General features: G+C 45.2%; 1 protein-coding gene, 2 long non-coding RNA genes and 1 other non-coding gene across 5 annotated transcripts; 2 read left to right on the top strand and 2 right to left on the bottom strand.

Annotated features, from left to right (window-relative positions):
• Window positions 1-7,345: 7,345 nt before the first annotated feature.
• LOC132659851 (uncharacterized) lies at window positions 7,346-38,155 on the bottom strand. The gene is made up of 2 exons (XR_009600756.1): window positions 37,945-38,155; window positions 7,346-27,211 (listed from the first exon to the last, which is right to left on the bottom strand). It is a non-coding gene; the product is annotated as an uncharacterized LOC132659851 (long non-coding RNA).
• Window positions 38,156-38,780: 625 nt separating this feature from the next.
• MAN2A1 (mannosidase alpha class 2A member 1) lies at window positions 38,781-235,786 on the top strand. Of its 2 annotated transcripts, XM_060416082.1 has the most exons (23): window positions 39,181-39,379; window positions 44,323-44,552; window positions 75,515-75,772; window positions 83,071-83,215; window positions 102,004-102,175; window positions 118,765-118,892; window positions 129,357-129,530; window positions 132,101-132,287; window positions 136,532-136,709; window positions 144,088-144,290; window positions 147,033-147,215; window positions 151,548-151,662; window positions 152,776-152,843; window positions 180,780-180,945; window positions 182,348-182,566; window positions 183,254-183,376; window positions 186,212-186,326; window positions 205,011-205,144; window positions 207,948-208,089; window positions 210,577-210,707; window positions 219,820-220,014; window positions 231,177-231,287; window positions 233,048-235,786. In XM_060416082.1, exons 3-23 carry the CDS (start codon window positions 75,527-75,529, stop codon window positions 233,198-233,200), a joined length of 3,288 nt encoding a protein of 1,095 aa, XP_060272065.1. In that variant the 5' UTR covers window positions 39,181-39,379; window positions 44,323-44,552; window positions 75,515-75,526; the 3' UTR covers window positions 233,201-235,786. The 2 variants fall into 2 exon arrangements, with proteins under 2 accessions (XP_004009160.3, XP_060272065.1); XM_004009111.6 differs by lacking the exon at window positions 44,323-44,552 and having other exon boundaries at window positions 38,781-39,379.
• TRNAC-ACA (transfer RNA cysteine (anticodon ACA)) lies at window positions 122,446-122,517 on the top strand. The gene has a single exon. It is a non-coding gene; the product is annotated as a tRNA-Cys (tRNA).
• LOC132659850 (uncharacterized) lies at window positions 185,140-191,484 on the bottom strand. Its single transcript, XR_009600755.1, has 2 exons — window positions 191,116-191,484; window positions 185,140-189,545 (listed from the first exon to the last, which is right to left on the bottom strand). It is a non-coding gene; the product is annotated as an uncharacterized LOC132659850 (long non-coding RNA).
• Window positions 235,787-288,358: the final 52,572 nt, after the last annotated feature.

Consider the following 288,358-nt stretch of genomic DNA (forward strand, 5'->3'; position numbering starts at 1 on the left):
CTTTGTGACTCAGTGCACCGTAGCCCTCCAGGCTCCTCTGTCCATGGGACTTTGCATGCAAGAACACTGGAGCGGGCTGCCATTTCCTTCTCCAGGGATCTTCCTGACCCAGGATGGCACCCGCGTCCCCTGCGCTGGCAGGCAGAGTCTTCACCACCGAGCCACCAGGGATGCCCAGCTGGCGCTTCACATCAACCCGGAGAGAGTCTCACAGCTTACAGCAGATGACAAGAATGCCAGCAAAACTCAGAGGGAGTCTCACAGCTCCAACACGGGGCTGGAACCCCAGCTCCTGCTGGGTAGGCACATGCTGCACCCCAGTTCATAGCCCTTCATCAGCCTGCCAACCCGACGGCCTTCCGACAGAGCCCTCAGAAAACCCAGCTTTCACCAGCCCTTGCAGGTTCTTCTCTGCTCAGATGCCTCACCCACTGCATTTCTCGTGTCCCGGAGGGGACGCACTCCCTCAGCAACCCTGCTGTTCTCCGGCACTCCGTGTGGTCAGCAGTCGCTGGAAACCGACGTGAATCACCTTCAGCGACTGCCTGCGATGAGCCTTTGCCAAAAGCTTGCTGCTGCTCTGTTTCAGTGCAGCACCACCCCAGAGCGCCCCTGAAAGGAGCAAAGCGTGGGTGACGGGTTTTGAGTTTTTGACCTCACCACGTTGTGATGGATATTATAAACAGTGCATTTCTACTAATCGGAAAAACAGTGGTATTTGTTCTTAATCAGATGGTTCAGCTGTGATGGTTATTCTGCAAGCCATGTGATATTAGTGCTTTTGATAGGGAAGTGCTCAATCTGGAGTGGTGTGCAGGTCCTTTGATTTTAGGTCAAGCTGTATACCAAGAACATTTCCCCCACTAAAGCACCACCATTTATCTGAATGGATTTATAAATCCACTCTGGGTTAGAGTCCACCCTGGTGGTCTCATTTTAACTCAATTACCTCCTTAAAGGTCTTATCTCCAAATACAGTTACATTCTTAGATACTGGGGGTTAGTACTGCAGTATATGAATTTTAAGGGGACACAATTCAATCAATAATACATACCTATGCATGAGTTTGAGTGAACTCCAGGAGTTGGTGATGGACAGGGAGGCCTGGCACGCTGTGATTCATGGGGTTGCAAAGAGTCGGACATGACTGAGCGACTGAACTGAACTGATGCTTATTTTTGTGGAGATAAGTAGATACATAAATGCTGTCTTATTTCCCTTGTTTTCTACACAAATGGTAGCATAGCATTTATATTTCTTTGCACTTTTCTGGCTTTTTTTTTTTCAGAGGCATTTTGCTAAATATAGTTTTGAATTTTAGTATCCCTGGAGAAGGGAATGGCTACCCACTCCAGTATTCTTGCCTGGAGAACTCCATGGACAGAGAAGCCTGGTAGGCTACAGTTCATGGGCTCACAAAGAGGTGGACATGACTGAGTGACTCACACACACACACACACACACACACACACACACACACACACACACATATCCATTATGTACCATCTGCTGCATATATGCCCAATAGACTTTCAAGATTCAATAATTTTCATCATGAGTAATGACTGCATGAGTCTTAGCCTCATAGAAATTATGTTTGGACTAGACACTGAGGAGTCATTTTGGATTTCTGGCTTACCAAGGCGTCCTGAAAAACTGTAATTTCTAGGTATAGTAACTTAATCCATTGAGGTGGATATGAAATAATTAAATAGCAAAAATTCATGACTAGCTAGGAGGCATTTGATGTGTGAGATAAGAAAAATAACTCCTGACCAGAATAAGAATTTTTTTTAAAGCATGAATTAATATTTTCTCCAGAAAGGCAGGGTGGTCTGAATAATCCTTCCCACTATCACAGCAAGCAAAGAGAAAAAGCATAGAAATATAATAGATATCTCTCAAATGCCTCTCCTTCAATCCCAATACTTAAAAGCAACTGCACTGTAGATTACGTTGTTGTTCTTTAGTTGATAAATCTTATCTGACTCTTTGCAACCCCATGGACTGCAGCATGCCAGGCCCCGCAGATCTCCACTATCTCCCAGAGTTTGCTCAAATTCATGTCCACTGAATCGGTGCTGTTATCTAAGCATCTCATCCTCTGTCATCCCCTTCTCATCTTGACTGCAGTCTTTCCCAGCATCAGGGTCTTTTCCAATGAGTCAGCTCTTCGCATCAGGTGGCCAAAGTATCAGAGATTCAGCTTCAGCATCAGTCCCTCCAGTGAATATTCAGGGTTAATTTCCTTTAGGGCTGCAGTCCATGGAGTTGTAGGAGTCAGAGACGACTTAGTGGCTAAACCAACATTTGCCACAAAGTGATGGAACCGGGTGCCATGATCTTGGTTTTTTGAATCTTGAGTTTTAAGCCAGCTTTTCCCCTCTCCTCTTTCACTTTCATCAAGAGGCTTACTAGTTCCTCTTTGCTTTCTGCCATTCGAATGGTATCATCGGCATATCTGGGGTTGTTGAAATTTCTCCTCAGCAACCTAGATTCCATCTTGTGCTTCATCCAGCCCAGTATTTAGTATGGCACACTGCATAGAAGTTAAATAAACGAAAATATACAGCCTGACGTCCTCATTTACCAATTTGGAACCAGCCTGTTCTTGTTGTTCTATGTCCAGTTCTAGCTGTTGCTTCCTGACCTGCATACAGATTTCTCAGGAGACAGGTAAGGTGGCCTGGTATTCCCATCTCTTTAAGAATTGTCCACAGTTTATGGTGATCCACGTGGTGAGAGGCTTTAGCGTAGTCAGTGAGGCAGACGTAGATCTTTTCCTGGAATTCTCTTGCTTTTCCTATGATCCAACAGATGTTGGCAATTTGATCTCTGGTTCTTATGCTTTTTGTAAGTCCAGCTTGAACCTCTGAGAATTCTTGGTTCCCATACGGTTGAAGCCTAGCTTTAAGGATTTTTGAGCAGTACCTTGCTAGCATGTGTAATGACCACAATTGTGCAGTAGCTTGAGCATTCTTTGGCATTGCCTTTCTTTGGGATTCAAATGAAAACTGACCTTTCCCAGTCCTGTGGCCACTGCTGAGTTTTCCAAATTTGCTGGTACATTGAGAGCAGCACTTTCACAGCATCATCTTTCAGGATTTGAAATAGCTCACCTGGAATTCCATCACCTCCACTAGCTTTGTTTGTAGTGATGCTTTCTAAGGCCCACTTGACTTCACATTTCAGAATGTCTGGCTCTAGGTGAGTGATCACACCATCGTGATTGTCTGGGTCATGAAGATCTTTTTTGTACAGTTCTGTATATTCTTGGCACCTCTTCATAATATCTTCTGCTTCTGTTAGGTCCATACCATTTCTGTCCTTTATGGAGCCCATCTTTACATGAAATATTCCCTGGGTATCTCTAATTTTTTTGAAGAGCTCTCTAGTCTTTCCCATTCTATTGTTTTCCTCTATTTGTTTGCACTGATCACTGAAAAGGCTTTCTTATCTCTCCTTGCTTTTCTCTGGAAATCTGCATTCAGTTGGATATATCTTTCCCTTTCTCCTTTGCCTTTAGTTTCTCTTCTTCTCTCAGCTATTTGTAAGGCCTCCTCAGACAACCATTTTGCCTTTTTGCATTTCTTTTTCTTGGGGATGATTTTGATCACCACCTCCTGTACAATGTTACAAACCTCCATCCATAGTTCCTCAGACATTCTGTTCACCATATCTAATCCCTTGAATCTATTTGCCACCTTCACTGTATAATCATAAGAGTCTGATTTGGGTCATATCTGAATGGTCTAGTGGTTTTCCCCACTTTCTTCAATTTAAGTCTGAATTTGGCAATAAGGAGTTCATGATCAGAGCCAGAGTCAGCTCCTGGTCTTGTTTTTACTAACTGTATAGAGCTTCTCCATCTTTGGCTGCAAAGTATATAATCAATCTGATTTTGGTGCTGACCATCTGGTGATGTCCATGTGTAGAGTCTTCTCTTGTGTTGCTGGAAGATTGGCAAAACATTGTTAGCCTTTGCCTTGCTTCATTCTGTATTCCAAGGCCATACTTGCCTATTACTCAAGGTATCTCCTGACTTCCTACTTTTGCATTCCAATCCCCTATGATGATAAGTACACCTTTTTCGGTGTTACTTCTCAAAGGTGCTAATTCTAGAAGCAGATTAGGTTTGGTCTATACAATAGCAAATTGGAACTTTGGTGGCTAATTCAACAGACATAAACTTGCTCAAGACTCCATAGCTAAAGCCTGAATATACCTTATTGAAACAGAGACCAAATTTCCTGGCAGAAATTGTCTAACTGTGAAAACTTTGCACAGGTTTTGGAGATCTGCATTTTCGTCAAGTGGCACACTAAGAAAAGGCCATGTAAGGATGCTCTGAGTTTCAGGCCATCTGCAAGCCAAAGAGAGGGCGCTCACAGAAGCTGACGTGGCCAAGTCTTGATCGTCGACTCACAGTCTCTGAACTAACAGAAGCAGACTTCTGTTTTCTGTTGTTTAAGCCACCAGCCTGTGGTAGTTTGTTACACAGCTGCACTGACTGATACACTTGCCCAGACCCAAGCGGATGCTTTCCTTCCTTAGATGTTCTCCTTCTGGAGCCAGGAATCCAGAAAAGGCTCAGATGCGGAGAGCTCATGTTGAGGGTGGCAGCAGCAGTTGCAGAGCCCTAACCAGACCCTCCCTTTAGCATTTAAAAACCCTTTAGCATTTAAAAACCCTTTATCACATGTGTTACAGAAACACGGCTTCATATACATGCAGAAATGTAACTATATACGGGTGGTGTATCTTTTCAGGTTTTTTTCATTGCCTTTTCTGCTTGATTCCATTAATTCTCATCCAGCACACCCTCCCAGCCTTTTCCCGCCTCAGCCAGTCACTTCTGGTACAAGTACTTCTCTGCAACTTGCTTTTCTCATTCAGCAATTGCTCATGAAAATCTATCCATGGTACCAGGGAGAGCATTATTCATCTTAATTAGTGGCTGCATTATATTCAATTAATTCCATCATAATTTATTCAGCCATTCTCCTTGATGGCCATTCGCCATCGTCGCATCTTTTTCTATTACGAACAAGTGGCATGACTTGGGCTGAGCTTGAGAATCTCCTAGCCTCCCCTTTAACCCTCTTCTTAGTTCTGAGCCTATTTCTCTGCATAATATTATACTTTTATGCGAGGGGAAACACACACACACACACACACACATATATAATTTCTGGAAAGATGTTGTGAGGTCTTTGATAGTCTTTCAATGAACTACCCTTTTACTTTATGTTAACCAGAATTAGAATGACTGTGTTTGCAACTGAGAACCCTAAGTGGCACACCAGGGTTCCCATCTTAGCTTCTCCAGTCTTTAATTGAGTGTCCTCTCTGAGCCCTCACTTCCTGGTGGAATTATAAGAGATTGGAAAGTATATACAATGTGGTTGGCTCCGTGCTTGATATACGCTAGGCTCCCAGTATATGGTGACAAGAATCATCGTTAGTAATAGTAGTTACTGATAACAGTTACAGGGCATGGATGAGGATCAGTGGAAGACATGAAAGAAAGTGAGCATCCAAATGGGACCAGGCTCTAGACATCATCTGTCCTTGGAAGAGAAAGATTTGGGGTTACTGATGGGACCAAATAGTATTTGTATGCCTAATTAATTATTTATGACCCCATATTTCCATTCCCCAATGTGGATTCAGGCATTCTTATCTTGCCCCTTCCACTGTCATCACAAAATTCCACATTACAAGAATCCCTTGTGATATTAGCATGAATACTGGAAGGAGAGTAGTAGACACTTCTGATAACAAGTACTGGCCCAGAATAGGTGAAGCAAGGAGACAGCGCCTCCCACCCCAAAGCCTACCCCTTCCAAGTGCCACATTTAAAGTACCATTTGATGCACTCCAAAAGTGTATACATCCCTTTGAATTTGCCTTTACCACGTAAGAGTATGGTCACAGCAGTTATTCCAATGAAAGGAATGTCTACATTTAGATGCCGATATTCTAAGTGGGTCATGAAATTGCATTTCCCTTCAGTAGTGAGCATCTGTTGACAGGGATGGCAGGACTTCGGGTGAGTGTAGTTAGGAAAGAGGGAAGAAGCCTTCTGTCTTTCAGATGCATATTCATGGGAAGACTCATGAAGCTCTTTGAGAAAAGTTTCACTTACATATTTGATTCTTGATAATTAAAGCAACTGACTGAAAGGGAACCATTAGCTTCACAGTTTTGTTGTTAACTTAGTACTGTTAACACATGGCAACTAATGTGTTTACTGTATCGTTCAGCATTTATTTTCTGTTTGTTTTTAGAATTATGAGATAAATTTATTTCCATTGAAAATTATCTCCCTCACTTTTTTGACTAGATGATTTCCCTTTATTAAGTTTTCTGTTTTTTCTTTGATATAGTTGATATTTGCCATTAACTGTCTTTACCATTTTTTAGAAAATTTCTCTCACGTTTTTAACTAGTTTACCTATGGTAATTAATTCATGCTCATAGCCAAAACTTTAAAGAATATGAATGTATATACTCTGAAAAGCACAAATATACCTCTCACCACAGTTTATCTCCTAGAGGTAGTCACTGTTCACAATCTCTTATGTATCCTTCCAGAAATAATTATATTTAGATATGTATTTTCCCTTTAAAAAGGTATATATATGATCCAGTATATAACTAAAATTATTTTTTACTTGATAGTTATCTTGAATACTTCTCTATATCTTGAGTATCTACATCTTATCTATCCATGCTAATTATGAGATTTCTGTAAAATATTTAAATATATGTATATTTGTATACATGTATATCTGTATATATGTTATTTTAATAGCTGATCAATACTGCATTGCACTGGATGTACTATAATTTTCAGTCTTCAATTTATCAACATTGAAGATATTTACAAGTTCTTTGGTAGATTACTGTTTTATTGAAGTATATTGATTTAGTGTTAATTTCTGGTGTACCATAGAGAAATTCATATATATATATCTATATAAAATCTTCAGTATTATATATATATATTCAGTTATATATAATTCAGCTATATATAATCTTTTCAGATTCTTTTCCATTATAGTTTATTACAAGTATTGAATGTAGTTCCCTGTGCCATACAGTAGGACTTTGTGTTTTTATATAGAGAGCAACTTCCCTTTCACTTTTCACTTTCATGCATTGGAGAGGGAAACGGCAACCCACTCCAATATTCTTGCCTGGAGAATCCCAGGGACAGAGGAGCTTAGTGGGCTGCCATCTATGGGGTCACACAGAGTCGGACATGACTGAAGCGACTTAGCAGCAGCAACAGCAGCTTATATCTACTAATCCAAAACACTTAATTTATCCTCCCTGACCTTTCTTTTTCTGTAACAATGAGTTTGTTTTCTATGTCTATGAGTCTATATTTTGTAAACAAGTTCATTTGTATAATATTTTAGATTTCACAAATAAGAGACGTCATATTTGTCTTTCTCTGTCTGACTTACTTTACTTAGTATGATAATCTCCAGGTCTGTCCATGTCACTACAAATGGCATTATTTCATTCTTTATTCTGAGTAGCAGATGTCTTCTTTGTCCATTCATCTGTTGGTAGACATCTAGGTTGCTTCCATACCTTGGCTATTGTAAACAGTGCTGCTGTGGACACTGGAGTACATGTACCTTTTCAAATTAATTTTCTCCAGATATATGCCCAGGAGTGGGATTGTTAGATCATATGGTAACTCTATTTTTTAAGTTTTAAAAATATTTTTATTTTTTTGAGGAACCCCCATACTATTTCCCATAGTGGCTACACCAATTTATATTCCCACCCACAGTGTAGGAGGGGTTGCCTTTTCTCCACACTCTCTCCAGCATTTATTATTTGGAGACTTTTTGATAACAGCCATTCTGACTGCTGTGAGGTGGTACCTCACTGTAGTTTTGATCTGCATTTCTCTAATGCTGAGCATCTTTTCACATATCTGTTGGCCATCTGCATACTTTCTTTGAAGGAATGTCAATTTAGGTCTCCTGACCACTTTTTGACTGGGTTTGTTTTTGTTACTGAGTTGTATGAGCTGTTTGTGTATGTTGGAAATTAAGCCCCCGTTGGTTGCATCATTTGCAAATATATTCTCCTAGTCTGTAGGTTTCCCTTTCATTTTGTTTATTGTTTCCTTTGCTATGCAAAAGGTTATAAGTTTGATTAGATTCCATTTTCTTATTTTTTCAACTGCCTTGGGAGATGGACCTAAGAAAATACTCCTGCAACGTACGTCAGAGAATGTTCTGCTAGTGTTCTCCTCTATGGCATCATAGTTAAGTCTCGAAGCCACTTGAGTTTGTTTTTGTGTATGATATGAGGGAGTGTTCTAACTTCATCCATTTATATGTGGCTGTCCAGCTTTCCCAAGACCACTTGCTAACAATATTTGTCTTTTCTCTATTGTAGGTTCTTGCCTCCTTTGTCAAAGATTAATTGGTGTTAGGTGTGTGGATTTATTTCTGGGCCATCTATTCTGTGCCATTGATCCATAAGTCTGATTTTGTGCCAATATCATGCTGCTTTGATTACTGTAGCTTTGTAATCTTGTCTGAAGTCTGGGAGGGTTATGCCCCCAGGGTTGTTCTTTTTCCTCAGGATTGGCTTGATGGTTCTGAGTCTTTCGTGGTTCCATATAAATTTTGCAATCATTTGTTCTAACTCTGTGAAAAATGTCATGGATAATTTGATAGGGATCGTATTAAATTCGTAGATTGCTTTGAGAGTCTGGCTATTTTAACAATATTAATTCTTCCAATCCAAAGCATGGGATATGCTAGATTACTTCTAATAAAATGATGGATATCAATTAAACTATCCATCCTGGATGGCGTAATGGAGTAATTGAGTAATGGTTACCAATTGACCAGAGGAGAGACTTGAAATTCACCAATATCCAACCCATGCCAGCCTCTGTCCCAATAACAATCCATACTCTGCTTCTCTGGCAGTGTTTGGTAAGCCAATTAACTAAAACAACAGCCTTCTGAGCACCACTACTCTTGTCAGTGAAACGTACTTATGCTTTTGTTTCTAGGTGAGAGTTTGGTATGATTTAGGAAAACTGGTTATTTTGATGGCCATTAGATAATTTTCTTTTTGATGACAATGCATGCTTACCAGAAAGGCCGTGGCTCAGTAAGATCTCAGCTTAGCCTGTGTACATTGCATAACTGTCTGTGTGATTCCCATACGAAATGCAATAATAGCAGCTAGATAATTCAAAGTGAAAAAGAGGATTCAAAAAATCTCCAACAAAATGCTCCAAATGCCTCCCACTTATCTCATTTATTTTTGTAGAGTTTTTGGGTTTTGTTGCTTTTGAGTGTTATACAATTTTTTTAAATGGTAATTGACTTCTTACCTTTCTATTAATGGACAGAAGATTTCTCAGTTTTGGTTGGCATTCCCTTATTTTGTGGTATTTACTAGCATAAAACTAATAGTGAATAGGAACAATTTTATCTTTAAGTTTTCATCTTTCATTTTGTTAGTGGTGTCGATCTCATAAACAGTCTCTGTTCATTCTTTTATTGACTGCTTCATTTCTTGAGTCATCCCTATTGCAGACACCCCAAGACACATGCGTTACATGAACTTATTTTCACCTTTTCTGTTACGTAAATAACTCCCAGTGCAGGACATCCCTGTGCCTCTGAGAATGGACTCAGCTGTCACACAGCGGTGGAGCAGGCATTCTGCAGCCACTTCTCTGTTTCACTACCAGCTCTGAGATCAGCATTATCTTCAGCTTCTTGACTTTTCCTCCATTCCTCTGTGGCAATACGTGAGAACTCTTATGCTTCAGAAAAAATACAAACCAGAATAAAAACCAATATTTTAATTAGACTGGCTATCAATTTTCAAGGTGTATCCTTCTTCATGTTCTCAGCACCTTAGAACAGTGGCACTTCGTAGGCGGTTGGTAACTGCCTGTCAGGGGATTTATTTGCTTTTTTGAATGGATCCCAACTGCTATATGTGCAACTGCAAAATTGTGCTTGATGACGGACAAATTTTAAAAAGAACATAGAAAAATAATGACTGATTTGTTAGGGTAAGGAGGAGCAGCAGGTACTTTGCTACCCTTTTTCACTAGGCATGACTATACTACTGACCGAATGGTAAAAGTTCTGTCAGAGTTCAACTGGCACAGGCCTGTGCCCAAACTCAGAACTGCCTCTTCTTATACCAACAGCCTACTCCTTGGAAGACGCTTACTCCCTGGAAGAAAAGTTATGACCAACCTAGACAGCAGATTTAAAAGCAGAGACATTACTTTGCCAACAAAGGTCCATCTAGTCAAGGCTATGGTTTTTCTGGTAGTCATGTATGGATATGAGAGTTGGACTATAAAGAAAGCTGAGAGCCGAAGAATTGATGCTTTTGAACTATGGAGAAGACCCTTGAGAGTCCCTTGGACTGCAAGGAGATCCAACCAGTCCATCCTAAAGGAAATCAGTCCTGAATATTCATTGGAAGGACTGATGTTGAAGCTGAAGCTCCAATACTTTGGACACCTGATGTGAAGAACGGACTCATTGGAAAAGACCCCGATGCTGGGAAAGATTGAAGGCGGGAGGAGAAGGGGACGACAGAGGATGAGATGGTTGGATGGCATCACCGACTCAATGGACATGAGTTTGAGTGAGCTCCGGGAGTTGGCGACAGACAGGGAGGCCTGGTACTGCAGCCCACGGGGTCGCAGAGTCGGACACGACTGAGCGACTGCACCGCACTGCGCTGCACTGACAGCAGGGTGTACTGTGGTCTTCCTCCGACTCACCTCAAACACTTTTTGACACAGTAACATTCAACTGAAAAGAGCATTAAGATCAGCATGAAGGAAAATGATTAAAAATTAAAGCCCAGGTTGCTCATCCACAGAATTTAGCACCTTGCTGTAGCACCACAATTAACCCTCCTGACATCATCAGGAGGTAGGATTACTATTGTTTCCATTTAGAGATGAGGAATCAAACACTCTGAGAAGTTAAGTAACTTATTTGGGAAGGCCCACTAGCTGGAGTGTGTCTCCCAAGCCCTTACAGTAACCATACCGGAGCCTGGATACGCAGTTCAGAATGGGGAGCTGGCAGGTACATCTATTTTGTTCCAACAGGATTAATGAGCGGATTGACTATCATTCTTTGTTCAAGGGTTGTCACTGTTGCCTCAGCTTTGTTTACCCAAGACTTAGATAAATCAGAATATAACTGAAGAACAAATAGGGTGGATCCATCAGGGGAATTATTCGTATGAAAGATAAAGACATAGGCTGTGGAAGGGAAAAAAAATAGGGACAGCAACAATAAAAACCATGTTCTCATTCCTCATAATGAAACAGTCAAGACTGCAGGTCTGATCTAAGGCCAATCACTCAGGACCAGAGAAGGCATCTGTTCAGACCCATAACAATCCCTGGGTCTGGGGCCAAAGGTGTTTCAAGCAAGATAACCAAGGGGCTATTTCTTACTGTCTCTCTGAGGCTTTGGGACCACCGCTTTCTAAGCCGCACACGGACCAAGGGGTAGCGTGTGGGATGAGAGACACTTTACAGTGCAGCCTCAAGAGCCTTGGGTGCAGAAACCTGCAGCAAACAAATAAACAAACAAAAACCCCAGAAGCGACTCTCCTCATGAGCTCACGTGAAACAGCCCTCACGTCTGTCTTTGGCTCATCGGAACCTTCTTTTCCTCCCTGGCCTTTGGACTGCTCCCACAAGTCAAGCCCCACTGGCTAAGGGTCATCAGTACCAGAATTTACTAGGAGAGATTACCAGGGAGAACAATCTTGTGTTGTTTTTGTTATCAAATACTGTTGTTCCAAGAAGGTGGTGAGCTCTTCAAGGGCAAAGATGATACTGTTTCTGCCACTCTAGTAGGACTCAGGACAATGCTGGGCATAGCACAGGCCAAGTGGATAATTCCTCATCAACCTGACACAACTTTATTTAACGAGTTTGATCTTACTGTTAGCAACTCAGAAGACGGTACAAAGGTTGCTGAAAGGTATCAGTGAGAAGCACCCCTCCTTCCTGGCTATCACCCAGGACAGCACTGCGTGGAGAGGATTGAAATGCTTTCTGTCTCTACCTACCAACTCCCTGGGAAGCCAAGCCGAGCCTGGAACGCTGCTTAACAATGTTAATGTGCGACTGTAGGCGGACAGGCAACTCAGCGGCTTGCTTTCCACCTTCCCCCACTTCCTTAGATAGAACTCTTCTGATCTTCAGACAGTGAGGGAGACTCAGGGCTGGGGGCTGGAGAACAGAGAGACGTATTTACAGTGATGCAGACTCCACTTGGTGTACACATATCCTACAGGACTGTAGAAAGCACTGAACTTCGTAACAAGACAAAGTTCTTTGCTTAACCCTGTCCACCACATCAGAGTAAACTTGGAGCCAAGAACAGAGAAGAGATGGGATGCTGTAGGCAATTTAAAGGCCTTCTCACCGAAGCCAGTAAGGTTTCATTATCAAAAATAGCCACAGTCTCTAGATCTCAGTGACTATGGGAAAAATAAAATACCACAACATGCCTGACAGATTAGTCTTTCAGCTCTGCTGTTTATTTATACTTCACCACATACTTTCTTGACTAATAGACCCTGTTTCTCTAAAAAAAAATTTATTTCCAGACTTTACCCGCTGCCAGATTTTTCTGGTGATGACTAGGTGTTTATGAATTTGCTTGCCCTCTGACAGAAATTAAGTGGTGGGATGCCTTGTGGTTACAACTAAGTCTGATAAAGCATACTTATCCAATGCAGTCAAGAACCAACACTGGTGCAGGAATCAATAACTTTTAGCTTAATTCCTTACTGAATCTCCGTGAGAATCTCATCTCTTTGAGCCCCATTTTATTCTTATAAATGAGCAGCTTGGACTAGCTGCTTTAAAGGATCCTCCGCCACTGTCATGTTCTATGCTCTCATCTAGAAGAGAGCGCTGTACGACAGAGAGGTCCAACTGCAAACTGGAGACATGGCTTAAGGTCCCCACCTCACCATTTAACTACTCATCAAACTTTTCTGAGCCTTGACTTCTTTCATCTATAAGATCCATTCAAGTTCTAAATTCTATGATATTTTATGACATTGCTTACTGAGTCTGAAAATATCACAAACATAAGGTCTCAGAAATTATCTTTACGATTGTCATACTACACAGATTGCATCCCATAAACAATCCAATTTGATAATCAACCACCAGCATTTATTGTGCAAGCAAATCACTTATCTGCACAACTGTGCAGGGACAAGAGGACGCATATTTTGCAAACATCACTCAGCAGTGATGATTTTATTTGCCTGATCTTAACTGAATTTTAGGTCACTTAATATTCAGCACTAACTACCGCCCATGATTGGAGGCTCCTCCAGTATTCGTGCCTGGAGGAGCCTGTGGACAGTGGAGCCTGGTAGGCTATACGGTTCATAGTGTTGCAAGGAGTCAGACACAACTGAAGCGACTTAGCACGCACGCGTGCACCACCCATGATGCGTGGTTTTCGTGAGGTTAAGCACAGTGTCAAATCTGAATTCTCTATTTTCAACAGCCTAGGTTATCTGCTTTCTACAGAATGGTGCCCCTGGAACATGGCTGAACAAGCCCTGACTGGAACCCTCACCCAACTGGCCATCGGGAAACTGCATTCTGAGGTGCTCATGTGGCCTGCTTCCTACAGTAGCTTCCACTTCATGGTTTGGCCAGTCAGCTCCTTCCTTGCTTAGGGAATAAAGTGCCGCTTATGCACCAGCTTGATTGGGAGTAGGCTGTTGTCTAAGCTCTGGGAGGGCACGGAGCAGAGTGGTTGTTTCTGAAGACAGAACCTGTCAAGCGTGGAGGCAGTGTGCGCTACTCTGGGGGGCTGACTGTGCGCTCATCATTGTCCGGTCTGGCTGGCTGGCTTTCCTCTAAACGAAAGAACAGAAGGGCTGGCTGCCGTGGATGGTCTCAATCCTTGTCTGGCAGCCGCCAAAGAGGGAAGAAAGAGGCGGGAAATAGCATTCACTGAGCACCTCTTGGGTTGGCAGACACGGCTTACCTCATGCAATGCTCACGAGCTGGCATCAGACGTGAAGCAGCCCTCGGGCCCCACAGTGAGGGCAGGCCTCGGTCTCCGTGCCCCAGCTCTGCTTTTCTCCCCTGACTGTCCCCATAGAGGCTCTTCTCACTCGACAGCAAGATGATACCAGCACCACCCTCACGTCCTCCTGGCTTAGCGAGCCCACGGAGGGAAGACTTCTCCTTCCCATGTGTACACAGCAATCCCAAGGAAGGTTCGGTTTGGGACACGCTCCACATGTCACATGTTCATGACTGAACCAGCTTCCCACTCCCCTTACCCAGGCTTGGCGAGCATGTGCAAGAGCCAGGGTGGCACAGCCCCAGTATGGAGGGGGCGGGAAAGCTTCTTTAAAAAACCAAAGAAGGCGGCCACCCCTGCTAGAGAGACAGAACCTCTGTCTGTCCAAATGGCCACCTCAGCTCAATGCAATGAGCTCCTTAAAAATAACGCTGATTTGAGATGTCAGTTTGGATGTTTCCTCAAGCAGAATGGAATTGAGAATGTGAAAGGGAAAGTTAAGGGCAGTTTACCAAATATTAATGGACATATATATTAACATGCATTTATCAGACAAGCAACAACATAAATCTGTCTTCTTTCTTCTTTTGATGAGTCTTGTGCAGAAATGGCAGCTAGCTTTCTCTTGGATACATATGCACTCATCTCGATTTAAAGGCATATGGTCTATCTTGGATCGCTTACAGATTGCAAGATGGCTCTGAAGCCAAACTTGCTGCTTATTTCATGCCCTGCACATTTAATTACTGCTTGATGTGAATGAAGCATTTTATCCGAAGACATGCGCTGCTGAAATTTTAGCTGGGTTGAGTCATAAAACAGTTTTCAACAGATTGAGGCAATCTTAGAGGGAAGTTTGTGAAGAAAGTTGGCTTGAACTATCTCACTGTAAGTCATAAATGTTTTGAGTCAGTCTGAAGATTTCTGGATAAGACGACAAATACAAGTGTTCCTAGTTTAAGGCTTTTCTGGAATATTTTAAAAACCACAACTCTTCTACTGGGGTTAATCAGTATTGGTAACTGGCTAATCATTATTAGGAGTTAGTTCTGAAAGAGAGAGGGAGTTTCCCCTAGTCACGTGTTTCTTTCCGGGTTTGGTGGGGAGGGGTTGTTCTTTACTTTTAGTTTGGTGCAAACTAATTTCTCTGCAGCAGAGGTTATCTTGGTTTCACCTTGGCTCAGCCTCCGTGCCTTCACGTCAGTTCAATCCTTCCTCTAGCTGGTCATCTCAGGGGTGTACCAGCCTGAGGCAGGGAAGAGGCAGGAACTGGGGAGCCTGTGCAGCCTGGTATCTCAGCAAATAAATAAACAGCTTATGAGTCCTGCTGTTCTGTCTCATGGGTTGCTCTATCAATTTCAAATTATGTAAATGAAGTAAACAGTTCGGCTTAGGATGAGTGAGGAAACAATGCTAGCGAACTGCCCGGCGTGGTGCCTGGCACACGGCCCTCAGCGAGAGCGCCGGTTGTGGTTCTCATCGCCAGGCTCCGCCCACACTTGCTTCTCACACAGGGAGCGCCTCGGCCCTGGTGGAGGTGGGAGAGCTCCTCCTCACCCCTGGCCCTGCAAGGCTGCTCTAAGCTGCCCCTTGCCTTTTCTTTCTTTGCTGCCCTCCTTTGTGCCAAACAACTCTGACTCTGCGAAAATACATTTTTTTTTCTTCTTTTTTTAATTCAAGCTCTGATCCTGAGAGACAGAATAGAGAAAGCCATTTTACCGACTTGTTTAAACTCCTCCGGAGCATGGCACCCTTTCTCCCCATCAAGAGTCTTCACACAGGCTGTTCCTTTGGTCTTTTCCTCTTGTATTTGTGCCTTCAGCTTGCTCACAATCAAGGCCTTAGTTTCGACTGTCTCTTCCAAAAGACTCTTCCCTGACCCTTGACCCCACATCTCCTGGGTTTTCTATGTCTCCTGGCACATCAGACCTTCCCTCTCACTGCAGGGCTCATCCCAGTGCCTGGCTCAGACAGACTGTGAGTTCCAGATGGGGCAGAGACCGTGTTTGCCTTATCGGTCTGTATGGATCATTGCCCCCTCAGCATCTAGCACGCAGCAGGCGCTTGATAAATGTGCTTCCTTGGAAACACACATCAGTTCCTTTTCTAGAAGGGCCCCAAGGATCATTTACTCTTTTGTGTCTCCTCAACTATCCGTCTCCTGGGGCAGTACTGCTCTGATGTTGGAAACGTCCCAGAGCTGCGCTGGCTCGCAGAGCAGACGCTAGACACGTGCCGCTATTGAGCCTTTGAAATGCGGCTGGTGCAACTAGGGGCCTTACGTTAATTTAATCTGAATTCAATGTTAATAGCCACTTGCTATCACATTGGCTGGCACAGTCCAAGAGTGTGAGGTTTAGAAGTTTGTTTTGAGGAGCTGTGCTTCTCAGAAATTTCACTTTTCCAGGGGATAGAATTATCACAAAATTCGTAAGTCTGGCAGTAACACCCAAGTTTAGTTAACGTTTGGAAGTGAGTTCCCAAAGAACACACATGGTGCATCATTTGGGGGACTGTGTGGAGCGTCTCAGTTTTAGGCAGCGGAGCGCTGTGCTTGGGTAGAGTGCCTGCGCTGGTGCCTTCTGCTGTGTGACCCTGAGCAAGTCACTCAGCTTCTCTGTGTCTCAGCCTCCTTACCGAGAAAATGGAGCCAACAGTATCTACCTCAAATTGTGTTAAATGAGAATGTGCTGCTGCTGCTGCTGCTAAGTCGCTTCAGTCGTGTCCGACTCTGTGCAACCCCTTAGACGGCAGCTCACCAGGCTCCCCTGGGATTCTCCAGGCAAGAACACTGGAGTGGGTTGCCATTTCCTTCTCCAATGCCTGAAAGTGAAATGTGAAAGTGAAGTCACTCAGTCCTGTCTGACTCTCAGTGACCCCATGAACTGCAGCCTGCCAGGCTCTTCCATCCATAGGATTTTCCAGGCAAGAGTACTGGAGCGGGGTGCCACTGCCTTCTTCGAATGAGAATGTGAGTGTGTGTTTATGTGTGTGTGTGTGAATGAGAGAGAACAGTCCCTGGCTCATATCATATTCTCAGAAATGCTAATCACTATAGTTATTTCATTCTTCCATGTTTCTAAATCAACATGGCATTTGGATATATGTGTGTGTGTGTGTGTGTGTGTGTGTGTGTGTGTATGCACACACATCCCAACAGATCCGCTAAACCTGCTTCACAATTTTTGGTCAGGCAGAACAAGAATGTGAGTGGAAAGTGCTATGTGAGGGTTAGAGGACAGGTATATCAGAATGTTACACTGGATCATTATTAGGAAAGGCAACTCATTTTAGAAGGGTAAAATATCTTCAAATGTTATTTTAAAAGAGCAACAGTATTCCAAGTAGGGAGGAGAATTTTGGCTCACAGGAAGATTTCTGCAAACACTTCTATTTTCTTCTCCACTGCTGTCACCTGACAGGTTGCCCTTTTGCCATCCTCTCAACAGGCAAATTGTTCAGCAGGTGGCTGCCATGTACCATGTGCCAAGAGGACGGAAATGAGCTGATGCAGTGAGTCGAACATCCACCCATTCAAGTTTTACTGTTCGAATCAGTGTGCTCTACAAAGTCTGTATCCTCTGTGGCCCTGAAGCCCCATTAGAAACTGTGTGAGCAAGGGCAGGAGACAGGGAGATGGTTCCTGGGGTCAGCAGCTGATGTGCAAGCCTTAGGAGTCTGCATGAGAGGCAGCAGTAAAAGTCAGTCATCTGCCCTGATATTTACAGTGAGAGGGGAGAAAGGAAGACGAGAAAGCCACGACGTGTCATTAGTAAGTCAGGCAAGTAGAGAGAGCCACTCAATATAACTCGTACCTTATTACCAGTTCTTCGTTTTTTATGTAAAGGTTTTCTATGTGTGATGCATGTGTGGGGTCCTTTTTAAGAAGCAGAAACAAGAATCTCCCTCCCTCTGGTCAATGGTGTATGATAAGCTACTATGTTCTTTCACACAAGAAATGGAAATGAACTAACTACAAATGCAGGAAGATAAGGTCTAAAAAGCAATATAAAGTTTTCTTTATTTCCTCTGCTTTTTTTAATGTTAGATACTGGGGAATCATTCTGAATTTCAAATAATCTGCCTGGTCCCAATACCAAACTATTGCATATTTTTGCAAACTTAGATGCATTTAAAAAACGTTTTGTAAAATAAATCTTATATAGGGAAAAAATATATATAAGAAGTAATTCTCACATGGTATTAGAATATCTAGTGAATTGTAAATAAGGAAGCATTAATTTTATTGTCAATACAAATAAATACAGAGCAATAATAGGGAGTCTCAGATGCTTTGAACACAGCTGGAACTACTGAAATGACACAAATTAGAGTTTTAACATGCCCTTATGAACTGTCACTATTTTAAGTGCAGAAATATCTGGACTCATTGCTTGTTTTTGTATCTTTGATTTATTATTATCCTGGGGAGATTAGACTATGGTGCTTGGAATTCTAATTGACCCTCCATCCTTGAAATTATTCCCTTCTACTACCTAGCAACTAGAAAACAGGCAAGCATTTAAGGGGAAAATGTGCTCAAATACACAGTAAACTGAAAAACACACGTGTAGGAGTGAGACGCGACTTAGCGAGTGAACAGCAGCAACCCTTTCTTTAAATGTCTTCCTGGGCCTTTGAAAAGCATTCATTTTAGCACAAAATTGCTTCTTGGATTAGAATTAGGACCCTTTGGGAAGGCTCATAAAAACACTCACTTTTGGAAGGCTACTGGGTTTCCAGGGTGATGAGTGAACCAGATCAGCAGTAACCATAAAATGTTAGGTTCTGAGGTCAGAGAAGCTCTGTCCGCCCCTTATTTTGTATGTGAGAAGGCTGAAATCACAGAGGCTGATGGCCTTGCCCAGGCCACACATGTCAGGCTAAGGCTGTTTCTAGAATGGCACCTCTTGACCTCATCTGGTTGCTCCTTTGACCACAGCACGCACCCTGGAATTCAATAGCACCCAGGATCCCCTCCAATGCCTGGCAGTTAGTGGACTCACAGTAAATGTGTACTGACTGGGAGGCCTAAGAGCCTCAATAATTTAAAATGCCATTTAAAATTAGTTACAAACACTGAAATTTTCAGACAGGCTAGCCAACTGCAACAAGATCATTTTGAACAAGAAGAGGGACTGCTGAATCACATAAACGGGAGGACAGAATCCAACCATAGCTCGTTGTAACCAGCTAAAATGTCCTGTAATGAGGGGCTGGAAGAGCTGGTCACCTGCGACTGTATGAGGAGCATGAAAGCACCCTTGGCGATAATGCACTAAACACAGACTGAGACTCCTTTGCTCCCTGCAGCTGTCCAAACAGCAGGCCAACGTTCAGAATGGTTCCTTTGGAGAAAACAGGGTGAAATTTTGACATCCAAAGGTCTTGAGATAAGCACAGTAATGAGAATGACCACTGAGGGAAGACCACCCTTCTCTTACACTGAGTTAGAATATAGCTATTTTGAGCATTTTTATTCAAAAAAATGGGAATTTTGCTTAATTTCCATTTATCCTATTCTAAGTCTACCAAGCTTGCAAAGCAGAGGCATGATTGATCTTAAAATGTCAATCTTGCACCTAAGGAGAGGAAGAAAAGATTTATTTAAAGAATAAAATGTCATAAGGGTTCTTGAGAGAAAAGCTCCTGGGTTTGGGTTTTCTTTGACAGCCAAGCTTCCAAATGAGTAATTTCCCCCCTCTATAAACTTTGTAGCAGATCCCCAGATGGCTATGAGTGAAGACCTATGGACTGGCAAATGCTTCCATGTTTTAAAGTCCTGTTTGGCTATTAATCTACTTGGGTGCTTGCTGACTTTCAGTAAAGAGTTCTTGGGACTGAAAGAAAATCTCTTCAGGACTTTGGGGTGATGATAAAATTCTATGCCTGGACACACTCATCCCAATGAAAATGCATCCACCAGGCTGGGGTTGGCAGTGAAACAGCTGGTATTTAATGCTTTTGGTTTAGTCCTAGGGGTTCAGGGAGGCAAGTGAAACCCACAATTTGGATAGCTCACCTGACTCCATTTTAAAGTATGAGTGGGTACAGAAAAATGTGAATGGATTCATCAGAGAGCCTGCAGAATTCCCAGCACCTATACCCAGTCCTCACACTGAAGATTCAATATGCACATTATTCTATATTTCCAGCACCTATAACAGTGTCTGCCTAGCACGGAGTAGGCATTTGATGATTATTTGTGAAAATGTTTCAGTGTTAAAATTAGAGGAAATCTCCCACTGTTTAGATGCAGACAGAAATTTATATTATTTATGAAAATAATTTATGAAAATTATTTTATGACCTTTTCAGTTAAAAAAAAATGAATTTAAAGACACCTCAGATTTTACCTAAATTGGCCTCATGTTTCAGAAAGAATCCTCCTCAAATCATGCTGGATGAATGAATTCTATCCCTAAAGGCATTTAGGTGGAGGATGGCTGCGTATAAAGCCCAGCGACTGCCATGTTGGCTCTCTTTGTGCGAGCATGGATACTTCCTCTTCTCCAAGTATTCTTTACTTTCCAGAGGGTGGGCAAGATTAACGGTGCTGCTGCCACTGCTCTGAGCTCACTGGAAAGACCCCTAGCCATCCTGACAGTCTGGAAAACCAGGCCCCTCTTTTTACCCTTGCATTCGTTACAGAGGGGCAGAAGGACAAGAGGAGAACCACTGTCGCTGCCGAGTGCTGGACCAGGAAGAACCACCCCAGAGGCAGGGGTGTGCGACCCGCTCTCACTCCTGGGGAGCCGGAGCAGGGAGCCCGTCTCTCCAGGGACCAGCAGGCCGCCAGTGCTGAAGAACCTGCCCTGTCTTCCTAGTGGAGGGACAGGGCAGGGGTGTGAGCATAGCTGCGGCTGGCCTCAGCGACTGCTTCAGAGCACGGCCCCAGAGAGAGAAGGGAGGGGCTGTAATGGCCTGAGCATGTCACTGCAACACAATTTATATTTTTATATCCTAATCCTTATGGCAGAAAGTGAAGAACTGAAGAGCCTCTTGATGAAAGTGAAAGAGGAAAGTGAAAAAGTTAGCTTAAAGCTCAACATTCAGAAAACTAAGATCATGGCATCCAGTCCCATCACTTCATGGCAAATAGATGGGAAAACAATGGAAAAAGTGGCTGACTTTATTTTATTTGGCTCCAAAATCACTGCAGATGGTGAGTGCAGCCATGAAATTAAAAGTCGCTTACTCCTTGGAAGGAAAGTTATGACCAAGCTGGACAGCATATTCAAAAGCAGAGACATTACTTTGCCAACAAAAGTCCATCTAGTCAAGGTTATGGTTTTTCCAGTGGTCATGTATGGATGTGAGAGTTGGACTATAAAGAAAGCTGAGCGCCAAAGAATTGATGCTTTTGAACTGTAGTATTGGAGAAGACTCTTGAGAGTCCCTTGGACTGCAAGGAGAGCCAACCAGTCCATCCTAAAGGAGATCAGCCCTGGGTGTTCATTGGAAGGACTGATGTTGAGGCTGAAACTCCAGTACTTTGGCCACCTGATGTGGAGAGCTGACTCATTTGAAAAGACCCTGATGCTCGGAAAGATTGAAGGTAGGAGGAAAAGGGGACAACAGAGGAAGAGATGGTTGGATGGCATCACGGACTCTTGATGTTGGATGGACATCATGGACACGGGTGGACGCTGGGAGTTAGTGATGGACAGGGAGGCCTGGTGTGCTGTGGTTCATGGGGTCACAGAGAGTTGGACAAAACTGAGTGACTGAACTGAACTGAACCTCCCAAAGGTGACGGACTAGGAACTGGGCCTTTGGAAGGTGCTTGAGTTACGAGGCTTGAGCCTTCAAGAACAGGATTAGGGCTCCAAGGAGAGAGATCCCACAGAGTTCCCTAGCCTCTTCTGACACTCAGGGGCTCAGAGAGAAGCTTGCCTCCTGGACAAGGGCCCTCACCCGACCATGCTGAGCCCAGATCTCCAGCCTCCCAATCTGTGAGCGGCAGATTCTGCTGTTCACAAGCTGCCTAGTCTCTACTGTTATAGACACTTGGACTGACTAGGGCCAGACCAAACCGAGAATGTCGCTACTGTTGCTTAGTCGCTCAGTCGTGTCTGACTCTTTGTGACCCCATGGACTGTACCCCGCCAGGCCCCTCTGTCCATGGGATTCTGCAGGCCAGAATACTGCAGTTTTTGGGTAGCCGTTCCCTTCTCCAGGGGATCTTCCCAACCCAGGGATTGAACCTGGGTCTCTCGCACTGCAGGCAGATTCTTTACCATCTGAGCCACTAGGGAAGCCAAACTAAGAATGTTCCCAGTAAATTTTCTAAAAAAATGAATCCACCAGGAAGCTACCTAGTCCTGGTTTCCAGATAATACAAAGTTTGTTCATTTATTTATTCATTCAACAAATAGAGCATCTCAGACCAATATTATGGATTGGCTTAGTAAATATCTCTGCTTTTTGGCAGAGAATCAAGCAAGAAACTTACATGTGACTTTGGAGTATCCTTCTAAATAATTTCTATAGGTTACATAGTTACATGCATATGGTCAAACATACCAAGGATAAAGGGAATATTATCAAAATAAGATCACCTTTCAAAAATTGCTTAAAAGGTCTGAAAAATTTTAAATTGAAGAGATAGCCACATGAAGTTAGGGTCTGAACGTTCAGACCCTGTTGAACCAGCAGCACCAGAACTGCTATATCTTAGCAAATTTCACCCTGAGGGGTAGCATAATATATGAAACCAAAAATGCACAGGTATTTGGTTTCCCAGTGGCTGTAGGGTAATATTCTCATTTATTTGGAATCTGTCAAGGAAACAGTTTACCCTCTCATTTATGTCTTTGAATTTTTAATAAGTTTTATTGATTTTTCTTGACCATTTTTCTATGACACACTGAGGAAAGTAAATGAAGTGTTTTAGAATATTCTCTCTAAATGCCTTCCATAAAACATAATGATATTGCTTTTTGTTTGAAGAGATCTTGGATTTTCTCCCCCGCCTTGTGTCAATGATAACATCATGGGAAGAAAAGCGTTCCTACCCGTTCCTGACTTGGTATCTACATGGCTATGAGTGAAGACATGGGCTTTACCCACAAACTGCTAGGGTCAGATTGCTGCCGACATGAATTAATAACTGCAGAATCAATATACGGCTGTTACCAGGAACCAGAGAGTTAAATCCAGGATCCAAGACAACACCTCGAACCAAAAGTGGCAGGGATTTGTATTTGAGTCGTGGTGGGGTTCTGAGGTGTAAGAGGGCGGGTGAGATGGAGAGATGCAGAAAGCCTCATCACAGCACGCAGTGGTTTCTCCTTAGGAGAGCCTGGTGGCTCATTGTGCCTGTCAAGTAGGCTAATGTGCCTGTAAATTTCCTCTGACAAAAAACACATCACAGCAGCAGCAGTACCAGAAAACAACACAACCAAACTGTGGAAGACTGAAAGCCCAGTGCTTTCCAGGCTGATCAGAATGTAGCAGAGTTAAAAAAAAACACAAGGCCCTGAAAATAAACAAAGAAAGGCTGGGAAGAAATGAGGTCACTTTCTAAGAAAAAAGCATTTATCATTGATAGGCCAAAGGAAATGCTTCTTCCACAGCCATTTTTTTTTAGATATACTTGGCAGTCTCAGTTCAAGGTCAAAAAATATCAGAGGGCAAAAGGAATATAACTCAAGATTTAAGATTTGTCATGACTGGCTTTGTAATTGCATAAATATTAAATATGTAGAAATAATTGTATGCACATTATCTCCACATCTCCACACGTTGCTTTAATTTTTAATGTAATCTTTTATCCGCCTTTTCCTGAGCTGGCTGTGGGTCTGTGATTTGCATAGCTAGAATGATCTGGTGCCATCAATTTAGTAATGAAGTTAGTCATTGAACAGAAGAGGCTTCTAAAGGATTACATAAAGCTGCAGGAAAGAAGACTGTGGAAATGGAATTTTATATTTCAGGTAAATGGGAAGTTTATTTTACAGCACATTTTCCCATTATAAATTTAATATGGCTACTTTAGAGTAAAACTGGGAAACAGAGAAGAGAGGCAAACACCTGCATTTTCGTCATCCTAACAGTGTCGTACGCTCTGGTCTTTCTGCGTATTTTTAACACGGATGCAATTGTGTTCTGAGTGTGTGTGCATGCGTGTACAATTCTGCACCTATATTTTTTCTCTTATCAATATGATTTTCATAACTGTAACTTTTATGCCTGTAAAATAATAACAATAAAGGGGTCCATAATTAGACTCGCCCATCAGATTTCTGTGGCTAGCAGTAGCAGAGTAGTGGAGTGTCTGAGACTGGGGCCCAGTGAGTCAAGCACCAGCTCTGCCCCCAACTTTGTGGGTTTGGACAGATTAGGAAGGACTGGACTCAGTTTCCTCAGATATAAAATGGGCATAATGATAGTGCCTCTACTAGAGTGTTCTTGTGAGAGGTAAATGAAATAATCTGTGGAAAGCACTTAGACTGCCTCTTTCATACAGTAAGTAGTAAAACTAAGTGTTATTAAAGGCAAAAAAGTCAAAAAACATTACACCGGGGTTTAAAAAAACTTAAGTTCTACAAAACTGAGTTTCCTGAGACATTGTCAACACCCTAGAAATCTCCACGTGCGTTTTTCCAGTAACAACTCCCCACCTAATCAGACACGATGGTTGACGCTTGCTTTGCCTCATATTTAAACATCTAAGTATACTCCCCTAAGAGTACAGCTTCATTTTGCCTGTATCAAACTTGATATAAATGGAATCCCTCTCTCTTTCTACCTGCACCCTCCCCTTAAATACCATTGTATTTAAGAAGCACACAGAGACTGCCCTGGTGCTCAAGTGGCTAAGAGTCTGGGCTCCCAATGCAGAGGGCCGGGTTCCATCCCATGTCAGGGAGCCCCATCCCACAAGCCACAGCTACGAGCTTGCATGCCGCAACTAAAGATCCCGCATGCTGCAAATGAGGTCTGGCAGAATCAAATAAATAAACAGTAAAAAAAAAAAAAAAAGGCACATCATCTAAGGCTTGGTTAGATTGTGATTTAAAAAAAAAGCTTTGGACAGGGAGCCAGAGAACTTGGCTTCTGGTCTAGTTTCCATAAGATCCTGGGCACATTTTTTTGCTTCTCTGGGGCCTCCATGTAAAAATGTTTGGATGTGCTAAGAGTCTTTGAAGATTTAGAGTACTAAACTGCTAAGCCCTTCCTCTTTGAGTATTGTGTTGGCATATGAGAAGTCAGACCCAGGAAGAATCCAGAGAAAGGCCTGGGGCTTGCTGGAAATAAGCCTCCTCTTCTCAAAATTCAAACCAATAACAGTGCCAGCAAACAAAGGGCTATAGAAAAATGAAAGTGATGATCCCACATCGCAAATAATTTTCTTATCTCTGATACATGTACATTTGGATATGTAATTGGCCTTAACGGGCACAGGGACTATTTTCCCAGGATAAATCATAGTCACTAAGAGCGCGTTAGGAGTTTGGAGTTCAAATAAATAATCCCGTCATATAAGCTTTCCAGGCCAGAGACAGTTTTGAAGATTTTTAACCCATTCTCCCTTTGGAAGTATTCTCACTTCTCCAGATGCTGCCTGGGGTAAGGACTGCAGGCTGGCTCAGTCAGAATCTGGTCGACCGTCCCCTTACGGCAGCTTTCGTAATGCAGAGACTGGAAGCTTAAAACACGTCCTAGACTTTTGTACCAAGAGCTATGGATATGAATTAGGTCTGTCAGTTAAATATACTTATGCAAGATTTAGAAAACACATGGGAAGTTGAGGTAAGACTCCTGACCACTTATGACTGTATTCCTCTGATAATTAGGTTAATGGAAACATTCTTCTAGAGCAATGTTCCATAGTTCATCACTCAACCTCCCAGCCTCCTGGAAGATAAGAAGCAGTTTACGGCAGCTATGAGGGCAGTAGCTTTTTGACTCCACCTTCTATCACAGGGTGATGCTCTTGAATCCCATAATTCCAGTCATTCTCAGCAGTAATAGCTCCACTGACAGGTCAGCTCTGTATGTGCTGGAATTGTTTATTCTTACAGGCCTCGTCTGTTAACTCACTTCTCCAACCCTGACATGGATTTTTGTGAGCACCGTTTATTAAATACCTCCCTGCTTAAAACATTTAGAATGTATCTGCTTGCACCAAACCCTGACTGATACACATCCTAGATATTATTCTGGAAAATTTACTCACTGCAATACAAGATGCAAAGTATTATAACTTTATATAATACTATAGCAAATAGGGGAGGGGTTTTGAAACCAGAAAAAAGAAAAGCTATACCATTTAGTAGCTATCTATCCTAAAGCAAGTTATATAACTTTTTTTGTATCTAAGTTCCTATATATTCATATATACACACACATATACATATATATATATCAGAATACTAACCTTGTAGAGTTATGAGAATTAAATGAAGCAACAGAAGCAAATTATCTATGACCTTAGTACCTAGCACCAAATTGTCACTCACCTTGTAGAGTTCATTTCTTTTTTTCCCCATGTTGGATGTCCTTTAGTGATTGAGGTGATTATAAAATAATTTGAGGGGCAATTCCTTTTAAAGGACTTTTTAGAAAACCTTGTAGGAACAGAGATTTGGCACTGATTCACAGAGGCAAGACGAATAGGTTTAAACTTAGCTCAAGAGCAGACTTCTATTATGAGTACTACTGATTCACCCTTACTGGTGACTCAGGGCTCAGATAACTGGCTAATTATTTCAACAAATACTAGTCAAGCCTCAACATTCCAAGACATCACCCATTAGGGTACAGTGGTAAATCAAAAGATTCCTGAATCTCAAGAGCTTGCATTCTACTGGGAGAGATGGACACAAAATAACTCAACATATAATTTCAAGCAATGAGAAGGACTATGAAAAACAGGCATTCTTTCTTTAACTCTCTTTCCCTTACCTTCTCAGAAGTTTATCGTTACTTGACTCACCCCTACTTTCAGCTCCCTTCCGTGAGAGGGAAGGCACAGGGAGGCGGAGTTATGCCAATAACGCTGAGATTCTTGGATAGGTGAGTAGGGTCAGGACATGTGAAGGGACTGGAGCCTGTCCCTCTTTCACGGACGCCAACAGAGAACAGAATATGCCTGTGTGAGAGACAAAGGAGAGCGTCAAAGCGGCCTCAGCATGCTGACCCAAACGCCCTGCGGTCTAAGGGGAGGGGCCAGCTGGGTGCTGCAGATACCGCGGTTTTCTGTCACAACCAAGAAGACTGAACTGCTTTCATAGTGTCTGGTAAGCAATCCGGCTCCTTGTTTGGGAGAAGATGTTCCTCGGTTGCTCAGTGCTGCTCGCTGCAAATCCAGCTCTGAAATTGACCCAAGTGAAGGCTGGTTTGGCCCCACACCCTTGGTGTGCCCAGGAACAGTGTGTAGAGACGCTCAGGACTCTCTGCAGATTGCTTTTCTCAATAGGCAGAGGGAGTACAATAGTGGGATCCTGCATGCTTTACACTTTTGTGCAATCATTAATATTTTCTCAGGTTCTAGAACTTTGTTCATGGGAGGGCAGAAGGAGAAGAGGGCGTCATTGGGTAAGATGACTGGATGGCATCACCGATGCAATGGACATGAACTTAGGCAAGCTTTGGGAGATGATGGGGGACAGGAAGGCCTGGCGTCCTGTGGTCCAGGGGTTGTGAACAGTCGGACACGACGGGGCAACTGAACAAAGGCAAAGAAGTTGGTTTCTACTCGCTTCCAAACTTTCTCCCCAGATGTGATGTATTTAGGCAACAGAAGACCTCAGACAGATTACAGAAGCAGTTGACAGAGTGAGATAGATACTTTCCAGTTACTACCAAATGTAACCTGAGGCTTCTGTTTGGATATACAGCCTCTCACTTCCAGAAGCATGGTGCTAGACCTTCTTGAAACTTCACCCGGTATCTTTTCCTATTCAAGATGTCATTGAGTGTTCATTTTAACAAACCTCCACTGCAAACATATATAAGGGCAGAACATATGTTCACAGCCCCAGGCAACAGCCTTCATGACCATTGTGCTTGAATCCCGGGAGAAAGGGTCATTTGCATATCCTTCTCAGGGTCCACTTTCTTTCAGCATCAAGCCAGGGGGAGAAAATTGTAGACTTGCTCCACAACAAACCAATGTTGTCCAATGATCTACGTGGACTCCACTCTCCACCTCCCACGGTGGTGAATTCAGACAGTCTCCACCCTATTCAGCCCTTATGGAATCCATTTTCCCCTTTCCCAGAGCAGGCAAAGCCATCTGGGGAATGTTCTCCTAACACGTCATGTGCTCTCTCTTGAGTCCTGCAGCAAACGCTGAAAAATAGCTATTATTATCTCAATGTGATACATTAGAAAATGGTGTTTTGGAGAATTTATGTAACTTTCTCCAAGTGACAAAAGCTGTGTGTCCTGGAGAAGGAATCAGAAGAAGCCGTTGTGACATGCGACCTTCCTCATGTAGGCTTCTGGAAACAGGAGAAGCTCAGTTGGTAAAGAATCTGCCTGCAGTGCAGGAGACCCGGGTTTGATCCCTGGGTCATGAAGATCCCCTGGAGAAGGAAACGGCAACCCACTCCAGTATCCTTGCCTGGAAAATCCCATGGATGGAGGAGCCTGGTGGGCTGCAGTCCATGGGATAGCAAAGATTTGGGCACAACTGAACGACTAACACACACACATTTTTAATTTTTTTGTTTTCCTAGGAGGTTCCAGCCTCCTAAGCCATAGAAATGCATGCAGTATAGAGACTATTTTCTTTCACTTTTCCTGGATACATTCTCTCATACTATGAGGGTTAGATCTGTAGCTGCCTCTTTTCCTAATGATAGACTAACTGCTATAATCCAAGGGTTAATAAAACCTCTCATCTTCCCCAAAGCAAAAAATTATATCCTGGGAAAGGACCCTAGCCTGGTTCTGAAGGTGCTGCGGAGCCTGGAGGGTCCTCTCTCTAGTTATTTAAATGTCAGTTAGAATGAGGCCCTGGGGCTGAAGACATCTGGACTAAGAAGGAGACCCTCTCAGGAAAAGGAGGGGGACTGCTAAGCCCCTTACCTTCATAAGCAGATAAAAACGACTTTTCCCTGTCTCTTGTCTACAGAGTATCTGGCCACTTATGAAAGAAAATCTCCATTGGCTTTCTTCCCTTTGTCCCGGGGCAAGGCCCAGGGCAAGCTGGGAAAGGGCAGCATGCAGCTCTTCCTCACTGTGTGGTAATAAGGAATCTGCCTCTGGTCCAGAACACCTCATGTGCTCACTAGGGGTCAAATGAATAAAGATGGATATGAAAAACCCACCACTAGAGAACTCAGAGGGGGGATAAGAATGCACATATTTCCAGACCATGAGATGAGTAGCTACTAAAAAATACCTGGCCATAGTTGAAGAGATAGAGAGATAGTGTTTGAGTTTCCTTACATAGCATGAGTAGGAATTTGCCGGTGGACAAGACGGCTGAAAGACGTTCTAAACAAAAAGAATTAAGACAAGGATTTGAGGCACACCTTTGTTCAAGTTTTTATAAAACTGACCCTTTCTTCAAGGTGGTGCTTAACTTCTGTTTGTCACAAAATTGTCATATTAACTTTAATAGAATAAGACAGCTTACTGCCATCTTCCAGAAAACAGTTCTAATAACTATACATGTTGACAATATTAGTAGTATGGATGGCACTTCTTGGAAATGTTAAATGTGTGGTATGTACAGCCATACATAGTAGACCATTCGCTTGGCCCATTAGAGACAAGTTGTTCAACATAACTCGAGTGAAGACTGTATGTGAAAGTATGATAGGAGATAAGCTGGATGGAAAGGCAGAGGTCAGACTCCTGGGCTTATATCCAAAAAAACCCCAAAACACTAATTCTAAAAGAAAGATGTACCTCAATGCACATAGCAGCATTATTTACAATAGCCAAGGTATGGAAGTAACCTAAATGTCTACCAACAGATGAATGGATAAAGAAGATGTCTTACACACAAACACACACACAGACAACACAGACACACACAGTGAAACAGTACTCAGCCATAAAAAAGAATGAAAATTTGCCATTTGCAGTAACATGCATGGATTTGGAGGGCATTGTGCTAAGTGAAATAAATCAGACAGAGAAAGACAATTACCATATGACATCATTCATATGTGGAATCTAAAACATACAACATACTAGTGAGAAAAACAGAAAAGAGGATACAGAGAACAAACTAATGGTTATCCACGGGTGACAGGGAGTGAGAGGTGTAAGACGAGCTCCAGGAGGCAGTGCACAACACCGAGAATACATGCAGTGTTCTGAAGTGACTGTAAATGGAAAGCAACCTTTTAAAAGAGCATTCATTAAAAAAAAATAAACAAAGGCACAGGTCAGAACTTGAAGGAACCGAGGGTCCATACTACTGTGATCAGCGTCAGATGTGATGGTTCTGGGAAACTACTGATGGATTTTAGGAAATGGTATGAGATTGGAATTTTAAAAGTTTCACAAACAGGGGATATTGGAAAAGTCATGCTAGTAAGAGAAGGCAGGAGACCTGGTAAGAGATGGGCGGGAAGACAGCAGGGGTGCATGATAGAAAAGGACGGGGAGGAGGCTTCCTGGGTGGCTTCCTGTTGGGAGTGAGCCTCTCAACCAGCCCTACCAGTGATCCCCATCCCTGTATCTTCTTCTCTATTATCTCAATATTTTACTTGACTCTTCTTCTTCCTGTGTCTTCAGTCTCTATCCACTTCACCCCTACAGCTTTCAGTTGCCCCAATGTATCAAAGACTTGCTTCTGCTCACCCCTTTTTCACATGAGTATTTTCCCGAGTTATAGTGGCTTAATTCCCTCTTCAGACTGGGGAAATCCTACCCTTCTAAGTAACAGTGGCTGAGCCACTCCTAAGTAACACTGCAATAGCTAACAGAGCCACGAGGGTCACAACCGAAGCTTCCAGGTTGGCTTACCACACTTTGAGAGATGCAGCCGTTAATGTGACCACAGACTAAACTGGATTCAGACAATTTATTACTTGCACAGCAAACACAATGTCAACGTGGCGCTATCTCCGCACATCTCTAGTCCCACTGAAGGACACTGGACTGGAGGGACCCAGTGATGGAGACAGGAGCGGTGGTTGATCTGCTACTGAGAAGCCATCTCAACCATAGCTGGGCAGTTTCTAGACCTACACAGCTTAGAGCTGTATTTGCAGGAAGGTGCAATTAAATGGAATCAAAGTGATCAACTGAAATGAGGGAGATGGACGAGAAACGGTTTGATGGCAGCTCCTCACAAGAAGCTTAACCGCCCTGGCCGAGAAGGAACTGCAGGGCATTCCACCAAGACTCTGGTCAGACTCGGCTATCTGGTCTACGTAAAGCTATGTAACGTCAAGTGGTAGCAGAGCTGTCTCTTAGTAACTACAACCCTGACTTTTCATGCATCCAAGAAAGAATTATTTATTATTTTCAGGAATTTAGGCCACCCATTAGATTACCTAACTGATTAACTGTAGGGGCTTGAACCAAACATTTTCTATTTGTCTTAGACTACTTCAGATGAGAGTGACCAAGACTTTGACTCCTGGCAGGATAAGCAGACCAACTTGAAAGCTAAATGGCAAACAGACTCCCAACCAGAGCTAAGCCAGCTAAGCCCATCTCAGTACTACTGAGACAGACCTTGCGTGCATGCTCAGTCACTTCGGTCGTGTCTGACACTCTGCGACCTTATGGACCGGCTCCTCTGTCCACGAATACTGGAGTGGGTTGCTATTCTCTCTCCTCCGGGGAATCTTCCTGATCCAGGGATCAAACTTGTGCCTGTGTCTCCTGAATTAGCAGACAGAATCTTTACTCAGTCACCTGGGAAGCCCCAGACAGACCTTAGAGAGCCACTATAATGCAGAAGATACATCGCTCCACCTGCCCTGACTTATTCATCTCAGCGCAGCAACGGTGCTGGCATTTGAATGTACTTCACTCTGATTGGTCAGGAGTGATGTGATTGTCTATAAGCAGTTGCATTACATAGTTCACACTGGTTCTTGTCAGGCAAGTATAAGTCTGATGTCCACACTGAGAAGTAGTGCCCTGCATGCATGCGTGCTAAGTCACTTCAGTCATGCCCAACTCTCTGTGACTCTACGGACTGCAGCCTGCCACGCTCCTCGTCCTTGGGATACTCCAGTCAAGAATACTGGAGTGGGCTGCCATGCCTCCCCTACTAGGGGCATAAACTGTATTAGGAGTGTTTTCTAGTCATTTATCAGGGCAAGCCAATTTTGTGTCCCTTGTGATGGACAAACCCCTTGGTTAAACCTAAATTATTCCTGCAGAGCAGGGTGCAGTGCTTCTGAGGAGAACAATCTGCCTATCACAGCCAACCAGCCTAGCCTTTACAGTAAGAACTGCTCCAGGTAAACTAGATTCTGTTAATAGGCTTGTAGTCCAGCAACAATGTTTTGTTGACATGGAGGTCAAGGTTTGATTTTTCAGTGTCCAAAGGAACATCTGTTAAGTATTTGGCAGTAGGGTCAGGAGACAGTGATAGATACAACAGTCAAATTCAGAGCAGTAGCTACAGTCTGGGGAAAGTATAGAGAGAATTTTCTCTTAACTAGTAACAGAGAGCACATGGGACTGAATAATCTCAGGCTGGGGCAACCATATTAATGTCCAGAAAATTAATCTTGTTCTGTCATCGTTGGTGGAAGTCATCCATCCAAAAGGTCAACAGTCTTGAGTGTAAGATCTAAGAACCAAGGAGCTGTGTCCTAAGGTCTAAGGGTCTAGGATCTAAGTTAAGAATGGGTATCCAACTGCCAAAGCATCCAGGCAGAGACACCAGGCCAGGTATTCTGCAGGTAAGAGTTGGGAGGTCAACGAGGCTTCCACCAGTCCTCAACTTCCTGGCGCTCCAGGCGCCCCTCCCCTCCCAGCTGTGCTGTTCCCTTCCTTCCAGGGCCACATCGGCGGCACAGTCCAAGTGTGCAGCACCCACTTCCCTGGTTTTTCCAATCCTATAATTTCTAACCAACATCATCTGCTTGAATTTATTTCTCAATGTCTTTTTCCTAGTATAGCTTATACCATCCTAGAAGCTATCCCACCCCTGAAGTGTGGGTCTTGGCAGGAACATTTTGGAGTTGCTATCTCTTGTTCTTAACTATCCGATGCCCTCTAGTTCAAATAGATCTTATGAAGGTGTGTTAAATACTTGCTGCTTCCTGCTTATTATCTCCAATCAGCCTACTGTTGTCATTATGAACAACCAAAACGAACCTGTGTGATATTCCGTGGAATGTCAAGATGGTCAACGTTTCTGTAGGCTATAGTAAGGAGAATGGAGAGGTATACTTGTAACAGGGAAGAAGCAATCTGGCTCATAGCTCATCTGTTTCTTTTTCTTTCACCTTTGTATTCTATTGCTTTTGCTATGAGAATGATGCCCATAGCCTGAAATAAACAAGACAGTCCATTCTCAAGACTCTCATCTTTAACAGTATAACACTTTTCCATTCACATAGAAATAAAAAGTTGCAGAACAAAGAATAACATTTTCTTCTTGGGTGTTTATAAGAATATTGTGATAGGATCTACATGGATAGCTGTAAGAACAAAGGATTCTAACACCAAGAAGTCTGCTATAACCAACCACACCTCCCCTTTTAGTATGAAAGAAGCCTGAATTCTAGAGAAAGATAGTTCTTTGGAACGCTAATCCACCATCTTCTAAATCTGCTGGCTTTTTCTAATAATTTATCTCTTGATTTATTGGCCTATTGCAGTGAGCAGTTCAAGCCTGGACTCAGTAAAACGCTGTTGGCCTTGATTGGTAAAAGCCAGCTTTTGGTGGTTTTTACAAATAAGTATAGGGAAGACAGCATTAGTCACATCAGTAGCTATACCAAGTGCCAGGTCCTGTGTTGATTTGCTCCAGTAAAAATACTGCACCTGAGGATAGCAGCCACAGTTAGAATTACCTCCTGGCTAAGTTTATAATAGTCCACAGTTGATTTTTAAGATCTGCTCCTGCACTGGCCAAACTGGTGAGGTAAATGAGAATAAGATAGGTATCAGCACTTGTGCTTTTTTTCAAGTCTTTTATGGTGACACTGAACAGGGAAGAACAAAGCTGACTCTATACTGGGTCCATTTCTTTTACTTTAACCCTTGTATTCTATTACTTTCGCTGTAGGTTAATTACTTAAGGGATGCTGCCTATAGCTTGAAGTATACATAATGGCCCATCTCAGGGAGCCCAGCCTCCCTTGACTGATCTTAAGCTAAAACACCTTTTTTAGCTCATAAGAAACATCCTGACCAGGCTCACCTGTAAAGATCTGCAGGAAAGAAGAAATTAAAATATCTCCTCCAGAGTCTGGCCAGAACTCAGAAATATTTGCAAAAACGTATCCTCCATTTTCACTCTATCTCCTCATCTCCTCCTCTTGCTCTGTCAAAGAGACTAGCATCCAAATCCAGGCAAGACAGTTCACTGGGACACTAATCCACCATTCTCTAGGTCTGCTGGCTTTCTGATAAAGTCACTATTCCTTGTCCCAACACACTGTCTCTTGATTTATTGGCTTGTCGTGAAGCAAGCAGCATGAACTTGGGCCTGGTTAACAATATTAATTGCTTTAGTGTCTTGGAAGAGAGTGAAATTTCCAGGGGCATCCACTTAGCTCTTCCTACTCTAATGGCCCTCATCCCAGGGATAAGAAAGCCAAAATGGGGATATGATCTGTTCTAGACCTCAGAAAATAATTACACAGTTGGTTGGTGTGTGGATCAAGTGACCTAATGACCAACTGTGAGCTGGACATGAGCTAAGGCTTCATCCGTCAACGGACCAAGATAAATTCCAGCTTTAGTTGAAGTGTCACAGTGGTGTTGTGTGTCCCCAGGAATTAGCATCAATTCAGATCCAAGATCCAGAAAACCTCAGAAGATCTATTTCCTTTTTTCCATTGTACAACCACTCTAGCATATGGCCACACATTTTGGGGGGACAAGGTTGAGGGATCATTTACAGCATGCATTGCGGCAATGAAAGTGAAGTCCTGTTCAACTCTTTGCGACCCCTTGGACTATAGCCCACCAGGCTCCACCATCCATGTGATTTTCCAGGCAAGGATACTGGAGTGTGTTGCTATTTCCTTCTCCAAGAGATTTTCCCAACCCAGGGACTGAACCCTGGTCTCCCGCATTGTAGGCAGACTCTTTACCGTCGGAGCCACAGTGGCAATGGTGCAAGGTAATTCCTAAAGAGTACACAGACTCTCCTTCAATCAAGGGGTTCTGGGTCTGTGAATTGATACAGGTCTAAAAACTGAGAGAATCCACTGTGGTGAATCAGATTGGATTTTGGCCACCTGCTTTAGAGCTTTTCTTGTTAATAAATATCAAGTAGTATTCTCTTAGGGGGTTTCCCTGAGGACTCAGGTGGTAAAGAATCCAAATGTGCAATGCAGAAGGTTCAATCCCTGGATTGGGAAGGTCCCCTGGAGGAGGGTATGGAAACCCACACCAGTATTCTTGCCTGGGAAATCCCACGGACAGAGGAGCCTGGTGGGCTACAATCGATGGGGTTGCAGAGTCGGACACCACTGAAGCAACTGAGCACACATAGCGTTCTATTAGGTTGCCTTTCTTTTTCCAAGGGCCTCTCTGTGGGCAAAGGCATTCCGATTGCCTGCACATACCTGCTGCCCTTTCATAAGGCAGATGTAGTCACATCATCGGTATAGTCTGCAATTTGGGGTTTTGTTAACCCCATCATTATCAATTAATCCATTATCATCAATGAGCCATTATCAATAGTGGCATCATTGATAGTCATACATGGCCTACACAGGGAAACATCCACAGAAAATTTCAGAGATGCATGTCTTCCTCTCACGAATGTATTTCTCAAGTCTTCAGTGAGGGGAGTGTCTTCTGGGCCTTTGGAGGATGGGTATGCAGATTACATGTGGTAAGTCTAGGGTAGCATTTCCCTCAGCTTTGGATTCCCCACTGCACATTATGCCAGGGAAGCCCGGCATTTCAACCTCACAAACTTCAGGCAACCAATGAGTCTAAGTTTCCATCAATCAACCAAGTAAAGTACTAGAACATCTTTAGCTACATGAGTTAACACATATAATAAAAAGCATATTAATAAACTTGGCTCAGCACACTATTACATTCCATCATCCATGGTCTAACACCTCAGAATCAATACAGACACATGTTCTCCAGGTTTCTGCCTATGTATTAGAAAAGTCTTATCATTCCTTTGCATGTAAGTTACTTCTTCCTCCATCACAGTGTGCACCTATATCCCCAGGAACTTGCTGTAAATTGATTTTAGTTGTGACAACACTGGTAGGAGAAGGAGATTACCATGGTTTTTGAGGAGAATGAGAATTTCCTCTCAAGGCATCTGCCCCAGGCGAATTTTCAAGCCTACCTCTGAAGAGGAAGCGTACCTCCTCAGAAACTGCAGGGCAACCTACTGCCACTAGTGAGAGGGGCTCAGAGTGACACGTGGGTGCAAGATTGTCCGTTTTCTCTGGGTCTAACACACTCCAAGTTTGGGGATCCTCTTATTTAATAGCACTCTAACTTTTACATGAGAAACTTAGCATATCTGTGAATTTGACAGAAGTTGTAATGCAGTAACATGAAAACAAAAGTGTGTCTGATTTTCAGCAAAATATCGTTTTGCCACTACAATCAATGAGCTTCCTTTAGAATCGCACAAAATCTCTCTGGTTCTCTTACCGTAATTTGGAGCTGTGCTTACTATTTCTCTTTTTCAGCATTCAAAGGAACTCAAAAGAATACATCTTACACCACAGTCCTTACAGTTACCTCACAGCCATAACAGTCCAGTGTAACTGCCACTTGGGGCCCCAAGGAACTTGGTAGTCCGTCACATTCAGCCACAGGTGGCTGGTTAATTAAGGTGCCCCCGGCACCACAAAGTCCTAGCCTCTTAATTCTGTCAAGGAACTCAGCACCCAACTCAAGCCCACGTGTCCAGTCAAACTGAACTATCTCTTGGGACTATAAAAAAAGCTTAATAAAAAGAATTATTAACTACCACAGGGTTTTGGACTAATGAGAGATTCACTACTAAGATGAGTGAAGATACAGAAATAGCTGTTATACGGAGTCAGTCTTATCAATAATCCTGGGGTTAGGAGACGGAGTTGTTAAAGACGAGCTCCCCCTGTCCTTCCCAGGGCTAAGACCCAGACCTGACTGCAGAGGGCACGGCCTGGCCCACTGAGTGGCAGAGACAGCACTGTGGCGGCATTCCTCGTGAAAAATCCGCCCTCTGGAGCTGGCTATGAATCTTGCCTGCAGGGTGCTCAGAAAGTTATTCAGGAGGTCGAGTCTGTTTTTAGCCCCTCTACTACGAAAATGGGTGGAAGGCGTCACTGACTAGATAGACATGAGTTTGAGTAAACTCTCGGAGTTGGTGATGGAGAGGGAGGCTTGGCGAGCTGCAGTCCATGGGGTCGCAGAGTCGGACACGAGTGAGCGACTGAACTGCCTTAACTACAAAAACAGAGCCGCTGAAGTGCGCGCAGACTGTTGGCCCCTGATTAACAGCGGAGCGCGCCACGGGGGGAGCCGGGAATGCCGCCGGAGCCTGCCTGCCCATATACCAAACCCGGCAGAAAGCGCAACTCAGCCTTCTCCATGCACAAGGCTTCCGCCTCTGCCGTCAGAGGAACGCTCACTTCACAAGGCCCAGATCCATTTCCCAGTGCAGCCAAAAAGGGTGAGCTGGGCTGAGGCGCAGTGGAGACACCGCCGGCAGGCCGGTTTCCCTCAGGTTTTGTGGCCTGGTGCCTATACCTGTCGGGGGGCTCCTGCCCTCAGGTCTGACCAGAAGTCAGGTAGGCAACGGAGGCGAGGGTGAGTCTGAGCACAACGCGCAGCCCCTTTCTCCTCACGAGTTTCTGCCCACGGCCCCTCAGGCCTGGGCCTCGAGGTCAGGAGACCCGGGCGACGAAAGGGAGGCGGGGAGCGAGCGCGGCGGAGCCGGGGCCTCGGCGTCAGCCCTCCCGCGCGGCCGCCCTCCCGCCGCGGCGCTCCCGAGGCCGGCGCGGGGCGGGCCCGGCGGGCGGCGCGCGCTGATTGGCCGCCGGGGCGCCCGCCCCCCGCCCGCGCGTCGGGGGGCGGGGCCTGACGCCGCCTCTGTGCCGGGGCCGCGGGCGCCCACTGACCGCGCGGCGCTGCTCCGCCGCTGTCTCCGCGGGCTCGCGGCGGCCGGCGCGCGGGCGCCGAGGGGCGCTGCAGAGCCGGCGTTGCCTTTCGCGGCCGCCGCCGCCATCGCCGTGCGTGCGGGGCGGGCGGGCGGGGACTCGCGGCTGCGGCTGGAGCGGGCTTCTCCAGGGGAGGCTCCCCTCCTGGCCCCGTCGTCCTCCCCCGCGCGCCGCCGCCGCCCGCCCCCTGCGCCCCCGGCGCTGCCCTGTCCCCGAGAGCCCGGAGGCCGGGGCGGCGGGGGCGGGAGGCCGGCCGGCGGGCGCGCACTCTGAGGAAAGTCCTGTCAGAGCCGGGCGCGCCCCGGCCCGGCGGCGGCGGCGGCGGCGGCGGCGGCAGGAAGGGGCTCCGCCGGCGGGCGGGGGCGGCGCCTCGGGGCGGGCCCGGCCGTCCCGGCGCTAAGTTGTGGGGCCCGGCCCCTCCCGCCTGATTTCCTTCCCCGCGGCTCCGCGGACCTGGTCCCTCGGCGCGGAGCTTCCGCGCCCGCACTCCTGGGCGGAGAGAACGCGCCGGCCCGGCTCGAGAAAACTTTTCCTACCGACCCGGTGCTCGTGACGGCGGCAGCAAGTCCGTGCGGCGACCCTGCCTGCGCCTGCCCCGCGCGCCCCGCCGGCGGCCGACGCGGAGATCCGCGGCCAGGGCGGGCGGGCCCCTTCCGGGCGTGAGGCGTCCCGCCCCGGGGAGGGCGGCGGGCCGGGCCGAGGGCCGAGGGCGCGTGGGGGCGCCGGAGACGAGGTGAGGAGCGCCGCCCGGACCCGCGCCCGCGGCGGAGAGGAGCGCGCACAGGGCGAAAGCCCAGGAGCCGGGAGCCTCCGGCCGCCGCTTCCCGGAGTCCGCGCTCCGCCGGCTCCGAGCGGGGAGCGTGCTCGGGAGCCGGGTCTATCGAGGAAACATGAAGTTGAGCCGGCAGTTCACCGTTTTCGGCAGCGCTATCTTCTGCGTGGTGATCTTCTCGCTCTACCTGATGCTGGACCGGGGTCACTTGGACTACCCCAAGAGCCCGCGCCGCGAGGGCTCCTTCCCGCAGGTGAGCCCCGGGGGGTGGGTCGCGGGGCTCCGGGAGGGTGCGGGCGGAGCCGGTAGTTACCCGCTGCTCCGCCGAGGCTCCGCGCTCGGGCAGGGCGAGGCCCAACTGGACGGGGGAGGCTCGGATCCTCCTCCCACCCTGGCGCCGCGGCGTTCGGACGGCGCTGGCCGCGGCCGGGGGAGCCGCCGCCTCCCGGGCCCCGCGGAGTTAGCAAAGTGCCGGGCGGCCTGCGGTGGCGGGATCACGCCCCGGGGCCCGGGCCTGCGGGGGCGCTCACCTGCCGGCCGGGGCGCCGGCGCGTTGTGCGGCTCGCTCGCGCGCCAGCGCCCCCTGACAGCTGTTTGGGGAGTCCCCGGCCCGCACAGGGTTAAGCCGCCGCAGACCCCCTGCGCGACCTCGGTCGCGGAAACCGATCGAGCACACCCCATCTGGGTGTTTTATTTGTTTTCTAACTCCATTGTCTCCGGAGACATAAAAGTTTATTTGGTGTTGCAGACCTCCAGGACGAAGATCTGTAGGGTTGATTTTGGTGTCGTCATTCTTCCGCTGTTACCTCGGGTTTGTTGGGCGCAGTCGGGAGAACCCGGGGAAGCGCGTGCCATTCTCCAGCCGGAAGCTGTGGGGCGCTCCGTCCCGGGCCACGGCCACACTGTCAGAGGAGCTGGGAAAACGACCCAGCTTCAGTCTTTTATTTAAAGTTACTAAAAATAAGCGAACGGAACAATCGGTTCCTATTTGGGAAGATACCGCGCCGCCTATGCGATTTGTTTCGTTATTTGCCAATGATCTGAAAGATCGAGAAATTTTAGTAAAACTGGGTAACGTGTAGTATCCCCTGCAATGAATGAACCTGAAGAACCCCAAACCCCGACAAGCTGATACATCAGCTACTTAACAGCAGAGAAACGTAGGACGTGAACAAGTTGGCGTGTTTTGTTTTGTTTTTTTATCTTTTGGGTGCCAGTGTAAATAACCAAAGAATATTTTTGCCTTTTGTTCCGGTGATACACTGGGACAAAAAGCTTAAATTTAATGAAATTAGACTGATTTTATCTGATTTATGAAAGTGAAGACCACGTGACACCATTGTGAATGGTGCCATCAGTACAGTGCACTCAAAATGCTTTGCAGATGAAAGATATTAATAATTGATGGTAAACAGATGTATCAAAAAATTTAAAAGCTTTTGCTTTTGTTATTGAAAATGCAAGTTGTGTGTCTGATGCACAGTGAGGCCAAACAACACTAAAACATTGGGGTTTGGAACAGAGGCAGGTTTATTGAGGGTCATACAAGGAAATGAGTGGCTCATGTCTTAAGAGCCGCAAATTTACTCAAAGCTTTCACGAAAGCCCTTTTAAAAGCAAAAGGTGAGGGAGGGGCATGGTTAGTTGTTGCAGACTTCTTGGTGTCAAACCCTTTATTCTTGACGTCAAGCCATGGTAAGGTAAGGATGTTCCTGTAAATCTCTATGTAATGAATCTTATTCTCTGTCCTGACAAAAAAGGGCGAGATCCCAAGGCACAACTTTCCCCACCCAGGTGCAGGTCCCGGCTAAGAAGTGGCGGTCTCAGCTGCGGCTCCCTCAGGGCCAGGGCCCCAGACCCTGCCCCAGAACCCAGCTGGCCGGCAGGCTCCTCAGGCTCTGGCCGGCGGGCCCAGGGGCCCAGGCTGTGTCGGCGCAGATGGCTACTGCCATCAGGTCGCAGAGGCAGGGAGGGAAGTGAGGGTCACCGGCGCCTCCAGGCCTGGGCCAAGGCTTGCTGTGCTGGGCTTAGTTGCTCAGTCATGTCCAACACTCTGTCACCGACTGGGCTGTAGCCCGCCAGGCTCCTGTGTCCGTGGGGATTCCCCAGGCAGGAACACTGGTTGCCAGGCCCTCCTCCAGGGGATCTTCCCGACCCAGGGATCAAACCCAGGGCTCCTGCACTGCAGGCGGGTTCTTGACCAGCTGAGCTGCCCGGGAAGCCCTGGCCAAGGCTAGAGGTGACTTTGGGGAGGGCTCTGGAGCCCAGCAGGACACGGCCCTGCCGTGTTCCCTGCGACCCGCAGCTCTTCCACTTGCCCAAGGCCAGAGAACAGGCTGGAGGGGTAGGGGGAGGTCAGGATCCGCCTCTTGCTTCGCTCTCCACCTGGTGACCTCCACCCTACAACTCTAGGCCGAAACCCCCATTGCCCGTTGGTTGCCAGTGGGCGGGGCCCACTGCGGTGCCATCCAATGGCTGAGCAGGACCACTAACGGTCTCTCATTGACCGTTGGTTGCCAGTGGGCGGTGCTGACCAATGGCTGAGCAGGACCTGTTACCTGCTAATGGCGTAGTGGTACGCAGCAATGGCTCTGTTCTGAGGGCTGCAGTCGTCTTGCTCTCTACACTTTAAGGTCGTATTATAGAGAAAATACGGTGGGATGAGCACTATGGGGTATCGTTAAATATGGAGTTTAGAGTGTGTCCAGTGCTTGTTGATGAGATTGGATAAAACAGTTTAAAAAAAGTGGGGGGAGGGGTGACACCCTGGGGTTTTAAAAAGCCTTTCTAAATATGATGTGTAATTTGGGGGCTTTAACTTGCTGTGATTTTCGTCCCAGTAGTCCCACTTTCAGAATTTTCTCCATTACAGGAAAAACCATAAAAACTGATCTTACTCAGAATGTTATCTTGAGTAATATCCTTTGGGTTTGACTTGACGATCACTTGGAAATGATTTATGCAAACATCTGAGGTTGGGTTCTCTGGCAACCTTGACATTTGACTATTTCTAAAGAATAGTGAGTGACTCATTTGGTCTCTGGAAAGTCTTAGGTGAAGTTAATTCCAATGTTTTAGCATCCAGCCCTAGTTCTCATCAAGGGACTGAAGTTCTGCTTAGAACATAAAGCATTTAATGGAAAGTGACAGTAGCTGCTGGAAGAGAAGGCCTTCTGTGTATTTTGTTTTAGGACACGACTAAGCAACTTCACTTTCACTTTCATGCATTGGAGGAGGAAATGGCAACCCATTCCAGTATTCTTGCCTGGAGAATCCGAGAGACGGTGGAGCCTGGTGGACTGCCGTCTATGGGGTCGCACAGAGTCGGACACGATTGAAGCTACTTAGCAGCAGCAAGGGGAGAGGGTTTGGAAAGTGGAACTTTTTTAGTTTGTCTTTCTGAGATTTTCATACTGGATTTTTAGTGCAAAAGACACCTTTGCTGATTTAGTTTTGAAGAGCCACTGAATCCCCAGGCAGATGGACTGGATAAATATTCTTACACCCTTGTATGTCTGATACTAGCTGATGTGTTTTAGTCTTGATAAACTGCGTTCACCCAGTCACCACCTAGTAGGTGAGGAAGCTCAGGCATGAAGAGAGTAACTTGCCCAAAGTCACACAACTAAAAGCTGAGATTTCAACAGGCAGCCTTTGGAGTCTTAAGCTCTCAGCCACTATGCTGTACTGCCCCTAGTGATCCTTTGCCTACTGTTTAGGCCCCAGCTTCCTTGTAGAAAAAAAGAGGACGTTGCTCTGTGGCTTCTTAGCTTATGACTTTTTTAAAAAGAATTTTTAATATGAAGCCCTAATAAACATGCTTCTTTTTTTTTTCTCCTTTGATGCTTTTAAAAAACGTCAGTTTGGAAATAATTGTGGGGTCACATGCAAGTATAAGTAATAATACAGAGATAACATGTATCCTTTAACAGTTTCCCCCAGTGGTAACATCTTCCCAAACTGTAGGGTAACATCTTGAGATAATGAAGATACAGAATATTCCCATTGTCAGGAGTACCCCTTACATTGCCCTTTTATAGCCACGGCCACTTCCTTCCTATCCCTTCCCCTTCTAGCCCCTGGCAACTACTCATCTGTTCCTCAATTTCAATAATTTTGTCATTTCAAGAATGACAAGTGAAATCACATAGTGTGCAACCTTTGGGGATTGGCTTTTTACACTCAGTATAAATCTCTGGAGAGACATCCAGGTTGTTACAAGTTTGTTCCTTATTATTTTTCATTGATGTTTTCTTTTTTTTTTTTTAATTTTAAAATCTTTAATTCTTACATGCGTTCCCAAACATGAAAAAAAAAAATGCTCCACTTTCTCCACCCTGCATATAGTCCTTAGAGGGCTTTCCTCTCTGTTTCTTGGAGGAATTCCTTTGAAGCCTTGAGGCAACAGTGGCTTTTGTGTTTCTATTTCAGGGTTAATAAATCTCCGCTGGAAAAATTAATAAAAATTCCACTCTGAATGAGAGGTTGACCAGGGCCTAATGCCCTGAAGATGCTTTGAGGTAATGTAAGAATTCAAGTAAATGGAAAGGAGAGACATTGTTAAGGTGTTCCCGAAATTCTTCATCACTTTCCACAAGCAGATTTCACACGTTGCTTACTGTCTACATTGTGTTTAAGCAGATGGCGTATTAATGTCTTATATTTGGATCTGGAGAATTAATGACTCAGGTTGTGTATAACAAATTATCGATCTTTACTATAGCATATGATATAGGGATTAATTTTACCTCTTGAAAGTTCAGAGATTGAGATTGATGGCAAATGTAAAATTGAAGTTCAGATTTTATTTTTGTACCCAGATAACATTTATCAAGTGGCAGAGTGTGAATGTCTGTAAGTATCTGATGGAAAGACGCTGGTAGAGGGAGACGTTTCTGCCCTTTTGTTTTTTTGTCTTTGACTATGAAAATATAATACACCTATAAAAATATGCTAGAACACTTTGCATCTCTACTATTTCCTTAAGAGTTCACATAGTATATGTTTAATAAAAGTTGACCTTAGCTCCCCACTTGTTTTTTCTTGGTTTTAAAATCTGTGACTCTTAAGAGTAATAAATAGAAAACGTGGTCTTTTCTGCTTCCCCACACTTCAGTGCACTCCATTTATAAACTGGAGCACTTGTTGCTGGGGTTTGTGCAGGTGTGTATCAGAGAGTTTGTTTCATTTCTTGAGGTCTGCTGTTGGAGACCTGCGGCTTCTGAGAAGTGATGGAACTTTGACCGTGGTGGCGTCCAGGGGTTTCAGAGAAATGAGCGACACGACAGGAAAGCCCTGGAGAGAGCTGGTTTCCTCTTCCTCCTCCCGAGTCCAGCAGTCTTTCGGCACTCCTTGTACCTGCGTGTTCCACTAAGACTCAAGGGGCTTCCTAGAGACAGACACTCAGGATTGCACCTGGTTTGAAGGTTTAAATTGATTAATTTTTTAAGTTGAATTCAATGTTTTATTTCCAGATCAGCACTGCTATTAGGACTCAACCAAATACTTTTGCTTGGGAGATGTTCCAATCCTGTTTATCTAAAGGAGATTTTCTCTGTGACTCATTAATTAGCATTAAGGGATATCTGGGCTGTGGATAGAACATTAAAATTACCACTTTTACTTGTTTTTTTAAGTCAGCTATTGCTGTTGGTGATAGCTGTTAAAAGTTTGGCTTTTTTTTTTTTTTTTTTTTTTAAGCAGACTGGACTAAGTGTTGAGCTTTCCTAAAAGGAGTAGTCCAGCAGCTGCAGCTGATCCCTGCTCTGCTCCTAGTTTTCCCGTGTCCCCTCGTTTCCGTGGCGGTCTTTAAGAAAACAGGAAGATATTCAGCAACTAGTCCCCTCGTTTCCGTGGCGGTCTTTAAGAAAACAGGAGGATATTCAGCAACTAGGATACAATCTCCAGCTGCTGGATTGGACCTTCTGTCCCGGTAGCATCATCTCTTACAGTGAATGGAAAGCTCAGGAGAGGAGGAGGAACTCTAAAGAGCAAATTTTGCTTCTGTTCATAGCTGTGATTAGTAAGTTGATCAGGAGAGGAGGTAGACCATTTTAGCTAAAACGGGTTTCTGTTTCAGTAATAGGTGTTAATAGCAAAACTGCTATTTTTAAGGTCAAAACCATGTTTAGGTTCAAACAGGTTTGAGGGTCGATTGTACTGAAATGGAATTCAGGCCTACTGTTGGTATTGCTAAGTTTGCTTTATGATAGGGAAGAATTAAATAATTTGAACTGAGTAAATTCAGTCTCTTGAGGTTACAATGTAGTTTTTCTGTGAGACAGTGTATTTAAGTTTAAGGTAGTATTATTTATACTTTTATGCCAACCAGTGCATAGTTGGTAGCCGGTAAATATTTTATGTTAAATTAACTGTTTCTGAAGAAGGATCCCCCCGGTGCACCCTGGTTTAGACGTGTGTGCGCTCCTCCTCTGGCGCCTCGCTGCCTTTGCTGATGGCGTCTGTGGCTGCGGTCTGCAGGGTGGGGAGCTGTCCCAGGATCCGTGCGCACCCTAGGATGTGTGGCAGCATCCCTGGTCTTTACCACGGGATGCCAGAAATGCCTTTGTCTGACTGGGAGCTACCAAAAATGTCTCCAGACATCGCTTAATGGCCTCCTGAGGAAAAATCAACCCTTTGAAAACCTCTTTGACTTCACTCTTGCCAAAGATGTGTTGTTTATGCTGATCACACTATGTTGGAATTTTGCATTTTAGGAAAAAGTGGTTAAAAGGCCCAGTTCTTATCTATTTTTTAGTTCGAGTTGATCTGCAACATTACGCTAGTTTCTGGGGAAGAGCAGAGTCTGTCTGGTTACACACGCGTGTGTGTGCTTTCACTCACTCTCTTCCACTGCAGCTTATTACAGGATATCGAGTGTAGTCCCTGGGCTGTGCACTAGGACTCGGTTGTTTATCCATTCTCTCTGCATAGCTTGCGTCTGCTGGTCCCAGTCCACCCCTGCCCGCGGCCCCTTGGAAGCCACAGGCCTCCTCTGTGTCTGAGTCCGTTTCTGTCTCACGGTGAGCTTATGTGTGTCGTGCTTTAGACCGCACGTACGCGTGATATCATACAGTGTTTGCTTCCTGTTTCTGGCTCACTCTGTCTAGTACGACAGTCTCTAGGTCTGTCCATGTAGCTTCGGATGGCATTATCCTGTTCTGTTCTTTTATTTCTGAGTAATACTCCGTTACGTGTGTGTGTGCGAGTACGGCACGTCTTCTTTATCTGTTCGTCTGTGGAGGGACGTTTAGATTTTCCCTCTGTCTTAGCTATTGTAAATAGTGCTGCTGTGAACATAGGGGGCTACCCTGGTGGCTCAGTGGTAAAGAATCTGCCTGCAGTGCAGGAGACCCAGGTTGGATCCCTGGGTCAGGAAGATCCCCTGGAGAAGGGAATGGCAACCCAGTCCAGTATTCTTGCATGGAGAATTCCATGCGCAGAGGAGCCTGGCGGGCTACCATCCATGGCGTTGCAAAGAGTTGGACGTGACTGAGCAACTCACTTAGTGTGAAGATAGGGGTACATGTATCTTTTCGAATTATAGTTTTGTCTGACTATATACCCAGGAATGGGATTTCAGGATCACATGGCAACTCTATTTTTAGTTGTTTGAGAACCTACCTCCTGTTCTCCATCGGGGATGCACCAATTTTCATTTCCAACAGCAGTGTAGAAGGGCTCCCTTCTTTTCACACTCTGTCCGGCGTTTCTTGTTTGCAGACTTTTTAACAATGGCCGTTTTGGCCGGTGTGAGGTGGTGCCTCTTGTGGTCCTGATTGGCATTTCTCTGGCCTTAGAGGAGCTGAGCGGCCCTCCTCAGGTGCCTGTTGGCCGGCTGTGTGTCTTCTTGGAAGAAGTGTCTGTTTAGGTCTTCTTTTCATTTTCCGACTGTGTTTTTTGTGGTATGAACTGTCTGTATATTTTGAAAGTCCAGCCCTGTTGGTCTCATTGTTTGCGAATCATCTCTCCCAGTCTGTAGGTTGTCTTTTTGTGCATGGTTTTCTTTGTTGTGCAAAAGCTTGTAAGTTTGAGTAGGTCCATTTGTGCGTTTTTGTTTGTATTTCTGCTGCCTTGGGAAACTAAGAAAACACTGGTGCAGTTTCTGTCACAGTATGCTTTGCCTGTGTTCTCTTCTGGGAGTTTTATGGTGTCCTGTCGTGTATTTAAATCAAAGGGCTTAATTCTAATACTCAGGGATAACTAGCTTTTTTTTGTTTTTCATGACTGAAATGTGTCCTTTAACTAGATGCCCAAAATTCACTTACGTTTTTAGGATTCCTTATTACAATCTGTTACAGAAAATACAAGAGTAGATTATGTTCATATGGAAGTTAAAAATGGAATATTATTATAATGAAACAAAAAAAAATTGGGCGAGCGTTTTATTCTGAGAAAAGCATTTGATCAAATGATAGTAAATAAGCCATCTTTTCGTTTATGCACACTTAGTTAAAAGTTTAGATTTATTCCCCTTGCCTTTTAGCACAGGAAGATACGTTGGTTAGTAATAAGGTAGTACGAAAGGCATATGCAAACATAATTTGAGAGATCTGAAACTTTCTCAGGCAAGCTATTTACTTTCTTCAGAGTATTATTTGTTTTATTTCTTCTAATTCTGATGACTTTGGTTACTGCATTTTTTTTCCTTCTTGAGGTCAGAAAAATCTGGGAAGGAAACTAGAAAGTCGCTGATGGAGACTTCCTTCCTGTTCATTTCATTCTGTCCTAACTAGGCCTTTTAAAGAAGGGGGTGGAGACGGGTGGGACAAGAGTGCCAAAAGCTCCAGGCAAGTGCTCTACTTCCTTGCATTCTTTCAGGCCTCTGGGCTTGAACTCTGAAGTCAGGAAACTCAGCCGGTCTGGCCTGCCGCCTGTTGTTGCAGGACCACAATGGGAGACTGGAGCTTACATTTTTAAATGGTTAAATAGTTCACGACGTGGTCACGCTTGTTCCTTTGTGAATCGAATGTCTCTGGCTGTTTTTGTGTTATAAGAGCAGAGATGAGTGGTTGGGACAAAAACAGCATGGCCCTCATAGCCTAAGTTACTGTCTGGCCCTTTGCAGAAGTTCGCCAATCCTTGCTTTAAACTGTATTTCTCTGTTATTAACATTGGAAGCAAACAGTGGGGTTAGATCTGTTGAAGCAGACGTGGGCTAATTAAAAACAAACAAAATTCTTCTAAGCTGGTTATTAGGTTAGCATTACTCAGACTCAGTTTGTGTTTTGAGCGTATCGTTTAAAACTCCCGTTGTCTGCATGTTTCATAGATTTTTTTCAGATGTCCTTGGGGAACTTCTGTGTTATAGCACTGATGTGCTTGACATGTTTAATTTGTTTCTCTTCTCCCACCTAAAGATTTCTTACTCTGGGACTGCTCTGGGATGGAGGGTTCTGGGGCATGAACCATGCAAAGTTGATCCATAGTCTTGAGATGCACACTGTGGCTTTGCCGCATTTTAGATTTGTTGTAACTGAGTCTGATCTGACTGCTTGGATTGCCCAGGCCCAGGTATCTTCTTCATAAGCCAGAGATCCAGGCCAGAACTCGGCAGTCATCTCTGGGACCCCGAGGACTGGTCAGCTTGGAGGCGAAGAACTGACTTCCAGGGCGTCGGCAGGGCCCTGTGCTAGTCTGTCCATCTAGGAGTAATTAATTCCCGCTGGTTCCCAGCCTTCCTCATGCTTCTTAAAGATGATGTGTGATTTTCAGCGTTCCTTGTGGCACAGGCCGCTCTCCCGTTTGCATCCTCAGAGACTTTGCTGTCGCCATTAAAACGCAGTACATTTCACATGAGCAAAACGGGTGTAATGCATCTCATTGAGTGATGCAGCTTTAAAGTTTTTTCCCTCATTTTAAAATACATTCATATTTCATATGTAAACAGATTTCCACACTTGCTTCCTTTGTGTGTCGTCGCCTTCAGAAGGCTGCTGCTGCTAAGTCACTTCAGTCGTGTCCGACTCTGTGCGACCCCATAGACGGCAGCCCACCAGGCTCCCCCGTCCCTGGGATTCTCCAGGCAAGAACACTGGAGTGGGTTGCCATTTCCTTCTCCAATGCATGAAAGTGAAACGTGAAAGTGAAGTCGCTCAGTTGTGTCCAACCCTCAGCGACCCCATGGACTGCAGCCCACCAGGCTCCCCCGTCCATGGGATTTTCGAGGCAAGAGGACTGGAGTGGGGTGCCATTGCCTTCTCCGCTTCAGAAGTCTAGAGAAATGAAATGCCTTTTGGAGAGTCAGAGCAGGTCTCAAGTGAGGCCTGATCCTACCAGTGAACCTCACTGTCCTGAATCAGGGGTCTGGAGAGCCAGGGGACCTGCCGATGGTCGTTTTCTTCTAAATACATGTTTTGTCCAGATTTGCCAGTGCTTAGTCTTGCGGTGGGAGGCGGGGAGCTCTTTCTCCCCAGAGTGAAGCTGTGCTTCGGGCTGATGGTGTGCTTTGCGGCGTTTGCGCTCTCTTCCCTGCTGCAGGTGAGGAGGAACGCGGACTCTTTGGTCTTGGCCTTTGTGGCAACATTTTTACCCTTGGAGCATTAGAGGATAGAAACCTGACAGTATGAATCATTCTCAGAATTCTCTTCTGCATAAAATAATCCTGAATGTGCATTTTAAAAAATCCATTGAGGTAGTGATTCTCTTAGCAGTCATCAGAATCCCAGAAAAGTCATATGACAACTTCACGCAAGTTTTGGAGCTGGGCAGGCCCTTCCAGGGTTGGTGATTTAATGTTTGATTTTTCAGGTAAGGACGCAGACGTGAACTGGGCCTCAGCGGTCATTTTTTTGGTCTGCGTCCCGTTCCTTGTCGCGGCCTTCTTGGGGCATGCTCGCTGTCCCATAACTCAGGGAGCTTCCTGTTGCACCATCGCCAGCGTCATTCGCTGATGCACTGTGTGCTGGGTCCTGTGCAAATTGTGACCGACATACCAGAAATGTGCCTTGCTTTGGTAGAGCTTCTTGGTTGTGGAGACACAACTGCCATTTGTGAGATAGCTAGAGACAGTTGAGCGTTTAGTTGTTCTTTAAAAGAGTTAATTTTCAGAAGTTAGAAGACTTCCTGGCACATAGCAAATGCTCAGTAAATGCTGGCTGTGACTGATGAACAGCTTTAAATAGTGCATGTCAGGTGCCAGGCACCGTCGTAGGTTCTGGGAGCATGGGAACTAAGAGTGAAACAAGAGTCCAGGGTCTTAATGTGTATTTTTCGTATAAGGGCAAGGGCCTTAGGATTTAGAACTAAGTTCATGTAGTGGCCCAGCGCAAGCAGCATTAGACACAGGACAGGGCCAGGCTTCCTGGGTGGGTGGGACTTTGAAGGGAGAAAGAACATTCCTGTGTGAAGCAGGACACCCCGAAGGCTTGGAGTCCCTGGCCACGTGATGAGGGGTGAGGGATTGGTTTCATTTATGACCTTTGAACTTGTAGAGTGGCTGGGGAAAACACAGTTGGTCGTTTGGGACCTGTTTGTGAATTGCCCTGCAAGACAGTGCGGGGAATTATGGGGGCGAACCATTCAGAATTGTTGAGTGTGTCAGGAAGCTGCTTGAGAGAACCAGTGTTGGAGAATTAATTTCATAGAAAATTTTAGACCTGGAAGGGAGCTAAGAGAATATTCAGTCTGAATTATTCTGGTAACAGTGTGTAGGAAGACTCAGAAGCAGGAAGGCAGCTGAGAATCTGTTTGAGGTAATACAGACATAAGGGAGTAAATCCCTGTACCAGTATTGAATTGGCTGGAATCAAGAGGCAGAGGGGCAGTGTGGAGATGTTTTGTGAAAAGAAGTATCCAGGCTCCCTCACAGATTTGATAAAGGGTGAGGATAGGCGGCTTGAGTTAGAACAAGCCCTCCCGCCTCTGTCCTTCGGGGTGTTTGGAGGCTGCTTGCTGTGCTGTTTGCAGAGGGGGGAGTTGGAAGGATAAGCTGGTTTGGGAAGCCAAGTTCAGTTTGGTTTGTGATGAGGTGGTTGTGCGTGGAAATAGCCAAGTGTGCTGGCTTGCCGGAGGGAGAGAAGGGGAGGGAGACGCGGGTGAGGAGCCTCGCAGGGGCGGATGGGGCGTGCACTTGGGACTTGGCTTTGTGAACGGAGAGCCATGCGCCAAACAATGTTCCTTATAGCCAGAACCCACGCGTCTTAGGTTGAGAGTACTGTGTAGCAGATGTTAATAAAAGGCAGCAGCTTGTATTCAAATTTTCAGAAACCAGCTTATTGATGAGTGTATCTCAGAACAGATAATGCTATCATAAAGAAGGATTTCAAAGAAGCATTTTGGTAGGAAATGAAAAAAGACCCATCTCATCTTTGGCCCAAATTCTGGTCCGGAATTATTTCTTCTAGGTTATAAGAACGAAAATAGATTATGTGTGCAGGTTTGTGTTGGAGGCTGGAGGAGGGAGAGGGAGAGAGAGAGGAGTTTCAAGGGCCTCACAGCTCAAGGTTGGTCTGAAGATCTCAGACTTCTGCGAACTACCTTTTGTTCATAACAAAGGAGAGCCTCTCCTATCTGACTGGTGACTGGCCCCCACGCCACTCTCACCCCAAACTGAAGAACTGTTTTGGTCCTCAGGGCAATTCTTGAAAATTTTTAGGGCCAAATGATAGCACTCAAGATGCAAGATACTTGTGACTTTCAGGGGAGATTAAACTAGTAATTGTTAAAAAAAAAAAAAAGAAGAACCCAAGCAATGTACATCTCTAGCTCTTTGGTAGCCGACAGTATCGTGTTTAGCAGGCTGCTGGGTTGTGTTTCTGCGTGTGAAATGCCGCACACCTCACTGTCACACTTGTTGTGCCCACGCGGGCATCATGCTCCTCTGCACCCTGTAGAGCAGCTGGTTCAGACCCTTTTTTAAAAACAATTATTTTATTGGGGTATAGTTGATATACAGTGTTGTGTTAATTTCTGCTGTACAGCTGAGTGATTCAGTTATACATATATATAATATTTGCACATCATTTTTCACGTTTTTTCCATGATGGCTTGTCTCAGGATGTTGAGTATAGTTCTCTACACTATGCAGTAGGACCTTCTTGTTTATGTGTAATAATTTGCATCTGCTAATCCCAAACTCCTCATCCATCCCCCACCCCTTGGCAACCACAAGTCTGTTCACTATCATACTGATTTTTATAGTCACGAGGAAAGGATCAGTGGCACCCACTCCAGTACTCTTGCCTGAAAAATCCCACAGACGGAGGAGCCTGGTGGGCTGCAGTCCATGGGGTCGCAAAGAGCCAGACACGACTGGGCGACTTCACTTTCCCTTTTCACTTCCATGCATTGGAGAAGGAAGTGGCCACCCACTCCAGTGTTGTTGCCTGGAGAATCCCAGGGACGGGGAGCCTGTGGGCTGCCGTCTATGGGGTCGCACAGAGTCGGACACGACTGAAGCGACTCAGCAGCAGCAGCAGCAGGAGAGGACTGGTAAACTCTAGAATATTTGACACTTGTAAATAAAAGTAAGGGAATTCGGAATTTACAATAATCAAGATGGGGCTTGTCTAAACACCTGACTCTTGTGAGTAGGGGATAGAGGGGCTTATTCAGGAAGTGGTTAGCATAAATAAGACTGAAGGTAGGCTGATTACCTGCCCATTACAGTCCTGCCTTCAGGAGGTTCCCCTGAACAATTTCTCTGTGAAAAACTGTCTTAGATATGGCAGTTGCCTTTATTTTAATAGGCTAATGCTGTTTAGGTTGATTTGCTTTTTCCATTATTGGCAGTTACTCTCTTTTTACATTAAAATCGTGTTTCTCAAGACCACTTGTGTAAAATTATGTCGATAGAACTTTTATTAGGAGAACCTAAAATATAATATATGCCTTTCCTTCGTGGAAAATGAGTTTAGGTAGTATAAATAGATCATGCATAGTAACCCTGTGCACAAAGACAGGCATATGTCAAAAAATAGGAGACATAGACCAGAAGTCTTTGATGAGATAAATATGTGACGTATAGCCCTGGTTCTCTGGGAATTTTTGCATTCTGAAAGTGTGTCTCATGAACTTTTATGCAGGTTCTTGGGTGGGATACAATGTTGACGTATTATTTCAGAGTGCTGTATTTAAGAATAGAAATTCCATTAAAATATGAAATGTTTTAGAAAAATCAGTGTGGTTTTTTTTTAAACGTTGCAAAATATAAAGAAAAGTAATGTTCCTTAGAACAGTTTGCAAAGCATGGAATTAAAGAATTCTGTTAGTCAACACCTAATTTGCTAGTGTCGATTGTAGTTATTAAATGTATTTGAAAGTAATAAAATTGCACTGTATGAAAATATTTTACAGCTGAAACATTTTATGCTGTCTACAAGTCCCCGTTCTCATCATCATTGTTAAACAGAGGCCCGTTTTGCAGGGCTTCACTCTGCGCAGCGCCTGTGTGCCAGTAGGTTGCCCCACCAGGGCCCGGCTTCCGAGGAGCTGCGCTGGGTCAGTGCGGTGGGCACTGCTGGGCTCTGGCCTCAGTGAGCGCTGGGCACCCACAGCAGGGCAGGCGAGCCTGCAGGGGCTGCTGGCGTTCTCATCATCATTGTTAAACAGAGGCCCGTTTTGCAGGACTTCACTCTGTGCGGCGCCTGTGTGCCAGGAGGTTGCCCCACCAGGAGGTGGCTTCCGAGGAGCTGCGCTGGGTTAGTGCGGTGGGCACAGCTGGGCTCTGACCTCAGTGAGTGCTGGGCGCCCACAGCTGTAGGTTGCCCCACCAGGAGGCTGAGTGCTGGGCACAGCTGGGCTCTGACCTCAGTGAGTGCTGGGCGCCCACAGCTGTAGGTTGCCCCACCAGGAGGTGGCTTCCGAGGAGCTGCGCTGGGTTAGTGCGGTGGGCACAGCTGGGCTCTGACCTCAGTGAGTGCTGGGCGCCCACAGCTGTAGGTTGCCCCACCAGGAGGTGGCTTCCGAGGAGCTGCGCTGGGTTAGTGCGGGTGGGCGCGGCTGGGCTCTGACCTCAGTGAGCGCTGGGCGCCCACAGCAGGGCAGGCGAGCCAGCAGGGGCTGCTGGCAGCGGCAGTGCTGGCCGCGCTTTGGGACGTGGGCAGGATGTGATCACGAGGATGGGGCCTGCTGGTTTTCTGGGTCTGGGTTGGACCCTTTGCGGGGATTCCAGCAGCTGCAGGGTGGTTGTCCACGTGTGGCTGTGGCTCTTTTGGGCCCCCTGCAGGAAGTAAGGGTGGATGTGGAGTCCCAGCTCGCCCCTCCAGAGCGACTTGGCGCTCCGCCACACTGCCTGTGTGACTGTCGTGCCTCGCGGGTGCGTGACCTACGAGGGACGATTTCTGGGGCCGAGAGTGCCTTGGCCCCTGTGTTCTGACAAGGTAGTATGTGATTAAGAATTCTTGGCGCTCACATCATGAGGGCCTTTATTTCCTTGGATGGACAGTACCCTGGAAGAGCTTCAGGCACGATCAGCACAGGCTTGGGAGGTCATGCAGCGTTCCTTAGTAATGGGTTTGTGGCTTGTTGGTAGAGTTGCGTGCGTAACTGTGGCCACAGCCTTAGTTCACAGGCTTTCTGTGCGCGTCTTAAGGGGTGCGTGGTCACTTGGGTGACTTGTCATTCAATCAGACCAAAATGCTTCCTGTTAAGAGCCTGAGAGCTGACTAAATAGGAGGGTTTCTCTGAATGGTTGAACAGCAGCTGACTGCCGGGGCTGCGGTGGTACCGGTGATGCCCCTGCTGGAAGCGCGGACTCGCTTTACCAAATCACTGCTCCCATACTGAGCTTTAACGCAGTGGCTCTTAGCTGGGGATGTGTGAGAACCGCCTGGGGAGCCCTTTAAAAAATGATACAGGGCAGATGTATGCACTCTCTCTGGGTGATCCCGTTTGTCCCCACTGCCTCAAATCCACAGTCGTACTGACCACTCGAGTTTACACGTTCTCCTGCCGTTCAGACGTGCCCGTCTGTGTGACCCCACCGCTGAGCTGTCTGATGGCCCCAGGACGGAACCTTTGCCCTTCTCGGTTCCTCCCCACGTGTCCTGTTATCTCAGGATGCCACCCCACCCTCTCAGTTCCCCAGCTGCCTGAGCAAAACTAAGGGGCCCCTTTTCTCTCTTTCCTGGTGCCCCCCCACTGCCCCGGCTCATTTGTCCTGGCAGAGCCTCTCACATTTCTCCCCCTTGGCCTCCTTGGCCCTGGTTACCCTGGTATTTACCTGGCAAGCTGCAGCCACCTCTTAGTCCACTGCTGCGCTCCAGTTCCAGAGGAGCTTTAAAATGCTTCTTGTTCTTTGATCCCAAAGCGTCCACGGTGATATGGGTGTTTCTTTCCTGGTAAAATATGTGTAACCATGTCTTTTCCCGCCTCCTTTATGTAAAGATAATAGACAATCTTGTTAGGTCACAGCACCCCTGGGAAAGTAGTGGGTAAAGTCACATGGTCTAACCTTCCTTGCTCCACGGTATGAGCTCCCAGCTCCTCAGGCTCGCAGCCCCCCACCCCTTCTGCGCACATTTGGACAAACTTCCTTCCGCTGCAAGGGTCAGGGTGCTGGCTGAGCTCCATGTAGGTCGGCTCTCTGCCCGCTGTCTTGTTGTTGTTCAGTCGCTCAGTCGTGTCTGACTCTTTGCGACCCCGTGGACTGCAGCACGCCAGGCCTCCCTGTCCATCACCCACTCCCTGAGTTTACTCAAACTCATGTCCATTGAGTCGGTGATGCCATCCAACCATCTCAAACTCTGTTGTCCCCTTCTCCTCGTGCCCCCAATCCCTCCCAGCATCAGGGTCTTTTCAAATGAGTCAGCTGTTCGCATCAGGTGTCCAAAGTATTGGAGTTTCAGCTTCAACATCAGTCTCTCCAATGAATACCCAGGACTAACCTCCATTAGGATGGATTGGTTGTATCTCCTTGCAGTCCAAGGGACTCTCGAGAGTCTTCTTGAGCACCACATTTCAAAAGCATCAATTCTTTGGTCCTCAGCCTTTATAGTCCACCTCTCATATCTGTACATGACTACTGGAAAAGCCATAGCTTTGACTATACGAAAGCTTTGACTATACAGACTTTTGTAGGCAAAGTAATGTCTCTGCTTTTTAATTTGCTGTCTAGGTTTGTCATTGCTTTTCTTCTAAGGAGAAAATGTCTTTTAATTTCATGGCTGCAGTCACCATCTGAGGTGATTTTGGAGTCTACAATAATAAAGTCTGTCCTGTTTCCATTGTTTCCCCATCTATTTGCCATGAAGTGATGGGACCAGATGCCATGATCTTAGTTTTCTGAATGTTGAGCTTTAAGCCAACTTTTTCGCTCTCCTCTTTCACTTTCATCAAGAGGCTTTTAGCTCCTCTTCACTTTCTGCCATAAGGGTGGTGTCATCTGCATATCTGAGGTGATTGATATTTCTCCTCGCAATCTTGATTCCAGCTTCTGCTTCCTCCAGCCCAGCATTTCTCATGATGTACTCTGCATATAAGTTAAATAAGCAGGGTGACAATATACAGCCTTGACGTACTCCTTTTCCCATTTGGAACCAGTCTGTTGTTCCATGTCCAGTTCTAACTGTTGCTTCCTGACCTGCACACAGGTTTCTTGGGAGGCAGCTATGGGTCTGGTATTCCCATCTCTTTCAGAATTTTCCACATTTTTTTTGTGATCCTCAGTCAAAGGCTTTAGTGTAGTCAATGAAGGTGTATTCGTTTCCTAATAAATCACAATAAACAGTGGCTTATACAAGAAAAAAATGTATTATCCTATAGTTCTTCAGGTCAGAAGTTTGAAATAGGTCTTACTTGACTAAAATCAAGATGATGGCAGGGCTGCCTCTTTGTGGAGGCTTCACGAGGGGGTGTTTCCCCCCCTCCCGGCCTCTGGAGCCTGCGCGTGCTCCCTGGCTCTGAGGCCCCTGCAGCTCCGCGTCGCTCCGTTCTGTCTCTGTGTCTCCTCTGATTCTGATGCATCTGCCACCTGCTTTTCCATTGTGTGTGATTATGCTTGGACTTCCTGAATATTCTAGGAAGTCTCCCCATCTCAGAAATCTTCGTTAATCACATCAGCAAAGTCCTTTTTGCCATGTAAAGTAATAGACTCACAGATGTCAGGGGTTAGGGCGTGGACATCTTTGAGGGCCATTCTGCTGCCACACCTGGTGCTGTCTAACCTGGTTTGCGAGTGAAAGCTGACTTAACACTCGTAAGTGTCCTGTGAATTAGTTCTGACCTGTGATCCCTGCTTTACAGATGAGGAGACTCAAGCAGAGGAGTTATGTAATTTACCCGAGGTTATAGAGCCATTTATAGTGGAACCATAATTCAAATTTGGCTTGGCTTTATTTTTATCCTGTTCTATTTTCCAGCTTTATTGAGAAATAATTGACATATAGCACATAAGCTTAAGGTGTACAAGTGATCATTTGATACAGGTACAGTGAAATAATGTTAGTTGACAAATCCGTCACCTCACACACTCACTGTTTCTTTTTTATGGTGAGAAAACATACATATACAGTGTCTTTACCTGTGATCACCGCGCTGTACATTAGAGCCCCAGAGTGTGCTCATCTCACAGCTGGTAGTTTATGCCCTCGAGTCAGCATCTCCCCGTGTTCTCCTCTGCCAGGCCCCGAGCGCCTGCCACTCTGCTCTGTGTTTCTGTGACTTTTAGATTCCACATACACATGATACTACACATCGCGTGTTTCTCTGACCTACTCCCCTTAGCACAACGCCCTCAGAGCGCATCTGTACTGTGGATAGGGCCGTTCCTTCCGGCTTCTGTGACTGAGGGGTGTGTGCACCACGTTCTCTGCATCTGCTGATGGACACTTGGACGGCGGTGTTGTCCCGGCGGCTCTCAGGAGCGCTGCGGTGAGCATGGGGGTGCGGACGTCTCTTTGGGACCGTGTTTTCATTTCCTTCTTGTGCGTGCCCAGAAGTGGCGCTGTTGGATCCTGTAGTGGTTCTGTGTTTGATCTTTCGAGGAAACGCCATGCTGTTTTCCGTAATGACCGTACAGTTTACATTCCCATGGAGAGTGCACAAAGGCGCTCTTTTCTCTACACCCTCACCAACACTTGTTACCGCGTGTCTTTTTGTCAACAACATTTCACCCACGATGAGGTGACATTGTTGTTTTGATGTGTGTCCCCCTGATGATTAGTGGGGCTGAGCACCTTTTTATGTGCTTCTCGGCCATCTCTCTGTCATCCTTGGAAAAATCTGTTCCTCTGCCCAGTTTTCAATCAGATTTTTTAAGCTGCTAGACTGTATGAGCTCTTCATGTCTCGGGCATCCACCCCACACTGGGTGCGTGTGTGCGCGCTTCACCTTCATTCCCTGGGGGCCTTTTTGTTGGGCCCTTTGCTGCTTTTGCTGTGCAGAGACTCCTAGTTCGATGTGTCCAGTTTACTGACTTTGCTTTCGCGGCTTGTGCTTTGGGGTCATATCCAAAAACTTGTTGCCCGGATCCCTGTCAGACGTTTTCCTTGTGTTTTCTTCTAAGGGTTTTATAGTTGCAATTCTTATGTTGAGTCCATTTCAGTGGTATAGTTTGGGTTCTAATTCAGTCATTCTGCTTGTGGTTTTTCATTATTCTCAACATCATTTATGGGAGAGAATGTCTTTCCCCACTGAATATTTTTGCCTCTCTTATTAAATGTTAGTTGACTGTATATGGGAGGATTTATTTCTGAGCTTCTGATTCTGTTCCATTGCCTGCGGGTCACTTTTTATGCCACTGCCATACTGTTTTGATTTCTGTAGCTTTTTAGTACAGCTTGAAATCAGGAAATGCCAGCTTTATTCTTTCTCAAGATTGCTTTGGCTTTTTGAGGTCTTTTATCATTCTATACAGATTGGAAGATTGTTCTTTCTATTTCTGTCAAAAATGCCTTTGGAATTTTGATATAGATTGCATTCAATTTTGATAGGGGTGGCATTGGGTAATACGGACATTTTAATAATAATTGTTCTTTTAACTTATGAACAAGAAAGATCTTTCCATTTGTTTCTGCTCTGCTGCTGCTACTGCAAAGTTGCTTCAGTCGTGTCTGACTCCGTGTGACACCATGGACGGCAGCCCATCAGGCCCCCTGTCCCTGGGACTCTCCAGGCAAGAACACTGGAGGGTTTCCATTTCCTTCTCCAATGCATGAAAGTGAAAAGTGAAAGTGAAGTCGCTCAGTCGTGCCCAACTCTTAGCGACCCCATGGACTGCAGTCCACCAGGCTCCTCCGTCCATGGGATTTTCCAGGCAAGAGCACTGGGGTGGGGTGCCATCGCCTTCTCTGTTTCTGCTCTGCTGCTGCTAAGTCACTTTAGTCGTGTCCGACTCTGTGTGACCCCATGGACGGCAGCCCGCTAGGCTCCTCTGTCCGTGGGATTTCCCAGGCGAGAGCACTGGAGTGGGCTGCCATCGCCTTCTCCGTTTCTGCTCTGATATATGTTGATTCCTTCTGCTAGTTTTGGGCTTAGTTTATTTCTGTTTCTCTGCTCCTTGAGTTGTAAAGTTAAGTTGTGTGAGACCTTTCTCTTTCTTGCTGTGGGCATTTACCACTATAAGTTTCCCTTTCAGCCTGGCTTTTTGCCGCATTTCCTGGGTTTCTGTATGCCGTGTTTCCATTTTCATTTGTGTGAAGGTAGTTTTAGATTCCCCTTTGGTTTCTTCTTTGACCCATCAGGTATTCAGAAGTGTGTTATATAATTTCCACATATTTTTGAATATTCCACCATCCTTCCAGTCAGTTTCTAGTTAGAGTCCACTCTGGAGGGGAAGGGTCCTCGGTGTGCTCTCAGTGTTCTCACATGGCGGCCCTGCTTTGTGGCCCGTCATGTCATCTTGTCTGACCATCTGTGCTGGAGAGTGCTCCTTGTGTGCGCAGAGAGAACGTGTGTGCTGCTGCTCTTGATGAAGTGTCTTCTGTGTGTCTGTTAGATCTGTCTGTTGTAAAGTGTGGCTCAGGACCAGTGTCTCCCTGTTGGTCTTCTGTCTGGATGATCTCAGTTGCTGGAAGTGGGCCGTGAAGTCCTGTCAGTGTAGTGCAGTTCAGTCGCTCAGTCGTGTCCGACTTTTTGCTGCCCCAAGGACTGTAGTACACCAGGCTTCCCTGCGCGTCACCAACTCCCAGAGCTCACTCAAACTTGCGTCCATCATGTTGGTGATCCCATCCAACCATCTCATCCTCTGTCGTCCCCTTCTCCTCCCACCCTCAATCTTTCCCAGCATCGGGGTCTTTTCCAATGAGTCTGCTCTTCGCATCAGGTGGCCAAAGTATTGGAGTTTCAGCTTCATCATCAGTCCTTCCAATGAATATTCAGGACTGATTTCCTTTAGGATGGGCTGGTTGGATCTCCTTTCTGTCCAAGGGACTCTCAAGAGTCTTCTCCAACACCACACTTCAAAAGCATCAATTCTTTGGCACTCAGCTTTCTTTATGGTCCAACACTCACATCCATACGTTACTACCGGAAAAACCATAACTTTGACTAGACGGATCTTTGTTGGCAAAGTAATTAATGTCTCTACTTTTTACTATGCTGTCTAGATTGATCATAGCTTTCCTTCCAAGGACCAAGCGTCTTTTAATTTCATGGCTGCAGTGACCATCTTCAGTGATTTTGGAGCCCCCCAAAAGATAAACTCTGTCCCTGCTTCCATTGTTACCCCATCTATCTGCCATGAAGTGATGGGACCAGATGTCATGATATTCGTTTTCTGAATGTTGAGCTTTAAGCCAGCTTTTTCACTCTCCTCTTCCACTTTCATCAAGAGGCTTTTTAGTTCCTCTTCACTTTCTGCCATAAGGGTGGTATCATCTGCAAATCTGAGGTTATTGATATTTCTCCCAGAAATCTTGATTCCAGCTTGTGCTTCTTCCAGTCTAGCATTTCTCATGATGTACTCTGCATAGAAATTAAATAAGCAGGGTGACAATATACAGCCTTGACGCACTCCTTTTCCTATTTGGAACCAGTCTGTTGTTCCATGTCCAGTTCAAACTGTTGCTTCTTGATCTGCATACAGATTTCTCAGGAGGCAGGTCAGGTGGTCTGGTGTTCCCATCTCTTTAAGATTTTTCCACAGTTTCTTGTGATCCACACAGTCAAAGGCTTTGGTGTAGTCAATAAAGCAGAAGTAGATGGTTTTCTGGAACTCTGTTGCTTTTTTGATGATCCAGCGGATGTTGGGATCAAGCTTGAGCATTAAAGTCTCCTGTTGTTACTGTAGTGTCTGTTTTCCCTCGAGTCTGTTAATGATTGCCTGATATACTTTGGCGCTTCAGTGTTGGGCACATACATGTTTAAGATGGTTTTATCTTATTGATCAATTGATTATTCTGTCGATATGTAGTGACTTTTTTGTTTCTTTTTGCCATTTTTGGCTTAAAGTCTGTTTTGTCTGATAGAATTATACTTTAGTTTTGGTTTTTATTTGCACAGAGTATCTTTTTTTCAAAAATATTGCTAGTTTATTTATTTATTTGACCCAGTTGCACAGCTTGTCAGAGAAGGCAGTTGGCACGCCACACCAATACTCTCGCCTAGAAAATCCATGGATGGAGGAGCCTGGTGGGCTGCCGTCTGTGGGGTTGCTCAGAGTCGGACATGACTGAGCAACTTCACTTTCACTTTTCACTTTCACGCATTGGAGAAGGAAATGGCAACCCACTCCAGTGTTCTTGCCTGGAGAATCCCAGGGACGGGGGAGCCTGGTGGGCTGCCGTCTGTGGGGTCGCACAGAGTCGGACACAACTGAAGCGACTTAGCAACAGCAGCAGCACGGCTTGTGGGATCATACTTCCCCAGCCACGGATCCAACCTGGGTCCTGGCAGTGAAATCACTGAGTCCCAACCACAGGACCACCAGAGAATTCTCCGGAATGTCTTTTTTCTACTCCTTCGCTTTAAATTTTTGTGTCTCCTTAAAGCAGAAGTGAGTGTTGTGTAGGCAGTATATAGTTAGGCTTGCTTTTTGTCCATCCAGCCACTCCTTTTATTGGCAGATTAAATCCATATCCATTTGGAGTAATTACTAATTGGTAAGAGCTTGCTAATGTCATTTTGTTGTCTGGCTGTTTTGCAGTTCCCTTGTCCTTTATTCCTCTCCTGCTGCCTTCCTTTGTAACTTGATTTTCTGTAGCATTGTGCTTTGATTCTCTTTATCTTTTGTGAATCTGCTGTAACATTTGGCTTTGTGGTTAACATGAAGATGAAGCTCACATGAAACATTCTGTAGTTCAGTCAGTCAGTTCAGTCGCTCAGTCGTGTCTGACTCTTTGCGACCCCATGAACCACAGCACGCCAGGCCTCCCTGTCCATCACCAACTCCTGGAGTTCACCCACACTCACGTCCATCGAGTCAGTGATGCCATCCAGCCATCTCATCCTCTGTCGTCCTCTTCTCCTCCTGCCCTCAATTTTCCCAGCATCAAGGTCTTTTCTAATGAGTCAGCTCTTCATATCAGGTGGTCACAGTATTGAAATTTCAGCTTCAACATCAGTCCTTCCAATGAACACCCAGGACTGATCTCCTTCAGAATGGACTGGCTGGATCTCCTTGCTGTCCAGGGGACTCTCAAGAGTCTTCTCCAACAAACAGCTCAAAAGCATCAATTCTTCAGCACTCAGCTCTCTTTATAGTCCAACTCTCACATCCGTACATGACCACTGGAAAAACCATAGCCTTGACTAGACGGACCTTTGTTGACAAAGTAATGTCTCTGCTTTTTAATATGCTGTCATAGGTTGGTCATAACTTTCCTTCCAAGAAGTAAGTGTCTTAATTTTGTGGCTGTAATCACCATCTGCAGTGATTTTGGAACCCAGAAAAATAAAGTCAGCCACTGTTTCCACTGTTTCCCCATCTTTTGCCATGAAGTGATGGGACCAGATGCCATGATCTTAATTTTCTGAATGTTGAGCTTTAAGCCAACTTTTTCACTCTCCTCTTTCACTTTCATCAAGAGGCTTTTTAGTTCCTCTTTACTTTCTGCCATAAGGGTGGTATCATCTGCATATCCAAGGTTATTGATATTTCTCCTGGCAATCTTGATTCCAGCTTCTGCTTCTTCCAGCCCAGCGTTTCTCATGATGTACTCTGCATAAAAGTTAAATAAGCAGGGTGACAATATACCGCCTTGATGTACTCCTTTTCCTATTTGGAACCAGTCTGTTGTTCCATGTCCAGTTCTAACTGTTGCTTCCTGACCTGCATATAGGTTTCTCAAGAGGCAGGTCAGGTGGTCTGGTATGCCCATCTCTTTCAGGATTTTCCACAGTTTATTGTGATCCACACAGTCAAGGGCTTTGGCATAGTCAGTAAAGCAGAAGCAGATGTTTTTCTGGAACTCTCTTGCTTTTTCGATGATCCAGCGGATGTTGGCAATTTGATCTCTGGTTCCTCTGCCTTTTCTAAAACCAGCTTGAACATCAGGAAGTTCACAGTTCATGTGTTGCTGAAGCCTGGCTTGGAGAATTTTGAGCATTACTTTACTAGCATGTGAGATGAGTGCGATTGTGCAGTAGTTTGAGCATTCTTTGGCATTGCCTTTCTTTGGGATTGGAATGAAAACTGACCTTTTCCAGTCCTGTGGCCACTGCTGAGTTTTCCCAATTTGCTGGCATACTGAGTGCAGCACTTTCACAGCAGCATCCTTCAGGATTTGAAACAGCTCCACTGGAATTCCATCACCTCCACTAGCTTTGTTCGTAGTGATGCTTCCTAAGGCCCACTTGACTTCACATTCCAGGATGTCTTGCTCTAGGTGAGTGATCAAACCATTGTGATTATCTGGGTCGTGAAGCTCTTTTTTGTACAGTTCTCCTGTGTATTCTTGCCACCTCTTCTTAATATCTTCCGCTTCTGTTAGGTCCATACCATTTCTGTCCTTTATCGAGCCCATCTTTGCATGAAATGTTCCCTTATCTCTAATCTTCTTGAAGAGATCGCTAGTCTTTCCCATTCTGTTGTTTTCCTCTATTTCTTTGCACTGATCTCTGAGGAAGGCTTTCTTATCTCTCCTTGCTATTCTGTAGTTATATAACAGTCTATTTTACCATGATAACAAGTTACCCTCGATCATAGACAAAAAACTTTTACCTTTTACTCTCCCTTTTGATGTTTTGATATCATGATTTACTTCTTTTTATATTGTATATCCACTGACAAGTTACTGTAGCTAATAGTTATTTTAATGCTCTTGTTCTTTTACTTTTTTTTTAGTTAGAAATAACACTACAGGATACCATATTACAGTATTAAAGTATTGTGAATTTGACTACATACTTACCTTTAGCAGTGTGGTTTGCATTGTCTATGTTTTTGTGCTACTAATAAGTATGTTTTCAGCTTTCAGATTTTTTTACAGAATTTCTCATAAGAGAGGTGTTGTGGTAGTAAGTTCTCTTGACTTTTTTTTGTCTGGAGAGTCTTTATCTGCTCTTCGTTTCTGAGAGACAGTTCTGCCAGGTGAGGTATCCTTGGTTGGCATTATTCTTCTTTCAGCACTTTTAATCTATCATCCCACTCTCTCCTGCCCTGCAAGGTATGTAAGATTCCTGCTTAGAAGTCCACCAGCAGCGTAATGGGGGGTTCCCCTAAAATTTACGGGCTTTTTTCCTCTTCTTGCTGTTTAGCTTTTCCTTTGTCTTTGATTTTTGTCAGTTTTATTATGCTGTGTCTTGGTGTGGATCTCTGTAAGTTTATTTGGTGACCTGTTAGCTTCATGAACCTGATATCCAAATCTCTCCTTAGTTTGGGAACGTTCTCTGCCGTTACTTCATTCGATAAGCTTTCTGCATCCCACTCGTTCTCAAAGTCCAGTCGTTTGCAGACTGGGTCTTTTACTGGTATGCCGCAGAACATGCAGGCATGTAAATTCTTCCTCACTCCTTTTCCTTGTTTCTCCTCTGGTGGGATGGCTTCGATTGGTCTGTCTTTGAGCTCACACGTCCTTTCTTCTGCTTGGTCACGTCCGATGTTAGCGCTTCTGTTGGTCTCTGTGTTCTTCGGCTCACAATTTCCTGTTTGGGTCTTGCATGTAGTTTCCTTCTCTTCATTGGGTGTCTCATTTTGTTGTTAAATTGTGTTTCTGATATTCTTGTATTCCTTATCTGTGTTCTCTTGTATCTCTGAGCACCTTTTCGACAAGTATTTTGAATGATTTGTTGGGCAATCCTGTATCTTCTTTGTTTGGGACTAGTTACTGGGGGTTTACTGTATTCCTTTGGTGGAGTCATGCTTCCCTGATTCCTGTGTCGCCTGTAGCCTAGTAAAGGTACCTGCATTTGAAGAAGCAGTGTCCCCTCCCAGGCTCCGTGGCTGCAGCCTCTCCCCGTGTGTGCGGCATGCCGAGCGCGCTGCGACCCCGTGTCTGGTGGGTCAGGCTGCAGTGAGCCGCACGTGGCTGCATCAGCTTTGGGGGCAGTGTGATGTCTTTTCGCTCAGGCCCCTGCATCCTGTCGCGTTGGTGTGTGTGGTTGCTGGCGAGAGCTGCAGCTGTTCGCAGAGGGCTCCAGGGCTGTTTGAGTCCTCAGGGGCCCTCCTGGGTTCAGCAGCTCCACATCAGACCGTATGGCACGATGGCCAGCGTGGGGGTGCGCATGCATCTGGCTGTGGGGCCCGGCTGCAGGGCCCAGGGCGGTGGCCCGGCTGGTTGCAGACACGCATGTAGCTGTGGGGCTCCAAGTCGGGCAGCAAAGCTGGGGCCACTGTGGCTGCTCAGGCGGTGGCAGGCGTCCTGCTGGTTGTGTCTTCCGGTGGCGGCTCAGTCCCATGGTGGGCATGCAGTGGAGCGCTGGGGGCAGGCGGTCAGGTGTCATGCAGATGACAGCTGGCGGGCCTGTGCCTGCGGGCACAGTGGCGCCTGCAGTGACCGCAGACGTGGCCTCACCCTGGCCGACACACCGCTGCGGGGCCTGGCTGCTGGCCTGCCTTCCCAGGCTGCACAGTGTTGTGTGTGGAGGCAGCGGAGGCTGCTGACGGGCATCAGGTTGGCAGCGTCTTGCAATGCCTGGCTGACCGCCCCAGAGGCCTGAAGCGGCTGCTGGTGCGGCTGCCGGGCTCCAGAGAGGCTGGGTGGGGAGAGCAGGACGGGGCTTGGGGGCTGGTGTCGGGGAGCGTGCCTGCCTGTGGGCGGGAGCTGGTGGGGCCTGCGGGGCTCCTCCAGGGGCGGCAGCTGAGTCTTTCTCCGGGAGACAGGCCTCGGAGCCTCTCCCTCCCCAGCTCTGAGACTGCTCCCCGGAGCCCGCTCTCCCTGTGCCTCCCGGTCTCTGTGTGTCTCTGCGCGCAGTGCTCCAGAGCGCTGAAGGCCTTGGCCCCTTACTCTGCTTCCCTTTCCCAGAAAGAGGGACTCTCTCCAGCTGTGGAGTTCCCTCTCGGCATTGAGCAACGCCAGCTTGGGGGATGGGGTGAGGCAGGCACAGTGAAGCTGCCGTCCTTCTTTCTGTGTGTGGTATTCTCGAGGGTTTTTTGTTCCACTGTGTTGCTGAAATTCTGTAAGTAGCCTCCAGAGCTCTCCCAGAACAATTTTGTTTGTGGATAACTGTCTAATTGTTGATCTTTGTAGGAAGATGGAGGTGAGGGTCTTCCATGCCGCTGTTTTGGTGACGCCACTCGTTTGACTTGGTTTAGAGTCTGCTCTTAATCACAGTTGCTGTTCCCTTCAACGTAATTTTAGAAAGCCAAACCTTGGCTATAGCAGTAGCAGCAGTGATGTCTTCTTGAGTGTTTACTTGGTGGCAGAGGTGAAAGTGTTAGTCGCTGTCGTGTCTGACTCTTTGCGGCCCCATGGACTGTAGCCCGCCAGACCCCTCTGTCCATGGCACTCTCCAGGCCAGAACACTGGAGTGGGTGGCCGTTCCCTTCTCCAGGGGGTCTTCCTGACCCAGGGATCGAACCCGGTCTCTTGTGTCTCCTGCATTGCAGGCAGATTCTTGACTGTCTGAGCCTCCAGGGAAGCCCGTCCCGTGGGTGGCAGACTCAGTACTAATTCATTTATAACCATTGCAAGCAGTGGGTATGAGCACCACATTTTGCCGAGAATGAAACTGAGGCTTCCAAAAGTTAAGCTACGTTCTCAAGGTCACAGTGCTGGTGAGTGCTGAAACTAGGATTAGAACCCACACAGTGTGGTCCAGAACCCATGTCCTTTTGGTAAAAGGAATCATTAAAAATAAAAGTAACCATTATTTGCTGCTATTAAAAATAAAAACGTGACCTCCTGCCGCAAGGACCTGAGATGGGTGAAAGCCGCTGCCTGGCTTAAGCGGAGTATCCGGTGGTGCGGCTGTGAGTTCACGCCCCGCTGTGGGAGCCGGGGGTGCTTTGCTGAATGGCTGGCTGACTGCTGCATCCTCTTAGGCGGCAGCCTCCAATCTTTTTGGCTCCAGGGGTCGGTTTTGTGGAAGAGTTTTCCACTGACCGAGGTTGGGGGTGAGGTTCGGGAAGATTGGGGCGCCTCACGTATCTTGTGCCCTTTTTATTGCTGCGTCAGCTCCACCTCAGCCCATCAGGCATTAGGTTCTGGAGGCTGGGGCCCCCGCTGCCTCACTGAGATGCGTGCCTTCAGAGCCACAGGTCCCAAACCTGAATGATCGCCAGAGTGACCTGTGGAGCATGAGCATTCCAGTTCCTGGGGCCCTACGTGGCATTCCAGGGTGGATCCCAGGGATTTGTACTTTTGAGCAGCCTTTACAGTGAGTCTTGATGGTCACTGTTGGAGCCTGTTCACCCAGCTACACTCACTACATGAAGGGCACTTTAGTGACAGAATCCAAATGCAGAAAATTCCTGATGTGATAGAGTGATAGCTGACTCTAACAAAATTAGATTTAAAGGGGAAGAAGCATCAGGGGTCAAGCTTTCTTCTTTAGAATGCTGCCTCTTCAGAATGCTGGTTATATACATGTGATATTGTTTCCTCTAGAGTTCCCTTGATTATAAGTTTGACTTGGTTGCATGAAGATTTCATATCACTAACGTGGTAGGAAGGATTCTAGAATTGTCTCAGGGTTCAAACACCCTCAGTCACCCTCATCAGCTGAAAATCATAGCTCATTGGGCTGCAGTTACTGACGGTTGTGAGACCTGCAAACATTTGATTGGACTGTACAGAATCCATAATCTTTGCTTTAGAAAGGAAACCACATTTTTTGCTCTACTCATGAGGTCATGATGGTCACCCTGTGGCTGAACAGGATCACTTTCTCTCTCATTTCCCAGACGGTCCATAAAGAGCACCCTGTTTATGTAGGGCTCCTCACTCTTTTCTTACCTACGTTTTGGGTTACAGTGAAGATTTTACCTTTCTTCAAAACTTGTTAGTTTCATTTTATTTGTATTTTACTATAGGTATATGTGCCACAAAATGACAGTTCCTACTTCTTTGTCTTAGAAAAAAATGTTACACACTTGTTTTTTTAAAGTAAATATTTTCAGTTCTGCTTTGTGCCAGGCATTGTGCTCGGCATCAGCATACCGTGGGTACAGTGGTGAGTAAGCAGCTGTAGTGCCTGTTCTAACTATAGTGATTCATTTAGTGATGAAGATGGGGAAAAAACACATGAATAAAATAGGCAAAAATACAGTGGAAGAAGCGAAACAATAAGCTGACCTGAAGTGTGACACGGGGAGGCCTACTGTGGAGCAGACGCCTGGAGAAGACCATGCAGAGCGGGTGTCTGGGAAGCGGCGAAGCGCGGCTTACAGAGGGGCCCGCGCAGGCCTGGGCGAGGCAGGGGGGCTGGCTGGGGGCGGAGGCGAGATGGAGGGCAGGCTGCCCTGGCGGCGCAGACAGGAGGAACCGTCTGCAGCGTGGGAGACCTGGGTTCAGTCCCTGCAGCAGGAAGATCCCCTGCAGGAGGGCATGGCGACTCCACTGTCCTTGCTGGAGAATCCGGTGGACGGAGGAGCCTGGAGGCTACAGCCCTTGGAGTCGGAAAGAGTCGGACACGCCTGAGCGTCTAAGAGCAGCACAGGAGAAGGGTGTGGCTGCGTAGAAAGCGAAGAACTGAAGAGCCTCTTGATGGAAGCGGAAGAGGAGAGTGAAAAAGTTGGCTTAAAGCTCAACATTCAGAAAACTAAGATCGTGGCACCTGGTCCCATCACTTCATGGCAAATAGATGGGGAAACAGTGGAAACAGTGGCTGTAATGGAGGGCAGCCAGGGCGACCCATAGTGTAGCCACTGCCCTGCGCCCTTGGCCTCTGCTCCCGAGCAGGCAGGAGTCGCTGACCCCTCGGAGGTCCTGCTCCGCCATTGGTCCGGGTGGGCCTCTCCCCCTCCCACATGCCAGCAGTCCCTGAGTGAGCTCAGTGCTCCCGCTACCCAGAGGGTGGTCCTTGGGCAGAGAGCGAGGTCAGAGGTGACAGGCACCCGGCTCTTTGGCCTCCGAGCAGCCGCCGGGCCTGGGAGCAGGCGGGGCGGCCCCCGAGGGCTCCTATCTCCCCACAGCCCAGGCCTGGGGCGGTGGGGACCCTCCCCCGCGTGCCTCTGCCCCCCAGCGTCAGCGGCCATGTGCAGGGACGCAGCCTGGGCCCCTGGGCCCGCCCTCGCAGCGCCTGTGGAGCCCGCGGGCCAGCTGGGTCCGGACCGGCTCCTCAGATGACCAGGGCAGGGTCTGGGCCCTGGCCCTGAGGGGGCCGTCGCTGAGACCGCCTCCTCTTAGCCGGCACCTGGACTTGCCCTTTCTTGTGAGGACAGAGAAAAACATCCCTTTGAGAGAGATTGCAGGACCATGGTTACCTGACCGTGGTGACCTCTAGGACAAACGGTCTGACACTACGAAGCCTGCATCAGCTCACCGCGTCCCTCCTGCCCCTTTCTAGAAGAGCGCGTGCTGAAGCTTTCAGTAACCAGGGGCTCTTGGGGCCTGAGCCCCCCACCTCCCCCCATAGCCCTGTAATGAGCCTGTCTCTGTTCCAAACGCCAGTGTTCACTATTGTGTGGCCTCGCTCTGCAGGGGCACACGGACTGGTGTTTTTGGTAATGGGTAGGGCCCTTGAAGGGAATGGCGGGGCTGAGGGAAGCACCAGAGGTTTTTTTTGGATGGGTTGTAGTATTAAGTTGAACCCTGAGAAACTGGTGACATTTGACTATTTCTAGCTTAAGAGAATGGTAATTTCATATTCTTTGACCTAATGTAATCACGATGGTGTGATCACTCACCTAGAGCCAGACATCCTGGAATGTGAAGTCAAGTGGGCCTTAGAAAGCATCACTACGAACAAAGCTAGTGGAGGTGACGGAATTCCAGTGGAGCTATTTCAAATCCTGAAAGATGATGCTGTGAAAGTGCTGCACTCAGTATGCCAGCAAATTTGGAAAACTCAGCAGTGGCCACAGGACTGGAAAGGTCAGTTTTCATTCTAATCTCAAAGAAAGGCAATGCCAAAGAATGCTCAAACTACTGCACAATTGCACTCATCTCACATGCTAGTAAAGTAATGCTCAAAATTCTCCAAGCCAGGCTTCAGCAATACATGAACTGTGAACTTCCTGATGTTCAATCTGGTTTAGAAAAGGCAGAGGAACCAAAGATCAAATTGCCAACATCCGCTGGATCATCGAGAAAGCAAGAGAGTTCCAGAAAAACATCTGCTTCTGCTTTACTGACTATGCCAAAGCCTTTGACTGTGTGGATCACAATAAACTGTGGAAAATCCTGAAAGAGATGGGCATACCAGACCACCTGACCTGCCTCTTGAGAAATCTGTGTGCAGGTCAGGAAGCAACAGTTAAAACTGGACATGGAACAACAGACTGGTTCCAAATAGGAAAAGGAGTATGTCAAGGCTGTATATTGTCACCCTACTTATTTAACTTTTATGCAGAGTACATCATGAGAAACGCTGGGCTGGAAGAAGCAGAAGCTGGAATCAAGATTGCCAGGAGAAATATAAGTAACCTTGGATATGCAGACGACACCACCCTTATGGCAGAAAGTGAAGAGGAACTAAAAAGCCTCTTGATGAAAGTGAAAGAGGAGAGTGAAAAAGTTGGCTTAAAGCTCAACATTCAGAAAATTAAGATCATGGCATCTGGTCCCATCACTTCATGGTAAAAGATGGGGAAACAGTGGAAACAGTGGCTGACTTTATTTTTCTGGGTTCCAAAATCACTGCAGATCGTGACTGTAGCCATGAAATTAAAAGACCCTTACTCCTTGAAAGGAAAGCAGAGACATTACTTTGGCTACAAAGGTCCGTCTAGTCAAGGCTATGGTTTTTCCAGTGGTCATGTATGGATGTGAGAGTTGAACTGTGAAAAAAGCTGAGTGCCGAAGAATTGATGCTTTTGAGCTGTGGTGTTGGAGAAGACTCTTGAGAGTCCCTTGGACTGCAAGGAGATCCAACCAGTCCATCCTAAAGGAGATCAGTCCTGGGTGTTCATTGGAAGGACTGATGCTGAAGCTGAAACTCCAGTACTTTGGCTGCCTGATGTGAAGAGTTGACTCATTTTAAAAGACCCTGATGCTGGGAGGGATTGAGGGCAGGAGGAGAAGGGTACGGCAGAGGATGAGATGGCTGGATGGCGTCACCGACTCAAATCAGGACCAGTACTCACAATGCCCTGTGAGCAGAATCAATCTATGCACATCTACTGCTAAATTAAAAAGTCATCATGCAATTATCTGCCCATATAAGGCACTCGCTCCTGGGGTTGGCCTCACTGTGGTCACATGAGTTTGGGTGAACTCCGGGATTTGGTGATGGACAGGGAGGCCTGGCGTGCTGCGGTTCATGGGGTCTCAAAGAGTTGGACAGGGCTGAGCGACTGAACTGAAGTGAACTGAATGTTATACTATTGAGGTGGCGTTACCTTTCGAAGGGGAATTTGATGAAGCAGTGTTGAGGGAATTGAGCCATTGATGGGTGTAGAGATCACCAGTGGAGTGTTGGCCTTTGAAGCAGAGAGAGAGGAGGGCACATACTCTTTTCAGCTGTGACAGGAAGGAAGAGTGATGTGCAGATGGAGCCGTGCTCGGGTGATCACAGTGAGGCCAACCCCAGGAGTGAGTGCCTTATATGGGCAGATAATTGCATGATGACTTTTTAATTAGCAGTAGATGTGCATAGATTGATTCTGCTCACAGGGCATTGTGAGTACTGGTCCTGATTTGCTGGTAGTGGGCTCTGAATTTTCTCTTAAAAGTCTTTGTTATCAGTGATGATTTTTTTTTCCTTTACTCAGTTATTCTCTTTCACCAAAAGCAGAATAAATCAAGTATTGTGACCTTCTTTCCCACTCCGTGGCAGTCAACACTGTGGCCTTCCTTTAGAGCTGATTAGCAAATCAAAGAGTAAAGTGGTTTTCTCACAAGTGATTTTCTTGCCCTGCAGAAAATTGTCTTTTTCAATATTACTATCAGTGTTCTTTGACTTGTCAGCATAATTGAAACATTATCTATGATTTCTGTTACTTTAATGCAGACTGCAAGTGTATCTTTTTAAAGTCATATCACTCTTCTGTGACATGTATACAGATTTTACTTATGGAAGTATGTGTATTTCAGGAATTTTAGCTGTTTGGAGCAAGACTTTATTCTATCGCATAATATAGTTTAAAAAATGATTCTCACTAGACCATTATGCTAACATATCCCCAGGCCATGATTTTCTCTATGGACTTATTATTCAGCACAGAATTCTAGGTACTGATCATTAATTGTATCTTTAAAGCTACAATGAACTTAAAAGTCATCTTAAGTGCCAGCCGGATCCTTTTTCGTGGAACACCGATCACCTATAATGTTTATTTTGCATAGTACTATCATCCATGGATTATGGGACTGGGGTCTCAGTGAGAACATTCCCAAAAGGAACTTAATTGACTCTTTTTTCAGTGTGTTCTTTTAAGCTGCAAGTAACTTTGCACTGTGCAAGGCTCCAAAATTATCTTTTCCTCAAAGTACAGAAAGGTCTGGAGAAACTTAGCACCCATGAATTAATTTATACATTGTAAGTGTCTGGTAAAATATATGGCATCTTTAAAAGCTCTGGAATGGTGGTATTTTAGACTAAGGTTTTATTTTATGGGTGTGTAGCTTTTACTGCAGGCCAGACAAGTCAACACGCTCAAATTCTGCTTGGAATCAGAGGAACTTGATTTACTGTTACCTGCCGTGGTAGAAATTGTAAGTATCACTGAAGTAGGCTTGTGTCTGGTGCTGGAAATATTCAACAGAACTCATCAGAAGTGATTTCACAAAGCCTCAGTCTGGGGTATTGTGATGATGAGTGAAGAAAAATTTTCCCTTATTTCAGACAGCCTTTGATAGTGCATTTCAGTTCAGTTCAGTCGCTCAGTTGTGTACGACTCTTTTCGACCTCATGGACCACAGAAGTCCAGGCCTCCCTGTCCAGAGTTTACTCAAACTCATGTCTGTGGAGTCAGTGATGCCATCCAGCCATCTCATCCTCTGTCGTCCCCTTCTCCTCCCGCCTTCAATCTCTCCCAGCGTCAGGGTCTTTTCACATGAGTCAGCTCTTCGCATCAGGTGTCCAAAGTATTGGAGTTTCAGCTTCAGCATCAGTCTTTCCAGTGAACACTCAGGTCTGATTTCCTTTAGGATGGACTGGTTGGCTCGACTCTCAGTCCAAGGGACTCTCAAGGGTCTTCTCCAACACCACAGTTCAAAAGCATCAACACTTTGGTGCTCAGCTTTCTTTATAGTCCAACTCTCACATCCATACATGATTATTGGAAAAACTATAAGCTTTGACTAGACAGACCTTTTTGGCCAAGTAATGTCTCTGCTTTTTAATGTGCTGTCTAGGTTGGTCATAACTTTCCTTCCAAGGAGTAAGCGTCTTTTTATTTCATCGCTGCAGTCACCATCTGCAGACCAGACCACCTGATCTGCCTCTTGAGAAACCTGTATGCAGGTCAGTTAGAACTGGACATGGAACAACAGACTGGTTCCAAATAGGAAAAGGAGTGCGTCAAGCTGTGTATTGTCACCCTGCTTATTTATTTCTGTATGTATCTTTTATTAAAAAGGTGAGTAATCATGTCATACATACAGTTTTAAAACTGTGTTTTCATCACTTTATCTTCTGAAAATGGCTTCTCAATTTTTAAAAGAAGACGTATTTCTAAGTTTTTAGTGAGTAAAAACTACTCGTGATGTTAGTTATTGTTTGACCAGCCCTTTACTTTGGGACAAGTAGATGTTTTTCCTTTTCTCCTTTCTGTCTTTGCGTTATTTACTGGTGAGAGAAATTTTGTTTCTGGGTGTCCAGATTCGTTCTGCTTTCTATGCGTTTATTTTGTTAAACCTTAACGTGGCCTTTTTTGCAGCCGTGGGGCAGGCTGCTGCTGTGCGTTTGTTCTGTTAACCCTTCATGTGGCCTTCTTTGCAGCCGTGGGGCAGGCTGCTGCTGTGGCATGGACACGGGGTTGCCTTGTTTGCTCGATGTAGGGAACCATATCTCATGCCCATCTGCCTTTCTAGCATGCAGCACTGTGCCTGCACGGAGGGTGTTCACTAAAGCAGTCTTGTTGTGTGGAGGAAGTGTAGAGAGCTCTGTGACATGCATTTAAGTACTGTGTCTTGGGACCCAGGATATCGGAGTGAACAAGATGCAGATGGCGACAGAAGCGGATCGCCGCTTCCTCCTCCCAGGCATCCTCCCGACCCTGGGGTTGAACCCTGGCCTATGTGTCGCATGGCAGGCAGTCTCCCGCACTGCATGGATTCTTGACTGACTGACCCACCAGAGAAGCCCCTTTACTCGGACATGCGTGACAGAAATAGCAGCCTCCTATAGATCAGAGGTTGCAGGCCTATTCTATGAAGGAGAGTGTTTGTTTAGAGGCGGCAGGCCCCTGCGTGTGAGGATCAGTTAACAGGAACAGAGGCACACAGTAGGGCAGCAGCAGTCTAAATGGCTTCCAGGGCAGCTGCCGGGGAGGCCTGTGCCAGGCTTCTCTTAGCACAGCTCATTGAGAGAGCTGACGAGATGTTTCTGTTGATGGTAGCTCTTGTTTAGGATTGTTTACTGGTGTTCCTGGTTGAAATGGAATGGCCATTTTCCACTTCATACTTTTTTGTTCTTTTAAGTAACTGGACTCATTTGTACCTCAATTTAAAATTTCGTACCTGAATATAATATGGCATTGCACTTAGTGATTTTAGAGGCCTGAAGGTCTTTTAGGACTGGGTTTGGGGCAGTAGGAACTATAGGCCCAAATATTCTTGGTCTGTGCTTTGCACAGTTTAAAATGGGACTAAACAAGGGCCGCAGCCATGGAGCAGGCTTTCTGCCGTTCACTGGTGTTTAACCCTGCCAGCTGCTCATGCTGTCAGTGACGCCACCGAGGAAAGAGAAGAGTGAAGGGTGAGTGGCTACCCTCTTGGTCAGGCACACAGTTTAAAGAAAAACATTGTCTGTGTCAGTAGAGCTATCTTAGAGTTTCATATAGCTGTCTTTTTCTTTTTTATTATAGGGCCAGCTTTCAATGTTGCAAGAAAAAATAGACCATTTGGAACGTTTGCTAGCTGAGAATAATGAAATCATCTCAAATATTAGAGACTCGGTCATCAATTTGAGTGAATCTGTGGAGGATGGTACGAAAAACTCGAAAGGCAACTTCAGCCATGGTGCTGGCTCGCCTCTTCTGCCGGCGAAACATCCGTCCCTCGCAGTTGACCCTGGAGACTGCCTGTTTGCTTCACAGAGTGGAAGCCACAGTCCAGATGTGCAGGTAACGTACGCATTCATTAATAAGCACTGGGATTTGATTTGTTTTTGTCTTTTTAGATTTGATTTGGTACCTGTTTATAGTTGCTGAATTCTTTGGATTACAGTTTCTATTTTTGTAAAATCATTTAATTGGTCACATGATCATTGATGTTCTTTTTAGTGATAAAATTCTATAATTCTGTGTTTCTCCTAGTTTTTCTTTCTTTTATACTATGTGGCTATGGCTTTTTCTGTGTGCTTCTTAGGTTTTATTTTCTATATTACTTGAAGACCTTTAGAGGTTTAAATCTTGGCAAAGAGAATTTTTCCCCCTTCCTTTAGAGAATACAAGAGAAGCCCTGCTCTTTCTGTGTATCTGTTATACATAACAAGTCTCACACGTGTACTGCTGCCTTCTTTTTACTGCATATGCCTGTGTGCGAGGGGAAGGGAAGAGCTCTGGAGCTGTCCAGGATGGAGGTTGCTGGCCACCTGTGGTTGTGCAGCACGCCAAGTGTGGCAAGTCTGAGTTGAGATATGCACTGAGATCCACACACAGTGTTGAAGATTTAGTGTGGACAGAAGAATGTAAAATATCTTGCTTATTTTATTTTGATTATGTATTGGGATGGTAATATTTTGAATATATTGGGTTAAAATATATCATCAAAATTAATTTCAACAATTTTCCTTTTTTCGGTTTAGTCAGAGCTGTATTTTAAAAATCAGTTATGCAGTTATTTAAAAGAAAGTTGATATATATTTCCCTAAACATAATCAATTTAGGGAAATATATATTTATATACATAAATATATAAAAACATACACACACATCACATATATGTATACATATGATACATGCACACACGTACAGATACATGTATATACATGTGTGTGCACACATACATGTATGTGTGTATGTATACGTGTGTGTATGTGTAATGTTTAGGGATATATATTTCCCTAAACATGATAAGTTTTACCATTTTCATGAGATATTCTCATTCTCTTTATGATCTATAAGGCTATTCATTTCTTTGATTGATTTCCTTTCTTAGAAAGGGTTTATTTATGAATTTTAGTTTGATCCTATTTTTATTTCTACTATTTTTAGTTTGCTGCCCAGTAATATTTAAGGCTACTTTCAGATAATAATTACTGGATTTTAATTTTGAGATATTGCGTTTTGGATTTCAAATAACTTCTATCTTTCATTTATTTATTTGTTTATTTTTTCCTATCTAGGTAGTATGATTTTATTTTCTTTACACTTTTGCATTTATTTACAGAGACTTTCCTCTACCCTGGATTCTTTTTTTTTAAATGAAACAAAGATGAATATTTTTAATGACAGAAGGTACAATTCACAAAGAAGAGAGATGACCTAAATCATTAGACACCTTAACAATAAAGAAGCAAAGATATGTAAAGGAGAAATCAGAAGAAATATGAGGGAAAAGAAAAATATAAAATCATAATGAGATGCATTAACATTTCTCTGAGAATATCAAGTGCAGAAAAAATAAGAATAGGAGCATCTTGAATGATGTCATTAATAATTTAAATATAATTGATTTATGTTTAATTCAGTTCAGTTCTGTCACTTAGTCGTGTCCAACTCTTTGCGACCCCATGGATTGCAGCACGCCAGGCCTCCCTGTCCATCACCAACTCCTGGAGTTCACTCAAATTCATGTCCATCGAGTCAGTGACAGGATCCAACCATCTCATGCTCTGTCGTCCCCTTCTCCTGCCTTCAGTCTTTTCCAGCGTCAGAGTCTTTTCAAATGAGTCAGTTCAGCGCATGAGGTGGCCAAAGTATTGGAGTTTCAGCTTCAGCATCAGTCCTTCCAGTGAACACCCAGGACTGATCTCCTTTAGGATGGACTGGTTGGATCTCCTTGCAGTCCAAGGGGCTCTCAAGAGTCTTCTCCAACACCACAGTTCAAAAGCATCAGTTCTTCAGTGCTCAGCTTTCTTCATAGTCCAACTCTCATATCCATACATGACCACTGGAAGAACCATAGCCTTGATTAGATGGACCTTTGCTGGCAAAGTAATGTCTCTGCTCTTCAATATGCTGTCTAGGTTGGTCATAACTTTCCTTCCAAGGAGTAAGTGTCTTTTAATTTCATGGCTACAATCACCATCTGCAGTGATTTAATTAATTTATATTAATCATATCCTGCACAAAGATATTTAATGTGTTGTATTTCACACATTGTTTTTAGATGTGCATGGGACATTTAGAAAAGCTGGCAAAAAGGTAGACATAACTGAATTTCAGAAAGTAGAATTCTTTTTTTGTGTGTGTGTGATTCAGTTATATGTTATTTGTGAAATTATTTTCCATTATAGGTTATTAGAAGATACTATCGTTCCCTGTGTTATACAGAAAACCTTTGTTGCTTGTTGCATATCTATTTTTTAAAATTAGAAATCTAGCATTCTATTCATACTAAGTCAAACAAGTGGAATCAAAATGTCATAAACTTTTTAGTTAGACAAAGATTCATAAGTTTTCTAAAATATATACATGTTATTTATATATATATATGTATACAAAAGCTTTTCCAAGATGCTTGAAAAAGGCTTGAGAAAGAACATTAAAAAAAAAACAAAATTGATGGAGAAACTGGAAAACATGAACTAAATGAAGTGGGAACACCAGATATGAAATAGAAGAAGTGACACAGGCTAGATTACACAGGCTAGATAAAAGTGACAGATTCTCGCGCAGTCTGGTTGCTTTTAAACGTGACTGCTCATTAGAGACATACCTGGGCCTCTGGCAAAAAAGCAATACCTGGACATTTGTATTTGAAAAAAATACCGAAATAATTCTGCTGTGCATCTAGATTTCAAGAAGTGATTACAGGCTTTTCTGTTAAATGGTAGTTTTGCTGATACAGAATCCTATCTATGATTTTTCTGTTGACCAATCATGATACAGTGATATTAAGTAATAGTTACATCATCACAATAGTAAAAGATGTTTATTAGTTTTCACCATCAATTGCCAGACAAAAAAATAAAATCTGTACAAAAAATTGGGCAGATTACAGTTGCGAGGTACAATGGGAACTTGATCTTGGTGACTCTGGCAGTATAGATGGTCGCATGCAGTGTAGGGTCAGGCAGAGCGATGTGCTCAGTGGAAATGCACACACACGCGTGTTTTCGTCTGCTAAGCCAGGCTGTGTCTTTCGGTTGGTGCATTTATTCTGTTTGCGTTTAAGGTAATTCTTGATATGTAGACCAGAGTTCGATCCCTGGGTTGGGAAGATCCCCTGGAGGAGGGCATGGCAACCCACTCCAGTATTCTTGCCTGGAGAATCCTGTGGACAGAGGAGCCTGGTGAGACACAGTTCATAGGGTCACAGAGGTGAAGAAACAGTCATAGGGACACAGCGGAAGCCACTTAGCATGCCTGCACACATGACCCTATTACCTTTTTCTTAACTGTTCTGCGTTCATTTTCTATAGGTAGGGCTTTTCCTTGTTTTCTGCCTAGAGAAGCTCCTTTAGCATTTGTTGTAAAGTTGGATTTGAGGATGCTGAATTCTCTTAACGTTGCTTGTCTAGAATGCTTTTGATTTCTCCGTTAAATCTGAGGGAGAGTCTTGCTGGGTAGAGTATTCTTGACTGTAGGGTCTTCCCTTTCATCACTTTAAATACGTCATGCCATTCCCTTCTGGCTTATAGAGCTTCTGTTGAGAAATCAGCTGGTATCCTGATGGGAGTTCCCTTGTGTGTTATTTGTCATTTTTCCCTTGTTGCTTTTAATATTTTATCTCTGTCTTTAATTTTTGTCAGTTTGATTACTATGTATCTTGTTGTGTTCTTCCTTGGGTTTATCCTGCCTGAGACTCTGTGCTTCCTGGACTTGGTTGATTCCTGTATTAGGGAAATTTTCAACTATTATCTCTTCAAATATTTTCTCAGGCCCTTTCTTTCTCTCTCCTCCTTCTGGGATCCCTATACTGTGAATTTTGGTGCATTAAATGTTGTCCAGAGGTCTCTTAGACTGTCCTCGTTTCCTTTCATCCTTTTTTCTATATTCTGTTCTGCAGTAGTGATCTCCACCATTCTGCCCTCCAGGTCATTTATCTGTGCTTCTGCCTCAGTTACTCTTCTCTGTTTGTTCTTTAGTTCTTGTAGTCGCTCAGTTGTGCCTGACTCTTTGCGGCCCCATGAGCCGCAGCGCGCCAGGCCTCCCTCCCCAATTCCCGGCGTCCACCCAAAACATGTCCACTATAGGTCTTTGGTATACACTGTTCGCATCTTCTCAGTCTTTGCCTCCATTCTTTTCCCGAGATCCTGAATTATATTCACTATCATTATTCTGAATTCTTTTTCTGGAAGGTTGCCTATTTCCACTTCATTTAGTTATTTTTCTGGGGTTTTTGTCTTGTCCCTTCATCTGGGACATAACTTTCTGCCTTTTCATGGTGATTTTGGTTTAGTCGCTGTGGGATTGTGGTTCTTCTTGCTTCTTCTGTCTGCCTTCTGATGGAGGAGGCTAAGAGCCTTGTGTAAGCTTCCTGATGGGAGGGACTGGTGGTGGAAAACTCTGGATCTTGCTCTGGTGGGCAGTGCCTTGCTCAGTAAAGCCTTAATCCAGTTATCTGCTGGATTTGCACTCCTTCCCTGGTAGTCTTTTGGCTTAAGGCCAGCCAGCCCTTGGGTCTGCTGGCTCTGTGATTGGGTTATTGGGGACCTCCAAGCGAGTTTATGCCAAAGGGGACCTTCCCAGACAGCTGCTGCCAGTCCCCTGGTGCCTGTAGCGAGCCCTTGCTGACCCACGCCTCTGCAGGAGACCCTCCAACACTAGCAGGTAGCTCTGGCTCAGTTTCCTGTGGAGTCACTGCTCCTTTCCTCTGAGTCTCGGTGTGCACAAGGTTTTGTTTGTGTCCTCCAAGACTGAAATCTTTGCTTCCCCCAATCCTGTGGAAGTCTCGTAATCAAATCCTGCTGGCCTTCAAGGTCAGATACCCTGGGGGTTCCCGTCCCTTTGTAGGGTCCCCAGACTAGGAAGCGTGAAGCGTGACATGGGGTTCTGAACCTTCCCAAGAGTGGGAAAGCTTCTTTAGTGTTACTGCTTTCCAGTGTGTGGGTCACCCACCCCGATAACTTCCCTGGTGGCTCAGATGGTAAAGCGTCTGCCTGCAATGCGGTAGACTCAGGTTCGATCCCTGGGTTAGGAAGATGCCCTGGAGAAGGAAATGGCAACCCACTCCAGTATTCTTGCCTGGAGAATCCCATGGATGGAGGAACCTGGTGAGACACAGTCCATAGGGTCACAAAGAGTTGGATACAACTGAGCGACTCCACGTTTCACCCCGATAGGTATGGGATCTGACTTTATCGTGATCGTGCCCTGCTGTATCTTGCTGTGTCGTCTTCTCTGTCTTTGGACACAGAGTGTCTCTTTTTGTTAGGTTCTGGTGTCCTGTCGATGGCTGTTCAGCAGCTAGTCGTGATTTCGGTGCTTTGGCAGGAGATGAGTGCGTCTTCTGCTCCACCGTCTTGAACTCAGGTTACCGATTTCATTTCATTAGAGAAATTTAAATCATGTATTTAGCTTGCATTATATTGGTTTGCCAGAATGTTTATTTGGGTGTTTTGTAATAGCTTAGAAAACACTCGAACAAGCTTTTTGGCCAATGCAGTTTTTTCCCCTAGTAGCACTGTTCTCAGAGAGTGGTGGTGTTGAGAACCAAGGTGAGAAAGGACTCTGCCTTCCCTAAGCTTTGGATGTGTTGCTCATATTTACTCTGTTCTACAAATTGACAAAGAGCTATTTCAACGTTGTACCTTGGACCAGAAACTGGATCTTGGTGCAGGACCCCAAGGAGTGAATATTTTAAAGTTGGGCTAAAGGAGCTGGCTCCGGCCTTGCTTCAGTGTGGAAGCGTTCACTGACTCTTGGGGACAGAGAGCATGATATGCTCTCGAGGCCGTGGCCCACGTGTTAAGCCAGAGGCTGGTGGGGTTGGCTCTGCGCTCCAGCCTCATCAGCTAGTGTGTGGCCAGTTTCAGATGGGATGCAGATTCTGGGCTTGGCTGTGTTTAGGTTTTAATTAAGTACCTTTAAAGGAGAACAGTGAAATCTTTTCTGGAGGTAGTCCTGAATCTGGGCCAGCCAGAAAGGAGCTGCAGAGCAGTCGCGGAGCTCCGGCAGAGCGAGGCAGCAGGGCACGGGGGCTACAGGGCCTGAGAGGGACCCGCAGGGCTGCGGGACTGTCTCTCCTTCCTGCTGCTTCACAGACAGCCCTTCTCATCTTTGGGGGCATTGTATTTACATCGTAAGTTTCCAAGTGAAAGGTATGTTATTTTCTTAAAATATTTTGTGTTCACTTTCGTATAATTTGCTTGCTATCTTAAAACATTGTTTTGTAACCCATTTGTGTATTAATTAGGGTGTAATTTCCCCAGAGGGCTGTGTTCTTTGTCACACTTAGAATCACAGAGAGTATGAAAAATAAGCCTTTAGGTTTGTTTGGCTTTGTTTTCTTGTAATATTTTTTCCCCAAATGGATTATTATTTAGAAGAAATACTACGTTAGAACTTAGCAAACATTTGAACACTTAAAAGCTGAATCTCAATTAAAAAAAATTATTTTAAACCTAGCTGACCCTGTTATAGTTTTATTTTTAGTATAAAAAAGGTAAACATACATAAGCTAAATTAAAGAATATCTATAGATCCATTTCCATTCAGATATAGAAGTTAAAATATAGGAGATTGGTTGTAAAATAAAGACAAATTGTAAAATAATTTTCAGTACTTTGTTTGAAAATGCTAAAATATTTGGTCATAATGAAATTTTTTGTTAGCTCTTCAGTTCCCATCCTTTTCTGTTAAATTGTATTGGAAGTAAAGTAGGGGAAGAGGAATTGAATGAAGCTATTTTATATTAGGAACAGAAGAGGAATGGGGTTATTTATCTGGTTTATTATGTAGCAGAATTTTAACCTTTATTTTAACCCTTCGAGTGATGGTAAAATGTGTTCTGCCTTAGCCTCTTTAGTTAAGGTCTACAGAAGTAGCTTCATTTTTTAAATATATATATACAGAGTACAGCAACAAGTAGTTTTGAGCAAATATTCCCAACATTAAGTTTAAATTAATAATGGTTTTACATGATTACCTGGAGAAGGGAACAGCAACCCACTCGAGTATTCTTGCCTGGAGAATTCCATGGACAGAGGAGCCTGCCAGACTACAGTCCGTGGGGTCACAAACAGCTGGACATGGCTTACCAACACACGTGCACGCATGACCAGACTTAACTTTTTTTGTCTTTCTATTTTTAGATGTTGGATGTTTACAGTCTAATTCCTTTTGACAATCCAGATGGTGGAGTTTGGAAGCAAGGATTTGACATCACTTATAAGCCTGATGAATGGGACACTAAGCCCCTTCAAGTGTTTGTGGTGCCTCACTCCCATAATGACCCAGGTAAAAGTTGCACTTCAGAAATCTGGAAGTTATTAAGCCCTTGTAGGCCCAAAGTATTTTAATGAGAATGAGGTAAACCTACTTTTCAAATTTTGGGGATGTTATTCTCTGACTTTTAACATATTTTGCATGTCACAGTGTTGTCATTTTATCAGTTTATGGGCCATTCAAGGATAATACTTGTGCACTGTGAAATAGGAGTAAACACAAGAAGGTCTTAGCTTTGGGAGATGAAAAGTTCCATGCATTTAAGGTAGTGATAGTTCATTTTGGTTCTTCTTAAATATTGTGTGAGAGAATTATTTCCTGTCCATAAACTCTGCATTAGAAAATGCAGAATGCTCATGGTAAGGTTTGTATCTTTAAAATATAGAAACAGCATAAAAGTGGTTAAGAGCCTTGATTTCAGGCATGCATGAGTGAGTCCCAACCGCAACAGTGTTAGACAGCTTTAGGCCAGAGTCAGGTTTTTCCCAGGTGGAGACAGGATGAAGCATTCACTTCATAGAGTGAAAGAGTAAAGGCATATGGCGCCGTCCAGGGGTAACTGCTGTCATTACCATTCATGTTGATACTCGTTCATGGGACACCTTTTGGTGTTTATTGGGGCCAGAGATTTCTCCACCCAGGGTAGAGGAAAGTTGCTGAAATGATAATGGGAAGTGTACTTCGGTGCTCGTTAGTGTGAGGACTGGTAATGAGTGAGTGGCCCATGCATTAGGTTGCAGGGTTTTTGAGCTGTGCTCCCGAGGCCTCTCCCGCAGGGCCGGCCGACTCGTGCTCCTGCTGTTCTCTCGCCTCACCGCCACTGTCAGCGGCGCAGTGCTCAGTCAGGACTTCGCACGCGCTGGCTCTCAGCAGTCAGTTTCGTCACGTTCTTTTCCATAGTTTATTTCTATGTATTTCTACGACAGTAGAGCTTCTTACTTTATGTCTGGACGTGTGCTCTGGTGAAGACTTGCACGTGTGTGTTTGCCCACACACACTGCTTTCAGATGTGAAAGATGGTCTGCAACATAGAGCTTGGGTGCTGAAATGTGTGACCCTCTAGGGTACTGCAATAGTTAGTGTGAGAAGAAGTATGATATAGATCTACGTGAAATCAGCATTCTGAAGCTTTGTGATGAGCAGTCACTGTACACCAGCCTCTGATTTGGTTCCCTTGTCTTTGGTCTTGATGTCTTCATCTAGCTCTGTTTGTCTCAGTCACATTTCCTCTTAGGTGTTTTAAGTCATCACCTCAGCAGGTAAAGAATCTGCCTGCAATGCAGGAGACACAGGTTCTCCCCTTCAGTTGGGAAGATCCCCTAGAGAAGGAAATGGCAACCCACTCCAGTGTTCTTGCCTGAAAAATCCCATGGACAGAGGAGCCTGGCTGACTACAGTACAAAGGGCCACAGAGAGTCAGACACGACTGAGCGACTAAGCATGCAAAAAGGCCCCACCGTGTAGAGGCTGGAGGTTTGGGGCCAGCCTGAATGAGGCAGCCCTCCGGGTGTCCTCGGGCTTGTTTATTTGTGTATCTATGAAATGGAGGTCGTGTAGGTGGAGCAGCATCTTAAGCGAGATTGAGTTATAAAGTAGATGCAGAAGGTGATGAAAATCACACCTAATGAAAATTTCTTTTACTGTTTATTTACCCTCTTGAGCACCAGATTAAATAGTACATTTGCATTTAGGGGACATTTATGAAAGACATACTATCTTCATTTATATTTGGATTCACTCATTGAGGTGAGGCGCTCACACTTCACGTATGGGACCTGAGACCGCAGGACTGCGGATTTTTTTTTTTCCTAGAAATCTCACTCTGAAATATCCCTTCATTGAGTGAGACAGTGGCCAAGCGGGTTTTATTATTTAAATTGTTCTCTCCTCTTTTCTCTGCCAATCATGTATAGTTTAATTCTTATCACTTAATTGGGTTTGTGATGTGATTCCATTATGTTTCCTAATTCCAAATCCATAATAGGAGTTCCAAGGAATTCCTTACAGGTTTATAAATACACTTACCAGTGTGTTTCACAAGACCTCCTCATGTGAACACAACTCTCCTTTCTTTTTTATTTTTTAGAGACCTTTATTATCCTTTCTGGAGAAGGGAATGGCACCCCACTCCAGTACTGTTGCCTGGAAAATCAATGGGTGGAGGAGCCTGGTGGGCTGCAGTCCATGGGGTTGCAAAGAGTCGGACACGACTGAGCGACTTCACTTTGACTTTTCACTTTCATGCATTGGAGAAGGAAATGGCAACCCACTCCAGTGTTCTTGCCTAGAGAATCCCAGGGACGGGGGGGCCTGGTGGGCTGCCGTCTATGGGGTAGCTAGAGTCGGACATGACTGAAGCGACTTAGCAGCAGCAGCGTTATCCTTTCCTCTTTTCTGCCATCCTCAATTTCCACTGATTTCATTTCTTATTTTTCTATAATGTGGGCTCTTAACTGGAATGATAGAATCTGTAGTTACCAGGCAGTGTGCCAGATGTTTTATGAACAGCTAATGCTGACAATGACTTTTGAAGGTTAGGGCCACTGTTCATGATGAAGGTGTTACCAAATTGCCGAGGCTACACAGGCAGTAAGTGGCACCAGGGTACTTCCCTGTTGGTTTACCTGGATTGGCAGAGCGGCAGAGAACGTGGGTCTCTTGGTAGGCGCTGTCCTCATTGCCTAGCCCGATAGTTGGCGTATAGTCTTCGCTAAATATGTGTAAAGCCTTCACTAACTTGCCTCCGTGCCCCGCCACAACTTTTTCACACTGTGTGCACACACACACACTTCATGCTTGCATATCAGCACAGATACAAACTTTTGATTGGTCTTCTTACTGGAGTGTAAGCTCAATGAGGGCTTGAACTTTGTCTTATCAACCACTGGGTTGTTAATACCTCCAACAGTAACCAGCACATAGTACAGACCCATTCAGTTAAATAAGCTAATGAACAAAGGAATCTGATTCTGCGGACTCAGATGGAACAGTTGGCTTATTCTTTGACCTATACTTTTAACTGCCCTCCTTCTTGTTGTCTACTTATTTCCGTTCCTTTAAACAATGGCTTCTTTAAAGTGCACTGTATAATTTTGAATACCAATAACAAATGATATTAAGCTCTTAAAGGGCAGGGACTGTCTCTGCCTTTTAAACTTTGTTTGCATTAAGCTTCCTGTTGCAGTTAGCGTGTTGTTCTGTGAGAAGGCATTCTGAATAATTGTTTCTGACTAATAAATGAATCTGTCTGTTGGTATCCTAGCAACCACAGTGGAATCTTTTTGTCTTAGTGAAAGATGTTAATGACCTTTACCCTTAGGCCCTTCTCCACTTGAGTCAAAAGTAATGGTCAGAAACAGGCCTTTTAAAACTAAAGCAATTTTTGCTATCAAGCAAAATGCTGGAGAAAAGAACCTGCTGACTTAATTTTCATTGCTCCTTAACAAAAATAGAATTTAGAGAGCTAAATTATTCTGTAAAAAACTGAGTCATTGAGATCACGAAAAACCACTCTTCAGTAGAGGAAAAGAGATGAGTATGTACACATACATTCCAAGTTCATGTGTGGCTCTGTGATGGGAAGTATTGGTATAATACTCCTAAATGAATGCGCAGTTTACTTGTAAATGAAATCTATATAGAGAGCTTTTCCTTTTCTGCAGCAACAATTTTAAACAAACTTTAGCCCAGTAGTTGATTTCATCAGTGGAGTTTTGTCTGTTGGGGCTAGAAGTATTTGAAATAAATTTTTAGGAAATTCCTATATTAAGTCACCATACTGAAAAAATTATGTTCCTGCATTGTTGTGTATGGAGATATTTTTCTTTGTGGATTGAACTGAAAAGGTACATTTCAAATTATATTTATATATTAATAAAATTTCTAACTATGTCTTCTTCTAGTACATAAGGACATGTAACAATTATCATGTAATATTTTATATGGTTTACATGAGTTAAAACAGACTTGGAAAGGAATTAAGTAAATGCTGATAATTGTGTACCGTTACGCTTTTGAAGTTTTGAATCATAGACCATGAAATTAAATGTTAGTTGATTGATACATGTTCATGTTGTATTTAATAGGCTGATTAAAACACCATTACAGCACCTTTATATCTACAGTCTTAATTCTTTGCTTCCTGCTAGTTAACTGTGGAAATAGTTAATTTTCCTTCCAAGGAAAAAAGTGTGTAGAGAGAAGATAAGGTGTACTAAATGAAAAATTGGACAGCATATTGCTAGTTAAGCAATTTGTAAAATGAACATTAGAAAATAATCCCCCCATGTGGTGTGACTCCAAAACAGAAGGAAGAGTCACACTGGGAAATAATTTACTTTCATAAGTTTTCAGTTCTTTTGCAGAATTTTTGACTGAAATGAGTGTTTAGGATTTTCAGCCTTTTTTTGAAAATTAAGAGAACAATTTTTTTATTTTGTGTTATAATTTGAAATGAATTTGCTTATGGATCCTTATTCTTAAAAAGTCTGTGGAAAAGAGAAACGTGAGGACGTCACAGGGTATTGTTATTTCCCAGCTCTTCCGTTCAAATACTGTTAAGCACAGTCTGGAGAGAACATTTCTGGTTCTCCGTGGGTGAGTGAACGTCCATGCAGGCGAAAGGCCGTGGGGACCGAGCTCAGGCTGCCGGAGGAGACCGGCGGGGGAAGGAGGCGGTCGGGAGAAGGCGAGCTGTGTCTGTGGCAGCAGTGGGGACCGCGTATGTTTCCCTGTTTAGTTATTGTGGGGTGGAGTGAGTTCTTTGGTTTTCGCTGCTGTATGGGAACTCTGCGTTTCTGGGGCTGGGACACTGTGGCCCTCACTGCCGTCTTGCCTCAGGGAGTGCTGGTGTGCGTCGTCCAGTGTAGCCTGTCCTGCAGCCCTGATGAGCGGTGCCTGCAAACCCCGTCTCCCAGGCGGGGATAGTGGGGCTGGGGCCAGTGTAGCTGCTTTCAACGTTGGCAAGTGGGCTCAGATTTGCCTGATTCTAAGCCCCATGTCCTTTCCATTTACTATACTGCCTCTTAAGATGCTTTTAGTTCAGAGGACGCTGCTATTCCTCTTCTTCTTGCTTTATGGGCATTGCCTAATTCAGCACGTTTATCTGAACTTTGGTTTGTTAATAGAGTTGCCAGATTTAGCTGGGCTGAAAAGAAAACAACAGCAGGCTGCTCATTTACATTTTAACTTCTGTGAACAATGCATAATTTTTTACGTGTGCTGCAATATCATATGGTACACACTTGATCTAAACATTTACTATTTATCTGAAGCTCAAATTTAACCTGTCATCCTGTATTTTATCTGGCACTCTTAAATGTTAAGAAATTCTGGCATTTGTTTTTAAGAGATCTCTACAATTGGTACACTGATATTCCTTTTTAGAGGAAAAAAGTCTGATTGTTTGGGCTCTCACTAGACTGTATTCTTCAGGAACACAAATGTCAGGTGGCGCCTGAAATGTAGGTGACCATTAAACATCTTCCAGTTCCCCTGTTTGATTACTTTTGTCTGTCTTCATTCCTGGGTGCTTCAGAGCTCACCACTATGCTGGCTATACAACTCACTGCCGGTACAAGGGAAATTTATCATGTTCCAGGCACTGTGCTAGGTATTGTGTGTGTGTGAGGCGCTCAGTCGTGTCTGACTCTTGTGACCCCATGGACTGTAGACCTCTAGGCTTCTCTGTCCATGGGGTTCTCCAGGCAAGTCTGCTGGAGGGGGTTGCCATTTCCTGCTCCGGGAGTCTTCCCGACCGAGGGATGAACCCGGGTCTCTCCCTGCATTGCAGGCAGATGCTTTACTGCCTGAGCCATGTTTTGAATCCATCAATCCTGGCAGTGACTTTATGATAAAAATCGTGTTTTCACCCTCATTTCACAGATGAAAGAGCAAAGCAAACTGAGACAGAACAGAGGGTAAGCAATGTGTCTGTGGCAGGGCTGGGTCTGAACCCAAGTCACCTGGGTCTGGAATCAGAATTCATAACTATTTTAATGTGGCCTCTTGCAGGTAATACTTGTGAAACCACAAAAAGAGCTTCTAGAAGAATGTCTTTAAGTTTTTCTAAGCCACATGTCAGCTACGTTAGTGTTAGTCCTAGAAAACACCTTAGTGACCTTTGCTGAAGCAGACACCTCACTACGCTGTATGCGATCCTTTCTTTCCTTCCTTCTGTCCTGACCGAAACAGATGGCTTAGTCCTTAAATACGACATTAGTACATGAAATGGTGAGTGGTTTTTCTCATTGCTACATACTGTACCATTGGAAAGTGTTTGAGAAGCAGTATTTTCCAGCTTTTAAATGATTTCTTCTAGAAACTTTGATAATTTGCCCAGTATTGGCTTGCTCATAACACATCCTAAGAGTAATGCCCCCGAAGGAATATACATGTCTCTCATAGATACTTTTCATTATTTCAAATGACCAGACTTTGATTGGACACCACTTAATAGTCCAGAAGTGTCCTCATTTGGTTCAGATAAACACTCATGGATGAAATTCTTCACACAGGAGGGAAGTAACGCAGGGAAGCACAGACGTAGAAAACACTTTGGAGGTGATCTCCCAAGTGCAGGTGTCAGATATTACGGTATGCAGGCCTTCTAAAGGGCCTTTAGAAGAGCAGTACAGACAGAGGCCGCGTCTGGTCAGTGCCCGGCTGGTGTGAACCAGACCCGGCTCTCCTGATAGCCGTGCAGATGGGTCCTTGGGGCGCTGGCAGGGCTCCCGGCGACAGCGCCTTACACAGGTTACAAACATGGTACAGCTCAGACAGGTTGATGGCGAGGCGATACGGCTTCAAGACTGTCAGGGGATGCTGAATCGGCTGGCAGAAAGGTTGGCTTGTCTTGGATATCTGAGTGCGAAAGCATTTGGAGAATCAGCAGATTTGGAAGTTTTCGAAGACTCATCTTCACTTTTGACTCTGCTTCTACTCTCTCCTGAAGATTTAATTACTCAGTTCCCTTCACTGTGCTTTCTTGGCCTGTATTTCCCAGTATTGGTTTCCACTGAGATCCATCACCATATGTAGAAGAATGGTTGCAGTGGCCTCATGTCTTGTTTTCCTCCTATTTTACCTTGTTCAGTTCAGTTCAGTTGCTCAGTCGTGTCTGACTCTTGGCGACCCCATGAATCACAGCACACCAGGCCTCCCTGTCCATCACCAACTTCCGGAGTTCACTCAGACTCATGCCCATCGAGTCAGTGATGCCATTCAGCCTTCTCATCCTCGGTCGTCCCCTTCTCCTCCTGCCCCCAATCCCTCCCAACATCAGAGTCTTTTCCAGTGAGTCAACTCGTCACGTGAGGTGGCCAAAGTACTGGAGTTTCAGCTTTAGCATCAGTCCTTCCAAAGAAATCCCAGGGCTGATCTCCTTTAGAATGGACTGGTTGGATCTCCTTGCAGTCCAAGGGACTCAAAAGAGTCTTCTCCAACACCACAGTTCAAAGGCATCAATTCTTCCGTGCTCAGCTTTCTTCACAGTCCAACTCTCACATCCATACATGACCACTGGAAAAACCATAGCCTTGACTAAATGGACCTTAGTCGGCAAAGTAATGTCTCTGCTTTTGAATATGCTGTCTAGGTTGGTCATAACTTTCCTTCCAAGGAGTAAGCATCTTTTAATTTCATGGCTGCAGTCACCATCTGCAGTGATTTGGGAGACCCCAAAAATAAAGTCTGACAGTGTTTCCACTGTTTCCCCATCTATTTCCCATAAGTGATGGGACTGGATGCCATGATCTTTGTTTTCTGAATGTTGAGCTTTAAGGCAACTTTTTCACTCTTCTCTTTCACCTTCATCAAGAGGCTCTCTAGTTCCTCTTAACTTTCTGCCATAAGGATGGTGTCATCTGCATATCTAAGGTTATTGATATTTCTCCTGACAATCTTGATTCCAGCTGTGCTTCTTCCAGCCCAGCATTTCTCATAATGTACTCTGCATAGATATTAAATAAGCAGGGTGACAATATACAGCCTTGACATACTCCTTTTCCTGTTTGGAACTAGTGTGTTGTTCCATGTCCAGTTCTAACTGTTGCTTCCTGACCTGCATATAGGTTTCTCAAGAGGCAGGTCAGGTGGTCTGGTATGCCCTTCTCTTTCAGGATTTTCCAGTTTATTGTGATCCACACGGTCAAAGGCTTTGGCATAGTCCATAAAGCAGAAATACTTGTTTTTCTGGAACTCTCTTGCTTTCTCGATGATCCAGCAGATGTGATCTCTGGTTCCTTTGTCTTTTCTAAAACCAGCTTGAACATCTGGAAGTTCACGTTTCACGTATTGCTGAAGCCTGGCTTGGAGAATTTTGAGCATTACTAGCGTGTGAGATGAGTGCAGTTGTGCGGTAGTTTAACCATTCTTTGGCATTGCCTTTCTTTGAGATTGGAATGAAAACTGACCTTTTCCAGTCCAGTGGCCACTGCTGAGTTTTCCAAATCTGCTGTCATATTGAGTGGAGCACTTTCACAGCATCATCTTTCAGGATTTGAAATAGCTCAACTGGAATTCCATCACCTCCACTAGCTTTGTTCGTAGCGATGCTTCCTAAGGCCCACTTGACTTCACATTCCAGGATGTCTGGCTCTAGGTGAGTGATCACACCATCGTGATCATCTGGGTTGTGAAGATCTTTTTGTACAGTTCTTCTGTGTATTCTTGCCACCTCTTCTTAATATCTTCTGCTTCTGTTAGGTCCATACCATTTCTGTCCTTTGTTGAGCCCATGTTTGCATGAAATGTTCCCTTGGTATCTCTAATCTTCTTGAAGAGATCTCTAGTCTTTCCCATTCTGTTGTTTTCCTCTTTCTTTGCATTGATTGCTGAGGAAGGCTTTCTTATCTCTCCTTTCTATTCTTTGAAACTATTTCTATTCAAATGGGAATATCTTTCCTTTTCTCCTTTGCTTTTCACTTCTCTTCTTTTCACAGCTATTTGTAAGCCTACCCTGACAGCCATTTTGCTGTTTTTGCATTTCTTTTCCATGGGGATGGTCTTGATCCCTGTCTCCTGTACAATGTCACGAACCTCAGTCCATAGTTCATCAGGCTCTCTATCTATCAGATCTAGTCCCTTAAATCTATTTCTCACTTCCACTGTATAGTCATAAGGGATTTGATTTAGGTCATACCTGAATGGTCTAATGATTTCCCCTACGTTCTTCAATTTAAGTGTGAATTTGGCAATAAGGAGTCCATGATCTGAGCCACAGTCAGCTCCCAGTCTTGTTTTTGCTGACTGTATAAAGCTTCTCCATCTTTGGCTGCAAAGAATATAATCAGTCTGATTTCGGTATTGACCATCTGGTGATGTCCATGTGTAGAGTCTTCTCTTGTGCTGTTGGAAGAGGGTGTTTGCTATGACCAGTGCGTTCTCTTGGCAAAAGTCTATTAGCCTTTGCCCTGCTTCATTCCGCATTCCAAGGCCAAATTTGCCTGTTACTCCAGGTGTTTCTTGACTCCCTACTTTTGCATTTCAGTCCCCTATAATGAAAAGGACATCTTTTTGGGGTGTTAGTTCTAAAAGGTCTTGTAGGTCTTCATAGAACCGTTCAACCTCAGCTTCTTCAGCGTTACTGGTTGGGGCATAGACTTGTATTAGTGTGATATTGAATGGTTTGCCTTGGAAATGAACAGAGATCATTCTGTCATTTTTGAGATTGCATCCAAGTACTGCATTTCAGACTCTTTTGTTGACCATGATGGCTACTCCATTTCTTCTAAGGGATTCCTGCCCGCAGTAGTAGATATAATGGTCATCTGAGTTAAATTCACCCATTCCAGTCCATTTTAGTTTGCTGATTCCTAGAATGTCGACATTCACTCTTGCCATCTCCTGTTTGACCACTTCCGATTTGCCTTGATTCATGGACCTGACATTCCAGGTTCCTATGCAATATTGCTCTTTACAGCATCAGATCTTGCTTCTATCACCAGTCACATCCACAGCTGGGTATTGTTTTTGCTTTGGCTCCATCCCTTCATTCTTTCTGGAGTTATTTCTCCACTGATATCCAGTAGCATATTGGGCACCTGCTGACCTGGGGAGTTCCTCTTTCAGTATCCTATCATTTTGCCTTTTCATAGTGTTCATGGGGTTCTCAAGGCAAGAATACTGAAGTGGTTTGCCATTCCCTTCTCCAGTGGACCACATTCTGTCATACCTGTCCACCATGACCCTCCCATCTTGGGTGGCCCCACAGGGCATGGCTTTGTTTCATTGAGTTAGACAAGGCTGTGGTCCATGTGATCAGATTGGCTAGTTTTCTGTGATTATGGTTTCAGTGTGTCTGCCCTCTGATGCCGTCTCGCAACACCTACCATCTCCTTTGGGTTTCTCTTACCCTGATCATGGGGTATCTCTTCATGGCTGCAGCAGCAAAATGCAGCCAGTCCTTCTTACCTTGGATGGGGTCGTCCCTCCTGACGTTGAACGTGGAGTAAGTCCTCTCGGCCCTCCTGCACCCACGCAGCTGCAGCTCCTTGGACGTGAGGCTGTTCCTCTTGGCAGCCACCCCTGGCCTCGGATGTGGTGTAGCTCCTCTCGGCCGCACTTCCGCGCAGTCCATCGCATCCGGCGCACTTCTGCACGGTCTGTTTTACCTTGTTAGTTTATCTGTTATCTGTGGCTCAGACGGTAAAGCATTTGTCTGCAATGCAGGAGACCCGGGTTCGATCCTTGGGTTGGGAAGATCCCCTGGAGGAGGAAATGGCAGCCCACTCCAGCACTCTTGCCTGGAGAACCCCGTGGACGGCAGAGCCTGGTGGGCCACTGTCCCTGGGGTCGCCAAGAGCTGGGCACGACCGGGCGACTGCGTTTTCCTTCACCTTGCACTCACAGTGCAGATGGTCTTGAAAACCGAGGTCAGGAACCTTAACTCACTTCCTTCTAAGCTTTTGGTGAGAAACAAGGATGGTTTAGACGGTTTTCAGTGTCTGATCTCACTTCTGTTTGTTCAGTATCTTACTGTATTCCCACTGTGTAAGGTGCAGTGAGGCCATGCCCAGCTGCCTTCTGCTCCCTGAAATTGATACATCATTTCACGGCTTAATGTCTTTTCTGTCTCCTCTTGCTCCTTTTCTCTCTAACCAAATGATGTCTAATCTAAGAATCTCTCTTCTATTCTTATAATAGGAACTTAGCATTTCTTTATTCCCACAGTGTTTTTTTATATTTTCACTGTAAAATGTTTTCATCCAACTTAGCTTTATTGCTTTATCATTATTAGATGCTTGGATTGTGTTTGAATGAATAAACCAGAACAGAAAGTTAATTAAAACTCTTTCACAGTTTATCAGTGGGAAAAGTAAGGTTATTTTATACTAGAAATATTGGAATTAAAATTAATCAGCCTGTGAGTTATGGTAACATCAGTTAAAGTTGTTTGTAACCCCTTAAGTGTAGAATTGGATGTTGCAGTTGAACATTGAAAGGTTTGACAAATGATGGAAGAAACTTGTTGATCATTTGTTAATATAGAATAACTTAATTACTAAAATAAAGGAGCTTTTTTAATGAACTCTACTACTATTTTTCAATTTGAAAATATTATGTTAAAATGGAAATAACTTGAAGCATGTTGGATTTTTTTTCAGTGTCTATTTGGGTATATCTCAGAATCTGTTTATGTTTTCTTAACAGTTGGTACCTATTTGAGTGGAATGAATGTGCTCATTAAAAAGTCATTATTGTAGCAATTAAAACGATAACAGTGGAACAATGATTTGAGGGGCATGCCTTCTTCCGGATGTGTGTGTTTTAAATCATCTTAGGGCTGACAGAGCCTTTATAAGTATAAAACAGAAACTTGGAGATGTTGTTAAAGATTATCAGGTTAGTATCAGGACTGTGAACATGATAGAGCTAATAGTACGTGCTGTCTTTGACCTTTGGTTTCATTTTCAGCTGAAGTAGTAAATTTGCATTTTTTTCCCCAGTCCTTTTGGCCGTACAGTTCGTTCATCTATCAAGCACTTCCTGACCTTTTGCTGTGTGGACTGTACCAGGTGCTAGAGTCGTGAGAACTGACTTGTTTGAAGTTCAGCTTGTAGTGTTTATCTAGGCTTGCTTCTAAAACTTGCATGACCTGGGGCAAAAGTACATGGAGGCCCTCAAACACTATGTCTAAACATTTAAATGTTATAAATCAAACGAATACATTGCTAAATAAAATAGATCTTTTCCTGTTGCCTTAGGGTATAACAGCTCAGTGATCTGGAAGGCCAAGTGAGAGTTGAGAGCGCTTGGGCTTCAATTTTGCATTGGCTGTGCTGCTGCTGCGGGGGGCGCTGGCCTCTGGGCAGCCCGGCCCGGTCTGGACCCAGGAGGGTGCTTCTTGCGGACACCGCAGCCCGCTTCCCACACCCCTGCAGACTGTACCTCCTGGCAACTGCCGGGCTCGCGGCCACCTGCACGTCCACCAGCCCTGGCAGGGTTGGCCTAGCAGAAGGCCCTGGGGGGCTCACGAAGCTGGCTGCGGGTGACCAGGCACGGACCAAGCCCCGGGGACGCAGAAGGGCAGGGCTGTGTGCTGCAGAGCTGGCTGCGGGGCGACCAGGCATGGGCCAAGCCCCGGGGACGCAGAAGGGCAGGGCTGTGTGGTAAGGACAGTGGCTGGGCATGGCCTTTGCCTGGTGGGTTTGTCATGTGGAAAGGGTGGGTTCAGAGGAGGAGCAGGGAGACCCCTGGGGTCCAGTGCGCAGGGAAGGCGCTCCTGCCCAGGCCCCTGGCTGGTCCTGTATGTGCTCTCTACCAGACAGACAAAGCGCTCCTCAGACGCTCAGATCCCACAAAGCGTGCAGACTGTAAGCTAGATCAGAAGTCGACAATTTAAAAAATAAATTGTGTTTTGTTAGTGAACAGTTATTAGATGTGTATTTGCTTATGATTAAGAATAAGCAATAGTTTTCAACTGTGTTATTTTTATATTTTAGAAATTAAAATTTTTTCTGATAAAAATGATAGTGACTTTGAAATTATGATGCCTGAATAAAACTTCTAATTGTGTACTCTTTGTTTTTAACATTTCCCCACTTATTTAAAATAGTGATTAGCTGTTTTATGGGTGTTGGTGGTGTTAGAATGAAAAAGGATAAATTGAAAGGTATTCTTAATGCTGTTCTAGCCCCGTTTCAGTTTCTAAGTATATTCAAGGGAAAGAAAAAGGCTGTGAATTGACCATTTAAGTAAATCAGTTTGCATCTGAATGTCCCAAGATTATTAAATCTCGACATAGGAATGTAATTTAATATCACAAAAATTCATCCCATACAATATTTTATAAAATGCTATCTTTGTGACTGGTCTCATGTTAATACACAGTTGGAGTTTTACAGTAATTTAGAGAAGAAAGAGTCAATTCACTGTAAAAGGGAATACTTGATTACCCTATTGTATAAGAGCAATAAAAGCTAATTTGCTGTTATATTACTCAGTATTGAAAACTGCAAGAGGCTGTCTTTCTGTTCATTCGGCATTAATGGTGCTGTATCGTAGTGATACTCATGTCTATTATAGATGAGTTTTATGGAAGCCTTTTAAGTTGACATCTCTGAGCTTGTCTTTTGGCTCACGTAAATATCTTTGACATATTGTCTGCATGATTGTTGAAGGGCGAATGAAGTGTTGAAGGCAAAATGGATTAATCAGCCACTGTGATTTCTCTGTGAACACTCCCCTGATAAACTATTCTTTGAAATGGGCTGAGTTCATCACAAAGTATAACTGATGAAAATAAGTAGTTGTATTTTAAAAAAGTCTTTAACTTATTAAACTTCATAAAGACTGTTTCTTCTAAATTTGCCTCTTATGCTGGTATTTTATTATTAAATTAATTTCAGAGTCATTTCACTGTTCATAGTTCTTTTCTTTAATTGCATTTATAAGCCAAATAATGGGGATTAATTTTGACTTCTGTTAAAACTTAGGTAGAAAGTGGTAGATGTGACGTCTTTTTTGTTCAGTCGCTCAGTCGTGTCTGACGCCTTGCGACCCCAGGGACTGCAGCAGGCCAGGCTTCCCTGTCCTTCACCATCTCCCAGGGTTTGCTCAAATTCATGTCCATTTAGTTGGTGAGAAAATCCAACCGTCTTGTCCTCTGTCGTCCCCTTCTCCTCCTGCCTTCAGTCTTTCCCAGCATCAGGGTCTTTTCCAGTGAGTTGGCTGTTTGCATCAGGCGGCCACAGTATGGGAGCTGCAGCTTCAGCACCAGTCCTTCCAGGGACTGCTCGGGGCTGTCTCCTTTAGGATGGACGGGTTGGGTCTCCTTGCAGCCCAGGGCTCTCCAGGGTCTTCTGGAGCCCTCGCCCCTGGCCTGCCGGGGAAGCTCCCTTCGGGCTCCACTGCTAGTTCTACGCGTTTACAGCGACTGCCTCTGCTAAAGTCTTGAACCCCTGAAATTATCCGTGAAGACTGGAGTCAGTCCGCCCCCAAATCCTGTTGCATCGATGTTTCGGCCTCCTCCCGTGAATTGCAGATGTTCTGCTGCTGCTGAGTCGCTTCAGTTGTGTCCGACTCTGCGCGACCCCATAGACGGCAGCCCGCCAGGCTCCCCCGTCCCTGGGATTCTCCAGGCAAGAGCACTGGAGTGGGTTGCCGTTTCCTTCTCGCAGATGTTAATAATGGCATCTAAAATGGTCAGTTTTTTCCAGAAGTTTTTCAATTGACTTGGCTCTGACCCATCAGAGAAACCACCATCTACGACAGCTGTATAGTCTTACGGAAGGTGTTTCTCAAAGCATAAGACTTGAAAGTCAAAGTTAGTGCTTGGTCCACGAGCTGCCGAATGGATGTTGTATGAGTGGGCATGAAACCACTGTGAATGAGGTTGTGTATCTTCATCAGAGATCTGCGTGACCAGCTGACCATTGTGAATAAGCAGGGCTGTTTTGAAAGGAATCTTATTTTCCGAGTAGAAGATTTCAGTAATGGGCTTAAAATATTCAGTACATCCTATGGTAAACATACGTGCTGTTATCTAAGCTTGCTCTTCGGTTTATAGAGCACAGACAGAATAGATTTGCATAACTCTTAAGGCCCTCGGACTTTGGGAATGGTAAATGAGCGCTGGCTTTGCCTTCAAGTCACCAGCTACATTATCCCCTAACAGGTCGGTCAGCCTGTCCTGTGGGGCTTTGCAGCCAGGCGTTGATTTCCCTTTTCTAGCTCAGAAAGCCTGAGACGGCATCTCCCTGCAAGAGAATGCTCTTTCATCTGCACTGCAAGTGTCTTGTTTAACGTAGCCGCCTTCATGCGTGACCTTAGCTGGCTTTTTCCGGATAACTTGGTGCAGCGTCTGCATTCGCACGGGCCGTTTCCCTTGCTGTTCCACTTGTATGTTACGGAGATGGCGTCTTTCTTTGAACCTCATGAACCAGCCTCTACCAGCTTCAGACTTTTCTTCATCTTCCTCAACTCTCTCAGCATAGAACTGGGGAGAGTTAGGCCTTGGTCTAGGTTTGGCTTTGACTTAAGAGAATGTGTTACCGGTTTGATCTTCTATCCAGACCACCAAAACCTTCTCCATGTCAGCAATAAGGCTGTTTAGCTTTTTATCGTTCATGTGTTCTTCGGAGTAGCAGTTTCCCTCTCCGTTAAGAACTTTTCCTTTGCATTCACCGCTTGGCTGTTGCAGGGCAATTCATCTAGCTTTTGGCCATCTTGGCTTTCAACAAACCTTTCTTACTAAGGTCAATCATTTCTAGCTTCTGATTAAAAGTGAGGGACTTGGGAATATTCCTTTCACTTGAATACTTAAGAGGACATTGTAGGGCTATTAATTGGTCTACTTTCAATTTTATTTTGTCTCAGGGAATAGGGAGGCTGGAGGAGAGGGGGAGATGAAGAACGGTCTTTAAAGCAGTCGGAACATTCAGTTCGCTGTCTTATACAGGTGTGGTTCGTGGAACCCGAGAACAATTGCAGGTGTAACTTCAAGACCATTGCTTACAGTTCATGGTAACAAATATGACTGCAATTAACAATTTTAAAATAGAATTACTGAAGTATGACAGACACATAGAGTGAGCAAATGCTGTTGGAATGATGGCACTGATCTATTTGTCTGACAGAGGGCTGCCACAAACCTTCTATTTGTAAAAAATGCAACATCTGTGAAGCAAAACAAAGCAAAGTGCCATGAAGCGAGTCGTGCCGGGACTGGTTAGCTCCATCCTCACCGCGCCACTCTGCCTCCATCATCTCTTTACGATGAAGCGAGTCGTGCCGGGACTGATTAGCTCCATCCTCACCGCGCCACTCTGCCTCCATCATCTCTTTACGATGAAGCGAGTTGTGCCGGGACTGGATTAGCTCCATCCTCACCGCGCCACTCTGCCTCCATCATCTCTTTAGAGACAAGGGAGGCCGCTCAGTCGTGTGAGACTCTGCTGTCCCATGGACGGTAGCCTACCGGGCTCCTCCGTCCATGGAATTTTCCTGGCAAGAGTACTAGACTGGGTTGCCATTTTCTTCTCCAGGAAATCTTCCTGACCCGGGGATCAAACCAAGGTCTCCTGCACTGCAGGCAGACGCTTTACCTTCTGAGCCACCAGGGAAGCCCCTCTTTGGCGAAATTATGTCCATAATACAGTCATATTCTGAAGTTACTGGCTGTTAGGACTTCAACGTATGCATTTCAGAAGGATAAATCCAGCTCATTAAAGGGACATAGAATGAGTTCTGTGTTAACGTATTGGGTAACCAGTATGGTTAAGATGTGGAGCAGTTTATTTAATTTGTAAATAAATTGTATACTTTTCAAAATTGGATGTTAGGAATATCTTTTATTTCTCCTTTGACCTGGTTTGATCATACAGATGGTGAAAAGGGTAATTAAAGGGTAATTAAAGGCTGATGATGATTATAATAATAACAGCAGCAGCAGCCACGCCAGCAAGTGCTGTAGGGTGTCCTGGGCTTGGGTAGGTAGAGTGTCCTGGGCTTGGGTGGTTAGAGGCTGATGATGGTTATAGCAGCAGCAGCGGAAGCCGCCCCGTCAGGTGCTGTAGTGTGTCCTGGGCTCGGATCTGAGCACTGGAGAGTTTTGTGTCTCGGGGTGCTGCATTGTGAGCAGGGAATTAGGGCATCTCCATTTCAGGACAGGGTGAAGTTTCTTTGCTTGTCCTTGGGAATCTGGGTGTAGATCCTGGCCTCAGTGCTCTGGGGCAGGTCCGGGTTCATTCCTTTGTTAAGCAAGACGGAATTCTATGTAAACCGCTAATTCCTGAGGTATTTTTGAGTTTTCTGTAGGTGCAGGCTTTTTACTCAATATGGAAAAGTTGAATTATTCAGGTAGTATTCTTTGGTGACAAACTAGCTTAAAAATGTCCCAGATCAAGAAAGTTCTTTGAAGAATATTCTAAACTATATCCTATGTGGCTCATAGCTCCAGTACCCATCACTTTGTGCGTGCTCAGTAAATAATTGTAGAATGAACAGGTTTCAGTTAGAGCAACGTGCTTGCCTTGTCCGAAGCACATTGCCTGCTCCCTGGCAAGTTTCTGTTATTTGTTTTGTCAGCAAATACAGGATGCATTGAATGTTCACTTGATTGTAGACAGACAAAAGAAGTAACTAGTTGGACCCTTTGTATTTTAGACCTCCCACATGTTTGAGACTTGGAAACGATAGAAGAGCAGTTTCGCCTGTCTGTGTAGAGACGCCCCTTCCTGTAAGATGTCCCGGATAAGAGGTGATTCTCACACAGTACATTTTATCTCCCGCCCGTAGGTGGGATTGACGGCTGTGTGTGTTTTGCCTCAGCTTCTTGTCGTGTTGCTTTATGACTTCGCTGGATGGGGCTGCATTTGGAACTATAGATCTTGTTAAAAATGTTTCTTAATAGTCAAATTGTAAATGTCTTTAGATAAAATTTCCAGGATATTTGAGAAGTAGTAGGAAAAGGCAAAGAACTGAGTTGTCACAATTCTTGTTTGAAGACAACTTTGTATGGATGTATATACATTTGTTGTTTGATTATTGTCAATTTGTTCTTCAAAAAAATGGAATAATGAGCAGTCTTTTGGGAACGCATGGCTATTTTTGGCAGAATTCTTCTTGTTAGTATTCATAATATTTCTGTAATTACCTCACTGCTCTGTAGGCTTTTGATATAGTTTGCACTTGTGATTTTCTTTTTCTTAGTTTTGGGTACTTAATGAAGAAGAAGCTTTAGATGAGATGTGAGAGAGTAAACGGACTTCCCTGCTGGCTCAGTGGCCAAGAATCCGCCTGCAGTGCAGGAGACCAGAGTTCAAGCCCTGGGTCGGGAAGATCCCCTGGAGGAGGGCTGGCAGCCCACGCCAGTGTTCTTGCCTGGAGGATCCCACGGACAGAGGAGCCTGGTGGGCTGCAGTCCCTGGGTCACAGAGCTGGACGGGCCTGAGCAGCGGCAGCAGAGAGAATAAAATTTTGATTCCGTATTAAAAGAAGATTATGTCCAACTTGCTAATGCTGTTTGGGTTTTTTAAATTAAAAAAAAATTCCTTAAATTCAAGATAAATTATAAGTAGTTGAATTAGATACTGTAATTGTTAAGGATGAATAAATGTTTTTTGGCTTTCTCGTTTTTTCATTGATATCTGAATTTGTACAGTTTTCAGAGTCTTTTTATCATTTCAATATTAGTGACTTTTTGAGTCTCATGTCCATTCAGTGGAATTTCACTAACTGAAAATATTTGGTAAATTTTTAGTTGTCTTTGTATGAATGAAACCCCTAAGGTTATACAAAATGCAATTGAGTATGACTGAGTTTAAATCAGACCTTTGTGATATATTTGTGTCTTAATTTAGGTTGGTTGAAGACCTTTGATGACTACTTTAGAGAGAAGACCCAGTATATTTTTAATAATATGGTTGTCAAGTTGAAAGAAGACCCCCGGAGAAAATTTATATGGTCTGAGATCTCTTACCTTTCGAAGTGGTGGGAAACTATAGATGTTCAGAAGAAGGATGCTGTTAAAAGGTTTGTTGTTTAAAATTATTGCTTTTTGAAATTAGGTAATATTAAATACATTAATTTTGCAATGAAACGTGTTGACTTTTCAGAAGGTGAAAATTCTTAGCTTTATAAATGAAACTTAAAATATTTCTCCATATCCTTTTATTACCTTGATTCTGGTTCATTTCTGAAAAAGTGACCTGAAACTTCTCCATTGAAATTCTTATGTTCCAGCTTTGTCCTTGCAATGGAATTACTACATCAGAGGGGCTTACTGTTTTAAAGATTTTTTTTTGAAGCATATGAATCAGAGTGATCCCCGTAAGGGTGGTTTCAGTGTATTCTTCATTTAGAAATGTACCAGTTTCTCTGCATATTAGCAGATGAAATTCTCTGCGTATTTGCAATGTAGTTTTTTCTAAAACATGTCAATTCAAGTATGGGAAAATTTGCACTTTTGATTAGTGATAGTGTTACGTGTTTTCTCGTATATGCAGGCAGAACTTTTGTGAACTGCTTGATCACGTACTTCCCTTACTGATTTCTGAGAGTATTTATGCACACATGTGAACCCTTGTTTTTTCTGAAGCTTTAAATTTCTTCTTAATTGTTAGTGTTTGACAAATAGACTTCAAAAGTTTTTACGTAGTCTAATGTGTTAGTCTGTTTTCTTGATGCTGGCTTTTCTGTCATACCCAAGTCTTACCCAGCCTAGGAGCAGATCTTTCCCCACCTCAAGTGTTTTTACTGCTCCCTTTTATAACCCTCCGGTTTATTCTTGACTGTGGTGTGACGGGGCTTTTGCTCTGCTGTCTCCCTCCTCTCGCCGCCCGCCCGGCTTCCGGGAGTTTGAGGTCTGTCCTTAGCATAAGCTACTTTTTTCACTTGCTTAGTGTCCAGTGTGCACCACTTGCGGCATCACTTCCTGTGTTAAGCACCTTACAGGTGATAACTGATCATCTTTGCAGTAATCCTGTGTAGTGAGTCCAGTGAGTGTCCTGATTGTACAATTGGGGTCACCCAGCTGGACATGCCACACTGCTTACCGTCCAGCCTCAGCCCCAGCCCCATAAGCTGTTCCCTTACACACTCATTCTTTCCACTGACTTGAAGTGCCATCTTTATTGTATTTAAGTAAGCATTGATTTCTGGGCTTTCTGACCTCGTTCATAGACTGTTCCGTGTAACTGTAATTGTTGCAAGCTTAAGAGGTGTTTCATTAACAGAAAGTTTAAATCTTCCCTTATTTTTCTTTACTGAAAAGTTATTTTAATGAGTGACTGCTTAATTTTCCCAGAGAGCTTTGGAATTAATTTTTCCTACTCTGTCCCCCAAAAAAGAGGGGGAAGATTTTGAGAGGTATTGACCTAAATGTTTAAAGGTATTTACAGGAGAATTGGCTTTCCATTATTATCTATCAATCAGACATTTTTTCTTCCCTGATAGCATCCTTAAGATGCTTACACGAGTGGTCAGAAGATGTCAGGAGTGAGGGCTGTAGGCTCTGAGAGGCCTGCACTCACCAGGAGTCACTGCGGCACCCAGAGGTTGAGCTCTTCCTCGCTTGCAGTGTGTGGCCACAGGAGACGGTTGTCAGCACAGCCTTCCAGTCAGTCACGGCAAGCTGGGATTCCAAGACACTACATAAGATGTATTGACTTTCTAAGGTGAAATGTTAGCAGCCAATTTAGATTACCGTGCACACATACACATCCTTAGCTAAAATCAAGCTACCCACTGGTTTGCAACTTTTCAAAAATTAAGAACTGCCCTGTAACACTCTATGGAATTGGTGCTTGTCAGATATGTAATTTTTTTTTTTAACTAAGTTTAAAGACACATTTTCTGTCTGTCTAGGTCTTATGTTGCTCCTTGAATATAAATGATGCTTTATAGTTTCTTAAATTATTATTTTATAGCGTTTTACTTAGATTGTGCAGATTTTAAGATTTTATTCCATCTGTAGGTTCTTTTTCCTCATTATTTGGTGGGACCTGATTATTTTCCTATCTTGATTAGATTGGCTGAAGCTCTTACTAGTTTCATTTGTTTTGTACCCCCACTTGTTTCCTAAAGCCTTTTTTGCGCTTTACTGACACTTCCTCTTGACTTTTCTGTCTTCATTTGACTCCTTCTGCCTGTTTCCTAACTGATGCTAAGTGGCCCAGTTGATTTACTTGAGCAAGAAATATTTCTCTCTGTGTTTGCCTTTTAGCACTGCTCTTAACTAGCATTCACATTTTTATGTGTTATTTTGTTAATATGATATTTTTTCCTAAATCATCTGTAACTGTATTATTGTTTGCGTTTGCTGTATATCTGGGTGTGTATAACTTATTGTCAAACTTTTCATCTATCAATTCAAATACTTTTCATCTTATCTGTTCTGCTCTTACTAATTAGTTTTTATTTCATTTCCTTCTAATTCAGTTATCTAGTTGCCTCTGGTCTCTCTTTGGCATATGCTTTTAGTTTTTTTGTTACATTTGCTGCAGTTTATGCGATTTTTTTCAAGGTTTTTTCTTCCCACTTCACATTTGGTTATCGGTCATGTGGAGCCTATTATTTTCTGGCTTCAAGTGCATGGTTTTAACTATGCTTTTTAATTACCCTTTAGCTCTGGATTCTTTATATTGTTGTTTATGTGTCCAAACGTCTTCTCTTCTTTTTTAAACCCATCCCGTGAGGAATAGCGTGTCCACACCTGGACTCTGTTTCGGAGCAGAGAGTGTGCCTTGGATCCCATCCCTTCCTTTTCTGACTGGGCTGCTGCCATCGCATTTCCCTGGTTTCCGTTTAGGAAACGGTCTCCAAACACAGAAGTCACACCTTTCATTTTCCTGCCCCAGGTCAGACAGGTCAGCTGTTATCTGAGCGCAGCTGGTCAGTCTACTATTTCCCAAGGTTTTCAGTCCTTGGACAGTGACGTGAAGGTAGGCAGGTGAAAGGAAGGGAACAGATGGAGGGAAGCTTGGGGCCACCCCGTGTAGCACGGGTTGTTCGCAAGAGGCTTCCTGCCCTGGGGCAGCCCCTGTGTGCCTGTGGCGTGCCTCCTCAGTGTTCCCAGGCCTCTGTTTAGCCTGGGCTTGCAGCTGGCCCTCAGCCCTGGGTGCCCACGGCAGCCCCAGTACACTTCCCGTTCAGGGTCAGTCAGTGCTGCTTGTGGGCAAGGAGCTGGCTGGCGCGCTGCTGTGTTCAGTCACTCAGCTGTGCCCTGCTCTTCATGACCCGGAAGCTGCAGCGCACCAGGCTTCCCCAGCCTTCACCCTCTCTCTGAGATTTCTCAAACATGTCCACTGAGTCAGTGACGCTCTCTGACCATCTCACTCTCTGTTACTCTTTTCTCCTCTTGTCCTCACACTTTCCCAGCATCAGAGTCTTTTCCAAAGAGTTGGCGTTTTCAATCAGGTGACCAAAGTATTGGAGCTTCAGCTTCAGAACCAGTCCTTTCAGTGAATATTCAGGGTTGATTTCCTTTAGGATTGACTGGTTTCATCTCTTTGCAGCCCAAGGTACTCTCAAGAGTCCTTTCCAGCACCAAAGTTTGAAAGCATCAATTCTTTGGTGCTTAGCTTTCTTTATAGTCCAGCTCTCACATCCATATGTGACCACTGGAAAACCATAGCCTTGACTAGACGGACCTTTGTTGGCAAAGTGATGTTTCTGCTTTTTAATACACTGTTGAGATTTGTCGTAGCTATTCTTCCAAGAAGCAAGCATCTTTTGATTTTGTGGCTGCACTCACCGTCTGCGGTGATTTTAGAGTCCAAGAAAATGAAATCTGACACTGTTTCCACATTTTCTCTATCTGTTTGCCAAGAAGTGATGGGATCGGATGCCATTATCTTTGTTTTTTGAACGTTGAGTTTTAAGCCAGCTTTTTCACTCTCCTCTTTCACCTTAATTAAGAGATCTTTAGTTCTTCACTTTCTGCCATAAATAAGGGTGGTGTCATCTGCGTATCTGAGGTTATTGGTACTTCTCCTGGCAATCTTGATTCCAGCTTGTGCCTCCTCCAGCCCAGCGTTTCGCTTGATGTGCTCTGCATATGAGTTAAATAAGCAGGGTGACAAAATGCAGCACTGACGGACTCCTTTCCCAGTTTTGAGCTAGTCCGTTGTTCCATGTCCACTTCTAACTGTTGCTTCTTGACCTTTATACAGGTTTCTCAGGAAGCAGGTCAGGTGGTCTGGTATTCCCATCTTGTTAAGAATTTTCCACAGTTTGTGGTGATCTACACAGTCAAAGGCTTTATCAGAGTCAATGAAGCAGAAGTAGATGTTTTAGCTGATATATTTCTCCTCAGATCCTTTGTTGGAGAGCAGAGTTCCAGAAAGAAAAAAAAAAAGACACATAGTTTTGCTCGCATTATTTTAAATTCTGAGCTTATACTAAGTGGCATTACTGATAGGATTTTTTTTTGACTGCTAGTGTAATGGTTATGCAATGGTTTATTTTTCCCTTTTTGAAGATGAATCTATGGATTAAATATCTGTAGCTAAATTTGCAAGCTAGCTGTTGCAGAGAAGAACCTGTTAATTCTAGCAGAGTTCTCTGTGAGCTTTATTGTCCCTGAAGAATACCAATTGATAATGGGAATTTAACAGAAATACAGCTCAAGTGATCTTCATAATACGTGCTAGCAACGACTTGTTTGAGTCTTCCCCCTGTGGTAGCAGGATTCAGCTCTGTAAGCTTTTTAAAGTGAGAAATCCAGTTAACCAGAAGGAGACTCATGCAGACAACATCTACCTTCTTTATTCATGTGGCTCACTTTAATCAAGCAGAGTCATGGTTCCTCCTGTAACACAAGATACAGTGGATTTAAAAGAAACTGCCTTGTTATAATCAGCCCATTTTCTGTCTACTTTTGTTTTATTTTGAAAATAACTGGTATGTTAACATTCTTTTCACTTTCTAAACTTCGTATTTGAATATTTTTTAGCTAAATTCAGTTTAAATACTGTGTGGTATTTATAACACATAGAAGTGTGGACCCTTATTCAAATAGCTGAGCCGTCGGCCTTAGCATTTCCTTTGACTGCCACCCAGCATGTTCCATATTCATTTCCCCTCTGGGCTCTGAGATAGTGAAAGGGTTTTTACATAGCATTTGCTTCTGCTATTGAGACCAGTGTTCAAGTGAGAAGCCCATTGAACTGTTGGAACCTAGAATAGTTTCTGTGTTTGCCAGTATCTTGAGCAACTTCTCTGCGTGGACCTCTGACATGAAGTAAGGCTCCAAATGTATGTGTTAGACACTGTCTTGACCGCGCTTCTGGACTGCATCGCTTTGCCAGGCCTGCAGTCTTTCATCTTTCTACCGTTCCCTTACAGCTTTTCTCCCTAGGTGTGTAGTTAAGTAAACCTTCTACCCTGTCCTAGTAACTATCTCTGCTTATTGCAATCAGAGAAATGTTTGAGGCTGCTTTCTCAAATAATACAACTGCAAACATATTGCAAACTTACATACATTCTTTATCTTGAGCTCACTTGGAAAAATAACCTTTAAAGTTCTTACACTAGCTAATTTATTATACATTTTATACAGGTCAGATTTTATGGTGTTTAACCAAAGGCTGCTATAAAATTTGCAGAGCAGTGAGAAGTTACAGTGTGTCTTGTGATGTTCAGAGTAAATTGCAGGTTTGGATCGAATTTAGAGCCCAAAGATACATAGCGTTTCATCAGAGGAGTCAAAGCAGCGCCTGCTGTCCCAGATGACTTTGGTTCTAGTAGGGAAGCAGAGGGGTACGCTTATTTCAGGAAGTACCTACTCCATCCCGGCACCGCCCTCCAGTCCCAGCTCCTCCCTCCCCCCTCTTTCAGTTCGTGGCTGGCTTCCGCTGCAGAGACGGCAGAAGCCTGGGGCGCTGACGAGTGCTCGTCTGTGGGTGCTTTCCAGCCCTCCAGGGGGGTTTCTTGGCAGCGCTCTCGCTGACCGCAGTGCGCCTTGTTTTGTCTTCTGAGGCCCGGAGCTCTTCTCCAGCCCCAGGCGTGTCTGGCTGAACGGAGCTTTCTCCTCCCCCTGGGGACTCCCTCCTCTGCCCCTTCTTACACATTCCAGCTCTCACCTGTGGGCGACTGCTGCTTCTCCTCTTCAGTCTGCGGGCGACGCCACAGTGTGCAGGCTGCTTCCAGATCTAAAGTTCCAACCTCACTTTCTCTTCTTCTCTAGTCGAGGGTAGGAGTAACAGCTAACACTTACTGAGCAGTCACTCTACGCAGTGTGGAAGGCGTATTCTCTCAGCAGCGCTGTGGACTCATTTAGCTGGTCCTAGATCGTTCCTCTGTGCTGAGATCCTGCATTATCCTCATTCTCCTGCTGAGGAAACCAGGGCAGAGGGGGTCAGGAGTGTGCCTCGGGTCCCAGCGTATGTATGAGCCTGCCCGTGTCTCTCCTTGGCTTCAGATGCCTCAGTGACATCCAGCGTCCAAAGGCCCAGCTCGGCCCCTCCGCTGGACACGCCCTTGCTCTGGCCACGTTCCTGCTTGCCTGTCTGCTCTTCCCTCCGTCACTTCTCCCCTCATACCCCGCTCTAAGCCCTGCTGAACCACGTGGATGTCCTCAGTCACAGTTACTCTCTCCTTCTTAGAAATTTGCTCATGAGTTTAGCTGAGAATTTTTTTTTTCCCGTTTGTGTATTGGATAATCTCAATGCTGTTTATTCTTTAAGATTCAACTGAAAAATTACCTCACCTCCAAAGCCTTCCCTTATTTTCTCCATCATCTATTCAGCAAGTATTTACTGTGCTAGATTCCAGGGATACAAGAAATGAATTATATTTACCTGGTCCCAGTCCTCAGGGCAGGGGAGGGAAGACAATGTAATTAACACAGTATGGCAATAAAGTCTTTCCTTCTGTGGAAACAAGGGGGTCTCGGAAAGCTTCCTGAAGCAAGTGATATTCAGGTTAAAACTGGAAAGGCTATTAGAATACCCAGTAGCAGAGGGTGGGGAAAGGATTCCAGGTTATGGGAGGAGAATTGTGATTATGGGGCAGGATTAGCAAGAACATGGCCTGTTCAGACACCTGAAAGAAGAGAGCAGGGGAGGGTGTGTGTGCAGGGGCTGAGCAAGTGTAGTCCTCAGGGAGATGCAAATTAAAATTGCTACAAGGTGCTATCCAAAACCCCTGAAAGGGCTACAATCAAAAGGACTGACAGCACCAAGGCTTGGGGAGAGTGTGCGGCGACTGTAACTCTCTTACACTGCTAGTGGGAATATAAAACGAGAAGTCCACTTTCTGAAAGGCTGCCTGAGTTTCCCAAAGGTAAATATTCATCAGCTTTCCAAGACCTGCTTGTTTCCATAGAAGGAACCACTTGCTGCGATGCAGTTCTCACTCCATTGTCGTGCCTGCCCTGCTCTCAGGGCTGAGACCAGGTAAGTCTAATTCCTCCTAGGAATTTATCTGAGAAAAATAAAAACATGTTCACAAAAAAGACTTACATAGACATTTTCATAGCAGAATCTCTTATAATGACTTCAGACTGGAAACAGTCCAAATATCCATCAACAGAAAAATGAATTAAAATTTTGTGCCATATTTAAACAATGAATTACCACTCAGCAATGGAAAAGAATGGTACTGAAATACACAGAAATATGGATGAATCTAACAAACACGATGGCAAAAGGACGTTGACAGCCAAGCACGTTGTGTGACTCTGTTTCATGAAGCCTGAGAGTAGCTAGGCTGATCTGTTGGGATATAAGTCACAAGGCAAGAATGTCCTTTTTTGGTTGTTATTGTTGGGGGGAATTGATTGGAAAGGGTAGAAGGGACATCTCTGAATAGCTTATGTCTTATTTTTGGTAGTAACGGGTACAATTTGGGGCAGTAACGGGTATAAACAGTTGTCAAAATACATCAAACTGCGCACGTGTATATTATGTGTTGCTCTGTCTCAATTATAAATACTTTAGCAAAAATGATCAGCCATAACATAATGATCTATGTCTATGTATTGACATAGAAAGATGTTTATGGTATATAGTATTAAGTAAAATAAACTGGTTAAAAACTATTCTACCATAACCTTTTATGTCTTTATAGAAGGACATTAAGAGTGAGTTTTTCAATTTTATTCTTCAGCCTCATGTATTTTCTGATTTATTTGAATGAAAATTTTATTGTTTTTATTTTTTTTTAATGAGAAAATGAAGTACTATTTATTATCCAATGAAATTTTATTTTTTTCCTATATACATCAGTTTTATTTTATTTTTTTAAAAAATTTTAAAATCTTTAATTCTTACATGCGTTCCCAAACATGAACCCCCCCTCCCACGTCCCTCCCCATAACATCTCTCTGGGTTGCCCCTGTGCACCAGCCCCAAGCATGCTGTATCCTGCGTCAGCAATCCCACTGCTGGGCATACACACCGAGGAAACCAGAATTGAAAGAGACACATGTACCCCAATGTTCATCGCAGCACTGTTTATAATAGCCAGGACATGGAAACAACCTAGATGTCCATCAGATGAATGGATAAGAAAGCTGTGGTACATATACACAATGGAGTATTACTCAGCCATTAAAAAGAATCCAATGAAATTTTAAAGTATATCTTATTGAAATTTTACAGAAACTATTAGTTAAACCATCTAATATGATAAATATTCTTAAATGAAATTTCATGACTATTTTATGCTATAGTTTTGTTTGTTTTTAGTGCTTAAAAGAAATCAGGGTAGTATGGCATTTGTAGTTTAGAAAAAAGTTTAATTCTTATTTTAACATAAGTCTGAACATATCAAGGGTGCACAGTGGAAGGTAAGGTGCTGGCTGCTGTTTCTTTGTCATCTAACTCTTCACAGGGGGCAGCTGTTGTGATCAGGCATGTATGGTTTATGGAGAAATAGGAACAGATGCGTTCCTGTGCATATGTGCACACTGTGCTGTTTTGAGTGCACCTTTTTTATTGTAGTCTAATGTATATAACCTAAAATTTATCACTTTGGTGTTTCTGTGTGTGGCGTTCGCTGGCATTGCATATGCTCACATAGCTTTGCGGCACACCCATCACCGTCTCCAGAACTCTCTCCTCGCCCTGGATTGAAGCGCTGCGCCTGGTGCACAGTCGCTCCCCAGCCCCTTCACGCTGGCCTGGCAGTCACTGTTCTGCCTCTGTCTCTGCCAGGCTCACTCTGTAGGTGGAGTCAAACAACGCTTGTCTTTCTGTGTCTGCCTATTGCACTCACCATAATGTGTTTGAGGCCCGTCCGTGTTGAAGCATGTGTCGGTTGCCTTCTTTTCCAGGGCTGAATAGCATTCCATGGCATGAATATGCTGTGTTTTGCTTATTCATTAATCCGTCAGTGGACATTTGGATTGTTTCTACCTTTGGGCTGTTGCAAAAATGCTGCTATGAACATGAGTATATAAACACCAGTTTGAGGCCTTACTTTCAGGTCTTCTGTGTGTATACCCAGAAGTGGAATTGCTGGATCCTATAACAGTTCTGTGTTTAATTTTTCGCAGAACTACCACACTGTTCTCCTTACTAGCTGCATCATCTCACATTGCCACTAGTAGTGCTTGAGGTTTCCAGCTTCTCTGCATTTCTTATCAACACCTGTTTCCTGTTTCTCTTTTCTTTCTTCCTTTTTTATAATAGCCATCCTAATGAGTTTTGTACCATGCTTTTCAAACTTGATGTGTCTCAGAGAATCTTTCAGGAAACTTTCTTTTTTAAAGATTGTATAAAAGTCTTTGTTATGAGTGGGCCTTAATTTAACTTCTCCTGATTAATGGCCCTGTGTTTTCTTTTCCGGTCTTTTGTGAATGCATGGAGTATATCTTTATCTTTAGTGTATGCAGTCGACCCTTGATAGTCCTCAGAGGATTGGTTGCAGAGCCTGCCCCGGATACCAAAATCCTTATATGAAATTGAGTAATATTTGCATTTTACTTATACACATTTCTCCTGCATACTTGAAACCATCTCCAGATTACTTATAATATTTAATACAATGTAAATGTTATGTTAATCAGTTCAGTTCAGTTCAGTCTCTCAGTCATGTCTGACTCTTCGGGACCATGTGAACCACAGCATGCCAGGCCTCCCTGTCCATCACCAACTCCCAGAGTCCACCCAAACCCATGTCCATCGAGTCAGTGATGCCATCCAACTATCTCATCCTCTGTCGTCCCCTTCTCCTCCTGCCCTCAATTTTTCCCAGCATCAGGGTCTTTTCAGATGAGTCAGCTCTTTGCATCAGGTGGCCAAAGTATTGGAGTTTCAGCTTCAGCATCAGTCCTTCCAATGAACACCCAGGACTGATCTCCTTTAGGATGGACTGGTTGGATCTCCTTGCAGTCCAAGGGACTCTCAAGAGTCTTCTCCAACACCACAGTTCAAAAGCATCAATTCTTCGGCACTCAGCTTTCTTCACAGTCCAACTCTCACATCCATACATGACCACTGGAAAAACCATAGCTTTGACTAGACAGATCTTTCTTGGCAAAGGAATGTCTCTGCTTTTGAATATACTATCTAGGTTGGTCATAACTTTCCTTCCAAGGAGTAAACACCTTTTAATTTCCTGGCTGCAGTCACCATCTGCAGTGAATTTGGAGTCCAGAAGAATAAAGTCTGACGCTGTTTCCACTGCTTCCCCTTCTATTTGCCATGGAGTGTTGATAGCTGTCAGTAGAATGTCAGTGCTATGTAGGTAGTTGCCAGTGTGTGACAAATTCAATTTTTGCTTCTGGGACTTTTTGGAAACCTTTTCTTTTTAAAATTTTCCTTCAGAAGTTGGTTCAGTTTGTGGACACAGAACCTGTGGATATGTAGGGCTGACTGTACAGTGCTTCTGTTTGTTTTCATCTATTTTCTGACTTCATTTTAATGAGCATAGATAGAAGTATATATGCATTCTGAAATTTGATAGTTATTGCTAGTCTTAAGTAACAATATCTTTTTCTAAACATCCTTGACATCACAGTGTGTTGTTCAACTTTTTGATCTCATTGGAGTTTTAATTTGCATTTCCTCATGAGTGACATTAAACTTCTTTTCATTTTTAGCAGCTTGTTATTTCTGAAATACCTGCTTCATATCTTTTGTTTGCATTTCTTTGGGGTTGTTGGTAGTCTTTTCTCATAGGAACACCGAGATTTAAATGGTTAGCAAAACAGGTATGCTTCCTGCCTTCGTGAGCCTGTAGTCTACTGGGGGACGAAGACCATGAACATGAAAATGTGTTATTGAACTTTGTGAAAAGTGCCATGAAGGAAACTTATGGATTTTATGCAAGATAACAATTTAGGTGGGGTTTGGGTGGAGTGTGTTGGCCAGAGAGGGCTCCTAATGGATGCATCATGAGCCAGTGAGGCAAATACTGGGAGAGGGTCCTCCAGACAGAGAGAGCATAGACTGCAGACTCAGAGACAGGATGCGGCTGGAGTGAAGTGAGGAGGGGATGAGGACAGATGACTCTCTGGCCGTTTGCCCCTCATATGTCCTCTAAAGATACTCAGAAGAATACGGTAAGTTTCCCGAATTCTTCTCTGAGGAGTTTTAAGACAAAACTTATTTTTACTCTCTTATTAGACACTCCTCATGAAAGGCATATGAATCAGATAATCTGATGAGCAAATGTTTTAAAATTATTGATTCATTGGGGGCCTCCATCTTTTTAAATTTCCCTTTAACTGGTTTTTTATTTGAGAATGAATCCCTGTGTATCATCATGTGTAATTTCATATTTCCCTGGATGCATGATTACAAATTCCACCCGTTTTGTCATGTGAAATTAATTTGTGATTCTTTGATGCCGGCAGAATGATGCATTGCTTGCTACTAAGTTATCTGTAACAGTTTCCCCATTAGGGGAAGAAAGCTCTGTGCGTCTGTCCTTCTGTGTGTGACCAGAGTCTGAATGTGTGGTGTGTCTACATGGGGAGAGGGACCCTCAGAGAAGAGGGCTTGCCGCTTCCTGTGCTTGACGAGTAAATTCACTCTTTGCAGCACAGTGAGCTGTGACAGAGATGCTCAGCTTACTTTTGATCAGTACCTTCTATAGCCTCTTACATCAAGCTTTCAAGCAGAGAAATTGTAGAGAGAAGTGCATAGTGGCTTACAGATCAGCTATTTCAAACCGTGAAATAAGGGTGTTGTTAGTTGTGACAGTTAGTGCCTGGTTTCCTGTTTTCTGGACTTGCTGCATGTACATACGCCTTTCTCTCCGCCTCTTTCCTTGTCTTTCCGTTTGTTTCTAGATCTGTTTATTAGGAAATGTTAGGAAGGGCATTCATGCAAAACATTGACCAGCAACCAGAGGCTGTCTTGGCAGAAATTAAACAATGAGACCCTCTGAGGTGGGCATGGCATTTTCGATTTTGCATTTCCTTTTTTTTTTTTTCCCCCAAAGTGATAATAGTGGTTGTTATTGGGGAATTAGATCTGGTGATTCTGTTTACAGTTTTCTTCATCCTTTAAGTTTTATCATTAGAACAGTAGGCATTGCTCTCCTAAAAGTAGTGAAAGGAGCATGCTTGTTTGCTTGTTTTTCAAAAAGAACCTTTTATTGGAGCATAGTTGATTCCAGTGATGTGTTAGTTCCCAGTATACAGCAGAGTGACTCAGTCATGCGTGTATCTGTGTATGACTACGCGTATGCGTTTTCAGGTTCTTTTCCATCGCAGGTTATTGTGAGGTGTGTGTTTCCCTGGCCGTTCACTAGGTCCTTGTTGCTGTGCTGCTCTGACAGTGGCAGGGGAGTGGCTCAGTTCATGCTTGTTGAGTGCTAAGCGAATGGAAGTATCACCTGGGAACACCTGTATTTGCTCTAAGTAGCGTCTTCTCTGTTTCCGTTACTTGATTTTAAAAAATTATGAAAGTGTAAAATGTACAGCTTGCAGTCTGTCTTAACTTTGTTTGGTTCCGTAACAATGGCAGTTTTACATATGGAGCTTTTTGTAGGATAGCGTGGCCTTTCTGCTGCTGCCTATGAAGATTTTTCCTAGTTAGTTCCTGGAGCGTTATTTTTGCACAACTGTCAGGATTGCGGTTTGTCCCCGTCACTGCACGATGCTGGTGGCTGCTGCGCTTCGTTGGGCCATTGGTTCCGTGTTTATGTGGCCCATCTTGTTCTGTCGTCCCCAGATGCTTCTGGGGTGCTTGTTGCGTGTGCCCCAGGAATCAGGGGTGTGCTGGCACGTTTGTGTACTGCCGCAACTTTTATGTGTGCGTGGGTCTCTTTTTTTTAACTGGTCAAGGGGCAGTTTTGTTTAACATAGTGAGTATATTATATTAAGCCTGACTTTCCTGCCTGTAAGACTGTCTGGTTTATAATCCGGCTTTCAGCATTCACACATATGGACTAGAGAGGGAACTAGTGCTCACTAACCTGGTGATCTGGCCAGGTGTCCACTGATTGTCACATTGCTTTCTGTCTTAAATCATGCTGTCTGTCCTCTCCCGTTCTGTCCTGTGGGTTAGGGAAACTGTGCTAAGAAGAGCTAAAACCTGTGTTCCTCCTGGCTTGCTGTCACGACGCGACTTAGGCCTCTTGGGGCCGGCTCCTGTAGTTTTGTTAAAAATCTCTCTGAGCCACTGCACATCCAGCTCTTTGTCCTCCGTGACAGAGCATCTTGACTCTCTTATGAGCTTGTTTCAAATCGCTCTGAAGATTCGGAAAACTAACTGTAACCCATGCTTCCCCAGTAATTTAATAGCTATTTTAATAATATAAATATTTGTAAAATTTATTTCTCAACTTTATATTCTGACCCACTGATGTGTCTGTCTCTAAGTTGCAGTTATATGGTAGCTTTTAAGCTGTAAAAATGCCTTTTACCAAGCAGAGGCGCGGGTTGCTCTTCATCACTCTTTCCTAGGTTGTTTCAGGATACAGTCTCAGATTTATTTTCATCTTTAACGTTTCTTATTGCCCCAGTTTCCTCTCACATTTTCCTTCCCCTTGTTCCTTAACTCTCCTTTGACTGTTTTCTCCAAGTTCCTGCCCTTTTCTGTCTCCTCTTTGCGTCGTTTCTTCAAGGTGTAGTCTGTGTTTCGGCCTTTTCCCCTGAGCTTAGTTCTCTTTCTTGTTAGCTGCCTTTGACTGCCTCACTGTCGCATCTAATAGCCTTGTCCAGATTTATCCGTATTACATGTGTTGTAAAGTGCTTCCCTCCTCAGCTGAACTGCCCTGTGTGTGAACAGCGCCTCTGCTAGCCGCCTGGGTCCCGAATCCCACGCCCACGTGCTCTCTGCTTCAGGCGCTTCTCGATCCCCGCTGCTGCTCCCTGAAGCGCCTCCTCGCTCTCCTTCCGTGTCCATCTTTCATACGAGAACCGCACTCCAGGTCCCGTCACTGCGTGGCTACGTTATTCACACCCCGTTTTAGCTGACCCTTCCCTGTCCAGTTTATTTGCCTATGTCTGTGCGCTTCAGCTGATCAAAGACTTCATGATAATACTGATTTTAAACTAAGAATCTCATTCACGCATTCCCTGTTCATCTGGCAAAAGAGTGCCCATTACATGCCAAGTAAGTTTCTCGGTGTTGGGCCTGGAAAAGTGAACAAAGCAGCAGGTCCTGGTCCCTTCTGTCCTGGGGCTTATATTGCAGTGGTTGGTAGGACAAGGAAGAATGGGTATCCTGGAGACTTCTGGGGGCGGGTTTATTTGAGCTGAGAAAGGAAAGACAGGAGAAAATAGATAAGAAAATTATGAAAAGCAGTTAAATGAGCAGGGGCCTTCATGCCTCCCCTGTATTACAGGTAGGATAGTCTTTAAAATAATCCCTGTGTGCAGATGAGGATTCAGTCTCTAATCTCAGCAGTATCTCAGGCATCATGGGAAGGGGAAGGGGTAAAGTATTCACAAATGGAGTTGAAGAAATTTAATATCATGATTATGTGCTGGGTTGGCTGTTTCTTGGAGCCCATTTATGCCTATGGGACAGGAAATATGTAGCAAAATAAAACTGGCAGAAATAGGTGAAAAATTCCGTTGTCTGAGTGTTTTTTTTTTTTTCCCCATTTAACCTTAATAGTGTTCAGATTAGTTACTTTATAGTTTCTATTCTCTGTTCAGGAGAAGCACAGAATTTGTTTTGGCCAGTTTCTTTGTGATATTTTCCAAAAGATCTGTTTACTGAAATACTGAGCTAAGGAGGTCATGATGGCTAGAGATGAAACTCTCAATCTTTCCTGACATCTCAGGCTTCCAAGCACCAGCCATAGGTATGAGGGGCTGGGGCTGGCCACGGCCTCTGGAGTGTGGCTACAGCAGGCGGTCAACAGAAGGAGAAGAGGAAGAGCGAGCCTTTAATGAAGTCCCGTTGGCAGGAAGAGTGGGACAGAATCGCCTTGGGTTCCGCTGTGTTCTTAAAGAGATACAGGTGTTAGGAATTCCCATCTTCTTTCTTGTAAGTTCTGATGTGGGCCTGTGAGAAGCGGAGAATCTGAGGTTTGACTGGATGTTTGGGTTTCTTTAGGTATAGTAATGAGCCATCATATTTTCCATGTGAGATTGCGTTAGTGGGTGATCCCCATGGTAACACAGGTGTGATTAATACCTTTTCATTTTACACAGGAAATCGTTCATTCACTCACTCTTGGGAATTGTGTCCGTATCCATTCTGTCATTGTTCTGTGTTTGAAAAAATCAATGTTTTGTTAATGCTGTAGCTTCTGTTACATGCTTTGTATGGAACTAGTCATTCTTTATGCTTCTGGTCTGTCTTAGTTAAATTTGGCTTCATACTTGGCTGTTAAGTTATAGGTGTTCAGTGATGTTTATCCTTATGAAAACTGCTTTTCCTTCTGAAATTTTACAGCATTTTCAAAACCACCTGTCACACACTCAGAAGCCTGTGGCCCTTAAGATGTTTGCTGAAGTCCTTGACGTGTACGCTTCCCCGTTTAGTTTCCAGGTTTTCATTAGTGGATGACGTTTTCTTTCTCTGAGGAAGATGTCTTGTAACCCTTTAGTTGTCTAGTTGCTTCGTGTGGTGAGAACCCAGTGAACAGATGATGAAGGTGCCAGAGCTCCTCACTCAGAAATGAACGGCGAGCCTCGTCGCCTGTGTTCTGACTGACTCGGGAGCAGGCGCTCCGTGGCGCCTCTGTGTCCCCGGAAGCGTGTGGTCCCACTAGCGTTACCTCTGTTATTGTTCCTTTTGTAGTTGCATGATTGACTGATTAATGCCAGAAGTGCTGAAGTAAATGCTGATTTTTCAGCATGAGGATGATGAAACAAATACTGTGCTTAAAATGACTGTCCACCTCTAAACACTCATCAAGCATACGCTGAGTAAAGCACTCTGCTTGGCGCTCAGCAAGACCCAGAAACGAATGAGACGTGGCTGCTGACTTCAGGAAGTGCTGTGGGAGATTGTATCCTTCATGAGACAGAGCTCCCAGAGTTGCCTGTGTGGCTCCGTCTTTAGGACGGGCTCCCTCAGCTGCCTCACCGTGCGTGCTTCATCACCAGTGTCCCAGAGTTGGAATTCATTCACTGTTTGTTTTTTTTTTAATTAGTGTAAATACCGGTTACATTTAAAGGCTATACCTAATGTTTATGCTGTCTTACTTTTTTATTTCAACATGTCTTAAATATGTTAATGTAAATTCTTATGTTATTTTCTCCCTAGTTTGCTAGAAAATGGTCAGTTTGAAATTGTGACAGGTGGCTGGGTAATGCCTGATGAAGCTGGTGCACATTATTTTGCCATAATTGACCAACTAATTGAAGGACATCAGTGGCTGGAGACAAACCTAGGTACGTAGCGGCGTCTTCCTCTGTCGTGCGCACTGTGCTAGGCACTCTGCTTTGCACTCCCGCTCTTCCCGACCCCACGGACTGCGGCCCGCCAGGCTCCTCTGCCCATGGGGGTTCTCCAGGCAAGAACACTGGAGTGGGTTGCCGTGCCCCCTTCCAGGGGATCTTCCTAAACCAGGGGTCGAACCCAGGTCTCCCACATTGCAGGCAGACTCTTTACTATCTGAGCCACCAGGGAAGCCCAAGAATCCTGGAGTGGGTAGCCTGTGCCCTCTCCAGGGGGTCTTCTGACCCAGGAATCAAATCAGGGTCTCTTGCATTGCAGGCAGATTCTTTATCAGCTGAGCTCTCAGGCAAGCCCTGGTAGCTCACATGGACTGCTTTGGGCCATTCATTTTGGGGAAGGTGAGATGGGGTCTTTTATTTTTTTAATAATTCATTTTTCTAGGACTGATTATTACTGAATAATTTCTTTTTCATTGATTTGTGTTTTTTGGATCATAAACTCAGTTACATAGGTATAACATGGTCACTTTAGGATCATCTACCTTGTTTTACCTGTTATTTTATCAGTTTTGTTTATTAATTTTAGTATTTTCTCCTAAAAATATCCCACTGGAATTTTAATCATATATTAGTTAAGACTCTTGATCACAAAAGGCAAAAGCCTAATTGCCAGAGATGGGGCAGCTCCAGGGCAGACTGGACCCAGAGGACTTGGACTGTGCTGCCTGGGCGCTGTCTGTCAGGCCTGCTCACTCTTGCCCCTCCTCCTGAGGAGCGCGATGGCCGGAGGCAGCCAGGACTCTGGTCTTCCTCGCCCAACAGGAGGAGCCTGCAAGCAACACCTTGCCTCACTGGCCCGCGCTGGGTCCTGGGCTTCTTTCCGAGTCAGTGTTTGGTGGCCATAGCGATAGGAGCTGAAGTCGCTGAGAGCTGGTTGGTTCGGTGGAGATGGTCTCAAGGAAAGAGAGATTTGAGGCAGGGCCAGCCTCACTTGAACCAGGTGACTGGGTCCTGTAAGGGGAAGAGGATCCTGAACTGATGAAGTCAGTTCACACAACTCGTGAGAACGTGGGACTAACTGAAACCTGCGTGAGGTGTGGTGTTTGCACTCTGCATCACGGTATGTGGGGCTTCCCTGATGGCTCAGTAGTAAAAGATCTGCCTGCCGGCACAGGAGCTGTGGGTTCGATCCCTGGGTTAGGAAGATCCCCTGCAGCAGGAAACGGCAACCGACTCCTGTATTCTTGCCTGGGAAATCCCGTGGACAGAGGAGTCTGGCAGGCGACAGGCCGTGGGCTCACAAAAGACTAAAACAACAGCAAACAGTGTGTGTGTAATTGTGTTCAAATACTTCTCAGTACAATTTTGTAGTTTATAGTAAATATACATTTGCAATTGAAATTATTTCTAGATACTTTTTATTATTTTAAAATATTTTTAAAATATTCTGTTAGAAATGACACCTTCCCACCCCATTAATATTGACTTTTTATTTTGGAATAATTTCAAATATAAGCATTCTAAGAGTACTACAAAGAACTCCCATAAAGCCCCCAATCACACTCACCAGTTATTAACATTTTGACACATTTACTTAATTTTTTTCTCTTTCCATGTTGTTGTTGTTGTGATTCTTGTAGAGTAAGTTGCAGAGACCATACCTGTTCTGAAAAGAGTTAACGTGTCAGGTCAGATGTTGCTGTCCTTAGAAAGCTCTTGCTTGCAGGGTTGGTCTTTGGCGGGTGTCTGCAGAGTTGAGTTCTTCAATGATGAGTAACTCACTGCGTTTAAACTGCTTGTAAGCCCAGTGTAATGTATGATAAACGCTGGTTTTCCTTCTGGGAGTCAAATCATATTATGAACTAGACAGTGAGTACCCACATGACCAGACTCCAGTGAAAGGCTTGGGTACAGTTTCTAGTGAGCGGCTTTGGTGGCCCGCCTTTCTGGTGTTGTCAGCATTCACTGGTGCAGTAACTGACTCCGTCTGGGTAATCCGTCAGAGAGGGCGCTCTTAGAAGCCTGGGCCTGGTTCCTGTGGGCTCTGCCCTGTGTGCCTTTTGTTTCTGCTATTTTTCTTTGTATCTTTTCACTATAATAAATCATAGCAGTGAGTATGACTTCATGTTGGGTGCTATAAGTTTTCTTAAAGAAGTCTGGGGGTGGACTTAGGGACCCCCTACTTAGTGTCACTTTTCTTAAATGTTGAGTTGGCCAAATATTTCCTTCAGTTTTTAAGTAAAAATAAAAGACACTTTTCCCCCCCCCCATCAGGAACTTTATTGAACAAAGTATTCACCATTTTGTTCCATTACCTTCTGCCATTTTTCAGGCAACTTTATAATTGCATTTTCCCAAAACTTTTTGTCTTTTTGAGCAAAGAACTGTTCCAGGTGCCTTTTTATAGTCTTCCAAGGAATTGAAACTTTTTCCATTAAGAGAATTTTGTGAAGACTTCAGTAAGTGGATCTTGTGTGTTTCTTCTTTATGTTCAGCTTTTATGGATATGTAACTTACATGCAGTGCAGCATATAAGTCTTAACTCTGGAGTTCTGACGGCTGTATATACCCTTGTCAGCCCGTTTTCATCATTATAGAAAGTTCCCTCATCCCCCCACCCCCCGAATTTCTCCCTGCAGCCAAGTGCTCTGCGTTGCTATCGCTGTAGATCACTTCCACTGACTTAGGGGGTACCACTTTTGGGTCTGCCTTCTCTTGCTCAGCATAGACTTTTTTCCTACTGTATTGTAGGTAACTACCGCTTTGCATACTGTGGGATCCTCTCAGTCACCATGTGCGGCAGTTTGTGGTGTTGTCACAGAGTTGTGTAGCCACAACTACCACCTGCTTTAGAACTTTATCAGCATCCCCAAAAGGAACCTCTTGTTTGTTGCTAGTCACACCCCTCTCTGGCTCCTTCCTTCTCTGCCCTAGGCTCAGGGACCACTCATCTCCTTAGTGGAACACGCACGCACACGCAGATTTGACTGCTCTGGACATTTCACGTAAATGGCATTGTACAACGTGGGCTTCTGTGACTAGCTTTTTTACTTGGCGTAATGTTTTCCCGGTTTATCCACAGCGTCTCAGGGGTTTGTCCCTTTCTAATGACTGGATAATGTCCTGTTGTGTGGAGATGCCGTGTCTGTTTCTCCGTTGTTTTTCCTCCTTCAGCTAGTGGGCGTTTGCATCGCTCTCCTTTTCAGCTGCTCTGGGCACTGCTGCTGCGCACGCTTGTTCCGTGAGGACAGAAGTTCCCTTTTTCTGGATGCATACCTAGGAGCAGAGTTTATGGGCGCATTCGAGGACGTGAACTTCCTGACTGTGGCTCTGCCTGCAGTGAGGACTGCACTGGGGACACCTGCGCTGGTCTCAGTTTTGTTTGCTGAACAATTTGGAGCAGCTTGTTTTGGATACTTTTTACATTTGATTTGGAGATACTTTTTAAAATTATCCAAAATAATAATTTTAATAATTATTAATTAATAAATATTTATTAATAATAGATAATTATTTAAATAATTTAAAATAACTATTCCATTATAGTTCCCTGGTGGCTCAGATGGTAAAGCATCTGCCTACAATGCGGGAGACCCAGGTTCGATCCCTGGGTTGGGAAGATCCTCTGGAGAAGGAAATGGCAACCCACTCCAGTACTCTTGCCTGGAGAATCCCATGGACAGAGGACGGAGGGGCATTGTAGGCTACAGTCCATGGGGTCACAAAAGAGTCGGACACGACTGAGTGACTTCATTTCACTTCACTTGAAAATTATTTAGTCTTTGGTTGTTAATTTCTGTTTTTATATGTTTTGTTATAGAAAACTGACCATTGGAACTTTAAGTTTGAGCTTTAAGGTTGTGTTTTGCCTAAAGCTGCATTGTCTGACTGTCCTCTGGCCCCTCTTAAGGTCTAATGTCAGGTGTGTCTGGAATGGCCCAGGTCTGTTGACTGTGTTATCCGTGTTGCTCGTGGTCTGATTTTAGGTCTGTTAGATCTGCCATCACTTACGTGGTATGTTTTACTCTTTTTAATGATTATTTCCTGTAACTTTTCTTGCTTTTACTTTTATATATTTTAACAGTCTTATTCTAGCATGAAAACACAAAATCTTTCCTAGTTTTATTGACATGTGCCCTCTTTTTAAATTTTGGATTTTTCTTATACTGAATTTTCCCTTAAATTTGTCGCTTAACCCCCTCTTAAAAATATTTACTTATACCAAGAAAAGTCCTGGCGGCATACTGGGTTTCCCTCTAAGTCTCTCCATAGCTTTCACCTCCTTTCATATCAGGTTTTAAAAATTCTCTCTTTTCTGTGTCATTACACCCCAGGGATTCTTGAATCTGTTGCAGCTAGGTTGCTCTATCCTGTGTATCAGGTGATTTTTATTGGAAAAGATCACTGGTAGTGATAAAATCTCAGACATCGCTGTAACTTTTCATGTTGGATTTTACTCTTGTTTGTAAGCTTATTCTGCCCTTGTTATTCTGGACAATATATGAAGAAGTGAAGTCACTCAGTCATGTCTGACTCTTTGCAATCCCATGGACTCTAGCCCGCCAGGCTCCTCTGTCCCTGGGATTTCCCAGGCAAGAATACTGAAGTGGGTAGCCATTTCCTTCTCCAGGGGATCTTCCTGAACCAGGGACTGAACCCTCATCTCCTGCACTGCTAGGCGAGTTCTTTACAGCTGAGCTGCAAGGGAAGCCGACTAATTGGGAAATACCTGATCCTAGGAAAGACGGAAGGCAAAAGGAAAGGGGCAGTAGAGATGAGATGATCAGGCAGCATCTCTGACTCGGGCGCGAATTTGAGCAAATGCCGGGAGAGTGCAGGACAGAGGCGCCTGGCGCACAGCGGTCCCTCGGGTTGCGAAGAGCCGGGCGTGACTGACCAGCAGCATCACATTCCTAGTGCTTGTTTATCTTGAAACTGGAAGCTCGAACCTTCTGACTGCCTGCATCCGACTCCTTCTCCCGCTCCCGCCCTCGGTGGCCGCAGATCTGATCACTTCTGAGTTTGCTGCCTTTGAAGTATAGTTGATCTACAACTTATGTTCCTGACATACAACATTGTGACTCCGTATTTCCATACATTTCAAATGTGGAATCGCATGACTTATTTTGCAGCTGGGAGTTTGTGCCTCTTAGTCTCCCTCACCTGTTTCCCTCTTCTTGCCAGTCTCCCCCTTCTGGAAGCCACCGGTTCACTCTCCGCGTCTGTGACTCTGTTTCTGCTTTGCTGTTCATTTGGTTTCAGCTTACACGTGCCAGTGAGCGCTCACCTTGTTTGTCTCTTTCTGTCTGGCTTACTTCATAGGGCACGTTGCCTCCAGCCTGATAAACGCTGTCAAAAATGACACGACTGCCTTCTTTCATATGCCTGGATGGGGCTCTGTTGTACATGTGTGTGCATACATTTGCGTTGTATCTGTGTGTGTATGCGCGTGTGTGGGTATGTATATATTTGGTTCTTTCATATGCCTGGATGGGGCTCTGTTGTACGTGTGCATGTATGCACTTGCGTGTCTATCTGTGTGTATGCGCGAGTGTGGGTGTGCATACGTGTCCACCGATCCACCTGTGCACGCTGGGGCTGCTTCTGTGTCTTGGCTACTGTGAATGATGCTGCTGTGAATGTGGGGGTCCATGCATCTTCAAATTAGGGTTTTTGTTTCCTTTAGATTAATTCCCAGGTGTGGCATTGCTGGGTCATATGGTAGTTCTCTGTAATTTTTTGAGAATTTTCTGTGCTGTTTACTGTGGTAACTATACCAACTTAGATTCCCACCAGCAGTGCAAGGGTTCTCTTTTCTCTACATATAGTTTCTTTTAACTGAAGTCTGTACACTTTTTTAGACATAATGCTCTTGTACACTTAATAGACTATGTAAACATAACTTTTCTATGTCCTGGGTAACATTTTTCTGTGATACTCTCTTTATTGCAGTGGTCTGGAAGTAAACCCTCAATGTCTCTGGGGTATGCCTGTATGCAATAGGATGTGTGTAGGTTATGTGCACATAGAATACCATTTTAGATAAGGAACTTGGCATCCAGGGATTTTGGTTTTCCAGGTGTCCTGGAGCCAGTCCCTCGGATACCAAAGTATGACTGCAGTTAGACTCACATGCATGTTTTTTGAACCGTTTGCGAGTAAGCGGGAGACATCTTGTCCCTTTACCTCTCAGCATTTCATTGTGTTATTTCCTAAGAAACAGAGATATCTTCTTAGATAAGCAGAAGATAGTTGTCAAATCAGGAGTTTTAACAACAATACCACAATCTAGTTCACAGTGTATTCAAATCTTGTCAGTTGTCTTAGTAATGTTCTTCAATGAAAGCTGCTGTTTTTTCTCTCCCAGTCCAGGATCACATATGACATCTAGTTGTCACGTCTTTTTGTCTCCTTGACCTGGAACACTCCCTCAGCCTTTCTCTCGGTCTCTTAACCTTGATATTTTTGAGGAGGTCAGACTTCTGCTGTAAACCATCTCTCAGTTTGAGTTTCCGCTCATCATTAGCTTCAGATGGCCCTGTCTGGCCTGTTATTTTCCTGGGGTGTCGCCACAGCTGTTTGCTGTGGGCTCAGTGCATCTCATCAGGAAGTGCGTGTCGCCTCCTATTCCATGTCAGAGGTGCTGCCCGTGATCAGTCATGTCTTATGCTTCTTCTCTGCACTTTACGTTTCCCTGCTTTGTGGGAGATACATTGAGAACAGGTAAAATTCCTCATCAGACTTCAGTATTTTAGTTTTAGGATCTGCTGAGGACTTTCTAACTCCACCGTCCCTTCTGTAACTGTTGGTTTTGTTGCTATTTAGTCGCTACGTCTGACTCTTTTGTGACCCCATGGACTGGAGTCTGCCAGGCTCCTCTGTCCGTGGGATTGCCCAGCAGAGAATACTGCAGTGGGGTGCCTTTTTTCCTTCTCCAAGGGATCTTCCTGACCCAGGGATCAAACCCACATCTCCTGCATTAGTAGGCGATTCTTTACTGCCGAGCCACCAGGGAAGACCTAACTATTTGTTTGCATTTTACTAAAAGGAAGAGCTTTCTTTATTTGTGAGCTTGTGGGTTTATTTTATTCAGTGGGTTCCAGTCTAGTACGACTGTTCTGTATCTTGATCCCCAGTTGTCCCACATTTGGCCAATGGAAGCCCCTTCAAGCTATCTCCTGATCTATTTCTATATGTTTCCATGACTCTGGCCATTTCTTTACTTTATGCCCCAAATAATCTGTTCTAGGGTTATCTTGTACTTTACCAGTCTCAGGCCTGAAATAAGCTGTTTCTCTGAGGTTATTATAGAGCATAGCATTTAGAGGTCAAAATCCAGGAGCAAAGTTCTGCTAATTGATGCTACAGTGCCGCTGCATCTAGGCCTTCATAGTGCAGAGAGCTAGGAAATGTGTGTGTACACACAGACACACACACACACACAGACACAGAAACACAGACACACACACAGACACACAGACACACATACAGAAACAGACACAGACATACACACACAGACAGACACACACACAGACATACACAGACACAGGCACACACACACAGACACACACACAGACATGTACACACAGACACACACACACAGATACACAGACATACACAGACACACAGACACAGACTCACACAGACACACATACAGACACACAGACACACACAGACACAGACACAGAAACACAGACACACACACAGACACACACACAGAAACACAGACACACACAGACACACACACACAGAGACACATACAGACACAGACACGTACACACAGACACACACACACAGACACGTACACACAGACACACACACAGAGATACACAGACATACACAGACACACAGACACAGACTCACACAGACACACATACAGACACACACACAGACACACACACACAGACACATACAGACACAGACACGTACACACAGACACACACACAGAGATACACAGACATACACAGACACACAGACACAGACTCACACAGACACACATACAGACACACACACAGAAACAGACACACACACAAACAGACACACACACACAGACACACACACAGAGATACACAGACACACACACACACATTGATGTAGTTTCTTTAAATACAGATGTATGTTTGTGTGTTTATTTGTATATTTATTCGTAAGTTAGTACTGCTGTCTCCTATTTCAGCTCAGTATCATAGGGTCCATTCTATTCGCACATTTATAGGAACTGTTTTGCAGTTCTTTCTCTCAAAATAGAGAACCTGGCTACTTTACCTTACTAGTTTGCTCAGTCTTGGAATTCATGAAAGTTTCAGAATTGCTAAACCTAGAACAGACTGGTTCCAAATAGGAAAAGGAGTGCGTCAAGGCTGTATATTGTCACCCTGCTTATTTAACTTATATGCAGAGCACATCATGAGAAACGCTGGACTGGAAGAAACACAAGCTGGAATCAAGATTGCCGGGAGGAATATCAATAACCTCAGATATGCAGATGATACCACCCTTATGGCAGAAAGTGAAGAGGAACTAAAAAACCTCTTGATGAAAGTGAAAGAGGAGAGTGAAAAAGTTGACTTAAAGCTCAGCATTCAGAAAACGAAGATCATGGCATCTGGTCCCATCACTTCATGGGAAATAGATGGGAAACAGTGGAAACAGTGTCAGACTTTATTTTGGGGGGCTCCAAAATCACTGCAGATGGTGACTGCAGACATGAAATTAAAAGACGCTTACTCCTTGGAAGGAAAGTTATGATCAACCTAGATAGCATATTAAAAAGCAGAGACATTACTTTGCCGACTAAGGTCCATCCAGTCAAGGCTATGGTTTTTCCTGTGGTCATGTATGGATGTGAGAGTTGGACTGTGAAGAAAGCTGAGCACTGAAGAATCGATGCTTTTGAACTGTGGTGTTGGAGAAGACTCTTGAGAGTCCCTTGGAGTGCAAGGAGATCCAACCAGTCCATTCTGAAGGAGATCAGCCCTGGGATTTTGGAAGGATCAGCTCTTCTTTGGAAGGAATGATGCTAAAGCTGAAGCTCCAGTACTTTGGCCATCTCATGCGAAGAGTTAACTCATTGGAAAAGACTCTGATGCTGGGAGGGATTGGGGGCAGGAGGAGAAGGGGACGACAGAGGATGAGATGGCTGGATGGCGTCACGGACTCGATGGACATGAGTCTGAGTGAACTGTGGGAGTTGGTGATGGACAGGGAGGCCTGGTGTGCTGCGATTCATGGGGTCGCAAAGAGTCAGACACGACTGAGCGACTCAATTGAACTGAACTGATGCCACCGCAAAAAAACCCAAAATACTAAATAGGTTCACGATTTCTTTATAATTTTTTGGAGGTAAATCCCATATGGGAAATGGGCAGGCTCTGTGTGGCAGCTTCTTTGAGATTTGACGTGAACTGTTGGCTCTCTGACGTTCAGCGTCCCCTCTCAGTCTCCTTGGCTGGCCTCACCTTCAGTGTTCTGCAGCGTTCTCTCTGTTTTCTTCTCTGTTATTCTATGTGAACACCTTGCATGGTAATCTTTACAGCTATAATCAGGATCAAGATTAACTCATTTGTGTAACCCTAGGCCAGTGTAATCCTAGGCCAATGTAATCCTTTCTTAGCCTTCAGTATATGGAAAGTGTTAAATAGATGTATGCGTGAAAAAAAATGTGCAGTTAGATTACTTGTGTCTGTGTATACGTAGCCTATAGAAGCCTTCTTTGAGAATCCTGAATAAATAAAATATTTACATACTTCCCAGTGAATAATCTTATTTCATTCATTCTAACCTGTGCATTTATTCTGTTGGTTTTTCATATGTTATCCTCTGTGAAATTGAGGTGTATCTTTAGTCCTTTACCAGAATTGGTGTGAGTCAGGTGTGGAAAATTCTGTTGATTCCTTCTTGATAGCAGGTGCCGGCGTCCAAGCGTCTGAAGGTTCGTGATGACATAACCGCACAGTTGTCTGGGCCAGTTCTGCTGCCATGTTATCTGATGGCCTGGCATTGTCGTGCGGCGTGAAAGAGAGCCTAAAACCCCTGTTGTTGGGATTGGAGAGTGCAAGTGGAAGTGACTTGGATGAGTTTTCTGTGTTGTATAAGAGCAAGCTGCAGGCTCATGCAGCTCCACAGAAGACGGGACTGTCAGCTCCTGGAGGGCAGCGGCTTCGTCCTGTGTTTCTCCACATCAGGGCTCCACTGCCTGCAGCAGCTTTCCAGCATCTATCAGATGACAGAGTGCTCACTTTAGCTCCAGCCAACTCACTTCCAGTGTGAGGCACCCTGCCTGGGAGGACGGCCGGGGCAGGATCCTCCTCTCAGGGGGTCTTGCAGGGAGTCTCACTAAGGGTGCTCTGGGCAGCCCTTTATCTTGGAATCCAGGAGGCCAGGGAGCTCGGGTGGGTCTGAATGTGTTGTGACTTCTTTTTCATTTAAAAAAATAACACTTACTCTCTTTATCAACAGGAGTGAAACCTCGGTCTGGTTGGGCTATCGACCCGTTTGGACATTCACCAACAATGGCTTATCTTCTAAAACGTGCTGGATTTTCTCACATGCTTATTCAGAGAGTTCATTATGCAGTTAAAAAACATTTTGCATTGCATAAAACACTGGAGTTTTTTTGGAGACAGAATTGGGGTATGTAGAGTTAGATGAAAGTAGAAGCTCTTACTTGACCTAGATACTATTTCACAGGGGTTATGACCTCTTGCTGTTACGGGTTTTATTCAACATGTCAGTCTTGAGAATCAGGTTGCTTAAAGATATACATAATTATTTTTTCAATATAATTGTGTCACGAGTCTTTTAAGCATTGGTAAAAATATTTATCTGTAGAACATGGTAGATTCTTCTAAGCCTAAAGGAAGTAAACAAAATAAGAAATTAGTTTTTTGCAAGTAATGCTTTCATTTGATTCTATTTTTAAATGTACCCATTTTACCACAAAGTTGATTGCATTAGAACTGATGTTTATTTAGTTGCTAAGTCACGTCTGACTTTTTTGCGACCCCATGGACTGTAGCCCTTTGGATTCCTCTGTCCATGGAATTTTCCAGGCAAGAGTCCTGGAGTGCATTGCCATTTCCTTCTCCGGGGGATCTTCCCGACCCAGGGATGGAACCCGGGGCTCTGCTGCGTCTCCTGCGCAGCCGGCTGACGCTGTTCCACTGAGTCCCTGGTGGAATCCCGCCAGTGCTCCTTCTGCCTCTCCTGTCTCTGTAGCTAAGTTAGAATTGCCTTTTGAAGCCTTCCTCGTGCCCTCCTGGAGCAGCTCTCCTGCCTCCCGTGTCGCTTGTTTTCGCACTGTCTTGGTACCCTGGGGCGCCCTGGGATGTGCACCTCCAGCTCTGTGCTGGAGGAGGGGTGACGAGGTGGGGGCCTGCCGTGGTCGGCCTGCCTATGCTCATGTATGAGCCCTTATTGCGGGACGTGCGCTGTGCCACGTGCTTCACAGTCACCCCTCCCTGAGCCTGCGTAGCCATTGCTAAGCTAGGGTCTGTTATTATAGGACCTTTTTAATGTGAAAAGTGGAGGCCATTTGCCAGAACTCAACAGGCGACAGATATGAAGCCTCGATCTACACCCAGCTCTGTGCTCTTCCGAGGCCTCGGCCCCCTGGCCCCTAGCATCTGCTGCCAGCTGTAGCAAGTTGTCAGTAAAATTTCATCTGAAGAAAGGATTTCATTATTAAGACTGTTCAGCCATTACTGCATTACATCATACTTGTTCTCTGTGTACTCTAGACCCTCATTAAGTGTTTCAGTAGCATCATTTGTAAATTTAGACAGTATCTTTCTCATGGGCACTGTTGTTTTTTCAAAAGGAAACAAATTAACTGTATAACTTGTTATCCTGGGAAACTGAACCTGTAGGGCAGACAGGAGCTTCTGGGGGCTTGCATCCTATATAATTTTATCAGATGCTTAGGAGCATATTTATTTTTGTAGAAAAAGGATCATTTATTTGAGGAAGCCCTACTTAAATTATTGCTTACATTCAAATTGCTTATAAATATCAGTTGGCATAAAATTAATACTTTTATGCACCTAATACTATGCTAAGAAGAAATATAGAAAACATCATTGCCTGTAAAATTATAGTCTTAATTTGATAGAAGGCTAACACCAGCAAATGCAGCAGCTAAACCAAGATGTGTAGGTGAGCTGCTAAATAGTATGGTGGACCTACCCGGTGTCTCTGGACATGTTGCTTGAAAATGATGTTTTGGAATTAAGGTGAGCTTCTTTGTTTGTTGTGGTTGTTAATGAAGCAGTTGTTTTCAAATTTTTTAAATGTATATGGTGCTTATTTGATTTTTCTTGTTGTCTGTTATTATAAAAGCAATGTGTTGCTGAGAATTGGAGATCTGTATGTAGAGACGAAGAGGTATTTACAGGTCAGAATTAAAAAACAAAAATAGCCATTTTTAACTCTTATTAAAGCCCTCCAATCTTACTTTGTGGGAGGCTTCTTACCTCTCAAGGGCAGTGATGCCAGCACATACTGGCATTGAAGTTTCAATTGAAAACAATTCTATGTCGGGAACCAGTACTTGTTTTCTGTAACTTTTTTGTTGGCTTTGTTTTGATTCTTCTCTTTGCGTTTGAAAATTATTTTTACTTTTCCTCTGCCTCTAAGGACAACAGTCAGACTGGCCCTTCACTGGTAAGGGGCCCTCTACAAACTCTGTTGAGTGCACTTATTTCTCGTCACTGCAAGACGAGTATTTCCCCGGTATTTCCACAAGCCCTTCCCTCTCCTTCCCTTATTCTCCCAGTTCCCCGTTTTGCTGTCTTCTTGTCTTCACACCCGGCCTCTGCAGCTACTGGTCCCTCTCAGAGTCCCTGCTCCCCGAGGCAGGCACAGATGTGGCAGGCGCTGGCAGCCAGGGGTGGCTGTAACTTTGGATGAGCTGATTGTAACTTCTGCTCATTTATATCCTTCCAGGTCAGCGGATGCTGTTTTAGGATGGGGCCTTTCTGTTTCAGTTAAGTTTAGACAGAAGATGTAGGTAGACGCTGAGATACAAGTGTCGTCCTTCTGGCCGGTAGCCATCGAATGCTGCTGGGGGGTGTGTATTAGTAGTTAGAGGGGCTGTTGCTTTAGGGTGGAGCTTGCACTGTGTATGTGTGAAGCAGTGGCGTTCTGAAAGTTCGGGGATGAAATCTGCAAGTCTGCTCAGGTCTGTGTGTTGCTCTTCGTTGCAGACCTGGGATCTGCCACAGACATCCTTTGCCATATGATGCCCTTCTACAGCTACGACATCCCCCACACTTGTGGGCCCGACCCTAAGATCTGCTGCCAGTTTGATTTTAAACGGCTTCCTGGAGGCAGATACGGTTGTCCCTGGGGAGTTCCCCCAGAAACAATATATCCTGGAAATCTCCAGAACAGGTATGGAAATATGCGTTTTATAAGTTAGCATCTTGAACAAGTAAGCATTAGTGGCTTGTTGCTGAAGAGTTATATAAATGGGCTTTGGTAGCCAATACTATCCTTTCTCAAGGCATTCATTCAAACGAGATTTAAAGCAGCTGAAAAATGCCAAAGCCTTGCCTGTTTGCCTTCTGTGTTACAACTTAATGGAAAGTGAACAATAGCAGGTCAGTGTACGGTGGATAACCTGTTACACACTGTTCCTATGATCTCCTTTGCCTTTATTATAAAAGCCTCCTGTTGTGTTTGATTTCATGTATTGTTGATAATAAAACTTATGGTCTCTATGGTATAAATTGGTAAGAAAAGCAACCCAGTTGCAAAAGCACGTTTATTGAAATGGATCACATAAACAGCGTAATTATCTGTTCTCTTAATAACAATCTCAGTAATAGTGAACGCTACCCAGCTCTGGTGAATACATATCTTTGCATCTTTCTGAAGTTTTTGACTTACTGAAAACTTTAATTAGGAATACTTATTCTCAAAAATTTTTAACTAAAAATCAGGAAATGAATTACTTGTTTTTTCTTAGAAGAAAACTGTCCTAAAGATGGAAGCATCTCATTAAACCAAGCTACCTATACTTCTCATTCTGGTGCTTTTAAAAGTTTAATTTCTTCACTGTAAAATTAATGGTATGTAATACACTAAAATAAAACACTTGTGTTGTAATATAAGACACTCAACTCTGCTAGAAAAATAATATAGGCTTTTAAATAAAGTAAGATTGTTGCTCTGTGCTCAATAAAATCTGTTTTTAAAAAGAGTGTGTGAGGATGAAGGCATGATCTGGGTCTCCTTGCACTGGCTGAGTCCTTCGTGAGCCTCGTGCTGTGGCAGACACAGAAGCATCTCAGCATGGAGGCTTCTTAAAGTCATGGATCCGTTATGTATATCAAAATCTTTTACAGTTGTTTTGGAAAAAAGTATCCCAAGCTTTGGGATCTGTTTGGTTTCTTTTTTCGGTTCTTGGAGCGGTGAAGAACCTGAACAGCCTGTTAGGGTCAGGCTACTTAGACATAAGAGGATAATTCAGTAGATTATGTCACAAAGGTGCAGTGGAAAGGGGATGGTGGTGGGTTGGTCAGGGTTGGGGGATCCTTGCCTGCCTTCTCGGGAGATCAGCTATTTGCCGCTAAGTGGGGTTTGCATGCCTCCTGTTAGTCCAGTGGTCAGGGGCACCGGGAGACTTCTTGCAGGCTAGCTCGGGGAATCCCCACGCACCCATAGATGGTGCGAGGCCCCTCTTTTTCTTTCTCGAGTGCTGTGAGAGTGCCTGAGACCCATTCTGCGCAATCCTGTTGATGGTCATGGAACCCTTCAAAGACCACTGGCCCCCCTCGACAACCCCCTCAGAACACACCTTGTGTTCAGTCCGTTCCAGCGGTTCTGAAAGGGGCTTCCAGGCACCAGGGCCCTGCAGATGAGTGACTCTATGATGCTCACGTGGACTCGTTGCTGCTGTTGTTCAGCTCACAAGCCTCGGAGTCTTAGTTCTGCTGCTTGCTGCCCATGCAGATGGCACCTTCCTCGTGAGGTTCAGAGACCAGACATGGGCATTGCAGTTTAGTGGCGCTGGGTTTTTACACCTAAAGAGAGCGGCTTCTAACTGTCATGTACAGGTGGTACACGCAGCATGCGTAGTTGGTCAGGTTTCTCTACTTTGAAGATAAAGAAGCTCCGTTCTTCATCAAGATTGGTTTTAGGTCTCCTGCTGCTGCTGCTGCTGCCGAGTCACTTCAGTCCTGTCCGACTCTGTGCGACCCCAGAGATGGCAGCCCACCAGGCTCCCCCGTCCCTGGGACTCTCCAGGCAAGAACACTGGAGTGGGTTGCCACGTCCTTCTCCAATGCAGGAAAGTGAAAAGTGAAAGTGAAGTCGCTCAGTCGTGTCCGACTCTTAGCGACCCCATCGACTGCAGCCCACCAGGCTCGTCCGTCCATGGATTTTTCTAGGCAAGAGTACTGGAGTGGGTGCCATTGCCTTCTCGTACCATATAATTTGGGATTCCCTGGTGGCTCAGATGGTAAAGAATCCGCCTGCAATGCAGGAGACTGGAGTTCAGTCCTTAGGTCAGGAAGATCCCCTGGAGAAGGGAATGGCTAACTACTCCAATATTCTTGCCTGGAGAATGCCATGGACAGAGGAGCCTGGTGGGCTGCAGTCCAGGGGGTCACAAAGAGGTGGACACGGCTGAGCAGCCGCTGCTCACTCGCCGTCTGTTTTACGTATGGTGGTGGTTTGCCTCTCAGGTGATCTGAGGTGCCTTCCAGTCAGGTGCCCGCCCTGCCGGGTAGAGTGAGTGCAGAGCAGCCGCAGCTGCGCGCCTTTCCCTGTGGCGTTGATGGATGCGCTTGCCGTGAGCTTGCCGTGTGTGCAGCGAGCGTCCACTCCCCGCAGCTGGGCAGTGTGGCCCTTCGCTTCCCAGCACTGACACTCGGTGAGCAGCAGCCTGGGAGCCGGGACGGGCGCTGTGCGGAAGAGGCACTTCCCCGAGTCTCTGCCTGCTTCCCTCTTCTGCGTCTCGCACGCACGCGCGCCACGTGTGGCGCATCTAGAGGAGCCTTGGGATGCGCTTCTGCGCCGGTTGCCTGGAGGGTCTAGCTGGATGCTCGTTTATACTTCATCTTATATCTGTGACTTATGTACTCTTTTTTCCTCTTATTTCTTTAGGTCTTAGACATCTTCCTATGTGATTAATCTCATTGTATGTGTGCTTTTTAATTATAAGTAATAATTTAAAATTGGTTTTTGGGAAATATGGAATATTAGTAAATTACTAGTAAAAATTAAGTTCTATATTGAATGGTAATCTCAAAAAACTTAAGTATTATATGTTAAGTAAGAATATTATGTTATATTTTATTCTCCAAGTTATTAAATTTTTGCTAATTTAATATTTGCAGAACAATTTCAGAGACCATCAGTATAAAAAGAGCATATGAGATTCTACATTTAGTTCAGTGTTTTTCATAGTTTCTGTAAAATGCCTCTTTCCATCATTGATGTTCTTTGAGATTTCTTCATAAATTCTTATATTGTGAATTAGAATCTACTTCTGGATAATCCTTGAAGTGAAAATTGGAATACTGAGTAAAAAAACATGTTTGTCATCTATCACTGTGTTTTAAGCTTTGGCGCTAGAAATACGGAGACCTCCTCAGGGCTCATCTGCTTGTTTATTTCACTTTCAGAAGCTCTTCCTCTTCCTTTGTGTTCCCAGACTTTCTCAAACGGGGCCCCCAGTCAGCGTCTCCCGAAAGGTTTTCTAGAGAGTATAAGTAAGTGGAATATAGAAGCTTATCAGCACACTGCAGTTAGCTGCCCTTTTGAGTCGTGGGTTAGGGCTCAGCACACTGCAGTTAGCTGCCCTTTCGAGTCGGGGGTTGGGGCTCAGCACACTGCAGTTAGCTGCCCTTTTGAGTCGGGGTTGAGGCCCAGCGCACTGCAGTTAGTTGCCCTTTTGAGTCGGGGTTGAGGCCCAGCGCACTGCAGTTAGCTGCCCTTTGGAGTCGGGGGTTGGGGCTCAGCACACTGCAGTTAGCTGCCCTTTCGAGTCGGGGGTTGGGGCCCAGAGAGAGAGAGAGGCCAGAATAGCTCATGCAGTTGCTCAGCTGTGTCTGCTGATCAATATGGAGGACACCGACAGATACTCAGAGTATTGATGGGAGAAGTTGAGTGAGTTGGTTTCTTCCTTTAGAAAAGGAAAACGGTTCTATAATTGGCTTCATTCAAAATAACTTTATGTTTAACTAGGCAATTTTAGTTATTTTTTTTAATTAGGCAATTTTAGATTAACTTAGAGAAAGGGATATTAATTCAAAGCAAGCAGAGTTCATGTAGATGAGAAATCTATCTTGTTGGACTGAATTATTTTATGGCACAGGCTATCTGGCAGTCAATCTCTGTGGCTGACCTTTGGGAGGGCACTGATGCCCTCAGGAATTTATGCCAAAGCTGCCATGTGCCTTTATTTCTCTAAGGACGTTCCATGGAAAAACTGTGGGGTTTTTCCCTCTGATAAGAATTTACCAATATTTTAGAGGGACAGTAAAAATTAGTGTAGTAGTTTACAACAGTCTGCCTGGTAAGTTATGCTAAACTAGAACACAGGCAGAATACACGCTCCTCTATTTGACTGTGGCTCACTTGGTCGTGAGTGGCCCCACGGTGTTAGCAGTCCTCTTTCCCTTTTGCAGGGCCGAGATGCTTCTGGACCAGTACCGAAAGAAGTCAAAGCTTTTCCGCACCACAGTTGTCCTGGCCCCGCTGGGAGACGATTTCCGCTACACTGAACGCACCGAATGGGATCATCAGTTCAAGAATTACCAGCTGCTTTTTGATTATATGAATTCTCATCCTCAGTATAATGTTAAGGTAATGAGAAATACTTTATCATGATGCTGTAGTTGAAGGTGAACCTTCATTATTAAAGGAGGCGGAAACACAGCAGCCTTAGTTTGTTTGTCCCGCATCCTGGTATTTCTTAGAACATGTGGTTCTTCTGTAAGAGAATAATTCATGAAGGGGAAGATTATCATCCATTTCATATCGTCCGTTTCTAAAGCTGTCCCTCTCTTACCACTCGTTGAGGATTAAAGAGGCGTTCCTCTGTGTGGCTGAAAACAGGTACCTCCTGAGCTGGGATGCTCATTTTCCGTGTGTCCTCTTCTCCTGCTAGTGCGGGGAGCTCGCTGTTGCTCTCGGTCGCTTCCTGTGATCTAGCAGTGTGCCTGGCAGATGCAGACGCGCATGTCAGGAATTTTGCAAACAAACATCTTGTATCCAGCGACCACACCCGCGTTTTTCTCAGATGAGAAGTCTTCTAAAATTCATCATTCGTCTGTCGTTCTTGCTCTTTTTCTCCCCCTCTGGGAAATTTTAAATGCGCCCTAAAGGTTTGGGAATGGCATGAGTTCCGCCCCCGCCACTGCTCCCCAGTACCCATGACCCGGCACAGCACTCGGCAGCTCAAGGCCACCCTTGTTTCCGCTGGGCTCCACCACCATCTCACTCCTCTAGAATTCAGAGCAAATCTCAGACGGCACGTGCTTTTGTCTATAACCATTTCATTATGTATCCAAATGATAAGGACACTGTGGAAAAATATGATCGTAATACCACTATCACATCTGAAAGACTAGCAGTGATAGCATATATCCAGACACATTCCAATTTTACTCATCTCATAAAAGCATTTTAACAGACGGGTTGCTTGAGTGAGGACTTGAGCCAGAGCCCTGTGGACCCCAGGTGAGAAGCTGATTGCCCAGCAGTGTGTCATGCTCGCACACAGAGCTGTTAGACAGCGAGGCACTGTGAGGGTGCAGCGGAGGGAGGCGGGGTCGCCCGTGGGAAGCGGATCCGAGCTTACGAAGGAGAACCACACGACACTGAACAGGCGAGTAAGCCTAAAGAAAGCGTCACGGGGGTTCGAGATGCTCAACTTGAGTCTCAACCAAGGCATAAACTGTGAGTGCCGACCCGTGTGTAAGTTGCCTCTGTGCTTCCCTCCAAGGGAAGGCGCACGCAGGCGCAGCTGATCAGAGGGGCGCACGCATACACCTCGAAACGCACCTTCTTGGGGAATGGAGCTGCTGCATGACTCTGAAAAATTTAATCCTGTCTTTAACATTTCACCTGTTTCCTCCTTTGCCCACTAGAAAAATCTTTAAAGTAATTTGAAAAGTTAATGTATCATGTACATAGGAGTGCACAGACCATTAAGTACACAGAGAATATTTTCAAGTTTTAAAACACCCATGTAATATTAAAAAGGATATGTAAATATATATATGTGTCTGTATGTATGTATAACTGAGTCACTTTGCTGTATAGCAGAGATTGGCATAACATTGTAAACCAAATATACTTCATTTGAAAGAAGAAAAAAACACCATGTAAGCACTGTCCAATATGTAGAGCATCTCTAGCCTCCAAGTCGTTACCAGTTCCTGCAAGAGTAGCCATCGCTTTCGTCTGTATTTGTTAATTTATATTCATCTATTTTTAATTGGAGGATAATTGCTTTACAGCTTTGTGTTGGTTCCTGCTGTGTATCAGCATGAATTAGCCGTGAGTGTGTGTCTGTCCCCTTCTTGTGGAGCCTCCCTCCTACCTCCCACCCCGTCCCGCTCTTCTGGGTTGCATCTTTGTGATCTCTGATGCCTGTTCCTGAATTTTATGAGAAGGGACTTTTAAATACGTGTTATTTTGTGTCTCACTTTTTTTTGCTGCACATTATGTTTTTGAAATTCATCTTCTGTTATGTGTTACATGTGACCTGTGTCGTGTGATATTGATGAGCATGCCACCGTTTATCCGCTCTGTTGTTGATGGACGCGTGGATTGTTTTCAGCTTTGGTTCATTACAGGTGACACTGCACTGACCGTTCTGTGCAGTGTGTGTGCCTGAGTTTATGGGGGTATAAAGTGGGACGGCATTTTGGGGTTCTTGGGTATGCACACGTCCAACTTCAGTAGATATTGTCAAATAAAATTCCAAAGAAGGTCCACTGGACATCCTAGGACAGTTTGAATTGTTCTACTTCCTTACTCAGACTTGCATTATCAGAACACTTTTTTTCCTTTTATGATGTATGTGATGGTTTTATTTTATATTTCCAGTAGTTAATGAGGTTGAATCTCTTCTCATAAGTTTATTGCCATTTGGGTATCCTCTTTTGAGCAGTGCTAAGTCTTTTGATGATTATTTTATTAAATTGGATCGTCTGTCTTTTTCCTAACCACTTATATTTCTCTTATGTATTTTGGATTGAGTCTTTTTCCAGATAAAAGTTATGCAAATGTTATCTCCCACTATGTAGCCTGTGTTTCCTCTCTCTTAATGCTATCTTTTGAGGAACAGAAATTGTGAATTTTAATGGAATCTTATGGTTAGTGCTTGTTATGTTTTGCTTAAGAAACTTTTGTTTACCCATGGTCATGAAAATCTGTTTCTTATGAAGCTGCACTCTAGAAGTGCTGTTGTTCTGCCTTCAGCATTTAGGTTGATAGTATGGCTGGAATCAGTCAGGTCAGTGCAGTCGCTCAGTCGTGTCCGACTCTTTGCGACCCCATGAACCGCAGCATGCCAGGCCTCCCTGTCCATCACCAATTCCCGGAGCTTACTCAAACTCATGTCCACCCAGTCAGTGATGCCATCCAACCATCTCACCCTCTGTCGTCCCTTCTCTTCCTGCCCTCAATCTTTCCCAGCATCAGGGTCTTTTCAAATGAGTCAGCTCTTCACAGGTGGTGGCCAAAGTATTGGAGTTTTAGCTTCAACATCAGTCCATTCAATGAATATTCAGGATTGATCTCCTTTAGGATGAACTGGTTGGATCTCCTTGCTGTCCAAGGGACTCTCAAGTGTCTTCTCCAACACCACAGTTGAAAAGCATCAATTCTTTGGTGCTCAGCTTTCTTTAGAGTCCATCTCTCACATTCATACATGACTGTTGGAAAAACCACAGCCTTGACAAGACGGACCTTTGTTGACAAAGTAATGTCTCTGCTTTTTAATAATGTTTGGAATAGATTGTTGTATATTGTCTGAGGGGAGGGATCAAGATACTTTTTGCCCATGTGAATATCAAGCACCATTTATTGAAAAGACCATCGCTTGCCCATTTCTATGCAGTGTCATCCCTGTTATTAATCATGAGTGGAGATGAATTTACGTGTGGGTCTGTGTCTAGACTTTCTACTCACTTTTGTCTGTTTGACTAGTTTCATACTTTCAGCTTCACAGGAGATCTTACCATCTGATAGTGAGTCTCCTCCTCGGCTCTCTGCCTTCCTTATGGTCCAGCCCTCACTTCCATACGCTAACTACTGGGAAAAACTGCGGCTTCGAGTGTATGGGCCTTGGTCAGCAGAGTGTCACCTCTGCTGTTTAAGATGCTGTCTAGGTTGGTCATAGCTTTTCCTCCAAGGAGCAAGCGTCTTTTAATTTCATGGCTGCAGTCACTGTCTGCAGTGACTTTGGAGCCCAAGAAAATACAGTCTCTCACTGTTCCATTTTTGCCCCTTCTGTTTGCCTTGAAGATGGGACTGGATGCCATGACCTTTTCTTTTTGAATGTGAGTTTTAAGGCAGCTTTTTCACTCTCCTCCTTCACCTTCATCAAGAGGCTCTTCAGTTGATCTTCACTTTCTGCTATAAGGGTGGTGTCATCTGCATATCTGAGGTTATTGATTTCCTTTATTTCAAGAATTTTTGTCCTTCAAATCCTGGCTGCTTTGAGGGCCCTTAGATATCTTCAAACATTTTTTTCTGTGTATTAAAACTTGTTTGTCTAGTTGTATCTGTCCTCTGTGAGATGTTTAAAGTTGCTTAAGCTGAAAGTGTAAGCTAATTTTCTTGTAATGAAAGGACAAACAAAAATAAGCAATTGGATTTAGGTGACTGAGAAACTGACATTGGACTAGCTCAGTCAGCCAGTTTGCCGTTGATCATGACTTATTTAGCAGTCTGTGTAGCCTGTCCTTGTATGTTGTCCTGGTAGAGGAGTTTAATATTACATTTAAGATTAAGGTTATGTTTATTTGTTGCTTTTTAGTGTGAAACATTTAAATATTTTTGTTTGGTTATTCTTTGGTATCCGAAATACTTTATTTGAGCTACCAAGAGACTATAGAAAAATTTACTTTAAATTATTATTGTTTTGGAAACTACTCTAGCATTGCTAGAGGATTATATTTCAGTCCTTTAAGTTTATGAGAAAGCTCATCAGGTCACTTACATCAACTTTTCTCTGAGATTTTGCCAAGAAGAAAATATTTTCATTCTGGGTAGTACCAAAAATTAACTGAAATATTTTCAAAAGGGTGTACTCTCGTTTTGATATTAACTTTCTAGCATGTCACAGATCCCTAAAATTTGAAACTGAAAGTGATTTTTGTTATCTGATAGTAACCCCTTATTACATAGATGAGGAAGTGGACGTGAAAGTCCCTCAGTTGTGTCCAGCTCTTTGTGGCCCCATGGACTATACAGTCCATGGAATTCTCCAGGCCAGAATACTGGAGTAGGTGACCTTTCCCTTCACCAGGGGATCTTCCCAACCCAGGAGTCGAACCCAATCTCCCACATTGCAGGTGGAGTCTTGACCAGCTGAGCCCCCAGGGAAGCCCGTATGGGAGGAAAGTGAGACTCAGCAATGTCTGGGTCAGTGGGGACTTTGCCACTGTCCTCACGCACACTTCTGACCTGATCTGTGCCTGCTGGTCTGCAGTTAATGCCGCGTCCTTGTGTTTGTGACCCTCGTTTCTTGTATGTTCACACATAATCTACTTCCTAGTGAGTGTGTTCTGCCTCCTAGTAGTGAGATTGGGGAGTAATACTTAACATTAGATAAACTAAAGTATATTGAGAGATTGATTTGCTGTTAACTCTCTAAAGTGCTTTACTTTATAATTTGTTTATAATTTTATTGAAATATGATTAATATATATCACTGTTTATGTTTAAGGTATATATTAATAGCATAATGTTTCGACTTACTATACTGTGGAATGATTACCACAATAAGTTTGGTTGGCAGCCATCATCTTGTATCGATACAATAAAAAAAGAAGAAAAAATCTTTCCCTTGCGATGAGAGCTGTTAGGATCTGCTCTCCATGGTTTCGTACGCTTCACTCGGCAGTGTTCACTGTACACACCATTGGTGTATATTACAGTCCTGGCGCTTACTGCTCTTATGCCTGGAAGTGTGTACCTTCCGGCCACCTTTGGCCAGTTTCCTTCCCTGCCCCCACCTCTACTCTCTTTTTCTGAGTTGTTCATTTTTGTTATATTTCACATGTAAGTGAGGTCATATAGTATTTTTCCTTCTCTTTATCTACTTGGCATAATGTCCTCTAGTCAAGTGCTTTGCTTTAACAGTTATTTAATTCTCTGAGCATTTTCTGGTAAGCACATAATTATTCCTGTTATATTTTAGGAGACAGGCACAAATAGATTTGCTTGCCCAAGAAAAACTGTATTTGGTGAAGCCAAGATCAGAGTAGATAATACAGTTTAAATCTGCTTTTCTTAATGGTACCGGTGAATATATTTGCAGGGCAGGAGTAGAGAGAAAGACGTGGAGAACGGGCTTGCGGACGCAGCGCGGGAAGGAGCGGGTGGGGCAGCTTGAGAGGCGCGTTGACAAGAGTGCATCGCTGTGTACAAAGCAGACAGCTACTGGGGAGCTGCTGTCGACGGGGGGCCCAGCCCAGCTCTGGGATGAGCTGGGGGTGGGGCGAGGGGGGTGCGGGTGGCGGGGACACGTGTGTGCCCACAGGGTTTCACCTCACTGTGCCGCAGAAACCAGCACAACATGTAAGACGGTTATCCTCCAAGTAAAAATGAATGTAAGAAGTGAACTTTTAGAAAGCTGCTTTTCTTTAATGTAAGCATAAGGACTTGGAATAATCATCCATTTTGCTGCTACAAAATTTATTACATCACAGATGATGAAAACTTACATTTGTCTCACTAATGCCACTGTTGTGTTTCCAGTTGATATTTTGCCTTTGCAGTGGTGGAGTAACAGCCAAACCCGATGCCTCTATTTGGCAGTCGTGTTTCTAAGCGTTTTGCTTAGAATCCTGTTAGCTGCACCGTGGAGATGTGAAGAAGCATCATATAATATGCTCAAAACCGCCTGTTAGATAAGTGGTGGAGAGAGCGTCCAAACCCACATCGTCAGACCCAGCTTCTGTGCTGCTCCTAGTAACTGCTGGAGGGCCGCTAACTGGTTTATACTACCTTAATTATTTTTCTGCAACATTGAATCAAAATGGCTCTCAGTATCTGTGTGTGTATGTATGTATTGGGTTGGCCAGAAAGGTCTCCTGGGTTTCATTACATCTTATGGAAAAACTCAAACTAACTCATTGACCATGTACATGTGTGTGTGTGTGTGTGTATGTATAAGATCAGAAACAAAAAAATTAGCATCTTTTTTAAAAGAACTCATTCCCTGTTTAATTGTCTATTTACTTATAGCAACACTACCTTTCAATATATGTTTATGCGGTCTTGTATAATATTTCTTTTTTCCTCTGATTTGTAGACTAGTTTGAGATCATAAAAATGGATTTATGTACTGGTAATTTGAGTCATTAGTCAGAAAAACTTTTTCATTTGAGCAGTCAGTCTTGCAATTCTCATCCCCTGTTCTGTTTTACTTCTGTTGTTCACTGTTACCTACTGGTAGAGAAAGTCCTTTTTTTTTTTTAATGACCTGCTGTTCTTAAAGTCTCTCTTCTCTCCTTTGTAAGAGTACAGACCGAGGAGAGTGGAGGCCAGAGGAGAATGCGTGCATACGATGTGCGGAAATGCTTACCAGCTAACAGAGCTGTTCTTCCAGACTGCTGGGACATGGACTTAAAATACACGCTTTTTATTTTTGCTGTTTCCCCTACTTGCCATTCATCTCTGGATTATGCCATAGCCCGATCCTTGCACGCTTAGAGATTCTAGAACTATATAAGGAGTTTTAGACCCACATGTTTGTAGCTCTGATTAACTCTTCTAACTGCATCCATGTGCCTGTTCTCTTAGTTTTTGGGACTTGGTGTAAGTAAGTGACAGTCACGGAGTGCTTTTCCCTGCGTTTCCGTAAATGTGAGCTATATATTTGTCCTAATTTGGAAGCATGCCTTAAGTATTTATTAGGAGCTTTCCTTTCAGCACTAAAAGTAATTTTAAGGTACAGATGAATGTGTGAATAAATGAAATGTAACTTTTTTTTCCCCACTAGATACAGTTTGGGACTTTATCAGACTATTTTGATGCACTAGAAAAAGAAGCTTCAGCCAATACTAGGAATAGCCAATCAATATTCCCTGTTCTGAGTGGAGATTTTTTCACCTATGCTGACCGAGATGACCATTACTGGAGTGGCTATTTTACATCCAGACCCTTTTACAAGCGGATGGACAGGACACTGGAATCCCATTTAAGGTACGTTTGCCTTCAGAGAGCTGCGTTTGCTCTCTCACTTCTTTCATGGCGTCACAACCTGTCTGTAGAGTTCTGCGCGGTATACAGCATTTATGTTGTATGTGTCACGACGTGTTTAACGTAATTGTGAAATTTTAAGGCGATCAGAGCTATATCTTCAGAAATAAGCAGATTTTTACAAGGGGTTTGCTCTTGAAGGAAAAACACTTTCTGTAGTTAGGTTTTCTGGGAGTTGTCCTCAGTATTTTCTGGTTTCCTTGCGACTCCCTGCATTTTCTGCGCACTGTCATAGCATTCAGTGGCATCGCTGTGAGCCTGCAGGCCGGAGCCCGGTCAGCCGGGTTACAGAGCGGCAGCAGGGGTCAGAAGAACAGCCAGGCTCTCAGCACCGGGGGCAGGCCTCAAAATCCATCCTCTGAGACCGCTGCATTCATATTTGGAGTCCCCAGTAGCAGCTCTTATTTCAAAACACATTTCTATAGATACGGTTTTCTGCTTAAAGAAGAAAATTAAGAGATGGGAACTGATGGAGGCAAAGAGACTGGCTGCAAAGCTGAGCTGATGGAGAAGACAGAGAGAGTCAGTAGGGAAGCATGGAAGCGCTGTCCGCAGCCGCATTATCCAGTCCTCCCGGTGACCAGCCAGTGCCCTTTCCGTAGCGAGAGACGCTCAGCTCTCTGCTGTTTGTGCGGCATCGGGGCCACCAGCCACGTGCGACCACCGTGACTGAGGAAATGAAGTCTCAGGTCTACTTAAGTTTAATGTACGTGGCCACACGTGGCGAGTGGCTGTCACAGTGGAGAGCGCTGCTCTGAACAGCTGAGTCTCACTGTTTTCAGATGCTCAGAAACCTTCCCAAGGCAGTCCTGTGGCTTTTTCTGTATGTGAAGCCCAGGAGAGGAGCTTTCATGATGAATTCATTGTCCGTCAAGTTCAAAATAGGAAATCATGATGAGTAATTTCCATGATGAATCTTGGTATTAAAGATGATAAATTATATGAAACCCACCCTCTTCTAGGTGCTAGTGGATATTGAGTATCTAGTGGACAGTGTTTTTCTAAAAATCATTCATTTCTTTCAGTGTTGTACTTTGGTATAGCGGTGTGTGTGTTTATTATTTTTACTGTTTCTGTGATACTGTTTCCACAAACTAGCAGTAACTTACTAAAAACAACCCTAACCTTTGACTGTTTGAGGGGATAGTCATTAACGTGCCAGGTGTATGTATATTATTATATTTATAACAAAAAAGTATATAGTATAGAGATATCTGCATCCTTAACCAACAGAATATTAGTTATCCGACACGTTATTCTGAACGATCTATGGCAAGAACAGAGCGAGTACTACAGGACGCAGAAACCCTCTGGGGCCCCTGCGTAATGTTTACCTGTCGAGTATTTTTTGGTGGTGAAAAGTTACGAGTATTGGTTCAGTCTTATTTTATTGAACTTATTTAAGGTGCTACTTGAATATATTACTACTGGTAATGTATTTTGAAAATTCTCCTGCTTTAAAATAAAACAATAAACCATACAGTAATTTGAATTTCAAAATGTAATTAATTTATTTGAAACTAAGTTTATTGTGTGAAAAATTATATTTGATCCTCAACTCATTTGTAAAAATAGGTGTATAAATTAGAAAAGTACAAAAAAGAAAATTTTCTTAAAATCCACTTGTTTAATATTTTGGGATATTTATACGTATATGTACTCTTCAGTGCATTTGCTCTGGATATGTCTGCCTACATACATGTAGTCTTCTTAATTCCAAGAGAGGGATTCTCATGCCGTCAAGAAGGCTTATAATTTTAAAAAGTGGATATTAAATTTTTATCTGTTTATGAAAAGTAGAGATTATTTAGTGTCTTCAAAAATTCAAAGGAATTTTTAAAAAGAGCAGTTTGAATCTCTTCTTTTTTCCTGATATCTTGCTACATTTTCATGCTGCCTTGATTTTTCTATCCATCATCCTAACGTTTGTCAGAAAGATCCTTCTTACATTTTTTACTCCATCAAGCTGTCTCTTTTTAAAGAAACTTTCAGAAACCTACCTGAACCATACCCTTGGATGGAAAAATTTAAAGGTGAAAGTTATAAACTCGCATATTCTTGCTCAGAACTATTCTGAAGCTACAATGTTTGGATTCTTTTTAAAGTGAGGAGCGCCAGTGGCCTGAGGTGCCGCCCTTCGGGTGACGTTGCTCAACTCTCTGCGGCTGGCATGTGCAGCCACTCAGCTGTGAGCCTGGCTCCTGCCCTTGAGCCGTCAGGCCGCCGCCCCCTTCCTCTCCCCTGCTGTTAGCCTCACGCTCAGGGGCCACGCGTTTCCCCACCATCTCCTCCACTGTACGTGTGAGAGTCAGTGGCCTTCTGGTGACGTTCACAGTATATGTCTACACTGTGGATATGGAAGGACAGAGACGCTTACCTAGTTCCTGCTGCTATCATAGGTTACATGGGAGCGGGCATGTCTTGCCGCCAACACTCACTTCTTCCCCTTGCGTCACTGAGACATGGTCTTCTTTGATGCTTAAGAATTTAGATGTATTAGGTGTGTACCTCAGTGGTTTTATAGAAATGTTTATTATCAATATTTGTCTTATAAATTGTTCATACTGAAATCGTGGATTTCTTTTTTTTTTTTAAGTTTGAGAATGTATCATTGATACCTCTTTTAGGTAATAAATTAAAACGTTTGCTTTGAAATAAAAATTAATGACTGTTTTATGCAATTAGGGCTGCTGAAATCCTTTACTATTTCGCCCTGAAACAAGCTAAGCAGTACAAGATAAGTAAATTTCTTTCATCATCCCATTATGTGATGCTGACAGAAGCAAGACGAAATCTGGGACTGTTCCAACATCACGATGCGATCACAGGAACTGCGAAAGACTGGGTGGTTGTGGACTATGGCACCAGGTAACGTAATTCCTGATAAGTGAACTTAAAATCTTTTAGAATTTGGGGTCATAAGCGTTTATCTTTTGATGAACTTTTTTTATTTAATACTGAATTTTTATTGAAGGAAAGTGCACTAAATCAAACCAATTTCAAAGATACATATGTCATGCCAAGAAAACATTTTCAGTTTTGCTGACAACCCAAAATGCTTATCTTTGATGAAGTTTTTAATAATCACATCTCTTGTAAGTGTTGCTATAGAAAAACCATCAGTAGTCACAACCATCTTTTTTTTAAGGAATCTCTCGACAAGAAGTGCCGGCTGTCCCAGCTCTGCATGGTAGTGCCTTTCTGTAAATGGAGCAGTAAATCATCGTTACAAAACTGACCCCACTTTTCCCAAGTAGAGAGTGGTAATTGCCGCTGCCTTCTTGCCCAAGGATTTGGTATCAAGTAAACCGTAGCTATAATCCAGGGCCCTGCAGAGCTCCATTTCATTATATAGCTATCTAATCCCATCCTATCATGTCCATTTGTTCTTGGATACCTCATTTTTTAACAGGGGCACTGACAAAAAGCGCTACATTTAGGAGAATAGCCAGGAAGTAGAAGAGCTGAGAAACCTTGTCATATATAGATGGTATAAAGAATTGGGGTGATGAGGGATGGTCTGAATATTGATATCACATCTATCTTCAGCTCTTAGATGGTCTGTTAGATGAATGAGGGAGTAGAAGTCCATTATTTTCATATTGCAGATCAGAAACAACGATTACTGGCTTTGCCTCAGAATAGCGGGGCACTGTGTAAACCGTGCTTCCCAGTAAGCTTAACCTTTTGTAATAGTGGGATTTCCATCATCATACCAGAGTTGAGGCTGTCGTTGATTAGGATTGGTGCCGGTGAGAGTCTGACATTGGAGGAGGAGTTTTGCCTATTGTTTCACCGTAGTTTAGATTAGCACTTCTTCCAGATTACTCTGATAATGTTTTAAAATCATTAAAAATCTGATTTTCTTAGAGTTACAAAGTGAATCTCTTTTTATAGACGTTCTCATGGGTAGAAAACGTGCAGAGCACGTAAAGTCATTCCTAAAACCTGGCCCACAGCTGACGCTACTAATCGTAACGGTGCTGGCTAAGTTTGTAGTCATGATATTTTGTCTGCCTTTCAGGAAAATTGGTAGCAAATATTCTGGAGGTTCCATGAGTTGCCTTGAGTCTTAAAAAAATATGTCCAAGGTAGTACCTTAAATATCTTCTCAGTCTTCTTGTGGCAGATATATCTGGCATTGGTCCGAGTTTAAGCTGAGCTTAAAGTGGAAGATACTTACTGGATGATAATGATGTTAATCGCTCGCACAGAAGGTGGTTTTGAGAGTCAGGTCAGACACTCCATTTTCCTTTTTACCTGCTCCTGTTTTCTTGGTTTCTCAAGAGTGTGAAAGTGAGGCTGCTGGGAGTCAGGCCAGAGCAGAGCTCCTAGGAGGGCACAGAGAGCCCTCCTCCTCCATTGACTGCTCTCTCCCTGGCTGCCTTACTGAAGGGGGTTAGGGTGCAGGTCACGGGGCTTTTGTACAGAATATTTTCTGTCTCATGACCTCTCCAGAAGGCCTGCCATTAGTTCCTCCATGTATTTGGTGTTGCTTTTAAGTTATGAAAGCATTCCAATAGAAAACTGCATCTTAGAGGAAAAAGCCATAGTAATTCTCATTGTCCTTGACATTTGTAAATCTGCTTTGTCAGCCCTTCATGCTTCATTGAAAAGCCATAAACAGTTATCAAGTCATTAGCACACACATTTTTAAACAGGAAATTTCAAAACAGAAGTCAGAGAATTACAACTAAAGGAGCAGCTGGTATAGGGCGAGTTCTCGTTCTTGGATTGCTGACTCCTGCTTATTCGGATGTTGGCAGAGATGTCCCTGTGAACCAGTGTGTGCGTTAGGAGCCGGCTTCGGCTGCTAGTGATAGTACCTGGAAATGGAATGCATCCCGCCTCCACGTTTCCAGGCTGTGCTCAGGTGTGACAGCCGCACAGGCCGTCAGAGCGCCAGGCCCTGTGAGCCCTCTCTTCTGCCTCCTCAGGATGATTCTTCCGTCATGTTCTCAGCAGTAGACTGAGTGTTTAAGTAATTATAAATCGGAGAGCACGTGTACATCATGGCATATTTGGAGGGTGATTCTAATTATGGCATAAGAATCATGGCATCAAAAATGAATTAGACTAGGCAGTGTTTTGCTGGATGTTTAGCGTAAAAGTGAATCCCTGGGACTGTGTGAAGAAGGGATGGTAATGAGGTCAGTTACAGAGAGATTAAGAATTCTGCCAATGGCTAAATTGTAATAAAGGTAGGTAGGAGAAAAGAATGAACAGAGGGTGAGGATGAGGCTCCTAACGTGTAGTCTAAACTATTGAATGGCGATCATGATGACATCTCTTGAAACAGCAGCAGTGGTAACAAACTAAAAACTGACCCCTCAGCGATGTTGCTAAACTTGTTCCGTAGTATGATATGGGCAGAGTAGGAAACTAGAGGAGATTTTAATCCCACATTGATGAAGTGTTGAAATGTATTAAATTTTGTTTGTCCCAGTTTTCCCCAAACTTATTTACTGGGTTTAGCTTTATTTTGTTTTTAGCAAAATAGCTTTATGCATCTTGAGAAAGTATTTGGGAAATGCACTGTCTTTAGTGCTCATCTCAGAAGAAGACCACGTATGTGCCTTCAGGACACAGACATTGATTCATGGCACTTATTCAGTTTAATTAGGACTCTTTAAAACACTAATAGTAAGATTTCAGCAGGTGCGGAACATGGCTTTTATTCTGCAGGTTCAGATAACCTCATAAAGATAGCCATGTAGATAATAAAAATAAACTTAGATTGAAGGAGTTGTTTTCATAACTGAATTGTGTTCTTTCATATATATGGTCTTAGTCTTATGAAAACACTTACTATTATTTAGTAAAATATTTGAATAGAAATGAGAAATTTAGCTGGATGATTGAACTCCAGTCCATCAGATTTTAATACTTTGGTTACAGATTTACTATGTAAATGTACTTAATTAATAACTTACTGATTATGATCGATTGCATCTTTGAAGTTATCTAATTCTTGTACAATTATTTTGTTGTTGAATATCAACAAAAATATTTTAACACATAGATCCAAAATTGCTTTCTGTGTTGGGGAAAATAATATAATCCCTCTATAAGCATCTGAGGGTTGATTGAAAGAATGACTATAAAAGTTTCTCTACCAATTTCTCCATTATGAGTTTACTTAGGGACACCTGCTCTCTAAATCTTTAAAGAAATAAGATGGGACTTTGGGGGGGGGGGGGAAAAAGTCAAGTCTTTTTTCCTGTGTATAGTGCTTCACCAATAGCTGGTAATGTTCCAAGATTATATTTTAGATTTGAACTTGAATCAGTCGATTCATAAGCATCTCTTTTGTTCCTCAGACAGAAACGCACAGTTTGAATACAGTTAAGAATTTCAGTGACAAAGAAATAGAACAAGGACAAAGACAATTTTGTTATCTGGATCTGAAACTTTTTTCTAATTCTTTTGAACAAGAACATGAAACTAAATTCAACAAAATATCTATTCGAATTCTTTAGGAATTTGAACTCTTAGAAGTGTGTGTACTGATTGAATCTTCTTGTGAATGAGAGTTAATCTCATGTCTTCTTTTGCTGTTATTTCAGTGCTTGTTAAAGGTTTTTCTAAAGTGAAACGTCAACTCGTTGCTGTTGGTAGAATGCTTTAGAGCTATTGGGGTCATCGTGCTGGCTATTGTTATTATTTAGTATGATATTCATGGAGAACATAAGTAGTGTGGATAAGTTTATGTGTTCCAACTGTGTCCAGAAAGTTTGCTATTTAAATGAATCCTTACCAGTGGTACCTTCTGGTTAACTTTTTTCCCTAAGTACTTCATTCAGGGTAGAGATTCATCATAGGTTTATGATAGGCTTTAGTTTGAATTTAGGATGAAGATGATGGTGGTTTGGCCATAAATAAAACAACTGAAAATATTGTATACAGATTAGTTGATGTACAGTGTGTTAATTTCTGCTGCATAGCAGTGATTCAGTTATATACGTATTTTTAAATTTTCCTTTCCATTATGGCATATCACAGGATAGTATATATATTTCCCTGTGCTATACAGTAGGACCTTGTTGTTTATCTATTCTATGCGTAATAGTTTGCGTCTACTAATGCCAGACTCCCAATCCACCCCTCCTCTCTCCCTTGGCAACAAGTCTGATCGCTATGAAAATATTGTATACTGATGTTTGAATCACTTCTCAGATGAGTAAAATTTTTGGTTCACAGACTCTTTCATTCACTGATGAATTTAAAGAAGGTAATTGGACATTCTGCACTGCTGCTTATTTTGAAGGACAAACACTTATACGACTCTTACTCTTCGGATACCTTCCTAGAAATGGTTAGTTAATATCTTCTATTTTCATAATAAAAATGAGTGATTCTTTTCTTCCTGGATTGGGAAAGGGAGTGAGAAGCTTAATAAAAAGAGACATTGAAGTTTAATTATTTCTTTGTAAATTATTTGAAATAATTTGTATCACTTTATATAAACTACTTGTGCTTCTTCTTTCCTATAAGTGTGTCTCTATTTGATTTTTGATGTGTATTTTCCCATGAAATCTAAGCATGAAGAATAAAATAATGAACTTATTTCAAGGTGTGCAAAACATTCAGACTTCTAGAACACTTGAGATGATATTGTAAGGTAACTAGACTTTATACTAGTTATTTTCCTTAGCCTTAATGAACAGCTCCGCGATGCGTGAACTGCCGTAAGTCCTGAACCTGTTCTTGCTGCACTTCCTCTTGAATGATCCTAAATTTGCTTCCGGTTTTAGGATGAGTCCAGGCAGTGCTCTGGGCAGTGTTGCCACAGGAGAGCAGAGCAGTGGCTGAGGAGCCGGGAGATTAGCTGTTGGTCTCACCTCTGCTCCTTGCAGGGCGGAGGGAGCTCCTCTGCATCTGTGGGCCCTCCTTCCTCTGTGGAGCTGAGCGATGTCTGCCTTAGCTCGCTGGGCTCGGATGAGTTAGTGGGACAGACCGTGCCCTGAGAGGAAGAGCTTGGTGCCTACAGCAAGGACGAACGGTTCAAAATTGGTTTCATTGCAGTCCTCTTTACACTTCTACTTAGTAACTCAGACATTTAAAAATTGTTTTTATTTATCAAGCTTATGTTTCTAAAGATAGGAAGCATGTGACACAAAAGAAACATAGTGGAACTTTCTGCAGAATCGTCTCTAGAAATTCGATTCATTCGGTTACTAATTAGAACTACCCGTTATGGACTCTCGTCCCTGTAGCATATGCTGTGCTTAAAATCTCAGTGCACGATACATATTCATAGACACAAGGTCTGTTTACTTTGAACTCGGGTGGACTTTATGTAGCTGGGAGGAGGGTGGTTTTTTCTTTCCTACTGTGCCCTTTTCATGTTTTCCTCAAGGTATTATTACACGGCTAATTTTGAAACTTGTTTTAAAAGTAAAATAAAAACTTCTGTTCATTTTTCTAGGATTTGAAACAAAGAACACAAAGTTCTCTGCCACAAAAACATGTAATAAGTCTGAGTGCAGAGCCAAGGTAAATAGCATCATTTCTCATTAACTTTGACCACTTCTGTGACTTGACTTTTTGGATTTTCATGGTTTTGCTCTGGATCCAGCGTATATCTTAAGACAGTATTTCATTTAATCAGCTTATTAATTTAAAACACCTGTTTGGAAGAGTGGCTTCTTCTCCCATGGCTGTGTCATGCGTGTGTGTGCGTGCTAAGTTGCTTCAGTCATGACCAACCTTTGCGACCCCATAAACTGCAGCCTGCCGGGCTCCTCTGTCTGTGAGATTCCCCAGGAAAGAGTCCCGGAGTGGGTTGCCATGCCCTGCTCCAGGGGTCCTCCCCACCCGGGCTGGAGCCTGAGTCTCCTGCGTTGGTAGGTGAACCTTTGCCCTGGAACCACCGCGGAAGCCTCGGCGGGGTCATGCTGAGTGCTAGCAGCTAACGCAGCGCTGGCTGGGACACGGACAGCCACATAACTGTGTGAGGATAGTTCTTAGCAGAGACTTAACGTGGGGTGGTGAATATGTAGTTTATTATAAAAATTACCTTACATTTAAATAATGTTGATTAGTTTTTAGAGTATACTCTTTCTTAATTAACTTTCTGTTTACTTACCTTATTTTCATTAATCTCTGATCATGTATTTTAAAATGGAAGAAGACACGTAATTACTATTAGAAGATAAGTGTTCCTACTGTAAATTGTTTACTAGATAACTCTCATTGTGCTTGTAAAACTGCCTTATTTTCACACTGTAGATTTATCTTTAAATGGGAAAGGTGCTCAGTCAACCTAAAAATGGGACATTTAATCTAGATTTACAAAAAACATTTTATGTTTTTATTGAGAATTATTTAACCAAGTTATCTATTTTTAAGTGATCCCAAGTATCAATCAGTCAGTACCCAGATACACAATATCGGTTCAGTTCAGTCGCTCAGTTGTGTCCGACTCTCTGTAACCTCTTGAGCTGCAGCATGCTAGACCTCCCTGTCCATCACCAACTCCCGGAGTTTATCCAAACTCATGTCCATTGAGTCAGTGATGCCATCCAACCATCTGCTCCTGGCTTCAATCTTTCCCAGCATCAGGGTCTTTTCACATGAGTCAGCTCTTCACATCAGGTGGCCAAAGTATTGGAATTTCAGCTTCAACATCAGTCCTTCCAGTGAAGATTCAGGACTGATTTCCTTTAGGATGGGCTGGTTGGATCTCCTTGCAGTCCAAGGGACTCTCAAGAGTCTTTTCCAACACCACAGTTCAGAAGCATCAGTTTTTCAGTGTTCAGCTTTCTTTATGGTCCAACTCTCACATCCATACATGACCACTGGAAAAACCATAGCCTTGACTAGACAGACCTTTGTTGGCAAAGTAATGTCTCTGCTTTTTAAAGTGCTATCTAGGTTGGTCATAACTTTCCTTCCAAGGAGTAAGCGTCTTTTAATTTCGTGGCTGCAGTCACCATCTGCAGTGATTTTGGAGCCCCAAAGAGTAAAGTCTGACACTGTTTCCCCATCTATTTGCCATGAAGTGATGGGACCGGATGCCATGATCTTCGTTTTCTGAATGTTGAGCTTTAAGCCAAGTTTCTCACTCTCCTCTCTCACTTTCATCAAGAGGTTGTTTAGCTCCTCTTCACTTTCTGCCATAACGGTGGTGTCATCTGCATATCTGAGGTTATTGATATTTCTCCCGGCAATCTCGATTCCAGCTTGTGCTTCATCCAGCCCAGCATTTCTCATGATGTACTCTGCATATACGTTAATAAGGAGGGTGACAATATACAGCCTTGACGTACTCCTTTTCCTATTTGGAACTGATCTGTTCCATGTCCAGTTCTAACTGTTGCTTCCTGACCTGCATCCAGGTTTCTCAAGAGGCAGGTCAGGTGGTCTGGTATTCCCATCTCTTTCAGAATTTTATACAGTTTATTGTGATCCACACAGTCAAAGGCTTTGGCATAGTCAATAAAGCAGAAATACTTGTTTTTCTGGAATTCTCTTGCTTTTTCCGTGATCCAGTGGATGTTGGCAATGTGGTCTCTGGTTCCTCTGCCTTTTCTAAAACCTGCTTGAGCATCTGAAAGTTCACAGTTCATGTATTGCTGAAGCCTGGCTTGGAGAATTTTGAGCATTACTTTACTAGCGTGAGATGAGTGCAATTATGGGGTAGTTTGAGCATTCTTTTGCATTGCCTTTCTTTGGGATTGGAATGAAAACTGACCTTTTCCAGTCCTCTGGCCACTGCTGAGTTTTCCAAATTTGCTGGCATATTGAGTGTAGCACTTTCACAGCATCATCTTTTAGGATCTGAAACAGCTCAATTGGAATTCCATCACCTCCACTAGCTTTGTTGGTAGCGATGCTTCCTAAGGCCCACTTGACTTCACATTCCAGGATGTCTGGCTCTAGGTGAGTGATCACACCATCATGATTATCTGGGTCATGAAGATCTCTTTGTACAGTTCTTCTGTGTATTCTTGCCACCTTACAGTTTGGTAATATAAGTTTTTACTGTCTAAATTGAGAAACTGAATATCACTTCATAAATTTTAGAATAAAAGACTAATTGTGAAGTGTAATGCATTATTTTCACTAGGTACACTTTATTAAGGGTTTTTTTAAATAAATGGGATCAGAGTGACTGCAGAAGTTCCGCAGTTGCTAGGCGAGCTGGGCTTGGTCACACACAGGCTGCAGCCTTCGATGACCGCACCTCTTCCCTGCGAAGGGACTCGCAGGAGGCCCAGGCCACACCTTCGAGCAAGAGCATATCTCCGTAACGCTGGGCACCACTAAAGTGACACTAAAGAAACTGAGCATCTCTTTTGGCTGACAGAAAAAGAAGAGATTGATCTGAAAAGAAAATTTAAGTCTTAAGTTTAGTCTTGCTAAAGTCTTGAAAGCTTTCATATAGCCAAGCCAGAGTTAGGATGAAAGGATGATGATACTGAAAGAAGAATCAGTTATAAAACATTTGCTTTGTCTTAAGTAATGTTTTGATGAATTGGGGATTGTATGGCACTTCTTAATATGTTGTGTCCCTAATAAACTGTGGTGTCAGTAAATCTATTTGGCTTTAGGCGTAATCCTCTTATCTATTACCTTTTTTATCCTTTCCTATTCTGATGGTGGCAGATCTCCTTTTTTGCTGACTCTGAGAATGACCTGTGTGCTCTTAGGAAGCCGGGCTCCACCCCCGCCCCTCGTCTCCCTGGGCACCTGTCAGGGCGGGTGGGCTGTGCCGGGACCAGGGGGACAGCCGCGCTCTGTGGTGTCTCTTCTCTGTGCAGCCCTTGCCTTGGCCAGCTGTGCGTGAGACTCAAGCTGTCCTGATGCTAGAGGGAGAAAGGAGACAGAAGTCTATTAATTGAGGATAAATATATTTTTGAGCTTTAATAATGAACACTTTTAATTAAAAATAAGCATAGACTTTTTGAGTCTATTAGGAAAACAGGCACTTCTTGATATTTCATTTTAAATAGTTTCTGTTTAAATAGTGTTCTTCATTTTAATATTATATCTTTAGAGTTCTTTTGTACCAAATGTTAGTGCTACTGTTTCCATAGTTAAGTGTGTTGGAAATTGCTTAGGATTGTCAGATTCTTTTTTTTATCTTTACTGTACTTTTTGAACTCTAGAACCTCATGAATAAAACCACTTACATTTTGGTTTTAAATCCACTTTTTACTTGTTAGCCACAAATTACATGAGCTGCTGCTCTTTCGGTAAAGTCTGTCAAGACTGAGAACTGTTGGTGCCCTTGAAAGCGGGAGAGCTTCTGGTTCTGTTTTGCAGGTGCTGGGAGTCAGAGCTCGCGTCTGTGCTGCTCAGGCTTTAAGTCGGCAGTTCTGACAAAAGATTCAGAAACATTGGTCTAAACCCATGCAGTTTAAATAATACATGTAAAATGAATTCGATCATGCTTTTGGCAGCATTAGTTATAGCTATAACCTGACATGATTTCATTTGTGAGTATGTAAAGTAGTCCATGATTTGCTGAAAGTGACATAGCACTTGCCCGTGTGCCTAATTTAGTTCACAAGGTTATGTAAGCTGTATAGTAAATATATTCTTAGCCTTTGTACTGAAAGCATATGAAATTGCAAATTAAAAGTTAGGGTACCCTGAACAAGTCATAAATGGTCTAGCCTTAATTCTTAAGTACACAGAGATGTTGCTGTTTCTCTTTATGTTCACAGCTGCCTAAGGAAGCCAATTGTGAGAACATTTAGTACAAAGACTTAACAAGATTAGGGACTGCGGCTGCAAGCTGAAAGTCTGAGACACACAAGGAGATTTCAGTCTCCTCTCAGTATTCCGTCTGCTCAGGCAGGACAGGGTGAACACAGCACAGGTCTGCAAGTCATGTGGCCTGGCAGGGTGTAAAGTAACTTTTTTTGAATGGTGGATACTTTGAAATGCCACCAAGTATGTGATAAAAGGGCTTCCCTGGTGGCTCAGTGGTAAAGAATCTACGGGTAGACGCAGATTTGATCCCCTGGGTCAGGGAGATCCCCCTGAAGGAGGAAGTGGCCACCCGTTACAGTATTCTTGCCTGGGAGATCCATGAACAGTTCCTGGGTTCACCAAGAGTCAGACAAGACTGAGCGACTGAACACAAGTGTAGTCAAAATTATACGAGCTGGCGTCTGTGAATCTGAAAGTTTAACTTTTTCAAGTAGATAAGTTTTTAGTTTGAAATCACTATTACAAATTTACCTTTAAATGCTTCTAATTATTAGAAAAGTATTAGTTAGGAGTCCTAAACTCCAGTACTTTGGGCACCTCATTCGAAGAGTTGACTCATTGGAAAAGACTGATGCTGGGAGGGATTGGGGGCAGGAGGAGAAGGGGACGACAGAGGATGAGATGGCTGGATGGCATCACCGACTTGATGGACGTGAGTCTGAGTGAACTCCGGGAGTTGGTGATGGACAGGGAGGCCTGGTGTGCTGTGATTCATGGGGTCACAAAGAGTCGGACACAAATGAGTGACTGAACTAAACTGAACATCATTTTTGGCCAGAAAAAAAAAAAAATGAATTAAGTAGAAAAGATAGCATTAACCATGTGGAGACAAAAAGGAAGTCAGTGTTTTCTAGGCTTAGGTTACTTCAGAATATCAGCCAGATTAAAAAGGACAGAATTCCAGAACAGGCACTCAATACCCCTCTCACTTGAAGTGTGACCATTCATTTGTTGGAGGACCTTGATTGACAGCATCATTTTCTTTGCAGCTGTCTAGGTTCTGAAGCGCCAGAACCCACATTGACTTTTATTTTTTCTTAATCCTTAATTGTCATCAATCAGAGAGTCATTTGGATTTTAGCTTTACTCATCTCTGACATCCATCCTCTTCTCTTTCTATTGCTTTTGGTTTTGACCAATCCTTTATGTTTTACGTGAACTACAGTAATAGCTTACTGTCCCTAGGCCTTTCTCTGTACCTAAATTATTAACTATAATTCAGCTCTCTGACGAGTCTACCCAAAGCCACTCTGAAAAAGTTACTTGGATAGAAATGGCAAGGCTTCAGACCTAGACTCGAAAGTCAAGAAGTCAGGGAGGCCACCTGGGGTGTGAGAGGGGGTGGTGGTTACTCTCCACTGCCTGATGGGAGGCACCTGTAGGGACACAGAGGAAAGAATGGCAGCGGCTTGGGAGAGGACCTCCCACAGCTCACACTGGCCTCAGAGCTCACGTGTTTCCCAAGGGCAAAACCAGACAAATGGCCCCTCCTCCCAAGACGCCTGGGGCCTCATCCCGTCATGGGTCTGGCGCAGCTCAGTCGTGTGACTGGGGTTGATGCTGGCTTTTTTTCTGCCGGTGTAACTGAAGTGTGTCCCACAAGACTGTAAACTCCTGGAGGGTTTCTTTATGTCCACCGCTGTGCCTGTGGTGTGATAGCATGGTGAGAATCTAAGAAAGATGTGTTACAACACATTGTGTTATTGCTTGAAGAGAAGATTAAACTTCAGATACCACAGATGCATAGAATACGGTTCACATTCTATATGAAGATGTGGTATCCTGGTATATATTCTCCTCAATAGAATCTTTCATCTGACATTTGGAGGCTGAGTGGCAGAAGACTCCCAAACCACTAAATACTAATATAAATAAAAATAAGCAGTAATTCAATATACTTTAAGTTTGTTCAGCATTTAGACAGCTGTTCATTTGAGATTTCAGAGTATAATACCGTGAGACTTGACAAATTTGGCATCGCATCTCAGCACCACTGCGTTCTTCAGAGTTGACTTTGTTGGGATTGCATTCTTGGGGTCTCTAAAGAATGAATGGATTCAAAAGATACACCCATATACCTGAATGAGTTGACTTTGTCATAAGAGTTTTGCTATTGTTGTTGACATAGACTATTTGCCTAATTCTGCATTTTGTATTTTTTAATTGGGGGAAAATTGATTTATAATGTTATGATATAATATCATGGTTTTTGCCATTGTATTTTTAATATTGTCATCAGACACGGTTATTCTGATAGTAGTTTTCCACTAGTGGGATGAGGTTCAAGGCTTTGGAGCATTTTCTGATGGGTCATTATGTCATAAAATCAGAATATATCTAAGGAAGTACCTAACATCTCTTCCAGTTATTTAAACATAAGTTTTAAGTGAAGAAACCAAGTTCAGAGCCTAATTGTTTTGCTTGGAATGTTGGCTTTTTCTTTGGGGGAGATGAAGCAGTGTTCACAGTGTTAATTAGTGTGAGGGTTGTGCTTGTTGCTCATGGTTTATGAGGTTCGAGCTCAAGTCTTGTCATGTCCTAGAAAGCTAGTGTGGAAATGTCTTCACATTAGCTAGCAGAAAAATAAATGGATACAATCAAGAAGGGTTTTTTTTGTTGTTTCTTTTTTTTCCCTTGGAAATGGCTACATATTATAATTATCACAAGGGAATTCAAGGTGATAATAGAATACACGATTCTCTAGGCTCTGACCCTGAACCCTTACTTAGAAAACTAGTTTATAACTTGTCTTTAATGGAGGAATTGTTAATGGCAGTTGTATGGTCGTGTCCGACTCATTCGCAACTCCACAGGCTGAAGGTTCCTCAGGCTCCTGTGTCTCTGGGATTTCCCAGCAAGAAGACTGGAGTGGGTCGCCGTTTCCTTCCCAAGGGGATCTTCCTGACCCAGGGACCGAACCCACGCCTCCTGCATTGGCAGGTGGGCGCTTCGCCCCTGAGCCCCAGGGGGCCCTAACCAGCAGTCCTGGAGACGAATGGGCTGGGCTAGTCCGAGTCTGTCTGGGCGCTGAGTGCATAGTCTGTGAGTGAGTGAGTGAAGTCGCTCGGTCGTGTCCGACTCTCTGCGACCCCGTGGACTGTAGCCCACAAGGCTCCTCTGTCCATGGGGTTCTCCAGGCAAGAATACTGGAGTGGGTTGCCATTTCCTTCTCCAGTAGTCTGTTTGCAAATTAGTGTTCACTGCTGGACTTGAAGGAGGAGTTCCCAGACTCTCCTCTGAGATACTATTCTGTTTAAGTATTAATTACTTTTGAATGATATTTGTGTATTTTTATCTGCATTCCATCTGAGTTGTGTTTTGTTGACGTTGACTGTTTTTAAGATGTAGATTGACCAGTTCTCTGATTATCCAGAAACACTTTTCAGCCTGTTTGTTATCTGGAATATTTTAGAGAGGATGTTTTAACCAGATGACTGAGTGGAATATAGTACATTATTTGAACAACCAAAGTTTCTTAGGGGATTGGAAGAAATGTACCACCTTCCACATGGTACATTTTGTGTTAAAACTTCTTTGCCTAGTAGTCGGAACGGTTTGGGAACAATCATGTCTGATAAGCAAAATAAAATAACCTTGTCTAGAGTTTGCCATTCTAAATCAGTCATTTACTGGCCTGCTGTTCACCTGACTTTTAAGGAAAATAGATCTTCGAGGAGAGAAGAGGAGGAAAGACTCCACCTCTCACATTGTTCTCCCTACTCTTAATACTTCTATTGAGTTTATCATATCAGGAATGATGTGTATTAACTCCTAAAATACTCTTTCAGTCTCACATTGACTTATATTGACACTTCGATTTTATATGGTGACTGACTAGGAACCCTGAAATTGACTCTGGGTTTTTATTAAAGCTCAGATGTTGGACAATCAAAGGAGCACCGAAGCCTTGACTTGACGGGCACCCTTGCGGCAGTCTAAGATAACTGCAGACTGCAGTGCTGGTCACACTGGACTGAAAAACGCACCTGCTCACCAGCCAGTGATAAACAGAAATAAAAATGGCGTGCAGGCTCCTAAAAGCAGGCGTGGAGATTGATTCCTTTAGGTCCACCCACAAGGCTTTGAAGGGGCTTCCCTGTGGCTCAAATGGTAAAGAATCCACCCGCAGTGTGGAAGACCCGGGTTTGATCCCTGGTTTGGGAAGATCCCCGGGAAAAGGGAATGGCAACCCACTGCAGTGTTCTTTCTTGCCTGGAGAATCCCATGGGCAGAGGAGCCTGGCGGGCTACAGTCCACCGGGTCGCACAGTCGGACGTGGCTGAGCACAGAGCACAAGGCTTTGAGGTTCTGGTACAGGAGAAACGGACGAGAGGGTGCTGCTTTCTGTAGCTCAAGAGGCAGCTGTTCTTCCCTTTCATCCTCCTTGCCTCAGGTCTCTGTTTACAAATCCCGCTTAACTGGCCAGCTAGACCAACAGGTGCTCTGTGCCCACGGCACCTGCCCTTGCTGCCAGCAGACCGCTGGCTAGCCCCCGGCTGGGGCTTCTTTCTCGCCAGGAGTTCAGCTGAACCGTGTGATTACCTGAAAGCAGTTACTTACTCCCCAGTCAGTTTTTCTTGTTACTGTTCTCTCACAATTTGACTTTTATTAAACTGATGAATTAAGTGTAAAGTTTTTTTAATCATAAAGTTGAGTGATTTGGAAATTTTCAGTAACGGTAAGTCACCGATAAATACCGACAAGATGCCTACAAAAGATTTGGGAAGAAATTGTAGAGATGTAGAAGCACTCTGGGCTCCGATTGCCTAATAGTTTTGAGTATTTAAATCCCTGGTCTTCTTTAGAAAAACTAGGCTAGAAACTCAGACGGTAAAGCGTCTGTCTATGATGTGGGAGACCCGAGTTCGATCCCTGGGTTGGGAAGATCCCTTGGAGAAGGAAATGGCAATCCACTCCAGCACTCTTGCCTGGAAAATCCCATGGACAAAGGAGCCTGGTAGGCTGCAGTCCATGGGGTCGTGAAGAGTCGGACATGACTGAGTGACTTCACGTTCCATGGTTATGCAGAAAATATGACATAGAATGCCAATTAGTGGTCCCATAATCAAAGCAGAAGCTTTGCTTTTGCATCAGTAGACTCGGGCACGAGACGTATTTGCATGGTTTATGATGAAGTCTTTCATGGTGAAGCTCTGCAGAATGATGACTGATGGAAGATGTCCTGAAAGATATGCCTATGGCTGGTTCATGTTGACAGAAAACAACAAACTTCTGTAAAGCCGTTATCCTTCAATTAAAAATAAATAGTTGGTTTTTTTTTTTAAAAAGACGTTCTACTTTAGTGTTTACTTTCAAGGCAGGTTTAACCCTTTCAGTTAACAGAGCTATTGCCAGCCTTCATCACATTGGCGGGTTTCACCGTGCCTGTACTTTACAACCGATTTGGGGACTGAATCTGCCAGAAATAAAGTGGCCAGGAACAAATAGGGGAACTGGTGATAGAGCGTTGATCTAGCACAGGGTCCGCTCGGGGAAAGCGCTGTTGGTGGCGTGGGCCAGGAGAATACCTGCCGTTGTGTGCTGAAGGAAGAAGCCCTGTGCTTTTCCAGAGCAGCGGAGCTGGTGTAGAAGACCCGTCGCTGCAGACGGCGGCCCCCTGCGCAGCAGCCTTCCAGAGCGTCAGTTAGGCCGCCTCTGTGCCTGAGAGCTTCTCTCTCACTCACCCTTTCCTCTGTCACTGCGTCTTCTTTGCGTTCTTCAGGCCTTAGTAACAAACTGATTATTACCTTTATTTCTGGTTTTCCATCTCTCTTGCTAAAATGTTAGCTTCATGAGTGCAGGGAACTTTTATTTTTGAATGCCCTGGCAAATAACAGGTGATCAACAAATATTTGTGGAATAACTAACTCTGGACAAGAGAGGAACTTGAGCCAGTACTGCCGTGAAGACCGCGAGGCGCCTTTCTCACACACAGGACCTAGGTGGATGTCTGTTTCTATGAGGAGGAGTAAATGGGAGCTTATCACAGGAGAGCTTGTGAAAAAGCTCTACAGAATTCTGAAAACTGGGGTAACATGAAGACTGAGAAGAACAATTTATCTTAAAATAGTTTATTACAGAGACCAGGGGAAAAAAAATTTGAACTCTTTGTAATTCTCAGTTTGAGTCATAATCCCTAAGGAAAAAGTAACAGTGGAAGACAAAAATGGCAAGATGCTATAGAAAGGGGGAGTGGGGGTGTGAGATGAGGAGACTGTTAGGATGAGAGGGACAGAATCTTCATTAGTGATATTTAGGAGTGAAGCTGACATGGTGAAAGGGTGTGTCAGCGACATGAAGAAAGAGATGCTCTTCAGGAATGCAGGGGAAGGAGGACAGTGACAGGGATGAGGGACAAGAGTTCAGCAGAAGAATCGTGGGTTTTCTGTAGGAAAAATGTTAGCAGATGCAGTAGTCAAAGATACAACGAAAAGTGTTCTGAGCTGAGGAGGCCTTGCTTTGTAGATGAAAAGGGCTGAGTTCTTGGTAATGTAAATGAAAGGAGAGTCACCCCTAGTGCATCTTGGTAACTTATTTCAAGTAAAAGGAAAAAGACATTTTGTAAAAGTACCCAGGCAGAAAGACAGATACTGTGTAATATGGCACAAAAGCTAGACTGACTTAGGTTTCTGCTCTATAACAGGTCTGTGGAGTTTTGAAATCATTTTTTACTCAAAGTTATCTTTCATATGTGAAAGTAACAAAGAGGCATTTTCAAATATGAAAACATTTATAAAGCATACCACAGATATTCTTTTCTTTCAAAAGGAAATTTTAAAAATGTTCCTGCTAAACTTAACTCACCTGACTGATAAGTGCATCAAAATTAAGAAGGCATTGGAAATAATTAGACATAGTGAAAATCCAAATCATTATTGTAAATTTGATCACTAAACTGAATCAGAATTTCCCACCTAGTTTTGGCAGAATTTTTGTAATGTGAAGGCAGTTTGCTAATGGTAGTATTGAGCTATAGCTTCGAATTATGGTGACACCTGAAAGAGGCAGAGAAGCAGAGCACGTAGAGACCTTAGAAACGGTCGTGTTGCCTTGGGAAGATTTGAAAGTTAGAAGCTTGTGGTGAGAGTGGCATTTCCTCCCCATTGCCGTCACTTACTGTCACTGCCCCACTGCCTCTCAAAAAAAATACACAGCTCTGCTGAGAAGGCCCTGGAGGTCTAGACCCACACGCCCGCAGGCCTTGCGGGCAGCTCCACTGGGACGGCCGCTCACACCTCTGCCTCAGTGTGTTTAAATGGAATTCCTCTCTGCCTGAACTTGTTTTGTGGTCCCAAGCTCTGTGATAAAATTTTCGCATCCTCATCCAGTTCCCCAGGCTAGGAACCTGGGCCTCAACTTGGAAGTGATCATGTGCTCTAGTTTTTCATTTAGTGTCCCCTTTCACTCTTAAAAGTCTGCTTGTTTGCACGAGAAATCATGGGCTTACTGTGATTATTTTTGTCTCTTCTCTTTCGCTTTCAACTTGGATCCAGACAAACATGGTGTCTTCTTGTGTTGTTTATTAAATGTATCTCAATTTTGTCCGTATTTATTCAGTGCCAGCTCTTTCTCCCTTGGGTGTGTCCCTGCTGCATACATTTGTTTGAGGAATTAAGTAAGATTGTGTATATGAACTTAATTATATGGGATCTAGTGCTTAGTAGGCACCCAGCAAGTGTTAGCAATGATGTTGTAACTCTCCTGCTCAAACCCTTCTTTTTCCCATTGCCCTAAAGAAAAATTCCCAGAGTCTTTAACTTGGCTTTTCTGTCTGCATTTTGACTTCTCTTGTATCATCTTCCGTAGGATGCTCTAGCCTGCACCATGAGCTCTAACCTTTCAAAAGCTATCAGTTTCTTTGACTTGCTATGTTTTGTCTTACAGGTCTTTGCTCCCTGGAAAAAAATAAACAAAAACCCTTTCCACCTTGCCCCCAAACACACGCATATGCACACACACCCCCCGGCTCGATCCGTTCCTGATTGTCTTTGAGAACTCAGCATTGGTGCCGCGCCCTCTGGGGCCTTTCCTGATGCCCTTGGGTCGGGGCTGGGTGTCACTCTGCGCGCTCTCACAGGAGCATGTCCTTACTCACCGTTGCTTCTCTCGCTACATGTGCGATGTGGCGAGACTTGCTATAAGCCTCCTGAAGGCAGAGGCTGAGCCTGGCTCATCATCCTAAACGTGGCACCTCACGGTCTCGGGAAAGGCACTCAGTAGTGTGTGCCAGGAGCGTTTGGACCGGACGGTGTGCCAGGAGAGGGCCACCCTGCAGAAGCAGTCATGTGTGGATGTGAGGAGAGCGGTAAAGACGTCAGTGTTGATCAGCACTGTCAGTGGCTTTGCCAGATGCTCCATGCTGGGACTTCCCTGATGGCCCAGACAGTGAAGAATATGGCAGGGATACAGGAGACCTAGGCTCGCTCCCTGGGCTGGGGAGATACCCAGGAGTAGGGAATGGCAACCCGCTCCAGGATTCTTGCCTGGAAGATTTCATAGACTACAGTCCATGGGGCCACAAAGAGTCGGACATGAAAGCAACTAACGCTGTCACTTTTCTACATTTATTTCTGTGTTCATAAAGAAGTTTTACAAAGATGCCAAACTTGCTTTTATTTTTTTTAATAAAAGCAGAATGGGATTGGTAAATCCTGAGATTTTCGTTTTATGTTTTTATGAAATCTCTCTTCCGAGTCCCATGGAGGAAAGGAAGATGACTTGTTTGAATGGAAGAAGTTGTGATTAGTTGAGTCAAATAAGGAAAAGTGCTTGGCTTGTAGGACATGTTTGCTGAGTTGAAAACTAAAATTGAAATGGAGGAGGTGACAGTTATGAGGAAGGAGTTATGTGGAGTATTTGACAGGCAGTTAAGGACTTGTTTAAAAAACAACCCTTTAAGGAGAAGCATGTCTATAGTGATGAATTTTTATGGGGAATTTTCTACTTTAGGAGAATTATCTCTTGCATTCAGTGTTACTTTAAGTTTTTGGTACTAGTTGGCTTCCGTATGTTACCCAGTATTATTTTTTATGTGTTTAATGAATCACTTTGGGTTGCATTCAACTGCCTACAACAAAAATCGAAGGCAGGTAAATATTTTATGTGCAAATTTCGAGGTGGGCAGTCCGGGACTTGCGATGTATCTCATGGGGTCAATAAAGAATCAGGCGTTTTTTTTACCTTTCAGCTCTCTGCCTTCCTGAGCCTATAGCTATTGTTCTTATGGTTTTAAGATTGTTGCTGCTTTTCCAGACATTGCATCTGTGTTCCAGCCAGAAGTGGGAGGAGCAAAGGATGAAAGTTATGCCAATTGAGCCTGCTGATCTTTATTAAATTGGTGATATAGTAAATTTCTGGGCTTCCCAGGTGGCACAGTGGTAAAGAATCCACCTGTCACTGCAGAAGACCAAGAGATACAGGTTTGATCCCTGGGTCGGGAAGATCCGCTGGAGGAGGGCATGGCAACCTGCTCCAGTATTCTTGCCTGGAGAATTCCATAGACAGGAGCCTGGTGGGGTACAGTCCATGGGGTCACGAAGAGTTGAACGTGACTGAACCACTGAGCACGTGCGTGCGCACGAGCACACACACACACACACACACGCATGCACACACAGAATAACTTTCCAGGAAGCTCCACCCTTGTGGCTCAGCTGGTAAAGACTCCACCTGCAATGCAGGAGACCCAGGTCCAATCCCTGGGTTGGGAAGATCCCCTGGAGAAGGGAAAGGCTACCCACTCCAGTATTCTGGCCTGGAGAATTCCATGGACTAAACAGTCCATGGGATCACAAAGAGTCAGACACGACTGATTGACTTTCACTTTCACTACTTATTGAATTCCAATTAGATTTTTTGTTGGCCAGAACTATATCACATGGCCTACCCCAAGCGTGGGAGATCAGATGTTTTGATTTTTTTTTTAAGCTAGGATTGTTGTGATCCGAAGTAAAATTGGGTTTCTTTTGGCAAAGTAGAAAATGAGAATGGCTATAGAGTAGCCAACTGGTAGTGTGTGCTCACTGAGCTTATTAACTAGGCCACAGGGCAGCTGCCATATTTTCTGATCATTGGCTTACCCTTTCCTGCTCCCTTCGGCTCAGAGTGGATTTGTGTTTTGTGTATTATAGAAACAGATCTGTGCTGAATACATCAGTCCTGAGTAATAAAAGCATCTTAAAAATATGTCCCCAAGACTATCTTAGCAGTCAGATAGAAAAATCCTATCAGGGACTTCCTGGTGTTTCAGTGGTTAAGAGTCTGCCTTCCGAGGCAGGGGACATGGGTCAGCCCCTGGTGGTGGACCGAGACCCACATTCGTGGGGCAGCTGAGTCCCTGCACCTCAGCTCTGGAGCTCACGTGCTTAGGAGTCCAGGAGCTGCATCTCAGACCAGACACAGCCAGAAGTAAACATTAAGAAAGGAGAGGTCTCATCAATCACAGCTATTAAAGAAGCGGAGTTTTCTGTTTATTCCAAAACCGAAACGTCATTGAATGTGACAGTTACGCATTGAGAAAGAGCGGAAGCGATGTCTCACAGAAGCAGACGTGTGTCCTGTTGGGGCCTGGGGGTTCCACGTGTGGAGGACACAGAGCTCTTCATCAGCCGCTGCTCCTCAGCGGCCTGCTCACGGCCGGGCCGAAGCACGCGTGTTCCGTGGCTCAGTCGGTTGGCCGTTGCGTGCCAGATTCGGTAGCGCTGTGTGGGGTGAGTGCCTCTTCCCCCTCTTTTGCTCGTTGGTTCTTTCTTGCTCAGAATATGGACAGAATCGACGAGTAGTATGTAACTCACATTACGGTATAGCCTGTAAATACGAGTCCTTAAGCCTTTACCTGAAACCGTCAGGGCTGGATGTTTATGTGTGGACTCAGAATTTCTAAACTTGTAGGAACCTGGTAGGAACACACAAATGGTGTACTATGTAATACTTCAGAGTCTGGGGCAAAACTCATCAAATACTTTAAAAATTCTGAATATTCAGATTAAAAGGGATAAGTAGTTATATATAGCTTCATGTCAGTTCAGTTTAAGTTTTGCCACCAAAAGAACTTTGAAAAATCTTGTAAAACTGTAGATTAGTGGTTTGAAGAGGGATGAAATTGTTTGACATAATTAGTGAGTTCCCCCGAAAGGTATAGAAGCCACCGTGATTCTTCCAGCTGGCATCAGATTATTACCAAGATGTTAGAGTGCCTCGACTTTTCTCTGTCTGACTTTATCCCTTTCAAAGATCTCTTGGAAAATGTTGCCTCTCAGGAAGTCTTTGCAGTTTGAGCAGTGCCATCTGTCCACTTTGCTGTATCCCGTCTCCTGATCACAGACATAGTTAGCTGCTGACTTTTCAAAACAAACAGCATTGCTTATTCCATTCTTGTACCTCCTGAAGTAATAATTTTTATAACTCTTGCATTAACCAGTTTAAAGTTTATGATGGAACGATGTAAATAATACAAGTATCGACCACATATACATTCTGGCTGTCCTTTATGCGTCTGCAGACAGTGTTCGTCAGTAGACTACTCCCAGACTCCCATGTTGTTTCCTGATGATTCTCCTTAGTGCTTTCGGAGCGTCGTATCTTAAATCATTCCTTTATCAGTTTTGCTTAAACTTGAAACGCTCAGACTCTTCCCTGGTCCTTATGATTAGTCTGCTTTCATTTTTCCTCAGTACAAAACTATTTTAGATTTATTAGGTTTAGATTTTATTTTGAAAAGTGATTGAATAGACTATTTTAAGTATTTAAAGTTTATTTGTTTAAGAGCAATGGCGAAGTAGTTGTGAGTTCAGAGAACATTTGCTAAGGTGCTATGTTTTAATTGCCTTTTTATTGTTTATACTTTAAATCAAACTTTACTAACTAGCTGTGTGGTGCTAGTTTATTGTTGTCAGATTATCATACAGAGAATTAAGTTTACACTCAAGTTTTAGTTGTGTGATTTGTCTAATGAAATTAAAGTGATTTCGCACATTGAACACCGCATCTTATGATTACTCCGAGGACCACAGTCAAGAAAGTGCTGGAGATGGCGAGAAGTAGCGTGTGCCCCTGTCTGTGTAGAAGGGTGCTATTATTTTGATACCTTACAATACGAAGGCAGAGTTAGCTTGGCGACTGTCACCTATATCTAAGAAGGAGTATAATAATTTCCAGTTATGATATTTGGAAGTAATTTGTAGAATCTAAGGAAAACTTGTAAAGGAGATGAAACTGTCAAAGAAGAGCTGGCACTGGCTTCGGTGTGCCCGCGGGCAGTGCCGATTGTGAGCGGCTCTGTTCTGTTCCTGCTTGCGGACCCCGAGCTCCCTCCCGCCGTTAGCTGGAGCTGCGCACTCTGGAAGTGCGGAAGCGAGTCCCCTGAGTGTCTGTGTCGGGAGGGTCTGGGAGGGCCACGCGTGTGCGGGTGTGGCTCCCCGGCTGCGCATTTCTCCTGGCTCTGCACTCTTAGCCTCTGTCCTGTCGCCCTTCTCCCAGCGTCCGCCGCGCCTTCTGAAACCGCTAACACAGAGCAGTGCTGAGCACAGGCGGAGGAGATGCTCTCCTTCCAGTCTTCCATTCCTCTGAACCAGATTTCTTTTTCCTTCTAAATGCAGATTAATAAATCGTGCACTACCAGGGCAACAAGGAAGAGGATGTTAGTGAAGGTGTCCTGACCCTGACAAGTCAGGGAGGGCTTCAAGCCCATCCTGGACTTCAGAACACTTCACAGCTTTGTGGTAAAAGAAGCATTTTAAATAGAGCCTTTGGACTTACTTCACCCTTATTTGGAGAGCAGCTTTATTTTATTTTTTAGGCAAGAAAACAAAATGTGAGATTGGGGTACTTTTTGAACTGAAACGTACTTGGTTTTAGATGCTGATATTTTGTAGGTGCTTAACATGTACTCAAAGTACTGCAGGCATTTGGATGGCGTGTGTGTTTTCTTAGAAATGTGCTCTTTATCCCTTGTGACGTGGTGTCTCCTTCACTGTGAGTGACGTGTTCTCTAGTGTTCTGTGTCTTCTTCCGTCCGTTCCCGGGAGTGTAGCGCTTCTGTCCTAGAGCCGCTGTTGTGTGAAAGTGTTGTGAAGAGAGAGAGTGCTTTTGTTTGTTGTTTTCATATTTCTACCTCTCACAAGATGGCTCACTAGCTTGGAGAGATGTAGCACCAGTAAAAAGTGGTTTGCTCTTCACCAGAAAACCTCACACAAGATAGATTTTCATTTGTCAACAGGGAGATACAAAGTGAATACAAACATTTGCCATTTTTGTCTTTAGCAACAAAACAACCTTATTTTACTGTGTTAACTTTTAAGATCTTTTTATTTGTGAGAATCAGCCTGTTTATGTACTGTGCATTCCTCCACAGTCACAGCATTATAGTCACTGGAGAAATGAAGTTTTCTTCTTGTAGATGAAAATTACATTTTGATTGAACATCATTCCTTATGCAGTCATCCATAAATATAATGTCTTTTGCTGTCTTTTCAGAAAATGGCTACAGATGTGATTTCTGAATTGACAAGAAAATAGAGCATCTTAATGTTTTAGGTAAAACAGATGGCATCTTTGTTTTAGGCAAAGCTGTCTCAGAGTAAAGGCAACTTAATTGGTGACAAGGCTCTTGGGGTCAGCCAAATTATGTACAGTTCTCGTGTCTGTTTCTTTTTATTGCTTTAGTATCAAAAATTTTAGAATAGTTGGATAGGAATTTTTATCCTTTTCATTGACTTGCTGTTTTCTGTTATACTGTGGGAATAGTTGCAAGATTTTTCAACCTTATTTTGTTTTAAAAAGTTATAAAATGACGTGTTGATTCTACTTTGGTTGTGGTTTTATTTCTGCTTTTAGAAATGCTTTTCTCAGTGTAGGAAAGACTGAAATATGTAGTTGTACTTGTGATGGTTAAAGCGTTATAGTACTGAGTTGCATTTGCAGCTGTGAATCCTGGTAACATTTATGACACTAACTCTGCTCCTGTCCTGCTGGGCTCCGGGCGGGGCTTGCTGTCAGATGCCTGGAAAGAGCAGAGCTGTGAAGGGAGCGGGGGCTGAGAGTTGGAGGCTCCTTCCGGTCCCGCCTCTGTTACCAGCCCGCTCTATGTGTTTAAACGTTAGTTCTGTTTGCAGTATGTCTTGAGGAAGAGAGGGCTGTGGATAATCCCCAGGGTGATGTCCAACTGACATTTAGTTCTCTGTTGTATACAAATCATTTATAAAGCATTCACTTGCATAATCACTGGGAAAGGAAGTTTGGAGGTAGAAAACTCTAGAAAGTAACCAAATTGGTTCAATAACTGGGACACAGGAGAAAGAAACTCTTTTCCAAAATATCAGTGTTACAAAATGAAGACCTGTGATATAGCTTGGGCTCCCCTGGTAGCTCAGCTGGTAAAGAATCCAGCTGCGATGCGGGAGACCCCGGCTCGATTCCTGGGCCGGGAAGATCCCCTGGAGAAGGGATAGGCTACCCACCTTCATATTCTTGAGCTTCCCTGGTGGCTTAGACAGTAAAGAATCTATCTGCCTGCCGTGTGAGAGACCTGGGTTTGATCCATGGGTTGGGACAGTCCCCTGGAGGAGGGCCTGGCAACCCACTCCTGTATCCTTGCCTGGAGAACCCCCATGGACAGAGGAGCTGGGCAGGCTCCAGTCCATGGGGTCACAGAGAGCCCGACATGACGGGGCAACTAGGCACAAGCACTCTGATCAAGGAGCGTTCTGAGAGCCTTGGAGAGCTGGAGCTGGGGTAGACCTCTGCTTCCAGCGCGTGCACCCCAAGGCCTTCACCCGCTGGAGAAGGGCAGGCCACCTGCTCTGCCTCCGAGAGGCCTTAGGCCCTGGCTGGTTCAGTGTGATTCCTGGCTCTTCATGGTTTTAGGATTTCATAAGCTGGCTATAAAGCTTCACAGAGTTAAGGAAAGCACATCCTGTATGCTTTAGGCCCTGTTCTAAAGGCTCATTAGTGCTAGCTGTTTGGTGGTGTTCTTATTGTTGCTAACATCTGAAAGGTGGGAGGAGAAGGGGATGACTGAGGATGCCGTGGTTGGATGGCATCACCGACTCAATGGACAAGAGTTTGGGTAAGCTTCGGAAGTTGGTGATGGACAGGGAGGCCTGGCGTGCTGTAGTTCATGGGGTCGCAGAGAGTTGGACGCGACTGAGCGACTGAACTGAAGTGACCTGACTAACATCTGAAAATCTCTGTCACTTAACAAGTCAGTTTTACTTTGAATTAAAAGTAGTAAAAATATTCCCTTAAGATACAGGGGTGGTTTTTTTTTTTTTTTACAATTTTATTTTTGATTTACTGCTTTGCCTATTAGTATTATAAGCAAACTTAATTCTCTACACCAAGTAATATCTTCTAATGTAGAACTTTCTGGAATCTTTACTTAGTAGTTGCCTGTTACTGGTCTCAAGGGAGAGCTCTTGTTAGCAGTGTCTTGTGGAGTTCTGGATTTCGTATAAGGCATCTTGAGAGATCTGGCGCTTGGCTGGCGCCGGCAGTGGCAGCCGCTGCCATCATCTTGCTGGTCCTTGAAGGGCGTTTTCACACTGGCAGTGCCTTTGTTTACTTGCCTTTTGAATCTTGTCCTTGGGTGAATGACTTCCATGAGATTAGATTTATAACATTTTTGTCCATGAATTTTAATTTATTTCTCCTGAATGTAGAAAAATCGCTGAAATAAACTTTCACGTGTTAAGAAATTCAGGCTACATTTATGCACTACTGTATTCAAGTAAAATCCTAATTTTGATTGCTGAGATGAAAGTGTTCTATTCCTAAGTGTTGAATTATTTTTCTTCTTAAATGAGGCCAAATAATATTTGTTACTGAATCAACTGGAAGCTTCCAGAAAACATTGTGTTTTGTTTTTCCTCTTGCAAGTATAAATTCTATATCTGGTCATGGAAGAGAAGTGTGATTGTTCTTATATAGTTTCTAAGAAAGCTTTTGTGGAAGAACCGTTAAATGTCTAGTTAAGAAGGCCTGTTTTATAGAAATAGCAGGAGTTTTAAACTGAGAGGCCTTGAGACATATGAAAAGTCTCGGGCACATTTCAAAGGTTAAAAAGTAAGCAGGATTTTAAAAGGTTAGGAATAACCACCTTGATCAGTGTAAGGGACTGGTGATTATCTGCTTTCTACGAAATACAGGTCTGGGAGCTTTCTCCTCGCTTCTTGGCTTCTGTTAGCTGTGTGCACTTGCTCAGGGTCAGTGTGGATCTGGGCTCCTCAGACCTCGTAGCCGGCGGATGAGAAGGCAGGAGGGAGTCCGCCCTGGGGGAGGGGTCAGAGGCGACGCCCTTCAGTCTTTGCTGAGCCCAGCTCCAGGAGCCCTGAGCTCTGCCCACTGCCCTTTGCTCTGCCCGCCTCCTGCCCCCGTTTCCAGCACTCGGGATCCTCTCTTCCGTGTGCAGTGTGGTCTCTGCTGGGAAGCCGGAGCTTGGCCCTCGTTTTCAGGAGGAGCAGTATGACCCGGTGTGTTTGTTCCCTAGTGCTGTTTTGACAAATACACACTCAGTGTCTTGAAAAACCACAAATGTATTATCTTAAACGTTTAGAAGCCAGAAGTTCAAAATCAGTTTCACTTGGGTGACGAGTGTTCGAGGGCTTGTCCCATGTGGAGGCTCTGAGGGACAACTCTGGTCCCTGCCTGTTGTGTCTTCTTGCTGTCGTCGTGTCCCTAAGGCGAGTCCGAGTCTTTGCGGCCCGTGGACCGCAGCGTGCCCCGTTTCCCCGTTGCATCAGTGTCTCGTGGCCCCCTGCAGTGCTTGGCCTGCGGTCCCTTCCACACACTGCCCTATCTCTGGCAGGTTCTAAAATCTCATGTCTTGCTCTACTCTTCAAAAGCAAAAGAAATGTTTAGATTTCTGGGCAGTTCCCAATGTTTGGTACGTGTGCTAATGGGAAAGCCAAGTGTATACATGAAGCTTCCTGCGTATCCTCCAAGTGCTTTTTAGCCTCTTTGCCCGCACAGTGAAGCTCCTCTAGGCTTTGTACTGGGCTCTGCATGGAACTCAGCCTTTCCTGTGCTGAGAATTGGCACAACCCAGAGTAGAAAATGGCTCGAGAAGGCAGCTCTCTCCTCTGAAATTCTCTTTTCAGCAATTCTCTGTTGCCTTCAAGCAAACGATTACTATGTTTTATCTGGTTTCCTAGTTGGCCCACAGAAGCGAGAGCTCTTGTCATCAACTACTTTATCTCTGCTGGAAGTGGAAGCACCGTTTAGTGTTCAGCTTCAATTTGGCGAAAGAGAAATGCTCATTTTCTCCACTTGAGTGTTTATATTTCTATTGATTTTTAAGAACACTTTACAGATTTCCTGAATTTGATCTCCTTTTATTTTTTCATTCTTTAATTTTTTTAATATAGAAAATGTTCTAAGCATTTTGTTATCAAATCTGTCAGCCTTTTACTTTATTGCTATATTTTCTATTATGGTTAAAAAGATGTTTTGTACCACAAACTTTACATTTATTTTTCCTACTTGTCTTCCATCATTTTTTTCTGTCTTTAAATTTTTTAATTCATTGAGAATCAATGTTGGCATTGTGTTTAAGTGCATTTATTTAACCATATGTCTTGCCCATCTACTTGTAGAAATATCATAAGATTGTTTTGTTCCCTTTCTCCCAATAAGAGGATTTCAGTGGGATTTTGGTTGGCGGTGCATAAAGTTCATAAATTAATTTTGGGGAGAATTGTATATTTCACAGTGGTTTAGTTTTCTCACCCAGAAAAGTATATTTCTCTTCATTTTTTATCTCCCTCAATAAAGCTCTGTCAGCCTCTTTGTATATATTCTGCTTATTTTTAGTAAAGTTGATTTGTAGTTTGAATCCTCTCCTGGTTGATTCTCGACCATCCTGCTACTGCTGCTGCTGCTGCTAAGTTGCTCCAGTCGTGTCCGACTCTGCGACCCCATAGACGGCAGCCCACCAGGCTTCCCCATCCCTGGGGCTCTCCAGGCAAGAACACTGGAGTGGGTTGCCATTGCCTTCTCCACGCATGAAAGTGAAACGTGAAAGTGAAGTCGCTCAGCCGTGTCCAACTCCTAGAGACCCCATTGCAGCCCGCCAGGCTCCTCCGTCCGTGGGATTTTCCAGGCAAGAGTGCTGGAGTGGGGTGCCATCGCCTTCTCCGCCCTGACTGCCATCTATGTGTGTATCGAAACACGCTCTGTAATAGGGTGTACAGAGCCCTCACTACCTTCCCTGTTGTGTTGAACTCAGCAGCAGTCAGCACAGGGGCTGTGCGGTCACAGGTGTCGGTCTGTACCCACGCTCGGCAGGAGGAGCCTGCACGGCCCGTTCCGTGCTGCTCCTTAGTGTGGCCGGGCGTCGTGTGGTGGCTGCGTGCCTGTGTTCTGTGCACCTGTTCACCTCCACTGCCTCCCCGCATCGTACCTGAACTCTTGTTTAAGGTGTCTGGAACATGTGTGGTCTTGCTGATTTCCCTCATTTAGATTTACATATGCCTTACCTAGAAAAGCAAGTGAGGTGGCTCAGAGACCTGGGTTGATTAAAACATTGATCCCACCATCCATGTGATTTGTATACCAGGGTCCTTGGTCAGGAGGGTCTTGCAAGAGAAAGGAGAGATCTGATTGCTGTTGATATTCTTTGTGCCAGGTCTCAGCCCTGGGATTTTCCAAACATTTTATTATATAACCCTAACTGCAAGCCCGTCTCCTGATTTTATAGATAAGGATCTTAAGGCTTGGAGAAATGAAATCACTTGTCCAAAGCCTCTCAAATTATACGTATGATTGTCGGCTTTTGAACTTGAGTGTATCTGACTCCAGAGCTTAGGAGTCACAGAGTTGGTTGTGATTTTTGAAGGTCTAATGTATCTCAGAAAGGCTTCTTTTTGGTTTTTAATATTTTGATTTTTATTCTGATGGCTATTATGGTGAGCATTATGTTTTAAAACTAGGGAACTAGGTGGACTAGATGAATTAAGTTCCCATCTAGAAATTATAGCTTTTGTAAACAGGTAAAACTACATATTTTCATATTCAGAATAACTTTATGTAAAGGTTACTACTCCTCTTTGTATTATGCCCACTAATGAGGCTCTTTAGAGAAGCCGCATGTATCGTTTGAGGTGAATTTTTTAATGTGCTGTTGTTGATTAGTAATCAGACAGACTGAACTCCAGTTTTTGCTTTTATTGTTAACTTTCTCTTTGATCATGAATCTGCCATTTCCCTCATCTTTGCAGAGGGGTTAATTACATAGTTTCTCAACCATATCTTTTGAGGAATTAAAATAATCAAAATGAAAATGATTTGATAAAACCATAAGACTCCACACCAGTAGGTATTATTCACAAATGATAAAGTCCCCCCCCCCCCGAGATTCTTGTTTTAGTCATTCGTCAGCTATTTATTGAATGTTGTTTCATGCAAGGTACTACACTAGGCACATGAAGTTACAATAACTTTTCATATAACCTGGTGTTTGTTTAATTGGTTTTAAACTTTACTAACAGGTGGCATTTTTTGTTTGTATCTTCCTTTCACCTCCATAAATGCATGTCATATTTTTTAATGTTTTTTAAAACTGTAGTTTAGTTTTCTAATATTTTTTAATATTGTTTGAATAATGTTTTTGACTGTTGTTAGAGTATGCAGTAAGGTCATTAGATAAATGACCTTATACACTTTTATATACTTGTATGTAAGTATATACTCTTATATACTCTTTGCTATATAAGATTTTTTCTATTCCACTGTTCTAGTTTGTAAGTTTTCTTTCACAAATGTACTGAAATGTAAATAGCTTTTTGTTCATCCTGAGCTTTCTGAAAAGAGAGTGTCTGTGGGGATCTTTGGCATGAGTGAAGAATCTGTCTTCACATCTGTGGAGTTTTTCCCAAGTAGACTTGGAGCTAAGGGAATCTCCGCAGGAAACCCCATTTGTCAGAATGGTTGTTATGAGCATGCCCTGTGAGTCAGGTGGTTAGGATGGTGAGGGGTGCGGCTGCGTGCTGAGCCCATGCTGGCCCCTGTAACTGGTGGAATCTTGCAGCATACCTGACCCCGTGAACCTTAGCTCTCCTAACTGTCCAGTAACGGATGAAACGCTATGTCTGGTAGGTCACAAGCCTTCGGGCTGAGCTTGGCATACAGGAAACGCTCTGTGAGTGGTGCCTCCTGCGCCACTCTCGCCAAGGGCCCTCTTCCCTTCATGCTGCCCTGGGTCCAGCCCTGGCAGGAGGTCCGCCTGGGCCTAGTCATTTGTTTATAGTAGGTGTTGGTTAGATTGCCTCAAAAATAGGACCCAGAGGAGCACTGTTGCCTTAACGTGACTCAGATCATTTCTACAAAAGAAGTTAGGGAATTTTAACTCGACTCCTCTCCATTAGAATCTGCAAGGACAGAATCACATTTCCAGCGGAATTCTAGTTCTTCATGGAACGATGCCCAGTTTGACATGAACAGGCAGATGTTCTCCTTCCCGTTTTCTCTCAGCCGAGATAGAGCGCCGTCTCCCGCTTGATTGGCAGCTGGCGTGTGAGTGCTCCGTCCTCATGAGGCGAAGGCTGTTCTCTGTATATAGAGACACGGGCTAAGTGCCTGTAGCCCCAAGTCGTGGGGGCTGAGGGTCAGAATAAGGACTAGGAAGCGGGCTTGGTGACAGGCAGACGTAGGAGAGATTGGGGGGAGGTAGTTCTGAGCTTGCTATGCCGTTTCTTCCAAGGTAACATAGAAATGAACTATTCCCCTTTTTCAGAAATATTACTCTTTCCTTTTGTTAGTGTGGATGAAACTATTATTTTTTAATAAGTGAGTATGATAGTTTAATATGAAACCTGTTGGCTCCATTCATAATTGAAAGGTTGAAAAGGGCTCATGTTTGGAGATACTGACAGTGTAACCGGTGTCTTACCACTGAACACAGTAGTGCCGATGAAAATCTGCTCCGTGTGTGGTAGTGTGCTTACTTCCCCAGAAGTGTGCCTCATGGGTGATCATGCTTTCTCCGTGCTCTGCTTGCCGTGTGCGTAGATGGGAGTTTCTGCGTCGGGCGCCTGTGTGCTGTGACGCTCCTGAGCGTGCTGTGAACCCTGGCTGTGTGAGAAAGTTGCTCTCTTAGTGCAGCATCATACTCAGCTACTCCGCACACTTCGCTTGTGAGTAGACTCCTGGCACGATAGTTACGCACTCATTTAGTGCAGTAGAAACATCATTCTGGTCAAGTACTAATTAGCTACTAACATGAAACAAAACAGTGTAGTTCACAGCGTGTTATAAAAATCTGTTTAATACTGTACAAAATGAAATATATGGTTAAAGTTAGTATTTGCTTTAAATGTGAATCACTCTCTTTCTTATCAGAAAGAATCATCGCTTTGTGTGCTTGCTGCCTGAGTTCATTTCTTGGATGTGTTGTGTTCCATTATTGGAGCCTTTATGACCAGCTCTGCGTAGTGGGGCGTCCAGAGATTCGCAGTGGAGATTCTGGTCTCCATCCCTGGCTCTTCCTCAGGGCTTCCACAGAACTAGGAGGCTGGCCTAAGCCTTCACCTGCAGACACAAGCTACGGAGAGCGCTCCTCATACTGGCGCTAAGCCTCTGGATGTGTGGCGTTCAGTAGGAAGCCACTTGTTTCTGGGACGGTGGCTTGCACATCTGGTGCTGGACGTGAGTGGTCCTCGACCGCCTCCTGCCCTCTCGCGGCTGAGGGAGGCAGTGCCGTCAAGTGGGCAGCGCTGAGCCCTGGCATTTTTGGCTTTCCAGGTGTGAGTGTGTTTGGAGAGCGGTCGGGGGAGCCAGGCTCCAGTGGAGGGTGGTGGGCGAGCGGGTACACATGGGTCGGCAGGCGCCTTCAGGGGAGCCTGCCCAGCACGCCTCTCAGGGGCGGTGCGCCCCCTCTCCTTGCTTCGTGGACACAGTGGGGTTTGGTCTAGGACTTCGGGGCCTCGGGGCCTTTCGTAGATTCTTGCTTTGTCTTGTTTTTGACTGCGAGCTTCCGATGCTCTTTTCTCAAATATACGTGGGATCTCCGTGAACGTAAATGACGTTAGCACTCGTCACCCTGAGGTGTAAGTCTAGTAGGAGCTAATAGGAGCTGAAGTCTAACAGGAGCTAAGGTGCTCTTATGTTGTCGCCTTCGGTATGCTGCAGCAGTGTCTCAGTCCAGAGTGCTTCTCCTGATAATGCGTGAGTCAGCGTCTTGGGTTCCATGCCGCACCCACCTTTTCCTCTGCCCTTCGCTTTCGTTTTGGCCACTGTAGTTACCTTACCTCCTAATGAGCCATTTCCAGTGCAGCTGGAGTGTGCAGGACACGCGCTGCTCGACTCTGAGGCGCCCTGAGCACACCGCGGCAGCTGGGACCCTGTCTGCTAGAGTCGCGGGCGAGAGGGGGGCGCGCTAGGCTGCCTGGCTCTGTGCTCCTGAGGTCGCGGGAGTGTGCAGGAGTGCACGTGAAGGCATAGGAGGTGCCCTGAAAGGGCTCACTGATGAGGCGCTTGTGGTCTTAGTCAGGTTTCCTCTCTGAAATGCTGTTTCTTTTATTTGAAGATAGGTTGTAAACGTATTATAAAGTGAAATCATAGGTCTTACAAAGAATGCATCATTCCTGAAGTCCGTGACGTGATCTAGAATGTTTCTACTCACAGGCAAAGCCATGAGACGGTGAGGACCTAATGCTATTGAAGAAACCAAGGCTGTTAAGGGCCTCAACTGACAGTTATTTAAATATCAAAGAATTGAGAGAGAACTTTAGGAAAAATAAGTCAAACCTTGAATACTCTTAACAAATATAGTTATGTTTAAAACCATCATGTAAACATTAAATGTTACGTGATGGATGTGTGCTAATATAAAGGATTGTTGGAAAAAGTTTGCCAAAACCCCACTTCATTCTAAGAACTGCACTTATTTGCAAATGTTGCCTAAACTTCTTTTAATAGTCTCTATTTCCCTTTTCGAGCTAAGTTCCAGTCAGTTTTTTACCACTGTTTATTATAAGGTTTCAGCCTCTTATTTTAAATGAATTTGCTTCAGATGATCTTTCTTCTGGGACCGACTTCCTGGGATAATAAGGACCCGGTTTATAAAATACATGTGTGGCCGCGCGCACAGCCATATGTCTCACTGTGCTAGTCACCTAAGACGAGCGTCAGAATTTTAATTGAAACTAACTGTGACTGAAATGCAAACGTGAAGGGATTCCCTTGTGGCTCAGCTGGTGAAGAGTCCACCTGCAATGCGGGAGACCTGGGTTTGATCCCGGGTTGGAGAAGGGAAAGGATACCCACTCCACTGTTCTGGCCTGGAGAATTCCATGGACTGCATGAATAGTCCATGGGGTCACAAAGAGTTGGACACAAAATGCAAACAGGCAATGTATGTATTTTCTTATTCAGATTAGGCAAGGATCAGGGTATTGTATAGGGCTGCTTATTTTAGATTAATAAAATGCACAAATGTCATTTTATAGGGCTTGGAAATAACGATGATAGTTCTGTTGCTGTCTTCCATGTGTATAACATTTATTCTTAGAAGTGAGTCCTTGTTTCATTACCCTTTGCGCAGTGTGGTATTTGTTACGATGAAAATTGCCTGTTCTCTGAAAGTTTTACTGGACTGTTTCTGAAAATTCTTCTCCTTTTGTTGGCTTTGTGCTTATCTGTGAGTTGAAATCTTAATGAATAATGTGGAAAAAGGACAAATATTTTGAGACCCCACTAGTAAAGCAACTGTTTTTACAGGTACCTCGTGGTCTATAACCCCTTGGAACAAGCTCGAAGCTCTGTGGTCTCCGTCTGTGTGAGCTCACCCGCAGCGCAGGTGTCCTCTGCTTCAGGAGAGCCTGTGGAAATCCAGATGAGTGCAGTGTGGGACACGGCAAATACTGCCTCACAGACAGTCTACGAGGTATGCCCACGCCATGGGGCGGAAGGAGGCACGGCCAGTGTGTAGTTGGTAATGCTGCTGTTGTTAAGTTACAGTCATGCCTGACGCTTTTGGGACCCCATGGACAGTAGCCCGCCATTCTCCTCTGTCCATGGGACTGTCCAGGCAAGAACACTGGAGTTGGTTGTCATTTCCTTCTCCCGGGGATCTTCCCGACCCGGGAATCGAACCCGGGTCTCCTGCACTGGCAAGTGGACACTTTACCGCTGAGCCACCAGGGAATCCCCACTGGCCAGTGAATGACGCTAAAGGAAGATGGACCCTTTGTTTTCCACAATGGTAACATCGTTGTTAGTGTGTAGACCGATGTTATTTTTAGTGCATTATGAGCATGTATACTGTTCGTTTTTTGTAAGTCTGTATATTCTAACTCTCCTGATGTCCTGAGGTCATCATTCCTTGTAAAATTTCTAACTCAATTTAATGAGTTGTAAGTATTGAAATGAAGATAAATACTTCCTTCTAAATAACTGGATACTTTCAACTTTTCATTGCAAAGATGACAGTAATATCCCAAGAAAGAAAGACTTTTTAAATAAATAAGATGCTTCTTTTCTGAGATATAATGGTGAAAAAAATGTCTGGGTTCAAGTCCTAGGTGTTTTGGGAAAATGTCTTGAAGTACGCAGTGTTAAATTGTGCCCCCCATCACTGGAAATGTTGGACTGCTAGAATTCAGAGTACGACTTAAACTGTATTTCTGAAGACACAGACAGGGAATCTAAAAGAGAATTAAAAACCATTGCTGGTTGCTCTTATGAATTTATTATCCTTAAGGAAGAAAAGAAGCTATGATACAGGTTTGGATCAGATTTTACAGGAAACCCCTCACCTCGAGATGGAGCAGAAGCTCCTGAGAGGTTGGCTCGTGTCCCTTGGTGGTGCCTCCTCCGTGCCTGTTCAGCGTCTGCTGGACCCCCCAGGCATTGACGTCTGGTATTGACTGAACTAATATGCTTGATGTTTACATTGTTACATCTATTAGTTTTTTACTTTTAATGTACTGAATTGCCATAGTATTATAAAATGATTCCTGAAATCACTGTCACAGTAAACCCTTACCGTCAGGGGGAATTTCCCCATCTGAGCCTCCGTTAAGAGCACTGTAGGAGAATTGAGGGTGGTCACGTGATTTCACATATTGAATAAAAGCCTTAATGTCTTTGATGGTCCTACCCTCTTGAATTTACTAGGTTCCCTAGATAAACAGAAATGCGAATACTCCACCCATGTTATAAAAACATTGAATAGTATTATATTCTTTGTTAAATACAGTAGTTTCTTATTTTTACTAGAAATGTAAATAGTTTCCTTTCAGTAGATTGTATTTCTCTTTAATAACTTCTCTCCTTTATCTTTAAAGATATCTTTTCTAGCAGAGATGCCACCATTGGGACTGAAAGTGTATAAGATTTTGGAGACATCAAGTTCAAGTCCACATTTAGCCAAATATGACCTATATAATGGTAATATAGCAAATGAAGGAATTTTCAACATGAATAATATAAAAAGTGCTCAAGAAGCTATAACTCTAGAGAACTCCTTTATTAAGCTGCGCTTTGGTCAATCTGGGCTTTTGGAGGTATGTTCCAAGCAGTTGTGGAATTTACAGAAGGCGTGTCACTTTTATTATAACATACACAGATTACCTACGTAAAGTGGGAAAAGGGGACCCCGATATTCTGGAGGAGAGCATGGGGAGGTAAGCGTGCCTTCTCCTCGTGGTCCGCAGCGCCCACTACTGCTCACGAGTGTGGTCTGTGACGGTGCTGCCCCATGGACTGGTTACTAGTCCACAAGACAAGTATGCAATTGGCGGCTATTTAGAAATGTTTATGGAAACTTTGAAAGTAATTAGAGTAAATTTATGCCTATTAAATCTAATAATAAAAAATGAGTTTATATTTGGCATATCACTTTAATTTTTTTAATTAATTTACTTTCATTGTACTTCACCAAAATGCTGCTCCATGCATAGTGGAAATAAAAATAAATTCACTGCTTTATACAGAAAGTTTGAGAAGTACTGGTGTAATGTCTTAATTTGTTTATCTCTTTCTTTGGTGAAATGTGTTCTTTTTGTGGAGGTCTTAAGTATAAAATTTGGAGTGCTCATCCAAGAATTGTGAATATTACAGGCTGGATGCTAATCACTTATAAATCTATCACAGGGTAATTTTTGAAAATAGACATACGCATGTAGCTAGATACAGTAAGTTTGTGTCTTAATACTGACTCACACTAAAACAAATTTATTTTTTATCCTTAGGAAATGATAAATAAAGGAGATGGTAAAAGTCTTGAAGTGAGAGTACAGTTTTCATGGTATGGAACCACAAGTAAAAAGGACAAAAGTGGTGCCTACCTCTTCTTACCCGACGGGGAAGCCAAGGTAAGAGCTGATGCCCGGAGCAGTGGGTAAGCGCTTACTGGAAGAATAGTGAGGAGCATCCTGAATGCATCTCAATGCTGTGGTCGTCTATTAGGGATAGCTGGATTAGCTCCACTCTTATGTATCATTATCGACACTTAGCAATTTCTAGTTGAGTGTTAGGTGAACAATAATTTCTCAGTGTTGGGATTCAGTAAGGATGCTAGAGTGGACAAGGGCTCTGTCTGGAAAGAAGCTAGATTTGAGTTAGGATTAGAGTGCTGCTGAGCTGCTCCGCACCTGTGTGGCATGGCACAGATGCAGACACAGAATGCCTAGCCGTGTGGGGAAGATAGGCTGACCACTGAGCCATTTTCTCCGTAACATTCAGCAACTTCAGAAACAAACAAACAGGTGTTCTCCTACCCGGGCTGCACACTTAATGCAGAAAACCGAAGAAAACAAGATTTGCCGGCTATGCTGCAAGCCCTTGGAAACCTTTGCCAGTGTGGTTGTATTTTTACCACATTTTATTCTGTGCGTATCATTTTCCCCCATTTTAAAGTTTTACCTTCCTGTGTGAATATATTTTGTTTTTCATTGTGACAGTGCTCACAGTCTGACATGCTCTTGGAAAACACATTTTAATGCACACTTTTGTGATTTAAAACTTTGAGATGAACGAGGTCTGAGCGTCTGATGCGTTACATGGTAACTATAGTTGATAGCACTGTGTTGGATCATCGATACTTGCTGAAAGAGTAGAACTTAAGTTTCTCACATTAAAACAGTGTGTGAGTATCATATATATGTGGGAGTACAGAGTTTCCTGTTGCTCCAGATGCACATTCTACATTTTCCCCCAATACTTCATTACTGTGATGTTGTGATGAGCTTTCTTTGGACAGTGCTAATTATTTCCTGAGAATAATTTCTAGAAGAGTCATTTTGTGTGTCTGGAGTCTTTTAAGGCTTTTGACGTATAGATACTACTTATCTTCCTTACCTCTCTAGAAAGATACGTATTCATTCGCAGCAGTGTGTTTTTGAAAGTAGCTGTCTGGCATACTACTCTAAACTCTGAGAATTAGCCATATTAAATACTTAACCTGTAATAGTAAATGAAAAATATTTCACGGTTATGATTTTTGTGATTATTTGTAAGGCTGAACTTTATAGTGCTTTTATTTATCTTTCTTATTTCTTTTGTGAGTGTCCTATTTAAGTTCTTGGCCATTTTTCTATTGATATGACTTGTGGATCGATAAAGATTTTTCATATATTATAAAATTAACCCTTTTTCCTACTTATTGAAAAATATCCCCTCCATGCATCACTGAGTTTGTTATCTTCTTTTTCTGTTACAGCAGTTTTTAATTTTTGTGTGGTCAGTTTTGTATCTGTTTCTTTAGAGTTTCTTCCTTTGCTTTTACACTTATACCAACTTTCTCCACTTTAAGAGAAATTAAATATTCTCTGTGTTTTGTTGCCTAGGGTCCTGTCTCCTGAAAAAGTTACTTTTGCTCTAGAAAAGCCTGCTAACCAAAATCAAATATAGATGTTAAGGGATTGTTTCGGTCATGCTCAGAATTCTAGTTATTTGTTGTTTCTGTTTTTTAAATCATTGAGGAATTAAAGGTAAGCTATAGATCATAGTAGACATTTCAGGATGAGCAGTTGATCCTAATTATAAGCTACATCAGTGTTTTCTCATTGAACAGCTTTTGTCATTACACAGGCATTTTGTTTTGACTGACTTAAAAAAAAATAGCTGTGCTATAGAATATGATACACAGACAATTGCAATTTTATTTTCTTTTTAAAAATTATTTTATGTTTAAATAACTCTAATATTAGACAGTAGGAAAAAGAGAATCATCACATATTCACAAAGAAGAAATAAAAGAACACCAGGGAAAGAGACAGCTGGGTGTGCCAGAGAAGGTGGGGGCCCAGGCATCACCCTCCTAGTTTTCATCCTGCTCCGTGACTGTCTAGCTATGTGGTAATTAGGTACAAGAACTTTGTTAGCTGTAGAGCATTATATTCAATTCAGAATACTTTTCTCTAACCAAAGAGGCAAATGTGGAAGAAAATTACACAGTACTGACAATCTCGTGCTACACTGCAGACTAGCTCTGTATGCTGTTGTTGAGCTTTCTAAGATGTGTAATACTTAAAATAAAATTCTTCACAAGTGCTTTAGATTTCGTTTCTTTACCATACAAGTCATATGTTTTGTTCCCATAGTTTCTTGATTCTAGATTCCAAATAATGAAAACTAAACCAGTGGTTGCCATAGTTCTCCCAAGTTTGTAAGCTGGCTTCATACCCGCTTAGTTCTTTCAAGTAGCAGGGCAGCGCGCTTTATAGAGCAGTGAGCCTGGCTGGGAGTGGGCCGTGTTCTGAAGCCTGCTTCCAGGTTGTTTGAGATGAGTCCCTGTGGTCATTCCAGCCACATGCTCCAAACCCTGAACATTAGGGGGCCGTGGTTATAATGTTTGCCTGGGAAGCGTCACTGCTGTAAAAGTATTGCTCTTTCTCATAGATAACATAGGAACCATGTAGAAAAATTTTAATTAGAAATTTTTATGGCAGGGAGAAATGTTTGCAGGTCTTCTAAACCAGTCAAGTTGTAACACTTTCGTCTTCTGTTCCAGCAGTTTTGTCTAATGTAAAACCATGTATTCAATTCTTATAGCATGTGCTTCATCTGATGCCTTATAAGGTTTGAGTTTCTCTTACTGTTACAAACATCACATGATATGTATTTGCCAGTTTGGAAGCTATAATAAACATTCCTTGGAAAAATTGAAAGCCAAAACATTTTTCTTAAAAATGTGATTTCCTCCTCAGCCTTACGTTTACACAACACCACCCTTTGTCAGAGTGCAACGTGGAAGGTTTTATTCGGACGTGACTTGCTTTTTTGAACATGTTACCCACAGAGTTCGACTGTACAACATACACGGTAAGAAAACAGAGAAATGCAGTTGTGAAGCGGATGTGTCCTGGCTCTTGAATTCTTGCTTTTCCTGTGTCAGTTTTAATCATTTAGCAGTTGGTTTTTGAAGATGACATAATCATCTGTCTGAACCTGACATCATACTCATCATATGACTTTAAATGGTGGTATTTACCCTTCGATAATCAAAAACGGGAACACTTAGCTCCCGCATAGACATGTTTTTTCTTCTGTACATCTTCTCTTCCTTGGGCTCGCCTGGTGGCGCAGAGGGTAAAGCGTCTGCCCGCAGTGCGGGAGACTCGGGTTCGATCCCTGGGTCAGGAAGGTCCCCTGGAGAAGGAAATGGCAGCCCACTCCAATACTCTTGCCTGGAGAATCCCATGGACAGAGGAGCCTGGCGGGGTACAGTCCACGGGGTCACAAAGAGTCAGACACAACTGAGCGACTTCACTTTAACTTTCTCTTTCTTATTGCAGTGTTTGTCGTAAGTCGTGAGCTCTTTTCTCAGATCTAAAAACAGTATAGTATTTTTTTATTTTAGGAAGTAGAAATTATATCAAATGTGGCTTTCAATGAATGGATCACTGACTACCTTTTTCTCTCTCACATACACACAGCCTGCCTCAAATATAGAATTTATTGCCGTAGTGAACATTGTTAGAATTCGCTTTAGAAGAGACATATTCTGTGCTCGTTCTGTTTGCTCACAACTCATCAGCTTGTAGCATAAAGTCAGGCAGTTTATCGCTTTTAGCACAGTACTGAAGGAGCTTCTTTGTTCATCAAGCGGTAAGAATAGGCCTTTGATCTGTTTGGAAACTGAACTGTAACCAGTAGCACTGGTTTTTCCATACGATTTAAATGGACCTATGGTTCCCAGTCTCAGAATTGTATAGTTAGGTTGGTTGATTTTTAATTCACTGTTTTTAGCATGGAGTACCTTTCCAACCACACTTCTAATCCTAGTAACCAGACCATTTACTATTGTATCAAATCTCTTAGTAAAGAACCTCATAAAAATGCCACTTTAAATGTTTTGTTGCTGTAAGCTAAGATGAAAAAATTAGAAGAGGAAAATATTCTTTTCCTGAATCTGTAGACAGGTAGACAAAAAGCATTTCAAAGCAAGTAATGAAGTCCATGGGCAGGCCCTGATCACTTTGTGGGTATTGTGGGAAGCAGAGGCTGCTCTGGGCTGCCGTAGTGCCCGGGAGTAAAGAACCTGCCTGTCAGTGCGGGAGATGCAGGACCCATCCCAGAACCGGGAAGACCCTCTGAAGAGAATGGCAGCCCCATGCAGCATTCTTGCCTGGGGGATCCCATGGACAGAGGAGCCTGGCAGGCTGCAGTCCACGGGGTTGCAAAAGAGTCAGACACAAATTCACAGCTAAACAATAACAAAAGCCTACTGTGTCCAGGGAATTTCTTATTTAGCTAAGTTCAGTTTCAGATTTCAGTGTCTAAATTTGACTTTGTTTCTAACTTTTTTTTAACTTCAAATCTCATCGATGCAAAAATCTAACAGCAGCTCAAGTGTATCCCCCGCACTGAGACACCTAGAGGCCATCTAAGGTCTGGGCACTTATTTCTTAATCATTGTTTCTGTTTTGGTAATACTCCAAGTACCCAGTTAGAATTTCAGGTATGAACAGACTTCATGATGTGATGTCTTATGTGGTAGATTTTCAGGGTAACCCATGATTCATATGTTGAGTTGAAAAGTAAAAGTTCTTCTAGATGGCAGGGGAAATCGTACTAGACACTAACTTGGTGTCTTTTGCAATTATCTGCAAACATTTTGAAAACTACAAGAAAGTCTGTAGTTTTGAAATAATCTTTCAAAGCTTTTAAGTCAGAAACGCTTTTTGGCCTTTGTTTTGTACCCTTTGTTACCCATAGGCCATTGTTTAGCATTTGTGAGAGCCCTAAAATTCCATCTTCAGCTATGGCCGAAGGTTTCATCTCACAGATATAAAGTAGCATGATCACACAGAAGGTGTGCCTGTCTCCTTTTAAATTTGCTTGCAGCGATTGTTTTTTGATGGGGAGGTTCTGTCTTGAATTCAGCACGGTGCAACCTTGGTCCAGACCTGCTTGGTCAAGCTCAGTTTACTGTTGCTTGTCACCAGTTGTTTTGAGAAATAGGCAGTGTCTCGGAGTGGGCTTCCATGCTGGCTGAGTAGTATATACAGGAGTGCAGGTTTGATCCCTGGGCTGGGAAGATCCCCTGGGGAAGGAAATGGCCGCCCACTGTGGTACTCTTGCCTGGGAAATCCCACGGCCAGAGGAGCCCGGCGGGCTGCAGTCCACGGGGTCGCAGAGTCGGAGAGCCTGAGCAACTAAGTGGCAACCTGTCTCGGAGTGAATCCCGAAGCAGCGTGTCAGATTCCCACAGGCGTGTCTGGGTAACTGCTGCTGCTTTTGTTTAATTGCATTTGTTCATCAGTGCCACTTCTGAGTTTTCTTCGTTGTCCACAGGATCTGGGTCTCATGTCAAAGGGTGGTTTCTGTGAACTCAGGGGCCCTCGTCCACCTCTGTAGCTGTAGCTTAGCTTGCTGTCTTGCTTCAGCTGCCAGCTTGGAAGTTGTTATGCTCCGCCTTGGCCTGTTTGCTTAGCCCAACAGATAGGCACTTCTCAGAACTAAGTAGCTTGTCTTTCCTCCTCTCCTCCCCTCCTGACCTGCACTGAGCGGTCAGAAAGGGGCCTTAGGCAGGAGCAGGGCAAGAGATATCACTGGCTCCCCACCCGCCTCCCCTGCTCTCCAAGGTGGCAAGGCTGGCTCTGATTAGTCAGTTAAGAAATAGAGGTGGTTTTGAACTGGGCGCTTAGAGTATTAGCATAACAAAAATAATAATTTTAAAAAAGAATTCAGATTGCCCCTAGATGTCTCAGTGGGTGGGATAGATTGAGCTGATAGTAGACTTTTGCAGCCTGAAAGCAGGAAGCTTCAGAAGTTGGTGTGAAATGACAGATAGTTAGATAAAACGTGATTTTAAAGTGATTCTCCAGATGAGCTTTACTGTACCTGCTTGGACTGAGCCTGAAGCCAGCGTATGTAACTTCTCACAGCGATAGACCCGTCTTCCCTTTTACTCCTTCAAGCCTAGAGCGTGATTCGAGACTGTGCAGGAAGTGGAGGCGCTGGGCCACCTGAAGCGCTTTCTTCCACACTGTGCACCCTCCGTGTGTGTAGCTGAGACCCTCTCAACGTGTCTCTGTCCTGGAAAAAAAAAGCCCAGCTGTGGAGACGGAGCCTTTTCCCGGTGGCCTCTGTCACCTGTTTGCGTCTATCCTGTCTCACACGCTGCTGCATGAGGGCACAGCTTGTCTGGATCCTGTCTCCCTGGGTTCTAATTGAATCACTCAGCCAGGCCTGGGACGGAGGTGCGAAACCTTCAGGGTGCTTGCCTCTCTAGGTGTTCCCGATACCTGAAGATCGGTCTGTGGCGCTCCAGTGTCTGTACTGGGAAACGCTTCTAAACTTCTGCCTCGTGTAGGACTCCTTGTAAGCTAAGCTGAGTAAGCGATCAGAACGCATAGGCAGACGGACCTGATGTTTGATGCTACAAATATTTCAGCCAACTTCCATGCTTTTGTAAATTGACTTTGGCTTAAAATTTCTAAAGATAACAGAAATATCTGTTCTTGAGTGTAACTTATGGATCTATTTTCTGACATAGACGAATTTTCCCCTTTTAAATTGAGAATACGGTTATTTAAATGAGTATTAATGACTAGAGCCTGTTGTTAGTACTAAGTTCAGGATCCAAGGACAAACGGGGACTGAAGGGAGGGAAACTATTGATATTTTATGATTACATATTGTAACTATTAGTTTACTAAACCATTTAATCAAACGAAAGATTGTCTTATCTCTCAGCAACAAGAGTATAGAAACAGAAAATGAGTTAATATTATGGATTGTCTTACTGAATGTCTGTTATATTAAACCTTTCAAATTCTGTTTACTTGAAACATTCTTTTAAAAACCTAAGGTAATGCAAATGTGAAAAAAATATATTTAAATTCCTCAGAATCTTTTTTAGTTACTCTTTGATTCTTCTCTCCACAAAGTAACTTTTGCCCAAATTAAGCTTTATCAGAAAAAGTCAAGGACAAAAGTCAAGCAACACTTCCCAAATTATATAAACTGTGTGTTCATTATTGATTTTGAAACAAACTGATATGGGAGGCCTGGGTTCAGCCTGGCTTCTGGTTTGTTCTTGATTTGGTATTTAACTTCAGTTTCTTTATTTGTGTTCTTTCCAGATTCTGAAAATAATAAGCAGTACAGTTTAAAGTCTCTCCTTAACATCATTTAAGCTATTAAAAACACTGTGGTTTTATTTTCATTATCGTTCAGACATTATATTCAAAAAGGTTCCTAGAAATATTGAACTAAAGGAAATCTTGTGCTCATGAGCTTTAAAACCTCCAAAAGATCAGAGAAATTTCAGAGATTTCTAATGAAACGTCATGCTTTGCCTCATAAAAGGTTAAATAAGAAACCCTTTTCATGGTGACCATAATTTAATGAAATGCCCTTTTAGAGCATTTCATGATTTCTAGAAGATTCTTTTGTTTGTAGAAAATAACATTTTTCTGGAGGAACAGGTGAAAGAGGTAGGGATTAATTTTTTATTGTAGTGTAATCCTCCTTCATTAAACGGAAACTTTAAGTGTTACCGAATATGCTACGTTAGCTTTTATCATTAAGCTTGGATTAGAAGGTAGACTACGACACAAGCCGAAAGCCCTACCCCCCTGTGTTAGGTAGGTGGATGCTTTACCGGCACCAGAGAACACCCGTCTCGCAGCGATGATCAGCAAGTGGCGTTCGCCAGCTCAGCCTCACTGGTCTTCAGGGCTCAGCCTCACTGGTCTTCAGGGCTCAGCCTCACTGGTCTTCAGGGCTCAGCCTCACTGGTCTTCAGGGCTGTAACTGCAGACTCGGGCGCCTCGCTGTCTGGCAGCAGCTGCTGCTTTGAAGACTTAGATTGGTTGGTCGCCAGTGTGCCGTGCACGTCGTCACTGGCACGCCGTTCGGGTCTCAGATCTGTCGTCCCGCATCCCTCCTTCAGAACTGTGTTCTCCTAGGCAGCTGTTTGTGAGTGAGTGAGTGTGTCAGTGTGAACCATGTTTAAGCCCTTAGGCGAAGTATCTGAAATGCAGTACTTTCACCTGTTTCCCACCAGTCGTGTTATGAAAGTGTGGCACGTAATGGATTTTGGCAGAGAGCACAGAGCAGCCTGGCGTGAAATGCGATGGACTGCCATCAGAAGTGGGGAGAAAAGGCTTTCCTTTGGCTGAAGTGACTGATGATTTTCTTCCGTGGGCATATTTGGAAATCAAAGAGAGCTTGCTCAGTTTTCCTTCTGTTTTGAATATATAATCTAAAAGGATTCATAACATGACCCTTAACTTCCGGAGAATAGAAATGAACTTTATCCAGTTAAACATGTGAAGAGAGTTCACACTGGGAATGAGAGATCTGAGCCTTTAGTTTTGCCTCTAAGCAAACTAGAATGACTTTGAGTTTGTTCAGTAAGTTCTTAAGAGAGAAAGACTAGGTGGTCAGTTAGGGATCACCGTCAATGTGTCTTCACAAAACTTACTTTCACATGAAGTTTCTTTGGTGCTTGGCTGCTTGCTTCTAAATTCATTTTCTAAGAATGCTTGAATCTGGGGCCTCATCCCTGGAGTCCTTTCACTTACAAACAAGGTCTCAGAGCTTCTTTGAAATTGTTTTTATTTCCATAAAAAGATTCATGAGGATATTAAAATGGTTTGCAATCAATCTCTCATTTTTCCCAGGACTACATTCCATATTTAGCTTGATTGAAGAGTAAAAAGCATTAAGTAAGTTATGACTAGACAGACTTGGGTAATTAAAACGTTTCTGGAATATCAGAATATGCAATTGACTGCTAAGGATTTTTTTTTCTGTTAATTGGAACTTAAAAAAAAATGAAATGAGTGGCTATGTGTTGAATGTGATTATTCCCTAGAGGCATGAAGGGAAGGTTGTTCTAAGGGACTGTGCACACGTTCTGGTTGCAGATTCAGAACTCAAAGGTCATCTTGGGGGCTGTTTGAGAGCAGCTGCTGCACCAAAGGCACAGCTTCCTAGTAGGAAATCGCATCGTCCTCCACAAGTGTGTGCCGAGCTCAGCTGAGACGCAGGGGCCAGGGTGGGGCACGCAGGGGATCGTGATGGTCCAGAGCCCAGGCCGCAGAGACAGCCAGGCTGTCGGGCCAGCCCTCACACCAGCTTCGTTTGACCTTGTGTCGGCTACGACCTGCACCGTCTCGGTTTCATTATCCTGCAAACAGTGACAGTAGTCTCAGAGTGTTGGAGGATGAACTGAGCTCATGTGCTTAAAGCCTGGCACATCCTGAGTGGTGGATCTCCTGAACGGGTGCAGGCCCAGTTACGCAGTGAGTCCTTGGAGAGTTGAGGTAGTTGGGGAAGATTTGATTTTAAAAAGTGAGCTTTTGAGAGGCTTGGTCTTGGAGAAATGTCATTTGAATGGACAGAAAGGAGGAAAAGTAGATCACAAAGTGTAAAGTGGATTTGTTGAGATCAAATTCCCATGTTCTTATAAGAATTTGAAGAATCTGTGTCCTTGACATTTTTGTAAGTTGACATTTAGTTTTTCTTTATACATTTAAATTTTTGCAAAGGATGTTATATTTGGCACATTGTAAATATTGCCATTTTAAAATAAGCATAACCAGTCCATAGCAGTTTGATACTAAATCATGCATTTTTGAAAAGCCTGAAAAAGCCCTTCTTAACAGTTAATTTCATATCATTATTTTCTCCTTGAATTCATGTTTCCATTCAACTTCCCCCACCAAATTTTACCTCAGTGTAATACTTTATACTTAAGAGTCTTATTATTGGTCAACTTTTCATTATTCTTCTGACACATATATGTTTTAAGATTCTGTCATCCTAAAACTCAAAGTATTAAATTTCTTCTAGATTGAGTTATAAAATTGTTAGTAATAGTATGTAATTGATCAAAACATAATTAATATATATATTACCATATTGATAATTTATTTTATAAACTTTAATGGAAATATTTTTTGTATTGAAATGAATTGTACCTTTTGTATCCTAAATGTTTATGCCTTCACTGGTGAATGTACTTACTGCTAGAGTGAGATAAGTTTCAGCATTTGTTTTATTCTTATTTTTGGTTCTTATAAATTTAAGGCAAAGGAATGTTGCAAACATAAATAAGTAGGTGGGAATAGAAGGAGTTTAGTTATGGGCATGTCATCTAATTCCTTGAATTCCTTCCGAGTTATGTTCCATAAATCACAGTGATCCATTGCCAAACATTAGTCAATTATTTTTAATGATCTACTGTCTGACAACATTATTAGGTAACCTTCAATTTTGTTGAAAACCAACAATTGGAAACCGTGTGTTTTGCAAAAATCTTTGTTCCTACTCATTAAAGTTCAGTCAGACACCAGTACTTTAATTGTTGAGCTCCACAGGAGTTAGGGAGGGTGAGAAGAATGCGGCTGCCTTTGGTTTGTGTGTGTTCTTGTGCTTCTTCTTTGGTGGGTGGGGGAGGTTAGAAGAAGGAATAGTCAAAGTGTGGCTGAAAAGGAAGAATCACGTGCCTGCATGGCAGGTTGTTTCAGTGAAATCTGATTTTCCTCTCTAAAGGCAGCTTGGGAAAGAGCGTGTTTGCGTGGACGGGAAGCAGGTGACTCCAGAGTGACTGTTGGTGTGGAGGCAGCCAGACCGTGAGACTCCTCCAGCATTCCTCCCTGCCTGCACTAGACCAGCCGAAACCTGTAATGCAGGTCATGAGCTGTTTATTCACCTTCTGGGAGGAAGCCAGGGTTAGTGAGACCGATTCTGTTTGGGATCTGAAAGAACGTTAGTGATGTAGGTGTTATGTTGCTCCAAAATGAGACTTCCAAGAAAGCGTGCTGTTTTTTAAAATCAGTGTGTATTAGAGGGAAAAAAGGAAAAGGACAGCTTCCTGTTTCTGCTGTCTGTGCCTCAGTTATCAGGGCCTTTTCACCCACGGTGTGCTCGATTGGTATTACCTTTAACCAGAACTTGCAGTCTGCGTGATCAGAGTTCACCCACGGTGTGCTCGATTGGTATTACCTTTAACCAGAACTTGCAGTCTGCGTGATCAGAGTTCACCCACGGTGTGCTCGATTGGTGTGACCTTTAACCAGAACTTGCAGTCTGCGTGATCAGAGTTCACCCACGGTGTGCTCGATTGGTATTACCTTTAACCAGAACTTGCAGTCTGCGTGATCAGAGTTCACCCACGGTGTACTCGATTGGTATTATCTTTAACCAGAACTTGCAGTCTGCGTGATCAGAGTTCACCCACGGTGTGCTCGATTGGTGTGACCTTTAACCAGAACTTGCAGAATGTTGTACCTTTCCTGGTATGCACTTACTTTTTGCGTCATTTTGAGAGTACGTGACGTGAAAAGCATAAAACCTGTTGACTAGTGCCTAGCCATGGCAAGTTGATGAGTAAGTAGCGGTAGTTAGTTATCTAGTGCTTTATGAGTGAAACACAGTGATGCGCTATCACTTTCTTAAATTTGAGTCTTGGAGTGAAATTTACTAAACTTTGTATTCATGAAAGCAGATGTTAAAATTTTCACTTGTGGAGAAATAATGTGAACATTTACAGACCTGGAAATCACCAAGTACCTTAGAGGATAAATTAGATCGTGTAATGGATGGTAAGCTGAGTTAGTCAACATGAAGAAAAAGGTCATCTGGTTATGGGAATTACTACCATTTCTATTCTTGGTACATTCAGATAGGAGTACATTTTTTTAAAATATAGTAATGATAATATTTGCTTTAAAGAAACATCATCTCCATGCTGACCTACTAAATTTATCATCGTTGTGAGAACTGTCATTTAAATGTATGTGCCTACCTAAGCAGTATGTGTTAATTATTAGTAATGACCACGTGTCAGTCCCCAGTTAAGTTGGATACATACGTTTACAAAAACAATGTCACAAAGTAAACACACACCAGGAACATTATTTTTCAATTTTTGATCACTTAAGTATGAAACAGAATATTCCCCAGATTGAAGGGGAGCTGTTCCAAATGAGAAGCCCTGGTTTTCACGACAGCTTTTCCTGTCCTGCTTCTGTTCTGATGTGAGGGCCCAGCCCTCTCTGTTGAGGCACAGATTTGAGAGAAGGGCTGAGGACAGCAGATTGATCGCAAAGTTCCGTTTCTGCCCCAGAGCCAGCGTTTTGAGGACAGTCACTGAAGGCCTTGCTTTAAGTCTTGGATGGGTTTCTTTTAGGATTTACTCTGCATGATATCCTACCTGTGCCAAATTTCAGTTAAACTTTCGTTTGGTGGCTTAGACACCTCTCTCGGGGCCCCCATCATCACTTACTGTTCTTCCAGGTGCGGGTGGGCCAGGTGCTGTTTCTCCATCTGCTCTGGTGACTTGTCCTCAGCGCATACTGAGTGCCATGAATAAGATACTGAATCCTTGCTGGGCCGCGAGTGGGGCTGTCTTTGCTCTTTCTCCCACGCTGCTGCCTCTCGTTGCTGTAACTGTTTCACTACCGTGAGCCAGCTGCCTGCCTATCAGGCATGTTCCTTGGAAGAGTGTATTGTGCGTTTCAAAATTGCTAGAGTCAGGTGACCTAGACAGGTGGAGAGGGCTGAACTCGGCCGCTCTGGGTGGATTTAGAACGATCTGATGAAGAGAGTGTATGTGCTGAGGAGGTATGCCTGGGATGCTCACAAGTTGTTGTCAGAGCCGCAGCCTCGGGCTTTCTGTCTACAGCTCCCAGCCATGAGCCCTTCCAGGCTGCTTGTCCCACCTCTTCTTTAAGGCCCAGGGGACACATTGGAAGTGCCATCCAGTCTCTGTCCCCATGCACAAAGGACTGCTCTTCTTGATTTCCTTAAAACCAGTGCTGAGCAACAGAGTCCAGAGGGTGCTGCTTTCTGACCCTTACCTCTTGCCTACTTAGTTTCATTTTTCTCCCTGCCTCAGAAAATGTTCTTTAAAAAAAAAAATGCTTAAAATTACTTGTATGTATAAAATGCCAAATACATAGTATTTATGTCTGTGTGTGCACACATATTCTTTTGAGAAAAATTTCACATGCTATAAAAAAGCTGGCTTAAAACTCAGCATTCAAAAAACTAAGATCATGGCATCCGGTCCCATCACTTCTTGGCAAATAGATGGGGAAACAATGGAAACAGTGACAGACTTTACTTTCTTGGGCTCCAAAATCACTGCTGATGGTGACTGCAACCATGAAAGTAATGGATGCTTACTCCTTGGAAGAAAAGCTAAGACCAACCTGGACACCTTATTAAAATGCACAGACATGCTTTGCCAACAAAGGTCCGTCTAGTCAAGGCTATGGTTTTTCCAGTGGTCATGTATGGATGTGAGAGTTGGACAATAAAGAAAGCTGAGCACCGAAGAATTGATGCTTTCGAACTGTGGTGTTGGAGAAGACTCTTGAGAGTCCCTTGGACTGCAAGGAAATCCAGCCAGTCCATCCTAAAGGAGATCAGTCCTGAATACTCTTTGGAAGGACTGATGTTGAAGCTGAAACTCCAATGCTTTGGCCCCCTGATGGAAAGAGCTGACTCACTGGAAAGGACCCTGACGCTGGGAAAGATTGAGGGTGGGAGGGGAAGGGGACGACAGAGGATGAGATGGCTGGATGGCATCACCAACTCGATGGACATGGGTTTGGGTGGACTCCGGGAGTTGGTGATGGACAGGAGGCCTGGTGAGCTGCGGTCCGTGGGGTCACAGAGAGTCGGACATGACTGAGCAGCAACAACAGCACAGATACAACATAAAATCTCCCTGAAAATGTCCCTGTCCTCTGTGTGCACACGCACACGCACACGCGTGAAGTCTGTCAGGCTGCACAGGTGCTCCGTGTGCTTTCTCCGTCAGCCCCTCCTCTGCTGGCACAGAGCGCTGCCTCATCCTTGTCATTTGCTGCAGAGCCTTCCATAGCCCGGATGCACCTCCCTGGTTTGACTATTCATCTGCCTGTTGGGGGCCTCTAGTGTGTTTCCCCACATCTCTACTCTCGGCCCCAGTGCACTGTACATACACTTGTGCTCGTGATCGCTGTTCATTTAAGGCAGGTAAGAGGTAATTAGGGATGTGACTTTAATATTGAATATAGATTACTTTATTGGCTTCTAAAGTGTCTGTGACACTTCAGAAGAGATTCTGAGATTGTTATAATGAAATTTTAGGTTCCAGCAAGCCTTGTCCCTTAATTTTATTTTTATTTTATTCAGTAGCTCTTGTAGAATATCAGATCGCAGATCAGTGCCTTCTCTCCTTGTTTAAAAATAATCTGGAGCTCTCTTCTCTGCTTAGAGTTCCCAAAAAACATTTCTCAATCCTTGGTCTGAAGGCAGTTTCAACATTTTCTAGTAGTTGGTCTGCCATTGAGACATGATGCCGGAGAGGTTTAGTCCTGATTCTGCCAGACCTTGTGATCTGGGGCAGATTATTTCCTCCTAGGCTTGGGGTCAGAATTGAATGGGTTATTAGGTGTACGCAATGGTCCATACTAAGCACTTGGTACCTGCTGGTTATGTTTCTCCCACACAGCTGCCTCTCTTCACTCAACTCTTCAGTACCTCTTATGTGCTGGGAGCATAAAGATAAATAAGACATGGTCCCTTTACACGAGGAGCTGACATTGTAACAGGCGTGTGTTTGCTCAAAACGAAAGGATTCCCTCCTCATCTTTCCATGTGAGCCTCATCTATAGCCCGTCTGCTGTCTCCCCTGCCAGCCCACTGCTGCATGGAAAGGGACAGCCTCTCACGTATTCATTCTTTCTAACAGTCATTCAGCCCCAAGCATGTGCCCAACACGTGGCTAAAAACTGAAGTGTGAAGGTGTGTGTAAGACAGTCTGTGTCTGTGAGAGGCGCACAGGCTGTAGGGAGCAGAAATGAAAGAGAACCAGGGTTCTGAAAGACTCGTTTGGCTTCTCTGCTGCAGCTCCCCACCTGTGACCTGGCTGAATTTCACCTTGCATTGCATGCATTGATGAGGATGCAGAGCCTCCATCCTCTCTTCTGCAAGAGCACAGAATATGAGGTGCTTAATAGCTAAAGGGCACTTAGTTCTCCATTGAACCTGGAACGTCCTCACACCAACTCTCACTTCCCCGTGGATTACTTTTGTAAAGTCAGAGGTTTTCTTTCCCAGGATTGAGCTAAAACTAGAGGGCCTTTAAAACCCCTGGCCATCAAGAGCCATTGCTCAGGTAGCACCATTTTAAAAAGTAAAAGTATCTTTTGCTGCCACATCCTGCAAAGAGGCAGCAGGTCACTGGGACCAGTGGGCTTGTATCCCTGCTTCCTGAGGACTTCTCCCCTCAGTGCATTGAGCTTCGCTGGGAAAGGCGCATCTTCCGACTCTTGACACAGAGTAGGAAATGCTCAGTCGCTCAGTCATGTCCAACTCTTTGCAACCCCATGGACTGCAGCACACCAGGCCTCCCCGTCCTTCCCTATCTCCTGGAGTTTCCTCAAACTCATGTCCATTGAGTCGATGATGCCATCTGACCATCTCATCCTCTGCCGTGCCCTTCTCCTACCCTCCATCTTTCTCAGGAATAGGTCTTTTCCAGTGAGCTGGCTCTTCCCATCAGGTGGCCAAAGTATTGTAGCTTCAGTGTTAGTCCCACCAATGAATATTCAAGGTTAATTTCCTTGAAGATTGACTGGTTGGATCTCCTTGCTGTCCAGGGGACTCTCAAGCGTCTTCTCCAACATCACAGTTCAAAAGCATTAATTCTTCTGCGCTCAGCTTTCCTTATAGTCCAACTCTCACATCCATAAATGGCCACTTGGAAAACCATAGCTTTGACGGACCTTTGTAGGCAAAGTGATGTCTCTGCTTTTTAATATGCTGTCTAGACTGCAAGGAGATCCAGTCAGTCCATCCTAAAGGAGATCAGTCCTGGGTGTTCATTGGAGGGACTGATGCTGAAGCTGAAACTCCAATAGTTTGGCCACCTGATGCGAAGAGCTGACTCATTTGAAAAGACCCTGATGCTGGGAAAGATTGAGGGCAAGAGGAGAAGGGGACGACAGAGGATGAGATGGTTGGATGGCATCACCAACTCAATGGACATGAGTTTGGGTGAACTCTGGGAGTTGGTGATGGACAGGGAGGCCTGGCATGCTGTGGTTCATGGGGTTGTAAAGAGTTGGACATGACTGAGCGACTGAACAGAACTGAACTAGGTTTTTCATAGCTTTTCTTCCAAAAAGCAAGCATCTTTTACTTTCATGGCTGTAGTCACCATTTTCAGTGATTTTGGAGCCCAAGAAATAAAGTCTGTCGCTGTTTCCATTGTTTTCCCATCTATTTGCCATGAAATGATGGAACCAGATACCATGATCTTCGTTTTTTTTAATGTTGAGCTTTAAGCCCGGAGAAGGCAATGGCACCCCACTCCAGCGCTCTTGCCTGGAGAATCCTATGGACAGAAGAGCCTGGTGGGCTGCAGTCCATGGGGTCGCTAAGAGTCGGACATGACTGAGCGACTTCACTTTCACTTTTCACTTTCTTGCATTGGAGAAGGAAATGGCAACCCACTCCAGTGTTCTTGCCTGGAGAATCCCAGGGACAGGGGAGCCTGGTGGGCTGCTGTCTATGGGGTCACACACAGTCGGACACAACTGAAGCAACGCAGCAGCAGCAGCAGCAGCAGCAGCAGAGCTTTAAGCCAACTTTTTCACTCTCCTCTTTCACCTTCACCAAGAAGCTCTTCAGTTCCTCTTCACTTTCTGCCATAAGGGTGGTGTCATCTGCATATCTGGGATTATTGATGTTTCTCCCGGCAATCTTGATTCCAGCTTCTGCTCCCTCCAGCCCAGCGTTTCTCATGACGTGCTCTGCATGAAAGTTAATAAGCAGGGCGACAGTGTACAGCCTTCACGTGGTCCTTTCCCAGTTCTGAACCAGTCCATCGTTCCATGTCCTGTTCTAACTGTTGCTTCTTGGCCTGAATACAGGTTTCTTAGGAGGCAGGTGAAGTGGTCTGGCATTCCCATCTCTTTAAGAATTTTCCACAGTGTGTTTTGTCCAGCAAGTCAAAGGCTTTAGTGTAGTCAGTAAAGCAGAAATAGATGTTTTTCTGGAATTCTCTTGCTTTTTCTGTGATCCAGCGGGTATTGGCAATTTGATCTCTGGTTCCTCTGCCTTTTCTAAATCCAGCTTGAACAACTGGAAGTTCTCAGTTCACATACTGTTGAAGCCTAACTTGAAGGATTTTGAACATTACCTTGCCAGCATATGAAATAAGCACAATTGTGCAGTAGTTTGAGCATTCTTTGGCATTGCCTTTTTTGGGGATTGGAATGAAAACTGGCCTTTTCCAGTCCTGTGGCCACTGCTGAGTTTTCCAAATTTGCTGGCATATTGCGTGCAGCACTTTCACAGCATTATCTTTCAGGATTTGAAATAGCTCAGCTGGAATTCCATCACCTCCACTAGCTTTGTTCATGGTGATGCTTCCTAAGGCCCACTTGACTTCCCACCACAAGATGCCTGGCTCTGGGTGAGTGGCCACACCATCGTGACTGTCTGGGTCAGTGAGGCCTTTTGTTTTGTACAGTTCTTCTGTGTATTCTTGCCAGTCTTCTCAATCTCTTCTGCTTCTGACAGGCCCTTACTGTTTCTGTCCTTTATTGAGCCCATCTTGCATGAAGTGTTCCTTGGTAGCTCTGATTTTCTTGAGGATATTTCTAGTCTTTCCTGTTCTGTTCTTTTCCTCTATTTCTTTGCACTGATCCCTGAGGAAGGCTTTCTCATCTCTCCTTGCTGTTCTTTGGAACTCTGCATTCAGATGGGTATATTTTTCCTTTTCTCCTTTTCCTTTCACTTCTTTTCTCAGCTATTTGTAAGGCCTCCTCAGACAACTGTTTTGCATTGCTGCGTTTCTTTTTCTTGGGGGTGGCTTTGGTCCCCACCTGCTGCACACTGTTACAAAGCTTCGCCCATAGTTCTTCAGGCACTCTGTCTATCAGATCTAATCCCTTGAATCTATTTGTCGCTTCTACTCTATAATCATAAGGGGTTTGATTTAGGTCATAACTGAATGATCTCCTGGTGTTCCTTACTTTCTTCTAGTGAAGTCTGGATTTGGCAATAAGGAGCTGATGATCTGAGCCACAGTCAGCTCCTGGTCTTGTTTTGCTGACTGTATAGAGCTTCTCCATCTTGGCTGCAAAGAATATAATCAATCTGATTTCAGTGTTGACCATCTGGTGATGTCCATGTGTAGAGTCATCTCTTGTTTTGTTGGAAGAAGATGCTTACTATGACCAGAGCGTTCTCTTGCCTAGACTCTGTTAGCCATTGCCCTGCTTCATTTTTCACTCCAAGGTCATGTTAGCCTGTTACTCCCGATTTCTCTGACTTCCGGCTTTTGCTTTTCAGTCCTCTGTGATGAAAAGGACATCTTTTTTTTGGTGCTGTTTCTAAAGGTCTTACTGGTTTTCATAGGACCGTTTAACTTCTGCTTCTTCGATGTTGTTGGTTGGGTCACAGACTTCGATTACTGTCATGTTGAATGGTCTTCCTTGGAAATGAACTGAGATGATTGTGTCGTTTTTGAGATTGCACCGAAGTATTGCATTTTGGAGTCTTTTGTGGAGGAGGAGGGCCACTCCATCTCTTCTAAGGGATTTTTGCCCACAGTGGTAGGTGCACTGGTCGTCTGAGTTAAACTCATCCATTCCCATCCATTTTAGTCCTCTTTCTCCTTCAAACATTTTCTTCTTTGAAAAATAATAATTTTTCTTTGAAAACTCAAGGATACCTTCTTGCTTTTATTACCATTACAGGTCTCATTTATTTGGTTTGTTATAAGTATATTAAGTCTGACTTTATTTTAAAACTCTGTCCTGGCACAGAATTTAAATTAATGTCTTGGATGGACTTGAGTCTGAGTGAAGTCTGGGAGTTGGTGATGGACAGGGAGGCCTGGAGTGCTGTGACTCATGGGGTCGCAAAGAGTCAGACACGACTGAGCGACTGAACTGAACTGAAGTGCAAATGGACATGGAAGCTCCTTTTAAAGGAGCGTTAAGCATTTGTTGCCCCAATAGGATCTGAGCATAATAATATTGAGCTTGAGAAAGATGATTTTCTCAATAGAAGTAGTTTATCGTTGCTAGAAGTAGTGAGAAATTATTAGTTTTTTTCTCAGAGCATTTTTTTTTGGTCAGTGTTTTCCGGAGATACGTGACACCCTCCTTGATGAAGACTACTTCATTTTATGTATTTTGTTGGCCCCTGATATAATGTTCTGTCTAGAGAGGAAAAAACAGAAAGCAGTACTGAAAACCCTCCAAACGCTCCCAGTAACGCAGTCACTTGCTGTCTGCCGTTTTTCCTAACGCCCTGTTAACACTAGCATCCCTAGTGCTACATTTTGGGTTTGGGGCTTCTTTGGTTCATTTGTGAATACTTGTCTATTAAATTTTTTATAGAATTCATTTGGTTGTAGAAAAATAATCTGGTTACTGTAAGTATACTGGAGGGAAACTTTACTTTAAAAGTAATGCATTTCTAGTTCAAAGAAGTTACTATTGCTGTGTTACCAGCATATGTGTTTGCTTGCCCCCATCCCAGACTTCCTGGTGGTGGTGAAGTTTCCATCAGCCGTGTTGGTAGGTTGATCTCGTAATCCTCAGAAGAAAATGCATGTAGGTGCATGTATGTATCTGACTAGTAGAGGTTAGTGGCTCACACTGTGGCTGTGTGTGTGCTGAGTCACTTCAGTCACGTCTGTCTCTCTGCGACCCCAGGGACTGTATCCCGCCAGGCCCCTCCATCCATGGGATTCCCAGGCAGGAATACTGGAGTGAGTGTCCATTTCCTCCTCCACGGGATCTTCCCGACCCAGGGATCGAACCTGTACCCCTGTGTCTCCTGCGATGGCAGGTGGGTTCTTTACCACTAGCGCCGCTTTCCTGGGAAGCCTAGAAAGCAGGGGGGGAGTGGCATGTCCTTCCTCCACCCGTGAAGATGTGCTCATCATCGTGAGACAGTGAGGCTGGGTCTGGTGAGGTTGTTCAGTCAGAAGAGCAACATCTACCGGAAGAGAATCTCTGTGAGCATTCTGAACACTGTATCAGTGGAAGCTGTGGCCCGTTCCGTATTGTTACCATGTTGTTATTTATGGTGTACACTTGCCAGTGCCTTTTTCACATAAGCCTGTAATGCTTAAGCCAGCTGCATGTATGTTTTTTCCCTCAAATCCTGCATATTCAGACTTGCTTTCTGCTTACTGCCACCTTCTATAAGCTCTGGGGTTTCTTCTTAGCTCCTGGAAAAAAGTCTTCCTCACTGTATTTCTCCCCTCGCTGTGTTTCTGTAGACAGCCCTCTGTGTCTAAAGAGGTGCTGGCTATCAGCGGGGTGACAGGTTGTGTGTGAGGAAGGGGAGAGCTGAGTCACGAGTCACAGCTGTGGGAAAGTGTCCCGGGCTCCAGGAGCCTCAGAAAGCTTGAGCTGTATGTGGCCAGTCTTTCTACTTTGACCACTTTCCTAATTGCTGTCTTTCTTAGAAGATCCTGTGATATCTTTTCTACCCACTTAACTGTATTAAGGGTTCCATTTGTTTATAACTCCCCTCCAGCTCTGAAATAGGCCCAAGGGTTCACCACGGACCTGAAGATATACTTAGGGTAGCATGACAGATAGAAATTAGTAAATACTTTAGGCTTATCCAAAATAAAAATTAAAATGTCCTACATCTGGGACTTTTTGAAGCTCTACTCTGCTTTATATAGCAAAGGGCAAAATGAATCACTCTATAACAAGGGATCCTAAGAGATATCAGACTCAGTTAAAATTGACCGAAGTTCTGGGGAGCTCTCCAGATTATACTCCACAAATACTAATACGGTAGTATCGGTTTCAGCCATAAAGCATCTCGCTGGATCTCCTGTCTCTTTTCCTGGAGAGAGATCATCGACAGTAATATACTGTCTCTTGAACCAGCAGAATGTAAATTTCCCTGCTCATAATTCTCGGTGGGTGAAGATGGCCTGGTGAAGAAGCAGCCCTGGGTGGCCCTGCTGGGGGTGGCAGCTCAGCCGAGTGCTGGACGAGCCTGCAGTGGGCTGACCTGCTGTCCTTCAGTGTCGTCTTTCCCCTCGGGTGCCTCCCTGCAGAGTCATTTGCATGCTTTCTTTCATGTACCTGTCTCTCATTCCAGCCTCTTAATCCTTCTGTTGAGTTAGATGTGATCTGAGTAAATGTTTTCTATGGTCTGACTTTTAAAAAAGATGAATTGTGACACCGTTCAGTGTATGAGGGATGGTAAAGATAGAAAGTCGGAAACAGGGAAATGCATGTAACTTTGGAAGGCGTTCTGTATAGTATATTTAAGACAAAGGGGGCCATTTTTTTAATTAATGTATTGTTTAGGCACTAAGACATGTCTGACTCTCTGCGGCCCCAGGGACTGCAACGCGCCAGAATTCCCTGTCCTTCACTGTCCCTTGGAGTTTGCTCAAACTCATGCTCATTGAGTCAGTGATGTTATCCAACCGTCTCATCCTCTGGCACCCTGCCCTCATTCGTTCCCAACATCTTAATGTGAATGTCCTTTTGAGTTTAGGCGTAGAAGGACAGTCCGTGGAGATTTCCAACATTGTAGACATCCGGAAAGAGCACAACTATGAGATTGCAATGAGAATATCTTCCGGCATCAACAGCCAAAACAGATTTTATACTGACCTAAATGGATACCAGGTAATTTTCCATTAAAATGTTTAAATGATGGTTATAGTATATACCTTTTATATATGATAACAGGCAAGCTAATTTTGGATCTTTTGAAAAAATATACTTAAGGTTGCAAATTATTTCTAAAATAAAACTGAATTTTAACAGACACTTTTAGGTTCTGTATCTAACCAGGTTTTCAAAGATAGAAAAAATATTTGCAAGACTATTTTGTAAAACATCTATTTGTAAGGATTTGTTTTCTCAAAGGAAAATTTGGGGACCACTATGCATGTTAAATACCTTGATGCTCAAATATATATGAATTTTTCTAGTAAAAGGAAATATTAATATTAATTATGGATTGATAGAGTATACCTTTTATTTCCTCACAAGAAATTGGTCTATCCGTATTTAGTTTGTTGCACATATGTTTTTAAATGTGTGATTTAACAACGCGCTCTTTTCGGTTCCAGGAAACCCTTCTCTGCTGATGTGTGTGTGTGTGTGTACATTTACACACACACATATCTGTGTGCATAGACACATAAAGATAAAAGCATCTCTCTGTTTAGAAATGTGAATAGCTGTGTTTAATCAAAGTGTCTGTGAAATAGTTTGAAATAGTAATGGGAAAATTGATTCATAAAATTTTTCTCAGAGTTTCATTTCTCTAATTTACTGGAGCTCTTTTGATTGCTACCTAAATCTGTATGCAGAGTATATGTGTGTAACAACATATATTTGAAATAATACTATTAAAAACATAAGCATGTCTCTGAGACATTAGCATTTTCGAAATTTCTGACTACGAATAGAAATAATTTCACAAATGCTATTACTCTGATTTTCAACTGGGATGAGTGGAAAGGATTGTGATAATTTTCTCTTCTACAGTTTCCTGCAAAAGTTAAATTTAAACCTTTGCAAAGCATAAAAATTGCAGCATGCATTTTAAATTAACTTGTTAATTCTACTACAGCTGTTTGGCTTTCAGATGAAGCCCTGGCTTTATGGTGATTCATTTTCCTTGTGTACAAAAGAAAGGCTTTTCTAAGTCCTACAGAAGCAATAATTTGTATATGTGGGTGTATACATGAATGAAAGACCAGTAAAAATGAAAATGTGAATTTTCTTTACAAAGATAGAGCACATTAATAAAGAGGAAAACATTGTTTTTAAGACTGTAAGCTAAACGTTGCTTCTTTTTTAGAACAGGCCATTTCTTATGCTTTGAAAATAATAGTTGCTTGGGCCAAACTAGAAATCTAGACCCACAAATGAGGAGGGGAACAGCTGCACAGTTGTGACCGTTTTAGATGTCTTTTTTTTTTTAAGTATAAACTTAGTTGGAGTATGAAGATCAGGATCGGCGATTTCTTGCTAGCTGGCTTTCCTTCCTTCCTTTTTAAAAAACATTTTACAGGGTTTTTTTGTTTTTTGTTTTTTGTTTTCCCCTACCAGGTTGTTAATTTCCTAGGGCTGTGATATAAACTGCCACAAACTGGGTGGCTTAAAACAACAAAAATGTATTCCCTCACAGATTTGGACTTCAGAAGCCAAAATGAAGGTGTAGCCAGGGCCTGCCCCTTGGTCCGCTCCAGGAAAGGGTGGCCTTGCCTCTTCTGGCTCCTGGTGGTCGCTGGCAGTCCTTGGCGCTCCGTGCATTGCACACTGCACGGAGTGCATCGCCGCGGTTCCTGCCTCTGCTCTCACTCGATCTCCTCGTGACTCTGCATGTCTGTATGTCCAGGTTCCCCGTTCCTCATGAGGATACCGTTCTTCAGATTATCACCCACCCCAACCCAGTGTAACTTTGTTATATCTGCAGAGGCCACATTTCAAAATAAAGTCACATTCACAGGTTCTGAGTGAACATGAGTTTGGGGAAACTCTATTGAGAACCAGTGAACGGAATGGCCTACTGCAGGGTTGCTGTGGAGATTAAAGATCTTATTTGTGAAATACCCAGTGCTCTGCCCGGTGTTAATGGACACTCAGCGCGTGTTATCTAGTATGCTTACATTGTACTTCCCCTGTTCTGTGTTCCATGTTAAAGTTTCGTGAGTTTAAAAGAAGACATGACATTTTTATGTGGTATGAGTAAGATTTCTGATAATAGAGTCTCTTTGACATCTCTTCCTAAGGTTTGAGTGAGTCTCCTTGACCCAGCCAGCTTAGTTCATTATCAGTCTCTCTCAAAAAGGTAGAGTTGTATTTCATGCACTCAGATACTAAACCAAGAAAAACTGGAATTTGGAACTGCCTGCATTGAAACTAAACGAGAAGAGTAAGCACTGAATAGTTTTTAAATATAAGAATGTATTTGATTAGTACAACATAGTATGTTAGAGGATATGGTGGCGAGATGTGTGGTATTTATTAAAACCAATTCAAGAATTATGAGAGAGATTTCTTGAAAGGGGATAGGGAGCTCTTAGGCTTTGCATTCATTACAAAAGCAGTATGTTAGAATTAGGTGAGAAATGAATACTTAATACCTTTATAACTTGCTTTATGCAGGTATGGAGAGCTAGAAGACTTCTGTTAAGGATCTTTATTCTGAATTTGAATAGCGATGCCTGTTTAAAAAATCTAGATAAGTTCTACCTTTCTCACTTAGAAATTTTCTAAGATGCTCATGATTTTTCTTCATCTTGAAGAATGTTTTAATTTCTCAGTTAGCTGCTCTGTTAGACAAGAAAGGTGCTGTACCTTTTTCCATTTGGGGAAAAAAGCCATCTGTAGTCAATAGTTAATGTTTTTAAGTACATGTGTAAGTATCACTGAATTTTCTTTTTTTCTTAACAATAATTGTTTGGTCTTGCAGATTCAACCTAGAGTGACGATGAGCAAATTGCCTCTTCAAGCGAACGTCTATCCCATGACTACAATGGCGTATATCCAGGACGCCGAGCGCCGCTTGACTCTGCTCTCTGCTCAGTCTTTGGGCGTTTCGAGTCTGAAAAGTGGTGCGTACTCTGTAGATTCTCTGGCCCTTGCTGGCCTCACTTTCGGTTGGTCATGTGTTGGCTGTCTTCCTCAGTCACAAGTGTCTTTCTTTTTGGAACCAGACCGTCAGTGAGTTTCAAGCTTTGTGAGACTGACATAAAATGATACCCTCCCTCGACCTTCAGATGAAGACAGACCCAAAAGCTCGCACGACTGATGCTTTTTAAAGATGATTTACTTTCCCCAGTAGCCCACTGTTTGCAAAATTCCGTCATTGTTGTGACTGAAGGCATATGGAAATTCAGACTCCGACTAAACTAAGTTTAGATAATTTGAAGCTCAGATATTAATAAATTAACCAGGGTTGCAAAAGGGGAAAGTTGCACTTCAGACTTAGGTCCTTTTCTGAGTCACGTCCTCCTAGGATGCTGCCACCTGAAAGGAGAAAGGGAGCAGAGATGATACGGACATGGTGATAAAGAGGCGGCAGGCCCGACTGCGCAGACGCCAGACAGACCGAAACGGGGGGAGGGAGGAAAGAGACAGCAGATGCTGGCTGTTTCCTGTGAAACTTTCTATTGGGGGACTTGTCCTTCATAGTACCTGTTTCTAACTATTTACATGTCAGTTGCTCCTCTTTGCTTACATACTAACGGTTGCTAAGACAAGTGTGTCATAGAGCTGGGCAGGTAATAAATGAGTGTACTTGCCTGGCATCTCCATTTCATGTTGGGCACATGCATGCCTTCTGTACTTCCACACACAGAAAACTCTGCTGTTTATCATTTTTCCTTGTGGCCTTCATGACACAAAGTCCTGAGAGCAGGTCATGAAGACATGAATGCAGTTATAAAAATAAGAATAGCCTCACCTCGGGGATCCGGTAGGGAGTGCTGAGATGTGGGTGGATTGCAGAGCGCACCCCCCCGTGTGCAGACCTTGTTGCCCTGGGGAACTGGCCCAGTGTTGCCACCTTCTTCAGCTTTTTACAGAAAGCCCATCTGGAATTTTACAGGAAGTCTCCCATTCTGTCACTGTTGACATAATTTTTTAATAATCAGAATGGAAAACCTGTTGGTGTCAGATACGACTCCTGAGCTACCCATTTTTAAACCCTGCCTAAAATTCCCCAATTTGGGCTCTACATAGGGGACTAGACCTTAGGGCTCAAGCAGTCACGCCCCTAACAGTGTTGCCTCACTTCTCTGATGAAGAACCCACGACAGACACCCAGGTGCCCTCGAGTTTGCGTAACTACAGACATAAAAGCAGTTTGCGTATAGGCGAGGAGCTTACTCTGTGCCGCATAGTGTGTGGCTAATATTTGAAGTCAGGGAGAAGACTTAGAAAGGACCGGGAGGTTGATAGACTGCTTTGGATGTGAAGTGATAGAACTCGAGACAAGCATGGGGACAGTTAGCCCCAGGGCCTGAGGAGCACCTTCTAGACAACTGTCTTACAAAGTGTGGAGAAAGTGACGACGGAAACTCTAACCCTCCATGATAACTTTATGTACTGGTTACCCAAACTGGAAGGACGGAACCAGAGTTGGTTTACCTATGTGAGCATGCTAGTTACTAACACATTCTATAAATTTTCCTTTTACTCCAAGTGATTGGTCAGTACAGTAGCAAATATTAATGGATGGATAGGTGAATATATATATTTAAGTGTGTGTGTGTGTGTGTTAGTCGTGTCCGACTCTTTGTGATCCCATGGACTGTAGCCCACCAGGCTCCTCTGCTCATTGAGTTCCCCAGGCAAGAACACTGGAGTGGGTTGCCATTTCCTTCTCCAATATATTTAAAGTAGTATAACCTTAATGGGGTTTTTTTGGTGTAATCATAGACATGTAAATGTGTCTCTGGTGATTTTCGTTTAGTTTGTAATTTCGTGACCTAACCATTAGAGTCAGAGCTGAAGCTGGAGGAGCTGTAGAGTTACTGCACAGCAAATAGAGGAGCCAAATCTAACAACTTTTTGAGCCAAAGGAGAAAACACAGCTAGGAAATCACTGATGCAGTATCAGAGAGGGAAGGGGTTACACAGTGGGTGTCCCCAGATCCTTGGGCTTCAGAGAGTCTCCACACATCAAGTAACCTAAAATGTTACTTCAGACCCTTTTTAGATCTGTCCTCTGTATTTTTCTTATTACTCCATGTGTGATACATATATTTCTTAATGAACCTCATAAACATTTTTCAATTCCAAATGCTGTTGCTAAAAATTTTAGAGGACTTTACTCTTTCGATCAATATTTTTAAGTTTTACTTTCATTTTGATCTCTTCTGTCCCATTTAAACTTCTTACTAGATTTTACAAAATGCTGATGAAGACAAGGAGAAATACAATCCTGTTTTGTGAATTTATGCTAAATGTGCTGAGCTGTTACCAGAAGGAACCCCGTGGCTTCCCGGGCTGGAGGGGAAGCGTGGACCTAGACTCCGCTTTGTATCTGTGAGATGCACAGTGAATAACCCTGGCCTGTCTGTTTCCTTGTTTGCTAGGTCAGATTGAAGTTATCATGGACCGAAGACTCATGCAGGATGATAATCGTGGCCTTGAGCAAGGCGTCCATGATAACAAGATTACAGCTAATTTATTTCGAATACTTCTAGAAGAAAGAAGTGTGAATATGGTAGGAAAGACGCTCTCATGTTCCAATGTTGACTGTTCTTTGCCATCCAAAAATGTGAACTTATACTTTTATTATTTTTTGCATTTTCTGATATTGAGATGTCTTTATATTAGACTTAGCCTATATTCACAAGAAAGAGAACTTCAGTTATGTGTATCATGTAAGATTTATATTTAAGCATTTTATTTTTTTGCTTATTATGTAGATATGAAAAAGAATGTTAAGCCATCAGTTTGGATGAAATTTCCTGAAATTACTTTGACAGAAACAAGAGTTCAGTTTAAAGACTGGAGCTTCGCCACATGCTCAGGAGGTTAGGCTTGGTCAGTGGGGTGTGCTTGAAGCCTCAGTGCCCTCGTGCTAGTCTAGGCTCCTCTACTGAAAGTGGGCTTACTTGTCTGCTTTCTTCTTCAGCTTTCACTTCTCAAAGCAGAAATCCAGCATTCTGTGCAGAGTCTGGCAAAGACTCTGTTGGGCCTGAACTCACCTGACAGTGTACTCTTGAGAAGGCAACACCAGTTCCCCGCAGAGCCCTCAGCTGCAGGCCCCCGCTTCAGGGCCCCGACGCGGCCCTCCTCCTTGCTCTGCTCTCTGGCTCTCTGCACAGACCGCCAGGCCTCGCTGCTCTGTGCAGCCGGTGGCTTCCCGTCCACCTTGCAGAGGAGCTGCGCTCTAGGGCTCCCTGGGCTGCACCCCAGGCGTCTGCTCCCCGCCTCCCTCCGCCTGTGCTGGCCTCCTCTCCTCCTCGGCCGGTCCTCCACCGTCCCGGGGCCAACCCATCGCCCTCCCCAGGACCCTTCAGTAGTCACCCTCCCTGCGTCCCCGGCCCTGCCCCTGCAGCCTTTGTGCTAGCTTGTAAGCACCATTCATGTTCTGTTAAACGCACACCCGCACGCAGCTGACGCTCAGCCCCTCATCCGCGTCTTCCTGCACCGGCCCCTCCGCGCTGAGGCTGGGCTGCGGGCTGCCTTGGTGCCGTCACTCCCCTCGTGCCGGTGCCGCTGTGCTCCGGGCAGGCTTGGGCTTCCGGTGCTCGCCCCAGCAGGCGTGGTCGGTCGTCATCGTATCTCCTCCCGCAACAGCATCTGACTCTGGCCGGTGTCCGGTCCTGAAACACTGCCGCGCCAGGGCTCCCGGGGGCCCTGTGCACTTGGGTTTTCTCCTGCCTCTGGACGGTTCTTTCTCTTGTCTCTCCGATAGCGCTGTATTCAGCTTTAAGTATTAGAGCCCTCCAGCCTCAGCCCCGGCCTTTCCCTTTCCTCCCTTTGTGTGTGATTCCTCCGCGTCAGCTGGGACTGACAGATAGAAACCCTCCGCTTCAGGTTCGCCCCTCGCCTTGAGACCCACCCGTCTGGTTGCTCCCTGGCGTTTCTTTGTGCATTTGTAAGGGCATCTCAAGCCTGACACACTCAGAGCCGCGGGCCTGATCGCCCCCTTCCAAGCACCCCCTCTCTTGATACCCGGCACTGCTTTCCGAGCAGCGCAGACCCCTGGGGGTCGTCCTCGGTGGACATTCCCCCCACCTGCGCTCTCCGCACAGCAGCCTTCACCTTCGTTTAGGCTGTGTCGCTGCCTAAATACTTCAGATCTACACACTTGATTGCTAATTCTCACTGGCCCCTTGTGTTCTCTGGAGGGCGGCTGTGCGCGCCCACCCTGCCGGCTTCTTTCTGCCCGTCTGCTGTGAACCCACCGAGCAGTAGCTTTGTTTTCGAAGCCCTGCTCCCCGCCTCTGCCTTCGCGTTGCTCCCGACAGTGGCTCGCGGAGCCCGGTGCTCGCGGCCCTACCTGGCCCGCCTTCTCCTCTGCTGATGCGCGGTCTCCCTGCTCCTGCTCTGCGCCAGCTGCTTTCCCTCAGTCCTCAGTGGCCCGTGGGCACCCGGCCCTCCCCGCAGCTTTACACACGCCTTTCAGTCTCCACCCAGCGGTTCTTTGTAATTAGGCCTGCAGATCTGAGTCTCCTTCAGCAGCTTCTGCGGCTTGCCCGGATTCGAACCGCCCTCAGAATCATGCACGTGTTCTGTGGTGTGTGTGTGGTCATTGTCCTCCTCCTCCTGTGGGCTTGAGTCGCATCTCCGTCCGCTTCTAGGATGGTTCTGGCACAGCAGATACCCAGTGTGTTGCGTGCGTGAGCACACGAGTGCTGCAGGGCCTGAGCTGGGAGAGCACGCTGCCCCGCTGTCCTCAACGCAGTCACTGCTCGCTGCCTGTCGCCACGCGCGCATCCTGCCCCCTGGATTCCAGGGGCGCATCTGCTCCGCTGCGTGTGCCCCGCCCGGCTCCGTGCCGGCGGTAGGCATCTTATAAATAAAATACTGGTTGCTTCAGTGAAATGTCAGCAGCTAATTAAGGCAAACAATTCTCTCCATATTTAGAATCTTTTAGGAAAAAGGTTTTAATATCCATTTTAGATGTCAAGATTTATACCAGTTCTTGGGACTCATGGTTTAAATCAATTACTGACAAGATAGCTTAGTTTTAGGACTAAAATGACATAGAAAAATCATTGTCTGGGTGCTGGCAGCTACTGTCTTTTGCTTCTCCTGAAATGTTTCTGGCTTTGATGATTTTTCTCTCCACAGATACTGACTTCTTGACAAAACTTCTGTTAACTATGGCAGTAAGAACTTTTTTATGTCAGCTCTATAAAGCTTTCACTTAGAAGTTAAATAATTTGTTCCTTCTCGTTCAAAACTCTTTGCATAGTGATTGATTTCAGTTTGATTCAAAGTTTTTATAATCCTATCTTGGTTAAATTCTTCTTTTGCTCAACTATAGATTCTTGGGCTTAAGTCAATAGTTTCTTTTAAATAAAAAATGAACCAGAGAAGAGAAGATAACATTTTAATTTCTAGTGAAATTAATTAAAATGACATTTGATTAAGAAATGTTACACATCACGTAACTTAAGTTTTCTTGAAAATGTTTTTATTTCCAACCACACTAATGACTAAAATGTTGGTGGTAGAAACTGACGCGGGGAGGCACTCCCTGGAAAGGAAGGCTTCTTAGTGGGAAGCGTTGAACGTGCTGGAGCCTCATGGTGATAATCCTGCACGACTAGATGGAAGCGTCCTGTTCTCAAGTCCTCTGCAGAGGCAGTGAGAACAAGGTTGGAACGATAAATATCACAGGGAGAGGAGCAGATGCCCAGCGGGGACTGCGACTCTGTGGGGTCTTTCACAGTAATGATGCCCAAGGCTCAGCAGAAGAACAAGATAGAAACTGTCTCATTAGGGTTGACTTTTTAGGATTTATTTCTTTGACCCCTACTCCCTACCCCCTTCCTCCTGGCAACTAGAATGATAGTAAAGGGGAACTAGGAATCATTGCTCGGGAGGTGCTCGTGTGTTGCAGCTGGGCCTTTTGCTTCTGGATACCAGCCCTTTACATACAAGGAGAGGAATTCTGGAGCTATCAGGTAACAGTCGCATGTGCTGAGTGCGCTCTGGAAAATGATACCAAGAAGGAGGCTGGTCAGGTTTAAGGGAGATGCTTACATTAGGTGACCAGAGGGTCTGCTGAACATGAGGATTGCTGCCTGGCCCACGTCAGAGCCACAGCGCAGCCCCAGATGGCTGTTTCCACTCGAGGTGGGGGCCCACTGGGACTTTATTTCCCAGTGCTTGGGGTAAAAAATAAAGTATCCAGATAAGTTTTCATTACTGTAGTCACTTTGGCGATTTTAAATATGAAATCTCTTGGGTCTGTCTGTTTGTTTTTCTTGAGAGGACTGGAAAACAAGCACTGGTTTAACACCATGTGGAGCTGCCAGGACACGTCTGGTGCAGCCAGTCAGGTCACTCGCTCAGTCGTGTCTGACTCTCTGCAACCCCATGGACTGGCCCACACTAGGCTTCCCCTGTCCAGCTCCCAGAGTCCACCCAAAGCCCTGTCCATCGAGTCGGTGATGCCATCCAGCCATCTCCTCCTCTGTCGTCCCCTTCTCCTCCCGCCTTCAGTCTTTCCCAGCATCAGGGTCTTTTCCAGTGAGTCCGTTCTTCGCATCAGGTAGCCAAACTGTTGTAGCTTCAGCTTAAGCATCAGTTCATCCATTGAGTATTCAGGACTGATTGCCTTTCAGATTGACTGGTTTCATCTCCTTGCAGTCCAAGGGACTCTCAAGAGTCTTCTCCAACACCACAGTTCAAAAGCATCAGTTCTTTGGCACTCAGCTTTCTTTATGGTCCAGCTGTCACATACATACATGACCATTGGAAAAACCATAGCTTTGACTAGATGGACCTTGTCAGGAAAGTAATATCTCTGCTTTTTTAATATGCTGTCTAGGTTAGTCATAGATTTTCTTCCAAGGAGCAAGGGTCTTTTAATTTCATGGCTGTAGTCACCATCTGCAGTGATTTTGGGGCCCAAGAAAAGAAACTCTGTCACTATTTCCATTGTTTCCCCATCTGTTTGTCATGAAGTGATAGGACCGGATGCCATGATCTTAGTCTTAAGCCAGCTTTTTCACTTTCCTCTTTCACTTTCATCAAGAGGCTCTTTAGCTCCTCTTCACTTTCTGCCACAAGGGTGGTGTCATCTGCATATCTGAGGTTATTGATATTTCTCCCAGCAATCTTGACTCCAGCTTGTGCTTCATCCAGCCCAGTGTTTTGAATGATGTACTCTGCATATAAGTTAAATAAGCAGGGTGACAATATACAGCCTTGACGTGCTCCTTTCCCAATTTGGAAGCAGTCCATTGTTTCATGTCCAGCTGTAATTGTTGCTTCTTTACCCTGTGTACAGATTTCTGAGGAGGCAGGTCAGGTGGTCTGGTATTCCCATCTCTTTCAGAGTTTTCCACAGTTTATTGTGACCCACACAGTCAAAGGCTTTGGCATAGTCAATAAAGCAGAAATAGATGTTTTTTGGAACTCTCTCACTTTTTTGATGATCCAGTGGATGTTGGCAATTTGATCTCTGGATCCCCTGCCTTTACTAAATCCAGCTTGAACATCTGGAAGTTCTCAGTTCACATACTGTTGAAGCCTCACTTGGAGAATTTTGAGCATTACTTTACTAGCGTGTGAGATGAGTGCAATTGTGTCGTAGTTTGAGCATTCTTTGGCATTGCTTTTCTTTGAGATTGGAATGAAAACTGACCTTTTCCAGTCCTGTGGCCACTGCTGAGTTTTCCAAATTTGCTGGCACATTGAGTGCAGCACTTTCACAGCATCATCTTTCAGGATTTGAAACAGCTTAACTGGAATTCCGTCCCCTCCACTAGCTTTGTTCGTAGTGATGCTTCCTAAGGCCCACTTGACTTTGAACTCCAGGATGTCTGGCTCTAGGTGAGTGTTCACACCATTGTGATTATCTGAGTCATAAAGATCTTTTTTGTCTAGTTCTTCCGTGTATTCTTGCCACCTCTTGTTAATATCTTCTGCTTCTGTTAGGCCCCTACCATTTCTGTCCTTTATGAAGTCCTTCATGAACATTTGCATGAAATGTTCCCTTGGTATCTCTAATTTTTTGAAGAGATCGCTAGACTTCCCATTCTATTGTTTTTCTCTCTCTCTTTGCACTGATCACTGAGGAAGACTTTCTCATCTCCTTGCTACTCTTTGCAGCTCTGCATTCGGATCTTTCCCTTCCTGCTTTGCCTCCCGCGTCTCTTCTTTCTCCGCTGTCTGTGTGGCTTCCCCACACAGCCACTGTGCCTTTGCGTTTCTCTTTCTGGGGATGGTCTTGATCACCGCCTCCTGTACAATGTCACGAACCTCCGTCCATAGTTCTTCAGGCACTCTGTCTATCGGATCTGATCCCTTGAATCTGTTGGTCACTTCCACTGAAGGATTTTATTTAGGTAATATCCGAACTGTCTAATGGTTTTCCCTATTTTCTTCAATTTAAGTCAGAATTTGGCAAGAAAGAGTTCATGATGTGAGCCACAGTCAGCTCCTGGTCTTGTTTTTGCTGATTGTGTAGAGTTTCTCCATCTTCGACTGCAGAGAATATACTCAGTGTGATTTCGGTGTTGACCATCTGGTGATGTCTGTGTGCAGAGTCATCTCCCGTGTTGTGGGAGAGGGTGTTTTCTGTGTCTAACAGGGTAACTTGGCCCATATATTGCTAGGCTTCAGCTCTACACGAAATCTTACCACTGTATATTTTCATTCTTTCTCTCTCCTTCTCCCTGTTTGTCTTTTTACCCCATTCTTTCTCCTACAGTAATTTTCTCCCATTCGTTTATACTGCATCACTTATTAATATAATAGTTAATTAATCATCAACATGTGGTTCTCATTGTGTTGGGTCATTGTGAATAAACAAGGGTGACTAAAAATGATCTCTTTCTTAATAATTTAGCAGGTTTTTATGTAGATGAAATGGAAAGCTTTGATGTTCAGGCAGTGGATAACTCAAGCGGGCTTAATGAGGGGCACCAAGGAGCCTGGCAAGAAGTTCTGACTAATGAAATAAGGGCGTAAACCCAGTGGAGAAGATCTCAACTTAATGTGGTTTGCATCAGAATGTGCTAGAAATTCTCTTTAATCTCGGGTAGGCTGCAGAGAGAAAGCCAGACATAGATAGTCTGAAGCCTCCCAACCTGCAAGAAACCAAGTAATGTTTGTAGTAGTAGTATATCATTCATTGTGACATTGGTTTATAGGTTACACAAACATGTAGAATTTCCTATAGCAAGTTTATTTTATAAATTTTATCATCAGGGTTATGGTTGAAAGGTTACCTTTCTAGGAGGTTAATCAAAGTAGTGAGAGCTTCACAGTTAGATATATTGTCAAGCCCTTATTGCTATAGAGCTGTTACGAAGGCGTGTGAATCGTGGTGCTCTGCCTGAGTCTTTGCCTCATCCAGCCTGGCCAGCGTCCAGAAGTGTTTGTGTTCTCGGAGCGCTTCTGGCACTGAGCCACACTCTTACCTAAACCTCTCTTCCTTTCCTGCTTAGGAGAACATAAATAGCACAGTTCTTGCATGCCCAAAATACTTACATTCACGACAGTGTATTGTTTGACAAGACTTTTCCTTAACGTGCTCCTGAGTCTGCATCTGTTTTTTTTCATCCTAAACTAGTTAAACAGTAAGGCTTATACTTTTAATTCCAGAGTGAGCTCTGTTTGCTCTGAAAGGTTGGGAGGGTGCTGCGGTGGCAGTTGCTGTATCATACAGGCCAGTAGAGCAGAGTGGGCCTGACTGTGACAGTCACTTGGGGGCTTTTAACTTGACCTTCCCAGGCCCCTCTCCTTAGAATTCTGATTCAGTAGATTTCAGTTCAGGTCCAAGGATCTAGGTTGCATAAAAGCTTCCCAGGCCATTCTGATGTCTGGTCAATCTGGGGGAAACACTGGAGGCCAGGAGACCTGACTTGGGTTTGCAGGAGTGCTGGTTTGCACATTATTGCTTCTGAGGCATGGATAATCTATCAGTCAGTATCCGACCATCTCACTGAAGTGTCCAAGGGTTCCTCCAAGAACGTAGAACAAAGCCAGAGAGCTGTTTCTGAACATATCTTGACCTAGAAGGGACTTAATGCCTCTGAATCTGATAAGGCAGGTGTTTTCCTTTCTGTAAGAAGCTTTTATCTTTTATTACTCAAAAGTGGTTTTGTCAGCAGTCCTGACCTAGATTATGAAGCCCTTTGATCTTTGAGTCCATTTAAAGCTTCTTGTTTAAAATGTTCCCTCTCTCTTCATGTTACTCTACAGGCTGCATTAAATTTCAATGTTGTTGAAGAATATTATTGTGTATACTTTATTTAATCTTTCCTTAAAAAGGAATGTGGGATGGATAAATTTTTCACTTAATATTTTTACCTAATGTTTTTTGTCAGTCTCTTAATATTGTAGTGTCCCTCTGTTGCCTTCATTTTTTTTCTCTATTCATAGTCTGAATTGTAATGTCATCTGCAGTTTGCTGCTGGCAAGATGCTCACCACTCTTTGCTAACACCCTCTGTTCAGTGCTGATCTGACATTCTGAATTTTAAGCTCTTTGTCTTCTATAAATCTTGTCTTTTCACACAGATAGGTTGTCAAACCTTTTATTTGAGCCATCTATTAAAACATATGAAAAATCAGAAGATATCAGTGAAATAGTCATTTCCAAAAATACGATACAAAATGGAAATGTCCCCAAGTGTTTTTGGTGATCACAAGGCCTTTCTACATAAATTACATTTTCTTCTTAGTGCTTTTCTGGGTCTGCTTTTACGCCTTAGACATTATTGGTTAAGATTCAACTTAGTCGCTGATTTTATTAATTGTGTATGTCATCTACCATATGTATAGTCCCCAGTCCTGGTAGATTTACTTAATGTTTGAACGTGCTGAAATGCTTATCTGTAACCACACACCATAGCAAAGACTAAAGTATTTTGAAATTATACTGAGTAATTGTAAACCGTGTAAACGTGTGATAACTATTCTATAACAGATGCAGCAGTTCCAGCGTTTGGAATAAAGTAAAGCGAAACATCTGCAGTGATTTTACCAAATTCAAAGAAAATAGGTGGTAGAGATATGCTACCTGTGTTATTCTAAAGCCTTATTTATTTTGATTTTTTAAAAAAATCCTATCATTGGGTAGAACATAAGTTTATATTTTATATATAGAATATATATATAAAGAATTTTCATATAAAGTTCTATATATAGAACTTATAGAACATAATTTTGGATTGGTACATAACTTCACAGTCTAGTCAAATGTATAAATGAAACCATGAGAATATGATAGATAAAACCTGAGGGAAAAGAGATAACATTTGATGATGTACAAGATATATGAACATCCTAATCTGTCCACTTTAAGAGTTTTGTGGTAGATTGAGAAAGAATCTTCATATAAAGTAATTCCTTGTCCTAGAATGTGGAAAGTGTCCTCGAGACTTGTAGTTTTAAAGCAGTGGAGAGGAGATGCTTCTAAGCATGGAAGTCAATGTTAAGTGGACACTGTTTTCTTCTGTTGCTTAGAACTGAACTTGGTAATCTGCTGTGCATTGTCTGAACTTATTTATAAAATGTAGTGAAACCAAAGTATCAATATACTTTGATATTTCTTTCCTGTCTGAACCCTGCCTGCTGATGTAGTTAATACGGAGGCTTGCAGAGATCTAACTGTTCCGCATTCTTGTTTTATCTTGACAGGAAGAAGACCAGAAGGCAGTCAGTTACCCTTCGCTCCTTAGCCACATAACCTCTTCTTTCCTGAATCACCCAGTCTTCCCAATGACAGAAAAGGCCCCTGTGCCCGCCCTCCAGCTGCTGGGCGGGTTCTCTCCCTTAATGTCACCTTTGCCCTGTGACATTCACCTGGTCAATCTGAGGACAGTGCAGTCGAAGGTATGTCCCCAGGCATGTCCATGGAAAACTGGCTTTTTATATTATACTTGGTGTAAGGGGGTGGGAGTAAGAAAACTGTGAGTTTTACTCTGCTTTAGGGAATGATTAAGAGCACTTCACCTTGAGGCAGCATCATTATGCCTTCTGTCTGACTGGTGCTGTAGAGTGCAGAGAATGTCCTTAGACTTATTTATTCTCATAACCGTCCTGTGTGGTGAGCAGATCGGGAAGAATCAGCTTCTGTTTACAGAGAAAGAAGCTGAAGCTGGCCTGAGGTCACATAACTAGTAGGTGTGAGAACAAGGAGGAGGAGGCCTGAAGATCAGCTCTGCTGGTGTTTGCCATTTGTTTCTGCCTATTAGCCAGTGTTTCTCAGGAGTTAGAGACAGAAAGCACAGTGTTCAATTATTTCTGTACCAGAGGCTTTGTACGTTTGTATCTGTTCTCCTAAAAAACATAAAAAATCCTAAAATACTCCTAAAACTTAGCATTGAGAAACCAGGTATGTAGGAGAGGTATAAAGATGTGCTAGAGGAAGTGACAAGGGAAGACTTTGTTAGGTACGGAATGTTAACTCAGATCGCTTGGGTTTACCTATATGCCCAATTTTAAAGTCAGATTGCGTTGAAAAAAAAAAGATGAGAGGTTTGGCATTTTTATGTTTTGTAGAGCTGCTTTGATATTGTGGACTGACATACACTTAGCTGGAAATAGTAAGTGGTTATGGATTCTGTGGGAAATATTAAAAAATTACCTGAGTGTGAAGAGAAGAGAGAGTTCATGTTCAAAGACAGCAGAAGAGGGAAAAAATGTGTAGCCTAAGAATAAAAAACTAAAGCGTATCAAATAAAGGAAGGATCAGCACATACAAACTTGGACGTTTAGTGCTTTAAAGCTGGGCGTCCACTACAGGGAGCCTGCGCCTGAGTGTGTGGGAGAGTACATGGACGAGGAGTGATGGCGTGCAAGTGGACGTTAGAGGCCTGTGCGTGCACCTCTGTGTCTCGGGTACACAGAGGATCATGCGCGTGAGCTTTAGGGTTTGTTCCGCACCTGCTGTGTGCCAGTTATCACTAAAGGCACTGAGGGGCGCAGCCATGACCCAAGCAGGCAAGAGCCCCTGCCTTTCCGAAGCTTAGATTCTAGTAAGAGGAGAAAAATGAAGATCAAAACTCAGAGAACACATGTTAGATGGTAATAAGCATGGTTTTGAAGGGGAAAAGGAGGGAAGAGCACCTTCAGGAGGTGGTTTGAATAGGACGGTTGGAGAAGGCATTGAGGAAAGGTGATGAGGGAGTGGAAATCTGAAGGAAGTCGGGGAATAGGAGACCGCAGATTTCTGGGGGTAGAGTCGTCGGGAAGAGCTGCCAGCACACAGGACTGAAGGCAGGAGGTGTGGGTCGGGATGGAGGCGCCCCGAGACCTGGCGCGGGTCGGGATGGAGGCGCCCCGAGACCTGGCGCGGGTCGGGATGGAGGCGCCCTGAGACCTGCACTTTCCTTTGGCTCCTTGCTGTGTCCCTCCACTGAGTGCAGAATCTGCACCCCGTAGGCACTGTGTAACCCTTTGTTGAACAAGTGCATCCTGAGAGCGCTCCCTCTAGGGTTTTGCTGTGGTCTTTGCGGGCCTACTCTGACTCAGGGAAAGAACACACTCGAGCTGGGAAGCCTCCCTGAGGTGACTCCTGGGCTCGAGAGAAAGATGCGAGAGAGTGGAGACGCCAGGCTCCGAGCCCCTGGCGCGCCCTCTGGGTGGGGATGGTGGAGGGCACTGGCCAGCGGAAGGCGCCCGGGGCTTTCGGGTCCTCAGTGGCCGCTGCTCCCTAGCCTCCCTTCTCGGGCAGCCTTTCCTGTGATGGTGTTCTGGAAGCAGCACCGGCTGGTTCTGTGGAGGCTTGTCCCTCTACAGGGTAGAGGCGGGGTGTCGAGTGCAGGGTCTTTCCCTCCAGGGTTTTCGCTTGTTTTCCAGATTACCTCTTTGTCGTGGTGACCTGTTTCATTCATTTTCCCTGCTGTCAGCTGTCTTCCTGTGATACAGATCTAATCACTTTTGTGGTTGAAAATCCCATTGCCGGGACTTTGCCTGTGTTCCAGTGGTTCAGACTCTGCACTCCAGTGCAGTGGGTGGCTTCAGTCCCTGGTCAGAGCGCTGTATCCTGCACGCTGCGCCTGAGAGCCTGCGTGTGGCCACCAAGATCCCCCAGGCCGCAGCCAGCACCCAGGCTGCCAGCATAAGCACTGCCTCCCAGGGCCGGCTTCCCTGGTGGCTCAGACAGGAGAGAAGCGGCCTGCAGTGTGGGAGACCTGGGTTCGATCCCTGGGTTGGGAAGATCCCTCACAGAAGGGAATGGCTGCTCACTCCAGTACTCTGGCCTGGAGAATCCCATGAACAGAAGAGCCTGGAGGGCTACAGCCCATGGGGTCGCAAAGAGTCAGACAGGACTGAGCAACTAACACTTTACTTTCCCCAGCTGGTTCGTAGCCGTGGACCCTGCAGGCTGGCCCCCACTGGCTGCGGTCACGTGGTGTCCCGTTGCCCCTCTCACCTCTGGGCAGACCCTCCGCTGCATGTCCACTGACTCCGCTGCCATGTATGAAATGGGCCTCATGGCAGATACGCCTGCTTCAGGTCTGGTGTGAGAAACGGGTGAGATAATGCTGTGAGAACTTTTGGAAACAGAAAGGTCTCACAGCTTTGTAGACACGCATTGTTGTCCTGATGATACTTAGAGTACAGGCCAACACAGGTGCAGACTGGGGCTTTAGCAGAGGAGATAAGCAGTTTAACAGTCTGACCAGGAAGAGCAAAGATGGAAATGCCATAGGCATAAGTTAATGCCTGACCACGTGGTCAGAACTAAGCATCTGGGGCTGTTTTGCATTAGATATATGGAGAAGGAAATGGCAACCCACTCCAGTATTCTTGCCTGGAGAATCCCATGGACGGAGGAGCCTGGTGGGCTGCAGTCCGTGGAGTCGCAGTCGGACATGATTGAGCAACGTCACTCACTCTACGTTAGGCATCAGTCGGTTCTGATTTCTGTGTTAGTCTTTGACGCTTAGCGCACATTTCTAACAGTTTAAAACCTTGCCAGGAACCCGAAGGGATTCTTTAAAGAACTGCTCTCCATCCCCTAATCTTTGATAATGGGAAAGTAATCATTGAAGGACGCTGATGTACATATTCATTCAAAGAAAACTTAGTACTTAAAAGGTATCCAGAGTAATTCCACGGTTATGCTAGAAGAAAGACAAAAGTGACTCAATCCGGAAGCCAGAGCTGGGCATTTTGGATCGTGTTCTTGTTTTTGGTGTGTTGGCATCTCCCAGCATAAAAGGATGCGTGGCTCTGTTTAGAGACTGCAGTGCATTTTCCCCACTAAAATAATGTCGAGAGAGATTGGCCTCCAGGCAGGACTGGAGGTCTGCCTTGGCCCATCACCTCACTGTATTCCCATGAGAAAAGTGTCTGCAGACCTCCGAAACAGAACAGGGGCGCATGGCCCTTGCTGCCTGACCCCTCCTTCCGTAGCATGATGGGGGGCCCTCTGTGGCCTGCGCTCCAGGCCACTCTCTGCAGGCAGGTTCCCCTTCCAGCCCTGGGCTCCCCGCTCCAGGCCACTCTCTGCAGGCAGGCTCCCCTTCCAGCACTGGGCTCCCCATTCCAGGCCGCTCTCTGCAGGCAGGCTCCCCTTCCAGCCTGGGGTCCCCGCTCCAGGCCGCTGTCTACTGGCTCTCCTTCCAGCCCTGGGCTCCCTGCTCCAGGCTGCTCTCTGCAGGCTCTCCTTCCAGCCCTGGGCTCCCTGCTCCAGGCCCTGTCTGCAGGCTCTGCTTCCAGCCCTGGGCTCCCCTCTCCAGGCTGCTGTCTGCAGGCAGGCTCCCCTTCCAGCCCTGGGGTCCCTGCTCCAGGCTGCTGTCTGCAGGCTCTCCTTCCAGCCCTGGGCTCCCTGCTCCAGGCTGCTCTCTGCAGACTCTCCTTCCAGCCTGGGCTCCCCGCTCCAGGCCACTCTCTGCAGGCAGGCTCCCCTTCCAGCCCTGGGCTCCCTGCTCCAGGCCCTGTCTGCAGGCTCTCCTTCCAGCCCTGGGCTCCCCTCTCCAGGCCGCTGTCTGCAGGCTCTCCTTCCAGCCCTGGGCTCCCCCCTCCAGGCCACTCTCTGCAGGCAGGCTCCCCTTCCAGCCCTGGGCTCCCCGCTCCAGGCCGCTCTCTGCTGGCTCCCCTTCCAGCCCTGGGCTCCCCGCTCCAGGCCGCTCTCTGCGGGCAGGCTCCCCTTCCAGCCCTGGGCTCCCTGCTCCAGGCCGCTGTCTGCAGGCTCCCCTTCTAGCCCTGGGCTCCCCACTCCAGGCCGCTGTCTGCAGGCTCTCCTTCCAGCCTGGGCTCCCCTCTCCAGGCCGCTCTCTGCAGGCTCCCCTTCCAGCCCTGGGCTCCCACTCCTGGTGGAGGAAGGCACTGTGTACTCAAAGCTCAAAGAGTATGTGGAGCCTGGGGAGTCTGCTAACCCCCTGAGGTTAGCAGCTTTTCCAGCTAAAGTCCTCAAACTCACTGTGTCCAGGTGACACCAGGGAGATTATAGAACAGACTTCGATGTCTTCATCTCTGAGATTCTGATTCTGTACATTTGGGGTGGAGAGCTTAGGAATTAGTAACTTTTAAAAACTCTCCTAGTGATTCTAGAAATTGCTGTTATCTGCATTTACTGAATTGGGAAAATAAGGTAGATTAAATAATTAAAATTAAATTACCTACCTGTGAATGGCAGAATCAGGAGCCACAACCAGCTCTTCTGAACCTGGGTGCTGACTGTGATCTCAGAGGGTCACATTAAGATTTCAAGATTTACCAAATCTGTTCTCAAAGTCCAGCTTTCCAGAAAAACAAACAAAACAGCAACAAAAAAGGTCCAGTTTTCAAAAATTATTCTATATTGATAGATGAGCTTGTTTTTACATAGACATATCTTGCTTTTCTAGTTTATAGTTTTTTTTTTTTTAATTATGTCATATATTTGTAGTCAGATGAAGAGGAGAATAAACATCTCCTAAAACCCTGCCTCACAGCTGTATGGCCCAGCGTGCTCCAGCCACTGTTAGGAATGTAAATGTTAGCCTGCTCAGCCTGTATATATGGTGTCCAACTCTCTTCTCTTCATCACTCCCTTTTCTTGCACTGTCAACAGTCTGAGTTATAAAAAGAAGCTTCTATGAAGGTTTGAAAACTGGGGAATAAGAGTACCACTCAAGTGCACTAACTGGGAAAACCGCACCCTCAGGAGAGGGAAGTGACTTAGGGAGAGGAGAGCCTTGGGAGAGAGGATGCTGGGAGAATCTCACGGGAGGATGAGCCGTGGATCAAGCTAGAGTGAAAAGTTCCGTCTGGAATGCTGGCTTTCCAGGGATGAGGAGGAACTCACTTAAGCTGCTCAGCTCAGCATCATGGAGCCGTTGTGCCTGATGCTCTGAGCAGTGATATCTACTTCCTCTCTCTTTGCAGATTGTTTTCCCTGCTTTTATATTCAAATATATTTTTATTTCATTTATCCGTAGATGTGAAGTGAAAGTGTTGGTCACTCAGTCGTGTCCAACTCTTTGTGGCCCAGTGCACTGTAGGCCCCCAGGCTCCCCTGTCCGTGGAATTCTCCAGATGAGGATCCTGGTGTGGGTGGGCACCTCACCATCCGAGCCCCAGGGACGCCCTCATCCCTAGACCCCTGTGTGTATGCCTCCGCTCTCTATCTGCACGTGTTGAATGTGACTCTCTGTTCTGTGTGGGGTTTATTTTGGTTTGTGCTTCACTCTTTCTTGCGGAGAATTAACCAGCCATTTCAATGTCAGCGCCGCCTACTGAATAAGGTCTTCTCTCAACTTTCTTTCACCCCCCCCTCCTTCTCTTGTAAGAGGCAGTTTAAGGTTTATACTTTATTTTGCCTTCCTTAAAAGAATTGATTGGTGCTTTATTGGTCTCCCTAGTTTCTGGAATGGTGAAAATTGTCGGGAAAAAAATGTTCTTTGTTGTACACATCTGAGGACAGCCATCCACCTCCCCTTTCTTTCTGTCATGGTACCCTGTTGGTTAAAACAGGAGAACTCCTATTGACATTTTTACAAGTGCCCTGGAAAATGCATTTCTACTGGTTATTTCCTGTCTCAGGACTTGTATGTAACACAGTGTGAGATTTTCTAGCCTTGCCACCTGCCAGAATGCACTGAAATATGAGAGGTGTTTGGCATCGCCAAAGAATCTGAGCAGCTTGGAGCCGAGGCGTCGTCTGTGTGTGCCTTGCGCGTGCTCCGAGGAGGGCGGGCTCACACCCCGCTTGGAGAGCCCGGCCACAGCCGCGGCCCCTGTCTTCCTCAGGGGCCAGTGCACCCACAGGCACCGTGGATGGTTTGCAGCAGTTACGGGTGGCGAGCCCCACAGGAGCGGCTCCGCTCTCACATTTGCAGAGCTCCATCCTCTGCGGGGGAGGAGCATCTCCCTGTTCCTTGGCTTAGAAGAGACCGTCTTCAGGTCTCTTAAATCTTTTAAAATGAGATGAGTGGATGGCTGGGCAGGTTGTAAATGGGTAGAAATGATAACTTCTAAACCTTTCTTTCTGAATGTTTTAGTAAATCATGATTTTAGCTCTGTTGGAACCATTGATTAAATACTCCCATTTTCCAGCCTGAGATCAGAAGCTGGAAAGTCTCCTTAAGTGATCTCCCTAAGTTGATAACCTTTTGTTGTATTAAGTCAAAAGCGACCCTCCTCCTTCCCCTCAAGCCGGTGTCCGTCTGCAGCGATGCGCAGCAGAGCGGAGGCAGAGAATGCAGCTGCGCCGGCGCAGGCTTGGGGGCCGGGCCCGCGGGGCCGAGGGCACTGCCGCCGCTCGCTGCCCGCTGTCCCAGAGCAGGCCCTGCGTCCTCCGACGCCAGTGCCCCCCCCAGTGGCCAGGCGGCAGTGAGAGTGTCACCCAAGAGAGGCCCCGTCAGGCTCCTGTAGACTGATAGTTGTCAAGCATGTAGAGTGGCATCTGGCACGTGGTGAGCACGAAGTTTTAACAAGGTTCTCAACTGTGATCGTTCAGTCATCAGCAGTTTCACTGTTACTAATGCTGAAATGAAAATATTAGCACTTTCTTTTTAATTGGAGAAAGTTGAAGTTTATTGCCACAGTAAATTTTGATGTAACTTTGATGTGTATTCCTTATATAGTTTATTACTGATTTCTCAGATCACTCCAACACGACGTACCTAAGGCTGCCTCCGTCCCCAGCATTTGCACTGAGTGCTTTCTGTGAGCTTGATTTAGCTCTCAGGGCAGTGCAAGGAGAGGAGGCGGTGCCCGGGCCCCTTGTGTACAAGAGGAAGGGGCACCACTCCCTGGGGGTGGTGGGAAACCTTCCGGGTCACACAGCCAGGGAGTGGTGATGCTCGGAGGCGCGCCGGGGGAGTCTGACTCCAGACGCCTGCTCACTGCCTTGTACTGCCCTCTGTCTGGGACAGTGCCGACAACGCTGGGCAGTACCCGGCTTGCTCTCTTCCTTTCTGCTCAGTAATAGTGGGATACTCATGGAAGGACGCATCACCCATTGGTGAGGAAAGATCATGAAAAGCGAAAGTGGCGTTGCTAGTATAACTGCTGTTTGCGTGCGAGAGGGAGTGTTTTGCGATCAGTGTCCTGTGCCTTTAAATATAGCCGTGCGTCTTTATGCTGCCTGGCTACTTCAGAGGGGTTGTGAGCGGAGATGACTTCATCCCTGCAAAGCATTCTGCACAGCCCTGGCGCACAGTAAGTGCCCAGCAAGTGTTAGCTGCAGGTACTGTTACTGTTGCTGTGCTTGGCCCTTGACCATTGAAGGGACTCTTCCCAAGTCTCACCTGGTTCCCTGAATTTTCAGAGGTAAATGACAGCCTCAATCCCTTAAGCTGGTTCCTGCTGGAGCCAGACCATGCCTCCAGGCTAGCCTTCTCTGAGCCTGCCGACATCACTTGTAGCCAGATCTTGTTGCCCAGCCTTCCCTCAGTCCCTGGAGAAGTTTCATGAGCCTTGCTTAGTCTAGAAACTTGGTGTTGCTTTTTCCTCTGAGATAAGTTCTACAGTGGATTTTCCTGGTACAGCTTGGGAACATCCACGCAGTGATTCAGCCTCAACAGTGATCTGTTCTACAAAGACGGTGTGACACTCCCCCAGCACAGTGATGACGCAGTTTCAGGTTTATAAGCTTTCTTCCCCATGCCCCCGCTTTTCGAGGTCTGTATTTTATTAGTGTGTTAATGAATATAAAAAGAGGTCTTTCGAACTTTGTTTACTCTCCGAGAGTGTATGCTGTGACTACTTGCGGGCAACTGGTTTTCCTGCATACATACTCAAGTTAAAATCACAGTTTCCCTACTTTGAAAAACAGTTTTCTTGGAAATAAAATGCCTAGACAGACTTTGAAACTGAAAAACTGATGCTTTGCCTCAGGTATTTTTGCTTGAAAACTGATCCTTTCATGAATATTTGATTTTTCAAAACTTGCCCAAGATGAATGCCATTTTATTAGTCTTTTAGTCCTTGTGAAAATGATGCAGTTTTAGTTTTTAGAGAAAGTAAAACTTTTTTCCTGTAAGTGTAAATTAATTTGTATGACTTTAATCTCCAATTCTGCACAGTTTGTTAAAGTTAAGTCTCGATGGCAGAGTCCTGAGTGTCTCCCTTCCCATTTTTCTGGGTCATCGTCAGTCTGCTAAAGACCTCGCACGGTCGTTACTCCAGGACAAATGTTTTGCAGGAATTTTCACAACACCTGCTTATCAGTGTTTTTTTAAGGATGGTCTAGATCCCATGGACGGAGGAGCCTGGTAGGCTGCTGTCCATGGGGTCGCTAAGAGTCAGACACGACTGAGCGACTTCACTTTCACTTTTCCTTTCATGCATTGGAGAAGAAAATGGCAGCCTACTCCAGTACTCTTGCCTGGAAAATCCCATGGATGGAGGAGCCTGGTGGGCTGCAGTCCATGGGGTCGCACAGAGTCAGACACGACTGAAGCGACTTAGCAGCAGCAGCAGTGAGCTAAAATGGCCAGATGCCAAGGATAATAGTGATAAGTGCTTTTGGGGTTTAATTAAGAGGCTGTCTAGTTTGTGAATTTGAATCAGAACTCTTAGGACTTTGATGTATGGTTGTGGACATATAATTTAGGACTATCCTAACTCCTTAGTTACAAAGCTGTGATGCCAATAAAATAAATTTGGGAATAAGAAGTTAAAAGAGAATATTGTTTAACTTGTAACTGTTATGAAAATAACCACTGTTTATTTGATGGATGATGCTGATATAAATAATAATATATTAAGGTCTTTCTCTGCTCCAGACCCTGGGCTAAGTCCTTACTATGCTGCCTCTTTTTATCTTTTTTTTGATGTCAGTTTTGCTGGCATCAGCAGCTAGTAAATTGCAGAAGTAGGCTACAGATCTTGGGCTGTCTGACTCCCAGCCCAGACGAGGGCCTTCTCATCTCTCCAGTCTCTGCGCGAGCGCAGCCTGCCCTAGGAGCTGGGCTGTTGCGGTGCTGTTAGCGGGTTAGCTCTCAGCATGACTGGAGGAGAGGAGACACGCGGTAGCTCCACCGTACAGACGAGGAGGCCCGGCACTCAGGAAGAATAAGAGAGTGTTCCAGGGTTTCAGAATTGGCATAACTGCTATCCTTCTGTACACACTGAATACAGGGCTTTCTAATGTGCTATCTTCATGCTATTTAGGGACTATGAGATTGTTTGAAATTTCATTAGGAATCTTTATCATATTACTTCAGCTTGCTATGTGTGTTATGTGGTCCTGTGATGACTCAGAATCCCTAAATGACGTTTTTCTCTTCCTTCAAAAAAAATTTTTAGCAGTACCACTGCAAAATACCAGAGTAAAATGTCATAAAACAGGTTATTCCAGCCAAGAGTCTGAGGTGAGGACAGATTTAAATTGTTCAGTCACATTAAACTCAAATCAGTGTTGGGAATGCTGGCAGCTGTTCAGAAAAGATGTCTCTGTAGCACATTAAAAAAGCTTTATGCCCTAGTAAGGCTGACCAAGGCTTCCCTGGTGGCTCAGACAGTAAAGAACCCACCTGCAATGCGGGAGACCTGGGTATGGTCCCTCGGTTGGGAAGATCCCCTGGAGAACGGAATGGCTACCCACTCCAGTATTCTGGCCTGGAAAATTCCACGGACTGTATATAGTCCGTGGGATCGCAAAGAGTCAGACACAGCTGAGCCACTTTCACTTTCAACGTTGATCAAGAACCTCAGCATATTCACATCTGTGGTCACATTTTTAAAAAAAAAGGGTAAATGTGTCGATACAGTAAGTGTGCATTGCTTAACTTTTCCAAAGATTTTATCTATCCATTTCATTTATCATAAACATTGCCTGGTTCAGAAAATGTAAAACTTATTAAATAGTTATAATTTTAAATGTTCAAGGACTTGAAGCATTCAAGGCATTGTTACTTGAATTGGGTGCAAGAAAGTGTATACTGATCGCTGCAGCTGACTTATCATTTTTAGTGTTTTCCTTTTTTCTTGAGCAAGAAGAATAGCTTCTGTAATGTGAATTTAAATGATACATCAAGCCAATAAATGTGGCTGGCTTAGCAAGTGATAAGCATAACTAATTTGATTTAAATGTCTCTTATATAAAAATCATGAACCAATACATTGAAGATTAAAAATGTTAATGCAATTAACAAAAATTAGCATTCAGTGAAGAAGCACATTTCAGTTTTAAGATGGATGATACATCATTCAGTGGCCAGATAAGGACCAAATTCAGGTATACTTTATTCAGTTGATGGATTTATTAAAAGTAAGTGAAAATGAAACACTTTATTTGAAGAAACTTTGACAAACTGGTATGTAACATGTGGACAAAAGATAGCCCCTGTCCTTAGGAACCGTGGAGGAAACCGAGGCTTGAGTGACTTGCCAAGGACTCTCAGCACGTCAGCTGAGCGCCTGGGGAAGGCGGTGTCGTTGGGGAGTGGGCAGGCTCCGCACGGAGACTGAATGGGAGTGGACGGGCCTGAGGTCACTTTAAGATTCAGATACGGGAGCATTCGTGGTTGGGGACAGGGACGTCGCGGGTGTGCAGTGGGGTCAGGATTCACTCTCAGCGTCCCTGTGGCATCTTGCTCTCTGCTCACTTATAGGTGGACGGCAAGCACTCCAGCGAGGCCGCCTTGATCCTCCACAGGAAGGGGTTTGACTGCCGCTTCTCTAGCAGAGACCCCGGGCTGCTGTGTTCCACAACCCAGGGAAAGGTGAGCCGAGAGCCTGTTCTCCCTGTTGATTTGGTGTGCTTTGAAAGGCTTACTTTCTGCAGATAATCCTGAGAAGGAGCAGTCTCATTGCCTCTCTGTGGACTCCTCACCCCAGCTTCCGGTTTGCTCGTTCTCCCTTCTTAAGGGAGCCCTGTCCCAGTGCCCAGTCTCCCCTCCTTGTTGACAGCAGACTGCCCCGGCAGGCAGGTCGTGCTTGGAGACGGGGCCTCGCCGAGTCTTAGCCTTTCTGCTTCCCACCCGCAACGCGGCTTCTGCCTACCCCTCTATTCCCACCTCTCTCAGACGCTCGGGTGTGACCCAGTTCAGCGATGGCAACCCCAGCTCCTGCGGGGGCCAGGTGGCTGCAGGTAGCTCAGTCAGTAAAGAGCCCGCCTGCAGTGCAGGGGACCCGGCTCTGATCCCTGGGTGGGGAAGACCCCTGGAGGAGCGCATGGCAACCCCCTCCAGAATGCTTGCCTGGAAAATTCCATGGACAGAGGAGCCCGACAGGCTATAGTCTGTGGGGTCACAAAGAGTCGGACACGACTGAGTGACTGGCACACACACAAAGCGGGTGCAGGCTTGCAGCAGGGGTGGTGGGGACGTGAGACTGGCCGACGGGGTGACTCGGCGGAGGCCCTGGGGGCAGCTGGACTCCGCCCCCGCCCCTTGTCTCCCACGGCCGGATCTTCTGATTAAGCGGGTGTGCGTGAGTCCACCCTGTGCAGCCCAGTGGGTCCTCAGGCTGAGTGCTGACCGCCAGCTGCACCTTCTGATTTCTCTTCAAGCTGGCCTTGCTGGCGGTCCTCATCAGCCACTCTCGGAGGGAAGGGAACCTCCAGCCTTACGCCTCTGGCTCTGACAGGCTGGGGCTGTCTGCAGCATGCTGGCAGACCTCCCACACCAAGTCAGCTAGCCGACCCACTCTTGAAGACCTCTTAGACGGCGTGTCAGACAGACTGAAGGCAGTCCGTTCTGCCCTACGCAGTTGTCATGAGCATAGCCGAGGCTGCAGAAAGAGGGGAGAGTGAGGCGGTGGGGAGGCCGGAAGCTGCTTGGGGCGACAGGTGTCCATTCCTCCTGCCCACGCTGCATGTCATTGGCGCTCGGAGGAGCACTGATCTTTGTTGCTGGTTTCACTGCTCTTACTCTCTCCCTGCTCAGTGACGATCTGAGACATTTGAGTGTGAGCGTTTGCACTCAAACACTAAGGTGTTGAGTCTTAAGGGGGTTATATGATCCAGAGAGACACACTAGAAGAGCCTGCCAGAAGTGAGAGTAGGTTTTTCCCAACGACCTTCCTACCCTGTCAGTGGCTTGCTTACATGAGGGCCTTCCTGGGGGGCCTGGGGCCTGTCTCCCGGCTTTTCTGGCTCAGGAAGATGGTGGAGAAGCACCCCTGTTGGGGTAAATGCTGACTGAAAGAGGGAGTGGCTGTGTTTCACGCTCTTGGTCTGTGTAGCCCTTCTTTCATTGAGAAGGGCCCTCGCATGCGATGCATTGTTAAGCAGCTGAGAGGGGCCCGGAAGACAGCGCTCCTGTTCCTGGGCTCCGGTCTCCTGCCAGAGTTCGTCTCGGTGCTCAGGTGTGTGGAGGTGGACTCAGTCTCCTCCCCTTCCCGTTTTTTCACCCCTGCTTTTTCACTAAACGACAGTGTTCCAAACATAGTTCTCACTGTGTCTCACGCTGAGTGTATAGGTGCGCACTTATCTTGCTTCAGAGCTATCCTGACCATGTACTTGTTTATCATTTACTTTTAGATACTGGTCCAGAAACTTTTTAGCACGTTCACTGTTGTGAGCATCATACCTTCGTCATTATCCTTGATGCATTCTCCTCCGGACGCCCGAAATATAAGTGAAATCAACTTGAGTCCCATGGAAATCAGCGCTTTCCGAATCCGCCTGAGGTGAACCTGGCTTTCAGACGTGGATTTTCCAATCCTCCTCCAGCATTGGCTTTCACGTACTTCTGGGTTTTACGTGCAATGGAGAAGCACATTATTTCAGCTTCTGGCTACTGTGAGGACATGAATTCTGTGATTCTTTTTCTTAAACCAGTACAGTAGGAGAGAAAAAAAGCCATGCTACAAACTAGTTTTTTTTTAAGTTCCTCCCATGAACTACTATCATCGGTATGAACTGACGCAGCAAGCGGAGCAATGTCTAGAGGCGGCCCCTCAGCAGATTGCGCCTCAGGTTAAATGCTGACTAATTATGTCTGCGTCGGGGGCTGTGAAGAGACTGTCCCAAGTATTCCTGTTGCTGACCCTTTGTTAGTTTTACAAAGATACCCGTTTTTACCAAAATGGAATAAAACGCTGGTGGGTGATAGCTAATGGCCAAAATGGTTGCGGTCGTTCATACGTGTCAGAACTATATGTGCTGGAACATGTGGGAAAGTGCAATCCATCACCCTGATAATATACAGTGTTGCTCTTACATGCTTTTCTACCACCTGACCCCTCCCTTCCTGTCCTTTGTGAGTATTTCCAGAAGTACCAGATTTTGAATCATTCAGTAGTAGACAAAGAGGCATATTTTCGTTACTTGACAATGTGGGGTAGGTGCAATTTAATCCATTGTCACTGAGCTAGGAGAAGCAATTCTACAGGTACCGTGACCTCTTCTGGGTACCACAAGGTGTCTTTTTACACAGCTCATTTGAATACAGATGTTCTGAGAAGGGGTTTTCTATTTTAAAATTATCATATCAGAATAAATGTGCCTTATTTTTTTATAAGTCTTGTTAAATCTTCTGGTGTCCATATTACTGTTGGGGGAAGGTGGGGAGTGGCTGGGGGGAGGGGCGGGTACTTTCTATGACACATAAATTGTATAATTTTTGCCTGACAATGCTGGCCACGTTCTGATCTGTTTCATTAAATTTGTGGTGATGTTACTCTAAACATTTTGACTATTTGAATGTACTGAGATGTTAGAAAACAAAACAAGGAAGAAAAATATTGTTAATTAAAATATGCTGCTGCCAAGGAGACTGCAACTTGAAGCTAGGATTTTGTAACAAGCAGAATCCACATACTGTTTTCATTTCACAAAAGCTCACCATTTTGAAGAGAGAATGCTTTAAAATAGACCATTTTGAAACCCACTTATGTGTAACTCATCATAATTTATCATATTAAAGAATATGTTTGTTCAGTGAATTTCCAACTTTTGTACGTGCTAACCTCAAAATGAAGTTCTAAACCTATGTGCCATCACAGTACTTTTGATAAAATTTATTTGGGATCATTGTTAACTTGACATTAAAATAAAACCGACATTTAGAGTATTCCATTTTAGCATAGAAAGGATTCCTGACTATGTGCGCTGCTGGAAATCCTGTGTTAACTGATAGACTTAGTGTTTTCTGACTTTAAACTTCCATCTCACCTCCTGCCATTCCAACATCTTCATACAGAAATAAAAACGTCGTCTGTTTTATGTCGCCTGAGTATCATCTGTATTTTCAGTCAAGATGCAGCTCCTTAGATCACCGTTCCATTAAGTTCATAAACTCCTTTCGCCTTTAATAATTAAGGAAATAATACTAGTGTTGATGAAGATATTACAAGAGAGCAGTTTCTTGCAATAACCATGTACTGTAAGTGTCCTTCCTTGTTCTGGGGGGATAAACAACTAAAACAAAAAACGAACTTACTTTCTGTGAACATCTACAGACGTTAGGATGGCCAGACACAAATCCCAGGAATAAGATCAGTATTTCCATCGCATCTTACGTGTAAAACCTTCCTATAGGAGTTCACTGTGTTCTGGGGTGCAAGTGGCTGAACTTAATTGTTCTGGAATCTCTGATCAGTTGAAATAAAAAATCTCGATGCAATAACAGTGGTCTTGCCACTCCAGGCTGTTTGAGACGGGTCTGTCCTGCGCTCCGTCGGGGTCTTCTTCAGTGTGTGTGGTCACCGGCTGCTCACAGTAAAGCAGAAATTCCCTTTCACCAGCAAGTTTCTGCTTCTTATTTTTAGAATAAATCATCAGGGAAATGAAGAGAGGATGCTTTTGCTTTGGGTTGTGGTCAAGAACTGATTAAATGATCTAGTGTCCCTGGCGCACACTAATCGTACACTTCAGTGGCGATCTCAGTGGCATATTCGTTTGCTTAGGTTTTATTACGTTCATTATCACAGATGTTCAGTTGACCAAGTAGTTGATGACTTTCTCTTTTTTTTTTAAAATGTAATTTGGGGTTATAACTGCAGTGTTTGAGAACTCAGCATCTTTGTTTTCTGCAAATACTGATTAAAACAAAATGCTGTAAAACATGTTGTAAAACATTGTAATTACCTTCCACGTCTTTGTTGTATTTGTGCTGAAAGGTTTTCACACTCCTTTGTCTGGAAGAAAATCTTTGCTTTTATTTTGATTATGTTGCTTTCCTTGAAATCAATAGGTTTTGATATTTTCTCGGAAGATTTTATATCTCTTTGGGAATATGTAATATAAGATATCTAATAAAAGATAAATCTTACCATGTGCATGGTCCTCTAGAGTAGTTCTTAAATCCGATTTTGTAAACAAGGTATATTAACTGTTTCGGTGGGTAGATTGGAGGAGTAAGGGCTTGTTTTGTCTTCTGTCGTGAGTGAACTGCTCCTTCTTCAGTCCATTTCTGTTGGGTTGGCCAAAAAGTTTATTCAGTTTTTTCCTCTACGATGGATGGTTCTAGTAGCACTTTATCTAGGTGTCTATCTTCAGAACAGTTTTGTTAGATTGTGTTGTGACTATTGTCATATCAGCGTGTATTTTTTTAAAAATCAGTTGGCCATTTTAGTAATGAAGATGGAAGAAAAAGCAACATTTTGGACATATTATGCTTTACTCAAGAAAGGTAAAAATACAACTGAAACACACACAGAATATCTGTGCAGTGTATGAAGAAGGTGTTGGGACTGATCCAGCTTTTCAAAGTGGTTTGCGAAGTTTCATGCTGCTGTTCCTTGCTGGACAGTATTGCACAGCCATGTACACCAGTTGATGCTGATCGCAGTCAAAGGGAGGCGTTGAGAGCAATCAGCGTATGCCACAGGGAGGTCGCTGCAGCTCTCAGCATGCCCAAACCAAGCGCTGAGAACCGCTTGCGCCAGCCTTGGTTATGTCAGTTGCTGTGATGTGTGAGTTCCTCGTAAATGAAGAGAAAAACCTTGACCATCTTTCCACGTGCAGTTCTCCAGTGGAAGGTAATGAAAATGTTCTGTTTTTAAAACAAATCGTATCGGTGATGAAAAATAGATACTGTACAGTGATGTGGGAGGGAAGAGATTGTGAGGCAAGCAAAACGAACCACAACCAATCACACCAAAGGCCAGTCTTCATCCAAAGAAGGCGACGTTTCATATGTGGTGGGATTGGAAGGGAGTCCTCTTTATGAGCTCTTGCTGGAAAATGATTAATTCCAACAGGCACTGCGCCCAGTTAGACCAGCTGAAAACAACACTCAAGGAAAAGCATCCAGAACTGGCCAGCAGAAAAGGCATTATCTCCTCCCAGGCTTGCATGAGACCACATGTTTCTCTGATGACCAGACAAAAATTGTTACAGCTTGGCTGGGAAGTTCTGATTCATCCAGGTATTTCTCCAGACCTTTGGATTTCCATTTATCTTTGTCTTTACAGAATTCTCCTAATGGAAAAAATTTCAGTTCCCTGGAAGACCATAAACACACTTGAAACAGTTCTTTGCTCAAAAAGATAAAAGGTTTTGGGAAGATGAGATTATGAAGTTGCCTGGAAAATGGCAGAACGTAGTAGGGGAAAAAGGCGGTGAATATGTTGTTCAATAAAGTTCTTGGTGAAAATGAAAAATGTGTCTCTTACTTGTACTTTAAAACCGAAGGAACTTTTTGGCCAACCTAATAGCAGGCAAATGGCAGGCAGGGGTGGTAGTGAATTTCACGTCTGGGTTTGGGGTCAGCTTTGAGTTTGGGTTCAGAAGCCTTACCAGCAACACTGTGCCTGTGGAATCTTCTGGTCCAGTAAGGAGGGGGAGGTTGTGGTCACAGTCCAGTATTCCAGGATAAGATGAGAGTGAGCCGAGATGTGAGACAGACGGTCCGTGTGAGCAGATGTGGAAGGTAAGGTGTGTTGGAGGGGTGGGGGTCTGAAGACACCCTCCAGCCTGCCCGCCAGGCCAGCACGCAGCTTAGTGGCTTTAGAGGAATTTCCTCAAAGCCAGGAGTTGGGGGAGGGGAAGGGAGACATATTCCAGAGATACGTATGTGTTAGCCAGGCAAAGAATACTCGCTAACTAGGAAGTTTATGCTTGTTTTGGGTGACTTACAACGTGAAGAGACTAATCAATTTATAATATACACTGAGCTGTAAAACCCTAGAGAAATATGAATAAAAACACTAATTTCATCATCAGATGATGAAAATTTTTTGGCTCCATATTATTTGATTATCAACATGCCAGAACCGTTTGAAAGTTAAAACGGGTAAGGAAAAATTTAGTTTAGATGGGCATACACTTAAGTTGCTCCTACGAAGCTGTGATGTGAAGCCAACTAAGGGCGATTGTGGCTGGAAATGGTCCCAGGGGTGGCTGAAGAGCTGCTGGAGTGAATGAGGCCCCTGCAATGTCCATTGGCCTGAGCAAAAATAAGTGACTTACTGTCCCCAGTAGCAACACCTAGGGCAGATGGAACTCCAAGTACAGCTGTACCCACCTATAGGGTGATGTCATCCAGGATGTGGTTTCTTCTCTTTTTTGCGTCCCTCTGAGTTCTCAGGCAGGGGCTGCACATGGAGTGGCAAGATGGCTCCCAGCAGAGACAGACCTGCACCCAGCCGGCTTCGTAACCTCACTGGTGAGAGCATCTTCATTCGGATTTTCAGCAAATGTCCCGGCATTGACAGTACTGGCGGTCATCTTGTTCATATCCTGGTGAGGATGACTAGGGGTAGAGTTAGGCTCAACTGAATCACATGGGAAAAACACATGAGAAGTAGCCTGCCCCTTACCCCCTACCCCATAGAAACAAGAGAAAAGGGAGTTGCATGCTAGGGTACTTTGGATCCTAAGGAAGCAAAAGAGTAAGAAATAACGCTGCTGAGAAGAAGCAGACTTGCAGCGTTTAAGGTGCAGAAAGCACATTTGGCTTTAATCTCAGGAAAGGCTCCATGGCAGTAGTGCCTAAAAGACACACTCGACCTCGGCAGGTAGAAATAATACGCATGTTCTCCGTAAAGCCAGAATAAGGGAAGACGCAACAGCAAGCCGGAAGAACTGGGAATGGTCCCTTCTGTTTGGGGCAGCGCTGTCCAGTAAAGCGTTTCTGTGATGATGGCAAGGTTCTTTCTACGTGTGCCGTCCAGTATGGCGGCCACTAGCCACGTGTGGTCCACCAACATTTAGATGAGCTGCGTGTAAGTGAGGAACTGAATAGCTCATTCTAGTTGGATAGCAACGTGCATCTACAGTATTAACGCTGGTCTGCAGCACGCGGCATGTATAAGATACCGGTAGGAAAAACAGCTAAAGATCCACGCTGTTGGCGTTTTTCATTGATTGGGCACCTTGGGCTACAGTCCTGCCATGCAGTGAGGCCCTCAAACCGGGAGCATGGGCACACCTGGGAACTTGTCAGGATGCAGAGTCTCAGGCCCACCCCCAGGCCCGCTGAATCACAGACTCCATTTCCACAAGACCCCTCCCCAGAGGGTTAGCATGCATTAAAGCACTGGCCTAGAACATTTTTCAAGAAGGAAAATCTCACGCCTTTCAGAAGGTCTGTTACCAAAAAGGTAGGAAGGAAGTGTTGGCAAGGGAGTGGAGAGAAGGGCAGCCTCACACGCTGCCACTGCTGCTCTTCGGGCTTTGCCCTTGTGCCTTCTGCCCCAGTGTTCCTGCCTTCACGCCTTCCTGTAGCAGGCTCCTTGTTATTCTGCTCCGACCCACTGCCACTTTCTCAAGGATCCCCCTGGAACAGCCAGTTCAGACTAGTTCCCCTTCTTCCTCACTGAGTATTTATTACCCCGCTTCTCTTCTTAACAGAGCCAAGTGTGGAATGTCAGTTAGCCTTCCCCAGTGGAATGTAAGCGCTACTGAGGGCAGGGACCCCAGCTGTTTGTTCAACTTTGTATTTCCACACTTGGAACAGCAGGTGTTCAGAAAATGTGTGTTCAATAAATTGGTGAAAATGTTTATCACCATTGAATGTTGAGAGACAATTGCAGTTTTCAGAACAGAAGACTGAGACGTCCTTTACGTCTTAATTGTATCGAAAAATATTTGTTCATGGTATTTTCCTGCTCAAGAAACCCTCAATAAGTTCCCATTACCCGAAATTAGCATAAATGCTTCAAGCTGCATTCCTAATTCCCTCAAGGATGTGACCTTATGGAAGGTATTATGCTTGCTTCACAACCAGCCACTGGCCCTCTGGCTTCTTTGCTAATGAAATCCGGATTTTCTTTACGTATCAGATTGTCATGAGCCTCAGGAGGTGGGTTGTAATTGGTCTAAATCAGTCACGATTTCTTTCTATAGCCTTGATGACTGATTTAAGAATTAGCTTGTGACACAGTTTTGGCCAGCGAACTGTCAGGAGGAGTCAGTTGGGAACTTGCAGGGAGGGTTCCCCCATCTTCAAAAGGGGAGAGCGCCTCATCCTCATGCAGCCATGTTCAAAGGCAGTTTTGGGGAGTGTTGATGCTGGAGCGGTGCAGCCATTTTGCAGCCCTGCAGAGAGAAGCCTGAGGACCCAATAAAAAGGGGCAGAGCCTGGTGGGTCCCTGTCGGTGCTGAGCTGCTGCGTGAGCCGACTCCCACCTTTTCGTTACATGAAGTCGTGACACGGCAGTATTTCAGCCCCTCGGAGTTCAGTGTTAGGTCACAAAGAACCGAAGGCGTCTAAACGGCTGCTCTTCACGGCTGCCTCGGCACCCCACACCGTCCAGAGTGGTGCGCGTGTGCCCACCTGGCTCAGGTTGTCAGGGCGGTTTCTCAGAACACAGCCTCTTACTCTGTCCCTATTGCTCCCGCCGCCTTGCACATTTGCTCAAAATATTTAATGAAACTGTTCTGAAGGATATTGCGTAGGCACTTTTTTCAAGTATAAGATGAAAAGATAACAAAGGCAAGATGAACGCAGGATGTCTGTCCCAGCAACATGCCGAGGGGCGCAGAGCCCCTCTGGCCCAGCCCTGAGCGCCAGCCCAGCGGGCTAGCCTCTGCGGGGGGAGGTGAGCCGACGGGTGGGCATGGGCGGCCCCGGGGGCGGGGCAGGCGCGGGGCCGGGCCTCTGTGAAGCGCTCAGCTACCTCTTCGCTGCTGTAAGAGTTTTTCCAGGAGATTTCTCTCTTTGGAGGACTGTAAGTGAGTTTCTGAATCTCCAAACCAGGTGAAGAAAGGCAGTTGTGACTGTGCGGTTTTAAGCACCGATTTTAAGGGTCTCCTTGGAGCCGAGCGCTCTTGACCCCCATGCCCTGTGTAGCTGGCCCCCATGCCCTGTGTAGCTTTCCAAATCTTGAGTCATCAGTGTAGTCTTGGAGCTCATTTTCTGATCCCAAATCTAAATGGCAATGCTAGCAAGCAAGATGAGTCTCTAGGGTCTGGATGTATGAAACACTTTTACTAAACCAAATGGAACCTTCATTGCTTGGCTTTCAAAGCATGATCTGAAGTTGCAGGGAGGCCTTTGTGTTGATCCAAAACACCCCCTAAACCCGGATCAGATCAGAGCACTTGCCTTCCTTGGGATGGATGTCCTTGTCAAACGCAGGTTTGAAATCATCTCGGGATGGCTGTGTGGAAGGGAGTTTTCAAAAAAAGCAATTTGACTCATTTGTTTATTTTGTCTTCCTAAATGGATTTTTAAAGCGCAGTTAATATGATTAGTTTGAAGTTTAAATCTATTAAGGAAAATCTACAGATTCCTCTTCACTGAATGTGGGGACGCCTTTTAATAGAGCCTGCTGGCAATTGGTTTTAGATTTTGCATTGAGTTCCAATAAACGTTAGTGGGAGTCGGCATTTGAGCGGGATGCCTACTCTGCACTCTGGGGGAGTGGGGTTTTAATCGTCTTGCTCTCCTGTCTGGTGAGGGAGAGGGATCCTGCCTGGAGTTATGGTGCCGTAAGGTCAGAGGCTGAGAGGCCCCTTGGTATGAGGTAAGCAGAGCCCAGGGGAAGGGGACGTGGCTTCAGTCTGGAGTGCTGAGGGGAGGGCAGGTATGAGCTGAGTGGGAGGATGGAAGCGTATCACCAGCTAGACGTGGAGGGCGGTGACCCCAGCACACACACAAAACAAGAAAGCTCGTGTCTGGGGCAAGTGTGGTGAGGGGAAGTCACTGGAAGTTAGGCTGGACATGATTTTGTATAATTTAAAGGCTTCCCCTGCTCTGTATTTAGACTTTGAACCTACAGAAGGAAACAGAGAGCCGGGGTATCCACGTGCATATCGGCTGGTGAGCACAGCTAAGAAGGCGGAAGGGAAGAAGTGTGAGTGCCATTTTCAGGAAACCTTAATAATTGTCGATCATTGTGAAGAAAAGGAAACGTGTATTCAAATTAACGTTTCTCAGTGTAGCCATGTGCTGTTTGATCAAGGCAGTTATGAAACGTGAGTCTCTTGTGTGTGAGAACCCTGCAGCAGTCCCGTCTGTGAAACAGCAGCCTCCCCCGCAAGCCTGGGCAGAGCCGTGGTCCAGGGGACCGAGCCGCCGGCCCCTCCTGTCAGTCCACCGCCAGTCTGCTCCGGGGCTCTCTCTGGGGTCAGCTTGTCAGCTATACACTCCGGAGTACCTGTCACCCAGCTAAGAATCAAAGAACTCGTGAGACACGTCCCTGCAGTACTGTGAACTCTGAAAGGGTCTGATAATTTCAGGGTGAGCAGAACGGTGTCGTATGCGGCGTTCTTGGGCCTGCGCCACGGCAGTCTCGCGACGAGGGTGTGAACGCCAGCAAACCTATGCACGGTGAAGACTAGTCCGTCTTAGCCTGAGCCCCACCCTTTTGGAGATGAGAGGTGAGTGAGGTTCCAACCGTTGTAGCCCCAGTTCTTTCAGCTTCAACAACACGACCAAAGCAGAGCCCTTTGGGGACATTTCGGCTTAGAAGGGAACGCGAGGGTCAAGAGGCCACAGACACAGAGGCCTGGCCTTTAAAACTGTGCGCCTGGCTTCATTGCAGTCTCTGGGAGTAGACTCTGAAATGAAAGCCCCTATCCGAGCGCCTGGCACCACAGGGCCAGGGCGCTGCAGGGGCTCCAGGCTCGCCCAAGCTCCAGGTGGAAGGCAGGCGTGCGTCTTGGGCCTGTGGAGTGCGGTGCAGCCCCCTGCGGGGCTGTGACTGCCAGCTACCTGGCAACTCACGCAGGGCTGCAGAGGCTCCTGGCGGCCGGTGGATAATGTCAGGGGTGAGCGGAAATAAAGCAGAGCCAAGTGTTGACTCCTTTTTCTCTCCCCTTTTCAGAAGGCATGACCAAAAGGAAAATAAGATGATGATTAAAAAAATTGCCAACACTTAATGAGTGTTATGTGCCGGGCACTGTAAACCCATGGCGTATCTAGGAACGCCTTACAGCCACTGTATAAAGGCTATACTGTTATTATACCCATTTTACAGAAAAGGAAAGTGAGCTCCACTCTTGGTCTCTTGAGGATCTGAGAACTGTGATCCACAGGTCAAAGCTAACATACTCCCTGTTTGTACAAATGAGGTCTTAATGGGACACAGTCATACCACTGGTACGTACTTTTTATGGCTACTCTATGGCGGGGGTGACAGAGACCACATGGCCCACAAAGCTGAAAATATTTACTAATGGTCCATGAGAGAAAACAGTAGACCTTTTATCTGTCTGACCATAGAGTCCAGTTGATGTAGAATCCCCACTTTAGTGAATGTTGAGAATGTGCTAATCGTAAAAGAATGGAAAATGCGGCAGAAGTGCAAGGCGCTCTAGGCTAGGGAGGCTGACAATCTAGATTCTGCTCTCAGTTCTGCAAAAAGTAACATTAGGTCCTTGGAAAAGTCACTCTAACTCCTAAAAAATCTTTTTCTCCCCTGATCTGCTCATTAAAGCTACACTGCCAAGCTTCCAAATTAAAAGGTTCCCCAAACACTTTTTCTGGTTTACAAAAAGCTATTTTAACTGATCAAATAAAATGCATTTTTTACCGGTTCTCCATGGCAACGCTCACAGCTCTCGCCAAACAACCTTCTGAAGTCTCATTTCTGCATGTTAGGGGCGCAGCACCTTTGGGTGGAAGGATGTTTCAGAATGGGGATATAATGTCTGTTCAGCTTATCTTTGTTCTGTTTTTGTGAATGCCAGGGTTTCCTCCCACCAAAACCACCTGAGCCTGAAGCTTTCTCTGGGAAGACAGAAGGCTGAATGTGAAGAGTAACATAAAAAATCCCAAAAGGAGTGTATGAACACCGTTGAGTTTCAAGCTGCGAATCAGCACCAACAGCTCCTACACGTTGTGGGCTTGCGGTCAGGTGGGGACCTGTGGAACGAGAGAGTCTTCCATTGCAGGACGAAGATGAGAAATCACTTTAAATCTCAGGGAGTCTTGGCCTTTGGCCATCTGTGGTTAAAATCAGTCCTGGTGCAGCTTTACCCAAAGATTAAGGGAAAGATTGCTTGGGAAAACTACAGGCTGCCTTGTGATAAGTGCCTGAGATCCTGTCTTATGAGAAGAGGATTTGATGAGAAGGTTGGCGATGGGACTTATATCTTGTTCCAGTAACGCAGGGCCTCCCTGGTGGCTCAGCTGGTAAAGAACCACCTGGGTTGGGAAGAGGCCCTGGAGGAGCGCATGGCAACCCACTCCAGTGTTCTTGCCCAGAGAATCCCATGGACAGAGGAGCTTGGCGGGCTTCAGTCCATGGGGTCACAAAGAGTCGGACAAGACTGAGCAACCAAGCGTGCACGCGCGCGCACACACACACACACTCCAGCATTCTGGCCTGGAGAACCCCGTGGGCTGTATAGTCCCTGGGGTCGCAGAGACACACATGACTGAGTGACTTTCAGTTTCCCATGATGCATCGTGGTCCTTTGAAGCAAGGACTGTGTTAATCTGGTGATACGCTTGTGACTCTTTTGTATCAAAAGTATAAAGATTTGGAATGGGAGTGGGAAGGAGGTAATTAAATGTATATCTTTGAATTCGACCTCAGTCAAGCTTGAATCTGAAAGACGCTCTATGAATATTTTAGAGAGAGAAAGATGTCAGAACTTGAGGTCCACTGTTTAGTAATGAACTTCCATTCGGCTAACATCAGCTATGGCCTGTTACATCTCAAAGTGGTAAAGCACTGCATCCGCTGAGACTGATCTCTTCTGAAGATACAGGCTTCTGTAGTGGGATGAAGAGGGTGTGGGGGCGGGGGGTGGGGCGGGGCGGGGGGTGGTTCCCAAAAGATTTGTCCATATCCTAACCCCTGGAGCCTGCTAACGCTATCTAAATGGGAAAAGGGTCTTTGAAGATGTAATTAAACAACTCAAGATGACGTGGATTATCTGGATGGGCCCTAAATCCAATGCAAATATACTCATAAGCGACAAAATGGAAAACATAGCCAGCAGGAAGCAAAGTGACCTCGGAGCAGAGACTGGAGTGACGCGGCCCCAGGCTCAGGAGTCCCAGGGGTCCTCCTCCAGATCCTCCAGAAGCAGCGTGCCCCCGCTGACGCCTATTTCAGCCTTCGGCCTCTGCCACTGTGAGAGGACACCCTTCTGTGGTGTTAAGCCACGCAGTTCCAGTGCTTTGCTCCAGCAGCCTCAGGAAAGGAATGGGGGATTCGCGACACACCTCTCGAGCCGCCCTAATCCAGCCCATCTGGGGACGCCCACAGGGCTTCCCCAGTCTCCCTGGGATCCTGTCCGAGAAGGAAAGGCTGTGGGATTATGCTGATCTTCGGCAGACACGGCGCTTTGCCAAAAAGAGAGGAGCACCAGACTAGACCGGAGCCCCTTCGGCGTTTGATTCACTCTGTGGGGCTCCCCACCCGCTGGCGGTGCAGAGAACGCCGGGGAGAAAGGGCAGGAACGCATGCGCAGCGAGTCGCCCCCATTCACCACAGAAGGCTCGCTCTCTATTTCCAGTCAGTTTAGGTAAATCTTCACAAGGTGAGGGGGTGGGATACTTGTCAATAATAAACAATACGACTGAGTTTTACTTCCCAGAAGCTTCGTTTGCAAAGCACTTTTAATATGCAAGTTAATTTGCGTGCTCTTGTCTCACAATACCTCTGTGAAGAAGGTCAGAGAGGTATGACTGTGGATCTTTCAAAGCTCTGCATCTTAAAGCTGGAAAACTAATAAAGGCAGCATGATTGGAAGGTAGCTTACTCTGATCCAATGCCCTGCTCATTGGCTTGCTTGCTAGGGATTGATGGGACTCAAAAGGGACTTGATAAATTCACACCATATTTACCTGACTGTGTCCCTGAATAAGACCAGGAAAAAAAGTTTCAAAGAAGAAAAATACAGATCTGCCCCTTATCACGTACTAAAACATACAGACGTAACATCTTATATAGAGTACGATAAGGATTCCACTTCACGTTGGTGGCAACTTCAGTTCAGTTCAGTCGCTCAGTCGTGTCCAACTCTTTGCGACCCCATGAGTCACAGCACACCAGGCCTCCCTGTCCATCGCCAACTCCCGGAGTTCACTCAGACTCACGTCCATCGAGTCCGTGATGCCATCCAGCCATCTCATCCTCGGTCGTCCCCTTCTCCTCCTGCCCCCAATCCCTCCCAGCATCAGAGTCTTTTCCAATGAGTCAACTCTTCGCATGACGTGGCCAAACTACTGGAGTTTCAGCTTTAGCATCATTCCTTCCAAAGAAATCCCAGGGTTGATCTCCTTGCAGTCCAAGGGACTCTCAAGAGTCTTCTCCAACACCACAGTTCAAAAGCATCAATTCTTCGGTGCTCAGCTTTCTTCACAGTCCAACTCTCACATCCATACATGACCACAGGAAAAACCATAGCCTTGACTAGACAGACCTTAGTCGGCAAAGTAACGTCTCTGCTTTTGAATATGTTGTCTAGGTTGGTCATAACTTTTCTTCCAAGGAGTAAGCATCTTTTAATTTCATTGCTGCAGTCACCATCTGTAGCAAAGAGGTAGATTATTCAATAAATAGCATGGTCTTTATTTAGAGGGAAATAAAATTGTCTATCTACTCAAACACAGAAAAATAATTGTCAGGTCAAAAAGTTAATTGCAAAAGTTAAGACAATACATAAAATACAGATTTTGGATTGAAGAAGGCATGTCTATGCACGGTGAGAACTTGAGAGTTGTGAAGACAATTAGACAGATCTGATGAAATGGCGTGGCCAAGATGTCAGAAATAGTTAAAGAAAAATAATAGACACTGGTAAATATTTGCAGTATATACGTTATTAATTAATACACTCAGTAGCTCTGGAGCAGTAACTCTGGGCCAGACACTGCAGTTGGTGCCGAGAACCAAACGGTGGGTAAGGTAAGAACAGACCACACCTCGTAACGCGTGGGACTGTATGAGCAAGGAGCTCACTGCACAGTGTAGAGGAGGAAATGGCCCCCACTCCAGCGCTCTTACCTGGAGAATCCCATGGACGGAGGAGCCTGGTGGGCTACAGTCCATGGGGTCGCAAAGAGTCGGAGACGACTGAGCGACTTCACTTTCTTTCACTTTCTTTAAGCATTATAAAGGTCAAGTCTGGATGCCACGGGAAAATATGGTATGGAGGGGTATTGACAGATAAGAGTTAATATTTACAGTGTGTAAATAACTCATGGAAATCAATGAGAAAAACGTTAACATAGAAAAATCAACAGATATATACTGGAAATGCACAAATGGAGAAATATGGTTCACCAATAAAGAAAGAATGTCTGTCCTCAGGCGTGATCAAATATATGTAAACCAAAGTTAGTTGTGGTGCTTTATGAGATTATCAAAGAATGAGGTGAGTCGTGATGAAAACTGCTAATGATAAGAGGCAGAGAGATGGGAACTCTCACCTACTGCGGTAGGAGTGTGAACTGCAGAAACTCTGACGATGCATATTAACACACAGTTTAAAAACCGGTCTCTTTGCTCAGTGTAGGATGAACCAAATGTTTGCATCTCCCCAAAATTTACAACTGAAACCCTGACCCCCCCAGTGTGATGATGTTTGGGCATTTGAGAGGTAATTCGTGTTAGACAGGTCATGGGGATGGGGCCTCCATGATGGGGTTAGTGCCCTTGGAAACAGACAGCGGAGAGCTTGCTTTTTCTCCTCCACAGACGCACACGGAGGACACATTGTCTTACAGAGTATTACTCAGCAAATGATAGAGTGAATCCTTGCATATAGCCATGGGTATATGTCTTAAGATGTTTTAAGTGAGAATTATAGTTTGATATATATAACATGATTCATTTCTGTAAATAATACATACATATATATATATATATGCATATACTTATAAAGTGCTATGACACCACCCTTATGGCAGAAAGTGAAGAGGAACTAAAAGCCTCTTGATGAACGTGAAAGAGGTGAGTGAAAAGTTTGGCTTAAAGCTCAACATTCAGAAAACGAAGATCATGGCATCCAGTCCCATCACTGCATGGGAAATAGATGGGGAAACAGTGGAAACAGTGTCAGACTTTGTTTTTTCGAGCTCCAAAATCACTGCAGATGGTGATTGCAGCCATGAAATTAAAAGATGCTTAATCCTTGGAAGAAAATTTATAATCAACCTAGATAGCATATTGAAAAGCAGAGACATTACTTTGCCGACTAAGGTCCGTCTAGTCAAGGCCATGGTTTTTCCAGTGGTCATGTATGGATGTGAGAGTTGGACTGTGAAGAAAGCTGAGCACCAAAGAATTGATGCGTTTGAACTGTGGTGTTGGAGAATACTCTTGAGAGTCCCTTGGACTGCAAGGAGATCCAACCAGTCCATTTGGAAGGAGACCAGTCCTGGGATTTCTTTGGAAGGATTGATGCTAAAGCTGAAACTCTAGTACTTTGGCCACCTCATGCGAAGAGTTGACTCATTGGAAAAGTCTCTGATGCTGGGAGGGATTGGGGGCAGGAGGAGAAGGGGACGACCGAGGATGAGATGGCTGGATGGCATCACCAACTCGATGGACATGGGTTTGGGTGGACTCCGGGAGTTGGTGATGGGCAGGGAGGCCTGGTGTGCTGCAATTCATGGGGTCGCAAAGAGTTGGACACGACTGAGCGACTGACCTGACTGACTGCCAGTGTGCCCAGTACTGTGCTATGCATTTGGCATAATTTATCTCAAAAATAAATTTCGTTTTTACCCCATACAACAGTCACGTGTTTAGGTAGTATTATTATCCCTATTTTACAGATAAATAATTAAGGTCTAAGAGGTTGATCTGCCTAGCCACACAGCTTATAAGTGGTAAGACTGAAGTGTCAATTTGCACTCTGAATCACTACATGGTCCATAAATGTTCAAAAAGGACAAGTGCCAACTTCTTATTTTAGATAGGGGGTGGGAATCAGAACAGAACTATTAGGGCCTTTAGTATCTTGATATTATTTATTTTACTGGCAATAAGTGATTATTGTTAAAAATTTAAAGTTTTCTCCTATTTGGGAAGAAAAAGAACAAGTGAGGTAATTCCATGACTTTTGGATTATCTATAAAATGATGTTTACAGTCAATAAATCATTGATACTGTCACATCAATGCAAAATACACTGAAAGCTGTCATATAGGATAATTTCTTAATTTATTTGTTACCAGAAAACCAATTCAGTTTTAAATGAAGGAAAGAAAGCTTTAAAGTCAATTATTTTCCTAGAAAACTTGCAAGAGAAGGAAACTATACAATGTCCAGGCTTGGGTTAGCCGTGGACTTTCTGAGCTTGCCTTATTCAGATGGACGTGATTTTCCTGCCTTGTCCCTTGACGGGCATCATTGCAGCTTAGTAGAAATAGGTTTACATTGAAAGTAAATTCAGTTGAATTAAAGATCTGGATTTAAACCCTAGCCCTGCCTTTTTAACTAGGTAATTGACAAATTCTTTACCCACTTCAAACTTACTTTCTTCACATTTAAAATAGGGATGTTAGTCCCTACTTTTTGGGTTTACACACATTAAATCTTCTAATGTATCCAGCACATTGCCAACCACTTCGTTGATGCTTAATAAACATTGGCTGTATCTGTAGAAATACAGTTTAAGCTCTCAACTGGAGAGTTAAATTGGTCAACTCGGATTTTTCTGTCCTCAGCTCCACCAGTCCAGAAGGAAGGAGGTTTTCTCCCACTCAGTAACACAAGCTGGCAACAGCACCATCCGGACTGGGTGTTCATCGCCATGGCAACAACCATCGTCTCCCTGCCTCCTGCTCAGTGTTTCTGCTCCCATTTCCCCTCCTTAGAGCCAGACTCAGCCTCACGACTCCCCGTCAGATGTCCTTTTGAAAAGAATAGACAAACTGTAGCAAGGATAAATTGGATCTTTTTTTCCCTCAAAGTAAGATACCACTGTGGTCCAATTTTAAAGCAATGGAATGAAATATTGTGTTTCCATTCTGATAACAACACAAGATTCTCTTAATTGGTGGAAATGGGTGAGAAGTCGGCAAGACTTTTGGTACTTAGTTCTGGTGGGTTTTCGCTCTTTAAAGCCCTAAACTGGGGGCAGTCCGATTAAACTGACTGTGAGAGCAGAGACACAGATGTAGGAGAGCTGTCAGTGAGTCTGGGGGTCGGTGGGGCGGCTGGCTTTGTTGGAAGAGACGGCTGACACAGGTGAGGGATGGAAAACATGGCTGCAGTGCTGGACTGCGATATAAGGGGCACTACTGATCTCACTGGCTCCCAGGAGACGTCATCTCTCATCGTACCAAAGTTCTCTGTAATAATCTCTATAGCGTCCTATACCCCCTGTGTCTCTGTGATTCCAGCACCTTCAAGGGATCCAAACGTGTAGGAACTCAACAGCATTTGGTCTTAAGCAGTTTATCATCTATGATCCTACATGCAATGGTAACGCTCGCATAAAGGATTCTTTTAGCTGACAATTTCCAACAAGCAGATAAGTCTAAATGTTAATTTTTACAGGAATATTTTTGCAAACATTAACCTGACATTTTTTTTTTCATTCTCAGAAATCATGTAGCTATGTAGCTTTGTATTTAACAGATCAATGGACTTCACTTCAAACTCAGGGGAATTTGAAACGGAGAAGTCATTTCTTGGCAGTGAGTAGAAAACCATATTTTAAAAAATTCACAGTGAGATCATAGTGTTGAAATCCAGGCTCTGCTGGGGGGAGATGGAGCGGGGGAAGGTGGTTTAAATTTGCCAAAATTCCCATTACAAATCAAATGCTAAGCCTACAGGATCTGGATGACTGTAGCGAGGACTGATATTTGCTCTAAGGGACATTTCCCCCTTAGAGAGACAGGGAAAGCCCTTCCTTTTTTGAGAGGAGGTTGCTAAGAGAAGAAAGAAGAAGAAATGCAAGTCATCAGATGTGACTGTCCCAGCTGCCTGGCCCCTTGGGCTTTAATTGTTGGAGTATGGAGCACAAACATGTTCCAGAAGAGTGGCTTATCCTGGGATGTATTTCAGAGCATCTCCACAGTTGGCACGACATTACATGTAGCGTGGTGCCAGGCTGGATTTTAGAAAAGGCTGAGGAAGGTGTCTAGAGGGCTGAGCTTTGGACATCACCCCATTTCTTCCATCCTGCCATGTGCTGTATCGCTGGCAGGGACGGGGGAGAAGACACAGCGGACCAGAGGAAGCCTGGGAAGAGAAAGAAGAAGTCACAGGCGAGACGTCATGACTAGAGCTAAGAGCGCACGGGGGAAAGTGCACCTCAGTGAGGAGGTTCTGGGGGAACAGACCCGAGGGCGGCTACTTTGTCTTAGGAAGTTGATTTCCTGAATTATACGGGAGGCACAGGGCCCCAAAACAGACCAGTCATCAAATCACAAATGTCACTTCCTTCTGATTTAAGGGTTGACGGAGAAATGCTTCCACATGAGTTCAGTTCAGTGCAGTCGCTCAGTCGTGTCCGACTCTTTGCGACCCCATGAATCGCAGCTCGCCAGGCCTCCCTGTCCATCACCAACCCCCAGAGTTCACTCAGACTCGTGTCCATCAAGTCGGTGATGCCATCCAGCCATCTCATCCTCTGTCGTCCCCTTCTCCTCCTGCCTGCAATCTTTCCCAGCATCAGGGTCTTTTCCAGTGAGTCGGCTCTTCTCATCAGGTGGCCAAAGTATTGGAGCTTCAGCTTCAGCATCAGTCCTTCCAGTGCACACCCAGGACTGATGTCCTTTAGGACGGGCTGGTTGCTGGTCCACATGTGTAGACAGTTCTTATTTCATCTTCCTATAAAAGAGGAAGTTAGGCTTTCAGTCCAGAGGTAGTTTATCTTTTCATCGTTTTTGCTGTAGTATTTTACTAAAATGTTTTTGAAACTTGTAGTGGAGCACAGTTGATTTGCAATGCCGCGTCAGTTTTTGCTGTGCCGCAGAATGAATCAGTTATTCATGAACACATATCTGCTCTTCTATGGATTCTTTCCCCACACAGGTCATTATGCAGCGCTGAGAAGTGTCCCCTGCGGCATGCGGTGGGTCCGTCCTAGTCGTGTATTTTGTGTGGAGTGATGTGTGCGCGTCAGCCCCAAGCTTCCAGCCCATCCCTCCCCCACTCCCCGCTCTGGTAACCACTGGCTTGCTTCCTATCTCCGTGACTCCCCTTCGGTGTTGTGAGTAAGTTCGTTTGCACCATTTTTAAAAAAAATATTCCACGTATAAGCGATGCCAGAGTGTAACTGCCTTTGAGCTACTTCACTCAGTGCGACAGGCTCTGGACTCACCCGTGCGGCTGCAAGTGGCCTGACCTCCTGCTTGTCGCAGCTGAGCGGCACCCGCTGCGCATGCGCACCGCCGTCCTCACGCGTTCCCTCCGCTGGCGGGCCTTTGGGTTGCTGCCGCGTTCTGGCTCCTGCGAACTGTGTTGCCGTGGCCACGGGGGTGCACGCATCGTTTCAAAGTACGCTTTTCTCCAGATATATGTCCAAGACTGGGACTGCTGGATTATATGGTAGCTCTAGTTTTAGTTTCTGGAGGAACCCCACACTGTTCTCCGTAATGATTGTGCCAATTTATATCCCCACCAACAGTTTCTTCTAAAAGACAGTTTCTGTATTCAGGGCCCCTTTGGTTCCATTCCCATGTTTCCCTAAATGCACTGCAGACTTTCCTCTGTGTCTCCAGCAGGTTTTCAGTCTTTCCTAACTCTACATCTCTTCCACGGAGTGTTGTCTCATTTTTAGAGTTATTCGAAAGTCATTGCTTTCACCTACCTGTTTAACTGTTTAGGTACATTTCTATGTTACCATTACAATGAAAAAACAGGTCTTTTAAGGAACAATCATATAGTAATTTCAAATTTATTTTGTCTTATAGCTGGTGCAGCAAACCCACTCCAAGGGTTGGTTCTCTTCTGTCCCCAGATAAAATTGGAGAAATGTTCCATTAACCTTTCTGGTCATAGCTAGAAAAAAAAAATTAATCTGTAGAGTAGCCTCAATGCAAACACCTGGATTTCTAGTCAAAACTCCGAATTGTATTCACACTTACAATCTCTCCTTCCTCCAGCTCTGGCGATGTGGGAAGGGGAAGGCGCGGGACTAGCTCCATCAGGCCCCCAGCCAGCTCCGCCCTCAGCTCCTTGACGGGAGGGAGGGAGGAGAGGCAAGGCGGCAGGGAGGCGGCGGGGGTCTTCCTTGACTGGCCTCGATCAGTGGTGGACGTCCCAAGCTGGCTTTGCCACAGAACATTTTCCTGGGTTTCCTGGAAGCCTCCCTTTGCTGGCAGTCTCTCACTGATCTTTCCTTTGATGTGGGTGCAAGTTTGTCCCAATTACCAGCTTCCTCTCACCGTCCCTGGATATCTTGTGGTGCAGTTCCATCTTTGGATGCAACATCTTGCCCAAACACAGCCCATTTGCCCTTTAACCACCTTGTAGGAATCCTTTTCGACCATAGAAAGAAGAAAGGTCGCTCAGGCATGTCCCACTCTTCAACCCCATGGACTGTAGCCCACCAGGCTCCTCTGTCCGTGGGATTCTCCAGGCAAGAGTACTGGAGTGGGGTGCCATTGCCTTCTCCAGGGGATCTTCCTGACCCAGGGATTGAACCCGGGTCTCCCGCAACGCGGGCAGACGCTTTACCGTGTGAGCCACCAGGGAATCCACCATTCTCTACCCTTAATTTGAGAAAGTCAAAACTGGGTTTGGACCGTGTGTGTGACAAGCCTCGCAGACCTCGTCGTTGTGTGCATCATTTTGAATGCAGTTCCCACCTACCGTCCGAGCTTCAGCCTACTCCAAGCCTGGGATCCCTGAGGCTCCTGCAGACAGGTCGCGGCAGGGCGGCGGGTCGGTGTGTGCGTGACGGCGGGTGCTCCTGCCTGCTCCGCTCCCTCGTCCCCGGGACTCCGACCTCCTCTTCCACCTCCCAAGTGCCTGCTTTCGCGGAGGCACTCCTGGAGCCCCTGTTTCCCCCGTTTTCACTCCTCGGTTTTGTCACTCTTCCCAGTTTATCATTGCTTTGGTGGACACTTCCTACCTCCTCACCTGAAGCTTTTCAGTTGCGGTGCCCACTTTCTAGTCAGCTCAAGGGTCCTGTAGGAAAGGTGAGGACTGTGTTTCTCAGAAAAGTGTAGGAAGGTTCTTCGATGGCCTGGGCTCTCTGTCACAGATTCCTATTTGCACCAAGGGAGCTCTGTCTGCTCGTAAGAACAGGAGAGACCCTACTGGGCACTGGCCACAAAAGTGAGGCCTCGAGCATGGAGAAGAGTCATGTCGTGAACTCTCTGTAGGGTTTCAGCTTGTGTGTATCATTTTGTTCCACGTCTTTACTTGTAGTAGGAGGGCAAATTAAAACAAACTTTAAAAAATGACCTTGGGAAACAACAAGTATGGTTTTTTCAGATTAATATTTAAAAGACAATAATAGAAATGGGTAAAATGATGTTAAGGCATAGCTAGGAAGATGTTAAAATCAACACACCGCATTTTAGTGTGATCAGTGATTTATTTGGCCACATGATAAAGGCTATAAACGCTTCCCACTTTCCTCTGGATCCTAAAAAGAATGTTTCATGTTCACATTAGACTAATATTCTTTAGAAAATAATTTGAATTTAAGAAGCTAAATATTTAGAAAAATTTTGGTTAGATTGCCTATTAAAGAGGGTTTATATATTCACCATTAGTAATTGCCAATGAGGAAACTCTGAACAGCTGCCATCTAGAATTCTAAAATATCACTCCTTGCTAAATGTTCGACGCAAGCACCATAGCTCCACAAAATGAAGTGCAATTTTCTCTCCAGTCAGAGAAAAGAGCAAGTTCAAGATTAGTTATGCATTAAACAGTCCATTTGGGGAGGCTAATTAGAGAGAGAAGACCTTGAAATAGAAGTCATCAGGAAAAGCTAGCAGATGAGTCTTTTCGGAGACTTGATTTGTCCTTTGTCGCAAACAGGAACACCTGTGCCCAGGGCATGCTGCCCCCCCCCTCCCCCGTGCACAGTCTGGGTATGAGCTTCACACGCTTTGCTGATCCTGAGGGAGAGAACGCTACTGGCTCAGGAGACTGTCTTTAGGGGCCCTGGAGCCTCTGAGTATCAGGTTTCCAAACGAGCAGAGCAGGTGTGAAGAATTAAGTGCCAAAAAAATGGACACGGGCACGCAAGAATTTGGATTGTTCTGTTTTCCCCAGGACTTTATTAGGACCAAGAGTGAGCAGAACAGACAGCGCTAAGATAGCCACATTTTTAACAGGAAACCTAATATGTGAAAAAAGTATCTGAATTCTATCCCACTTGCATATACTTGGATTAGCGTAATTCTCACTCCAGCCAAATAACAATGCCCCTGGAAACTGGCCTAGTTTAACATCATGTTATTTTTGGTAACATTTTCTTCGAGAATAAGAAAGAAGTAATTCTGTATAAGTTGTATTCACTCTGGTATCAGTAATGTGCATATTTCTGGAATATTAGACAATACATTTAGACAGTACATTTTCTTAACAACTTTGTGTCACTATCAGTATCCAGATTTCTCAATATTATCTCATAAAAGGGCAAGCAAAATGCTTTGGAGAAAAGTATGTGGGAGTTGTTCTTTATGAGTGCTGTCTACCTTATTTATTGACCACTCTTAGGAAATATCTCTGGGAAGACTGCTCTGGGCCTTCTTTGTAGAGAAAGGACAAAATGCCTCTGGAGAGAAGTCCACAATCATAAAATCACAAATTAATAATTTTCCTCTTAAAGCCTCTGTTTTCTGAGGGGTTGGCAGCCCAGCCCTGAAACCAGATGGACGGTAAGTTCAACACTTAAACTTTATCAGTGTCTGAAACTCTCGGGTCATCTATGAAAATCTACGGCCTTGTAGAGAAACTATTTCTATTGTGAAAAAGCTAGTTCTGCTCTTCACATACAGAACAGCAAGACTGAGGAAGGTCACTTCTGGCGATTACAGAATGAGGCTTGCTGAAACGTCGGAGCTGCCCACGCCTCTGACTTGGCCGAGAGGGTTGCTTTTAGGTCTCACTATTCAGCGGTCTTTCCCCTTCAAGTATTCCTCACCTCTTCAGAGGAGGTATCTTGTTCCTCTTGACCTGGGTCAGTTACTGCGAGTATATACAAAAAAGTATATATATAAAAAATCTGCGAATCTCTGCAGTCTAAAATCTCATGGATGTGGACCACCTCAGTCATATCTAATTCCCACAACAACAGATGGTATTCAAAACATTTAACAAACCAAGAAGATGATTCACAGATGATTCAAAGGGCACCCTCGAACAGACCCGGAAGTCCTTAGTTGGAGGATTATGGAGACGTGTGACCGGGCCGTGGGGAACCCTGCAGACACTCGGGAAGTGACTATTTAGCTATTTGCACTGAAAGGTTTTCATATTTTCTCAGTCAATACAGCCAAACCGGTGAGTGTTGCCTGGTTGGCCGCCCTGCGCCTGACCCCGGGAGGAAGAGACGAGCATTTCTCCTTTATAGTCGCGGAAGCCGAGCTCAAGGAGGTCAAGCAGTGTTGCTGCTGTCCCTCAACTAGCAGGGGCAGGGAGGAGGGAAGCCTAGCGCTCACCCGCTCGGGAGACGCCGGAGCACAGGCTCTTGCCCGGCAGGCTCCAGGCGGCATCTCTGCCGGCCAGGCCCAGGCTCACCCAGCTCCTCGGCATCTAGTCTGATATGGCATGCTTAGACGTGACTGCTGAGCCTCCCTTACTCTGTGAGGTTGGCTCTGCTGCCGAAGGCTGTCCAAAGACCCGGGAGCGGCAGCCCTGCCTCGGAGCGCTGTTGCCGCCCGCCCCCAGCACAGCAGCTGCAGGGGCCCTCGGTGCGGGCTGACCGTGGAAGGCCCAGGAAGACTGCACTCAGCGACTGTCCTTCTGAGTGAGTGGTAGGAGCTTGAGGGACCACATTTTCTGGGGTTTCTTTGCAAAAAGAAAGAAAGAAAATAAAGTGAAGTCGCTCACTTGTATCTGACTCCTGTGGACTGTAGCCCACCAGGCTCCTCTGTCCATGAGATCCTCCAGGCAAGAATACTGGAGTGTATTACCATTTCCTCCTCCAGAGGATCTTCCCAAGCCAGGGATCGAACCCCGGTCTCCAGCATTGCAGGCAGATGCTGTGCCCTCTGAGCCACCAGGAAAGCTTTGGGAACGGGAGACTTAAATGCACTCCTCTTAAATGTATAACTTTGTCTGTTCTTCCTCGCTGAAAGTCAGTCAAGTATACAAAAGAAATGAATTTTCTTTTCTCTGGAAAATTCCTCAACACTTAACAATGTTGCTGTTGTCTTTAAAGTTAACATGCATTCACTGTAGATGACTGAGAAAAAGATTTCCTTTAAAAATCACTTACATTCTCGCTGCATGGTATTTTTTTATATTTATTTACATAGTCTTAGAATCATAGTTTTCAGCACTTTAAAGTTATTTTAACATCATTAGTTTTTAAAAAGTTATCAATATATTTGAAAGTTTTATGAGGTTTTTTTCCCCCTATTTGCACTATATTTGAAATCAATGGGATTATTCCTTTATGGGTGGACACTTAGGGTATTTCCAGTTTTTCAGCATTCTACACAATGCTCCATCCAAATCCTAATAACAGGAAGCTGACTCACCGCAGGCTGTTTTTTTTTTTTCCCTCAGGGAAAATCCTAAAGAGCGAGATGACAGAGACTCGGTGTGGGTGTCTGCTCTTACCTGAACAGCTGCTGCTCGCGGTCTCCATGGATGCCTGGCGCAGGAGGAGACCCCTAGGAGGAGACGCCCAGGAGGTGCCGTCGGACCGCGGAGCCCCTGCGCGCTCTGGGCTGAGGGCCCGTGTGCTTCCCTCTCGGCAGCCCTCGGGGGTCTGGGGTGCCGGGTCCTGTCGGCACAGCGGGCACACGAGAAGACAGGCCCTTGGGCGGCTGCTCGGGGAGCTGGGACGTGAGATGAGCGCCCGACCTGTCTGTCCTCCTCGGGGGACGCCGGAAGCTGGGCCTGGCGGCCGTCACCGCGCGCGGAGCTGCAGGGACGAGGGTCCTCGGGAGCTCCAGGGGCCCGCGCGTGCCGGGCCCTCAGCCTGCTGAGACACCCGGGGGCGATCGGACTCTCGGGCAGCGCCCAGACGGCGGGGACTCTGGGCTGCGCCAACTCCTTTGCCCCTTAGGAGCAGCCTGGAGCGGGGGTCCCTCCTGATCGCAGGGTCCTGAGCCGGGAGGGGTAGCGGTACGGGGGCGTTCTCTCTGTTTTTTGGTCTTGGCGTCGCTGGGTTTGCACTCGGTCTGGATGCAGGAGCCGCTCATTCATTTTCCGGCTTGGATCAGGGCCTCTCATCTCACCCTCTTGGGGACATCAGGGAGCCTCAGCCAGCACTGCTAACCTTTCCCCGCAGCCATCCAGAGCCCCACACTTAGCGCCAATAGGAATTGGAATTTTAAGCTTTACTTCACTCTCCCAATCCCAGCCCTGACGGTACACTGCCCCCGCGAGTATCAGATTACACCAGGTGATTTTCATGGTCAAAGTGATGGATGGAATTGCAGGAACAGCAGGATTTCCAGTTAATGGCATGACGCAAGCAGTTCATCGGAGAAGGCAGTGGCACCCACTCCAGTACTCTCGCCTGGAGAATCCCATGGACGGGGGAGCCTGGTGGGCTGCAGTCCATGGGGTCGCACAGAGTCAGACACAACTGAGCGGCTTCACCTTCACGTTTCACTTTCATGCATTGGAGAAGGAAATGGCAGCCCACTCCAGTACTCTTGCCTGGAGAATCCCATGGACAGGGGAGCCTGGTGGGCTGCAGTCCATGGGGTCGCACAGAGTCGGACACGACTGAAGCGACTCAGCAGCAGCAAGTAGTTCATAGACTTCGCTGCAGCCTCCGGCGCTAAGTCCAGCTCACTCACCCCCTTCAGCGACCCTGTAACTCCTTCAAAGGGAACGTTTGGGCGGCAGAGGCGGCCAGCCCACTGCTCCTCCGATAAGGGAGCCCACTCCCTTGGCTTGCTCTTTGAGCATAATGCGCCCACAGCACATGGCAGGGCTGACTGCGTGTAGAAGAGAAAACCTTAAGGGAGCTTAAGCGTGAAACGAAGCGCAGGCAGTGAGGCTCGTAACTCAGGCCACTAAAGTGCTGGAGCAAAGCTGAGTCGGGGCCTCGGACCACGCCGCCAGCACCCAGCTCCTCCCTGCCCTCACTGCTCAGCTCCGCTCTCCTGTGCTGACAGCATTCCTAGGTGCGTCCTTTCCACACAGGTGTCCCCAGCGGTCCCCACCTCGCGTTTCCTGGGTCTTGAGCCTGCCGGCCTCATTGGATCGTCTGGCTCTTCAGTGTGCCAGCTCACCCTGTAGACTTGACACCTGTCAGTCTCCACAGTCACATGAGCCATGATCCGCCTGGTCCCTCTCTGTGGGTGTGGGCAGGTCGGTAGAGCCTACGGGGTCTGTTTCCTTGCAGAGTGCCGACTAGCAGGGTGGGATAAACAGCAGAAACTCTTGCTGTCTTCGCCCTAAGCCTGTCTGTTTCAGGAGGTCTGTTCCGGAGCTCTTTCGTATCCTCTCCTTGACGGCCTCCCTGAGTTTATTCTTGGAGAGCCAGTCATCACCCACTTTAGAGTTTCACCGGGCACTGGAAGCGTATTTCAGTTTGCTCGTCCTGTTTCCACACTAACTGCTTCAGTCTCCCTGCCTTTACTGGAGGAAAAGCTCTTTCTTTCTCGGGTCCCTGCTGTGTATAAAATACTGTGTCACATGTTTTATGGAAAATGGATAGGAAATTCTTCTCTCTTTCTCACAAACAGGGGGAGAGTCAGATAATATGGTCTTTTCCTCCGCCCTGCTAGCCTGGTTTTCTTACTCATCTCTAGTTAGACAGTCCACAGTACTTCTATAAACCGGGTTCTGCCCCCACACTGCTGTTAGAGTGGTAACTAGGCTCTGTGACCAGTTGCAGTAAACCAGGGTGACGACTAGAGAGAGCGGGCACCTTGGCTTGGGTAGCAAATTGGAGCAAGCTGTGCAGGGGCTGGTCCTTCACGGGGGTAGGGGGCCTGCCAAGTGGGTCAAGGCCAGAGACTGCGCGGCTGTTCCCGGCTCGGGAGTGAGGTCCCTTACGATGGAGCAGGGAGAGCCGCCTCTCAGGGGATCGGCCTCGTCTTGCAGAAGCCCGCCTGCATCCCGTGAGCGATCACACGGCCCGGGGTGCAGACCCAGGGCCCCCTCTGGCCTTACGTGAGATCCCGGGGGAGGGCGCTTCGCTGCTCTGGGTTTGTCCCTCCTCCTTGGCTGGAAGATGACGCGCCTCCAGAAGGCTGGCTTCATGGTGTCCTGGGGCTTTGCCGCCCCTCAGAGCCCCATGGCTTGGCTGTTTTCTGCTTGGCTGTTTTAATATGTATTTACTTGGCCGCCCTGGGTCTTAGTTGCGGCCGTAGCTCTTCTGTCTTGGCTGTGGCATGTGCGGTCTGGTTCCCGACCAGGCAGAGAACCTGGCGCCCTGCGTTGGGAGCTCAGAGTCTCAGCCCCGGACCAGCAGGGAAGTCCTGGAGCCCACGTTTAAATGGTCCCACACTTGGGTTGGTGTTCTGTTCTCGCCGGCTTGGAAAATTCTTGACGATATTTGAATAAAGAGCCGGGCATTTTCACTTCACGCTGAGCCCTGCAAATTATTCAGCTGGTCCTATGGGCCAGGTCAGCTGTTCTATGGACTAAGGGACCCAAAGCCTATAGGTATGGAAACAGTGGGTTCACTGTTAACAGTAGGGAAACAGCTGTGTTAAAAGAAAATCCCCAAGTCTTTAGTGTGCCGATGTGCTTTGTAGTCATCCAGGAAAGGGGTGTGAGAGTCATTTCCAAACTTACTTGGCCACAAAACCTCTTTCTTTGTACAAGAAGCATGTAGGGTAGCAAGTATCATATAGACTGCGTGCTGGGGAACGTTGGCCTTGCCGTTTGCTTAGGTGTCTGTGAACTCTGCAACCTTCACCTTTTGTTACAGTGAGTTTATGTGGAGGCTGGAGTTGGGGGTGGGAAGGACAGCTGCAGTTAGGAGTGAGGATGGTGCTCTTCGTTGACCCAGGGCTCCTCCAGTCTCAAGGCAGCCCACGTGGACCCACCGTTTTCCTCTGAATCTTTGCTTATGTGGTTTTGTCTCCTCATATGCTCTGTGCTACTTCAATCCAGTGATTCTTGTCATTTCTTCTAAAATGTATTTCAAATTTATCTACCCACCTCCCAGCTTCACCCTGGTCTAAAGCATGCTGCCCCAAAGGGACCACCGCTGCCGTCTGCTTCCCCCCCGAGCTCCAGCCCGTTCTCCACACGGTGCTCTTCCCTGACTTTCTTTTCAAAATGTAAACTGGCTTCACACCACCGCTCAGCCTGAAGCCCTTCGAAAGTCTCTCTACAGTTGGGAGAAAATCCAGATTCCTTCTCCTGATGGGTGCCTTGGAAGCCCACCTGCTTCTCAGCTCCTTCTCAAGCTGCCTGGCCCTTGAGGCCTTCTTGATAATCCCCAGTTCTTTTTCTTTTTAAGAACTTTTCACCTGGGCTCACAGGATTTTGTTAATTCCCAACCCCGCTTTTCAAATGGCTGGTTCTCCCTCGTGCCTCAGATCTCCACTGAAGCTCACGAAGACGTCCCCTGCCCCCTTTGCCCAAGCAGGACCCTGCCCCGCCCCCAGCGCCACCCAGCCCGGGCGGTGCAGCCAGCGCCTCCTGGTCTTCAGTCCTCACATCCGTAGCAAGCTGGAAGTGACCTGCTTACTGGCCTGCGGCCTGCGTACTCGCTAGAACGCAGGCAGCCTGAGGCCCGGATCGCGTTCCTCTTGTGTCTCCAGTTCTCGCACGTGCCTGGCGCATGATGTGCGTCCAGTAAGTACTTTTTGACCGAATAATTCCTGAAGGTCTGTATCAAATGCTAGCTCCTCGTCCGCGGAGTCTTCCTCTCCCAAGCAGGGGGCGCGTCTCCTCTGTCTGCGCTCCTGTAGCTCTTTATCTGTGCTCCATTACAGCGCTCATCTTTGCCTCTCAGCAGTATTTGCAGGGTGACTGCACCCCCCAGTTCCTCAGGCGCCTGTCGCGGTGTCTTAGCGATCTTCTTATACTCCCATTGTGTCTGGCACAGAATAGGTGCTCAATGAATTCTGACTGAATTGATTTGAAGAACTGAAAGAACTTTCAACAGAAAAGGCAACTAAAAAAACTGTTAGAGAGGTTTATTTAAACACAAAACCACAGTAAGCACTGGACTCCTTGCCAACAACGGTCACGTTTCCGGGCCATCCTAGAGGTCTTGGAGAGCAGCCTAAACACCAATCTCCACTGGTCCGATTGGCCCCATTAAATGCTCCCCACCCTGTGAGATGGTGGATTTGGAGCCAGTCTGGACGGCTAGGCTTTCCCACCTGCAGGCACTCCCGGCCCCAGTAACAGCCTCGCCATGGAGGGTTTCAAGGAGGAGACTCTGCCGCGGCCATGAGGGCCGGCCAGTGCTCCTTCTTCCAGACCTTTCAGAAGTTTTTTCTGACTGAAGAGGAAGCCTGGATATAATGCATGGGTGGGACGCAGTGAAGATTTACGGTGAAAGAAAGGTTTCTGTCCCAGCCAGGACCCTGAACGTGAGCAGCCTTGCCACTCTGAGTTCCTTTTGTTGTTATCTGTAAAACAGCACATCTCTCACAGTATCGCTGCAAGGGTTAATTAGGCTAATGTATGCCTTAAGTTTATATACTTTTAGTAGGTGGTTAATGCAGGTTAAGCTCCTTCCTCCCATCCCTCCCATTCCAGGTGCGAGCTCCACCTGGACTCTAGGATAGGCCAGCTCTTGGTGCACAGCAAGACTCTGTAGAAAGCAGGGTGGGTGATAAGTGTGCGTGTGTGTCCATGTGGCTCATGAATGTACGTGCGTCATATGAAGGAGCATCCATTTACTGCGCGTTCAGATGTAGTGGGTGAACAAAGAAATGAGGCGTGATGACCATCTGTTACTTCTGCCCCAGAGGAGAATGTGGTGGGAATCTTGGTCTCAGTGTGGAGACCGACGACCTGCAGGGCTAGTGTCAGTTTGGGGGAAGAAAGTTCAGTTCAGTTCAGTTCAGTTCAGTTCAGTCGCTCAGTCGTGTCCGACTCTTTGGACCCCATGAATCACAGCATGCCAGGCCTCCCTGTCCATCACCAACTCCAAGAGTCCACCCAAACTCATGTCCATCAAGTCGGTGATGCCATCTAGCCATCTCATCCTCGGTCGTCCCCTTCTCCTCCTGCCCCCAATCCCTCCCAGCATCAGAGTCTTTTCCAATGAGTCAACTCTTCGCATGAGGTGATCAAAGTACTGGAGCTTCAGCTTTAGCATCAGTCCTTCCAAAGAAATCCCAGGGCTGATCTCCTTCAGAATGGACTGGTTGGATCTCCTTGCAGTCCAAGGGACCCTCAAGAGTCTTCTCCAACACCACAGTTCAAAAGCATCAATTCTTCAGCACTCAGCCTTCTTCACAGTCCAACTCTCGCATCCATACATGACCACAGGAAAAACCATAGCCTTGACTAGATGGATCTTAGTCGGCAAAGTAATGTCTCTGCTTTTGAATATGCTATCTAGGTTGGTCATAACTTTTCTTCCAATGAGTAAGCATCTTTTAATTTCATGGCTGCAGTCACCATCTGCAGTGATTTTGGAGCCCCCCAAAATAAAGTCTGACACTATTTCCACTGTTTCCCCATCTATTTCCAATGAAGTGATGGGACCGGATAAAAAGTTCTGCGCTTTAATGGGACAAACAAGAGTGACATTTTCATACACAAGCCAGGAGGTGTAAGAATGAATTTAATCAGAGGCAGACTGACAAATAGCACAAAAACTTTCGTGTTTAAATCCTGTCCAGTACCCAGAGTGGGGGATTTCTGTTGGTGGACGTGGAAGCCTCTCCAGGTCAGCCTTGGTTCTTATGAGCAAGGGACGTGGCTACTAAACGACTATCCGTCTTGGTTTTCCAGGGCTTCCACAACAAGGCGCTACAGACTGGGTGGTGTGAGTCGCAGAGCTGTGTTTGCTTGTGGCTCTGGAGGCTGTCGGGACGGGCTCCTCCGGGGCCATGAATGGACGGTCTGTCCCGGCTGTCCTCTTTGCCTGGTAGCTGGGCATCCTCCCCTGTGTCTTTACTGCACCCCCATCTCTGTGGCCCTGTCTCCAGGACCCCCGTCACGTTGGAGTAGGGCCCACACTGTGTCCTCAGTTTAACTTGATTTCTCCTGTAAACATCCAGTCTCCAAATATGGTCCCCTTCTGAGGTTAGGACTTCAACATGTGAATCTGAGGTAGGGCTGGGGGATGTAACTGAATTTCATGACAGTTCTGAAATTTGAAAGTGTCTGCCAAATGCTATGCTCCTACCTCAGCAAAAGAGGGGCCAGATTATATTAAGATGGTGACGTGTTCATCCCTGACAGTCAGTTCTGGACCAAGGTTTGGGAAATAGGTTACTTGGATACAGAATGTTTCTAGTAGGAGCTCACCTATGGTCCAGGATGTACTGGAAACGGTATGATTCATGGCCAGGTGAAGCCAGTGGATGGAGACCCGTCAAGTCATGCACTTGCTGGAGAATTAGCCCCAGGACAACCTGACTTCAGTTTTCAGGGAGGGTAGCTTCTGGGTCATAATCTGTGTGCCTTTTGTATCTGACCCAATACCCATGTTCTTTCATTGTAAATGGGCAGGAGAGCCAAAAAGAAAACCAGAACTGAAGAACAAACAGACAAACCTGAGGCCCTCGGAGGCTTGTGTGTGTGTGCACAGGAATACTGGCATCTTTGTCACGGGGACAGCTGACATGTAAAATAGCTTGTCTCTAAGGTTTTCTTTAACCAACTTATTTTAAACTGAGTTTTATAAGCATGATGTCTTTTTGCATTTCTTTTCTAATTATAAGCTGTAGGAAATAATAAATACATTGGTTTTGCTGTTGATGAAAACTTATTTTTAAAAGGCAGTAATGAAGAGGAGATTCATAGGGTGAAATGGCCATCTGCCCTGACAGCACTATCCAAGCAAACACAGCAGAAGGCTAGAAATCAAATGCAACAAGTTCCAGGTTAGTGTCTCCTCGCTGCTCTAAGCCCCTGTTGTTGCTTTAGTGGCACGGTAGCACTAGGGCATTTATGCAATGAAACGGTGGAGCTCCGTTGGAACGGAGACACACTCAGTCCTCGAGTGGAGACACAAGCTGATAATGGGGAGGGCACACTTTTCCACTGGCTGGGTGTGGGTACAGCAGAACGTCAGAATGTCTTTAGTGGAGGGTTTTAGTCTTCTTTCAGCACTTGAGAACTCGCTTCATGTAAAGACAGGACCGGGCCCTTTAAGATCTTCCCTGAGCCTAACGAATAGATTTGAACAGGCTTATAAAAATGGCTGCAAATATTTTTCTTTGCTTGTTTCAGAGCATGCTAATCAGAAAGGCTCTTTGAAAACAATATTTTTATCTGTAGCTCAAATTCATCCATACCCATTAGCTGCTCAATTAGGCGAAACAGACTTTTAGTTGCATGCCAGGGGCTTAATTTAATTTGCCTGGGATAAGCAGTTGGCCATAACTGTGAAACCCTGTGTTTTTTTTAGAAATTAAACCAGAGTAGTGAAGCAAAAGCTCTTGACATGTCATGTGGAAACTGAAGTCCGCGTTGTTTAGACTGTGTGGAAATTTGCAGCGATTTAGTAGGCAGCATGCAGATGTGCTAGTCACATCTTCCTGCTCCTGTCCGCTTTCCAGTTTCTGCTTGTTTTGTTTTTGTTTTCCGCTCTAGTCCTGTGGATTCTAAAACAGAACAACGCAAGTGACATCTGTTCGGGAAGACAAAAGCAGCTTTTTGTTTGGCTGTGGCAGGATGGGTGTTTAGTTCAAGCAAGAGCGAAATAAAAGTTGTCTTTATAAATCCGTAGCCTAATGGAATTTCCTCAGATTCAAAATGTAGATTCTGTGAACTCCCTTTTCAGTCATCATCTAATGTACCGAAGCGTTTCTAGATAGTGAAACACATTTAGTCTTAATGCTAAAAGAAAACAAAAAAACCCTGTTTCTTTGTTTTTAATCATTTAAAGCATCCAAACTACCCAATCTTATAAAAAGGAAAGTTAGAAGGCTGATTCCTTCTGGCATTACAACAAGTATATTTAGGTGTGAAGTACATCCTGGGAGAACAGGGGAATCCCAGCGAAGGCCGCCTGCATCCTGTGTCGTCAAGCACACGCAGCGGGAGCCGGGAGGCGCGGCGTGGGGCGGGGGGGGGTGGGGAGCCGGGAGGCGCGGCGTGGGGCCGCGGGTGCCCAGGCGGGCTGGTCCTGTGGGCCGGATCCCGATACTGGACTTGGATCTGATGCTGATAACAGAGCTTGACTTCAGACAGGTCACCTGACCACCTGTCTCAGTTTCCCGGTGTGTGAAAAGTGGAAATATATATATGAACATATGTATATATCCCCCAGGATTGTCATTTTCAAAGGAAAGATAAAAGTGATTAATAGTATTTCAGAGCAGGAGTCCAAGTAAGAGCTGTAAGGCGAAGAAGAAAGAGAAGCGGGTTCAGAGAGGTGAAAGCAGGGCCGTGTGCGGAGACGAGACCGAGGATGGGCGGGAGGAAGGGCCTGGGGGATCTGCGCTCGGGGCGGCGTGGGGGCGGCAAGCAGGGAGGGCCCCGGACCCCTGACGGTGCAGCCGGTGCGGAAGCCCGTGTGGCCGGGGCCGGGAGGGGGTCGCGGCCCGTAACCGCCTGCGCGGATGACCGCGTCCCCGGCCGAGCCTGCTGGGCGGGCCGGTTCCGGGCAGGGGCTGAGTGCCGAGGGCTAATTGAAGAGACAGAGTAGAGGCCGCAGCCACACCAGGTGTCCAGTGCCCAGCGCCGCTCGGCGAGCTGCGTGTGCCCGACAGGGAGGAGGACCTGGGGGACGCCCACCCCGGGAGGGAAGCCTCCCGGAGAGTCTCAGTTGATGGTTTACTCGCTTAGTTGCCGTCCAGGGACAGAGGCTGCTCACAGGTGAGCTGCCAAACTGAGGAAACCCGAGTTATGCCAAGAAATGAACCAAAGATGGATTTCAGGCAACTTTCTGGAGAACACAGCCTGGTGATCAGATCCGCTGGGCTGTGAAATAGCCTTTCATTCGGGAAGGGGAGGGTGCACTCAGTGAGGACACTTGAAGCAAGAGTCTGGAAAGCATCTGCTAGAATCTCATCCAGGAGGGAAAATTCCAGACCTGGCAAGAGCTGAGTGAGCTGCTTTCTGAGAGCTCTCACACCTCTCGTTCCTAGGATGCTGAAAAGTTGTGGTCAAATCCCTGAACGTTTTCACAAGCACATCTACAGCTGGGACCCGTGTGGCTTGACAGTCAATCCCGTGATCTCTGGGATTCAGTGCCAGCTGCGGGATTCCCAGCAGAAGTGGCAAAACAGCAAAGAGCACCTTTCAGATTCATGGCCTCTTTACCTCTCACTCTGCTCTTATCCTTGAGAGAATCTGAGCAGGTTTTTTTTAAAAGGACAGGTTAGGTGGTGGTAGAGACTTGGAAAAAGGAAGTAATCTGTTTAAAAGAGAAAGCTTCCAACCTCCTAATTTATACTGAGGCGAGAAGAATCGCAAACACCCAGGTTTCGGTACTATAGGTGGTCTGACTGTTACAGGACTATGCCCGACCCACAACTGTGTGCTGTTAATTATGCGTTTGAGCTTTGGTCCCAGCCAGTGTGTAACTGCAGACCATCTTGCTGCTGCTGTCTGGTATGCTTCTGGTCCATCCCCTGTCTATTGGCTAGCAGAACAGGCTATATCCTTGATAAGCCTGCCGTTTGAGAAGAAATACATCTGGAGGAACTGGCAGAAGAGAAGGGGGAGGGAAGCTCCCTTGATAGGTCGTAACAGCCACCTGTCAGCTCTGAGTCTGTGGGCCAGGCTGGTTGGGGAACAGAAGGGTGCAGATCAAAGCTAAGAAACACGTGTCTCGAATTCGTTAAAAGACGACCTTACGTGATTTCTGCAAGATGCTAAGCCAGTGACTTTGACTCACCCTCCCAAGAGTGGCATTTCCCCTGCGTCACTGACTCAGGTGCTGTGGGAAAAGCAAGAAGAACAGGGGATGGGGCCTCAGAGCTCAGAGCCCGAGACCCGCTCTGATACTGAGAGTCGCTGCTTGGCTTCAGACACGTGGCTTAACTATGTTGTCTCAGTTTCCCAGTGAAAGAGGAAATAAATAATCCTTATCTTTCATATGTATCTCACAGGGTTGCTTTTATTAAAGGAGAGAAAAAATGGAAGCAATTAGTATATATTTATTTGGAGAAAAAAGCACTTAGATTAGAAAAATTTGTCCTATCAAAGCTAACTCCTCAATTCATTTAGAAACTGGAGCTGATCCTCTTTTAATTAAACTCCAGCAATTCTTCATTTTCCATCCTGTATTGTCTTAGTTCAGGTTGTTACAAGCAAAATACCATAGATTGGGTGACTTTTTAAAAAATCATTTATTTTTAATTGAAGGATAATGGCTTTACAGTGTTATGTTGGTTTTTACCAAACGGCCACATAGGTCAGCCGAAGGTTTCCCCGTGGCCCCTCCCACTTGAAATCCCTCCCGCCTCCCTTCCCGTCCCACCCCGCTGGGCTGTTACCAACCTCAGGGTGAGTTCCCTGATAGACTGGGTGACTTTAACAAGAGGAATTTGCTTCTCACAGTGTGAGCGCTGACCTAGGTGTGGCAGACTCATCTCTTGGAGAGCGCCCTTCTGCCGGTTTGCAGAGATGCCTTGCTGTATTTCACATGGAGCGACACCAGTACTCTGCGTCTCTTATTCGGTTCAGCTCAGCCGCTCAGTCCTGTCCGATTCTTTGCGACCCCATGGACTGCAGCATGCCAGGCCTCCCTGTATATCACCGTCTCCCGGAGTTTACTCATAGTGTCTCTTATTATAAGGGCCCTAATCCTCTTCATGAGTGTTCTGCCCTTATAATTAATCACATCTCAGAGGGCCCACCTCCAAATACCATCACACTAGGGATTAGGGCTTCAGCTTACGACGCTGGGGAGACAGAAGCCTTCAGCTCCTATGGTGTATAATCCATTTTCTTTTCTCTACTGGATAGTATAAAAATACTCTTAATAATTCTGATCTTAAAACAAACCACAAGGCAAGAAGCTTGACGCCGGGTCTCAAGTCTTCCTCACCCACAGCCTGCTTTCCCGGCTCCTCTCGGGGAAGAAGCTCGGATGCCGCTGGCAGTCCTCGGCCCGCCCCAGCTCTCTGGCCCCCTTTCCAGTTCATCTCCCTGTGTTTGCTCTCCCGCTCCTGGCGAGGTCCCCAGTCCCTGCCCTGGTGCTGACTCTAGTGACCACCTTACACTTCTCCTCTTTTGTGAACTCTCAGCATCATTTGACATGAATTTTTACTCATTTTTTGAAACACACTTCACTTCTAGACAATTTTCTGATCTTCATTCTGTATCCTCAAGTACTTCTCAGCCTTCCCTGCTGGACCCACCTCTTCTTTCGGACCGTACTTGTGGTATACTGGAGCTCCTGGCTCAGGGCTTTGCCTTCTGTATATCCTAAGATGATCCCCTAGTTTCATATCTTTAGATGTCATGTATATCCTACATCTCCAGCCTCATCCCTTCCTCTGAACTGCAAAATCACAGCCTTGTTGAAATCTCCAGTGTCCAATAAATTTCTCAGACTTAGCATGTACCAAAAACCACTGAGTTGTTGAGGTCAAATGATAGGAGCCATCTTTTAATCCTTTGTTGACTTGATATCCTAGATTGTACCCATCAAAAAGTCCTCTCTGTGTTTCAGATTGTATCTCAAATCTGACTACTCTTCAGTTTCGAGAGTGCTCTTCTGTTGCGTCACTCTCATCTGTTGTTTGGACTCACGCAAAAGCATCCTTACGGGTCATCTTGCTTCTGCCTGAAACTGCCTCAGATCTAAGCACCCAGCAGCCTCGATGGCGTTTTTAAAACCTAAGTCAGATTGTGCCACTTTTCATTTGGAATTCTCCACCATGTTCCTGTCATAGTCGTGTCGCGCCTGACTCTGTGCGACCCCTTGGACTGCAGCCCACCAGGCTCCTCTGTCATGGGATTCTCCAGACACGAATACTGGAGTGGGTTGCCATTTTCTCCTCCAGGAATCTTCCCAACCCAGGGATCGAACCTGCGTCTCCTGCATTGATAGGCGGATTCTTTACCACTGGGCCACCTGGAAAGTCCTATGTTCTTATCACACCTATGATTAAAATAAAAACTTTTATCATGTCCAACAAGTCCCACAGGCTTCGACCTATTTCTCTAATCTAGTTTTCTGTTTTTGTCCTTATTATGTACTCTGTTGGGATCACAGGGTCTTTCTCAGGTTCTGTGAGCATGCCAGGTTTATCTGCTCCTCAGGATTCTTGCAGTCACTATTTCCTGTCTGAGCAGTCTCCTCCAGATCTTTGGAAGAGTTTGCATAAGGGCTCCTTCCCCACCCATCCAACCTAGAATAGTCCTTGCCCCACCACTGTTTCACCACGATCCCTCAATCTGATTATATTTTCTTCAGAGCATTTATTATTAGATATATGTTTCTCAAAAAACCCTAGTTTAGTCATCCCCCACCATTTCCCTTTGGTATCCATAAGTTTGTTTCCGGAGTCTATGAGCCTGTTTGTGTTTTGTAAATAAATTCATCTGCATTAGTTTTTAGATTCTACCTACAAGTGACGTCATGTGATAATTGTCTTTCTGTCTGACTCACTTCGCTTAGTATCATCTGGGTCCATCCATGCTGTCGCAAATGGTCTTACTCCCTCTCTGTGTGTCTGAGTAGCGTTCCATTGTGTACGATGTGCCACGCCTCCTTTCCATTCCTCCGCTGACGGACGTACAGGTTGCTTCCCCGTCTTGGCTCTTGTAAACAGGGCTGCAGTGAACAGCAGGCTGCATGTGTCCTTTCAAACCCTCATTTTCTCTGGCTATATGCCCAGGAGTGGAATTGCAGGATTGCATGGTAATTCTGCTTTTAGTTTTTAAAGGAGCATCTGTACTGTTCTTGGAGAAGGCAATGGCAATCCGCTCCAGGATTCTTGCCCGGAGAATCCTGTGGACAGAGGAGCCTGTCACAGGTGGGCTACAGTCCATGGGTCGCAGAGTTGGACACGACTGAGAGACTGAGCGTGCACACGCCTCACTGTTCTCCACGGTGGTTGTACCAGTTTACACCGGGAGAGTAGTGTTCTTGTAAAAGAGGTCCCAGGGGGCTCCCTCACTCGGTCAGGACATCAGCTGGAGGGGCTGGCTGAGAACCAGGAAGGGGCCTGACCGGCAGGCGACCATGCCAGCTCCTGGTCTTGGTCCTGCCAGCCTCCAGAACGATCCGCCATGAACTCCTAGTGTTTGTATAGGCGGCCTAGCCTGGGATCTTCTGTTGCAGAAGCTTGAATAGATTAAGACCTGCCAGACAGTGATTTTTTTGCATCTGATTAATTCACTACACCTTTCAAATTTCTTTCAAAATTGCTTTGCTTTGTTTAACTCTTGATGCATCAAGAGACCAGGTCTTGTTTACGGGGTCAGAAGACGTCTGCTGTGGTGGCTAACTGCTCCGTGTTCCTCTTGATTCTCATCGTGACGGTGGGCGGCAGTTTATTTAGTGACTGACTCTTTAGCCTTCTGTGTTTTTTTCCTCCCTAAGCAGGAAGAAAAAGGCAACCCACTCCAGTACGCTTGCCTGGAGAATCCCATGGATGGAGGAGCCTGGTGGGCTAAAATCCGTGGGGTCGTAAAGAGTCAGACACGCCTGAGTGACTTCCCTCCCTTTCCCTTTAAGCAGTCCTATATACGTCAGTGTATCATGGATCACAAGGGAAATTTACCAGTTGGATCTGCTTTGAAATTGGCTTTTTGGTGAAGCTATAAAAAAACCCCAACTGGGTCCTTCTTATTTGGTTGCTTTCCTGAAGCCCAGATGCGTCAGCTTGAAGACCGTGGTTTGAAGCAATTGGTCTTGAGAATGGAGGAGAATGAGCTGGCAAGATAGGAAGCCAGGTCAGGGTGGTTCTGGCACAATGAAGAGAGAACAGATCCCGTGGGCACAGACCCAGGTGCCACCTCCAGGCACAGCAGAGGGGCTGGGGCCTGGGAGGCGGGCGGCTACTGACGGCCTGGGGCAAGGTGAGGGGGGTTAGTGTAGGGCTGAGTCATATGAGCAGATGCTTATGTGCAGGATAGAGGGCGTAATGATAAAGGAGAGACAAACTCCCACTCGGCGAGTCCTTCAGATAATTCTTTCTTGAGCCCTGACCAACTCTTCATTCAGCTGGATTGATTTTTTTTAGGAATTTATTAAGTGCCCACATTTGGCAGTCTTTCTGATAGCCGAAATATCTGTTCTATATCCTCAGAGTGCTCACAGTGTGATGTGTTATTTGTCCTCAGTAACCCTGTGAACAGAAGTCTTTGTTAAACCAAACAGATTTGGTTTCAGTTTGGAAAGATAAAGCTGATGAGAAGGTCAGGGGACTCAAGGAAGGCTCGAGTGGCTAAGGTCAGGGGATGAAAGGAAGGGCCAGCAAAGAGAAGGCCTGAGGAGGTGAGCTCCCTCCTTGAGAATAAGGGATTGTTGCTTTGTTCATGATGCTTTCAGTATTTATCAGAGGCTTCCTCGTGTAACTGGTGCTTCATGTCAAAAGACATTTCTCCCTTCCCTCTTTGGCTCATGTAGACATGGGAGTCTGCGTGATGGGAGAGGAAACCTTGAAGTCAGACAGAGAGGCGCAGTATTTCCCGGGGTGTCTGAAAAACGTTATACAGGGGGTCTAGAATGTAGGCTAACATTTATAAAAGCCGTCCTTATCTTCTTTATGCATCTCGTTTCCACTAGAATTCCGTGGAGAAGTGTGCGTGACGTTCTGTTTGACATAAAACCAGCATGTGTCCCAAGGAAATCAGCAGCAGCCGTTTGAAACAGCAGACTGTATCCCAAATATTGCGGTGAACCCAGGGAGGAGTTGCGGGCATGCCTGCGTTCCAGAGCACCCCGATGGGGACCAGCGTCTGACGCCGGGGCCGCAGCCGGCGGGGCTCACATCAGCCGAGGGCCGGGGGCCTGTTCGACAGGGCAGCTGATCTCTGAGGGGAGCTGGGTGTCGCCTTGACCGTGGCACCACCTCTCCGTCTGAGATGGGTCCGTCTGCATCAGAGACTCATATTTCTGTGGTTGAAGCTTTCACCCAGAATCCCAGAGCCTTGTCTACACGGGCCAGAGATGCGGTTTAAATCCAGTTTGTCCCCTTCAACAACACTCACTCCAGTGTCCTAAAAAACACCCTGTACCTTCCTCCCTCTGAGAGTTCATGCTACAATTGGTGGGCTAATCGTATCATCTGGCGTCGCTAAGAAGGTTCAGTTCCGTGAAATCTAGATTGTTTTAGTCTTAGCACAGAGCTAGACACTTTTAGTCTCCTGGGCCGCCTGCTGCTGGTTGGGGCTCCTTCGGCAACTCTTGGGGTGCTGTTTGGGGCTTGCATATCAGGCCTCAGAGAACAGGGTGGGCATTCCACCTCCAGCGCCTCACCCTGCTCCTCTGAACAAGGTGCCCTGCCGCAAGGCTGCAACCCAGACCTCACCGGGCGGAACTGCTCCCGCGGCTTCAGAGGGCGCCTCTTGGGGCTTTGGGGCGGGCCTGACTCAGGCAGGCGACTCCTCCCGGGAGCCGCTCTTGCCCATTCTTCTGCGTGGTGACTGAAGCTGCCCTGGTCTCTAGCCTCGTGGCTCCCTCCCTGCGGACAGGCCGGGAAAAATGCACCTGGCCTGCTGGCCTCGGGCTTCCTGGTTCACTATACACGCTCCCGTGCGCCCACTCAGTGCTGTCATAAATCTCTGTGACCTGCCTGCCCAACTGGCTGGGACCTTCGGAAAACCAGAAAACAACGAGGGTTGGCACGATGCAGAGAAGCTGGAACCTGTGCACTGTCGGCGGCCGTGTCAGACGGGGTGGTTCTGGGTGGAGCAGGATGGCCATTCCTCAGGTATCAATCAACTTTGTGATCTAATAACCTCACTTCTGGAAATATATACCCCAAGAATCGAAAGTAGGATCTGGAAGAGATAGCTGTATGCCCATACTCATTGCAGTATTATTCTATTTTAATTGAATATCACATTATACTACTATAGTAATATAAATATAAAATTAGAATCACAGTAATCTATGTAGCTATTATACAGCAACTAAAAGTGGAAAAATCCAAGTGCCCGTCAACAAACGAATGGATATGCAGACTGCGGTACGTGTGCAATGTGACATGCCACAGCGTGCATCGGTCAGCGACGCCAGACACGCAGACGACGGCACCCTTACGGCAGAAAGAGAAGAGGAACTAAAGAGGCGCTTTTGATGAAAGTGAAAGGGGAGAGTGAAAAACTTGGATTAAAACTCAGCATTCAGAAACAAGGAACATGGCATCCGGTCCCATCACTTTATGGCAATTAGATGGGGAATCAGTGAGAGACTTTATTTTTGGGGGGCTCCAAAATGACTGCAGATGGTGACTGCAGCCATGAAATTAAAAGACGCTTGCTCCTTCAAAGAAAAGATATGACCAAACTAGATAGCGTATTAAAAAGCAGACATTACTTTGTCAACAAAGGTCCATCTAGTCAAAGCTACGGTTTTTCCCAGTAGTCATGTATGGATGTGAGAGTTGGACTATAAAGAAAGCTGAGCACCGAAGAATTAATGATTCTGAACTGTGGTGTGAGAGAAGACCCTTGAGAGTCCCTTGGACTGCAAGGAGATCCAACCAGTCCATCCTAAAGGAGATCAGTCCTGAATATTCATTGGAAGGACTGATGCTGAAGCTGAAACTCCAATACTCTGGCCACCTGATGTGAAGAGCTGGCATATTGGAAAAGACACTGATGCTGGGAAAGATTGAACGCTGGGGAAGAAGGGGATGACAGAGGATGAGATGGCTGGATGGCATCACGGACTCAGTGGACATGAGTTTGGGTGAAGTCCGGGAGTTGGTGATGGACAGGGAGGCCTGGCGGGCTGTGGTCCATGGGGTCGCAGAGAGTCGGACACGTCTGAGCGACTGAACTGAGCTGACAGCATGTATGAAACTTGAGGATATTAACTAAGTGGAACAAGCCAGCTCCATGGAGGACAAATACTATTTGATTCTACTTACAAGGGGTATTTAGAATAGTCGAATTTACAGAAACAGAAAGTAGAATGGCAGTTGCCAGGGGCTGGAGGAAGGCAGAATGGTGACTGGGTGTAAAGTTTCAGGTTTACAAGGTGAGTGGAGCTCTGGAGACTGGATGCACAACAAGGTAAATGAGCTTAACGCTACTGAAAAACGGTTAAGACGGAGAATTTTATGTTATGCATACTTTATCATAACTAGAGTTTTAAAAGATTTTTAAAAAAGACCCTTATGACCAATCTGAGTGTCTCAGGGAACTGCTAGAATTGAGCTGATGCCCGCCCTCTCAGAGCGTCACCTGCTGACCTTGGGCTGGTCGTGGCTGGCCCACTGCCCCTACGTGCAGCTCCAGACTGAGGACAGAGCCTCCCCGAGCTCCCTCGCGCCACCACTGATGGGCCTGGGGGCCCTGCCACTCTGGGCCAGGGCTTTGCACATCCCTCCACTGGCCGCATATCCCCCAGGGGAGTTACTGGCAGGCATCGGTTTCTGTCACTTGTATCAGAGTTTTCCCTGCTGCAGGGAAGAGTAAAGCGTTCAGTGATCAGCTGCTCGGGTGGCTGTTCTCTGACATGCTGCTGTGGTACCAGATGAAGCACTCACGACGCTCAAACCTCTCAAGCCACAGACAGAATTTGAAGAAGAAAATCACATTTATTTTAGAATACTTACTGTTAAAAAGACAGGAGGAAAGCTCACCAATTTCATTGCCTCTTGAAAGCCTTGCAGATAGGTGTAAACCATACCCACCTTCAGGGCACAGCTCAAATGCCAAACCATCCTCTGAGTCTGAAATGATCAATAACTTCCCCTTTTGAATTCCCAAAGCATTTTATCTGAAGCTCTCTCAAGACATTTTGCTTGTATTCTAGAAGACGGTTGTCGACGCTTACCCATCTTCCGTATGGCCTCTGTGCTACGAGCTGTCTTACTGCGGAGTGTCCCACAGCGCTTGTGCACGCGTGATGCGTATTTGCGGAATAGAAAACACGGAACTCTTTGAAAGAGTTATGCTAACTCTGCAAAAAAAGAAAAAAGAATTGAAAATGGCAAAGTTTCTAGCCCTGTAGCTTCTGGTTGGTGCAGATGTCTTTGGACAAGGGCTCTTTCTGGTTCTTCCAGCTCAGCCTCCCTGGGCAGCTGTGGCTTGCGGGAAGCCTGACTCCAAGTGTGAAGCTGTTAATGAGACAAAAGCTGATTTTGCCCACTCACCCAGGCCACCGTGGAATCTAATTAACAAGCGTGGTCTTGACCAACATGTGAGAATTAGGGTTCACGTGTGTGCTAACATTGCCAGGGAGACCTTCCGAAGGAGAAAGAAGCCGCTCTGAGTGGCAAAACGATGGTTTTGGTGGCGCGGGCAGGGAGCTGCGGCTGGCCTAGGAGAATGCGACTGAACTCCATCGCGTGGACAGCAAAGGACGCGCCGGCTTTCAGAACACGCTCTGTCTGCGGTGCGCTCTGGCTGACTCCTGCTGAAGGTCAGGGAAAGGATGGACTGTAAAAGAAGGGAAAAGAAATTGTTACCAATGCTGCTACGTGACCCTGGGAAGCTCATTTCTATTCAGAATCGTCTTCACAGAAGAACTTAGAACACATTAAAGTCAACGGGAAGCCTCATCCAGAGTGCTCTTTCTCTGAGAAAGTGGTCTCGACAAACCCTTCATGGAACACCCCGCCGAGCAGAGCGTTCTTGGTCTTCTGTCCTCGTAACTAATGGGTCCTGCTCCCCCTGAACTCTTAGAATCAGCCGCCTTAGCCCCCTTTTACCTAGATTCTCAAGTTATTTTTTGGTGCCTACCAAAGCAAGTGAGCATGGAAACATGGTGTTTACGCCTTCTGGTTTACTGTGTAATCTGGGGGCTTCCCAGGTGGCCCTAGTGGTTAAAAAACTCATGCCAGTGCAGGAGGTGTAAGAGCTGCGAGTTCGATCCCTGGGTCAGGAAGACCCCCTGGAGAAGGCCGTGGCAACCTACTCCAGCATCCTTGGCTGGAGAATCCCATGGACAGAGGAGCCTGGTGGGCTAGAGTACATCAGGTTGCAAAGAGTCCGATGCGACTGAGCTGACTCAGCAGCAGGCCCTGTGTAATCCTGAACAACCGAGGAGTATATGGGTGAACCCCTAAAGCTGGCCGCTCTGAAGACCCCTTCTCTGTGGCCTCTGTGTTCCCCCTTTATGAGCTAACGGGTGGGACTTACATAGGCACAATTTTCATTATTGTTCAGTATTTTCTTGGGTGGCAATAATAAGCAAAGTACAGAACACACATTTAAGTAAATTTCTGCCCGTCGGGACGTGCAGGGTAAACGCCAAGCAAAATGGTTAATGAGGAAAGGCAGGGCTTCATGGAGGAGGACCAGCTGTGGTACCCCCGGTGCCCTCTCTGCAGAGGACCCAGGAGACGCCAGCTTCCTTCCCGTGGTCTCCTCCATGCCCCCCCACTCGCCAACCCAGCTCCTCTTTCGCTCCCACGTCAGAAGCGCCTGTGGACTCGAGGGCTGGCTCTGGCTCTGCGGAATTCCCGAGCCCTCTGTTTTGAAAGGTTCTTGGGCTTTCCTACCAGAGATACTGCCTTACCCTACAGTAAGCGCCCCCGGTTGAAGGTGGAAACACTGATGTTGGAATGCGGTGTCACCTGAGTAGAAACTGCTTCTGTGCTAGTTCAGAGCTAGAGAAGTGTGCCCATGTATATCCTGGATCTCACGTGTGACGCCTTGCTTTCTCTGTGCAAAAATACAGAGGCTTTGGACCAGACTTATGCGGGAGGTTCCATTTCCTCCTTTTTAATCCCTTCCCTCTCAAAATTTGATCTGATTCCTGAAAGTGAGATGGTAATCCTGGGATGCTCTACTCATTAATTTGTCTTTTGAGTAGCATTTAAAGAGCATTACTATGTGCGGATGGGTTTCTCCAGAGAAACAGAATAGGGGAAATAGATACCAATATCAATATTGACATAAGTATCGATAAAGGCACAGATGAGCCTGATTCGGAGGCTGAGGAGTCCCGCGGCCTGCTGTCTGCAAGCTGTCACCCAGGAAAGCCAATGCGAGTGAAGGTCTGGGCGCCAGGACTGCCTGGTGGTGCAAGCGCCGCGGTGCGGACCAGCGTCTCGCCTCGCTCGTTTGGGCAGAAGACTGAACGCAGCCTTCTCTGCCTGTTTGCTCTGCTTGGGCTCTCAGAGGGTGAGCTGATGCCCACCCACTTTGGGGAGACCGTCTGCTTTCCTCCAATTCACCAGTTAAAGTGCTAATTTACTCTGGGAATCTTCTCACAGACACACCCAGAAGTAATGTTGAACCCGAGATCCGGGCACGCTGTGCCCCTTTTAAGTTGACACGTAAAATGAAGCGTCTCAGCGTGTCTCTGGGCTGGGTACGTTCACCTATACGAGCCGGGCCCTAGCCTCCAAGTGCAAAGCTGCTAAAACACTGTCCCTTCCTGGGGGCCTGCGCTGGCCCTTTATTACCCAGCCCTTGCTTGCACCTTCAGCTTTGCTTCCGCCTCGCCTCACCGGGCAGGCCGGCCCAGCCTGGGGTTACGGGGTGAGCTGGACTCCCAAGACCCCAGGGCCTAGCATGAGCTATTTCCTCTGGAGGGGATGGCCTCCCCGCATTTGTGCTTCTCACGCACGCTTACCGTCCTGTTTTGAGCTTAAGAGCTACCCCTTCTATTTATAAAGCCTCCCTTGATTTCTTCAGTCAATTTGGGATGCTTCTTCTCTAATATATTCACAGCACTTTGTGTACAGACTCAGACGCTTGCTGAGAAGTATGTCCCACCTCAAAACTGTCAGCTCTTTGATTGTGCTTTTTCTGCATGTAGCCCCCTTCTGTCACCTATGAAAGTTTTGCCCACCAGTTGCCAGTGATCACCCCCTCCATCGTTGTTCAGTGGCTGAGTTGTGTCCTGCTCTTTACAGCCCATGGATTGTACCACACCAGGCTCCCCATCTGCAAACTTTCCTTAAAAAAAACAAACAAACTCTAAGCCCTTTGAGGATTCAGTTCAGCTCAGTTCAGTCGCTCAGTCATGTCCGACTGTTTGCAACCCCATGGACTGCAGCACGCCAGTCCTGCGGCATGCCTCTCTGTCCATCACCAACTCCCAGAGTCCACCCAAACCCATGTCCACTGAGTCAGTGATGCCATCCAACCATCTCGTCCTCTGTCATCCCCTTCTCCTCCCGCCTTCAATCTTTCCCAGCATCAGGGTCTTTTCCAATGAGTCAACTCTTCGCATCAGGTGGCCAAAGTATTGGCATTTCAGCTTCAACATCAGTCCTACCAATGAACACCCAGGACTGCTCTTCTTTAGGATGGACTGGTTGGATCTCCTTGCAGTCCAAGGGACTCTCAAGAGTCTTCTCCAACACCACAGTTCAAAAGCATCAATTTTTTGGCACTCAGCTTTCTTTATAGTCCAACTCTCACATCCATACATGACCACAGGAAAAACCATAGCCTTGACTAGACAGACCTTTGTTGGCAAAGTAATGACTCCGCTTTTCAGTATGCTGTCTAGGTTGGTCATAGAGACCACATATTTTTATTTCTCTATCTCTTTTACTTTTCCTGATGGGTTGAAGGTTCTCAACACATGTTTGATGACTGAATAAATGTATAATCAAAAGTAGAAAATGGTTAAAACCCTAAGAGGGCTTCTGATGAATGGCAGCCGTTGTTCACTGAATACTCATGCTGTATTAGGCACTGTGCCACGCCTCTGTGTTCACCGTCTTGTTGTTACTTCCTGGGCTGCAGATGAGGAGCCTGAATGTGGAGAGGCTAGCTGATGGGCCTGGTGTGGCAGGGCTGAACCCGACGGCGTGAGGTTGGGGCTCAGGTCTGCCTGCTTGCTCCCAACTGCCGCACGTTATTGTCCTCGCTGAGACTGAGCTGACCCAGGAAAGGGAGCCTGTGACTTAGAATGCTACGGCTCTTTTTAAAAACCGCAGTCAAACCCGTTTGTGTTACTGTAAACGTCTTGCCCATTACTTCCGAGTCTGCCCTGCAACCTCAGATGATGGTTTTAGGAAGAACAGAACCTTAGAGCTGAGCGAACCCGGGGCGGGGAGTGCGTCTTCTTCCGAAGCTAGGTCCCTGCGCGGTACACAGTGCTTAATTGACGCCCGACCAAACTCAACTCTCATGTGAACGTGGAAATTAAAGTTCTCCACAGCGAACTCTGAGCCACTTTGTCAACAGGAGATAACTCTCTTCCAAGATAATGACCGAATTTAATCTCACAGAAGCCCGATAACAGGCGAACTTCCTGCCAGCCAGGAGGTGCTGCGCTGATGTGTGATGCTGAGGGGTGGGGTGAGCTCGGGGGTCCTGGCATGCGGGATGTGGGGGGAGTTCAGGGTGGAGAGCAGGCCATTCCGGGAAGGGGCATCCAGGCCTCTGAGAGCAGACACAGCTCCGTAAAAGGTACAGCAGCGTGATATTTGCAGTCTCACAGGCGTTTCTGAATGTATTCATTTAATTTTTTTCATATGCCTAATTGGCATTTTTAAAAATTAGTTCATTTTTAATTGGAGGATAATTGCTTTACCATGCTGCGCTGGTTTCTGCCATACACCGGCATGAGCGAGCTGTGGGTATACACCGGCATGAGCGAGCTGTGGGTATACACCGTCCCTCCTTCTGGAGCTTCTGCCCCGCGCCCCGCGCCGCGCCCCGCGCCGCGCCCCGCGCCGCGCCCCGCGCCGCGCCCCGCGCCGCGCCCCGCGCCGCGCCCCGCGCCGCGCCCCCGCGCCGCGCCCCCGCGCCGCGCCCCCGCGCCGCGCCCCCGCGCCGCGCCCCCCGCCCCGCGCCCCCGCGCCGCGCCCCCGCGCCGCGCCCCCGCGCCGCGCCCCGCCCCGCCCCCGCCCCCGGGTGGTCGCAGAGTGCCGGGCTGAGCTCCCTGGTCGTGCAGCAAATCCCCCTGGCTCTCTGTTTTCCAAATGGTGATGGATATGTTTCAATGCTACTCTCTCAATTCATCCCATTCTGATTTTTTAACCTCCTTTTTTTTTTTTTTAAATTAAATGCTTATGTTCCTCTTTCTCAACCCCTGCGAATTTGTTTCTCCTCCTGGGCAAGATAAAAGATATAACATTTCTCTTCATACCCCAGTCAAGAAACACTTGAGCCAAAACATTTATCGTCTACAATAGATTGAGTACAGAGAAATCCGCTAATGTCTGAGTTCCTGGATCCTTCTGAATTGACTTGCATTTTTTTTGTTTTAATCTTACACGGACTCTGCCACAAGCTGACTTTGGACAAATTTTCTTTCTTGCTCCTCCTCTCTACCACTGAGAGCGACCAGGATTTCCAAGGCCCACGAGGGCCCTGTTTGTGGCCCAGGGGCTGTGGAAGTGGAAGGGAGGACGCTTGGTCGGCTGCAGCCGCAGGCCCTCTTTGTGGGTCCTTGAGAGCGATGCCGATGGGGTTGCTGGCTGCTGTTACGTAGGCCTTTTTACCAGGGAGTGCCGAGAAAGGGCACACGAGCCAAGACGCTGTGGGCAGGCACTCTTGCCCCACGTTCTGTAAATAATGCTTCTGTTGCAGCCGAGGTCACTTAGGGCTCTGTGCGTGCGTGTCCCAAGGTGACCCGCTTGGTCAGGGGCTGCCGTGCGTGGTGCCCCTGTGTGAGCTCCTCCTGGAAAGCCCTGGCTGCACTGGGGCGACACCGTGGTTCCGTGCCATGAGGTCATGCTGTGGCCTCCGTTGCGGTTATGTTATGAGAGGTCATGTTATGGCTGCTGTCCCAGCCAGCAGAGAGCACACATGTCTGCAGTTCCTATGGCTCCTCGAGTCTCCTTCCAGCCTCTTCGCTTGCACTTGCCTGCCCTGGGTTCAGCAAGCAGTGTGGACGGCAAGACAGTTGGCATCACGAACAGGGTCAGTGAGACAGAGGGTCTATAGGAGCCTTCCCTTTAGACAGCTTCATTGCAAAGTCTCGTTTCTAATTTTCCTGACTCCTCTCTCAACTGGGCCTGGCCTTCTAAGAGCGCCCAAGTTGAAGCCAGCAGGCCGGGCTCTGTTTCTCATTTCCGGCGCTTGCGGTCCTCTGTGGTCGTCCCTGCAGCTGTAGGAGGCTTACGGTCCTGTTGCTATTCTTGAAGTTGATGGCAGCTGGGTCAGGCCTTCGGCTGCCAAGGCAGGGGCTCAGGGCTGAACCCCCCCCCCCCACCAGTCTAAAGGAAGGGAGCTGTGATCACGGATGGGAAGCGAGCTCCACTGGCCCTGCAGACACCCTCGCTGTGGGGAGGGTGCCCAGAAATAGACAGCAGGGACGCCCGGGTGCTCAGGCTCACCAGACCTCTGTCGCCAACCCCGATCACCCTGCTCTGACCTTTGGAAATTACACGGTGCTGCGTGCTCTTGATTCAGGGTACGGATTCTGAGGGAAGACGGCCGAGAAACCGTGGCTTGAGATTTGCGTTGTCACCGTTTTATCAGCGTCTTTCCCTCTAATCAGTCGTGCAATCCAAGAGTGCATTCAAACGATTTGGGCTGGAGGAGCCCATGACATCAAAGGACGCAATACTAACACAGACACGATGGCCGAGAATAGCAGAGAGGAATCCAGGACTGCAGAACGGCATGCAGCCACCTGAGAGGGCTGTGGCGGGAGACTGGAGGCTGTGGTACGCGGCCAAGATAGGCTCCAAGGAAAAGTCACTAAAGCTGGGTCTTAGAAAACATGCCAGATTTGAGCTGGGGAAGGGAAGGACATCCCAGGAGCCAAGAACAAAGGGAAGGCTGCAGGAAGTTTTGATTCAGTGCTAAAGAGGCTGGTACAGATCCAAGCCTCGGAAAGGCAGGCAGTGAGCGTCTTTAATCATAGACTGATTTCCCAAGGGCACCCTTGTTCAAGGCAAACCAGCTGTGACTTTCTCATGTCTGGGGTCCCCCAGGTGACCCTTCGAGGTCACCACGTGGCTGTGGTGCCGGCATGCTGGGGTGCGTCCCTGCAGGCACAGGCTCACAGCGCGCCTCTCTTAACCATGTGGCATTCCCGCCCCGCTCGTAACCCCTTTGAAGCTGCCAAAACACAGGTGTGCTTTTGTTTTGATTACAAACTCAGAGAGAGCTGCTGGTGGGACCTTTTGAATCCTGAGACCTGGCGCTTCTGCAGCTGCTTGGATCCTTCCAAGAGCTGAGGCCAGAGCCGCAGGCAGAGGGTAGGCTTTGACTTCAGAGGTTCAGGTGGGGGTGCCTTCTCCACTCTTGCCACCGCCCCCCCACCCCGCACTGTGGAAGCAGAGGCTTCTGGTCTCTTGCAGAGGATCGCCAACAGCCCTGTTGTGCCAAGAGCCGACAGGAGGCTGCTTTCAGCTGAGCATTACCCCCAGGAGGCTTGGCAGGATTTTACAACAATCAAAACAGAGCAGGTTAGACGGTTCCGTGGGGGCGGGATGGGGTGACTGCCTGAGCCCAGATCACAGGATGCACCGTGCAGCTTAGGCCTGGAACCGTCCATGGCCGGACGCCCGGAGTCTGAGCCGGATAGAAATCGGGAGTGGCTCTATCAGAGAAAGCAGCCTGCGAGGTGGGCTGAGAAGAGTCTGAACTTGCACGCAGCACCTTGAGGATAAGGTGTCTTGTGTGGCGCTGAGTTCCTCCCACTGGCTCTGCAGGCGCCGGGGGGAACCTCTCAAGGGAGGGTGGTGGGGAGATGGGCGTGGGGTGGTGCCTTGGTGCGACTGTGTAGATAACGCTCCTCTCTGGGGGACTGAGATTTTTCTTTTTAACAAGTAATTTACTTAACATTTTAGAGATTGAAAAGAAGTCAACAAAATAAGAGAGAACAGATACGATTGCTGGCAGGGAAGGAGGCTTCCGTGATTGTTGTTTGGTTGGTTACACTCCTGCTGGCGTCGGCTGATTACGGCTGTTGTGGATGGCGGGGGCTCCCCACACACGCACGTGTCCGTTCTCCTCCAGACGCCCCTCCTTCTTTCGGCACCCGTTTGGCTCCAGCGTTCAGATACCCAAGAACATGTATTAGAGGTCGGGAAAGACAGAACTGTGAGCAGGTTGGGTATAGAGTTTTTAATGGAACTGGAATCACATATAATGTATCTTTCTCCTTTTTTTTTTCAGATTTTTAAAAACCTCTTTTGAGATAATTTTCAACTCAGAAGAGTTGGGAAAACAGTACAGAGAATTCCCACCCACCCAGCTTCTCCTTCTGTTAACGTGTTACCTAACCATGGAACAGTTATCAAAGCTAAGACGCTGGTCCTGGCGCAGGGCTGTTAACTACAGACCTGACTCAGGCTCACCCGCTTTCCCATTAGCCATCTTTGTGCTCTGGGAGCCGCTCTGGGTTCCACGTGTTCCGTCTTCCGCCTCCCTTTGGCTTCTCGGTCCTTGACAAGACTTTGCTTTCTCTTGTGTTTCCTGGTTTGACACCTGGGGGGAGGGCTGGTCCTGGATTTGCTGGGAAGCCCCTGAGTTAGTGTTTAGCTTGTGCGTCCTCAGGGTTAGTAAGAGGTGGTGCCTTCTGTGGCAGGCACACTGTGGGGGCGACGTGAGCGTCTTGGTGATCATATTAGGGGCACGCATGTCAAAACATCTCTTGTACTGTTTATACAATCTTGTGGGCATTTTCCCTCTGCAACTATCAGGAAGTACTAGCTAGCTTCCCTGTGTTGGACCGCACCCCCTTGAGCCTGCCAGAGCACCTCCAGTAAAGGACTGCAGCCATCACTTCGTGGGCACCGGGCCCTGCCCACCTCTCCTCGGGAGAGGACTGTGCCCCGGCTGCTCGGGACCCCCAGCCATGGGCTGCAGATGCCGCAGTGAGGCAGTCGCTGCGTCCCTGACCCCGGCAGGCTGGGGGCGCCCCAGGACCCCGCCCGGTCCCAGCTGTAGACGCCGCTGTCGAGGTGGTGGGATTCACTCTCCTTTCTGCCAGAGGCCCCCTGTGCATCCCCAAAGTCTCTGCCTCCAGCTCCACGTGCTCCTGGCAAAGACGGAGCATCGCAGAGTCTTCCCAGAGGGCTGGAGGGGCTGCTTCTGCAAGAAGCAGCCGCTCCCGGGCGCGGGGCCTCACTGGGGGCCTGGATTCGAGCCCCCTTCCTCATCCAGGGCCTTCCTCAGGGCTCTCTGATTGACCCAGACTGAACAGAGAGGAACACCGAGGTTACAAAACGGGGCCGCTGCCTGGAGCTCAAGGGAAGGCTGGCCCGGGCTGGCACCGGGAAGGACCAGCAAGCCGCACCTGTCTGTCCGTCGCCCTCTGGACTGGCAGGCCTTGCCCCGCTCGGCACCACCTACCTGATTTGTTTCTGTTCTTCCGCCGCACCAGCCTTGCCTGTTTCTCTCAGCACATGGCAGAAGATGCCACCCCTTCCACCCCCAACTTTACAAGGATGTTTCTCAGTCAAACGTCTGAGTTGGTCCTCTCTGCGTCCATTCCAAAGTCACAGAAAAATATCTGAGCAGTTGAGATTGTCAGAGCAGATTAAAAGGGTTCAGACGGAGGATATGGTGATGGCCTGAGTTCCGATCGCAGTGGACGCCTCTCAGCCTGGGCCAAAAGCTTCTCCAAGGATGTATGGACACGGGGCACCGGGGAAGGTGGCCCCAGGGAGAGGGTCACGGGATATAATGACGTAGCTGCCTGGACCCACACCTGTTAGGGCTCAGGGATGTGTGTGTGTGGTCCTGTGGTTGGACAGAGACATCCCTAAGTGTCTACCACGACAGAGAGATAACCAGAAAGAGGAAAATTGGAGACAGTCTCCATCCAGAAATTTCTTTCCTTGAGGGTACCTGCCTGCTGTTCACTTCAGCAAAGTTCCTCATTAACATGGCCCTGCTGAATCCAGAGATTTGGTCCCAGATCATCTGATCGTCCTCTGTCTTCCTGGAGTGGATAAACCTATTCGTGCTGGGGAAGCTCGGGTGAATTTGCATCTCTTTAATATGCATTGGGCACAGATGGCCACCAGGTTGTCTGCGATCTGTAACTTCTTTCATCAAGGGCTGACCAAAATTCAGTGCAAGCAGGTTTAAAGGGGGAGCTTCTAGGCTTGGAAATGTGCGCAGGTTTAAAGGGGGAGCTTCTAGGCTTGGAAATGTGTGTATAAATACACATGTTGCTGTGGTGGCTCCATTGTTAATGAAAGAAAAATGCTCCATGTCCTCTTCCGGGATAACGGAGTCTCTGAATATATTTATTTCAAGATTTAGGGGCTGGGAGGGAGTAGCCACAAATCACAGGGCAACCATTAGCGAGCCTCTGTCCCTACCTGTTAGGCTTATTAACTGCCTGTTCCCTGCAGTGCTGTCTCCCACCTGGGGCAACACAATGGCTGCTTTGGAGACGCAGCGGCTGAAAAACACAGAAGCTCATCAAAGGCCCGGGAGGACCTGGAAATGCAGTCGGGAGACGTGTGCCAGCTGAGATTACTGGGGTAGTGGCAGGTGGCCGGGGGGAAGGATCTGGTGCTGTCTGAGCTGAGATTTAGCTAATTAAAACCGGCTGTCCTTTACTCTGTCTTCTCACTTCGTGAAAGCCAGGGGCGTGAAAGGTACCATTCCTGCCCTCAAGGAGCCTGCACGCTCTTCAGATGGGCAAGCTCCACGGAACTGAACCCATAGATTCTTTCTGGGAGGCAGGTTGGTGGCAGCGATGCCGCGGCTGCACAAGTAAGTGCTAAACTCACAAAAAGAGTGGAAATGGCTCTTAGCCGGGGCAGAGGAGACTGCAGTTTTGCTCCCATTCTACCCTGTGACAGGGGCCGTGCTGTTCATTTTCTTCATCTCAGTTTTCTTTGGAAAAGAGCAAGCATTTTTTTTTTTTCCGGATCCTATCAGGGATCTTCCCCTGGTGGCTCAGAGGGTAAAGCGTCTGCCTACAATGCCGAGTTCAGTCCTTGGGTTGCGAAGATCCCCTGGAGAAGGAGATGGCACCCCACTCCAGAGTTTGAAGTTGGTCATTGCTAAAAAAATATTCATGAGGTGCACTTTTATGCATGCATGAGACAGGAGCAGGGATGGACAGTTGCTTAGAGGGAGGAGCCTTCATCTGAGCATTTAGCAAAGTGGAGAGGAGGCAGGAGACCTGGGCTTGGGGGCGGGTGTGCATCTGCAGAGGGCTTGGCCCGCCCTGGGCCTCAAGCTGAGCTCGAGGAGTGGGCGCCGGCCAGAGGCAGGGAGGAGGGCAGACTCAGCGCGGGGGCGGGTGGTGCAGAGAGCCCTGCTGGGCCTAGCGCTGTGCCCCTCAGCCCCTGTGTCTCAGGGGCCTTCTCAAAGGTGACTTTCCCACTTTAAGGCAAGGTTCTTTCCACCAAGAGCAGCGGCAGTCTTTTTAATGTAATTTGAAGGCAAAGATAAACACCGAAAACAAAGAAGCCTTGGCTCTATGATTAATTAACGGAATCATCTCAAATTTAGAAAATTGCTTCAGTAAAAGCAGACACGAAATTGCATCAGCGGGCCTCAATATGTTAACCGTGGCTATTTTCCCTAGTTTTCCTGCTGCCGCCACAGCCAGGCCCCATCTATCACTTGGCTTCCGGCGTCATGATCAATTGACTGCACCGTAAACAGCATGTCGTACACGTGGCAAATGATAACATCATTTAACTCGACACAGGGTAAAGCGTTCCCTCGTTTTCATCCTTCCAGCTCCTCAGAAGAGAAAAAGGACAGCCTTGAATTAATTCTTTGCTTATTGAATCAAGCAAGCTTTTTTTTTTTTTTGTCGGATCCTACCAGGGATCTTCCCCTGGTGGCTCAGAGGGTAAAGCGTCTGCCTACAATGCCGAGTTCAATCCCTGGGTTGCGAAGATCCCCTGGAGAAGGAAATGGCACCCCACTCCAGTACTCTTGCCTGGGAAATGCCATGGATGGAGGAGCCTGGTGGGCTACAGTCAATGGGGTCACAAAGAGTCAAACATGACTGAGCAACTTCACTTTCACCAGGGTAGAGAAACAGGCCCAGCAGTTCCACCACAGAACCTGATCCGTGAGGATGGGACTCCACAAAGGACCATCTGTACCCTAGAACGCAGCACAGCGCTGGGCACTTGGTGGGCACTCAACTTTCTGCATGTAACCAAATCACTGCTCCTATTTTTAGCGTCTCTGAAAGGTGATAAATTTCACGTGTGTGCTCAATTGTGTCCAACTTGTTTGTGACCCCATGGACTGTAGCCCGCCAGGCTCCTCTGTCCGTGGGAGCTCCCAGGCATGGACGCTGGAGTGGGTGCTATTTCCTCCTCCAGGGGATCTTCCTGACTCAGGGATCGAGCCCCTGCCTCCTGAG

Source organism: Ovis aries, chromosome 5 (assembly GCF_016772045.2).
Source record: "Ovis aries strain OAR_USU_Benz2616 breed Rambouillet chromosome 5, ARS-UI_Ramb_v3.0, whole genome shotgun sequence".
Taxonomy (NCBI): Eukaryota; Metazoa; Chordata; class Mammalia; order Artiodactyla; family Bovidae; genus Ovis; species Ovis aries.

Bases quoted from the DNA above. Each gene is read 5' to 3' on its own strand.
- MAN2A1 (XM_004009111.6), top strand. From the start codon at position 39,245: ATGAAGTTGAGCCGGCAGTTCACCGTTTTCGGCAGCGCTATCTTCTGC. The intron at 39,380-75,514 runs GTGAGCCCCGGG...TTTTTATTATAG, and splicing joins GCGAGGGCTCCTTCCCGCAG to GGCCAGCTTTCAATGTTGCA. The intron at 182,567-183,253 runs GTATGTTCCAAG...TTTTATCCTTAG, and splicing joins GTCAATCTGGGCTTTTGGAG to GAAATGATAAATAAAGGAGA.